This window comes from Paroedura picta, chromosome 8 (genome assembly GCF_049243985.1).
Source record: "Paroedura picta isolate Pp20150507F chromosome 8, Ppicta_v3.0, whole genome shotgun sequence".
Classification (NCBI taxonomy): Eukaryota; Metazoa; Chordata; class Lepidosauria; order Squamata; family Gekkonidae; genus Paroedura; species Paroedura picta.
Window position 1 is genome coordinate 56,959,961 of NC_135376.1, and position 288,358 is coordinate 57,248,318.

The 288,358-nt window shown below is 41.5% G+C and overlaps 5 protein-coding genes, 2 long non-coding RNA genes and 1 pseudogene across 17 annotated transcripts; 3 read left to right on the forward strand and 5 right to left on the reverse strand.

Annotated features, from left to right (window-relative positions):
• Positions 1-1,488: 1,488 nt before the first annotated feature.
• On the reverse strand, positions 1,489-24,947 carry TIAL1 (TIA1 cytotoxic granule associated RNA binding protein like 1). Of its 6 annotated transcripts, none has more exons than XM_077349921.1 (13): positions 24,699-24,943; positions 20,766-20,833; positions 17,312-17,408; positions 14,863-14,961; positions 14,601-14,655; positions 14,211-14,298; positions 12,255-12,330; positions 9,255-9,363; positions 6,937-7,032; positions 6,768-6,852; positions 6,173-6,296; positions 4,594-4,733; positions 1,489-3,021 (listed from the first exon to the last, which is right to left on the reverse strand). In XM_077349921.1, the coding sequence occupies exons 3-13, from the start codon at positions 17,321-17,323 to the stop codon at positions 2,904-2,906; spliced, it is 1,002 nt and encodes a 333-aa protein (XP_077206036.1). In that variant the 5' UTR covers positions 17,324-17,408; positions 20,766-20,833; positions 24,699-24,943; the 3' UTR covers positions 1,489-2,903. The 6 variants fall into 6 exon arrangements, with proteins under 6 accessions (XP_077206036.1, XP_077206035.1, XP_077206034.1 ...); XM_077349920.1 differs by having other exon boundaries at positions 14,863-15,012; XM_077349919.1 differs by lacking the exon at positions 20,766-20,833 and having other exon boundaries at positions 24,699-24,947.
• Positions 24,948-34,535: 9,588 nt separating this feature from the next.
• On the reverse strand, positions 34,536-35,196 carry LOC143842647 (ribonuclease P protein subunit p29 pseudogene; annotated as a pseudogene).
• Positions 35,197-37,093: 1,897 nt separating this feature from the next.
• On the forward strand, positions 37,094-59,392 carry BAG3 (BAG cochaperone 3). 2 transcript variants are annotated; one of them, XM_077349926.1, is made up of 4 exons: positions 37,094-37,569; positions 54,501-54,854; positions 57,036-57,356; positions 58,596-59,392. In XM_077349926.1, the coding sequence occupies exons 1-4, from the start codon at positions 37,399-37,401 to the stop codon at positions 59,349-59,351; spliced, it is 1,602 nt and encodes a 533-aa protein (XP_077206041.1). In that variant the 5' UTR covers positions 37,094-37,398; the 3' UTR covers positions 59,352-59,392. The 2 variants fall into 2 exon arrangements, with proteins under 2 accessions (XP_077206041.1, XP_077206039.1); XM_077349924.1 differs by having other exon boundaries at positions 37,096-37,569; positions 56,991-57,356.
• An 18,217-nt stretch (positions 59,393-77,609) lies between these two features.
• Positions 77,610-106,978, reverse strand: LOC143843593 (uncharacterized). Its single transcript, XR_013233603.1, has 2 exons — positions 106,718-106,978; positions 77,610-77,754 (listed from the first exon to the last, which is right to left on the reverse strand). It is a non-coding gene; the product is annotated as an uncharacterized LOC143843593 (long non-coding RNA).
• LOC143843594 (uncharacterized) lies at positions 80,039-99,047 on the reverse strand. Its single transcript, XR_013233604.1, has 2 exons — positions 98,436-99,047; positions 80,039-80,763 (listed from the first exon to the last, which is right to left on the reverse strand). It is a non-coding gene; the product is annotated as an uncharacterized LOC143843594 (long non-coding RNA).
• Positions 106,979-106,994: 16 nt separating the features above from the next.
• Positions 106,995-155,372, forward strand: INPP5F (inositol polyphosphate-5-phosphatase F). The gene is made up of 20 exons (XM_077349927.1): positions 106,995-107,312; positions 126,160-126,240; positions 129,799-129,935; positions 130,378-130,506; positions 132,783-132,950; positions 133,614-133,670; positions 134,827-135,025; positions 135,181-135,360; positions 137,441-137,508; positions 139,368-139,492; positions 141,314-141,391; positions 143,424-143,544; positions 144,436-144,564; positions 147,098-147,215; positions 147,839-148,037; positions 148,974-149,045; positions 149,176-149,249; positions 149,406-149,534; positions 151,663-151,750; positions 152,791-155,372. The coding sequence occupies exons 1-20, from the start codon at positions 107,216-107,218 to the stop codon at positions 153,950-153,952; spliced, it is 3,411 nt and encodes a 1,136-aa protein (XP_077206042.1). The 5' UTR covers positions 106,995-107,215; the 3' UTR covers positions 153,953-155,372.
• Positions 155,373-156,074: 702 nt separating this feature from the next.
• On the reverse strand, positions 156,075-180,341 carry MCMBP (minichromosome maintenance complex binding protein). Of its 2 annotated transcripts, none has more exons than XM_077349933.1 (16): positions 180,097-180,341; positions 178,144-178,229; positions 175,808-175,948; positions 173,850-173,891; positions 172,782-172,883; positions 171,407-171,536; positions 169,736-169,887; positions 167,634-167,734; positions 166,806-166,981; positions 164,692-164,815; positions 163,075-163,192; positions 161,897-162,062; positions 159,512-159,645; positions 158,746-158,910; positions 157,180-157,268; positions 156,075-156,460 (listed from the first exon to the last, which is right to left on the reverse strand). In XM_077349933.1, exons 1-16 carry the CDS (start codon positions 180,152-180,154, stop codon positions 156,364-156,366), a joined length of 1,881 nt encoding a protein of 626 aa, XP_077206048.1. In that variant the 5' UTR covers positions 180,155-180,341; the 3' UTR covers positions 156,075-156,363. The 2 variants fall into 2 exon arrangements, with proteins under 2 accessions (XP_077206048.1, XP_077206047.1); XM_077349932.1 differs by having other exon boundaries at positions 171,401-171,536.
• SEC23IP (SEC23 interacting protein) lies at positions 180,342-217,984 on the forward strand. 4 transcript variants are annotated; one of them, XM_077349928.1, is made up of 19 exons: positions 180,342-180,650; positions 186,115-186,653; positions 188,390-188,582; positions 189,487-189,680; positions 190,126-190,215; positions 190,787-190,907; positions 191,320-191,409; positions 192,114-192,255; positions 194,061-194,269; positions 195,082-195,200; positions 195,583-195,753; positions 196,561-196,656; positions 198,646-198,858; positions 199,413-199,568; positions 202,290-202,392; positions 203,812-203,997; positions 204,764-204,923; positions 208,380-208,504; positions 216,200-217,984. In XM_077349928.1, exons 1-18 carry the CDS (start codon positions 180,473-180,475, stop codon positions 208,459-208,461), a joined length of 3,042 nt encoding a protein of 1,013 aa, XP_077206043.1. In that variant the 5' UTR covers positions 180,342-180,472; the 3' UTR covers positions 208,462-208,504; positions 216,200-217,984. The 4 variants fall into 4 exon arrangements, with proteins under 4 accessions (XP_077206043.1, XP_077206044.1, XP_077206045.1 ...); XM_077349929.1 differs by having other exon boundaries at positions 216,756-217,984; XM_077349930.1 differs by having other exon boundaries at positions 216,818-217,984.
• The last annotated feature ends 70,374 nt before the right edge of the window (positions 217,985-288,358 follow it).

Genomic DNA, 288,358 nt, shown 5'->3' on the forward strand with positions numbered 1-288,358 from the left:
ACAGTGTTTCTGAAATGTTGAAGAATTACCATTAGAGCTACACATGACCTGACTGCCTAACATTTGTACTGGGTTGTTTCCTGTGGCAGCCATTTTGTGGTTTATTCACCACCCTCATTAATGCTCATTGTGATAAACATTTATGCTCATTATTGATGTGGGACGTATCTTCTGGCACACCCCCTCAAACGGATATGAATATAGGAAGGGTAAGTGTGTTTGCTTCGGAAGGAGGTTGAGATATCAACAGGCAAGGGGGGGGGAAGGAGGGGGGAGGCTCTGTGTCTGTGTGTGCTTGTGAAGGAGGGAGTGGGGAGGAACCAAGGAGGAAGTTGCAAAACCAACAGGCAAGGGGGGAAAACAGGAGGTGGGGGGGAGGCTTTGTATGTGTGTATGTTTGTGAGGGAGAGAAGGGGGAGGAACCCAGGAGGAGTTTGGGAAACCAACAGGTAAGGGGAGAAATGGGGGGGAGTCTCTGTATGTCTGCGTTTCTGAGTGAGGGAGGGGGAGAGGAGGGAAGGGAGTCTTTTGTGTTTGTGAGGGAGTGGGCCCTGACCAAGTAGCCCTGAGTAGATATGTGTCCCACATATTGAGATCAGACTGTCAGCAGATTTTTAAAAATTTAGTAATAACCTTTCTACAACACCTGGTAGATACAAATCTTTCTAGCAGTGAGTGAAAGTTCAGCTATTCAGAAGATATTCAGGATGAATAAACATACTTTCTTTTAGCAGAAATGACAGCTCTTAAGGCAGTAAATATAGCTAGCCTTAGGCTTTACTACAGTATTAAAGCAGTTTCTGGTCAAACTTCCCAGCCTTGAATAGAACTTAGCAATGCAGAAATCTAAAAATATTTCAGCTATGACCGTCTATGCACTGAAGGTTTCATGCCAAGCTGCAGGCTGGAGTTTTAGTTGTGGAGGTTGCCCCACCTCTTCCTGCACCCACACGGGGGAGGATTTGGCCTGGTGTGCCTCATTTGTGTTCCTGTATGGGAGCTGGGGCACTGAAGTTCCCAGTGCATAAACGGTCTATAGGAGGACATAATACTACAAGAAACATGGCAATTTGTTATAAATTCTGGCAACTCAGCAGTTGTTTCAGATAAGGCAATTACCAGGGTAGGAAAAACTCTCCCAGTTTTTCCCCCTAAACAAGATAGGGGTAGAAGTTTTGCTCAGAGACACTACTGCCACACATACAAACAAGCCATTTTCAAATTGTGCTGCATCTATAGCATGGAACTTTCCCAATAGTCACTTACATAAGAAACACAAGAGAATGAACATGCCATGTACCCAATAAATATTGTCCTGGAATTGTAGTCCACAACAATAAAAGACTCTTCTATTCAGTGATGCAGCTTAGTCATCTATGGTCTATTCTGACCAGTGAATAACTTCAGTACATTGAACCTCAGACCTGAAACATCTGCGACCCCTAGCTGTCATAGGCAAACACACACAGTTCTTGTATCTAACTTACATTCATTTTGAACTTCAAATTTATTGAGGCAGTTTCATCATCAAAGTATTCATAAAATAACTGAAAAATAACCCAAGTATACCAGTTGAACTTCATGATTTATCCATTTATAAGTCAAAAGCACTAACAACCTGCAAGCTATCCCAATACAAAAAAGATTAACTAAAAAAATAAGCCACAACTCAGTATAATTGTTTTAACTGCATTTTTGTTTAGCAAATGGCACATTAAGGAATCTCTAAAATAAGATGTTTTAACAATCTTGTTAAAAAAATTCTTGGGCTACATATTTCTAGACTTAAAAAAACACCCCAAGATTTTTTTTTTAAACACTCAGGTACTATACAACTTGTGTGAATTTTCAAGTAGGTATACAAGGTTGTCAACCAAAATATTTACAAACTGAGTACAAAGCAAAATAATTCAAGATTTCTAATGACAAAAATGATTGAATTAAAGATTTATGAAATTAAAATTAAGGCTCTTTGTATAGTAATTCATATAACTTTACATAGTAGCCAACTTTGGAAATATCACTCTTGCACATTCTTGTCAACCCACTGCAAAACAGTAGAGTATACTCAGTATTACTTTGAATAATTACATTGCTACTTCTATGTCCGAACATGCTTTTGTAACATTTCATTTAAGTACAAACTTTATGTAAAAGAACAAGTATGACTGCCAAAGCACCACACTTGGGGAGGGGAGGATTGCTGCCAAACATTAAATGCAATTTCCCCACTCTAAGCAAACTAGATTTGAGGATTTAATATGCTTCATGAATGTGGACAAGTGTTTGCTCAAGTAATGCAGACAGCACTTTTTCATTAGGCTGCAACATTTCCACGAGACTTCAGTTTCTTCATACACGGAGAAAAATTGTTGGTGGTTTATTATGCTTTTTAAAAGGCTCTTTCCATGATTATGTCTTCTGAATGCTGGCCTTGTGGTTACTGAAGGAAGCTGTCTTCTGTGATGTAATGTATGGCTCAATCAAAATGTCACATTTTAGAATTCAACTAAAAGCAACTTTAATGTCATTTTTCTTTAAAATCTGTGATGTAAAATACTGAAGGCAAAAAATGGAATGGTAATAAGAATCACATTATTAAACATGTCTTTCTAATATACCAAAATTTGTAGTCAGAGTTGTCTTTATTGACTTTATTTTAATTTTTTACATAAAGAAAAAACATGTCCATATCCACCATGAACAAAAAATTAAAAAGGCATAACCAGAAGACATTTGTGTCCTTCACCAAAAGCAAAACACTGTGCTAAAGGTTCCAAACATTTTCAATTTTCAAAATAAATATTCTTTAAGCCCCCCCCCCAAATGTCTATAGTCCAGTCTTCTGAATATCACTGGAAATTGAAGCCTATCTTGAATTCATACTTTGAAAGAGTCCCAGTTCACTGTGTTTGGTAACTTGCCATACCATATCCAGCCTGATTAGGTATTACAGGAGCTGCTTGTCCCTGGGCAGGCTGAGCACCAAATCCACTCATCCAGGCTGCAGATGGTGTTTGACTATTTAAAAGAGAGAAGGTGAATACACCTGGTTACCAAAATGCCTCAATATACAACTTCTGATGAAGACAAAACAGTATCATCTACCCGGAAAATGGGGGTAGGGGGAGAAAACATGTAGCTGTACATTTATTACTTTATCATATAACATGCAGGTAGTGTAGCCAGGAGGATTGAAGATTGCCTGGTAGTCAGTCTGCGTGAGTCGTCTGAAGGTACTCAGTGTTTTCTCCAGAGGTGGCCAAGGGCCTCTAGTTTGCTTTCTGTCTCCAAGGTTGGAGGGAGGTCACGACAGAATGTTGAGATTTTGTTTGCCAAGTAGCTCACAAATGCCTCACAGCCGATATATGATTGACTATTATTTTGGTGTCCTTCCTTAAGGGCATGAATGGACTATCTTAAACAATTGTGCTGGGCATGAGTTCGCAGACACAATGGAAGTCGAATAAGAGTTGTGTTTTACTGATTTCACTGCCATCTCATCAGCTTTCATATGCATTCTAGAAGATGTTCTCAATGATTTATCGTGAGTCTTTCTCCAAACTCGCTCTAGTCATCTTAGCTCCCGTTTCTTCTCAGGGAGCTCCTCTGTATACCAGGGGGAACTATCTCAACAATGGTGGTCAGCATTCGTCCCGCTGAGCATTCAGGAACCCATTAGGATCTGTAAGTTTCCACGAGTGAGCTAAAATCAGTTTTGCGGTAGGTTAAAGTTAGTGCTCCACCTCACAGATTCTGCATGCAACACTCTTGCATGTAGTGGCACAGCCAGCTCCTTTGCTTCTCTCATAAGTGCACCTATACAGTTGGATCCTATGGAAAAGATCTTATCTACATGGGCAAAAGGAGAATCAATCTTCCCCCTTCTGCAGCAACCCTCTAAGTCTGATGGGGCAACTTGAGCGTCTTTAGGATCGAGAAAGTGGGGAAATAACAGGAGGCTAGAGATAAAATGAATGCATTTGTGGATTTACAAAATACCTCCTACAATAAAAACTGATGTTTTGGTTATATGCTCATGAACATGACTAGCCACTATAGCAACAAGTGACCAGATGTGTTCTACAAGCAGCCACTTCAACTTCAGAAATAGTTTATGGAACTACTGTATTTGCCGGTGTATAAGATGACTGGGCGTATAAGACGACCCCCCAACATTTCCACTCAAAATACAGTACTATGGGCCACTATGGGCAGCTATGTCTATCCCAACTGAAGTGCACCCGGTGTATAAGACGACCCCCCCACTTGGAGGCATATTTATCAGGGCAAAAAAGTAGTCTTATACGCCAGCAAATACTGTAACTAGGATGTTCATGTACACATCTTAAAAGAATGAATGTCTGTAGAGGCTTGATAACAGGTAACAAATTCTAGCAAATTCCTAAAACCTTCTGAAACAAAGACTGATAAAAACACAAAAGTTACAGACTAATTTATATTAATTATTCACTATAGCCAAGAACAATAGTTAAGCTAAATGAGGCACTGAGCAAGACTGTAGCACAGAATTTTTATCATGGGAGAACAATATGTATAAATGGTATTTAGAAAAAAACTGGAATTACTTACTCAACACCAAACCCCTGTTGATTCCATGCCTGCCCATACATTCCATAAGATGGCACTTGCCACCCATTGGCCATGTACTGTCCATACTGCTGTGGATTCCCATAAACTTGACTCCACTGACCCCACTGACTGTAGTCGACCTGAAAGTTAAAAGAAAAAGAAACACATTTTTTTTGGGGGGGGGGCAGGGGACACATGCTGTGTATACCATGGTGAGCTCCCTGGAGGAAAGCTGGAATAAAAATCAAACTGGTGAAAAATAGAAAAAGCTCAAGAAAAGAATTCTTAACTATAACAGCTGCAGAAAACACACTGGAGCATATGCAGAAGCCAAATGATACAAACCTCTAAGGGTAGCAGGTTACTACTAAGCAAAGCAGGACCTGTGCATATTCAGCAAACATTGGGGAACGCTGGACTTGTCTGTTCATTTCCACATGATTATCATGATGTGGAGCAATCACAACTAAATATTTATATGCTTACATCTGATAAAAATGGTGTGCTATCTTCAAATATCTTGAGGGAAAGACTGATCAGGTATAGAAATTTCCTTGCATCTACACCATTTAAATGTTACTGCAAACACAGCCTAATTAAGGTAATGCAATTAATATTGCATCATAGATTGAAACTAAATCTAGACATCGTGGTGGCTGGTAGAGCAGATTTTCTAGAGGGCAGTGACCTTCCTGTTTATAAGGTTTTGAAATTATTATTATCCAAGCATGCAAAACACCTCAGGGTGGTTTTGGATTTCCAATTGCTCTTTAAGGAAGAAATGCAGGCTTCAGCAAACAGTGCCCTTTTCAGCTTATAGTTGTTTAAGGAATTGTCTTTCCTTGTAAACTCAATTGAGCAGGCTATGCTGATCCATGCTTCCATAACCGCTAGCCTGGATTACCGTAATATGCTCTATTTGAGGTTGACAACTCACAAGTTTTCCTTATACAAAATGCAGCGACCTTTTTACTTAATAGGATGAGTTGATACAACCATATTACAATGTCTCTAAAGCAGCTACGCTGACTACCTGTTTCCAGAGGTGGAAATCAAGGTGCTGGATATTACCTCTTAAGCCCTACATGACCTTCGACCCACATGAATAGAGGACTGCCTCTTCCGGCTTAAATAAATGTATCCTGTCAGATATGCTCTTCCGACTATCCTTTGACTTCTGGGTAGTGCCACTGGCCTCAGCCAGGAATCTAGCTATGACACTGCTATTCCTTTTATAAATAACTATCTTAAATAACTTGTACCTTTCTCCTTAGCTCCAGACAGCCTGTAAAACCTGCCTATTTCAGAGAGCATTTCACTAAAAATGGGTGTTTGCTCAAGAGTGATTTAATCTCAAACGGTAGCTAGACAAAAGTATGAATTGTGAATCCATCTTGATTCCTGAAATAGTAGTTGTGTGCCAAACTGACATGTTTCACTGTTTATCTTACTATCAATTATGTTCAAGGCTTCGTTTATTTATTGCTTTTCATTATCCTGATGTACCCTGAGCTTTGTGGGAAGGCCAAGATATTACCAGTTACGATAACATATTAAACAAATTTAATAGTCAAATTACCTGTTGGAAGTTTTTAGTTATATCTGGTGATTCTTTACCCCAATAACATTTAACAACATGCCCTTCAATTGTGGTTCCGTTGACTGAAACAATAGCGTGTGCTGCACTTTCATGAGTTGAAAACCTGGTGAGTGAACCAAGATAAAAACAAATGTATTCTGTATTTTGTCTTTAAAATGGTTTATAATTATTTATATACCATTGTATTTGAAATGTTACAGTAATCAAAATAACAGTGACTTGTCCCTTTGCTGGGCAAGTTTACAATTTACATTTCAGCAGTGGAGAAGACAGCCACATATTTACTGAATCAGTGGATTGGTATCTAATGAGAGGCTGGACAGTATGTAAATCTTCAGTTTCTGGAGATGCTGTTGAGCAAATTACACCCTGACACACCTCTAACACAAAGATGAGTAAAAAGCAAATGGCTCCAGCCCCTTCATTTCACATTATAATAGATAGATATACGTTTAAAGACTCTATAACTCCTCGTCTGTAAATACAGAAAGTTTTATAAACTAAGATATGCATAATTAACATAGTAAAATATTTTTGGAATAAACTTTCCAAACAAATGTACTAATCACCTTACCTCACAAATGAATAACCTTTTTCTGGAAACACCCTTATTTCCATAATCTGTCCAAAAGGTGAAAAAGTCTGTCTCATAAGCTGATCTAGGAGAGGAAACATTTTCTTTCAGTCATTGTTCCTCTTAGCATTAATTACAATATTATGAGATCCATATAATTAATTCCTACCTGTCAATCCTGAAGCAATTCCTCCACAGTAGACTGTACAATTTTTGGGGCTTGACTGATTCACTACATCTTCAAATCTCAGCTGTTTTGTGTTGTCTGCAAAACAGCACACACACTTAAGATCTGTTTCTCAACTACTTTACATTTCATAATGTTTGAAAACTATATGCAGTATGTTAATAACCAAGAACATCAGTGCTAAAATGGTGATTAGATTTTAGAGTGTCAGTTTAATCATCTTAGAGAGCTGGTCTAGTACAGTAGATGAGAATGCATGCTATGAAACACATAGTCACTCATTAACATTTTATCTAAAGTTTCTAAACCATGAATTTGCTAGTTGGTTTTCCAATAAGATAGACTCTCTTTTATCCTCCAGAAACCTAGTTTTCTAGAAAAATGAATGACTGTCTTAGAGCAGGTGATTATCTTAAACCTAACACATTTTCCCAATATCTTCTAATTTCAGTTGACAGGAAAAAAATCAGTATCTTACTGAGTCAATCTGGCTGTCTAGTTCTAATAGGAAGATTTACACCCAAAGATCATCTCTGTTTTGGTATAATTGATTGATGTCTCTCCAAGCAATCTATATAAATCAGAATATCTAAATCCCAAGTTTGTCCCTACATGTGGAAATCTACAGATAGTCCTGACAGCTCCAACTTGGAGCTATGCCAAGCAGGGGTCTCAGCAGGCAAACTACCAAAAGAGATAGCTCACTCACTGCTGCTCAAGGCAAGCCACAGAGAGTGGCAGGGAGGGATGGAAGAGCCTGCTGGCTCACCATGAGCTGCTTTGGGGGAGCCATCAATACTGGAAGGGAAGGGGAAGAAGACGATGACTGCTGGATCATACAGAGCAGCTCCAGGGGAGCAGCAGAGAATTTCAGGGGCGGGGAAGAGTCTACTGGCTTGCCCTGAGCTCCAGGCAAGCCACAGAGGGGAGGAAAGCTCTGCTGGTTTACCCAAATGAGCTACCACGAGTGCCTATCGGGGGAGCTTCAGCAGGGGAGCTCAGAGAGAAAGAAAGTGATGGGGTAGATAGGCAAAGAGAAAAAGAAAGTGATTGAAGCAGGGGCAGAAAGAGAGTTATGGGGTAGGGGCAGACAGGTGTGAAGAGTGTAAGAGATGAGATGAGAGGATGGAGAGTGAGAGGCAGAAAAGTAGAGGAAGATGGGAGGGAAAAAAGGGGGGAATGCCCCTTCTTCGCAAGTTTCTCATGGATTTCCACTTGTATTATTTATTTACTGTTTCTGATTTCCTACAATCTACTTTGCTATTACCAATTTACACTTTGGCTAAAAGTTTATTTTCTGTCACTTAAATGCTCGAACTTACTAAATGCATGTGATTATATTATTATATCAAAAAGTCTGTTGTTCTCTGGTCTACATCTGTCCCAATTTTAAAAATGAGAACAAATTTGCTGGAAACAACTTAACTGTATTGAACAAGGATGACCACATCTGGATGTGCTTTAAAGACTTACCTAGGACTAAAATTGTTCTAAGGCACTATGCATGTGTTTGTTTTGTTTAAAACTATTAACATCATTACATCTCCCACTTTATGACAAGCATCCCTTCAAGTCAGGCTGATGTCTAAAAGCTGCAACGTCAAACTCAGGGAATTACGAATTCCATTATTTTAAAAAATGCCATCTCATCCAGCTTTTCAGAGAAATCCTATTTAATCTAAAACAGTTCAGAGTTTATGCAGATGATAGAATGATTAAAAACCCAGTAGTAGCTCTTTCCAAATCAGGTGCAAGAATAATCTCACTTCTAAACTCAACCAAGTTTAATGAATAAAGTTCTAGGTAACCCTGATATAGAAGTTCCAATAAGATCTTACATCCACAAGTACCAGAAGCTCAAAAACTGCATACATTTGGAAGCACTCTCAATTCACAATCCTCTCAATATGTCTGCTTGCCATGCTGACTGAACACATATTTTATATATCTGTGTTTTTTGGTATGCACAAATTAGAACCTTGAAATATCTAGTGGCCAGTTTGCATGTAGTGCAGCTGTGATGCCCCTGTGATCATATATAGGGATAGTCTATATGCAATTGGGAGACTCTTGGTACATATGAATGTAGTGTCTAAAAAGGTGTACAGTCTCCCTCTGAAAGGACTATTAAGATACTATGATGGATTTAGAACATTTTGAATGAATGCTGTTACTACTGAAACTCTCCAAAAAGTATTTTAAAATTATACAATAAACTACAGATGGCAGGTCCTACAAATTAGTCTGAATACTGGACTAGCACAAGCCCCCCCCCCCCCCATCCATATTAGGTCACTTACTTTCTTGTGTACTTTTGGGAGCTGGGGGCTTCCGTGTTGCCCAGTTAGTTCTTATCTGACGACCACCTAACCACTGACCACCCATGTGCACAATTGCATTTTCTGCATCCTGTCAGGGGGGAAAAAAGGGTTCAGCTCATAATGCACATGAAATAAGGTGACAACTTTTCTGAATGAGCCATACGTGATCAGATTAGAAATTAAAAAAAAAACATGCTCAATATGTTCTTTGCATTTTAATTATTTGATTTAAAGGGACCAATCTATCTGCCAATTTTTGTTAAAAGCAACATTAAACATATCTAACCATACCAGGTCATCCTCATGTACACATAGCTGTTTAGTAACATAAAGACCCATTATGCACGGGGGGAATAATGCACATTCGGGGTGGAATGGCGGCGACTAAAATCACCGATAATGCACGATGCCGGCTGCAACCAGACGCAGCTTTGGTGCATGCCGCCGAAAAAGCCGCATTAGCGAAACGCGGAAGAAAGCGCAGCTTCTGGGTGACCGGGATCGCCCCATGCATAATCAGTTACTCTGGGTTTTGCCGCCGTCACGCCCCATCCCGTGCATAACCGGTGTGCTTCGCGTCTTCCCCCTCCGCGTTTTCCATGTGACCCGAAATCACTGTTTTGGCGGCCGTGCATAATGGGCCAAATTGTGAACTATGTCAAGGCAAACAGCTCCTTTTGCGATAGTCAAGCTAATCCTGTCGTAGTAAGGCTTGTTCTTTAGCAATTCTAGCTCAACTATGGGTTTATGTACGTTTGCCAGGGTAAGACATTAGGCTTTAATAGACTTGAAAAACCTGTTCTAGGTTAGCCATCAGTGATTTCTAGACAGAAATGGATGTAGTCCTAAACTCCCTTAAAAACTCTGGGGACTCATAATGCTTCCCTCTTGTTTAGTAAGCATTTAGTGCCTTATCAAGAACAAATCATCTTTGATGGCCAACAGGAGTGAAACTGGGCAGTATGCCTTAGCATATTAGCCTTGATACTGACATCAGAGTAATAAATCTGAACAAGAAGGAAACAGGTAAGATGTATAGCCTGTGTCATAATAGCCATATGGCCTTTGGAGCCTTGCAGAAAGCAAATGTTTCTATACACACAATTTCTTGCTTTATGCATAAACATCCACTTCCTCACTTGAGATCTACTAGCCTTTAGTAGATAGCATATTAAACAGATAAGCTTTTGAACCAAGTGAACTAGTCCAAACTGTTAAAATTTTAAAAAAGGTAACAGTAAAATACTGGCTACTCCCTGCCGTATGACTACTAATTCCATACACCCCCCCCCCACTGCCTCTCCCATTGAATGGATTCTGCAGTGGAATGAAATATTTAAGAAGTTCTAGTTGCTCAAGATAAAAGCAGTATTAATGCAGCTGGATACAGTACAACCTCTGAAGGAAGTGAAATGGCAATCTGGACAGGAAAAAACTTTCACAAAGAATCAGGAAGAGGAGGCACTATTGATAAGGCAAAGAAAACAAAGACAACCATCTTTGCTCTTCCAAATTGTATTCAAAATTGGAATTCGCCTTACATCCATTCCTTCAAATGGATGTTCCATCACATCATTTTCTTAACAGAACCAAGTTTTTATTAAACATTTATCTGTTAGATATGGGTAATCACTTCATACACTTGGATTGAGAGGGAGGGATGACTTCCAGCAGTAACTAAGAATACTTCTATGTTTCCAAAATTCAAGCTGTATTTTATGCTTATATATGTTACATTTAATCCACAAATTATGGGTTGGAGCCAATCCTTTTGCAAATTTGTTGACATTATTTTAACGAAAATCATAGAAAACCAAGAGGATAATAGACACATAGGATTACAAAAGGGGGAAGACCAGATATACCTGCAAGGAGGGATAAAGACATACACTCACAGTAGACTGCCAAGGGGGAAAGGATAACACACACACATAAAGGCAGCCAAGGAGGTGTTTCTCTCTTGATCTCCATTCCCCTTGGCAGCCAACTGTGATTAGCACAAAATCAACCACTTTTCCACTTCAGCCCCTGCCCCAGATTTGAGGAGTGCTTGTCTTCTTCCTGCTCTGCTGACTGGCTGATCAGAGGACTGCTGTGGCCCATGCTTACTTTTCCCATCTAGCCAGATAGTTGATCTGGACCCACACCACACAAGCTGATCCAAGTGCCACTGCTGCTATCTCAGGCTTACTTTTCTTTCCACCCACCAGACAGCTGATCCAGATGTTGCCTCCCTACATTAGTTATGATCCACAGGTCCTGTTTACAGGATCCTTCTCCAGTGACTGGTGGAGAAAAGCTCCTTTATTTGTATGATGATTGCAGCCAGTCATTGGTTCTGCCTTCACAACAGCCCTGCCTTCTTTTCTGAAGCACTCAGAGTGCATGCCATGGCAAGTGACAACCCTGCAAGCATGACAGAGTGCTGCTAAGCAAAAGAGAATACCACACATATGTGAGGCTTGCTCTATGAATTCCATTTGCATTAGGGGGGATTTTTACCCTTTTGCAGCAGTCCTCCAGGTCACATGGTCCTGAACCTCAGCAAAAGTAGGACAGGGGAATAGGGGAGAGATAACAGACAGCCAAAGAAACTTGAAGCTGGCTGGATTGCAGCACCACCAATTTTGTAAAGAATGGTTCCAACCCTCTATATATGTGGAATATATATATTCTATAAATGTTTAAGCTTCATTCACTGATAGGGGCATCTATCTATTTTGTGAGGTACTGCCTAAGATATTCAGATACAGAGTAAAATCTGGAAACTATACATTTAGCATCCTCTGGCTGACAATAGAGTATCTCAGCAGCAGCCAGCAAGCTCAGACACAGCTCTACCAGAATACAGTGGAACTTGAGATTGCCCCTTGGTGCATCACCAATCATTAGATAGTGATAAGCATACTTTCAATGACATTCACTATATATGTCATACTCATTATAGTAAAGAAAAACAAACAATGACATTGTTATTACCAGTTTATTATAAAATGACACAAAGCCGTATCCTTTTGATTTTCCCGTTGCCATATCTTTAACTACTCGTGCATCCCTGTGAAGAGAAGCACAGTTATATGAGGAAAATATTAAAGATTTTCAAAATAAAAACTAAAAGGAACCACACACACTGTATTGTGAGCATAATTTTCCCTAACATAAACTCAATAAACCCTACAGCTATAGCCACACCTAACCTCTCCCTAATGCTCCTTTACCTGTTAGAAAAAAGCAGTAGGACAAAAAATAACATGTAATAAACATGCAACCTATTCACATAACCTGCACTTTCTACAACTGAAATGTTCAGATTGGAAATTTTTTAAAAAGGAACAAAGTTTCCTTTTCTATTACTCTATCAGCTAGGGCCCTCTAAGGTTTACTGTTCTATAAGTAACTGTTAACATTTCTAACTATTTTACCATGCATTTTCTAAATAAACGCCCTCTGCCTAGTGATACAAAATATGAAATATTAAAAAATTGAAAAAGAGGAAAAAAATAGGAATTAAAAGGCATACATGGCCTGTTAACAGATTTCTTTATTTTTCTTGGTCAATTCTCTACCATCATTTTGGAGTTTGGGCAGCTGTAAATTTTGAAAAATTGACATTTTCAGAAATTTAAGAAAGGAGAATAAAACTAACAACAATGCTAAGCACACCAGTACGAAAACAACAAATTTTACACATAAATTTTAGTGAGTAAGTTAAATGATTGGAAATATAGAACTGCACTGAATATAGAATGTTAAAATGTAAATACTAAAATATGTATATATAAATAATGTATAATAAGAATAAATAGAAATGAGAAAAAAATCTACAACTGAGTTCCAGTGTGCACAGTTCCTTGCAGTTAGCTTCAAGATCCTGTCCATTCTTATGAGCAATTCTGCAAAATAACCAGAATGCTATTACTTTTAATTGTGACTTGGACTTTAGAAAAACTGCAGGTCTCAGGTATAAATAAAGATTGAGAAACAGAAACCTATATTAAACCTTTTTATACTGGCTAGCAAACAGTACTACTTACCACATGAGATAAAAAGTAAAATAAACAAAACAGACAAAATAAGATTTATGTTTCATTTAAAAGTACACAGAGGGTAGAGAAAAGAGTTTGTTTTAAGCAGACATAAATTCCCATAAAATAGCACAAGATGTTCAGGTTTGAGTTTGGGGAAAGGTATTAAAAGGTGTGAAAAGAAACAAAGGGTTAAAAAAAAGCTAAATTGCGCAATAGTAGACAGACTTAAAGGAATGCTTGCAATGTTTCAAACCATTACTTAAAAAGCAACTTTCATTTCAAATTTAATCAGAAGTCTTTACTATCTACTGAGGTTTTGGGGTAGGGGGTGAACTAACACACTTAGGTACTGCAACAAACAAAAAAAAAGGCTTGCTCCTGAAGTATTAATATTTAAATCTCATACCTTCAGATCTTCCCCCCCAGCCCTCCCCCCCTAATTTCAAGAATACAAAATATAGAAAAAGGATGCATGCACATAACTAAATTTCATAATTTGCCATGCTAACTTACATGTGATCAAATACTGCTATATAATTATTAGATGCAAAATAGTTTGAAATATCTCTATATGAAACCCAAGAACCAAATAAACTAAAAGAAAACATGATTTTCTGTTTCATTTGTCAGTAACGTTAAAAACCCAAAGTATTAAGCATGTGCTTAAAGTATAAGCCTCAGGGGAGGATGGTATATAAATATAATAAAGCTTTTAATGGGTTTGAAATACAGGACTCATTGTTTTGTTGGACAACATGGGGGGCACAAAGTCATTATAAAGCATCCACTACACTGCTATCAAGAAATTATCCAAGTAAAGTGAAAAACATTGTTTTAAAAGAAGAACAATCTTATGTAAGAGCTTTTTTCTTAACTAGTGGTTTAAGATACAAGTGATGCTACTTACGATATTTTACCAAATGGGGCAAATGCTGATTTGATGTCATCTGTTGTTATTTCTGGACTTAAATCTCCTACAAAAACATGGAAGTGATCTAGGAGAAAAAGCATAACACAATGACATACAATGCTGTCACCCAATAATTTAATTTTCACAAACAATCATAGTGAAGGCAGGAGTAATACAGTTCAGTATCTGAATTCACAGGTTATATCCAATGTGAAACAGTAAACAGACTTGAGCCAAGGAAGACTTCTGAAGAATGTGTTGTATTTCAACTATAGTAGAAAATTCAAAATGGACAAGAAGCAAGCTAAAGAGGCATACATTCTTGAGATGAATAATATTGTTGCAATTAATTTGGTAATTTATTTCCAGAACCATAATATTACTTACTTGATGTATCTTTCTTCTGGCTGCTTGGTGTGGTTGCCCAATTAACTTTAACCTCCTAAAAACAAGAAAAAACATTCATTACCAACCTGTACAAATTCAGCACAGACAACATATACCCAATACCAGCATTAGAAGTGTTTTCTCTTATATTCAATGAGATGGTATAAAATATTTCCAGTTTAAGGGATCAAATGTTTTCCTTACATTTTAGTGAAACTGCTTATTTCATTTATGACATTATTCTTTTTTGATGTAAACATACCTTTCCCAAAATTTTTCTCCCATTCATAGCAGCTAATGCAGCAGCTGCGTCCCTGTGTTCATAAAATTCCACAAAGCAATATGGGTCATTGCTTGTATGCTGCAAAACAGAAAATCCAACAGAAGAGTTGACCCTTCTGCTATCGGGTTGCTGAGAAGAAAATCCAGGAAAATATATTACTTAAAGCTAGAAAGATAAATATTACTACAAATGCTTATTTAAATCTTAAAAATTGTAGTCCACTTTTGACACGCTAATTGTTTAAGGAATAAAAGTCTCCAAAATATGACCAGATAGGCATATAGTGTACAACAAAGATTACTTAAGGGTCCACATCACTTTGCTGATTATACTATGTATATAAAGGGTTAATAGTTTCCTTATTCCAATGTATTCTTTTCAAGTATGACAGTCACAGGGAGAAAAATGGTTCTGGGTTAGATATCTATGTCTCGTTCTTCTCTATGAAAACTTCAAAGCAGTTGTTATTCTTACAGTAAAATTCTTCTGAGTGAAGGAGCTCTTTTTCCAAACTTCAAACTTTCAACAAGGTAAACAGAGTGCCAGTTACATCCGTGACGCTTTATAACCAAACTTGATCAAAGCCCGTCCCTAAGGACAAGCTTTGAAGGCCCCCCGGGCGCAGACGGGCGCCATCCCCCTACTCTCCCAGCGTCCCTAGGGGCCTCGCTGCTTGGAGAGCTGAGGGGAAGCGATCTCCGTTCACCCTCCTCCCTGCCTGGCTCACTACCTCCCAGGGGGCCGCCATCGCTGTTGAGAGCCCAATCGGAAGGCGCTTTGTGCCTTCCGATTTGCCCCTCACCCAGACTGGTCCCACCCACTTAGCCCTTAATGAATTATGAAGGAGAGAAAGATGTACTAAGTTATTCAAATATAATTGCTCACAAATATTTGCAAGCTGTTGGGAAAATTTCAGGGGATACTGTAAAAATTTTCTATGCTAAAATCCTTAATGTTATATTTTAATACACAGTGCATACATTTATTTCAAAGAGAAACTATTGGGAAACAAGCAAATAATCCCAAAGTTCACTATGAAAATGTTCATCTCTCTCTTAAGGTCCCAACTAAGTACAGGAAAGTCATGTGAATTTTCACAGTATGATTATGGATTATTTCTAATGAATTCTGAATAGGCCTGTTGCTGATTAGTAATTGGGATGATGATAAATTAAAATATCCAGAGTCCTTTTCTAAATACAATTTTAATTGGAAATACAGATCTCCAGTTAAATCAGAATACATAAGAATATATAATCACCAGATCAGAGAATAAACAAAGTTTTTGAAATATATTTCAGGATCTTAGTAACTTTCCTGATTTTGTTCACTGGGAGGTAAGACCTCCTCTTTATATACTCAAAGAAAAAAAAGTCATGCTCAAAGAGAAGGCTACCTTACAGTTAGTCATTCCAGAAAAGAAGACCTAAAATGACAACACCAATGTCTTCTAGATATTTGGAGCCATGCCATTTGCAATATGAACCTTTGGGACTTTAAAGGGGCCATGTTTTAAACTGGCCACAGAGTGCAGATATAACACCATAATTCAGTGATATATATAAAAGTCTAAACAAAAACAGATGATAAACGAACCTAGTGGGGTACCAAGAAATAAACAAAAAGAAACTATTTTTCTATACAGGTACTGGCTAAATGCACATCATCATTATCCTATTCTTGTTTTCCACAATATTCAGAAAGATAGGTACATTTTAATTTTCTAGTTAGGGATTTAGAGCTAAATAAGATCAATTTTCTCAAAATGGACAGGTGAAATCAAGTTCAATAGTTTTGTCTACAACAGTTGTTTGCTAAGATATTCTCAACACTGAAAGTGTTTGGCTATTCCAATGGAAGCAAGAAAGGAATGTTTGTGAATAAAGTAAAAGGGATGTTATGAAAAGTTTGCACTTCAAATACAGATGCTACTTGAAGCACAACTGCTATACAGCACATAAGACCAATGGTAGCACTCAAGAACCAAATATATTGGCTGAACTCTAAAAGTTTTTTATAGCAGAGAAGGCTATCACCACCCCTAGTTTAAGAAGTTTCAACTGACTGTACAATGAGTATTATATCAGCTGATTACTATATAATTACTGATTACTATATAAAAGCAAATAGCTCCGCAGTAAAGAATATGCGGTTTGTTGGTGATATAATACATCACTGGAGAAACCATGTTGGAAGAGGTATTCCTTCCTGTCTGGGAGAGGGTTCTTATAAGTTAGTGTGTGCCATATGCTGTTTCTATAAGTTAATAGTAATTAACAGTTTTGTGGTTGAAAAATGTACCCCCTATTAAAAACTTTTAGTCAAGATTTTAGTCTAATCAGTTGACTAACCACTGCAAATTTAGCAAATATGTGTGGCATGCATGCAATTATGTTAATTGTATTTATAAGGCCACGAAAAGTCTTACCTCTGTTATCATTTTACAGCTTTTGCAGGGTCCAATCTGGCTGAATAATTGAAGTATAAGTACTTCTGTCACATCTCTAGAGAGATTTCCTACATAGCTAGACGAACAGAACAAGATGTAATATTAATCCACTCATCACTTGCAAAGGCTGCAATACCAACATATAAAATTGAAGTTTACACTATTAAGTAGTTCACGGAATTTCATGCTTTAAAAATATCTATACAGCAAAGACATTATTAAGTACTTATAAAACATTAGTAATAGTAATATTTTTGTTGACAAAGAACTGTAATTGTTCAGTTATCCAAAGAATACAAGACAGATCAACAATAAAGGTATGCTTTCACAGAAAAGGGAACTAAACCCTTAAAGAAAATTAAGAGTGCAATTGAGGGAGGAACAGTCCATTCCACACATGTGTCAATTTTTATTGAGAACTTCCTTCTCAAAAGATTGCTCCACAGAATGCATAAACTTTCTCTTAAATTATCAGGAGTCATTAGAAAGGAAAGTATATGTATACCTGTACCAGTTCTATTTTTAAAAGCCCTTTAAAAACTGCTTTTTAAGTCATAGGAATTTAGGTGGACCTGTGGGGAGCAATGCATAGAAAAATCATAGGGATGTGAGCTTCGGCTCGGTTGCTTCAGTAATCACCGAAGCCTGATGCAGCACATAGGAGGCCAGCATCATGGCGCAAAGAGGAGGGCGGCAGTGTAGGCGCTACCGCCCCTCCTCTCTGTGCCGTGGCACTGGCCTCCTACGCACCACTACGGGCTTGGCTGATCGCCATGGCAGCCAAATCGTGCCAAAGTGCACATCCCAAGTTTACACAGTGCACACACACAAGGAACAGATTCTGTATCCAAATACCAAAAAAATGGAAAATTACAACTTGCTCCTGTATCTCCAAACTATTTATTCGAAACATCAAACATTTCCAAACTACTGTGAGTCATTTGTGAGAGCTCTAGATAATGGTTATTATGGTATTTTCTACCAGGGTTCTTTTGAAATCTTTAGACCATTCCAGTAATTACGTTACTGCAATTCCAAATTTAAATTTATTCTCCAATGAAAAAATATATACAGGAAAGCAGTTAGTGATGCAACACATTGGGCAATACTCTCAAGAACTCTTGTCCTGCAAATCCTTAGGCATACCTTTTGTTATTAATTATGAAATTATTATATGATACAATATGACAACATTGAGTACTCCTAACAAAGGTACCTAGATCATGGCAGTAATTTTTCAAAAATCATCACAAGAGTTTTCAGTTGTAAAAGTACTTTATTCTATGGCATTCTTCAAAATCAAACATTCATCGCATATAAATCCATTATCTATGTCCCAATTCAACATTAATGTTAAATATTCCTTTAACTTAAAGTGGGAAAAAGAAAAATATTTCAGTGGAGGTGAGGACAGTGGCTACTGTTCTCTTCATGGTTATTTGCATTGGCCCAGAATAACTCAATATGTGAAGCTCCTGCAAGCCCAAATTTCTAAAATCATCAGAACATGAAGCAGACCTCTCTTTCAGCACAACTATAAGCCATTTGACTCATTTTAAGTAAAACACTACAAAAAAGGCTTTCCAAGACCATTAACTGACAAGCATGATCAAATATTTCATCAAGCCAAGAAAGTTGCTTTGTGTATCACTCAAATTAGACAATGATCTATTTCAGCAGTTCTAAAGTACTTTTGCATGACAAGAATGGCCTTTGCTATCAACATTTATGTATGCGAGTTCTTACAAAAATGATCTATATTTTATTAAGCTTATAACTGTTTCTGATTTTATAATTACTTGTAACTACATTTTTGTAATTTTGAATAAATGTCATGCTTAAACATTTTTCATCTAAGTATAAAACAGAAATATTTCATCTAAGCAGAAAACAGAATGGAATACATCTGAAAAAGTATGAACTATCTAAAGAATCAGATCATATTTCACTGGTCAGCTAATTGACTGACAAATGTCCATCAAGATAAGACCCAATGAGGGGGAAAATATTTTTCACAACTAGTTATCTAGGCCTGTCTCAGCTCAGGCAAATAATCCATCATATAAGTGATGAGCATCGCCGGAATCTGGGTGACAAGACAACAATGACAGGAAAAGGCTTATCCACAATGAGAAATGGAGTCTGCTATCAGTTCTGTAGGATCCTAGGATCTTCCAGTAAAGTCCTACCATAGTAATAACATGAAAACCAAATGCTAGGTAGGATGAACTAGCAACAGAGATCATTATGGTGCTTGCAGCTCAGGTATATCTAAGTTTTAATCATCAGTACATTTGGTTCTAACCTTAACAAAATCAGAGTCCAGTGTCATGATGGTCAGTTCATAGTCTGAGGAAGAGTGCTTGCACTCAAAAGCTCATGCCTTGAATAAATCTTTGTTGATCTTAAAGGTGCCACGGGACTTCAATTTTGTTTTGTTGTGCTGCTTCAGACCAACACGGCTACCCACTTGAATCAATTGTTTCACCTACTGCTGTGCACAATTAGTGCAAGGCTGACTGCAAGTTTTACTTCCATAATGCTTTTTCTGCAGGTTTGTAATATTGTCACGGGAAGACCCAATTCTCAGGTAGCAGAGGTCATCTTCAGAATAATCTCCACAGCTACCTAAGTACATCAATGGATATTATCTATGCTAGGCATGGAACCTCCATGTTCAGAGGTAGAAACTGAATACTAGTGCTGACAGACAACAACAGTGGGAAGAGTCAGCCTTCATGTCCTGTTCTTCAAACTGGTTGTTCTATAAACATAAAAGGACTTGGTCCTCAGTTAAACAGAAGGTAAAGAAGGGCCTCTTCAGAGGTCAATATAAGAGATTATTATGTGCAATACCTCAGTTTTCTAAACCAGAAGCCAATAGTTCAAAACTCAATTAAGCCATGACTTCTCTGGGTGTTCGTAGGCAAGCCTCTGCTAGCCACATAATATGGGACAATAATATTAGCCATCTAGCAAGCTTGCTGAATGATGAAGTCGTTTTGTCATTTAGTATTCAGACAACAATGTTTCCTAAGCATTGCTTTGAGATTAGAATAACTTTTACTTCTGTGATGTTATGTTTCAAAAATAAATAAATCTACCAAACCATAGTGAAGAATGAGTCTAGGAAACTTCATTGCCAAAAGGTAGAATGTATCTAGGGAAAAAATGTGCAGGGCCTTATATAAGAAGTGGCATTTCAACTAGGAAAATAACTGGGAAGGCAGCCTACAGAAGAGTATGATTTATTTATTTGCTTTGTTAAAAAATTACAACCAGGAAAGTTATTTTGGAATGAATACCCTAAATCTTAGAAAGCACTTCAATTAAGTAACTCAACAAAATTGTACAAAATACTATTTTAAAGCTATTTTTAACCTATACTAACTTTAAAAAATGATAATGAAATAGAGAAAGGCATATACCATACCTCTATAGGCTGTCTCCCTAATTCATGTGACACCACTTATGCTGCATTGACAGGCATAGTATAGAAACCTAGATAGATAACAAATAGTTTATGTTTGACATATATAGGTTCCAATACTAGGAACTGTTGCTGCATACAGAAGAAACATTTATATAAGCCGAGTAAAATAAAATTAAAAAAAACAATAATCCAGCCTGTAAAATTAACTAAGGCTGAAGTCCTGCGCATATCTACCTTTCCCTAAGACCTACTGGCACACTGAGACTTATTTCTGAATGAACACTCTTACCACCCCATTCTCTCTCTGTAGCTGACCTAGAGGATTATGTGCACAAAAGTAGGCTGCTGTAGTTACAACCAGTAAAAAAATATATATCAAGTTATTTTTCATATACACAAAAAACTCTTTTACTACATGCAAAGGTTTATTCAGTGAACAATATGTATCAATGATATCAATAAATGATATCAATAAAAGGCCTACTGAAAAAGTCTAATCAGAAGAAAGGACACCTTCAACTATCAGGCAAATCTTAGACTTGTGCTGTCTTCAGTGAGAGAGTATATCAATTGCATAATATTTATGAAAAGCTCAATTGAGAAAGGGCAAAATTTAAACTGTCTCCTCCCCCATTACCATATTGACAGTACCCAAAGTCCCTAACCTTATGTATCTGTTGTTGTCATGCTAGGAGCAGATGCTAATCTGATTTTTTTTTTAAAAAATCAGAATATATTCCTGTGTCCCCCAACATAGCTCCAGCTGACAACAGATGAGCTTTTCCGAAAGTGGGTGGGGCCAGTGTGAGGTAGTAGGGCTTGTTATTAGGGTTCGGTGCTTCGGTGCCTGAAGCGGCTGTTCGCTCCTGACACAGCCAGTGCCATGCTGCGCCATGGGTGGGGGAAGGTGCGGATGTTGGTGTGCTGGCGGGCTAACACACGGAGGCGCAGGCCGAAGTGCCCAACCTTACTTGTTACTGGCTATCCTGATTCAAATGAAAGGGTCTTCCACAAGTGCAATCACAGCCGCAGCCATTGGTGAATCAGAAAAAGTAGTATGCATGTGGGCTTATGATTTCATTCCTACTTCAGGTGTTCTTCCTTTTTTTTTCTTTTTGTCTTTCTCCCTCCTCCATTTGGGCTTTCATTCATTTATTTTTATTCCCATTATTTTCCTCTCCCCCCCTCTTCAGTTTACCTACATTTGTTACTTCTCTTCTGCAATTCTTTTGTGAAGTGAGAAGGGGCATATTGTATCTGACACATTATGTAGCAGACATTTTGAATTTGTCTCTGGTTCCTGCAGAAACCATTTTGGGGTGGTCCTTACCCCCACCCCTTTAAAATTCCAAAGGTGCCCCAATATATAGTAAATGTAGGGACCACAGCTATATTTAACAGAAGTAAAAAAAAACCTGTTCTCCACATGCCTCTGTCGTAATGTACCTTGGACATGTCTGTTCCACCTGTTATCTATAGATGTGAAATAGCTGGATGACAGCAGCAGTAAGTTGCAAGTATTTGATAATGAAGTATCCTGCATTAAAAGGTTAACTGGCCCCAAGATACTATATTAGCACAATTTTATAACTACATAGCAACCTAAATAGCAGCTTCTCTAATGTACAACAAATATTAAAATGGCAATTGTCTATCTTTATCCAAGTAAAATCCATGTCTTATGATAAAATGTTAAGCCTCCATGCAAAGGATTGTTTTAAGTTCTTGTGTCTTCAGTCACAATTTTGATCCATTAGAAATCCTAAGCTTGGGGGGGGAGCACCATTGCCAATTAGCAGCACTACAGAGCCTACTGAAATATGCTAACATTTTAACAGATTGGGGCTCTATCCTTCTTTTGTCAATAAAATGTAAGTTCTAGATGGCCAAGAAGATGGAGAAAATGTTTCAGAATAGTTTATAATACAGTGGAAGAGAAGTAGAATGTGTTACCAATTACTGTACAACTACTTTAGTGCTATACTTTGTCCCCTTAATACAGGCAACAGTCTGTATGGTAAATGTGTACACTGTGTTATAGCACAGAAACAAGAGGAGGCAGTGACCACATATAGCATTGATATGAATAAAATCATACCATACTGCTATATAAGCTGCTAAACCTATCAAAAATCCCAGTCAACCTTCCACTTTCAAGGACATAGTCCAGGGCAGGAGTGGGCAGCATGAATCCATATTGAAAGCTGACTTATACTGAATCAGATCACTGATTCATCAAGGTCAGTATTATCTACCGGTAGTGGCTCAACAAGGTCTCAGGCAGACTCCTGCACATCACATATTGCCTGGTTCTTTTAATGGTAGATGCCAAGGATTGAACCCAAGACTGATGCAAAGTAAAAGCTCTTCTACAGAGGAACATGAATCCCTCACCACCTCTGGACCATCTTTTGTTCAACCCAGAGGCAAAAGTTCTAATCCTCAACATTTTTAAACCATTGTTTTCCTGGTTCAGACATTTTTGAAATATGGTGGCAAAAATACTAAAGGTCTGAACAAATAAGCAAATTCCATTTTCAATATTTATGAAATAAATTTCAAGAGTACTGCAGAAGAAATGCAAATGTTAACTATTTTCACACTCACATTTTCATGAGTGAAATCCACATCCCACATAGCTATTTTGCATATTTTTACATGGTCTGCCTCACAATATTTCCAAAATGCTCAACACCACTGCACACACTGCTCAACCCTGGGTTCATCAAATCAAAATGCAGCTACTCTACCAACATGTTAAATATAAATATCAGAAGCCTTTTAAGTATTTGTCAAAGCTGCAGCGAGGTCACTTAGAGACACTCAATACAGCAAACATATGGTTCACATATTAGCCTCCAAGATTCAGCAAATATCTCGACTATGAACAACAGTTTTGCATCACAGTCAAGATCTAGGATCTCTTTAGGGACCATACCTTCCAACTAAAAACTATCCCCATGTTGTCTCTTCCTTTCTACTTCACAAGTCACCTAACTTTTCACTTGCTAACATATTTTTATTCTTGGTCTCTGACTTCAGGACTCTCACATTTCATATATACATCTTCCATTGGGTTTTTGCATCTTTAAAAATTCCCTCATACTCTGTTTAAGTCTGCACTACCAACCCCCTTTGGGGTTTATTAAACTTCTAATGCTTACCACCATTTTCAATTTTTATGGGGACATTATACATAAGACTTCTCTTTTGGTTTGAAGCACTGTGAAAGAGAACTGTTATCTGAAAAGCAGACTATATAATTAAGACAATACTGAAGAGTCTAGTCTCTGCAGTGCCCAAAGGATCCCAAATCCATTGAGTACACCCCAAAACTTGCCTACTGGCGGTATTACAGGTCGTACGGAAGAAACTAATTCCATGGAGTCCAAGAGACCTGAATTATATCTCATCTCATAAAATGAAAACTTTGAACCTTTCGGGACGAATCCTAGGAATATCAACACGCTTAGTCTAATCAAAGCAATACAGGTGGAAAGAAAGTATTCACAATCTTGCAATGACTCAAGGATTCCCACAGCCCCACTCTTTAGCTTCACACAGCACAATTCAGATCCCTCCGATTCTAGCGTGTATTGCAAAAGGGTGCATAACGTTGTTGCGTGTTTGGGGGGAATTCGCAAGCTCAGTCATCGAAAGTGCCCAGCTGCTTGGCCTCACCTTGAGGACACGCTTCTTCTCTTCTCTCAGTCACCTACTCTCTACCCCACGTCAATTAGCGAGCTGTACTCGGGCACCTCCGCAGACGCTGCGTCCTCCTCCCTCAGCCCGCCCGCCCGCCCGCCTGCCTTTTCTTCACAGATCCCGATCGCGGGGACGATCGGATAGCGCCGTCTGTTAGCGACCCCCCGCCCCTTTGCCCATCCTCCCGGGTGCCCACCGGACCCCCAAGCCTCCCTCCGCCCTACTCACAGCGTCCTGGGTTGCCCGTCGTCTTCCATCGCGGTAGGGACGGGCGCTCATAGACGGGCCCCGGACGCCGCAGCAGGTGAAGGCCCAGGGAGGCGCCGACGCGCGAGAACGAGACGTCGAAAGCCAGAGATGCCTCGTCTCCCGCAGGCCCAGGCAGGAGCAGGACCAGGACCAGAACCGAGAGGCAGAAAAGGGGGAACCCAAAACTCCACAAAATGGCCGCTGCCGCCAACCACTCAGGAAGTCACGCAACACGCAAGCGCAGCCCATGCCTTCGCCTCCCCACACCCACCATAGAGATTGAGGGACTAGAAAGACGCTTCCGATCTCCATTTTGCTCTGCGAGAGTTTCGGAGGGGACCTGCGGGAGAGAGTAAGTCGCGCGAGGCCTCCACGATCAGTTGCACGCAGGCTCCGACGCCTGGGAGAAGATCTAGACCTTTAGTTCAGTGCTTATACCTTTCCTGCACCGTTGAGCTTGGTTGTGTTTTTGCCAAGGTCTTTTTTTGCTCTGCTTCTTAGTTACTAATAGGATGCTTGAAATGGTTTCAAGGGAAAACAGATCCCAAGCGCAGTGGACAGGGCTTGGGGGCTCAGCCGCTGCCTGCTGAGGCGTTTACTTTCAAGGCAGAAATTGTGTGTTGAACACTTAAACGTGCTTAACGCGTGCAAGGTTGGCAGCTCTGCTAGAACTATAGCTGGCAGCCTAGGCTGGAATGATTTAAAAAATCGCAAAACACCATGTAAATACGTTATAATTTCTCCACCCCCAAAAAACACTGCATATAAACATAAAACAAGCACAGCATAAAACAAACACAGTCCCTATTCTCCTTTTCTTGCTGTTCTGTTTTGCTGCATGTGTGAACCAGGCCATAGAGTAGACCTACCAGCCTGGCAGAGTTTTTCTTACCTGGACAGGATGTATAGGTAGCAAAGGGACAGATATGTATTTACAAGGGACAAATTGTTCTTTTTCACTAAGGGAAAAGGGAAATAGGTTTTACAGAAGAAAACAAAAGATCAACACGGATCCTCCACTTAAGAAAAGAACTTCCAACAAATACAGTATCAAACCACATGTGGAAGCCAGACCTATGGACTGGGTGATTAAAAAAAAAATGAATCCAACACTTTTGTAGCACTGCAGCAGCACAAAAATGGGGGATCTGAGGCATAGATCCTCATGAATTCATGATTTTTACATTTAAACAAAATAAAACTGCCATCATACAGCAGACCATGTGTTAAGTCTATAGGTGTTACCACAAAAACCATGCATCCACAGCATCATCAACTCAAATCAAAATGCAGCTACTCTACAATGGTTACAATGGTGCAAAAGCATAGTTGGAATACATGGATCCTCGTGATTTTTGCACTAGATCATCCCAAAATCACCATTAGATCACTTATAATACTGATAGCCACAGCATGCACTGTGAAAATCACAGATCCATGTCTTCATGACAACACCATGGAGCAAAAACATGGTTCCAAGCATCAGATCCTGATGGATCCTTGAGTTTTTTGCATCGGGTCACCCCAAATTTACCATCATGTTTCTGATAGCCACAGCTTGCACACAAAAATTATGCACCTATAACTTTCTTCAGCCTATATTTATTATCTACTCACATATGTTGTCCACAGCCAACATCAAAATGACATTAAGTACTATATTTCACTGCCACAGGGAAGACAGCCAGTATGGTATAGTGGTTAAGAGTGGTGGCCTCTGATCTGGTGAGACAAGTTTGATTCCCTGCTCCTCCCCATGCAGCCAAGCTGGGTGCCCTTGGGCTCATCACAGCCCTGATTGTTCTCACAAAGCAGTCCTATAAGAGCTCTCACCCTCACCTACCTCACAGACACCCGATAGGAAAAAGCAGCATATAAGAACCAACTCTTAAAATCATTCTTCCAAAGCACATAAGTCTTATGGATCCTTAGGGTTTTTACATTTGGTCACCTTGAACTCACTAGCAAGTCACACTTCATATCCATGACTACAAATGAACCGGAAAACCCAAAGAGTACTGCCAAGGTACAAACTCTCCATAATGATAGATTCAAGTGGATAGCCATGTTGGTCTGAAGTAATTCAAGAAAATTTGAATCCAATAGCACCTTTAAGACCAACAAAGATTTATTCAAGGCGTGAGCTTTCATGTGCACGCACACTTCCTTTGTTGGTTTTAAAGATGCCATGGGACTCAAATTTTGAGGTAGAAACCTTGTATTAAATACTGGAATCCAGTGTACTCAATGTATAAATAAATAATATTTCAATAACAATTGTATAGTAAGACATTCATCTTATTGCTTGTCTGGCCTATTATTAGTGCACATTACTAATGCCTATTATCATTAGTGCCTTATTTTTTCTCTATATTTTTCTTCTGGAGACTACTTAAACTAATTAAGAATATCCTATTTTCCTTCAACATTTGTGTGTTCATTGCCACTGGTATCCCTTAGAGGTAAAGAATCATTGCCCCTTGACCATACCTGGGAACTCATCCACTAGCCCCAGCCCCTGCATATACAACACAATTCCTATAACTGATGGTGCAGAGAGTGCCCTAGAGGAGAAATCCTCTTGGATTAGGATTGCTACCCCTCCACCCAGCAGTCCATGACTGATGGTGGTTGACAAACCCGGCAGGGGCTAGTTCTTTAAGGACGCCCCCCCTAGCCCAGGTTTCCATCACACACACCAGGTCCACTCCATGTTCTGCAAAGTATGCTTGCAGAGTGGAGGCTTTGTTGTTAATTGACCTGGCATTGCACAACATCAGTGTTGGAGACAGGTTCTTCACCTTTGCCTCCATACTAGTGGCTCGAGAGATTGGGTGGAGATTAGAAGGGGCCCAAGCATAACTATATCTAGGGAACCTTGTACCCTGGCTTTCTTGCTTGGAGTTACTTTGAGTTTGGATTGTTTGGGGTTGGTTGGTGTAGTTGGGTTGAATGACCTTTTTCCAGGGGGATGGCCCCGATTGTCTGCTATGACCTCTCAGGGCTGCCCAGCCTGGCGCTTATTTGTAAGTTGGGATGCACTTTGTATTGTATGCTGTCCCAAAACTATAAAACCCAATATGCTTAATAGAGTTCCTATTCTTCCTGATTCTTTTTGGAGCCTAAATCTGACCCGTTCTCTGAAAAGTGTGGTGTAATTCACATCATTCCTTATACCAGGTAGGAGAAGTTAGGATTAACAAGTCTGCTTTGCTCAGACTGGCTGAAGAATTTGGGTTAATTTGTTTTTTGCGGGTTTGGGGCAGTCCGTCATGAGGAACAGATTTCAAACAGGAAAAGTGTTTTAAGGGCCTGATTACAATGATTGAAAAAAATGAGCTTTGCTTGACTTCTACTGAGGCTGACAAGAAGAAATTTTATGCTGACTTTTCTGACACTAGTTTCAAGTCTAGTTTCAAGAATTCCCATTTCTTTCCTTTGTGGAACAGTGTAGTCTGAATTACCTTCACTAAGCTTGGTTCCTCTACATGATTAATCATTTTATAATCAATAACAGTTTCTGCTCTGAAATGATGTTATGACAGCCATCCATCAGAGTTAAGGTTGGGTGTCATCCTCATATTGATAACACCCAAGTCCAAAACTCCGGACCAGCTGGGTCAGAGGGTGCATAAAGATGTTAAAGAACTGGTGAGAGTGAGGAGATGCCATTGCATTGATGCCATCTTCTTTGTGGAGTGCCACAAGATAGGAAGAGAATCGCACCTTGCGGCACTCCACAAAGGAAATGGCATCAATGCAATGGATCTCTCCAGTCTCATTCCCTCCTCCCATCCTGTGGCTCACCAGTTATTACATAGGGCCCATTCCATGCTTTGGCCTTGAAGGTGATAAGAGGTTTGTGGGCTGCAAGTTTCCAATAAGTAACACCTGCAAGATAGGATTACAAAAATAGAGTCCAATAGCACCAATAGCTATTGGAATATATTTTCACTGTGCTACTTCAGACCAACACAGCTACCTACTTGAAAAGATAGAACTAGTTAGACATGATACACATTAAGCCTTGAGAGGAGTAACTGGGGTTGTTTTGCCTAAGGTAAAGGTAAAGGTATCCCCTGTGCAAGCACCGGGTCATGTTTGACCCTTGGGGTGACGCCCTCCAGCGTTTTCTTGGCAGACTCAATACGGGGTGGTTTGCCAGTGCCTTCCCCAGTCATTACCGTTTACCCCCCAGCAAGCTGGGTACTCATTTTACCGACCTCGGAAGGATGGAAGGCTGAGTCAACCTTGAGCCGGCTGCTCCCAACCTCATGGGCAAAGCTTTCAGACGGCTGCCTTACCACTCTGCGCCACAAGAGCCTGTTTTGCCTAACAGGTGGCAATTTTAGAAAACAGTGAAGCCTGGTAGTCAAGGGAAGCAATAATTTGGGTAACAGAGCTTATATTGTATTGTGTCCCGTAATCATCATAGATGCTTTATCATAAGGTAGCTTAGAGTAAGGCAGATTTCTTTTATTCTATAGTAACAATTCTGAAATTTTCAAGGTCTTTTTTCCTACTTGGATTTTTCTATTGTCTGTACCTGAACCAATCCCATAAAACATGAGTAAAGTCTTTTCCTGTCTGTTCTTTCAGCACTTCTTTCTTCCTTTCTAGTTATTTGATTAGCAGTGGAACTTATCTGGTAAGCATCTAGAGCTTTCATGTGTAAGAAGGTCAGTGGGCCATAAATAAACACACTGCTCTTGCCAGTTTAAATAAATGTCATCTCTGACAATTCTTCAGTTCCCCACTATATAGAAATCAAAACTATACCTATGATATCTGGTGGTATATTACAGTAAAAATGTAAGTTACTCATTGGATATAGTTCTACAGAGTCAACAGAACCAAAGCATGAAATGGCAAAAAATCAACTGGAAAAGTGTATAACTATACTGAACTTTTATCTCTTAATAAAAAGGAAATTCTTAAGTACAGCCTTAATAGTCATTGTGTCCCCCCCCCCCAAAGGACTTTGGTTCCTTCTATACAGTCATCCTGTAATCAGGTAACAGAGGACTTAAGGGCCCTTGATTTTTTGTTTGGTTACAGTAAATCAGAATGCTGTGATGTAACATGATTCCTCTGCAAAGTGAGCTAAGCAGCCACCTGCCCAGTTCTTAACACTGCTGCTGAAATCCCAGAGCTCTGCTTTCAGTAAACTCTTTTCTTTCACAGCACATTCACATCCAAAAGTTTAAAACTCAGTCTAAAGCATATGAGGGAGCAATGTTTTGTACATTAATAAGCCCTTGTTGCTCAGTATTATAGAAATTCAAGATGTCTTTCTTCAAATAAAGACTCTTGTTGCAGGCGTATTGTGACTTTGGTCTTGTTGATGAAAAAAGTATTCTCCCAACAATAGCTTCTATTGAAATGCAGAATACTTTTTGGAATGTGATTTTGCATGTCTACTGGATAAGTCTTGTTTGTGTCATCACAGGAATGAAGCATCCTGCTTCCTTTCTCTCTGTTAACGTTTGTTAACATTTCACTATTTTTCTTTTTAAAAGTGTTCCTGCTTCTGCATGACCAAGGCAAAATTGCTGTGTAGGCAAAACATTAAGTAGTTTCCCTTAGAGTTGCTGGCCTCTAGATGGTGCTGCATATCTCCTGGAATTACAACTGATCTTCAGCCATGCATTATTGGCCTAACCTGCCTCACAGGGTTGTTGTGAATAAAAATGAAGTAAAGGCTTTGTGAGCAGCTTTGGGGTCCTGTTGGGGAATAAGGTGGAACATAAATGAAATAAACAAAAGAAATAAAATTCATGTTGAAATTTCAAATTTATCACATTCTCACCTGCTTAGGCACATGCAGCCCTGAGCACTGTCACACCCTTCTATGCCCATTGAAGTCAAATAGGTTATGGGAGTGTAACTCTACTTAGGAATGTACTGATGGTGTTCCACTGTGGTTAGGTGGGGGGGTTTGTTTTGTCCCTTTACAATAAAAGCTGTGACCTGGTTGGCCCAGTCTACTGGGATCTTGTCAGATATTGGCTGCTAAGAATGGTTGGCCCTGGTTAATACTTGGCTGGCAGACCACCAAGGAACTCTAGAGTCACTACACACAGGCAAGCAATGGCAAACAATCTTTTGTTGAAATTGCGAGCTGACTGCTGGGCAGCCTCTGGATGTAGGCAACGTCATTTGGAGGGGCCGGAATAGGCCAGCTACATTCGGAGGCTGTATGGCTACATTTTTTGCATGCGGAAGGCCCTATTTACTTTCAGTTTTTTGTTCTGTCTGGTATTATAGCAATATTTGATAGCCATAGGTTTTTATACCCACAAGGGAGACTGTCATTATTTTCCATGATTCTAGAACGGGTGCAGGCAAGTGTCCTTGAGACATCTCAGGGCCTGAAACATCTCCCCCGAGCTACACTCCCTTTTCCTCTTTGCTTTTAAACATCCAGCCTGATAAAAGTTTTTGAAGAACTCAAAAGTTTGCAGGTGGTTTCATTTGGGTTAGTCATAATACATTAAGTACATTAATAATAACATTTTATTTATAACCCATCCTTTCTTGAAGGCTCAAGGTGAATAACCATAGATAATAAACAATAAAATAATACATTTTGAACACATAATATGTAAATATATTCATTAAAATAATTAATTCATTGTCCATCTGGTTAAAAATTGATTAATAAATATTGCATTGTAATGGGACAGCATGTCATTAGTAAATTAGTTTGCTGAACTCAGTGTTCGAAGATTGCTAGCTGGTGTGTGCATTTGTATATGTGTGGGAAGTAACTTGTCTGTTTTAGAGATGGAATCAAAAGCGCCTTCTCACTAAACAGAAGTAGAAGGCATGGTCTTTATTAAGATTCTGAAGCTGTTTTTCTGAGTCATGGCTTCATGGCTTCTTTCCCAAAAAATCTAGGCTAGATAATATGAATAGTAATGGGGATTTATTAACTCTTACAATACAAGAACACAAACATAGCCTTGCTGGGTAAGACCAGTGTTCTAATAATAACCACTTGCCTCACATACTGTTGTGAAGATAACATTTGTATGGCACAACAATGGTATTTAAAAGATGTATGTTTCCAGAATGTTCTTGGGACTGCAGCATATGTAACATGTTATTCAACCCTAATGACTGTGTCTCCCTAGGTAGGATATATGCCAGCATACAATCAAGATCATTTAGTGCAAACTACAGAGAGGGTTGATAGCCATGACAGCTTATGTTGGAATAATTTTTGTTAATCTTTTAGGTGCTACTGGATTCCTGTTTCTTTAGCATAAATTGGTTACCCTATAGTGTCCTGTAACTACATAATATACAGTTTCAGTCAGCACTACATTCTTGCCTTCCTATCCACATTGATGATGCTGAAAAAGAAACATTGGTAAGTTACTATTCCAGCAAAATAATATCTGCTTTAAATCTGACACAGTTAGCTGTTCTACTTCCCCACACCCATTATCTAATTTAAACTGGGCTCATTTGATTTGCCTAGTAAGAACATCAGGGAGCTGTACCCTGGATGGGCATTGCACTGACTTGTTAATGTTGCACATGTACAGTGGGACATCATACTCATTTAAACTGAAGCTTGATTTAAACATGCCAATGAAATATGATTTTGCATACTTTGAACTTTGTTAAATGCTTCTTTTATACATGATATATTGGCAAGGCAAGACAGATATGACTTTCCACAGGTCAGTGTTCGCACCAGCCCAGTGCCTGCTCAAAGAACCCATCCCAGTGCACTAAGTGCACAAAACTGGAAGAAAGTAAAAGTCAGATGTACATGGATTCTGAATTCAGATCTACATGGATCCATCACTTTTAAAAACTGAACTCTAACAAATCTAGTATCAAACCACATGTGGAAGACAGGACTATAGATTGGACTATTATAAAAATGGCTCTAACATTTTGTGGCATTGCAGCAACACAAAAATATGAATCCAAGGCACAGATCCTCATGAATTCATATAATTTTGAAATTGAAACAAAATAAAACCACCTTCATACTGTGTACCATGTCTTAGACCAGCCTTTCTCGTTTTTCTTTTACTGTTGAGAAACCCCTGAAAAATCCTTCAGGCTTCAAGAAACCCCAGGAGTGGTGTGATCATGTAGAATACGGTTGGGAAGCACAGCTGTGTACATGCCTACCCAGGGGCCCGCCCCTTCTCATCCCCTCCAGGACCATCATTGGTCATTGAAGGGGGCAGGTCAACATGACCATATCTGGTCATATCACCCGATAAATAACAAATTTTAAAATGATATAATAAAATGAATTAACTCCCACCTATTCAGGAAACCCTTCCAGAGCCCTCAAGAAACCCCATGGTTTCTTGAAACCCTGGTTGAGAAAGGCAGCATGACAAAAATCAGGCTTCCCCTGTATCGTGGGGCCACAATGGTGTAAAATCATAGTTGAAATACGTGGATCCTCATGGTTTTTGCATTGGTCAACCTCAATACCCCCATCAAATCACATATCATGTCTTTGGCTCCCACCACCGAAATCACAGATCCATGGCCCGGTGGTTGGGGACCACTGTTACAGATGAACAGATGCAAAAACCCTGAGGATCCATGGGAATCCATGCTTCACAACCATGTTTTTGCTCCCTGGTGTTATTATTATTATTATTATTATTATTCGATTTATTGCCCGCCACTCCCTTGCGGCTCGTGGCGGGTTACAACATTCTAAAACCCCATAAAATCCATTAAAATCCAGTTAAAACAACTACAGTACAGCAATTATTAGTTAGCAAGCTAACCCGGCAAGATTGGCTAATCCACTACCCTTTTCCCCTACTAGCAGGTGGAGAGGGGGTATTGGTGGTACCCATCTCTAATCCCAATCCCAAATCCCGAGTCCCGGGTTGCCACAAAGGTGTGGATCCATGACTTTTCCTTCGAAGTCAGAAAGTAGAATAATTTTATTTCAGTGCAAAATTTATAAATACAAATCATTTACAAAAAAGTAAGAGATGCTTAAAACATTAAAACATTAATGTGTGTTAAGAACTAGGATTATCTTTAAACCGCCCGTGGCGCCACGGGCGCCACGGACTAAATAAATGGCTAAGGGGTTCTAAGGCGGGATGTGTCCGTGATGAGGGTCCGGATTGGACCCTTCCTCCGGACGGACAATCGGAGGGACCAATTGGCAGGCGCGCAGCGCCTGCCGATTGGTCCCTCCGATTCCCAGCCCCAGCAACTGCGAGCCACGTGCAGCGCGGCTTGCAGTTGCTCCCTTTGCCGATGGCCTGGCGCGGCGGAGGCGCAAAGCTCCTCCGACGCGTCAGGCCGGCTCCCTGCCTGGCGGCCTGATGCGGCGAGAGGCGCGAAGCGCTTCTCGCCGCGTCAGCCCGCTGCCCAAGGGAGCGCCCAACAGTCGCGCGGCTGCCGGGGGCTCCCTGCCCGGCGGCCTGACGCGGTGAGAGGCGCAAAGCGCCTCTCGCCGCATCAGTCCGCCGCCCGAGCGAGCCCCCACCACTCAGAGATCTCAAAGACCCGCCCGCAACTCGACATCGCCGCCGCGGACACACTGAAGAGCCCAGGACACCCCGCCGCCGCCGCCCGCCCTCGAAGACACCTCATCACTAAGGTGCCCTTCCTTTCTGCACGCTGCCCTGTCCCTCCGTCTCCCCCACATTCTAGCGCCCATTGTATTTTGTTTACAATGGGCTCTTTTCCTAGTTTTATATAACATGGCAAAAATATTTTGGTGGTTATGGCCAATTCTGGTTTATATGCAGCAAACAACGTTCCTGGTCACCCATCAACAGTAACCAGGTCTCTGTGTTTCAAAACTAGTTACAGATCAATAGTGCTGGTGGCTTTGAACTTCTTTGCATAACATTCACTAGGTCTGAACTGGATCTTCCCACAAAAGATATAGGACATGAGGCCATCGATCTCCATGCTGAAGACACTGTTAAATTTGGGAATGACTTTCAATTGGTCTTCATTGGTAATGATTTTGAAGATGTGCTTCATTTCCTAAATAACAATGCCTATAATACTGACATACAAAGGACATTTTGATTTTTTCACTGTGACAAGTGTATTGTGCAGATCAGCTTTTGGCAGTTTGGTCTAAATCATCTCTGGTGGTGCTTCTTGCTTGAGTCCTTTGCAAAAGGTCCTGGACATATTGTTTCCATAATTCATGCAAAGGTAAAAATTTCTCGTATCTCTGGTGTTCTGGTTTAATTTCAGAGAGCTGTGTCTCCTTCCTCTGCTTGGTGGAGAACATGTTCCCTCTTATCCTTTTCCCCCATCTTCTCTTATGAAGATAATCAAGAACAACAGCTTTCCGAGTTAAGAGGTCTTTGATGGCCTCCTTGCTTTTCTCAGACAAGTTGCACTTCAAGAATGCTTTCACAAACATGTCAGCTTCCTTTAGCCTTTGAGGCTGGATATTCATAAGCTTAGCTGTTGGTTAAGGTAGTTGATTATATAAGACACTCTCCATGTTAGTGCGTGTAGCTAAATCACTTTCCGTGCTGCAGAGAAGACTACAGCTGCATCCAGCCACTATCTAACTGCAACTCATTCCCTTCCACTGTCAAACAAAATGTGCACGCACCATCCCTAGCCTCTTACACTAGTTGCACAGGCATATGCGTCAAATTCACAGTGAAGCAATCCGTGATTTTTGTGGTGGGAGCTGCCATGGACACAATATGTGATCTTATGGTGAGTTTACGGTGACTCGATGAAAAAACCCTGAGGATCCATGCTTCAAGAATTGTGTTTTCACTCTCTGGCGTTGCCATGGAGGCATAGATCTGTAGTTTTTTGTGGGGTATGCTGTGGCTATCAATATAATGGGTGATCTTATGATGAGTGGGATGATCTAGTTCCAAAATCATGAGGATCCATGTATTTCTACTTGGTTTTTGTGCCACTGCATCTCCATAATGTTGTGGATGCATGATTTTTGTGATGCTGTCTATAGATTAAGACATGGTCTACAGTCTAATGGTGGTTTTATTTTGTTTCAGTATAAAAACCATCTGAATATATGTGGATCCATTTAAAGTCACCTAGATCTGACTTTTACCCATGCACCACAAAATCATTTTCTGCAGGTAACATCCCAGTTCAAGCGATGCCAGTCATTAGGCTTTCACAAAGTTGCAGGGCCAAGTTCTTTCTGCTCACCTGCATTCCATTTAAAGACCTCATTAGGGACAGGGTAAGAGCCGGAATGGCCCGGAACAGCCATTAAATGAAGAGTACCGCAAAAAAATTAGATGCATTTCAGACACTTGAGAACAATATTTTAGAAATGAAGAAGTATAACTCTCACCTCTTTTAAAAACTATTCTGGGCCAAACTGCCTCTGAAATAGGTTGGAATGCACAATAAACAATTACAGTATTGCAAAAAACAATGGGATGCATTACAGACACTCAAAGAAAGTATTTTAAAAATGAAAAAGTGAAACCCCTGCACCCTTCTTAATGCACATTTCAGCCTGTTCCAAGATGTTTCAGAGGCATTTTGGCTTGGAAAAGGTTAATAAAGGTCTGGGAATTCCACTTTTTCATTTCTAAAATATTTAGTGTCTTTAATGCATTTCACTGTTTTTTTGCTGTATGTTGGGTGTTCCGGAGACATTTTGGCCTGGAAGGAGTTAATAAAGGAGCATTCTTTTTCATTTCTAAAATCTTTTTCTCAAGTATCCCTAGTGCATCCCAATATTTTTTGCAAAGTTGTTGTTTGTTTAATGCTCATTCTGTTCTGTTCCGTGTTCTGGAGGCTTTTGGCCTAGTTAGGGTTAATAAAGCTGCGGGATTTCCACCGCTTCATTTCTAAAATATTGTTCCCAAGGGTCTGTAATGCATCTCACTGTTTTGCGGTATTCTTGTTTATTGTTTAATGCTTATTTCGATTCTTTCCGGCATTTACCCGACCCCATTTGGACTACTGCCTGGGTAAAGCGGCCTTACGTGCTTAGTTGGCATGCCAGCCCAACACTTGCCAAGAACTGTAGCATGCTAACCAGGCAATATCTGTGCACAAGCTCATTGAAGGTTTAGGCTGCAGTAATCCCGCGTAGGATCGCTCTTCACATCTTTTGCGCAGGCAGCGACCCTGTTTGCCGAAGGCTCCATGCGCACGTGCAAGTCGTTCTGTCCCGCCACCCTCGTATTTTACCCAGGCCTCTGTCAAAATGGAGGGCAAGCTTCTAACTTTGCGGGAGTTTCTCACGCCAGCCGGCCGGCCTCTTTCGCCTCTCCACGGGCGCTGGTAAACACGGCACGAAAGCCGGCAAGCCTTATTTGCAGCCACCGGCCCAGAGGCGGAGCGACGCTCTCGTCATAATCTTCATGCTGATGAGCGCCGATGACAGCGAAAGCGAAGTGACTCAAGGAGGAGCTGTCGGGCCGGCTGTCTAGAGGCGCCCAGAAGTTTCCAGCTGGGCAGCTGCCCTGCGTTTCTCCTCCTCCTCTTCCTCCTCCCCCTCCCCCTTGGCGCGGAGCTGCTATTTCCAGACACTTCCACCCCTTTCTGTGTCCCCTCCCTCTCGCCATTGAGCGATAAAGGTGCCGGGCTGGCTCTCTTAACTCCCCAGTGCATGGCCCGGTGTTGGCGGCGGTGTGCTGCTGCTGCTGCTTCCTCCTAGGTCTCTCGCCGTGGTGCCCAGCTTCCCTTTCTGGAGCGCAGCATGAGCGCGGCCGCTCAGACCGTGGCGCAGGCGGGCGGAGGGGAGCGCGAGCCTCTGCCCGCGGGCTGGGAGGTGAAGATCGACCCGCAGACCGGCTGGCCTTTCTTTGTGGATCATAACAGCCGCACCACCACTTGGAACGACCCGCGCCTGCAGGGGGACCGCCTGAAGGTACCGCCCAGGAGTCAGTCGGCTGGGGCTGCAACGGGCCGGGGCTTTGGGGGGCAGCGTCCTCTGCGTCCCGCTACCTCGTCTGCTGAGTGAGAGGCGGGGGCCAGGTGACCCTTCGGCCCCTTCCTTCCGCCCCTCATGGGGTTGAACTGGAGGTCGCGAAGAAACTCTTTGCTGAGAGCCTTTGGCAGGGGCTGAGGCTCCCTCCGCGCTCCGACTTCGCTCGGGACATGGCAGTGCTGAAAGGGGGAGCAGCGATTTGTGGCCGGTGTGGGTGGAGGAGGGGGGGGGGAGGCATACTACTTGGGAGTACTTGGCAGAGGAGTGGGTGTGGGTGAGGGAGGGGATACTTTCTCGGTATATATGGCATCGTTGCGGGAGCTGAGAAGTCATTTACTTTCCTCAGTTATTGGCACGGTGAAAGGGGGGGGGGGTCAGCAGGCCTTCACGGAATTCTGCTCCACCCTCAGCGCACGACGGCGCCTCTTGAAGGACAGCGGCCGAGTGCTTTCCCGAGGCGCTATTAGCAATGCAATGGGGCAGTGCCAGGAAAAGCCTGCCCTCCCCCCAGCTACATGGCAATGCAGTGAGGCTAGGAGCTGGCTTTTGTCTCTGACGCACTGCAGTCCTTTTTTTATGCGTTAAATCATTTGATACCTCAGCCCTTTCAGTGTTTATTTAAAGTTGGTTAAGTCTAAGGCAGCCTGGAACGAGACAAACTTCTGAGTTCGCTTGCAGCGGTATGCACCTCAAGCAGGACAGTGTATTTCGTTCAAGTGCCTTCCTGGTGGGGTTTCCTTTTCAAGTTTGCACAGAAAGCATATAGATGCTCTTTAAATAATACTTTGCTTTGAAGTTAAGGTTGAATTGATTGAGATGGGAAGATTATGTAAAAACAGATCTGTTCCTTAGTTGTGCAATGACAACTTGTCTGAACTAGGAAGTTAACAGCCTTGTGGAAAATAATTGTTGGGTGTTTTTCCTATTAACAGGAATTTGCCTGTGCATGTTGGCTTTGGAGATTAATACTAAGCTTAATACAACTGGTGAAAGAGTCTGTCACTTGGGGAGAAGACTATTCATATTCAGAAATATAGTGTATATATTACTGGAGAACAATTGGGCAGATAGTTCTTACCAGGAAGCTGAACAACTCTGTGCTAGTGAGAAACAGCACTGGAAGGCATTTGAGTAGCTTCACTAGAGCAATGTATTTGGCTTTCAACATAAAAGCTTCAGCTGCCAGGGAAGGTTCTTAATGTTCTGAAAAGCAGTGTCCAGCTGTTCCTGTTAAAAAGTCACGCTGCGCTGGTGGTCAGAGAGATGCAAATCTGGAAGCAGAAGCAAAGTCACAGACATATTTTCATTATGGATTTACAGGATTTTTTCTCCACCGTTTTGTAAATACCAGGAAGGGGGGGGGGTCTGTATACAGAAAAATCAGTGCAAAGGGAATACATACTTTCTTTAGTTTTATATGCACGCCATAGAAGAAAATGAGGGGAATTGGAATTCTACATGGCACAAAAGAGAGATTACAATCTAGTTTTCTTAGCAAGGAATACTAGTTATAGCTGGTAATATAGATGTTGCCATCCCTTAGAAACTTCTGGAGATTGTGGGATGGAGCCTGTGAAGGACAGGGACTTTAGTGGACTACGGAGTTCACCCTCCAAAGCATCCATTTTCTCCAGAGAATCAGATCTCTCTAGTCTGGAGATAAATTGTAATTCTGTGGCATCTCCAGGCCCCACCTGGAGCCTGGCAACCCTAGAAGAAAACAAGGAATGCATATCTATGTAGAAATGTTTGTCTTTATGGGTATGTTCTAAATTTCAACTGTTAGATATAAAGAATCTCAAACCCTGATTTTTATACTTACTAGGTAATCCAATCCTAGTCCGAGTGACTCTAGTCTAAGATTGTTTATTTTAGCATGCTTAAACTAGAGTACCCCTGCATAGGTTTTGGACGGAGAATGTCTTGGTTTATATATGTTCCATTTTTCAGCTTTCCAGATAGCCTGAAAATGTTTTAACTGTTTGGCACATACTTTGAGTGGAGAGAGTATGCTCAATAAATCAGTGGAGCTCAACCGTTTTACATAAAATAAACTGACCTAACATGGAACACTATCCCCAAGCTGATTGATAATAGTATCGATAATACATGTATTTGACCTGAATATTCAGAATTATGCAAGTTAAAGTTATTGAATTCACATTGATATGTTACATTGGAAAATGAATAGTGTAGGGTTTTAGTTCCACAGCATACCATATGAAACATATTATTCGTTGAAACTTCAAATGATTTGAATGCAAAGAACCATGAGTAAAATTCTTTCAGATCTTTCCTGTCTACTCCTTTCTGATACAGCCCCCTGAGCTTGCTAAATTTCTGTTGAAAGTTAAAGCACCCTTGGGAATGGCATGGGTGGTAGAACAGGGGGCTTCAACTCAAGATAAATCTGTGGAAATCATGCCCCCCACAATGAGTAAAAATCCTGGAGGTGATCCAAGCTTCAAGTGTGAAACTTGAAGTGTGAAAAAATATACTTGCGGAAAGAAGGTACCCTGTTTAGATCTTTGTGCAGCTTCTATGGCTCCAACTTTCCTGTCGCCTACTGTGGGGACGAGTGCAATTGCCTTGTGGCATGCAAAATCAGATATGCTGAATCAACAAATTGACTTTTTCCACATGGAGGACTGAGCCAGCTGTTACGTCGTGCTGTCCCCTATTTTTTTGCCTTTGGATGGCTCTCCCAATCATTTCCCACATCAACATGAGGAAGTCCTTGCCCTACTTCCCCGTTTGCCCCCAGATTTGTGTCTGCAATAGCCAAGGGGTAGGAAGTTAAAAATTCCCACCATTTTTTTTCACTTGACAGTTGTCACTGTCCCAAATCTTCCCAAAACTTCCAAATCTTCCAGTGCCATTTTGTCGCATTTGAGTGCCCCCCCCAAGTTTGAAATCTAAAAAAAAAAAAATTACCACAATTATAACACAAAACTATAATAACACAAACAAGGGAATACAAAAAGGTGGGCTGCTTTATCATGCCATTTCCCCACATACATACATGCAGTCTGCCCCCAATCTCACTAAAACCAAATATGAAGTTGACTCCTAAAGGAAAAGAGAAAGAAGGAAAGGTACTAATCAAACATGGTGGGGCTTTTGCTATCTCATTAGATTGGAATTGCGTTGTAACGCCATCAGCCATGGTTTAATTTTTTTTTAATGGTGGTTAAGATTGCAAGAGTAGATGACAGAAGTGACACTTGGAGGTAGCAATGACTGGGAATGCCTAACTGGGGAAAGCCCAAGTTTTCTTGCTTCCTCATGGCCCAGTCCTGCCATACACCCTGTTGGATCCCATGTCAAAAAATGGAACATGGATTTCTGAGTATTTTGATATAGGCCAACTAAGAGGGCAAGTCAGGACAACCCTGGGGACAACCCTGAAGGAGCCTAACTCCATGCAGAAGGGGGGGGGGAACACAGCCGCAAATGGAAATCAGAGCCTAATTTGTCTTGCAGAGTCATTGTTCTAAACTGGGATGTATTTTACTTGATTTACTGATCTATGTAGAAATATAATATGGTGCTTTCGCAATATTTCAGGAACAATGAAATGCAACTGTGTGGAAGCTGGTGAAAATGCTTCCATGTAGTAGTAGTTCAGTGTGCCTTATCTAGCATGTAGGAACATCTCACTACCTGGACTGACCCTGTCATGTGAAGTGTCTCCACAGCAGCGCTGTATATTTCTGGCAGCAGTTAGTTGTCATGGAGACTATCTATACATTGGGGCTGATCCTCATTGTAACCTGCTCCCACACATTGTAACAGCTGTATGGAAACGTTTCAGTGGCCTTCCTGTGGCTGCTTAAAGTTTCATTAGATCCTTGGTGCATTGATGCTCTCAAAATACATAATATGTTCTTGTAACACAGCGCACTGAAATGATCTCTTGTCTATCCAGTGTACCAGCTTCTGGGACAGCTGTAAAGGAAAAGTCCCATTGCTAGGATATGGTCAAGAAGCTTCATTGTTCTGTAGAAAGTGCGGGGTCACATCAAAACACCAAGCAAGAATAAGAACAACTGCAAAATTAGGCCAAGGTAGGAGAACCAGCCTGAAATTTACTTGCTTAAATTTTAAGCTTCATGAAGAGAAATAGGATGTGATTTTCATACTGGTTTAGTCATTATTCTGAAAACCATACCTTATTCATAGGTCAAAATGTACTCAGAGTAGAAAAGCAGGATAGAATTTTTTAAATGAGTACTATCGTCATTAGATTTTTCCTTTGCAATATTGTGGCCAAATTGAAACTGTTGAAAGCCATACACTGATGGCTACATATTTATAGTCATAAATAATATAGATTTTATTCAATGTCATGGCCAATTCTAACAAAAAGTTGTTCCAGGGTGGCACGAACTAGGTTGTTTGCTGTGGTTAACTTGGATTGGTATTATAATTCTGTGGTTTAAGATAGCAGAGCTGTTCCCCCCCTTTTTTGCTTTTTTTATTGGCTTATTTATTATGAACCTTTCTGAGATACTATTGGATCTGTTTGGTCATAATTGTCACAACTGTTCTTTCAAATATAAATAAAAATAAATATATTTTAAAGACGATAGCTGAGCTAGGAATACACATCATTTTAGATACCAGTGAAGTAGCCACAGATCTTCAAACTTTGCTTGGCCACTGTGATACATATTTTACAATGTAAATACATCATGAGGTGGCAGACGAATAATGAATGGGTAATAGAAAATTAATAGCCAGTTTTAAAGGAACTGCCTCATTGCCATGTTGTATATTTAATAGATTTGTGTACCATACACAAGGGTGTTTGTGAAAACCACTTGCTTTTTTACTTGTCTAAACAATGAAAAAGAAAGCTTTGCCTTCTGATTGGAGTATAAAGACAACTGTGATGTCTTCCGGTTACTTTTCAGTATTAGAACTATTTTTTAAATGTTCCTTTTTAAGTGATGGAGTGTGTGTATGCGTGTAAGACAGAAAGAGAGAGCAAGCCAGAATGGTGTTGTGGTTAGAGCAGGGATTCTCCATGAGAGCTCCCCAGGGACATGATTGCTGTCTTTAAGTATTTGAAAGATTTTCACTTAGAGGAGGGCTGGGAAAGGTTCCTGTTGGTAGTAGAGGATAGGACCCGCAGTAATGGGCTTAAACTACGTGGAGAACAATATCAGATAGATATCAGGAGAACAGTTCAGTGGAATCGACTGCCTAAGGGGGTGGTGTGCTTCCCCTCACTTGCAGTCTTCACGCAGTGGCTGGACAGATATTTATCCTGGATGCTTTAAGCTGATCCTGCATTGAGCAAGGGGTTGGACTACATGGCCTGTAGGGCCCTTTCAATTCAATGATTCTGTCATTTTGGCCATTCCCTTGTATCTTGCCTTAATAGGTCACATTTCTGTCCTGGTTCTGGGGCTCCTCAAAGTCTGAAAAATATTTCTCCTACATGGTCAAAGGTTTAAAAAGGCTGGGTTAGAGTGTTGGACTAGGATCTGGGAGATCTGCATTCAGATCCCCATGCTGCCATGGAAGCTCACTGGATGAGCTTGGGTCAGTCAGTTTCTTTCACCCTAATCTACTTTAGAGCCTGTAGTTGTGAGGCTAGAATGGAGGAAGTGAAAAAACCTCCATTGAGTCCCTACTGGAAAGCAAAGCAGGATCCAAATAAATAATATATTTGCATTAGCAAAGAAATGGAATTCTTCCTCTGATCCTTTCCAACTTGTTTTCCATTTACCATAACTTGGGCAGCTATAGTCTCCCAACCTCCAGCGTGCTGTTAGATTGTATTTTTATACTAGAAGGAAAGCCTGGTATGTCCAGGAATGCACTGGGTGCTAGACAGGGGCTTGGGCGGGCCCCGTGGGGTTTAGAGAGAAGCCTCTCTACACCCAGTGGGGGTGGGGTGGTGCTGGGGCCAGCATAACCCCCACTGGGCTCAGAGAGGCTTCTCTCTAAACCCGATGGGGCGGGGGACTTCTCCCAGAAGGCTCCTGGCAGGTGAGGCTCTCTCTGGAACTTTTCAAATGTTCGGCACATTGTGAGAATACCAATAACTATGTATATGGAAGATTTCTTGCTTGGCCTTTTGCTTCCTTGAGGCCTTCCCTTGAGAGCTTTAAAGCATTCTAGCTTCTCCTCTTTTATTGTTCAGGTCTAGTTTCCTGCTTGGGATTAGAATGAGCACTGCTTGTCAATTTTATGTTCTTGAGGAGGCCCAAATTATTTTGATATCTGGGGTGTGTTGTATGACATGTTGATAGACATGCCTAGATAGATAGAATACTTTTAGGAAATTGGTAATAACCAAGGAGTTTCTGGCTTTTTAGGTATTTCCCCCTCACATTTCAACCTTTTCCCAGTTTAGGCACTTGTGCTTCATTATACCTTCCCAGTTTGTTGATCATCACTTTGCCACTGTTTCTCCCTCCTCCTTCTCAACCCTATATTCCAGTTCTCCCTGCATAATATTATCCGCAGCCTGAACTAGTAAGAACTAGAAAAGTTAAGGCCTCTTAACTCTCCTCCTTTAAGTATTTTATGAGGGCCACAACCCTCATAACAATTCACATGAGTAGGCTTGTATTCGCGTCAAGTGAAGGGTGTTTATTTCTTTTCCTTGTTTGACATGGCAAGATTAAGTTACGGTTCAGTTAAAATCAAGATCATAGATCCATGGCTCTGCTTTTGAGTTATGCAATGAAAACAAATGACTTGCTGCAACATGTGTATCTTCTTCATTTCCAGCGAGGGAATTCTTTTTGCAGGGTTCATTTTAAGGGATGTTATTTTAACTTTTGCTTTTTGGAGGGTGAAGTGATGACTTGAACTCTTTCTGTACTGCATTAGTTTCATCAGCTTCTGAGGGAATCTTTGAGTCCAGCTTCCATTTATAGGTAAATGGGGTGAATGCATGCCTTCATATGTTTCTGGAAACCCAGACATTACATGGAATGAGGACCCATCTTAGTGTTTTATTACTGATCGTAAAATTGATAATTTTTATGCTTTTACTAGTTTTATTATTTTGTTGTTCTGAATTTATAGCAGTGGTCTCCAACCTTTTTGGGGACCGGGGGGGAGGGAGGCATGGGTGCCAGCAGGCGCAAACGTGCAGGTGTAGAGCCACCGTTTTTGTGCCCGCTGGCACACCCGCACCTCCCCTCGCAGCACAGTGCTTGCTGTGCCGCAGGGGGTCGAGGCACTGGCGCACCAGTGGGAGCAAACCCGTAGGTGCAGCAGCTCCACGCCTGCGTGTTTACGTCCGCCGGTGCCTGCGCCTCCCCCCACAGTGCGGCGCTCGCTTTGCTGGGAGCGATTGGCTGCCAAAGCGGCCAATCACAGCGGGCGCCATGGGGGGGAGGGAGGTGTGTCTGCTGGCACACCGACACCAGTATCTCCCTCCCCTCTGCCACAGCCCAGTACCACGGGCTCCATGGGCTGGTACCGGTCCGCCGCCCGGGAGTTGCGGAACACTGATTTATAGTATATGTAGCCTTGAGTCTCTAGAGTGGCAGCACATACATTTCCTAAGTACATCATCATAATGAATAAATGTATTTGTTTATCTGATCCATTGGTCGCCCCCCCCCCCAAAAAAAAAAAAAAGAAAGAAAAGAAAAAAAGGCCAGGAAAGTCATATATTTTTAGAAAAATGGTCAGGAAAGTCATACATTTCTAGAGTTTGAAACATCAAGGTTGAGGGGAGAATAATGTATAGAGATTGGTAGAGTGCTGGAATGAAACAGTACAGAAGTCCCATCTAAATTGTCAACTTCTAAAACATTTATTTTCATTGAAGTAGCTTTTCAGTTTGTATCCATCCCATTCTTGTTAGTGAACTGCATAAACATTATCATAACACATAATGCTTGTATATGCAATATACTTGTATATAGCATTGTAATTAATGTACCCCTTCTTTTTGTCCACTGTTCAAAGCCAAGACAATAGTTCCAATAAACAGAAATATGTACAAACAGAAAATGTATCAAGAACAATGTAATAGAGAGCTTGAACAAATCAAATAAAATGTGAAAATCTGTTACAAACAGCCTACTGCAGACATGTCTTCAATTTCATCTTGTTTTAGACAAGGCAGTCTAGTCTACTACCTGACACATATAATTTCAAATTCAGAATCATGACAATATACCTCTTCTAGCCTTTCTAGATGTTTGAAGACATGGCTAACTCATTTGAGTGTTTGCCTACATAAGGAATGCATCCTGCTTTCCTCACAGAAATAACTTTTCTTTGCACAGTACATTGTGAAACAACTGTGTCCTCTAATACAAGGGACCACACAATTGTCTCAGTATAGGATGCCTTCTATATTCTTACTGAAAGGCTCAGAATAAGACTGAGATTTTTTCTCTGTGATTACTTCTTGGGAAGTCACACGCAGGATACAGTGATGAAATATTTTTCTTTCTCAGTTGCACAATTCTTTCTGGCTGTACCCTTGTATTTTTTACCAATGATCTCACAATAGCAACCAAACTCTTTTTAACAAGATGAGTCCTGTAATTCCCATCTAGGAAGTCTTTGGCATTCATTCTTTCTAGCATGCAGTTAATCTTGCTAGTCAACCACTATTGAGTGGTTTGCTAGTAAAATCTCATTTTTGTTTTAGGTAGGATCTCTTCCTTTGCATTTTTCTGTCTATCTTGTTAGGGACAACAGGAGAGAAAATAACACTCTTCCCCCAACACTGTCAAAAGTGGATAGAGTAGCAGAGAAGTGTGTGGAGATTTCTTCCTGGCACAGTTGTCTGCCTGCCTTACATTTTGCTTTTGTTCCTGAAAGAAACAACAGGATAAAACTGCTGTTCTAAGAGTCCGGAGGGGGGGGGGGACTCAGAAGATATACAGGCTACAGAACTATCCTTGCACTTGCTCTCTTTGTACCTCCCCATCATCAAAAAGCCTGTCAGTCAAAAGATTTACCTGGTATCCTTAACCTGCTCCGCGGATTAAATAATTTGTTAAGGGCCATGGCGGCGGGCCCTGTCCGTGATGAGGAAGGGTGCCGATAGGCCCCTTCCCCCGGACTGACACACGGAGGGCCCAATCGGCAGGCGCGAAGCGCCTCCCGATCCGCCCCCCCACATCGGCCTGCCTAGCCCCGGCCGAGGAAGGTTGCCCGCTGCCCCCGCGCCGACGACAAGGGGCCCGACCCAGTTGACAACACCCCACCTCCCCACCGCCGCGGAACACAACCTGCGGCCACGCCCGAGCCTCGGCCGTGCCGCAAACACCGACCCCACCAGTGCTCCCTTCCCCCACGCTTCCGCCTACGTCGCCAGCCACCACACCGCCGCAAGCCACACCGCTCCCCGCTGCCACCACCACCCGGCAGGCGCCTGCCGCACACTGACGCCCCAGCGACCGGCCCAGAAACCCCTCACGCCACGCCCAGCACTCTGGACCCCGTGCCGATGCCTCCAGCAACACTCTGCGCCAACACAGCCCCCGGCCCCAAGGAGCCTACCTACTCTGCTGTCTGACTCCGCGCCCCGTCCTGAATGCCATCTCCAGCCTCCCAGTCTCAGGTTTGTGCTGCGCCCCATCCACACTTCCAACTCCACACGACGATGATGCAGCCACACAGGCCGCGCCATCCCCACCCTCTGGTGCCCGCTTCGCCACCAAGTCGCCCACCCACCCCGCGAAACTCTTACCCACTCCTAGCGCCCGCTGTCTTTAAAACACAGCGGGCTTAGTTTCTAGTAGATTAATATTTGCAAGTCTGTCAAATATACTTGGACATATGTACTCACAAAATTATGCACAAATAGAAAGTATATCAGAAATAAAAAATAACTGGAAACATTGCAGCACTGATCAGTTTCCCAACACAAATTCTAATGTTAGCATATAGGGTTACATCCCCTTGAAGAAATGACTGTGCACTGAAGGTTTTTCCTGCACAGAAGCATGATTTTCCTGCCTCCCCCGTCCCGTGGTAGCCTGAAATGCTCCTGCACTGTTTTTTTGGGGGGAGGGGGGCAGTCATCAGGAGTCGCATGAGGAAGGAATCAGAGGGCTGCAGTAGGAAAGCATGCAAGATTGTTTTCTGTGAGAACCAGCCCATAGACTTGACAGCCTTCAAAATGTCTAAATAAAAAGATAGTTTCATCATATACTGGGGAAAGTAGCACAAAAAAACTAAATCAGAGTCCAGTGGCACCCAACAAAGATTCTTTCTAGTGCAAGCACTCTTCCTCAGACTATGAACTGACCATCAATAGTGGTTATCTTCCGGTGCTGCATTAGAGAAGTATGGGAGTTATTGAGGAAATGTGTTAAGACAAATTCTATGAAGCCATGGAAAAATAGTTGTCATAATGATGCAGTTTATAGTGTATCTCTAAAACAATGTTCATGACTATGGCAATGCTTGCAAAGTATTCACTGCTTATCTTTATGTAAGTCTGGATTTGTTGATGGTCATTCTGCCATTCATCTTTTGCTTTCCCAAAGAGTCTGTAAATCTGTGCTATTTAGGGTGACACTTGAAGATGTTTGGCTATTTTAGGTTTGCACAAAGACTTACAGGGGGCATCTTGTCTTATCTCCCCCACAATTCTGCCCCTTCCCTGAAAGCACGCACAGGCTTTTGTCTCTTCAGCTTGCCCTCCCCCTGGCAGCCGCAGCCCAAGAAAGCTATGACCAAATTGCAAAATACCAGTTGCTAGACTGGGGCCAGTTTCACAGTGAATAATCTGGAAGGACTTCTGGGGGACAATTCATTTTCCTCTGTATCCTCTTCCTCACACTATTTCCTTTTTCCATTCTGGCGACCCCCATATCTATCTTTTCCTGCTTCCTGTTCACCCACCCACTAACCTCTCTTTTATCTGTCCCTCATCTTCAGCTATATTATTTATTTACTTCACTTATACTCTTGCCTTTTCCCACAGTGGTGACCCAAAGCTGCTTACATTGTTCATTTTATCTTTATCTCCTCCATTTTATCTTTAGGACAACCATGTGAGGTAGGCTATATGTGAGTGGCCCAATATCACTCAGTGCGCTTCTGCAGCAGAGTGGGGATTTGTACCTGGGTCTTCCAGATTCTAGTCTGAAACCCTACCCATGACGGCATACTGGTTTTTGTAGCATGACTGCCTTTGAACAGTAGCAAGCAGTCAGACTTGGGTGAGTCTTGTAAATTGTGTGGTATTAAATTGCTTCGTAACTGCTGCCAGGTGTGGTCCTAATGAATCCTCCCTCAAAGGTCAAAATAGCCCTGGAAAGGAGCCTGTCCCCTACCCCTATTTCACTAACAAAAGCTTTCTGGTCATATTATGATTGCCTGGCAATCCCCACAATGGCTACTGAAAACACATTCATTTATTAAAGCTACAAGCACTGTTTCTATTGTTTCAGTTTGTTAAACCCTCAGTATATTTTTCTCCTTCTAAATTACAGATTTTTCTGAACACCGTATACTTTTTTACAGGTTTATAGGTTTATATTGTCTCTGTGTGGGTCCAGTCTCTGGATTTAAGTATCCACAGATTTAGTTATGTTGGGAATTAGAAATTTTGATGATAGTCTAAATTGTTGATAATGTTTCTAGTGTATTTTATAGTTTAATTGTTTTATTGTATCTGTCACTCATTTCTTATGTAAACCACATTGAGGGAAGATTATTGTCAAAACGAAAAAAATCTAGAATCTTGTAGCTTCTTTGTTTTAGAAATAAAGTATGTACCTAGGCCTCCTGGTTGTAAAGAAAGATTGAATATATGAGCTGTATCTACTAAACACAAACCAGAAAGGGGCTATGAAGGCATGACTTTTGCCCCTTGGATTTTCGATAATATCCCACACTTTAAAATTTCCAGTACATCTTCATTACTCCAGTCAACTTGCAAACATGTCAGCCTTTGCATTTGGAATTAATTAGAAAGATTAAGCCTAGATATGTCTATAAAACACAGGAACTATTGTAACAGAATTTATTCTCTCTGTTCATGTTCTTTTGAAAGAGTAAAGCAAAATATGGGGGCTAGGTTTCAATCCCAGGTTCTCTGTTGGCTGTTCTTGTAATTCTGAATAGCTGTTAAGAATGATGCATTGACCAGAGTGCAAGTTAATACTGTTCTTTCAAAGTGATGTCACAGCTTCCCGTTTGAGTATGCAGTAAAATTTTACTCTGGATGGAAGTTTAGTACAAGAGACTACCTCCATCTTGTTGATTATATTTTCATTAGTTGTTGCTTATGATGTACACATACAGGGCTGCAAAAAGACACTTTTATTCCAAAATGCGCAAGAGGCATTACTCATTCCAGGGCTAAAGTAAAAGGAAAAATCACTGATAGGGAAGATTTTTGCAAGGACTGTTTTGTTTTCTGATTATGATGGATAGAATGAAAATCAGCCTTGATTTTTAATTCCACTACCACCTCCAGAGCAAATGTGTAAAAAGATCATTCAATGTATATCTGCAGCTTTCAAATGAAATCTGGATTTAATACAATCTACATTTGAATCCATGCATTGTAAATAGGGTGCTGTAGGGTGTCACCTTATAGTCTCTTCTGAATAGTTTAGGAAACTGACTAAACTCTCTGCCAGCATAACTCAGTCTAGGTTTTGTGTTGTACACATTGGGGGTAGTAAGCTGATGTCATGGATATGTGGCTGTGTCATTGTGTGTTCAAGTTGACTGGTTTCATCTTTGCCTGTCCCAGGAGGCAGTGCTGGTTGGGGACAACATGCTTTGTCATGATGGGTAGGTGCCAGTGATGTTACTGTAGACTCTGACACAATTGCTATGCTCTGTGTACCAGTCTTGCCCACTGGGTGGGAAGCAAGTCCCAGTAACCACAGGATCTGACAGCAGGGGTTGTCAGATTAAGAGCCCCAAAGTCAAAGCCCCAAGTCCAATAATACAATCAAAGGCAAACTCAGAAGGCTGTCAGAGATCTCAGTCCATGGTCAGGTTATGTATTCCAAAAGGCGGAGACAAAATCAGGCCAAGGGTCAAGGAACAAGCATAGCTATAAAACCAGTCTGGCAACTGGTGGAGTAATCAGCAAAACTACATGTTGTTCCCATATAAGCCTTCCCTGCAAGATGACTCAGCTTCTCCACTCCTGAGAAGTACTGGGGCCAGATCCTATGATAACTGACTGGTCTCTTCATCATTTCCTACACAGAAGGGAGGCCATGGGCTGCTAGCCAAACACTACTGTGTCTGGTCTATGAAGAAGAAGAAGAGTTGGTTCTTATATGCTGCTTTCTCTCTATCAGGAGTCTCAAAGCGGCTTACAATCACCTTCCCTTTCCTCTCCCCACAACAGACACCCTGTGAGGTGGGTGAGGCTGAGAGAGCCCTGATATCACTGCTTGGTCAGAACAGCTTTATCAGCGCCATGGTGAGTCCAAGGTCACCCATCTGGCTGCATGTGGGGGAGTGCAGAATCGAACCCAGTTCACCAGATTAGAAGTCCGCACTCCTAATCACGACACCAAACTGGCTCTCTATGCTTTATCTGTACCCCTTCATCTCTTCTGTTCTGGGGTGCTTTGAGAGACAGTGGCAGGTTGGGCCATGAGCAGGTCTGTGCTGTGGTCTCCAGGCCTGAGGGCCTTACTGGCTCAGGGGTAAAGTTGCCAGCTCCAAGTTGGGAAATACCTGGACATTTTGGGGGTAGAGCTAAGGATGGTGAGGCTTTAGGAAGGGAAGGGGTCTCAGCAGGGTATAATGCTACAGAGCCTGCCTCCTGAAGCAGCCATTTTCTCCAGGTGAACTGATCTTTGCCACCTAGAGATCAGTTGTAATCCCAGGAGACCTCCAGCCTGGGTTGGAAACCCTAATCAGGGGTAATACCAGTGCTAGGTCAGAGTTCCTTTGGGAAGACCCTGAGACCCAGGCCTCGCAGGAAGGATCTGCCAAGGCAGGACTTGGGAGCAGGTTGTCCTCTGTTTTCCCCAATGAGAACACCTCCTCCCCTGCCACACTGGGGCGGTCCATAGCAGCATCTTGGGGACAAGTCTTTTCTGATCTTATTTCACCTCTCCTGAGCAAGCATGGGAGACTGATCATTAGTGCTCCGGACACAATTTGTATGTGGCTGTAAATTATGTAATACATTTAGTGTTTGGCTTCAGCTCCCCACTGCCAAAAATCAATGCCTTTGTTTCTCAATAGGCTCACCAGATGAGTTTTCATTCTGATATATTTATGCCCAACATGCGCAACATACTGCATTTAGATACTTGCATGTACTCCTGAACATTAACTTCCAATGGTGACAAAAGTGAGGAGGACCTGTGTAAATCTGAGGTGGGTCTCAAATTCAGTGTTTGTGAGATGATTGGGGAAACAGCATCTTAACAGTTTAATTTGTATCCTTTGGAAAGAAAGGGAGTAGCCAGAATTTCCAGCAGCCATGGATGCTCTTTCATATATATATCGGACACACTGGATTTCTAGAATCCTCTGCCTTCCCCAAAAGGTGCAAGCATCAGAATCTAATTTCTGGGATTTCTCCAGTTTTGATCTGAAATGCATGCATTTCACATGAATGTTGAACTGATTACATGGTCTTGCTGCATTGTATACTTATGCAGAGGAGATCGTGATTAAGTAGGTTATGTATTCCTGGAAACTTCTTCCTTTAAAAGTTACGTGCATGAGAATGTAGTTTCCGGGGTTTTTCCAGCTTTGATCTGAAATGTACACACTTTATATGAATGTCAGACTAGATAGATACTCCTGTTAGTGTATAATTATGCAGATGAAATTATAATTAACAGAAAAACATCGCTGTGTACTAATGAAAGTGATATTAGAACCACATCCTTATACTCTTGATAGTATCAGTTACATTAGTTTCCAACCCTTCTATAAAATTCAACCATAGTTCCTGGAAATTTATCTAGTTTCCTGCCCTACTTTGAAACAGATTTTTAAGAAAAAAAATATAATGGCAGATGTGCTGGTTTGAGAGCTAGTTTGGTCTGTTTATGATCTATTTATTTAACTTAAATATTTATGTCCTGTTCTTAACATGAAAATATATCTAATAGAGCATGCTCTTAGTTAAAACAATAAAATATATACATGCATACAAAAGGCTAAGGAAAACGCTGAGCTTGAATTTGATAGCGTATAAGAATCATTGGGCCCTAGTTGACTTGCTACAAAGAGGAAAAATGATGCCTGTTTCATTGACTGTTACCAAATATTGCTAAACATTCTATTTGGGGGTTTTTATAGTACAATTTGTTTTGCTCTTTATAAAATCCATTAGCTAGTTTGGATTTAAAAGTGACCACTTGCCCTGGAAGCATAAGATGTTTCTAGATTGTGACCTGATAGGAGTGTTTGAAAGCTTAAAGCTTTTTTTCCATTTCAAGCTATGACACAACTGATGCAGGTCTGTGTGGGTAGGCAGGCTGACTTTTTTTGTTAGCTGTATGTTCTGGAGACTTGTTGCTAAAGCTGTGTTAACCTTTTGTCATTCCTTTCATTTACTGTTGAGGATTATATATCTTATTATGAAGGCCCAAGTTAAATCTGATGAAGACAAACCTGTGTCTTTAAATCTGACTACTCCCCTATCCTATATGAGGGAAGTCAAGTGAGAAGGATCTGAGCATGAAAGAAGTTCATTGCTGTAAGTCACTGAAGGTTCTTAGGGCCCCGCACTGCACTCCTTGCAGAACCGTCTCCAGTTATTTTCTCAGTGGAGTCATTTTTGCTAACGGAGTGCTGCTAAGGAGGAAACTAACTTTCCACGGTGCACAAGTGGGTAGAGGTAAACAGGCTTAAGAAGGATTGAGAACCATTTTCCTTTAAATCATAGTGTCACCACCATTTTACATGTCATTGGAGTAGATCCTCATTTTAAAATACAAGACTGCCACCATCATACTTAGTCTGGCTCTTGCTGAATGATATTTATCCTGTGAGTGGCAGCAGCGGTTGTTATTTGATCTCATTTGGAGATTCATCTAGAATGTGGTCCCAAAATAGAAAGGCTGCTGCAGGAAGAGCTTCATTAGAAGAGCTATAGCGGGGTGGGTAGGAGGGAGGAATTTGTGAGGATTTGCACCCAAAGCAAACTGAAGTTTGGTTTCCTCGGTGGACTTGCACAGTCCACCAACATTTTAATAAGGGAGTGTGGGCAATCAGAATATCTGAGAACATTCCATGAAATCACAGCACAGCAGCCAGATTCTAAGAAGGCACACAGACAATTTGTTTAGGATCAAGTTCTCTGAAGCTTAAAGCTTAGGTGCTCCTGTTCTCCATAACAAGCTCAGAGAAGACGTTTTGTGCAAACAAAAATTGCATGGATATAGACTGTAAAATTGGCCCCAATATATTGTAATACTTTATTATAATACTATGTACTTTGTGTTTACACAAGGTTTCATGGTACATTATGCTGCCTGTGCTATGCAGACTTTAACACTGCACTTAGGGATGCCTAAAAGATTCCTGTTCCGTTCTATACAAGGCTCTGGTAGCTGTTTCATCACAGGCTTTTGCATTCACTGCAGCCCCTATTGAAATGGATATGATTAGGCTGCAAGCTGTACGGATTTATTTTTAAATGATATTGATATTCAGATTCTTTGTTATTTATAATTTATTGATCAACTGAACGAGGCAATTTTGAATTATTGGTCCATTTGGCAGACTTTTAAAGTATATTTTGTCTTTTTTCTCAGCCAAGTTTAAATCTATTCTTGTAATTGTACTAGCTATAGATGTTGTTCAAAGGAGTTCTAGTAGGAATATGTGGACTTTTTTTGAGCTTGCGTTCTTTCCTAGCTGCTTGTTCTGAACTGTACAGATCCTAACTTCTAAACCTGTATTGTGTGTTCTGTTTGGTTCTTTAGGACAGCCAGTCAGCAAATGGTCCATCTCGAAACAGTCCAAATCAGTCCCAAATCACAGAAGGAAATGTGGTATACCCAAAGCTTCGCCCTGGATACATCCCCATTCCAGTCATCCATGAAGGTGCAGAGAATAGGCAGCAGTACTCCTACTATCCTGGTCACCAGCCGGACATGCAACGTGTCAAGGCAGACACAGTTCCGACAACAATGCGGGCTCCGTCACCTTTGAGGGGAAGTTTTGCCCGTCCGCAGTCCCCTGCTCGGGGACTTGCAGAAGCTGCCCAGATAGATAAACAAGGGGGACAGGCAACAGCTGCTGCACCAGCCCAAGTATCCTCCCCTCATGGATCTGAGGTAAGATGATGGGATTGCTGTGGTATATGTATATATTTTCATTAGAAGCTTTGCTTGTGTGTGTGGGACACACACATATTTTCTTTGGGGGGGGTATTTCTCCATCCCAAAGGGAGAACTGGAAAAAAATCCCTGGAAAAAAAATATTCAGGAATTACTGGAAAACCCGAACAACAGCTGAGAAGCTGGAGCAGATTGGGGCTTTCTTCTGCAGTTCCTTGAAGCAGTAAACCCAAAAACAGCCCAGGGGGGCAGTCTTCCTGTCAGCCCAGCTGGGGCTCTTTCAGGCTGTTCAACTGAACTGTTGAAGAGAACTGTGGGGAGAGTTCTCCCTGCAGGATTTGTTCCTTGGCGGGTTCTATTGGGCAGTCAGATATTGAGATCTGGAGTTTTGGGGGAATCCTGCAGTGTGATGGTGGGGGTTACCAATTGACCCATTGCGAAAAATACTGAGATAAAATAGGTGCATGGCCCTAGTTGAAAGGAAGTTTAGTTTTAACTCCAGATGAGGTGGTTTGAGATTATACAATAACTTTCAGTTGCGTTATAGATGCTACCTAATTGTCTTCTCCTCCAGTAGTTCCCCCCCAAAATTAAATTTCTGTTACTTATAGTGTATTTCATAATGAAAACCAAGGTGGATTAATATGGTGTGAGTCAAATTTAATCACAGGGTGGGACATCCAGAGAACAGTGCTGTTGGGTTTGGGACTACTGAAACATGAAACAAAGTATAAACATTTAAACATGACACTTGGAGTATATTTACATTGATAAGCAACAAAACAGTAGCATAGGCCACATTTATGTGTCCTCCATGCATATTTATAAATGTTAGCTAGCAACATTTCACTTCAGTCAATGGAGTATAATGATTAAAATGCTGGACTAGGCTCTGGAAGACCTGGGTTTGAGATCTCCACTTTGCCATCAAGATTTCTGGAAAGGACAGAGTTGATGAGAATCACTGCAAGCATTTTTAATACAAGTTTGAGTAGAAAGAAATTACTCATACTTCATTGTTGTTTCTTTCCAGAACTAAAAGACATTTAATGTAATTCTAAAATGCATTATGGGCACACCCATTGCATTCAGAAACCTGTGTTTGTGGTAGCTTATAGTCCTTCTGTTGTGTATGTTTCATGTATCAGTGCTCTGTACTGTGTATATCTCCTAAAGAAATGAAATCAGTAGAATCAGAACTGCAGAGTGTGTTCATCAATAATGCAATTCAATTTTTTTACTCATTCTGTAGTTCATTCTCTGTACATCTTTCTTTCTTGTAAAAATTGTATGTTTTATTTATTTTCACTTATAGGCCATTTCCAGGAGGATTACTGTGTTTCCAGATGTCTATAAACTGGCATTCTTCCGCCAGGCGTTTGGTTGAGGCCAGAATAAGCTAACTAGCTAATATAGCCAACAAACTCTACAGGCCTCCTTCCAATCATCTGTTTGTGCCCATCACTAAACTGACATGACATGACACCCACAAAATAGGCTAAGAGGAAGACTGACCAATTAATAGGCAGGAAAACAGCAGCACAAGGTTTTATTGTTTAAGTTGTGATTTTATAATATGCATACAAAATGTATGCTTTGATCCTGCTTAAGAGGAGGTTGACATCTATAAAACCAAATAAATAAATAAATAAACAAATAGTTTATTTTTTTCAGCAAAAAATAGTATGAGGATAGCATTACATGCATCTGATGAAAGGGCAGTAAATCTGTCAGCCATGAAGATAGTACAAGCACTTCCATTTATAATTAGTTAATACAAAACAGATAGCTAAAACATACAGAACAAAAAATGACGTTACTCCTCTCTTAGGTGTGGAAGGGGCCAGAAGGGAACTTTCTCAAGATTGAAAAATACAAATTCCTAAAAGTAAAATAGCCTCCTTGTGATGTTTGCAACCTCTTTGGTCCCTCTGGAGGATTTTTTTAGCATGACTGGTGTGCCAAGGCACCATAGTTCTTGCACATAGATCAAATTTAGCACATGGGTGCTATCTTGAGATTGTCAGCCGTTTGCTAACCCAGCTTTAAATATTTTACATCCTTTGAAAATAAAACAGCACACGTGAAAATGAACATTAATAATGAATTTTTTCTTTCCCCCCCCCCCTGCAGCCTCCATCACCTGCATCTTGTGAATCGCCAACTATTTCTTCTCAGTCCTCAGGCAGGCCCAGCTCAGGAAGTCATCAGCTCCCTCGTGGATATATTCCTATCCCTGTGATCCATGAGGGAAATGTTCCAAGACAACCATCACAAGGCTATCATCAGGCACAGAAGACACACTACCCAGCCCAGCAGAGTGATTACCATGCTCACCCACCAGTGTTCCACCAGATTCAAGTCAATGACCGGGATCAGAGGCCCCAACGGGCACAGTCCCCATTCAAGGCGTCACAAAGAGGCTCCACAAGTCGTGAAAGCTCACCAGCCAGAATCCAGTCCCCAACTCCCATCAGAATACAGTCTGTCAGACCTCAGGTAGGTGTGATGAAACTATGTAAATAATTCCCCTTCACTAGCAACTACTCTGCAAAAAGTTGACAGGAGAGGTCTAGAAACAGTAGTACAGAGAATAATCCCCATCCATTTTCTATCTGTTAACGCAGTGGTTCACAAAATATTTTGGGCTGCTGCCCTTTGGCTCCCACGCCACATCCCTAGTGCCCTTACATACACACACACACACACCTCTTTCCTAGTGTTAGGTCTACTGCAAATTCAAAACACACTGTATTGCCACTTTTTATTGATGGTTATGCAGTGGCCATATTTTAATCTGGAAAAAAATACATAAATTCTTTATAAAAGCCACTTGGGGTCCTCATAGGGGAGAAAGACAATCTGGGAAGACAGACACACAGGGAGAGAAAGAGAAAAGCAAGCAATAGAAAACCCGACAGCTGGAAAAGAAAGACTTTTCCAGCCTTCCAAAGATGGAGACTTTTTGGGAAGGATTGCCAATCCTGGGTTAAGAAATTCCTGGAGATCTGGGGTAGAGCCTGGGGAAGACAGAGTCTGAGGAGGGGAAGGAACTCAATAGGAATATGATCCCATCCTACCTATTTTCTGAAGCTGCCATTTTCTTCAGGAAGTTAAGCAGGGCTGCCCCTGGTCAGCAGTGGGATGGAAATCACCAAGGAAGTCCAGGGTCAGTACTATCCAGAGTCAGGCAATGGCAAACCACCTTGGAACATCTCTTACTAGGAAAATGCAGCCGCCGCAGGAGGAGTCAGACTGGTGCCCCAAAATTGCTTACTGCCCCCTGGATTCTTCCACCCCCAGTGGGGGCCTACGCCCACTTTGGGAGCCCATAAGTTAAATCAACCTCCACAGGTTTTTCTCATAATGCCATAATGTGAGGTTAATTGGCTTCTTAAAATGCAATCCAGCCTGCTCCATCGCTAGACTTTTGAACTCTATGGCATCAAACTCACTAGTTCACTTTTTGTACTTCCTCATATCATTTTCTCCCGTTCTTCATTTAAAAAAAATATCTTCCTTTTTTCTAAAGTTCCCGTAGCACTCTTCATAACTATTAATGTCCATACAAGCTGCTTTGAGTTAGGTGACTTCTAAAAATAATATTGCAATACCTGAAAAACATCATGTTATCTGGAAATTTACAAATGTTCTAATCCTGTTAAGAGCTGAAATCCTTGTAATTGTTTTCTGGGGTTGCATTTATCACTGACCAGCACATCACACTTCTTCCAACAGGCATCTCAGCAGCAAATGCCGACCCAAGGATCACCAGCAAGCCTACCACCTGAGGCTAAGTTAGATAACAAGACAGGCTCACCTGGAACAGAGAGTCCTGCTTCTTACATCCCTATTCAAGTCTTTCATACTGATGCTGACACAAAGCCATCTCTACAGAAATCACCTCCCCCACCAGAGGATGTTGATAAAAAGATTCCTTGCTCTCCTAAAATTGCTCCTCTTGAAGAAAAACATATACCACAAGAACCTGAAGCACCCAAGCCTTCAGAGACAGAACTTCAGAAGCACCCAGGAGTCTTGAAAGTTGAAGCCATTCTAAACAGAGTGCAATCACTGGAACAGGCGGTTGATTCCTTTGATGGTAAGAAAAATGACAAAAAGTATCTGATGATAGAAGAGTATTTGACCAAAGAGCTGCTAGCCTTGGACTCTGTAGATCCTGAAGGCCGTGCAGATGTTCGGCAGGCCAGGAGAGATGGTGTAAGAAAAGTCCAGAATATATTAGAAAGACTTGAACAGAAAGCAGAAGATGTCCCAGAGCCTGTACAAGTGGATGGATCATCATTGCCTGAAAACAATGCACAGGAAAAAATGGATGTTGAATCTGCGGTGGAAAACACTACAACAGATGTAAATAACAGGAATGCTGAAGAGCAAATCAAAATGGAAATGCAGCATCCTGAATCTAAGGAAGGAGTAGTTACCAGTCTTGCCAAAGATATAAACACATCTGAAAATGTGACTGAACCGTAGCCACAAGTGAACATTAAAGTCCTCAGACTCTTTAACTTAAAGTGTGTGTTAAATGATTTTTAACTTGCATGCATTACAGGCACTTTGCACCAATTGGTTTTTAATAAACATAGCAGCTTGGGACACAGTAAACATTCAAGTGGGGTAGTTAGTAGGGGGCATAAGGAAAAGTATGCATTTATCCTATATTCTATGCACTGCTCAATTGTAAAATGGATGTTTACAAGTGACACATGTCTTGGGTTAATATTGGCAAATGAAATAGTTACCCAACCACATCAGAAAAAACAAATTTGATCTTTCTTTCTTTCTTTCTTTCTTTCTTTCTTTCTTTCTTTCTTTCTTTCTTTCTTTCTTTCTTTCTTTCTTTCTTTCTTTCTTTCTTTCTTTCTTTCTTCAAATTTCATTAGTTACTTTAATAACACTTGGATAATTGTGTGTTCAGAATTTCAGTGCTACATTTTAAGTGGGAAAAATAAAACAATACTGTAGAAACCTGGTGAACCTGCGTGGTTTATAAACAGAAAGTATATGCTTAACCATTCATTAACTGAAAAGCAAAATCTGTTTAAAAGTGTAATCTTTTATTTAAACCAGCCAAACTAACAAACTTTTGTGTTGATTGCAGAGTAAATTCGTCATTAGAATTGAATTTCCCCTTGCTGCTGCAGACACACACACACTTCTTATCCTCCGGGGCATTGTCAGTGGGCTACCTTGGAAGGGGGAAGGCAGGATAATGCCATTCCATTGATGTGGGTCCAACCCATATTGAATAAGTTTTTGCTGCAGCAAGTTGCACATCGGAAAGAAGTAGCAAAAAATACTCCTGTGAAAATCCAGTTCCTAGCAGTTGACTAAATGTTTCTGCAAAATTAGATGGAAAAAGCAGGTCCTTTAAAAGGCTGACAGCATAAGAAAAACATGATAGTTTGTGTATTAGTAATACTGAAGTTTTATGTTTTGTAGGTGCTGTAAGCAAAGAATAAGCCATATTGGTGTATTGTCAATGTTACCTAATTGTGGTTTTCCAATCAGAATCTTTTTCTATGTTGGCTAAATTCAGATGCCTGTAAACTAAACAAGAGATTGCATGTGTCCTTATCAAAATCAAAAGGCCAGGTCATACCAACTAGACATCCATTAATAACCTGTCACGGTGTAGGAAATGCTTATTTATGTTTGGTTTCAAATTAGTCCTTCAGCGACCTAGTTTATGTACAATCCAGCCTGACTTGCCCAACTGGGGACAGATAATGAATTTAGTCAGTCGGTGGATGAGATACACAGGAGCGGCATTGGCACAAAGCATTTCAGCAATTTCACTTTCCATGCAAGTTATTATAACAGTCAGAACAATGGAATCCCCAGGACTCAACAGGACATTGGTTTCTTAACACACTCTATATGCTATCCTGCATTCTTAACAGTCTCAGAAAGGCCAAATGTCCTCTATATTTTAATCTCTTATTTGGAATAATTTGAGCAAGTAGATTGCATTATACTCGTCAGTTACATTACAATGTAGTTTATAATGGTATATATATGCTTTTCCCTGGTCTGCAAACAGTGCCCTACTTCAAAGATGATGATGATGCCCCTGGATGCTTCCATGCTTGAAAGGACAAGGGGCAGAAGGGCAAAGTCGCAGCTAACTGCAGTCAGCAATTGATTACCTAGTTGCCCATTATTCTCTTAATGTAGACACATTTATTGAACCCAATATGTTTTCCAGTCTTAAGTAAATACAAACAAATCCAAATTGCTGGTTTTTCCAATTTTTCTCCAGAATCTCTTAACCATTTTCATTATGATATATTTTAATAAACCTTCACACTTTGCCTATAAGTACAAACTGATTACTGCCATTCCATGATATTATATCTGAGGAAGCGTGCATGCACACGAAAGCTCCTATCTTGAATAAAACTTTGTTGGTCTTAAAGTTGCCACTGGACTCTAAATTCACATTAGAGACTGCTGCTCTTAACAATTACACCAAGTTGGCTGTCCTTAGCTTTGAACTGTGTATTTACCAAAATAATGTGCATTTATACCTGGAGCCTTAAAAAAAAAGTTATATGGCTGTATGCCTGAAGCAAAGTCAGGTATAAAATTTGTATCTTGGGATTTGATTAATACCCATGGTGGTAGTGTTGCTGCCTCCCCATATACACCTTTGAAGGTAAGTTTTTAATTTTCAGCTAACCAGTTCATGAGGAAAGGTATAGAAAGAATGGAGTGTCAACTGGGTAGGTTTTAGAATATTCCTTTCAAAAGGATAGATGTTCTTAATTCTATTGCAGTTTTCATATAAAAGAGGTATATATGCCATGAATTGTTGTGTAAAACAATGCCTGTGGGCATGTTTAAAGGCCTGTGTACATTTCAGTCCATAGTTTAGAGTCATTTTAGTTTCACTTTGAGAATCAACAAGGCCATTTTCAAAACACTGTCCAATGTGAAGTCTCATGTCCTTTCATAGTTACTGCATGAGCTCACTGGCCACATGTTCCTCACACAGATTCCATTTTCACTGAGGACACGCAGCTGATGTCAGGCAACAAAAATACCTATTTAAATAGGGGATTCAGCTGTGGTAACTTCAGCACGTAAATTATAAACCTGTGTTCTTTTGCTTTCATCCTTCCATGCACACCCTTCAACCTTTTGCTTTCACCCTTAACCTACCAATTTGTCCTGGATTGCTAGAGATAGCAGTCAAACACCTTTCGCTGTTGTTTATATCGTTCATTCACTTGAGGGGGGGACGTGAAAATTCGTAAAGAACCCATACAATTGACTTAATTAGTGAACATCAACAAGGCTGCTATTAAAATGGACTTTTGTGGAAAGTAGTAAGAAACATGTACCACCTCATTCAGCCTTTCTCAACTTTTTTACCTTTGAGAAACCCCTGAAGCATTCTTCAGACTTCAAGAAATCCCAGAAGTGACTCAATCATGCAGGATGTCGTTGGGAAGCATGGCTATATACATGCTCACACAGAGCCCTCCCCACCCCTCCAAGTCCATTGGCCATTTTGGGAGGGATGGGTGGGTTGACCATTTATGGTCATAACTTCCAATAGATGAACTTCCATTCAGGAAACCCAGCTGTCAAGAAACCCCAGGGGTTCAGGAAACCCTGGTTGAGAAAGCTTGCACTTGGTTTTAGCTTGGTACAAATACTCAGCGTAAAGGGTACTGTATGTCACTCAGTCTTCAGCTTTTCAGTCTGTCCCTGGTCTTGCTAGCCAGGTATACTATTATCTGAGCTGTACCACTAATCACCTTGATGGAGAGCAGTACAAAACATGGCATGGTGACGTTGTGAAAGTCTCTTGACAGATGGACTTAGGATAAATAGGAACTGAATTTGTTCAAATATGATTCTGCACTGATCTTGTGTAATCAAAATGGAATACACTGGGAGAATTTACCCAAAAAGCTAATTCTTATGGGTGGAAAAAAACCCTGTAAAAACTATTGAATTTCTCTAGTGTTTGAGTGCTAATGAATGCATGCTTACCTTCATTAAAAAAAACTTATTTTCAATCAACCATTCCCCACCCTATTTTTGATAGTATGAAAGCTGCATGTGGAGTATTTCAATCTTTAGTGGATAAAATCAAGCTTGAGGGAGACTTTGTTTTACTCCGGTTCAAATTGGCACAGAAGGCATTGTGTTGTTCATAATTTAGGTCCTTGCCATAATGCAACACTGGCATATCTTCTAACTCCCTTTCCAAGTCATAAGAAACAGATGTACGACTTAAAGGCAGATTAAAAATAACATTATGAATCAAAACTTGAGCTTATTATTTTCTCTTGACTTGGGGTGGGGTAAGGAGAACCCAAACAAATATTTGACCCTGTGCTAACTCAACCATGGCATGTGCTGACACTGGTGTCCCCCAAATGTTAGAAAGTAGGCAGGGCTATTGGGGACTTTGGTGCAAGGCTTCTGATTGACTAGCAAGGCTTCTCCTTGGAGATTTGTGTTCTTGTGCAGGTTTTTAAAACATTGCTTTTACAGCAGCGAGCACCACAATACAAGAAACTTTTACTTTGTATCTGCAGGTAAGTTGCAGCAGCCATTTTGTGGCTGGTGTCGCCTCCTGTGGTATCCATTTTGTGGATGTGTCCATCGTGCTGTGTCAAAATTCTAAAGCTGCCTGCAGGCTCATAAAGATTGGAAACCCCTGATTTAAAACCATGTCTCTTTTCCACATTTCTGACATATTTTGTGAATGGAGGAAAAGAACTGTCTTTTTGGTTCTCCATAGCACTGAATGTGCTTTCCCCACCTTTGCATGGAAAATCTGTGGGCAATGGAACCAAAACATCTTTTTGGTACATCTTAAAAAAAAAAGACTGTACTGTGATGCAACCAGCACTTTCCTTAAATCTTGTTCATTGTTGTGGCTTCTGTGCAGTTCCATATAGTGTGCTTGCACAGAAGGCCACTTGATGAACAACTGTTACAGGTAAGGATAACCCCGTTTTCTTTAAAAGTGGCTGATGGGCTGTGCCACCCTTGCAAGGCTTCTTCCTTTTTCATCCTCTATTCCCTACTGTCTTTATCATTATTAATGTGCGTAGTGATTTCTCTCATACCCTACATCTGTGTTTGTATAGAAATTTGACAATTGTGTCTGGAGCACTGGAAGACTTTAGGAGTAGTACCTGGTGAGGACAAGGGATTGTGTCATAGGGTGAGACAGGCTACCTAACAAGTTGGTTGAGTAATCTGGAATTTTTTTTATAGCTTCTGCATAGTCCTGCACATAGGACAGTGTAGAAGCAACTCTGGCAAGTTCTAGTGCTCTAGGCCAAAAACTGGTGCTCAAATCCTCTTGTCTTGAGAGAGACAAGTGTTGCCTTTTCTGGACACCCTGTGATGAAGTTACAATTTTGTTCATCTCAACAAACAAACAACACTCATTAAAAATACCTGTCAGTGCTTACTGGCCAGTTTTTGTGCCGGGGGGGGGGGGGTGCAAGATGCTATGTGAATCTCAAGTGTATTTTCCTGTGCCACACTCTTCAAAGTTGGTCTGGGTGCATAATAAAGTTCCCCTCGCCTAGCAATAAGGACTTAACTGAAGCACATAGGAGTTTGTTCTATTTCTTTTAGGGAATTACATAGCAAATCAAAGCACTGAAAGTGCAGGAAAAAAATCCCTCACACACATGCACACTCATTTGTGAGCAGTTTTCTCCACCATTTAAACTGGACAAACATATAATAATCTGTGATTAAAATGAAGCATTGCTACCAGAGGCCTGTTGGCTGGTAATAGGCCATTCCTGCCCTAAGGGAAAGTTCAATCTCTTTCGTGCCTATGAGAAATCAAATCCCGCAACCTAATACATGGCAGGCCTAGAGAGGATGTACTTAATACAGGATGACAGAGTTCTATAAACAAAGTGGTGAATAACCTTTCAATGCCCATGATATTAGTTGGAAACTTTGTTAGGTTCCAAACAATGGCTGTATTTTCTGATCCATTCATTCGAATGACTGGACCAATTACCCTGACTAAGTCGAGCAAGCTAAGGTAGGATGAAGATGAGGCCTGATTATCTAGTTAAGCATTGACAATATGTGTTGCTTCTGAGTACAGTTGGAGATTGTCCAGTGTCAACATGCAGATAGTTTCTGGGAATGCATTCTTTAAATCTGATTGTGGAAAACGTGAGAAATGTGGATTCATGTAAACTGAGTGGGGCTGTAGGTTGCTGTCCAACATTCTTGTTAACATTTCAGCAGCATTGTAGCTAGAAAGTAAGGAATTAACAATCATTTCCACATGGAGGGCTAAAACACAAGTGCCCTCCTGCTTGCAAACATGGGATGGTAAATCTCGTGTTTGCAGCCTTCCTCACAGGGAGATCCCTCCCGCATTTTTCCCCTGCCCCATCAAGGCTTTTTGCTACCCAACGAGGCTGCAAGAGAAAACAAGCCGAACTCGCCCCCCCCCTCGTTGGCTTGTCAATCACAGCAAGCCAACCAATCACAGCACAGCAGTTATCTCGTGGACTGAAACTTTCTTCTCCTCCCCCAGTTCCCAAAAATTTTTTTAAAAAGACACTTCCACATTGCTATGTGGTAATGCCACAACACAGATGCATTTTAATACAAATCAACACTGCTGTGCTGCTATGGAGAAATGACAGAATGATACAGCATCCCTCCCCTTTTGGGATTAGTAATTTCTTTTCGTTATTTACGTCTGAGTGGATTCTTGAGAGGCTGCACATGTAAAACTGGAGCCCAAAAATCATTTTGTGTAAACAGAAGGCTTTAAAATAATGGGCATGCGTGCCTGGATGATTGGGAGAAAGCTACTTTATCACCCGGCAGGGCTCCCCTTCCCCTTTCATTCCCCAGCTCCAAACAACACAAATAGGGCTGTGTTTTGCCTGCCTGATCCCAAAAAACCATGGGCACTTTAAGAAGATTTGATCTTTGACAACGTAGGTTTGCGGTTGTGCTGCAACATGGATTACACAATAAAAAAAATACCTGGAGCAGGAAATGGAAAGAGGAGGGCGGGTATGAGGGTGGGACAAGGCTACAGAAACTATCATACCTTTTCTCCCTCTGTGTGGGCTTGCCTTTGGTTGCTCACCGATAGGATGTGAGATAAAAGTGGTAAATCCACTTTTTGCGATTTCCCTCATCCCGAGGCAAATCTGGGGAAAACTCGAGCCAGCCCCTGGACAGCCTCAGGATACAGGCAATGTCATGTGGAGGGGGCTCTAAAACCCACCAGCAACCAGAGGCTGACCAGGGGCAGATTCCTCATGTGGAAATGGTCAATGTATGCGACGCAAGAAACCCTATTGGTGCAGTTCTGAACTAGTTCTGGGAAAATCAAACTAAACAGCAACTGCTATTTTCTCGCATAGTTCCTCCACAGAAAAGTACTTTTTTTCTTCAGAGAGGGGGCTATCTTATCAAAAGGCGAAGTAATATCTCCACTCAGCACTACAATAAAACAGGACTCTAGAGGCACCTTAAAGACTAGCAAAAATGTACAATAGCTTAAAGTTTCATAAGAGCTTACTACATTTAGATGCATGGAGCGTTCCACCATTAGACCCATTTATTTATACTCAAAGCTACAGCCAACAAAATGTTACAGAAAAGTCAGTTTGTTTGTTTGTTTGTTATGTGCGAAGTCGTGTCCGACCCATCGCGACCCCATGGACAATGATCCTCCAGGCCTTCCTGTCCTCTACCATTCCCCGGAGTCCATTTAAGTTTGCACCTACTGCTTCAGTGACTCCATCCAGCCACCTCATTCTCTGTCGTCCCCTTCTTCTTTTGCCCTCGATCGCTCCCAGCATTAGGCTCTTCTCCAGGGAGTCCTTCCTTCTCATGAGGTGGCCAAAGTATTTGAGTTTCATCTTCAGGATCTGGCCTTCTAAAGAGCAGTCAGGGTTGATCTCCTCTAGGACTGACCGGTTTGTTCGCCTTGCAGTCCAAGGGACTCGCAAGACTCTTCTCCAGCACCAGAGTTCAAAAGCCTCAATTCTTTGACGCTCGGCCTTCCTTATGGTCCAACTTTCGCAGCCATACATTGCAACTGGGAAGACCATAGTCTTGACTAAGCGCACTTTTGTTGGCAGGATGATGTCTCTGCTTTTTAGGATGCTGTCTAGATTTGCCATACCTTTCCTCCCCAGGAGCAAGCGTCTTTTAATTTCTTTGCTGCAGTCCCCATCTGCAGTGATCTGGGAGCCCAGGAAAATAAAATCTGTCACTATCTTCATTTCTTCCCCATCTATTTGCCAGGAATTGAGAGGGCTGGATGCCATGATCTTTGTTTTCTTGATATTGAGTTTCAAGCCAGCCTTTGCACTCTCCTCCTTCACCCGCATCAACAGGCTCAGTTTACAAGAATATCAAATCAAAGAGTAATCAGTCTACTCAGAGTAGGCAAGGATCACTCTCAACTGGTGACAGGCAAAGCAATATTAACATAAAATAGACTTAATATAGGGTTAATTATATAAGTACCATTTTATTTATTTAATGAAATCTTTCGGACATGTTACATCACAGAGAAACAGGATTTAAAGTCAGGGCTTGAAACATCTGCTTTGCTCCCTCCCTTTTCGTTAACATCTAGCCTGTGCAAGAGTTCCAGAGGGGAAAGTTACATGCTATTTTATGGTATTTTTGAAGTCCTAATAAAAGCTATTCTTCCCTATTCATATCAGAAACCTTTTTATTCCACACTTCCTCCAGGGTCCTCAGAGCAATATACATATTTTAACCTCACACTGGTCCTATGAGGTTGGTTAGTCTGACTACATGTGATGGGCCCAAGGCTCCCTTAAGCTTTCACGGCAATATGAGGAAGTAAATCTGGGTTTCCCAGATCCTAATCTCAACACTCAAACCATTATACCACCTTGGTTATCTTCATTGCATGATTTTGGATTTTGCTTTAGATCAATTCAGGGGGAAGAGAACCCCTGGGATTACTTGTGTAAGGGAGGGGGGATGGACAAAAAAAGTTTATCTAAAGTGGAAGGCGTACTCAAGGTGGATTGCACATAGTGAGTCAGTACAGTCGACAAAATGGAACATTTGCACCCTCTCCTGCCTACCAAGAAGAAGAAAAAAAGAAGAGTCGGTTTTTGTACCCCGCTTCTCATGCCTGAAGGAGTCTCAAATGAGCTTACAATCGTTTTCCCTTCCTCTCCGCACAACAGACACCCTGTGAGGTAGGTAGGGCTGAGAGAGCTCTGAGAGAAACTGCTCTGTGAGAATAGCACTATCAGGGCTGTGATGAGCTCAAGGTCACCCAGCTGGCTGCATGTGGAAGAGCAGGGAATGAAAAGTGGCTTGCGAGATTAGAAGTTGCTGCTCTTAACTACTATGCTGAAAGGATGCCACGAATTGCAGGTAGGTGAGGGAGTGGTGTGATGTTGTACTGAAGGATAAGAAGCGAATGTTACCAGTTTGTGAGTTGAAATTACCCCTAATATAAGGCATTTGCTTCTGAATTATTTTTTCTATGTTTGGGACAACATATGTTTATGGGCAGCTCTTTTCTGTAATAAATGTTAATGAATCAAAAGTATTCATTCACCTAAGCAGTGTACACAAGATTGCTACATCACAGATGTTGACTCCAGATTTTGAAGCAAGAATACAGAGCAAGAGGTGTCAGTTATCAATAAAGGAAATACTGTGAGAGTCTTAATGTTTTAAGCATGATTGTATTTCAGGTAAAAAAATAATATTGTTAATAAGGTTTGCCAGTGTCCTTTATAACTTTTAAATCTCTGGTACTTGGCATGACACTTTATGGCACACTAGCCTGGCCCTCATAACAAATGAGTCTGACATTTCTGATCTAGGGAATATAAGAAGCAACTATGAATTCATTCATTTATTTAGACATTTAAACCCCACTTTTCTCCCCAGAACAGCTTACAACATTTTTATCATATTTTCTATATTATCCTCACTACAGCTCTGTGAGGTAGGTTAGGCTGATATGGGTTGACTGACAGAAGGTTCCCCAGCAAGCTTCAATAGAGTGGGGATCTGAACCTGGGTGTCCCACCTCCTAGATCCTCCACTCGCTACACCATGCTGGCAGCTAGCACGGAGTGCGACATCTAAACAGAGATGAACAAAAGAATATGTCTTTCTAACTTTTAAAGAATCACTTAATAATGACACACAAAGATGTCTAGATATGACAGCATTAGGTGTGTGGGAAATATTCAGGGTGGAATGCAGGCAGAGTCCTGATTATTCAAAGGGAGGGTATAGTTCTTAGCTGGAATACAAGAATGACAGTAATAATTATATTGTTTTTCTCACTAATACTCATAAGCCTGAGGCTTCCCATATGCAGAGAATGATATGAACATGCATGATGTCAGACCTTTGCCTTGGTATCTTAGAATCATATGGAAAACATTGGGCAAGGGTGTGTGCCTAATGATGTGTGAGTTAAAATGGAAGAGTTCTGAGTTCTAATCCTGCCTCTTCTAATGCTTTAAAACGTAGGCTGCAATGTAAAGCACACCTGAAGGAGGAAAACCTCCACTGAGATGAACTGAACCTACTTCTGAGTAAACATCCTTAGAATTGAATGATTCATCTGTTACAAGGCTGTTTAACTGTATAACATCTTTCCTGGAGCAGAAAGTTAGATCAGATAAAGTCTCTCTTTTATACTGGCCTACCTAATTTATCCCAGTAACTAGTGTTCTTCCATTCTTTCAGTCTGTAGCAGCCCCAGTTGCATAGATTCTTCGAGTTGGAGAAACTAGGAGCTGAATCTCATACATATAAAATATGTGCTGTGGTACTACAATGGAGCCATTTTATAGAGGTATCATCTCCTGCCAATCCTGTTTCAATGGTTTCGATTTAATGGACTACATCGTTCCACATTTCAGAATCCATTGATCCTTAGATGTATAAGCAGTGCCTGCCCAGGTGAGCAGACATGAAGTTGCCTTATACTAAATCAGACCATAAATCAGCAAAAGCTGGCAGGGGTTCATGGGAACTGTAGTCCATGGACATCTGGAGGGCCACAGTTTGCTCACCCCTGGTCTACTCAGACTAGCAACAGTTCTCCAGAGTCTCAGGCAGAAGTCTTTCCCATCAGCTACTGCCAAATTCTCGAACCAAAGATGCTGGGAATTCAACCCAGGACCTTCTGCATGCCAAGTAGATGCTCTGCCCCCGAGCCACAGCCCTGGACTTGTATAGATTTAAAAATATGATGGATGATGATGATTACAGTTTTGTAGAAAGCAAGCACTTTTGCCCTGGAAACCCAGCCCCAAATTGCAGCCTGTTAGTTTGCACTGTTTCAGAGAACACAACTGGATTTTATGTTTTGTCCAGCAACCCAGAAGTCTTCATGCAAAGGCAATAATGAGTTTTGTAATCCATTATTTCTGAGTTGGGTGGGAGAGGATGGACTATCCTTGCTACTGCTGGAAAGCTGTTCTACTTGTTTCCCCCATCCTCCATCTAGGGAAGGACTTGCTCTTGATCATACTTTTTTATCTATTCATTAAAGTCCCTTAAAGGACTGTCAAAGCAGAAACCTTAAACGTAATATTTCAATGTAAGAATGACATTGCCCTGATTCTTGCTCTCATTCATCTCAGGACCATTTATCTTCACCCTTTAAGACAGGCAGGAGTTGCCTATTTGTAATGAGAGCTACTTCTGAGTAATTAAAAATATCCCAAGATACTCCATCCTTCCTATCTAGTTTTTACCAAGTCTGTCCTAGAAACACAATATGGACTGGGATACATATCAGAAATGAAGCTATTTGATAAGGGGGCAGAGAAAAATCCTATGAAATAAATGCTTTCAAATCACAAGGAAAGAAACCCAGAGCAAATATTCTGAAATTTTTTCATGGGTTTTCTAGGGCATGTACATGCTTCTTTGCAGTGGCCAGGGAGCTATTGGGACACCAGGAGCTACTGGTTGAAGACCTCTGCTTTAAGGTGCTCAAGTAAAGGATCTGGCAAGGGGTTGATAAAAAGTTCAAGTTAATATAATCATCAGGGACAAAGTAGACATGTCCTTCATTGCCCAGCAATCCTAGGGCCATCTTATGGACTGTTTCGTGGTCCCTATGTTGAATTTTTAAATTAGTATCCGTTATCAGCATGCATAGTTGTGGTACAAGCCAGCTTATTCTGTTGAGGAAGTTTCAGAGGTGCTAGGCCTCTATGACACTTCTACAACTACCTTGCATGCAGCAAATCCAGTCCCAATGGATGTGTTTTCTTGGGGAAGAGCATTTTTCCTGGTTCTAAATGCTGAACAATCCATATTGAAACAAGTAATATTCTTGCAATAGAAATATAATGTCAGGGAAGGATACCAGAACTGCATCAAATCAAATGACTTATTATTGTTGTAAAAGAACAAGGTTTGAATTTTATTAAAGGTGTACGCTTTTGTGCGCGCACACACTTTGTCAGACACAAGGTGCCATTGGAGTTTGTTCAGCTACTTCAGATCAACAAAGCTACCAAGTGGAATCTCTTGTACTAAAAATTATTCCCAAGAAAGGCTGTAAAACTTGTGACTTTCCTCTCACATTCATAATGATGCATATACCCTTTCACTTCAATGCCCTGAACATGATCTGCTTCCAATATGGATACTTTATTTATTCCTTTTCTTTCTTTTGCTTCATTTCTACCCTTTCTCCCCAAGGTGGCTTATATCTTTCTCCTCTCTTCCACTGTATCTATTGTTGTTGTTGTTATCCGTTCAGTCGTGTTCGACCCTCGGCTATCTATTAGTCCAAGACTATTAAACATGGGACAGTCCATCCAATTAAGAGGCAACCCAAGAGCTCAGACCTATTTGGCAAGGGGCTGGGCTTTAGAAGAGCCTGTGGAGAAAGGTGGATAGCTTTTGTGTGGTGTGGTATCCTTCACAGTGTAGGCATAGTAGGTGTTCAGCACTCTTTAATGGACAGGGCATTTTTGTGGGCAGGTGCTTAAATAGAAATTAAAACATCTTTAAATATAGGCGTCATAGTTGGAAAATTCTGACCTCACCCATCTATTCTCCTTTCAACTTTTCACAAATAGAAGTTCCAGTGATTGCTCTATGAAGGTGGTGTAACACTTAATTGAGGCTGAGAAAAAATATTTAGGAGGTGCTGTAGAAGATCAGAGTGGCATTATTACTTCTCTTAAAACTAACACCTTCCCCTGGAGTCTAAAACCACCATTTCCTATGGAATAATCCTTTGAGTTGTTAGGAATAATTGTTGTGTTTTCTTTAGGGGACAATTATGCACTGTTAAATCCTGCTGTCAGATGTAGTACTACACAATCCGTTTCCGCCCAGTCCTGTTTGGTCAGCATGTTATAAGTCAGCAAAAGACTGGGGAAAGGCTATGAGTTTTCCTGACTGCATGAGGTGATAGTAGCCAGTGTGGCTTCTACTGATGTTTTACCTTATGCGCCAACTAAAATGAATCTTCAGCATTGTTAATACAGGGTTTACCATGTTCTTCCTCTGCTCTCAGTTGCCTAAGGCAGGGGTAGTCAACCTGTGGTCCTCCAGATGTTCATGGACTACAATTCCCATGAGCCCCTACCAGCAAATGCTCATGGGAACTGTAGTCCATGAACATCTGGAGGACCACAGGTTGACTACCCCTGGCCTAAGGGATCTGTGTCCTGCCTTGTGCTACAAAGTCATTGGGGCAACTGCAGGTTGTTGATTTTCAGTGGGATACTTCAAAGTTTTGTTTCTTCACTCCAGCATGCCAGGGGCACATTCTGATACCAGCTTACCACACTCTATACCCATCAAAGCTAACAAAGTACCCAGTAGACATCCCATGGGATGCAGCAAGGCCTTTATTACATGGCCTAAAAGATATGCACCCCCTTTGTTTTTAAAATCCAGCCTGATTTAAGAGTTCTGGAGGAGTCAAATGCTTATACACTGTTTTGTATTTGATTGATTTGGATAAAGTTATTGTAGGTCATTTGTCCAGACCAGTTCAGGTGATGGAAAGTGCCATTAAATCATAGCCAACTTTTAGTGGCTCTATAGGGGTTTCAAGTCAAGAAACGGACAGAGTAGTTTGCCATTAACTGTCTCTGTGTAGTAACCCTAGATGTCCTTGGTTATCTCCCACCCATACAAGTACCAGGGCCAGTCCTCCTTAGCAGTTCAGATTGGGCCAGTAGCCATTTACAGCCATCCTCCATGACTTTATCTAATCCCCTTTTAAAGCTGTTTATTTCTGTGGCCATCACTACATCCTTTGGCATCAAATTCTACATTTTAATCGCTATGTAAAGTAGTATTTTCTGTTCTCTGTCCTGAGCTTACTGCCCATCAGTTTCATTAGGTTTCTAGAATTTTGAGAGGGGGGGGGGAAATCTTGGTCAACTCTCTTTGTTTCTCTACTCAGTATATAATTTTATAACCCTCATGAGGAAGGGGAGGAAAGGGGATGCTATTTTAATGATATCAGCTGATAGAACCTGAAGACTTGATCAGCTAAGCTGGTAAAGCAATGCTGAAAATCTTAGTGATTGCACATTTCTAAAATTCTTATTAGAAACATTTGCATAATAAAAGTTATGCATCTTATTTAAAGAACTAGGATAGTGTCAGAATAACAACAAGAAAACACATTCTTATTGCAAGTGTCCCATTGTTACATAAAACATGCAGAATCAGCTATTGGCTATATTATGTATATAAGACACTTTTAAAAATCTTTTGTACAATATTACCAGTTTAAGGTAAAGGTAAAGGCAAGCACCGGGTCATGTCTGACCCCTGGGGTGACACCCTCCAGTGTTTTCATGGCAGACTCAATACGGGGTGGTTTGCCAGTGCCTTCCCCAATTACCAGTTTAGATACTAGCATAATAAATTTCAGTAAGTTGCAACTTTCTAACTGTAATATAGAGACAAAAAATATTGTTTCGTTATTCTGAATCCTAAATGGGGAGAATATGAACTCTGAGTCTAGGTTTCAGCAAGATCTTCTCTGGCTCTGCAGTCTTCAAATGTCAGCAGCCTACCAGCCATGGTTGGCCACCAGATGATACAATCCAGCTGTGAGCTTGTTGTACTGGAAAATCCGATGCATGTAAACAAAGTTTCAAAGGTGGGTGTGGCTAGTTTGAGAGGGGTGTATCAAGGCAGACAAGAAATTGGTTGCACCCAAGGCCGTACTTTCAGATTCATCCAGCAGAGTTCCTGGGGAAATGAAACTGGGATCTAAAGGTTCTTTCCTAAATTGCTAGAGGAAGTTGATAGCTGTAGGATATCTGAACCAGTATATTTGTGTAGAGTGACTGTGCTTTGGCTTTAAATGAATGTGTAATTACCTGAGAGAATGAAGCATGCCACAGCTCTGAACTGGAGCCAGCCTGAAAGATGGTACTACCTTAGCACTACTGTTGGTATGATTGTGTTCCTGGGCCCATCATACCAGTGTGAGTGGTGCTTCTGGGATTATCCATTATTGCAGAGGTATTAAGTACTATTTAACTCTGCCTTCCCCAGCAGAGCATGGAAAGGAAACAAACCAAGTCAAGCCTCCACTTAAGCTACAATGGGGCAAAACCAAGGTTTCATCTGTGAGCCTGCATTCTAGTTTGTCTGCTGTTAAGGCTAGCTCATTCTAATCTAGATTTTTATTTATTCATTTGCCATCAAATCACAGCCGACTTGATGCCACTTTGTGAGGTTTTCAAGGCAAGTGATGCTCAGAGGTCTGACGCTGCCTGGTTGTGCTTCACAACCCTCGGGTTCTTGGAGGCCTGCCATCTAAACACTGACCAGGGCTGACCCTGCTCAGTCTTCAGGATCTGACAAGAGCAGGCTAGCCTGAGCTATCTATGCCAGGACTCCAATCTAGCGTAGAACTATAGGAATTAATACCCTTACTGGCAGTTGTGCAAAAAAAAAAAAAAAATCCTGCTATCCCTATGGGTAGCATACACAACAGGTGCTCTTGTATCAAGTCTCACAATAAGCTTCCCTGATAAGATGCCTGCTGACGCATTACTGAGCACTAGGCACGACTGTATCGTATAATTTATTATTCTATGCCTTACTTCCTTATTTTACTCTGTAAAGCCCCACCTACAGTTATGAGAATGGATGGATGGATGAATGAATGATGCCAAACGTATTAGACGCAAGCACCTCTGGAGCCCTGAGGCTTGTTTGGAATGCATTCGGTTGCTAGGAGGAACAGTGCATAACTCTAGTAATTGAGGAAAGGCTGGCTTCCAGGTCAAACCATTTTATTTTGACGGGTGTAAGAATTCAGCAGTTTGGTGCCTTTTGGCAAAAATTTGAGGCACACCAGAGTTCTGTTGTTTCTCAATTAGCTGTGCAAAAGCTTTTAATTCAGCATTGAATGCTTAGACATCTTTTTAAAATTACGGTCACCCTGCTCAGAATGGGAGAAAGAGCGTGCAGACTGGGTATCCTGCTGTAAATAACACATCTTCCATGGAGGTATATGAGGGTGGGGACACTGATCCTGCATGTAGAAGGTGAACTTGTCAGGACCAGTTTAAAGATTTGTGGGGCTTTTAACACCACAGCCAGTTTAAGGATTTGTGGGGCCCTATCAGAGCACAACTGCAATGGGAGCAACCAGACTGGGGGCAGAGGGACCCCCCACAGTGGAAAGGGGTGTCACGCCAAGTGTCTTTAAAGAGCTCCATCAACCAAGCTCACTTTTGAAATAGGTCATTGCCAAGAGTGTGTTGGAAGAAGTGAAAGAGCAGAGGACCTTCGACTCACCTGCTGCTGCCTCGTTTGCAGTCCTATTTGGGAGAGGCAGTGGAGGCAATATGAGTGCAGGGCATGGAGGAAGGAACAGCGGCAGTGGCAGGCAAGAAAGGAACTAGGCTTGGATGGGAGCAGAGAGCGTGTGCTTGCAGGAGTGCTCCTAATTCCCACTGGGCTTCTTGGCTCTACCTACTTAGAGCTGTGCCTGCACAACAGGGCCACCTTCCTTCCTGCCTTGGCACTTTGATGCTGCAATCCTAACAATGCTGCAATCTTCAAGCTATAAAAGGCTGAGGGAAAGGGGGGGGGAGGAGAGAGGCTACAGCCCTGATCCATGGGGGGCCACAATGTGGGGCCCCTGGAACCACAGGGCCCATAGCACATTCTATGTGCATAAACTGGCCCTGCAGCTTGTAAAGCCATCACCCCCTCCCCAAAAAATCTTGTTTCAATTATTCTAGCATTCAGGCAAAACATCCTTGAAGGAAGTTGATATATTGGATTGTAATTCTAGGCTTGTGAAGAAGAAACATGCATCATTGTAACCAGCAGAGGGCAGTTTAATACTATTTACACAGAGCAACTCTTTTTTCTTCTTCCAGACTTCACCCTCCTGCTTCTTACTGCCTGCTCTCTGCCAATGACGATGCTTTGTCAACAGAATATTAATTGCTATGTCGTTGTCAGTGTTGCCGTTAACTTGCCATTTCATGATGTGCACAAGGGAGAAATGCGTTCTGAATATCCACTGCATCTCCCTAACTCACATCATTTCCCGAACTCCCACCGATGCTCCCACAAGTCACCTCCATAACTCGGGATATGCTTGTACGCATGGTAACTTCCAAGGAAGAGCCATCTATGGCTGAGAAGCCAGCTGCAACTTGACCTGTTCCAGGAGCCAGAAGCATGTTGCAAGAGATAGAGCCCTCACATCACATGTCATTCATGTCCCAGTCACAGAACGACAACAATGGTGCTAGTCAAAAGCAGATTTAAATGGCAGCAACAATAGCCATGCAGGCCAGGGATGAGGCAGAAATTCACACTTAAATCTCAACAAAGGTCTTCTTGGAAACTCTGATAAGCGGCTGATTCTGCTCTCCTTGTCAGTAATTAGATCTGGCTATTTGGGGGCAGTGTTTTTTTTTTTTTAATTGACAATATCAAATTTTGTAATTCAGAATGCTACATGTCACCTCTGAAACAATATTTTTAGTGTACAGACACTATGATGGAATGCTTTTAGTTATTTATTAAAATAGTCATGACTTTTTAATTGCCAAATACTAAATCCTGGGCCAAATACTAATAATACTTCATGCAACTTCTTAAATACACTATTTCATATAGGGTTACTAACCTCCAGGAGAGGCCTGGACATCTCCCAAAATCACTGGCAGTCTTCAAGCAAAGGCTGGATACACACTTTTCTTGGATGCTTTAGGATGGTTACGGCTGATCCTGCATTGAGCAGGGAGTTGGACTAGATGGCCTGTATGGCCCCTTCAAACTCTACGATTCTATGATTCTATGCCTGATCTCCAACCTATAGAGGTCAGGTCCCTCCTTGGAGAAAATGGCTTCTTTGGAGAGGTGACTTTATAGCATTATACTCCAATGAGGCCCCTCCTCTCCCCAAATACATCAGATATTAAAATCAAACATGAAATGTTGAAGGCCAGATACTGAAGTAGAACATTCTTCGGTGAATTCAGTATCACCATCTGCAGAGGAGAAGTTACAGCCAGCTTTGACCTCAGCAGTTCAAACCAAATGCTGCATTCTGCTGGGCTATCCCTAGAGATGTACTTGCTTCCTTGTGTATGTGAAGACCCTAAAAATTAGAGAGCAGTCATGTGACATCCATCTTTAAAAATGAAATTCGAGAGCGATGCTTGTGTGAGTTTACTTAAGCCAAAATAACAAAGAGTCTTGAAAGTATTTATTGTGGCAAAAGTTTTTGTTTGCCAGAGTCCACTTTATTGGATGCAGCCAAGAGGATCCATCAAGAACTGTAGCATTGCGAGGTTCATTCTGTATCACTGCCCACTTCACAAGGCACTGGACACACATTCCTCTTCTTCTTCTATTGGAAACAAAGATTAGCTGTTATTAATAATTGGCAAAGTTCTGCCTGCAAAATTACAAGCATCCATGGCTGCTCCCAGTTGGGTTTGTTTTGCTTCCTGTGGACAAGAATTCATAGGATCTGAGAACATAGTTACGCAAACAGGAGGAACAAATGTGATTAGAAGATGGATTTAGGAGATATGTACATAAAAACCATGAGGCTCCCTTAGGCTCCATGATATGAATGTTTTGCATCACTGGAACACCCCAGAGGTCTGGATCTGAGTTTTATCTTTAGCAGGGGTAGATGAGAGGTTCTCAGATGAGAGATTTGAGATCTGAACATGCAGGCTGTCAGAATGAATCACAAAAGAATGAAATGAGGGTCAATGAAGTTGCAACTCTTTATGGCAAGATGTTGAAGCATGTATTTGACAAAATAGGAAGGCAACTTCTGAAAAGCCATAATGAGGAAAAATAACCATATATGCTGAGCCCAATGACCTGTCAGTAGAAGACATTGCTCGACATGTTCACCTCCGGCTTATGCCATGGTGGCTTGATTAGAGTCCCAGGATCCTCTTGAGGTAGCTGGAAGGCTTCTTCCCCCAAGTCATTCTTCCCTGTTTCTTAGGCCCTTGGACCATCTGGACTCCTATCATGCCTCAAATGTTCTGGCTGCCCTTTCCTGACTATGTGTCAAGCTGTAGACTGTCTATACCTTGGATGCTAAGGTGGTTCATCCTGTAAGATCACAGGCTGTGGGAACAAATGACAGAGGGGTGGGGTAGGGCAGCTTTATCTGTTCCTAACTTTAAGAAAGCATCCTATGTAACTCTTGGTGGTCTCCTCAATAAATTACTAACTGCCTTACTGGGAGAATTGCCATGGAACATGACATTACTGGCTGCAAATATCTTTCCCAAATTTCCTTTTCCACAGCAGTCCCATCTGACCCCAGAAAAGGAGCTTGAAAGTTGACTGAAGGGAGCAGCTATGGCTCAGTGGTAGAGGATCTGCTTTGCATGCAGAAGGTTTCAGTTCAACCCCTAGCATCTCCAGCTTTAAAAAAGATCCGATAGCTAGTAGGTGATACAAAATACGTGTGTCTGAGATTCAGCTGGGACTCTGCCAGTTATAGTACCCAATGCAGATTTTGATAGACCAACATATATGGTTGTTCCATATATAAACATGAGACCCATGTGAACTAACAGCCCAGCAATCTAAAGTAGGGGGGGGGGACAAAATTGTTCTTCCTGCCTCCTCTGCCACTGGAGCTGCACTGATGGAATAGGTAGGATAATTTTGCCTGCTTCTCCATTCTCAGTGTAGCTCCCTGGCCCACATAGACCCTGTGACTCAGGAATCAACTTCCCCAGCATCAGAAAGGACTAAAGTGGGGGTAAGGGATCACAGAAAAGATATGCACACCTTACAGCCATGGATCTCTGGATCTAACCCAGAGGTAGAAGAAGAAGAGTTGGTTCTTATATGCCGCTTTTCCCTACCTGAAGGAGGCTCAAAGCGGCTTACAGTCGCCTTCCCATTCCTCTCCCTGGCTGGGAGTGAAAGAGTCATACTAGTACCCTGTGTCCAACAACATTTGGGGCTCATTTGTTTCTTACAGAGCAGTTCTCCATAACATACAGCTACTGATTTTTGAAATGGGGCACTTTTCACAAGTGGCTTCTGATATGTCACTGGCAGAATTATATCTAGAGGTTGACAGCCAGGGCACATGCCCTAGGCACCACAAGAGCAGGGCAAGGATGGGAGCGACCCGTGCTTTGTCTCACACTGGCACGGGCCTGCCATAGGAGGATGATAAGCCACACCCCTGAGTGCCTCTGTTGGCAAAGAATGGCATGCCCACCCCTGGGGGTACGGTGCTTGAGGCAGGACATAGTGTGTCTCTGCAATGGTGCAATGCCTGCTTGCACCCCTAATTCCTGCCTCTACAGATGGAGGACAACAACATGCGGCACCCATCCCGACATCATGGCCCTGAAGCAGGGGTGGGGGACTCACAGCCCAAGGCAGCAGGCTGTTGGGCAATGAGGTGGGCCAGGACATGGGCAAGCTCTCTGAGGTAGCTACAGGATTCAGGCTCCCACCCCGTGTCATCATTCCTGCCTCTTGCCCTGGGTGCCGAAATAGCCAGGTATGTACCTGAGCATTGGGGCCTGCAATTCAAAGGAAATGATAGTTTTGTCAATGGTGTCGTATCTGTGATGGTCCATTTCACACTTCATGGGGTGTTACAATCCTCACGTTTTAGTTGTGCATCTGTGAACTAGTTCAAAATTAAATGTATTTTATTTATTTATTTATTTATTATTGGATTCATGTGCCGCCCTTCCCGGCAAGCCAGCTATGGGTGTTTAACAACGTGAAATGCAATTACAATTTAAATCGGTAATACAATAAAAAAAAAGTTAGCAATAAAAGCAGTTAAAAACAGTCTTCTCCAGATCAGAGGTCACCGTTCTTCACCACCACACCAAGCAGGGCCTTGGAAGATAACCATCATGGTTGGAAAGGTTCGTAAGGGAGTAGAAAGTCCTTTAGATATGCTGTTTCCCATGCCATTAGGGTGTTAAAGATCAAGACCAGCACCCTGAATTGTGACCAGAAACAGACTCAAAGCCAGTGTAGAAGTGCCAACACTGGAGTAACATGGTCTCTATGACCCACTCCAATCAATATGCTGCCTGCAGCATTTAGCATCAATTGATGTTTCTGAACACACACATTAATATTCGCAACAGTGTTTTTCTAACCCTGAAGGGATGATTAATTGCCAGTAGGCACAGGATGTTATTTCTTTGTTGTGAGCTTTGCTGGTAAACTTCTTTTAAAAAAAAGCATGTTCATCGCTTGTTGATTTTTTTTAAAGCTGTTCTCGGGATTTAGTTAAATAACAGTGCATTCCTAAACATAGTTGCATCCTTCTGAATTGAATCAAACACCCTTTTGCCAGGATCAGCTCCTCTTCTGGGTCATCCTTTCCTTATCAGACTTCCTGGGGGGAAAAGGAGAAGATGCATTCAACATAAGGTATGTTGCCCCCTTTCAAATGTTATGGTGGGGGGGAATACCTGGCATTTGTTTTGTATTTGTCGGAAGGGATCTGGTAGTCTAGAATTCCATGTTTCCCTCCTGGCTGTAAGACCTTGTTGGGTACTGGTACAGCTTCCACAAAAGTGCAAGAACCCTAAACTGGACTTCATGATGGGCTTAAGCTAATAGTTAGGCTTGCACACTTTCCTCCCCTTGTGTAATGGTGGTTTTCTGCAACCTCCTGCTAGTTGGGCTATTCAAACACAGATGTCTGACGAACAGGGGCCTACTTCTTTTTTGCTAACTGGGATTCTTGATTCCAGTTCAACCCTGATTAAGAAGCCTGATTACTGAGGGAGAAAGAGACCTCTAGCTGCTTCTGCAAGGGCATTTTCCCACAAATGAAGCACAACATGACCTTGCTGCCACACAATGCTGTGCTCATCCCAAGCATGATGACTGGGGCTCCTGAAGCTTCCCCTCTTAAAGCAGGTCAAAGGAAAACTGCCTTTGATCCCTTTAAACAGGGAAGAGCCACAGATGAAGCTCCAGGCCACAGCCAATCTGGGGAGGGGGCAGAATGAAGTTCTGCCTAAAAAATGAGAACAGCTAAACTCCGCGGAGGGCTTTGAGAGAGAAGAGTTCTCGGTTAAGGTTTCCTTTGGGTTAGGTCCTTTGGCTTCAGCTTCTTTGAGAGCACTTCTGAGGAACTGGTCATGTCAATGTCACCCAAGATCACACAGCCAGGAGGAAAACTCAGATGCTAATCTGCAAACTGCTAATGGGGAAGTGGGGTTGCTGGGTGGGGGCAATACAATTGCTATTCTGTCAGTGCTTCTATGCTGATGCAAAGAGCAGAAAGGAAGTGGGGAGGGCAAGGATGACACTAGCAGAAAATATAGTGGGTATGGTTGCCAGCCTCCAGGTGGGGCCTGGAAATCTCAATTATAGCTGACCTCCACAGTTCCCTGGAGAAAATAGCAGCTTGGTGGGGGATGGGGTTGGATTCCATGGCATTATACCCTGCAGAGGTTCTTCCCCACCTCAAATCCTCCCTCCCCAGGCTCCACCCCCAAAATCTCCAGCAATTTCCCAACCTGAAGCTGGCAACCCAGTGGGGCAGCTCCTTCCACACCACTACCTGCTGCTTCCATCGCAGTGGCTCCTTTGTGTCCCTACATGTGGCAGCAGCCGATGCCTGTTTTGAACCATTTATGCTTTTGTGGCAGCTGTGCCAGTGTCTCCCAAGGTCACACAGCCAGGAGGAAAACTCAGATTGCTTGGCTGCCAAGCCTCTATGCCAAACAAAAAACAATTTCTCTCCCAAGGTTATGGGAATGACCTATATATAACAGCACAGGCAAAGGCAATGGTAAACATTTTTAACTTTCACATGATAGTCATCAGTGAACCCAGTTTTGTAAATGTAAAACAATTGCAGAGGGAACCACCATTCTTTTAATCTTTCTGTTTAGGCCACTGGAGAATTAGAAGCCTTTCATTAAAAGTACGGTACTTTACTATGCAGAAAATTTTCTAAAAGTAGCAACTGATATAAAAGCCGCAGTGGATGCATCAGCTGGGGAGAAGACCTGGCCAATTGCGCTCTTTATTTTAAAAGCCAGCTAACTATAGCTATTATACATTCACTTTATTTGAAAGTGGTTTCCTCAAAGGAGCGTGTCAGGAAATGAAGCTCCTGGAAGATGTTGGGGCAGTGATAATTTCTGGGGTCTGGACCTACAGAATCGCCCACAACTTTACAAAATAGTTGCCCACCATAATTTAGAACATTTCTTTTGGATTTAGAACATTACAGGAGTTAACAATGTATCTTCACCTGTCATTGATCCTTCTGGATTCATTAACAACTCAGTATGATACTCCTTTAGCAATCTGTGGGCTACATGGAAGATAACTTATAACTATAATTAACTGATGTAAACTGCCTAGATCAGCCTCTGTCAACTTTGTTACCATTGAGAAACCCCTGAAACATTCTTCAGGCTTTGAGAAACCCCAGAAGTGGTGTGATTGTGCAGGACATGGTTAGGAAGCACAGCTGTGTACATGCCCATGTTATGGGAGGACTCTGGGCTGTATTCTCCTACATGCCCACCTGGGGCCCCTCCCCTTCCCACCTCCTCCAGGCCCATCATTGGCTACTGGGGGGGGGGGAGAATCAAATTGGCATGACCATATATGGTCATATCATCCAATAAATGTTTAACAATTTGTTTTTAAAAATTAAAAATTAATGAACCAATTTGAGAAACCCTTCCAGGATTGTCAAGATACCCCAGGGTTTCATGAGATCCTGGATGAGAAAGCTTGGACTAGTCCCATGGATCCAGTGATGGCTTTTTCAGTAGGGGGGTGTACCACTGCCTCCTTAAGCCCCTTGGGGAACTCTCCTGATATTAGGGAGAGGTTCACAATCTCCCTCAAAGGGCCTCTTATCCGCTGGTCATCTGATTTGAGCAACCAGGGCGGGCAGGGATCTAAGAAGCAAGTGGTTACCCTCACTGAACCTAGCAACTTGTCCACTTTGGTTATCAAGAGCCATCTGAAACCATCAAACACTAACCTCTGTGATGACCACGGAGCTTCCAGTTTGTGAACTGTATCAATTATGGCAGGAAGGTCACAGCGGAGCGACAGGACTTTGTCCGCAAAAATAGCTCGATAAAGCCACACAGCTCAAATCCAATTCTCTAGACTTTTGGTGCCCCTCCTTGAGGGCAGTAAGAGACCTAATTACTCTAAACAATTGCGTCGGGTGACAGTTTGCGGACATGATTTCTGTAGTGGAGGAGTATTTTTCTGCTTTCACCACATTCTCATACACCATCATAAGTCTGTGATGGGATGTCCTTGCCGCTTAGTTGTGAGTCTTCCTACACCTTCTCTAGCCGTCTCATTTCCTTCTTTCTCTCCCGAAGCAAAGGAGGAATAATAGATTACTTGGATTAGGATAACAGATTGAAATAATGTAACATAATTAATAGCAGAATGTAATGTAATTTGGAATAGTAGACCGGAATGTACTTCTCTGGTTTGGGGACAAGGAAGCTAACTCTACACAGCCAATTGTTCCACTTCAAAGAAGATGATGCTGTAAGGTCACCTCCATGCTTGAGAGGAGACATATGGAATGTAATGGCAAAGTCACAGTTAATTACTCTTAGCATTATACTATTTATTCATTTATTATTAGTTTTATATATATACCATTCTTCCCTGAAAAGCAAGCTCAGAGCGGTTCACATACATTCACAGGTAAAATCACTCTTAATTATTAATTGAAATAAAACCATTAAAACCAATATAACCAATTCAACACTCCATTGCACATATACATATCTGCTGGTATCCCTAACCCAAGGAATAGTATTTGATATTAGTTTGGGGGAGGGGGGAATACAGAGATGAATGGAGGGCGGCCATTATTCTATTGATGTTAGCTCATTCTAGCCTTAACCGAATACCTGGTGCAAAAGTGCCATCTGAGGTAGTTCTATCAGGGCGCAAGTTTCAGCTGGCAGCTCATTTCACCAGGTGTTGGCCATGGCTGAAAAGGCCCTGGTCCTGGTCAAAGCTAGATGCACAACCCAACACCTTTTTATTGAATGATCTTAAGGTCTTTCTAGGGGCATACTGGCAGAGTCAGTCCCTCAGACATACTGGGCCCAAACCGCATATGGCCCTAAAGGTCAAGACCAACATCTTGAACTTGATCTGAAATTCAACTGGCAACCAATGCAGCTGCTGGAGAGCGGGTCATATATGGGCCCTCCATGATGTCCTGGTAAAGACCTGAGCGGCTGCATTTTGTACCAGCTGTAGGTCAAGGGTAGACCTGCATAGAATGAGTTACAGTAATCTAATCTGGAGGTGACTGTTGCATGGATGACTGTGGCTATGTTTTCCAAGGTCAGATAGGGCACTAGTAGCTTTGCCCAGGACAGATGAAAAAATGCCTGACGTACCACTTTCATGATCTGAACTTCCATTGTTGTTGTTGTTATGTGCGAAGTCGTGTCCGACCCATCGCGACCCCATGGACAATGATCCTCCAGGCCTTCCTGTCCTCTACCATTCCCCGGAGTCCATTTAAGTTTTCACCTACTGCTTCAGTGACTCCATCCAGCCACCTCATTCTCTGTCGTCCCCTTCTTCTTTTGCCCTCGATCGCTCCCAGCATTAGGCTCTTCTCCAGGGAGTCCTTCCTTCTCATGAGGTGGCCAAAGTATTTGAGTTTCATCTTCAGGATCTGGCCTTCTAAAGAGCAGTCAGGGTTGATCTCCTCTAGGACTGACCGGTTTGTTCGCCTTGCAGTCCAAGGGACTCGCAAGAGTCTTCTCCAGCACCAGAGTTCAAAAGCCTCAATTCTTTGACGCTCGGCCTTCCTTATGGTCCAACTTTCGCAGCCATACATTGCAACTGGGAATACCATAGCCTTGACTAAACGCACTTTTGTTGGCAGGGTGATGTCTCTGCTTTTTAGGATGCTGTCTAGATTTGCCATAGCTTTCCTCCCCAGGAGCAAGCGTCTTTTAATTTCTTTGCTGCAGTCCCCATCTGCAGTGATCTTGGAGCCCAGGAAAATAAAATCTGTCACTATCTCCATTTCTTCCCCATCTATTTGCCATGAATTGAGAGGGCCGGATGCCATAATCTTCGTTTTCTTGATGTTGAGTTTCAAGCCAACTTTTGCACTCTCCTCCTTCACCCGCATCAACAGGCTCTTTAGTTCCTCTTCACTTTCTGCCATTAGAGTGGTATCATCTGCATATCTGAGGTTGTTGATATTTCTCCCTGCAATCTTGATCCCAATTTGTGACTCCTCTAATCCCGCATTTCTCATGATGTGCTCTGCATACAAGTTAAATAGGCAAGGCGACAGTATACAGCCTTGCCGAACTCCTTTCTCAATTTTGAACCAGTTAGTGATTCCATGTTCAGTTCTCACTGTTGCTTCTTGACCTGCATATAAATTTCTCAAGAGACAAATAAGATGCTCTGGTATTCCCATCTCTTTAAGTTGCCACAATTTGTTGTGCTCCACACAATCAAAGGCTTTAGCATAGTCAATGAAGCAGAAGTAGACATTCTTCTGGTACTCCCTCGCTTTCTCCATGATCCAGCGTATGTTGGCAATTTGATCTCTAGTTCCTCTGCCTCTTCGAAATCCTGCCTGTACTTCTGGAAGTTCTCGGTCCACATATTGCTGGAGCCTAGCTTGTAGGATTTTGAGCATAACTTTGCTAGCATGAGAAATTAGTGCAATGGTGCGGTAGTTTGAACATTCTTTGGCATTGCCCTTCTTTGGGATTGGAATGTAAACTGACCTTTTCCAATCCTGTGGCCATTGTTGAGTTTTCCAAATTTGCTGGCATATTGAGTGTAGCACTTTTACCGCATCGTGCTTTAAGATTTTGAATAGTTCAACTGGAATGCTGTCACCACCACTAGCTTTATTGTTGCTCAGACTTCCTAAGGCCCATTTGACTTCACATTCCAGGATGTCTGGCTCCAGGTCAGTAACTACCCCATTGTGGTCATCAGGGATGTTAAGCTCACTCTTGTATAGTTCTTCTGTATAATTTTGCCACCTTTGTTTAATCTCTTCTGCTTCTGTGAGGTCCCTACCATTTTGGTCCCTTATTATACCCATCTTTGCATGAAACGTTCTCTTCATATCTCCAATTTTCTTGAAAAGATCTCTGGTCCTCCCCATTCTATTGTTTTCTTCTATTTGTTTGCACTGTTCATTTAAGAAGGCATTCTTATCTCTTCTAGCTTTTCTCTGGAATTTTGCATTCAATTGGGTGTATCTTTCTCTTTCTCCCTTGCCTTTCACTTCCCTTCTCTCCTTAGCTATTTGTAAAGCTTCCTCAGACAGCCATTTTGATTTCTTGCATTTCTTTTTCTTTGGGATGGTTTTAGTTGCTACCTCTTGTACAATGTTGCGAACCTCCATCCATAGTTCTTCAGGCACTCTGTCTATCAGATCTAATTCCTTAAATCTATTTGTCACCTCTACTGTGTATTCGTTGGGGATATGATTTAGTTCATACCTGAGTGGCCTAGTGCTTTTCCCTACTTTCTTCAATTTAAGCCTAAATTTTGCAACAAGAAGCTCATGATCTGAACCACAATCAGCTCCTGGTCTTGTTTTTATTGACTGGATAGAACTTTTCCATCTTTGGCTGCAGAGCACATAGTCAATCTGATTTCTGTGTTGACCGTCTGGTGATGTCCATGTGTAGAGTCGTCTCTTGGGTTGTTGGAAAAGAGTGTTTGCTATGACCATTGTATTCTCTTGACAAAATTCTACCAGCCTGTGCCCTGCTTCATTTTGTACTCCAAGGCCAAACTTGCCTGTTATCCCGGTTATCTTTTGGCTTCCTACTTTAGCATTCCAATCCCCCATGATGATAAGTACATCATTTTTTGGCGTTGCTTCTAGAAGGTGTTGTAGGGCTTCATAGAACTGATCAACTTCATCCTCTTCAGCAGCAGTGGTTGGGGCATAGACCTGGATCACTGTGATGTTGAATGGTTTGCCTTGGATTCGAACTGAGATCATTCTGTCATTTTGGGGATTGTATCCCAAGACTGCTTTTCCTACTCTCTTATTGATTATGAAGGCTACTCCATTTCTTCTGCGAGATTCTTGTCCACAGTAGTATACCTGATGGTCATCTGAATTAAATTCACCCATTCCTGTCCATTTTAGTTCACTGATTCCTAAAATGTCGATGTTCAGTCTTCTCATTTCTTGTTTGACCACGTCCAGCTTACCTTGATTCATGGATCTGACGTTCCAGGTTCCTATGGAATAAAAATCTTTACAGCATCGGACTGTCTTTTCGCCACCAGTTACTTCCACAACTGAGCGTCCTTTCGGCTTTGGCCCAGTCGCTTCATTCATTCTGGCGCTACTCGTACTAGCCGTCTGCTCATCCCCAGTAGCATATTGGACACCTTCCGACCTGAGGGGCTCATCTTCCGGCGTCATATCGTTATGCCTATTGGAACTGTCCATAGAGTTTTCATGGCAAAGATACTGGAGTGGTTTGCCATTTCCTTCTCCAGTGGATCACCTTTTGTCAGAGCTCTCAGCTATGACCTGTCCGTCTTGGGTGGCCCTGCACGGTATAGCTCATAGCTTCACTGAACTACGCAAGCCCCCTTGCCACAACAAGGCAGCGATCCTTGAAGGGGGAAATTCCATTGTTAGGGAAACATCAAAAATCACTCCCAAATTCCTGATGGTGTGTGAGGCTGTCAACTGCACTCTGCCAAGGCAGCAAAGACATATTTCCTTGTCTGGCCCTATCCTGACTAGCCATGGGACCTCTGTCTTTTCAGGGTTCAGCTTCGGATGACTTTGCTGGAGCCACTGTCACCACCTCCAGGCACCTGGCTAATGAATCTGGGGATGTATCCGTCCTACTGTTCATTAACAGGTAGACCTGTCATCTATTTACTGATGGCACCCAAGCCCATATCCCTGAACCAGCTGGGAAATATTGCACATAAAGATGTTAAACAATTTTGGGGAGAGAACTGCACCGTGGGGCATTCCACACAGGAGCTCACATTGGTGATTGTTCCTCCCCAATTGCTACCCTCTGCCTTGACCTCGGAGAAAGAAGACAAACCACTGTAAAGCTAGCCCCCATATCCCCACATCAATAAGGCAGCTCCTGATCAACCGAATCAAGCACTGGTGTAAGATCTAACAAAACAAGCAGCGCTAACCCACCTTGGTCCAGCTGTCATTGGATGTCAACTGCCAAGGCAATCAGAGCTTCCTCAAGGCCTGATCAGAAGCCTGACTGGAATGGATCCAGCACTGAAGTTTTATCCAGTTATGCTTGTAGTTGATTCATGGCTGCCTGTTCAACTACCTTTCCTAAAAACACTAGGTGCAAGACAGGACGATCATTGGTGGGGTCCCATGGATCAAGCAATTTTTTTTCAGTGAGGGTCAAACCACAGTTTCCCATAAACTCCCCATGAATGTCCCCAAAGACAGAATACATCCACCCATGAATCTCCAATGTTGACGTATTTATATCCTTCAGGATGTTTTTATTCAGAATTAAATTGAAACAAACAGTAACCACGTAAACTAAGCTTGTTACTCCTGTTTGATCCTTGAAACTGTTAAACGTCTTCATTATGCTAATTTACTGTTCACCCGCTACCTATATGTACTGGTTATTTTCATTTCATAGTATCTGAAGAAGTGTGCTTGTATACAAAAGCTTATACCTTGGATAAAACTTGCTTTAGGATGCTTTAGGCTGATCCTGCGTTGAGCAGGGGGTTGGACTAGATGGCCTGTATGGCCCCTTCCAACTCTATGATTCTAACTTAGTTGGTTTTAAAGGTGCGACTGGACTCACACATTGTTCTGCTGTTTCAGATCAACACAGCTACCTATCTGAATTTATCTATGTGGCTTTTGGTTTGGGATTTTGCTTTTTGGAAGATAAATCCTAAAACTGGAGAACGTAAAATGCCAGGAAATTGTTAATGGACTATATCTGGAATTTGGACTATGCTTTGTAGGTTCTGTGTAGATAGAGTGACAGTAGGAAAAAATGCAGATATTTATCATATTCATTTCCATAAATGTAACAAAACACTTAGAAACTATCTTCTGTCACATATAATCAACATCAATATGTTGCTTGGGAACAGAGCATGAAAAAAAAACAGTAGAAAAGGAATGGAAGCAAGACAAGAATATCTTGGTATTCGTTGGTTTCAATGATATTCTGTTAGTGAATATTTTGTTTTGGACATGAATTAGGTCATCTCTGGCCTTAGCGTCCAGCAGCCATGTAAACACTAAATAAAGGGATTGTAACGAAGCACCGGCGTTTGGCAAACCTTCCTCTTCCTTTGTGAAAGGGATGGTGCCAATTTGTAGCAGATCTCATCATGCTTGGGCAGGATTTTTCTGCCAAGAAAGGAAAAGCACACATTGTTTTCTATTTATGGCCCGTTGTCCTGCCCTGCAGCTCTTCTGTGACGAGAGTGATTTATAGCGTAAGGTGCTGAAACCAATATTTACCAGATAAACGGATGCCCTACATTGTGAAAGAGCTCAAAGAAAATAACTAGAAAGAGTGAACACGCAGACTCCTGAGACAAGACTTCAAACACAGCCATGTATTGGCTTGAACAGCAGGAATGATAACCTAACGAAGCTTCACAATGCAGACTGCTTTTCCAACCCTATTGCTTTATAATGTGCAAGGAAGATGCTAACCAGCCAGCGTGGTGTAGCGGCTAGAATGTCAGTCAAGAATATGGGGGACCTAGATTCAAATCCCTCTCCTCTGCTGTGGAAGTTCATTAGGTGACCTTGGGCTAGTTATGCCCTGTTACACTCACCTTGGGCCAGTTATGCCCTCTCACTCTATATTCCCTGTCATGTAAGAAGATCATAGTCTGACGAAGGGTGCTTGCACTCGAAAGCTCACACCTGAATAAATCTTTGTTGGTCTTAAAGGTGCTACTGGACTCTGATTTTATTGTTCTACTTCAGACCAACACAGCTACTCATTTGAATCACCCTATTACAGTTGTTGTGAGGATAAAACAGAAGAGGGGAAGATGATATTGTAAGCTGCTTGGGATCTCCCCCGGGGAGAAAGGCAGAATATAAATAAACAAACAGATAATTTAATTTACATTTCTATTTTCGCACTTCATTTTTATGTACTTTTATCCTGTTGTAATCTGCCCTGACTCCACGGAGAGATGGTGGAAACAAATGCAAAACAAACAAACATCTATTTCTTTCTGCTCCACCTGCTGTGCTTCCCCCCTCCCCCCGATAAAGAGTTCAAATGCTTTTTGTTTTTAGCAGTGTGTAATTCAGATGACTACTTTCCCCTGTATATAGCTCTATTAGTTGCTTTAAAAGAGTTTTTCTTCTATTTTTATTCACAGCCCGATCGTAGGCATCTGCTTCAGCCATAGTGGCACAAATAATGATTTGCCCAGCTGCAAGCGAATATTGTCCTATCGCTGCCTAGTAAAGGGGATGGGGCCTGTCATCTGTTCTGCCCTGCTTGCCAAGTTCCTGCCCTCCAAACATTATGCCTACATTTTTCCACTGCGGATTCTGTGAACTACAATGCTGCACAAACAGCAGGGGAGAACCTAGCTGATTATCTTCTCTGCTAATTTCCGAGAAGTGTTAATGGTTTTGCTACAAGGAAGCAGGGCTTATAATTGAGTTACGCACTTACACCACCCAGCCCTGTAAACTTTAATGTTCACTTTACTATATGTGGTTAGCTTCTTATGAGCTGTATAACATTTTCAAAGAGGCCATTCAGAAAAGAATTTCTGGGGCAATCAAAAAACCCAAGCCAAGGAGGAGAGTCACGCAACAAACAGTAAAACATTAAAATAACAACTGGCATTTTCTTTGTAATTACAAAGAGTTAACCTGGTGCAGCTTACTACAGAATGCCTATCAGCTGCTTCAGATCAGATTTCCAGGTCCAGTAAAACAACAGGATAATAGAAAGAAGAAGCTGAAGCAGATAAGGCTCTTGTACGTGTCCTAGGAGTTTAATTCTAGGAAGGAATAAAGGCAGGCTATAAATGTAGTAGTTAAGAGAAAGACTAGAATGTTAATTTGTTGATATTTTTGCTTTATCATTAGTGGATCTGGGATTTCCTTATGGGAAGATTTGATATATAATTCACTGGGCCCACAATCCAACCAGTACACTCCTCAGCAGCACCCGGGAAAGCTTTTACTTTTTCTCCCATACTGTAACCCACCGTTTTTTTTTGTTTTTTTTTACAGCTCTAGATTTTGCAACCCAGTTTGTAGCCATGCTTTAGCTCAGGAATTCCCAACCAGAGGTCCATGGACCCCTGGGGGTCCACGGGAGTTCTGAAGTGGCATGTTATGGGGGGACTCTGGGCTGTCTTCTCTTCTTACTAACTGTAATGGGGCAGAACTGCCACAGTAGTAGTAAAAGGTGGGAGGGGGAGGAGCAAAAGGAGGGCTAAGGGTGTGGGTACTGTAAGGTGACCAGACGTCCCTCATCCTGGGACAGTCCTGTTTTTTAAAGATTGGTCCCACATCCCGTGGCAGTTTCTAAAAATCCCGATTTTTAGGCACTCATTGTCTTTTAGGGTTGTGCAAAGCAGCCATCGAAGCGGCCGTTCCCGCCTGTTGCAGCCAGCACCATGTCGTGGGCGGGGTGGACTGGGGGGCGGCGCAGTGGCAGGTGACAGTAGACAATATCTATTGCTCGCGTCCTGGCCTTTCGGGGGGGGGGGTTGTGTGTTTCAGTCCAGAGGAGGGAGGGGGAGGGGGAAGCGAGGCTAGGCGGTGGGGGGCAGGGCAGGGCCCCTCCCCTGCCCTCCACCAGCATAGCCATGGTTGTTGCCGCCACCGCTCTATCTTGCCTGGTCTGAGCTGCTTCGAGAACCAGAATATTGGGGCTGCTGCTCAGCCAGAGGGAAGGAAGGAGGGGGCTCAGCTGGGCCCAGGATGCCGCCTCTGCCACCATGGCCGGGCTGGCCCTCTTCCCAATGCGGTGCCTGCCCCACCCCCCTGGGTTGCCCCATGAAACACCTGTGGCCATCGCGGAGGGGAGGTGCACACACCCAGTTCTGATGCCGCTCCTGGTTCCTGGTTGTCGTGCACAGGCCACCCTGCTCGGTCCCGCTGCCCCCAGCCCCCCCAGTCAGTGCCAAGGTCTGGGAGCAAAGCGGCCTCTGGGGAGCAGGCAGCGTGGCTCCCCACCCCCCTCATGTGATACTCTGCTGCGTGCAAGGCCTGGCCCAGCGGCTGCTCCACTTCAAACCTTCCCTCCTTCGGGCCTGACCCCCGCCCACTTGCCCTCCCACTGAGCCTGATGCCGTGGCCTCATTCACTCCCCAGCTTCCTGCATCAACTCTTTCAATCCCCCCCCCCCCCGGTAAATGGTGTCCTCCTTTAGTATTGTTAAAATCTGGTCACCTTAGGATAGTGATGACCCTTCCAGGGGTGTGGCAAGGGATGTGTCCAGCTGATATCACTTCCAGGGCTCCTTGAAGTCTGAAAAATTATTTCAGGGGCTCCTCCACAGTCAAAAGGTTGAAAAGGGCTGTTCTGGCTCATGGCTTCCTCTCCTGTCACAAAGTCACCACTTCCCACGCTTCTCAACTTCTCCTTCTCCGATATGAGGTTCCACATAAAGGTACCTTCCTCCCCAAAATGGAAACCATCACTGCTTATTGTTTTTATTTGTTCCAAATTATCTGTCTTTGTATCAGCATGAGGCTCTTGATTCCTCCCTTCTCTCTCTTGCTCACACCAATATATAATGTCCTTCACACAGGTGTTCAGAGCAGAATAACAAGTCATGTTCCAGAATAGACGCCTGGTGAAGGGCATGGAGGGACAACGTGACCCAGCCTCTCAGTTTACCAGGTGGTTTTAGATTTCCTGTGAAAAATACTGCTGACTATTGAGATTGCTTTGAATGCATTTTGTCGCATATGTCCTGGAAGACAATCAACACCTTAAAGCATTATAATTGCTTCAGGGCAGCTGCTCTAAGGTGTAGACAGCTGAGGGAAATCACCTGAAACTGGTAGCAATGCTCAGTATCTCTTATCCTGAGAGGTGGTTACCACATTCTGTTGAACATCACAGGAAAGAATTCCAGTGATGCCTCCACTAAATAAGCATATTGGGAGAGAAAGAAGTCTAGAGGATGGCAGTCAGGTGCCTTTGTTTTGGACAATTCTACAATGAATCCAGCTACCCACCCAATTCTCTTGCAGCCCATTTACTGAATTCACATCCTGGTTAAGGGCCCATATTTTCTTTTGTTGGTCCGGTACAGGACCGAAGTTTTGTGACACTGGAAAGCATGCTAGCATTGACAGTGCAGCAAAGAGACTCTATATAATGGTATCTTACAAGGAAGTGAATGCTCTGGAGTTTCACATTGAGTAGGACTGCCAGAGTTCTTTTGCTGCCTGCTCTACCTGTGCCTTTAAAAGTAGATGTGGACACAAGTAGAAAGTCAAATTGGCTTCTAAGGTGATTGATACAGGTTTGCCTAAGTAGTTCCTGTGGGTCAGGGTACTGTTAGTTGCAGGACCAAGGCCAGTAAAAAAAGTAAAACCAATCCTATTGCAACTATGCAGCACAACTTGCATATGCTGTTGCTAGGGATGCCAGTACCCAGAGGGAACCTGCGGATCTCCTGGAATTATAACTCCTCTACAGACTAAAGAGATCTGGAGGAAATGGCTGCTTTGGAGGGTAGACTCCACAGTATTGTGTTCTTCTGAGGTCCCTCCCTGCTCCCTTCTGGTTCCACCCCAAAATTTCCAGGTATTTCCCAACCCAGAGGTTGCAACTGTCTGTTGTTCAGAGTCCCTGCTTCTACAAAAGGAAGCAAGGCTACAGACTGGTCAAATACAGCGGGGCTTAATTTCGATCAGCCAAATGAGGTATCTGTACAAAAGTAAGACTGAGGTACATTGCAGATGGATGTTTTTAAAAATGGACTGAGCTCATATGCCCTAAATAAGTTCATGATACATAGAAATTTAACAGTGGCATTTCCCCCATACAGGATCCTGAAGAGGGCAACTCTTAGCAGCAGCCTCATGCATGGACATTTAGCAAGTGAAGTTTTTTCTGGTATTTAGGAAAAACTTCTTTGATCTCTGCAAGGCAGTCTTCAGAAAGACTTCAGGTGTTAAAAAGCTGATAACCTTATTCCAATAGAGCATTGTTTTCTACTGCAAGGTGAAGCATATTTTTCTTTCTGAATTAAAGCTGGAGAAACAGGACTCATAAGAAAAGTGCCAACTCAACCTGTATCTCATTTGATTTATACTACCATCAATTTAAACCACAGGAAGAAGATTAGAGACCCTTCTAGATATCCCACAGGAAATCTCCTTCAGAGTACTATTCAGGTAGCTGTCAACCTGAATGCTGATGCCAATCTCTACCTCCTCCCCCATGAATTGAATACAATCATGGATATTGTTCTGAGTATTAAATATTTTAAAAGGAAGTAATGCAAATTCTTTAGCGAGGCTTCAAAGATACATTTCACAGCAGAAATCTAAATGCCTGGCAATATTTTTAGCAAACATTTTTCTATCTATGTGATTGTCAACTGAGATAGCTAGAATGTTACTTTTTGAATATAGGTGATGATTTTAGAATTCCTTTTAAACGTATAGCTGTTCTCTTTTACAGATCTCAGAAGAACAACTATGGAAATAGCTTTGCAGCAGAAAAAGCTATTCCTTTATCAGTATTACTTATCTTTAAAACGGAGATGGCTGCCTGTTCTTCTCAAGTGATTGAAATCAGAAAGCCAATAAGGTGGCTCAATACTCAAATAAAGAAATGGTGACAGGTGATCTCAGGTAAGTGTCAGAGGTGCAACAACATGGAGTATCACAGTTTCAGTGCAAGACCATTCTTTCTAATGAGTTTAGAGGATGGTTCTTTTATCAGTGTTTGATGCATACCTCCTGACGTGAATTGCCCTCTGCATTCCGTTCTTGAACCCCACAGCAATAGAGGAGGTGTCAAGAAGTAGATGGGAGTCTTTTGTTACAGAAGAACTGAGTGCTGCAGCTCACTATTCTTCCATACTCTAAATCTGAGTCATTCTGAAATTTTATGGGCAGTGTTAGCAAATGTCAGCATACCTCAATCTGCAAATATTTTTTATACAATACCCGGGAAATGCTACTGGGCTAGTACATACTTAGTATGCCACAAAAGGAGCCTAGCTCATGGATGGATTATGAATCCTGACCCTTCCCCACAAGGAAACTTCTCCTTTGTTGGGATTAATTCTAAAGTTTCTTGGGCCGTGATCCCCCAAAACTGCTAGATTTCTTGTAAATGGATCACAAACCTTTTCCTATCCACCACATAATAAATGTGTTTTAACCCAGGGGTAGTCAACCTGTGGTTCTCCAGATGTCCATGGACTACAATTCCCATGAGCCCCTGCCAGCAAATGCTGGCAGGGGCTTATGAGAATTGTAGTCCATGGACATCTGGAGGACCACAGGTTGACTACCCCTGGATTAATTATTATTATTATTATTATTATTATTATATTTATATTTATACCCCGCCTCCCCCCGAAGGCTCGAGGCGGCTTACATTAACCTATCTGTGGGCTTCTGCTATGAAGATCCAGCAACACTGAGTAACTTGATTATAGTTTTTGCTAGAAGTGAGAGAAGCAATGAGGTCTGGCTTAGACATGGTCATGCTGGGCGGAAGTCACATGTATGTCCACATATACAGTTACAGCCTAAATCTGGGGGTGACTTTCCATCCATAAACTAATCTTTTGAAACCCTCCACAAACAATAGCTTATCATTAAAAAAAAGGCATCCCTTTGTGTACTAGAGCTGTTGGTCACCTGCCGGGGAGTCTTCAGCACTGGAAAAACTACAAATCAATATAAATAATTTATATTTTAACATGTTTAATCACTTATCAAAAATGTGGAGAAACTACAGTGTCTGTTTTCAGTTTCAGTTCATTTGATATAAAATCAGCTTTAAAACTTGCCACATAAAAGAAGAGTTGGTTTTTAAACCTACTTTTTACTACCCTAAGGAGTCTTGTTTACAATTGTCTTCCCTTCCTCTCCCCACAACAGACACCCTGTGAGGAAGGTGGGGGTGAGAGAGCACTGACAGCACTGCTCTATGAGAACAGCACTATTAGCCCAGGTCACCCAGCTGGCTGCATGTGAAGAAGTGGGGAACCAAACCTGGTTTGCCAGATTAAAAGCTCTTAACCATGACACCAAGCAAATAAATTCAATAGTGTCATTATAATCTAGCCTTGTTTAAGGACTTAACCATCTGCTTACGTATGTTGTGTCCCTTCATGCAAAATTTAGTGACATTGCATGTTCTTTCTGAAGAATGATAAGAGAAGAAATGGGGTATAGAACTGCTCTGATTTTCCTGGGAGTTTATTCAGAACTGGTGTGATGTATTGTTACTCTCACTATAATAGGAACAATGCAATAATAAATGCTCAACAGACCCGCTTGGCAGGGACATGGCCATTGTAAATAAGAAATACAAAGGTATCTGTCTTCCAAAAAGGCAGGACATTGAAGGGACTTCTAGTGCTGCTAAATTACAGTGCAGACAGATGCATTTTTTGTGTATGAGTGTTTGGAAGAAAGTCCCACTGACTGGCTTCTGAGTAAACAAACATAGATTAGTCACAGCAATTGTTTCTGAATAAAAATTTGCTAAGACAATTAGTATATCAAACAGAAAATGGTAAGCCTACATGGCACAGTGATATTGCCTGCAATACTTCTTTAACACCCATTTGTTTTCGCTGAGAGACAATGATGTGCGTGTATGTGTCTGCATTAAAATACTGAGACCATAATAAGTGTTTGTTTGTGGTTTGGGCAATTCTGGCTGGACTCTAATTTAGATGAATAACCAGAAAACAACAGAAGACAACTCTCTTAAAGCAAAATGTCTTAATTTTATACAGTGATTTCTTCCGATAGCAGCCCCATTGATATCAGGGAATTCACATGTAATCCAGATGTTACATTGGCCTCTCTTAAATCCCAGTCATGGCTTCCTATCCTATCCAGCTTCAAATCTAACACAAACTCCTTGTGTTCCTCCCCCACCAGCCTTTTTAGCCTAGTGTGGAAAGCCACATTTGCAATTGGCAGTAACCAAAAGAGCCACATTACTACTGAGTGCGCAGTGTGCCAACCCACCAAATATGTCTCTCCCTATTGCTGTTGAACCTGATCCAGCACTTCCCTGCCTTTCCATTATTGACTCAGAATTTATTAATTTTTTAATTTAGATCCTGCCACTCCCATAAATACACATTACCCCCCCAAACAATAATAAAATTCCTATAAAATCTACTCCCCAGGCAGCAAAAGATCCCCCCCCTCATGATGACACAGTGCCTCGGGGAAATTACAGGGGTGCCTGATGACCTGGCTAGCCAGTGAGGGGCCCAGGTCTAACCTGCCATGGCGTCAACCAAAGACCTGGCGGAAGACCTCCATCTTGTAGGCCTTGTGGAACTGTAGGGACCCTCAGCTCTCCTGGGAGCTCATTCCATCAGATTGGGCCAGGACCTAAAAGGCCCTGGCTCTGGTCGAGGCCAGGTGAAACTCCTTCAGGCTGGGGATATCCAACAAGTTCATACTTGCAGAGCAAAGAGCCGTGTGGAGGGCATAAGGAGACAGGTGGTCCTGCAGATAGGAGGGGCCCAGATCATGAATGAGGCATAGCAGCAGCAGCCCAACAGTGAAAGTCACATACCAAACCTCCTAGGGGAGAGCAAGCTTGGAAAAACTATCAGCAAGCTACTGTGCCCAACTTTGTCTGCTCCCAGTAGTGGCCTAGGCACTGTAATAAGAATACAGAGGCTATGAGGAAGGGGATGAGGGTACTGAAAAAGAATTTCTCTTGCCTTTCATCCTGGCATGGGTCCTGAAGCTCACAGTTTACTCAGACTACTGTACTTGCAATAGCACCTATTTCAAGGTGTGAATCCATAAGCCTTATGGAATAATGGCATTGCTTACCTTCTTGGAACATGGGACAGATGCTGCCTTGGGGACCAGTGCCTTGGTACCTTTTCTTTCCCACTGACTGCCCATTGTCTGCTTATGGTGAAGAACCAACCATCTTTTCCAATGGTGAAAAAAGGAGGGCAGATGTGACAAATCAAAGCCACATCAAGTCTTCAGTAGGCTTTTACCAACCAATCACCACTCTCTGGTGAACTGGCTAATCAGGAACGTGTGTGGGGGGAGGTGTTGATGGAAGCAGACAGTTAAACTGCCATGGCAGGGTTACAAGAAAGAATAAGATGGAGTTATGAAATCAGGTCATATCTAAAAAATCCTCATGTCAAGAAGAAGAAGAAGAAGAGGAGTTGGTTCTTATATGCCGCTTTTCCCTACCCGAAGGAGGCTCAAAGCGGCTTACAGTCGCCTTCCCATTCCTCCCCCCACAACAGACACCCTGTGGGGTGGGTGAGGCTGAGAGAGCACTGATATCACTGCCCGGTCAGAACAGTTTTATCAGTGCCGTGGCAAGCCCAAGGTCACCCAGCTGGTTGCATGTGGGGGAGCGCAGAATCGAACCTGGCATGCCAGATTACAAGTCCGCACTCCTAACCACTACACCAAACTGGCTCTCAAGAAAGGAACTGGAAGGGAAAACCATAAACCAGGGGTGGTCAAACTGCGGTCCTCCAGAAGTCCATGGACTACAATTCCCATAAGCCCCTGCCAGTGTTTCTGGCAGGGGCTCATGGAAATTGTAGTCCATGGACATCTGGAGGGCTGCAGTTTGACTACCCCTGGCATAAACCATTCTAACAAGCATCAATATCTCAGTAAGATGCTTTGGCTGAAAGCCAGGTTTGAAGGCCACACAGTAAATTGTTAAATGAAACATGGTATCTTTCAATTGGATCAGTATTGGTGAACTACTAAGTTTTTTACCCTTGATCAGTGCATCAAAATAAAATTTCTCCTTCAGGAATTAGCCATCTCAACCTACATTTAATCCACAAAGCACAGTGCACAACGTTCAAAGAACCCTCAGATGTTTTGACTGGTAAACCAGCTTTTTAAAATCACACTACCATTTTTTCTACAAATACGACACCTTAATAAAATAGAAATGGGCACAGAAATGACCCTGGCATTTTGGTCCTTACCTGCCTCCTGTCCTCAATGAAGAACTGTAACAGAGGGGTCCTCACCCCTCCCCCAAGGTTTTTATCTGAACTTTCCTATACAATTGGATGAAGATTATGAATAAATAAATATAATAAATAAATAAATAAATAAATAAGATGAGGTTAAGGAATCTGGTTCCTATGCAATGCAAGTTAAGAGCTAAAACAAGGCAGAAAATTTTCTGAAGGAGGGAATGAATAGCACATGGCTTTCTTTCAACATTCCTTCTGTTTTACCAACCCACACATTTCCTGTCTGCCAGCAACTGCCAATAAATTGCTAATTTTTTTTAGCAATGCCAGGCCCATGAAATCCCCATCTAGACGTGAATTCAAGAATGATGTGCTTCTAACCTCTTTTAGTAAGAGGTTAGGTGCAATGGACTTAAATTCGAGATACTCTACAGTATAAAAAGCATCAAATTAGATCAGTGAAGGCCCACATCAGCCCTGCACGTAATACATGCACGATATGTTTAGGAGCAGGCTTCACATTCAGATGCTGGTGACCAATCTGTTCAAGAAGTGCTACCCTACAATAATACTATGATAACAATTACCATTTAAAAAGGGATCAGAAATAAACATTTAATCTTCAGAGCTGTCTCAGTGGAAGTTACGAAATACCCTCCACCTGTCCTTGCTCAGCCAAGAACAGAGAAAAACAGATTAAACAAATGATTTTCTCTGTCCAGATAAGAGGGTTTTGAATCAGAATGACTCAATGATGGGAGAGAAAAGAAAGGGACCAATGACAAAAACAGAAATTAAACAGGGTTGGGGAGGTGAGGACAAAGCAGAAGCAAACAAGTTAGTCTTGACATATTCTGCAGAAAGACGTATGTTGTTGGGATGGATCCATCTCAGCAGCCAATAGAATAAGCACATCTATAATAGCACATTGGCTTGTATTGCAAAGATACTAAATGGCTTTGTAAGTTGACAGGATGGCATAAACAATATGTGGGCTTTAAAAAGAATTTAGACAGCACAAAATGAGACAGCTTTTCATAGAAAAACGAAGCAGCTGCAGTTTGAAACCTAAAGTATAATAAAATCTACAATATGCATGCCTATTTAAGTCCTATACTGTTAAACATAGATTTTCAAATATGTAAAATTAGGGCAAGGGAATAAGCTATTTGCCCATATGGATTACTGCAGGCTTCTTTCTGAATAGCAAGGGTGAGCTTCATTAATTCAAGACTAAATATAGTATCTATAGATTCTCCTGGCCATTGTCATGTTGAACAACCAATGCTTCATGAAGGATAAAGTTTCTCTGTATGGAATCACCCTTTATTATCCAGGCCAGTATGTATCTAGGTCAAACTATGGGACTGTTGACATTTTCATCCAAAACAAATGTCTGTCTGATTTTTTCCCCTTATGGCATGCCTGTCAATAAATGATGTCTAAAGAAAAAACAATTAAGGAATATTTGACCCAGAGGATGTCATTAGAACCATTCAATATTCTGCTCCAATGAAGTCGTCCTCATAGGCTGAAATTTGTGTACATAGTATGTGAGTCTTATAAGCCAATGTGATGTTTCCTCCCTCTCTCTTCAGTGCTCCATTGCAAGGACAAATATAAAAGTTCTCACTGTTCTACTTTTTGGCTTGCTGTGGTATTCTGCACTCTGAATGTGTCAAGAGAGAGGGTCAGGGAGGTGCATCTCTGTTGCAACAGCCATGACAGTCCTGGAGGAAGACATTTGCTGTCTGAATAACTTTCAGCCACTTCTATCAGCTTCCTAGTTCCAAAGAATAAAATGAAATTAAATAAATGAATGCATACCTCTTCTGTTACTTACCTGAGAGAGCATCACAGTCAAGTGACTACCCCTAAAGAGGTAGAACTGGCCTGTTGGAACACTCTGCATAATCAGACCAGGGCCCTGCAGGATTTAAATCAGTTCTGCAGGGCCTGTAAGATCCAGCTGTTCTGCCAGGCCTACGGTCAAGGCCCAAAAAAGAACATCTAGATTACTGGCCTCCCTACCTGAGGATCCATTCACCTCATCTAAATCACCCAAACCCTTAACATTAGGCAGCCCCCCTCTTTAAGAGTATGTATTGCATAAGAGGAAGTGTTTTAAAACTGCTTTTAATCATGGATTATTTTGTAATTTATTGTGAATGTATTGACAAATTGATTGTTGTGAGCCACCCTGAGCCAGACAGGGAAGGGTAGCATATAAGAATAAAATGATGACGATGATGATGAACATAGCCTATGGACATCAAATAACAGAAAAGGGCTTGTGGGTTTCCTGAAAGTACTTGGCTAGCCACCCTTGGGAACAAGATACTGAAATAGATGTTGTTCTTATATTCATATAAGGTTACAATCTAAAAACATAACAAAGGGGGGAGTTAGAAAAAAGAGGGATGGAAACAGAGTTTCCAGACTTTTTAAATAATTTCTTTCAGAATTATGAACACTTGCAGCTTCTAATATGAATCGCTCTCTGAAACAAGGCCCTTCCTTTTGGGGAATTCTAATGTGAACACAACTGTTCTAATGTGATATCACAGTTCCATCTAGTGCATGCTGTCCTAAAAGTCCAACAAAAAAAATCTGTATGCAAACTCTGGGTTGGTCTGCACATTTCCCACATCTTGATGCATGTAAAGTATTGCATTTACATCAATGTGGTGATTGCAGTCGTGCTGACATTAAATTGGCATAACTCAGGGAATATTCAGACTGGCTACCTTGAAAACACTGCTCTAGTATCTTTAGTCACCTCCAGATTAGATTTCTGTAACTCGCTCTACTACCCCTGTCTCTGATCCGGAAACACCAGCTAGTACAAAATGCAGCTGCTAGGGTCCTCACCGGCACACCTTGGAGGGCCCACATCCAGCCTGTGCTGAGGCAGCTGCACTGGTTACCAATTGCTGTCCGGATCCGGTTCAAGGTTCTGGTTTTAACCTTTAAGGCTTTACGTGGGCTGGGACCCTGAGCCTCCGGGGAGGGCGGTATAGAAGTATGATAAACTGCCTAGTGCCCTATGCCCCCCGCAGGGCTCTGCGCTCTGCGAGTGAGAATCTTCTGGTCGTTCCCGGCCCTAGGGAAGCACGCCTAGCCTCAACCAGGGCCAGGGCCTTTTCGGTCCTGGCCCCCACCTGGTGGAATGAGCTCCCGGGTGAGCTGCGGGCCCTGCGGGACCCTTTAACGTTCAGCAGGGCCTGCAAGACGGAGCTCTTCCGCCAGTCTATGGTTGAGGCTGGGGCTGCCGGGGTACATCGACTGCTCTCCCCCGGGCTTCTTGAACATCGTTGACCTCCTTCTCCTCCACCCCCCCCCCTTTTTAGGAATGGGGGTAGGAAGGGGATCTTATTATTGTGCCGCCATGTTGTGACATTTTAAAGTCTTTTAATGGGAGTTTTAATGGGGTTTTTAAGACACTGTAACCCGCCACGAGGCATTTGGGAGTGGCAGGAAATAAATCAAAATAATAATAATAATAATAATAATAATTTAAACCTGCCCCGCGGCGCACTGCGCTGCGGAATAAATAAAGGAGTAAGGGCTCTGTGGGAGGAGTTAGGGCAGGACCACTCCAGGATAAAAACTCGGAGAGGGCCACTCAGGGGCCAAGTGGCCAATTGGGAGGCGCGCATAGCACGCCTCCCTATTGGCCACTTGGTCCGCCCCGGACTCCGCATCCACACTCCGTCCCCATATGGTTCGTTGCCCGGAAAGGAGCAGGGCGGCTGTGTCAAAGACGCGGCCGCCCTGCTCCTTTCCTGGCAACGAACCATCGCCCTTCCCTCCCCATTTCGACTCCCCACCGCCGCCACGAACAAAGACTCCCCTCGCCATGGCCCCGCCGCCCTGCGCCCGCCATGCGAACGGACCGCTTCCTGCCCAGCCTCTACTGAGCTGAACTGCTCCACTGCCCAGACGCCCTCTCTGCCACCTAGACGCACTCTCGGAGCCACACCGCCACCACTGCCGCCGCAGTTCTGCTGCGGCCCGCAATATGGCCGCCTGCCTCAGGCCCACCTGCGCGACAACGAACCTCCCGACCGCTGAGGAGCTTCCACCGCCACACAGATGCCCGATGGTAGGCCGCTTCCCCGCCATGCGAACCCTGGCCCCGCTCACACCTTCTGGAGGGAGGCTTCTGGAGGGGGAGGGAGGCTTCTGCGGCCCCACCGACGCTGCGGCCGCCCTCACTCGCCCGTGCCACGCTGTCCAGCCCTACCCTTAGGGACTCTGTGTGGCCCGCCGCTGCCAGCTAGCGCCCATTTTATGGCGAGTAAAATGGGCTTTCAATCTAGTTACCTAATTAAATACAGAATTTCTGGGAAACATTTAAACTGATGAAAAACACTAATGTATAAGAATGTTTGCAAAGAATAAAAATGCTTTTCCTGGTTCTTATATGTCTGATATTTAATGCCATATGTGTTGTTGCGTGTTTGACAGCTGTGATCAATTTGCTGCTCTACTAATTTGATTAATTCATGCTCGGAGGAACCCTGAATGCTTCATATATCTTCGTTTGTAGCTTTTGGATTTCTTTAAACAGAGAGCTTATGACCTCAAGTCACATAACAGAATCCATTATTTTGCTTCATTTTATGCACATATGTGACTTGAAAATAAATAAGCACATGATCTGATGAGGTGCCACATTAGCTGAAGAGCAATCTTAAATATGCAATTATAAAAAAAAAAAAAAAGTGCAAGTTTCCTGAAGGTTAAAAGCATCTGTCAGGTTTTTTTTAGAAAAGGCATTGTCTGGTGTACAAAGAAGACCTTGCAGAGGGCAGCAATAAGAGAATTAGATAGGATAGTAAAGGCCTTCTCTCCTGTTAAGTATCATTTCTCATCTGTTTCTAGATTGTTACTCTTAGGGGCAATTTCCTCCTTCTCAGAAATGCCACACTTAGTCTTACTCTCAGCTAGAGATGTAGTTAGGAACCTATGCCTTGCTCTCTCTCCTTTTTCCTAATAAGTATATTAATTCCTAAACAAACCCTTATCTACTCTTTAATCAGGTTGTACACCGTTGCTGTTAATTATTCTGCCAACATATTTAGGACTTAAATGTTGAAACATGGCCTTCTGCATGATATAGATGTGACACAACAACATATTTATGAGTTTGCAGCAAAAGCAGAAGCTTGTATAGATCTTTGTAATTAATTATTATCCTCAATAAAGCCTACAGTCAGAATAAGAAGAGTTCTGCTGGATCAGGCTGGTAGTCCTTCTAGTCCAGCACTCTGTTTCACACAGAAGTCAACTAGTTACTCTAGAATGCTTACAGGGCATAAAGGCCAAGACTTTCCCCAGATGTTGCTTTCTAGCTCAGAGTTTCAAAGATTTACTGCCTCTGAATATAGAGATTCCCTTCTAGACACCATGGCTAGTAGCCATTGATGGGTCTAAAGATAAAGGTATCCCCTGTGCAAGCACCGGGTCATGTCTGACCCTTGCGGTGACGCCCTCTAGCGTTTTCATGGCAGACTCAATACAGGGTGGTTTGCCAGTGCCTTCCCCAGTCATTACCATTTACCCCCCAGCAGCAAGCTGGGTACTCATTTTACCGACCTCGGATGGATGGAAGGCTGTCAACCTTGAGCCGGCTGCTGGGATCAAACTCCCAGCCTCATGGGCAGAGCTTCAGACTGCATGTCTACTGCCTTACCACTCTGTGCCACAAGAGGCTCCATCGATGGGTCTATCCTTCACCAAATCTGCCTGGGAAATTTAAAGATCCAACAGCAAATAAAAGTAAGTGGTCTCTCTGGCACTTCAAGGTGTAGCTCAGCTACAGCCACAATCTTGCCAGCAGTGCCAATAACTTTCCACATGGCACTAACTTGTCATTACTACCACTGAAAAGCCCAAGCCATATTGCACCTGCAGCACTGTAGAGCTTTTTGGCTCTGCTTGCTTCTGGCCATCAAGGCAACAGCCTACCAGGAACCCCTCTTGTAAGTTAAATATAAAATCAATTCAATTTGTATGAAATCTGGTATGGAGCCTCCCTAGCAGGCTGTAGATTAATGTAGTAAAAATGATTTGACCAAAAAATAATTGGAGATTTTTGGTGGTGGAAACACTTGGGTGTGAAATTGGGGTCACTGTGGGTGGGCAGGTAGTTGTGAGTTCCTGCATTGTGCGGGGGTTGGACTAGATGACCCTGGAGATCTCTTCCAACTCTATGATTCTATGAGCAAAAGTCTGCTATGGCAGTTTAAATATTGTGGCTGGAGGTGGGGAGGAGTGAGGTCTTTTGTTTCCAATGCAAATGTTTACTCAATTGCAGTCTGTGGTTTTGCTCACTTCCTTGACTGAGCTCCACTGCAGTCTTCTGGTCAACCTTAGTTGTTTCCCTCTATATGGGTATTTCTCTCCATAATGAATTTCAAAATGTTTAATTCCATAATTACATGCTACATATATACACATATATGTGGCCAGGCTCATTATCTTGATTTCTGTTCTATACATGCACTTCAGTTTTTGTCATTGGCTTGTGTATACGGCACTGTTATAGTCTGGGTTGTGCTAGTTTGGCCTGTGAATGGCCAGAAAGCACGTGGGGATGCTGTTGTCTAGTGGCACAAGGCCTTCTCAGCATCTGCCACAATTATTTTGCTACCAAGTCATAGTTGACTTATTATGGGAAACTCCTAGGGCAGAGAATACCAAGTAGGGGTCCATGAACCCCTGGGAGTCTACAGAAGCTTCAGAAGGGGTCTCTGTCCTGCCTTAATAGACTTAGATGCAAGCTAGGGAACTGGCCATTCCACAACATGGGATGCATCTGCCCATGAGGCTCCGATCTTGACATATTTATTTCCTTCCCTGTGTTTTCCTGCCAGAGTTGAATCTAAACAAATGACGACTTTACAAATTTAGCTTGTTATTTCTGTGAGGCCCTTGAATCGGTTCAACATCTTCATTATGCTGTGTACTAATTTACTGCTCACCCTCTGCCTGCATGTGTGGACTGGAAAATTCCCACTTCATTGCATCTGAGGAAGTGTGCTGTGCACACCAAAGCATGGACCTTGATTACAACTCGGTTGTTCTTAAAGGTGACCCCGGACTCAAACATGGTCCTCCTTCTTCGGCCCAACTCACCTGAATCTGTCTCCTGAATCTCCCTGCCAAGAGTGCCTCCAAAAAGCTCCAGCGCCCGAAGAGGTGAAACTTGTCCGACCTCCTCGACGCCACCGCTCCGCCGCTGGCGCTTGTGAGGGCAGGCCTCCAGAGGAACGCTGTCCCTTTAAAAAAGAAACGCAAAGGAGAAAGAAGGCCAGGCGGATGAAGTCACGTGGCCAGGGGTTTGTGTACCGGAACCCGCCGGCTCTGCGGAAGCACCAACAGGAGCGGCGGCCGCGTCAATAGAGGCGGGAGGGCAGAGGAGAGACGGCGAAAGAAGGAAGGTGGGCTCAGGTTGCGCGCTGGTGAAGCGCGTCCCCGCCGCTCTCCCAGAAACAGCAGCAGCAGGAGGCGTTGTTGTTGCTGCTGTTGCTGCTGCTGCTGCTGCTGCTGCGGGGTGGGCAGGCGGGCGCAACGTGCCTTCTCCGGGGCGGGCTGAGGCGCGGTCCTCTCTCGCCCCCCCGCTCTCGGCTGAGCATGGAGCTCTTCCAAGCCAAGGACCAGTACATCCTCCAGCAGGGCGAACGGGCGCTCTGGTGTAACCGCGCCGACGGCAGCTTCCAGCTCCGTCCCGGTGAGTCGGGCGGGGAGAAGGCTGTTCTTAGGGAAACCGGAGGGCGGCCCTGGCGGGGGTCTGACTGGAGAGCGGTGGTGGAGGGAGGGAGGGGGCTGTGGGGCTCTCTGGGGCAGCCCAGCCGGACTAGGCTCAGGTGAGCAGGCGGCAGGTGAGGGCTTCCGGGAGGAGCCAGCCTCCTTGGCGTGGCCGGCCCTAGGCAGGGGGGAGAGGCTGGCGAGCACTAGGGCTCCCCCAAGGCGCGGGGCTGCAAGACTTCGGCGGGGCCATGCAGTAGGCAAAGTGGTAAGGGCAAAGCCTAACAGCCTATTCCAGGATAGGATTTTGTGCGTGGGAGTGCACGTCCTTAGATGTTGTCCTTACAGTGTTGTCTCAGGCAGCGTGTGACTTTACTAGTAGTCCAAGTCCATTGGTTTCTGTGTAATCTACACATGAGAAATTATGAGATTGCTTGTGTGCATTTGGATATTTGGACAGTCCTTAAACATTATACTGACTAAACCTGATGGAACCTCTTGTGGTGCCGAGTGGTAAGGCAGCAGACATGCTGTCTGAAGCTCTGCCCATGGGGCTGGGAGTTCAATCTCAGCAGCCGGCTTAAGGTTGACTCAGCCTTCCATCCTTCCGAGGTCAGTAAAATGAGTACCCAGCTTCCTGGGGGGTAAATGGTAATGACTGGGGAAGGCACTGGCAAGGCCACCCCGTATTAAGTATGCCATGAAAACGCTGGAGGGTGTCACCCCAAGGGTCAGGCATGACTCAGTGCTTGCACCGGGGATACCTTTACCTTTAATCCTGATGGTTCAGTTAGCAACTTCCTATATCCAAATTCAGCTGGGTGAAAGTGTCAGATTGAGTTGAATTCATCAGTTTGTACTGTTGGTGAGCTGTTGGGGGCATTGTTCCACTTGCTGACATAATGCATAAGGTTTGATGGTTGGAAGCTCCAAGCTGGAAGAGAGCCAGCTTGGTGTAGTGGTTAGGAGTGCAGACTTTTGAACCAACTCTTCTTCTCTTATTTCTTCTCTCTACAAGTAATGTATTGCTTTGCTTGCCATTTTGTTTTAATCTTTTCAGGAAGAAGAAGAGTTGGTTCTTATATGCCGCTTTTCCCTACCCGAAGGAGGCTCAAAGCGGCTTACAGTCGCCTTTGCTTTCCTCTCCCCACAACAGACACCCTGTGGGGTGGGTGAGGCTGAGAGAGCCCTGATATCACTGCTCAGTCAGAACAGTTTTATCAGTGCTGTGGCAAGCCCAAGGTCACCCAGCTGGTTGCATGTGGGGGAGCGCAGAATCGAACCCGGCATGCCAGATTAGAAGTCCACACTCCTAACCACTACACCAAACATTTCCTTTAACTTACTGTGCAGGTTATAAGAGATTGATTTTAATTACATGCAGGTACTCTGTGGGATTGAACTGGACTCTCAGATGCCTTTTAAGTGGGCTTAAGCTGGACCCTTATGTCAAACATGAGAATTTCCACACCACACCCCCTGGTTTTATTGTAGGTTTTAATAATTGAATAAAGTATGATTGCAGCAGGTTTTATACCTGTGACAGGAAAGAAGGTAGAGGTTCAGTCTCAAGTAAATGTTCAGAGTGTAAGTGTTCTACACTGATTTATGGAATTCAATGTAAGGTGATGCACACTGGGACAAAACATCCCAACTTCAAGTATAGGCTGCTCAAGTCTGAACTTGCTAAGAGGGAAAAATATCTTTGAGTCATAGCGAATAGCTCGATGAAAGTGACAACCCATTGTTCTACAGCAGTGAACAGCGTAAAGACTAGGTGTCAACTTTCATTGAACTATTCACTACAAACCAAAGATCTTTTTATTAGGGGCTTGGAGTACCTTTCCTATGATGAAAGAATGAAGAGTCTGGGACTTTTGTTTAGAAGAGAGGACATGATATAGAGATTTATAAAATTATGCATGGAATGGAGAACTCAAAAGCAGCCAATGAAGCTGATGTGCACTAGATTCAGGATGGACAAAAGGTAATACTTTTTTATACAGAAAATGATTAAAACTTATTATTTGCTGTGAGTGGTTGTAGTGCTAGACACAGGAACAGACACATTTAAAAGGGGAGATTCATGTAGGTTTATCAGTGGCTACTAACCATAGTGACTGAGGAGAATGTTCTGAGGCACCAAACCTCTGAATCCCAGAGCCAGGGGACAGCATCCCAGGAAGGGCACAGCCTCTTTGTTCTGTTGTCGGCTCTCCAGAGAAACTGGTTGGCAGCTGTGTGAGGCAGGATGCTAGACTAGAACTGGTCTGGTGTAATGGTTAGGAGAGGTGATCTCTAATCTGGAGAACCGGGCTTGATTCCCCACTCCTTCACATGCAGCCAGCTGAGTGACCTTGGGCCAGTCACAGTTCTCTCAGAGCTGTTCCACCCCAACATACCTCAAAAGGGGTCTATTGTGTGGAGAGGAAAGGAAGGCGATTGTAAGCTGCCTTAAGATTCTGGGTAGTAAAAGGTGGGGTACAAAAGCCCAAGTTCTTCTTCTGAATGGATCACTTCTAGATGAATCCAGCAGGACTATCCTTATGTTGGACAAGAAATGAGGGACAAGTGGCATGCAGCCACTTGCCCCAAGTGGTACAAGGGATTGACCATAAAGAGTGAGATTAGTGCTTTCTTTGAGGACAGGCTAATTGGGAAAGTGCTCAGAGAAGCTGATTTCTTACAATATTACCTGTCCAGGAAATGGTCACGTAGGATTGTATGTGGATTGGATGCATATAAGATAGAACTGGTTGGGAAAGGTTGATGAGAAAGTGTGCTTTTCCACAGTGTCTTATAATGGAAGAGAATTAATGAAAAAATGGTTGTTCCATTTAGGGTCAGGCTAGATATATTGAGTCATCCAATTGTATTTAGATATTGACTCATACATCTGTAAATGTGGGATTAGAGGTGTCTCTTTAAAAAAATGCAGTGTCTATGAATCCTCATCTCCTGATGCACTTCCAGTTTTATAACAAGGCTGGGAGCAAATGCTTCAGATACAGAGCAGCAAGGTAAGAAGGAGAGGGAAAGTTTAACTTCACTGATGTGAGGTGTCATATATAGAAGATAAATAGATCTCATCTCAAGTAGCACTTTAATAGCGGAGTGGGTATGTTTAATTTGAGACACTAGGACAGTGGTTCTCAACCTTCCTAATGCTGCAACCCGTTAATACAGTTCCTCATGTTGTGGTGACCCCCAACCATAAAATTATGCAACTGTTCTTTCACAGAAATTAAACCGAAACTGACCAATGGTGTGAAGATCCATTGTTTATGACTGTATATAAATTGGTTTTCTACCAGGGTTTCTCAGTTCAGTTCTGCCTCTTGTCCCACCATGCCTATCTTGCTCTTTTTCCACTGCTCCAGATGTCGACTCCTTTGGGACCCCCTTGGAGAGAAGGGCTGCTCGCCTTGCTGCGAACCCCGTGAAAGGGTGTTAGACCCCCAAAGGGGTCCCGACTCCCAGGTTTATTTATTTTTATTTATTTATTTTGTGATTTATTTCCCGCCACTCCCTGAAGGCTTGTGGCAGGTCACAAATGTCAGATATAATTTTTAAAATCCTATTAAAACCCCTGACATTAAAAAAACATAAAATACAACCACTGCACTAAGATGTTGTTTCTGTGGTTTGCTATCAAAGTTTGTAATTTAAGGCTGATTATGCTGGAGGAGGCTGATTGGTGGTGATCCTGGTATAAGAGTAAGGTTATACTTGTAACCTTGTAATGGTTGTAAAACTTGTAATGGTTGCTGCTTTTCCTGAGACACTTACAAATCCAAGATGTCTAATTGTTTCTAGAGGAGTCAAGGTTGTAGCTGTGTTTTCTTTCTATAAGGGGAAGACTTTAATGGGCATCTTGAAGTGTCTTAAAGTCATGACATTAGTAGGCCGGATGCAGGTTGAAGTAATAAAGCACCTATTCTTATTCCTGTGTAAAAAGGTATCCCCTGTGCAAGCACCGGGTCATGTCTGGCCCTCTAGCATTTTCATGGCAGACTCAATACGGGGTGGTTTGCCAGTGCCTTCCTCAGTCATTACCGTTTACCCCCCAGCAAGCTGGGTACTCATTTTACTGACCTCGAGGATGGATGGAAGGCTGAGTCAACCTTGAGCCGGCTGCTGGGATCGAACTCCCAGCCTCATGGACAGAGCTTTCAGACTGCATGTCTGCTGCCTTACCACTCTGCGCCACAAGAGGCTCCTGTGTACAGAAATATTAATTGCTTTGGTGATCATTCCACACAATTTTTCTGACATTTGGCTTTGCATTAATGAAATTATTTGAATAATATCCAAATAATTAATAAATCACAATTTATGTATGGTGTCCTTCTAGGTTTTTTAAGGCAAGAGATATTCACAGGTAGTTTATCATTGTCTGCCTCTTTAAGACCAACTATGTTTTATTTGTGTAAGCTTTCATCAGACCATGAAATAGGTTTTACGGGACCATATAGTCTTAACTTCTTTACTGTGAGAAACCCCTGAGACATTATTCAGGCTTTGAGAAACCCCAGATGTGGTGTGATTGTGCAGAATATAGCTGGGAAGTACAGTTGTTTACATGCCCACGCCCTCCAGGCCCATCATGGGGGGGGGGGAATCGACGTGACCCTACATAGTCATATCAACTGATAAATTTTTAACAAATTTAATATATATACATAAACACACATATATATAGTTGAGAAAGCCTGATATAGGTAGAGAGTGGGTCTAAAAATCTTGTAATGTGTTTGGCCTTCGATCATATTTTCAGGAAATTGAGTTGTACATGTTTTGAGGTATCATCTGAGAGTGATTTTTCAAAAATGTGTAATTAGAACAAAGTAGTGATCTATGCTCTGATTCCTAGTGTTCATCAACTCTACTGTACTTTATTATAGAGAGTTGTCTCATTGCTTGGCTGTAGGCCTGTGATTCTCTTTGTACTGATTAAGATAAGCAGAGCATATTTCCATTCTGTCATATGAGGGATATATAGAGACCAGCTTGCTTTCTACTTGGGACTTTGGTAATTCATTGTAAACAAGTCTTGCGGATTTGAAGCTGAATATGTTTATCTAACTACTGCACCAGTCAAATACAGATGCAGTTATATTTGGCATCAGCCACTCCCATACTGTATGTTTTTCAGATCTATATCCAGTTGGATTTTATTATTTTTTGCCATTGCCCCAAAACATCATGAAATTGGAATGTAAACAAGAGCTCTCACTGTTCTCTAGTGATCTAATAGCACAAAGAATATATTAGAGCCAGTAAGGCGAGATATGTTCACAGTATGCAAGTGACAGATACCAAAGTGTCTCAGTTCTTTGCAGCTGAACCATGTGATTTCATGTCAGTTTCTGCTAGGCAAACTTATATACTAAATGGCCGATGTAACACTGAGTGTATGTATTTCATTTTGTTGATATAAATACTGAGGATTCAAAGTTATTTATATGATAAGTTCTTGTAAAATGTTGTTTCCATTTACTACTGGTAAATGCCAGCCTTCTTTTTCCTTCATTGTTATTTATGTAGCAACATATGAGTACAATCTGTTTTTGTATGCTAGATACTAGTCATCTTTTTATTAATTTGTTCAGAGTAATCATGTGGCAAGTTTTTTCTGCAGATGACAGAAGGTGATAACAGTTTTGAACTTTTTCCCATGTAGATTATGTTAAGTGAGGCAAATCCTGCATCTATTTTGACAATTGCCTTGATCCTATTGGCCATTCTAAGAGATAACCTTTTTGCTTTGACAAAAATTGAGTCCAGTAGCACCTTTAAGACCAACAAAGTTTTATTTGTTGTTCTTAAGGGTGCTATGGACTCAGTTTTTGTTGTGCTACTTCAGACCAACATGGCTACCCACTTGAATCTATCTTTTGGCCTTGAGCTCTGTAACTGCATAAAATGTTAATGTAAATGTTATGATTTTGTTGATTTTTTATGCCAATAAAGGGATTCTGACTCTGTTTTTCCGTATATTATCTTCCTTGCCTGGAGGAAATTGGCAGCAGCATATCAGGACAGTAATAGGAATAGGCTAGCAGTTTTTTACTTGTTAACTAGGGCACAAAAAATGTCCTATGAAATGGTCCACCAGTGTTTGTCTCCTGCCTGGGTTAACATATGAAAGTTGTTGCTAAAATTGCTTGCCCTTGTAGTTGCTAAAATAGCTTGCCTGTAGTTTTCTTAAAGGAGAAAACATACATTTGCCTTGCACGGAGGTATAGTGTGCACCATAAGAAGGACACAGACAATAGCTATTTTGGTATAAGATTGGCCACAGCATTTATTTTACCTTGAGCTAGGCATAAATGGGGGAGGAACTGCCCTCTTGCAGTCAGCCGACTGCAAGACAGTCCCTGTCAGCAGGCCCAATCTTCACCGGGCGCCCAGGCTATCTAGCCAAACTGCCCGGGACATCCTGGCCTAGTGAGCCTTGGGAGGTGGCCACTGGATGTGAACCCCTAGGCATATGCCTTTGTCAACTTACATTTTGGGGGGTTTATGGGGGGACATAAGGAGACCAGAGGTCCCTAAGGTGATTTAATTTCTTGTAAATGTGGTAAAGGTAGTACTTTTATTTATTAAAGTCATAGCATTGATTTTGTGACTATCTTTTCAGATAGAGAGAACTATTCAAGGCTTTTATTCCAGCTTAATATCTTAGGTAGAACTAATCTGAATTTAGAAATATAGTGTGATGTTCCATTATGTTTGCTTAAATTTTGATGATAAATGGTTTACTTTTAATTTGGCAGGCATTTAGAAGAAAGAGAATTAAATGGCTATGTCAGGCTACCTGAACCGCGGTTTCGTAAAACTCTTGTTTTATTATGGCCCTGGAAGGGTTTCCTGAATACAATTTGTTAAACATTTATCAGGTGATATAACCATACATGGTCATGTCAACCACAGCCCTCTCTTAAAATGGCCAGTGATGGGCCTGGAGGAGTGAGCATGTGCACAACTATGCTTCCCAACCATATTCTGCATAATCATGGTACTTCTGGGGGTTCTTGAAGCCTGAAGAATGTTTCATGGGTTTCTCAGTGGTAAAGAAGTTGGGAAAGGCTGGATTATGTTGTATGTTATGCAAGACCACAGTTAATTTTGAGGAAAGCCCTGGTTAGGTGTTTAAGCTGAACTTTAAATATTCTTCTGTACAAATGTTTCCCATTATTATGTTTAATGGGATGGGGTGTTTTCTTTAGTAGCCTGGCAGGTTTACAGCTTTTGCTGTCATGAAGCTCACTCCTGTTGTGAGTGAATGTGTTTTGAGGCAAGTACAATTCTATTTGTGTCGCAATTACTCAGCGTCGAAGCTATATGTCAAAAGAACAGCTTGAAAATGTAATAGAGGAAAGTTCGTAAGGAATTTTAAAGGTTTTTCACCGTATCTCTTTGAAGATATGAAACTACCAACGCTAATACATAAAGCTGACTTTAGTTTTGTGTTTTTAAAGATTAAATCCCTCTTTGCCTCTTAACAGCTGGTGTGTATGTTTGTACTTCTGCAATTGATTTCTTTTAAGCCGTGTTCCCCAACCCCCGGGCCACGGCTCCCTCTTCCTGCCCCCCCGCAGCGAGAAGCTCGCCAGGCCACGAGCAAATCGGCTGCCGAAGCGGTCTATTAGCTTGTGGCCCAGCAAGCTTCTTGCTTTGGGAGGGGGGGGGAAGAGAAGCTTGCTGGGCCGCAAGCTAATTGGCCGCTTCAGCGGCCAATTTCCTTGCGGCCTGGAGGAGTGGGGAGAGGGAGCCTTGGCCGCCGGCATGCCGGCAGTGTAAACGCACATGCGCGGACTTGCCGCCCATGTGCAATGTGTCCGTGCATGTGCGTTTGTGCCGGGGCTGCTGCACGTGTGCGGGGCCCCGGGTCACCCTTTCCCCACACCCCGACGCAGTGGTCCGTGGCCTGCAAAAGGTTGCGGACCATTGCTTTTAAGAAGTGCCAATAATTTTCTCCCCTGCTCTGAATGTTAAAGATGTTCACATGAACTAGTAGCAAAAGTTGTCTATTGTAATAGCAAATGAATCCTTTTCTAAGTGTGTTTAAGAATGTTCTTAATAACTGAATAGATTTACATACAACCTTTATGGACAGTGGGTTTTATCCTATGTAGTATGAACAGAAAGTGCTGGCACAAGCATATAATTCCCCCCCCTTTCCCCATCAGCCACCTATGAGTTCCCAAAAAGTGATGTGATTTATGTTGACTGAATTATGCAGAATGAATGAATGGCTACAGTGAGGATGAGCAAATGGCCAAAATTCTCACAGCTGTTAGCCATAATAGGAAAATTTCTGTTAGGACACAGAGTGCTAGAAATTGACCATTTATGCACTGGGAACTTCATTGCCCCTGCTCCGATACAGGAGCACAAATCTGGGGCGGATGAGGCATACCAGGCCAAATCCTCCCCCGTGTGAGTGCAGGAAGAGGTGGGGCAACCTGCCACAACTAAAACTCCAGCCTGCAGCTTGGCATGAAACCTCCAGTGCATAAACGGTCATTGAGATGACACACGTATATATGTGTGTGTGGCTTTAGGTCTGTCTTGTTAATTTTCCAGAGATCACAGAAGCTGTTTGAAAGACAATTCCAGTTTCAAAGGATTGTTGGTCTGATTCAGCATTGCTGTCTTTATCAGTCGTACTCTTCTGAAATATTTTTAAAGCAAAACAGAAATAATAGTCAGTGCATAGGTGCATACCTTGAGAAACTGAAATGTCCTCATCAAACTTTTTAAATAACTGTTCTGGTTTAAGACTGTTTAAATAAATAAACCTCATATTTAGGTTTTAGAAAGTTGTCTCATTGCACTAGGACTTGGTTGACTCAAATCCATATGTCTTCCTTAAAAAACCTTCTTAAATGGTTTAGGGCTGAATTGGAATTACATTTTTCATTGTACTTTGGAAATTTGATTTTAGCATGCAATAAAATATGTAAATTTCTTTGTAATTTGAATTTCCCCCTATATATTAATAGTTACTAAGATACCATGCGCAAACAGTTTGCGAAAGCAGGAGGGGGGGGGATAAAGGCAATAGAAAAAACTCAGCTGCTTTAATACTTCAGAGGCTTCTGTTTTCCAATATTAAAATATCTGGCATAAAGTTGACAATGTATGGCTTCATTCTACTAAGTGGCAAAGCTCCAGCATTTCTTTGTTTCACCTCTTTGTTATAGAGCCGAACCAGTAGTATCAACTGATCTGTATAACTTGTCTGAATACAATAGGTATGTGTACCAATGTTGCTGTCACCAGCAGTATTTAAAATAGCATTTGAATTGCAAGTAGGCATGCTTCTGTCTGCTGATGGTTTGTTCTTCCCAAACTGAGTAGTTTCTGATCTTATCTTGAAATAGGGCAAATGTGTTATTCCACAAAACCTAATTGAAGATGTGTTCAATTTAATCCTAAGTAGCACTGCTTCATGTCTTTAAAACCTGTGACTGAGTAATATACCAAGAATAGCAATTTAGGAATCCTTTTGAATTACAGTGAAAGCAATTATTTATGTAAAACATAATTAATTTGTCTCTGGGGATTTTAGAAACTGCTTTAATTAGAGATCATGAAATACCAAACTGGATATTGGTGCTGGTGGTGGTAAGGAATTGTTGGCAGAGTAGTTAACACAGCAGGGGTGCACAACCTGATTAAGAGTAAATAAAAATTTATTGAGGAATTAACATAGAAGTGAGACAGTGATAAGTTCCTAACTACATCGCTAGCTGAGTAGGTAATACTGAGACCGTTTCCGCACTGGGAATTTTGCTGCTCTGGTTCCCATACGGGAGCACAAATCTGGCTCCCCTGTGCGGGAGCAGGAAGAGGCAGGGCAACCTGTCCTGGCTCAAACTCCAGCCTGCAGCCTGGCATGAAGCCTCCAGTGCAGACAAAGTCTGAGCGTGGCACTTCCAAGAAAAAGGGGAAAATTGTCCCCAGAATAGTAATCTGGAGACAGATGAGAAATGATAATTTATAGGAGAGAAGGTGCTAATCTCACTATCCTGTCTAATTATCTTCTTGCTGTCCCTGCAGTGTTGTCTTCTCTTCTTCTTTGTACACTAGACATTGCCTTTTCCAACACGTTTTTAAAAGGTGTATTGTACAGAGTTGACAAGATTAATCATTTTGTATAAATATAAGAAGAGTTGGTTCTTATACGCTGGTTTTTCACTACCTGAAGGAGTCTCAAAAAGCGGTTTACAGTTCTCTCTCCACAGCAGACACCCTGTGAGGTGGGTGAGGCTGAGAGAGCCCTGATAATACTGCCCAGTCAGAACAGCTTTACCAGTGCCGTGGCGAGCCCAAGGTCACCCTTGGCTGCATGTGGGGGAGTGCAGATTCGAACTTGGCTCGTCAGATTAGATGTCCGCACTCCTAACCACTACACCAAACTGGCTCCAATATATTTATAAATATAAGTATAATATAAATTTTTAAATATAATATAAATGAATAAGATTCATCATTTTGCATAGTCTTGCAAACAATTCTTCGAAAAGTGGCTTGGTGAGTACTTCTGCAATCAGTAGGCGAATATTCCAACTCAACAAGCCATTCTTCATACATGTTTCTTACTAGATGATGCTTTACATTCTTCTGTTTAGTTATTAAATTAATCTTAATCTGTGCAAATGTTATGCATGCTTGGTTGTGCTTCATTTTTTCCTCTTGGTATAGATTCACTGATTTTTCCATATTCCCCATATTTCTTGATTTCTCCATTTCATTAATGTAACATTGCAGATCTTGACAGTTTATTTTTCTAGGCTACGGATTCTGTATCCATGGCATCCCAATGCATAGCCTACAAAACTGCCTTCTTCTGCTTGATCTGTCTAGGTCTGCTGTTCTTTAGGAATGTAAGTGTAGGCTTTTGATCCAAAGATTTTTAGATGATTCATACTGGGTTTGTACTCATACCACAGTTCAAAGGGAGTCCCACTGGCACCTTTAGTCGGTAATCTGTTGTGCAGATAGGTAGCAGTGTTGATTGCTTTTCCCCAGAACTTGTTAGTTAGCTCTGTCGCAGGGAGCATATACCCGCATATTTCAGTGAGTGTTTTTCTTTCTTTCTGCTATATCATTCTGTTCTGGAGTGTATGGTACTGTAATATGATGCTCTAGTCCTTGTTCAGCCAAATAATTCTTAATTTCATGACCAGCATATTCTCTTCCATTATCGGTGCAGATTGCTAGTGGCTTTCTTTGAAACCTGATACTGACCAGTGCCACCTTTGCTTTGAATTTTTCCAGCACTTCACGTTTCTCTTTAATTAGGTAGGTCATAGTATATCTTGAAAATTCATCAATAAAGTCAGCACATATTTATTCCCACTAGGGGTTTGAGTTTTTATTGGTCCACTAACATCACTTTGTTTCAGCTGTAGGGATTGCTGTCTCTGACTTGTCTCATGCCTTTGGTTAGAGCTAGGTCTCAGCCCTTTATTTGAATGGAATGCACACATTGTCCATCAGCACGTTTGTTCATTTGCTTGTCTTTAAATTCTGGCTTTCATGTTGGCTAATTACATAATTTTATCTGTGTCTCAACTACCTTTACCATAGCCACGAGCAATTCTTGTGTTCACAGTGCTTGTTAAGGAACAAAATTCAAGGCCAGTAACACATTTAAGATTAACAAAGTGTTGTTCAAGGTATAAACTTTCATGTGCAACCACACTGTATTCTTCAGATACAGTGAAATGGAAGTTACCAGTCCAACAAAAATTTAAAAAGAGACAAAACACAACCTGTAATAAGAGTTGAGAACCTGAGAAAGTTGAGAAAACTGCTACCTTATATAATAAAAATGTATTTCATTTGAATTTGATTTATGGAGCCCAAATATATAAAAGTATAAAAACAATTTAAAAAGCAAGGAGTGAAATGTCATACATATATAAGTTAGTTGTGTCCTAACATCCAAAGACCTAATGCATTTCGATCTATACAGGTCATCCTCAGAGGTCAATATTAAGTACATGTAATTGTTTAAGAAAAACACAGATATACATGAAATACGTTTTAGTATTTTCCAATTGCTAGGGTGGTAAACAACTTTTATAGGCACACAAGAACACACAGCAGATGTTGTTCAAAACCAGGGGAGGCTATTGAAGATAGTCCCTTGCAAGACCCTTATCTGTATAAGAACCTGTAACATCCCGTGGATATGCAAGGGACCTCTACTCGAATATAGAAATCGTTTTACCACTCTGGTGATAGAAAAATGATATTAAAACATATTTTACGTATATCTCTTGTTTTTCTAAAACAATTGTTTATACTTAATATTGACCTGAGGAAGACCTGTATAGGTCGAAACGTGTTAGGTCTTTGGTTGTTAGGACATAGCTAACTTATATATAAGAGCCTCTTGTGGCGCAGAGTGGTAAGGCAGCGGACATGCAGTCTGAAAGCTCTGCCCATGAGGCTGGGAGTTCAACCCCAGCAGCCAGCTCAGGATTGACTCAGCCTTCCATCCTTCCAAGGTCGGTAAAATCAGTACCCAGCTTGCTGCTGGGGGATAAATGGTAATGACTGGGGAAGGCACTGGCAAACCGCTCCGTATTGAGTCTGCCATGAAAACGCTGGAGGGTGTCACCCCAAGGGTCAGACATGACTCGGTGCTTGCACAGGGGATACCTTTACCTTTACCTTTTTTAACTTATATATGTGGGACTTGTGTCACTCCTTGCTGTTTTTATTGTTTTTTTTAATACTTTTATATATTTGAACTCCATAAATAAAATTCAAATGAAATACATTTTTAGTATATAAAGTAGCAGTTTTCTCAACCTTCTGAATTACCAGTCCATACATATAGGTAGAGGGTAAACAGCAAATTAGCATCCTCTGTAATGAGGATGTTTAACAGATGTAAGAACCAAACAGGAATAATGAGTTATTTTGTAACTTCATGGAAGCATCAGGCATAATGTGTTAGATTTAACCAAACTTCTGTCTCTTGTAACATGTATTGTTGGTTACTGTAAAATGGGGGTCATCAACCCCCGGTCCGTGGCCCGTTACTGAAGGCCTTGGTACCAGGCCGGCGGCAGCCGTGCCTGCCTCTCCCTCCCCCGCAGCGAGAAGCTCGCCAGGCCATGAGCGAAGTGGCTGCCAAACTGGCTGCTTTGCTCGCGGCCCGGCAAGCTTCTCATTGCGAGTGGGTGGGGAACAGGCAGGCGTGGCCAGTGGACGCAAACACGCATTCGCGTTTGCGCCCACTGCTGGTGCAAACGTGCATGCATGGCAACTCTCTGCATGCACGTTTGCATGCAGCTGCTGGCTCTCCCCCACCCCGAGAGGCGGTCCTCAACCTCAAAAAGGTTGGGGACCGCTGCTGTAAAAAGACCTGATAAAGTATCTGGATTCAGCCTAGGTCCATAAAATACATATATTGGCAGATATTGCAATGTCCTGAGCTTTCCTCATATTCTGAGTAAGACCTTGCTGCACTGTGGAGTATGTCCACAGACAAAACTGATTTGGACAGTTCCGGGATTCATACTTCAGTGGTATGTCATCCTGTAGCCCAGTGGTCCCCAACCTTTCTGAGGTTGGGGACCGGCAGGGCATCGGGGCGCGGGCCACGCCCATGCATCGGGCCGCGCCCACGGGCTGCACCCGCTGGCCGCGCCCACACATCGGGCCGCGGCCTCCCGCAGTAAGAAGCTTCCCGGGCCGCAAGCTTGCGGCCTGGGAAGTTTTTTACTGCGGGGGGGGGGACGGGGAGAGGGAGCCGCAGGTTGGGGACCACTGCTGTAGCCTGATTATGAGCTCTGAATGACTCATGTTTATAAAGTATAAACTTTATAAACTAACTATTGTCGAGTTTGAAAGCTAGAACTGAGCATACAAAATGAAGCTTAAGTTAAACATTGGAAAAGAGCTTTTGGATTGCTACATCAGGAATTTTGGTCTTCAGGGTTTCCTGGTCTCATGTCCCTCTTGGCTATAGTAAGAATGACTGGGAGTTGAGAAAAAGAAATGGAACACTCTCCTTCTCAGCATCTATTATATACTGGTACTCTCATCTGGTCCTTAAGAGAAGAGAGATGTTTTTTACCACTTCCTGTGGGTTAGACTGCTTTGTAACTGGGTCAAAAGTGAAACTTGAAACTTGATGTTATGATCTAATATTCTAGCATTTACAAAGGCCAGTTGAAAACAGTGAGCCTTGGTGATTCAGCCATAGCACACAACAAGAATTGGGGTGTTCACATAGGAGTTCTGTGCATACTTATCTCTCTCAGCTGCCATCTCCCTGCATTTTTTGTTATGACTCTAGAGGGCTCTTTGGCAGCTTAAAAAAATTGTAACTGATAATTGTCAGAAATCCTGTTCCAGGCCCTTTTCTTGTTGTTAGATTGTATACCTCTTTATTATCAACTAGAAAGAAAGCCCATTGCAAACAGGAATGCAATGGGCGCTAGAACCCAGGGGACACCGGGAGGTGCAGATCTCTCCGTGTGTGTCTCTCCCTCTCCCTCCTGCTGTGTGTCTCGATGTGCCTCGCAGCAGGAGGCATAGCAGATAATCAGGGCTAGAAGGAGGGCTGGTATGCAGTTTGGGGCAGCTCTCTGTCTGTCTGTCCCTCCCTCACAGCAGGAACAATAGGAGGGAATGAGGGCTCGTGTTTGGTCTGGCAGGGCTCTGTGTTTCTCTCTGTCTCTGGCACGGCTGAGAGCAATGTGGCTAGCTTCCAGGGTGGGAGGGAGCTGTAGAAGTAGGGCCAATCTTATTGAACATCTTCATGCACCCTCTTGCTCAACTGGTGCGCAAGTTTGAGCTGGGATGTCATCAATATGCAGATGACACCCAGCTCTTCCTCCTCATGGATGGCCACATTCTCCCCCAGAAACATTAGGTAGCTCTCAAGCAGAGTCCTCTGAAGCTCAATGCTTTAAAGATGGAGGTCCTATCGCTGGGCAGGAAGGGTCCAAGTGAAGGAAGCATGTTTGCCCAACCTGGATGGTATACAGCTAACAGCGGTTTGCTCCACAAGGAACCTGGGCGTGTTCCTTGATGCCTCCCTCACAATGGAGGTACATTCTGCCACCTTCACCAAGCTAAATGACTAGCACCCTACTTGGCCTTGGAACACCTAGCCACGGTGATCCATGTGATGATCACCTCTCCCCCCCCTGCCCAACAGACACTTTCCCCCCTTCTTTCCACCCCTGCCCCGTCCCCTTTCATGGCACCTTCCTCTCTCCCTCCTTCCCTCCCTTCCTCAATTTCTCTCCTTTCAGCGTCTCTCTCTTTGCCTCTTTCTTTCCCTCTCACCTGCTCTCTTTCTATCTTCCTGCCTTTCTTCCTTTTTTTCTTCCTTCCTTCTATCCATCCACCCACCCCGCTAGCACCCACTGTATCTTTTGTACAGCGGGCTTAATTTCTAGTTTCTTATAATTGTAATATTACATTACAGGTTCCCTTAATGCTTTATTGTGAAATGTATAGGGAATTTACAACCTGAATATTTTTTTTTCATTTATGCCATTGGACTTTTCCTTGCCTTTACCTCAGTGACTGGTGCAGTCCATGTGTTTTCTTTGTTCCTGTGGAGCACAACCTTCTTGGTCCCCAACCCCCGGTCCGGGGACCGGGACCGGTCCGTAGATCAGTTGCTACCGGGCCGTGGCTCCTCCTCATCCTCCTCTCCGGGTGCTGCCTTCCACTCTGCCACCAGCTCATCTTTGGTGCTCTCCAGTGGCCACCATGGCTGAGGCTCCCCCTCAGTGTGGCACTGTGCAGCTGCTGCTGGCAGTGCCCCCCAGCAGGCGGTGGGAAAGCAAGTGGACCAGGGGCTCAGACAGTGGGAACGTCCCTCGGCAAAAGACACCCCCCCGGGCCTCAGTAAAATTGTCATGCGTTGACCGGTCCCCAGTGATAAAAAGGTTGGGGACCACTTTTCTTGAGGACCTAAAGAGCAGCATTTTAGGCTGTTGTGGGATGGGGGAGCCAGGACAGTTGCACTCCATAGACCCTCAGAATGACTGCAGGTCCAGGGGGTCTACTTAGTGGGACAAATTGGGCAGGTTTGAACTAAGGAGTCAGTCTGATTTAATTTTTGGGTTTGATGTTTTAAATAAATATATGCTATACCATAACAGCTAGTAATAAGAGTACTCTTTTTTTTATTGTAATGATTTTTTTATTTTCATAAAGATAGAAATATAGGATGCAACACGAGTTATTGATACAAAAAGCAGTAAATAAAATATAGTCATCATTTGAAAATATACGACTCCACATTGACTCCACAGTGATATAAACTTTTGCCCAAAACCCTAAGAGCCATGAGTCTAAGAGCCATCCACATTTCCACTACATTTTTTTTTAAAAAGGCCTGTTTAGATATACAAAAGAAAAGTTATTATTAATCAACTTATTTGAGAGATCGTAGACCTCACGTTAACTGCTTGATATTATCTAAGAGCTATCCTGGCAGATATTTCTAGGTTTAAGTTAGATGCTTAACATTAAACATTTCTTATAGAACAGAATGAGTTTTGGCCCTGTATCAATACCCTGATGAAGGGAGAGGAAAGTAGGGCTTTGCCTTAAAGATGTACAAAGAAAAAAAATAACAAAAGTATTTCATAATTTCTCCTTATCCTTAATACAGATACATCTACAAAACCATTTATACTTGACCCATTCTAAGAGCCATCCTGACAGGTATAAGTTGAGAGCTTTGCATTTTCTACAGATCAATATGAGCTTTGGCCCTATAACAATACACCAATAAAAAAAAATAAGGGGGGAAAGCCCCATTTTATATTTCCAACACTAACGATTATATTACCTATATGCCTACTAAGGAAAAGAAACAAGAGAGAAAAAAGGCACTGCTTCCCCTTTTTCATAAAAATAGCAATGTAGGATACAGTATATGTTGTTAATACAGAGAATAATAAGATTTCCAGGTTTAGATTAAATGCTTAACATTAAACATAGAACAATATAAGCTTTCAGTCTTCTATAGCTTCTCCTTATCCTTAATTCTGATACATCTACAAAACAATTTATACTTGACCCATTCTAAGAGCCATCCTGACAGGTATATTTTCAGATTTAAGTTGAAAGCTTAACATTAAACATTTTCTACAGGTCAGTGTAGGCTTTGGCCCTAGAACAATACACTAATAGAAGAAAGAAAAAAATAAGGGGGGAGAACCCCATTTTATATTTCCAACACTAATGATTATATTACCTATATGCCTACAAAGGAAAAGAAACAAGAAACAAGAGAGAAAGAGACACTGCTTCCCCTTTTTCATAAAAATAGAAATATAGAATACAGTATAACATTAAACATAAAACAATATGAGCTTTCGGTCTTCTTAAGGGGGTCTCATCTCGAGGCTTGCTACATCTTGTCGTTCCCGTAGACTTATATTCTGTCCCATTGGCCTTTGGCGTAGAAAGTGCAGTTGTACTCTTTCCCACAGAATATGCATCGATAAATCTTGAGGCCATTGCACCTCCTGGACTCCAGTATCAATACATTTTTTTCCCCAAAGAGCTCCTTTAAATCGGTTACTTTCACTGCAGATCCATATTTCTTTTGATTGATTTTTGTACACTGTTGCTTTGAGATGGCTGTATGTCTTTTTAAAAAGGGTGTCCTTATCTGGGCTGCAGAACTCCGGCATCCCATTTTCCGTCTCCAGAATTTCAGATTTCTCTTCTACTGTTGGTTTTCCACCTTGTTTAGAGCTGTCATCAGCCACTGTTATTGATCTATCATTCCTGTTAAAGACTTCTTCCTTGGCATCTTGGATCTCCTTGAAGATATGAATTTCAGATTTCTCTTCTGCTGTTGGTTTTCCACCTTGTTTAAAGCTGTCATCAGCCACTGTTATTGATCCATCATTCCTATTGGAGACTTCTTCCTTGCCATCTTGGATCTCCTTGGAGATATTTTTGACCAATCCATCTATAAATACTTTGAAATCTTGGGTTTGTATCTCTATTAGATGAGCCAATCTTTTTAACATAGACATGTTTTTGACTTTAAAAAAACCCGGCCTCAAACAATTTTACAAGTGGCCAGTAGAGGTCCTCTGTTTTATCCTCTGGCATGTGACATATTGAAGTCAGTTAAGGCAGATATTCTCGTGCTGGCACAGAGTTCTCGTAAGATTTTCCCATTCACAGCTCTTATCTCTTATCTCCGAAAACCAAAACAATTACAATAAGAGCTTTTGCCAATTAATTCGAGTTGATTTGAGTCCTTCTTCTGCTTAGTTAGGAGAATTAGCCTGCCTCATAACGAGGTGGCTTCGGGCAGAGCAGAGTAAGAGGAGGGGGAAAACAAAGGGCTTTGATGCAGGAAGAGAGACGGAGAAAAAAAAAACAAGAGATACTTGCAGTAAATGATGTTTTGGAACTCAGCCGATGTCCTCCCCTCAGTTCAAAACGTTCATTTGTGGTAAATCATCGTGTAGGGTTGAAGCAGATACTTTAAGATTAAAGAAAGAAAAGAAAGTCCGAGATAGAAAATGGCAGTACTCTTAATCTGGTAACCTTAATTTAATTGCTGAAATATGTGTATATACGGTGTACTTAAACAGAAATGTCTTATTTACTAAATGAATATTTCATTTAAGACTATATACACAATTGTCAAAAAATGACAGCATACTTTTTTCTTGGAGATAAACAAGAAAATTATTATTAAAACAAACTGTGGTATATTAAAATTGCCTGATTTGAATTGTTCATATCTGATTTACATAGTTCTATGTTTTTATTAGTAATTGTGGTTTTTGTCCCCTTAGCTACAGACCTTCTTCTTGCTTGGAATCCGATTTGTCTAGGGTTGATAGAGGGAATTATTGGGAAAATTCAGCTTCATACAGGTATGGAACAATTAAATATTTTACCTTGGCTCAGTAATACTTAAGGTGGTGTTAAATGCATTTTGCTTTGGTCTGGGAAAAAATAAAGTTCTTGCCAGTCTTCACTGTCCTTTGATTGATGAAACTGAAACTGAAATGGCCATTGCCTGCAGTTTTAACAAATGAGCAGACCACAGTGTGACTATGCTTAGATAGGATTATAAAAATTCCTCTCAATTCTTAGTTGATCATTCATATCTGAAATTACGTTTCAATTATGTGTCATTGACAGAGACATCTATTTGGAAGGTGGAAAATTTTGGAGAGAATTCTTAGAATATGCTAGGTACACAGGATTAGAATTGGAGTAGAATTTTTGTACCCAGTCTGATTCATATATCTAGCAACATAGTACTTTAAAATTATTTTTGTAGAAAACAAGTACTTCTGGTGAGCAGGGTTGGTTTTAGTTTTTAAGTCATATAGGCCCATTATGCACGGCCGCCGAAACGGCGATTTCGGGTCACATGCGGAGGGGGAAGAAGTGAAGCAAACCGCTTACGCATGGGATGGGATGCAACGGTGGCAAAACCCAGAGTAACCAATTATGCACGCTGCGACTGTGGCGCCGCTTCTGGTTGCGCCCTGGTCTTCTGCATTTTGCTAACGCGGCTTTTTTGGCGGCCTGCACCGAATCTGCGACTGGTTGCAGCCGGCACCATGTGTTATCGGTGATTTTAGCCGACACCATTCCACCCCGAATGCGGACCTTCTCCTCCGTGCATAATGAGCCATACTCTCAACTGAGAGAAACTTTTGTTGTATTATGATCAGTGTTTTGAAACCAGCACCACATCTATTTTTAGAAATAACCGTACTTTGTATTAAATAATGCATAGTTTTGTTCACAAACGTACGAAGCCAATCAATTTACTAATGTACTTGGGCAAATGTTGAAGGCTTTTAAAATGTTTCAGGTATCCTTGAAGTACAGTATTTGCTGGCGTATAAGACTACTTTTTACCCTTGAAAAACATGCCTCCAAGTGGGGGGGTCGTCTTATACGCCGGGTGCACTTCAGTTGGGATAGACATAGTTGCCCATAGTGGCCCATAATACTGAGTGGAAAATGTTGATGGGTCATCTTATACGCCCAGTTGTCTTATACACCGGCAAATACGGTAATTTTTCTCCTGTTTCTATATTGCTAAGAAACCTTTTACTTTTCTAAAGCCTGTGTTCTTGATTATGAATTAAACATAACATTAAAGCTCTACAATTGTTTAATGAAAAATTACTACTGACCTCTGTCATACAAAATAGCTCAGCTTCCCAAAGAATCAACATCTCGCTAATCTGCTTTCAGTACAGTAGCAATGTAGCATGGTTGTTAACAGACACAACCCACCAAGACTGCTTATAAAAGTTTGATAAGATACTACATTTAAACCAAGGAAAGCTATCACCTGATACCTGCAATTGCTGCGGTGCCTGCAATTACTCTGTGAAGTTCCTAAGAGTGAGAGGAGGGCAATATTTACCCCAAGAATTGAAGCTTAGCTGAGAGCTGTTCTGTGCACCCAAGAACTGAAATGTTAAAACTTAATGAGCACAGCACAAGTTCACTTACTTTTTAGGTCTTTTTCCTGAATAAGTGTTTCTGCTATCCTTTATGGTGAATAAAAAATAACAGTTTTTAAAATCCTATTTCCTGGATGTCTGGTATGAAATAACGGCACTTAAACTGAGCCTGTCTGTAGAAGGCTGGGGTAAAAATTACCTGGTCAAACTACATGAGGCATTATCTCTGTTTAAGCAGCATTTAAAGACTTGACCTACATAGGGGGCAGTGGTGAAGGAGGACACATTATTGTCCAACTCTGTTCATACAATGTTGGGGCCCCAGCCATTCTGAGGCCTTTTTTCAAGGCAATTTTAACTTCCTGGCATGCCTTAGTTAAAGGTATTACTGGCATTTGAAGGGAGTAGCTGTATTATATCGGAGATTTTCTTTTAAAGTGAAAATGGAGCACAAGAAGACTGACCTGATGTTCTGCTATATGTTCTGCCACATACAGTATACAGGTTAAGACTCGCCTCTGAATGCTTGGCAGGAGTGGTAAGACAAGGCTATAGAAACTTTGCTTCTATGCTGTCTTTTCCTAGTGGATGCAAGCAAGGCAATTGTCCACTCCTGCAGTCTGACTAACACTGAGCTTTAATGGTCCAGTCTAGGAACTCCCTGCTTGTATAATAAAATACCACTCCCCAGGGCATACAAATGTTGCATAAAGCAGCGGACCGCAAGCTTCCGCTTGCTGCGGACCGCACATGTGCATTTGCGCCCAGCATGCCGGCGCCCGCGGCTTCCCCTCCCGGCCCCACTAAAGCGGCCGATTAGCTTGCGGCTCGGCAAGCTTCCCTTCCCTCCTCTCCCGAAGTGAGAAGCTTGCCGGGCCGCAAGCTAATCGGCCACTTTGGCGGCCGATTTGTTCGCGGCCTGGCGAGCTTCTCGCTTCGGGGGGGGAGGGAAGAGGGAGCCGCGGCCCGGTGCCGAGGCCTTCATGGCCCGGCGCCGGGCTGTGGCCCGCGGGTTGGGGACCACTGGCATAAAGCATTTTCTTCTTGGGCTTTCTGTCTTTGGAATTTTCCATGGAAATTGATCTATGTAATTTTCATGCAACAGATATCATTTTATGATATTAAATATTAGGAATCTGGGTGTGATTTGGCTTCAGAATACCTGGCCACAGAGATCCATACTACGATTATCTCCAGTTTGGATTTCTGTAACTCTATGCAGGCCTTCCCCTTACCCAAAAACTATATCTGGTGCAAAATGCAGCTGCTAGGGCTCTCAAAAGAACACCTTGGCGAGGCTATAATTAGCCTGTGCTGAGGAAGTTGCATTGGTTATTGTTTGAATTCTGGATCAAGTTCAAGGTTTTGCTTTTTACTTTTAAGGCCATTTGCGGTCTGAGCCCAGCTTATTTGACTCATAACTCCTGATACCCCTCACAGGCCTATTTGCTCTGAGAATTTTAATAGGTTGATGATTCCTGGCCCACGTGAATTTTGCCTTGACCAGGGCCAAGACCTTTTTGGCCCTAGCCCCTGTCTGGTGTAATGTACTCCCAGAAGAGCTAAGGGCCCTGACGGAAGTAATATGGTTCTGCAGGGCCTGCAAGATGGACAGCTCTTTTGCTAGGCATTTGGTTGAGACCAGCCCAGGAAGATCTTGAACCCCTCCTCTGAATGCTCCAATGTTTAACATCTTACCCAGAAAAATGGCAGATGGGGGGATTAGGTCAGGGTGGTGGTGTTTCTGTTGGATTTATTATTGAACATTATGTTATGATTGTGATTCTTATAATATTTGTTTTTAGCCACTGTGAGTTGGCTGGATCAGGAGTGGTGGCCTATCAATTAAACAGCCATTATTTTACTGAATTTTGTAAATTGCTGTAGTTGAATCTGTTTAATACTGGAGACACATTGTTTTGAGGCTTGCTGCTCAATAAACTATAATGAGTGGTGCTTTCATCTGCTGTAGTACTAGTACATCTGGGTTTCTTACAGATCTTCCATGGTGGCTGCTGCTTGTTCGCCAAAAAGTAGTTGTTGGTAAGCTTCCAGGAGATCATGAAGTATGCAAGATAACAAAGATTACAGCAATACCACTTTCAGAAGCAGAACCTCAGGACCTGGAACTGGAGGTGAGATTATTCTGAAACTGTTCATTAGAGAATTTGTACAAAATTGAAGTTAAATAATAGGGCACCATGATCCAGTGTATATGCCATGCAGATACAAAGAAGTTAACTCTCGAATTAAACCCACTTTGGTCTCCTGCTTTGATATATTTTATACATGGTTACTTAATAATTAATGTGTACAGAACAAAATCAGTCCTGTGCCTAATTACACACTTAAAGGTGTGAAGTATTTGCAGTTATTGAAATGTGTTTATTATGGCCACTGTTATGGTTCTGAGCTGTTGTTTAAGTTAACTTTTCTGAGAAGCAAAATGTAAATATGCAACCTACATATTTGAGTGAATTTCATGTTAAATATAAAAATACTGCTAATGTATCACTCGTTTTTAAAATACATTCATCATGTGTCAATATGTTAGCTAATTCTGTTTTTATCACTTAGCTCTGTAAAAAACATCATTTTGGAATAGACAAACCAGAGAAGATTACACAGTCTCCAGATGATTCTAAATTCCTCCTGAAGACCTTCACTCAGATTAAATCAAATGTTTCTGCTTCTAATAAAAAGAAGGTGAGGGGTTTTTCTGGGCTTTGAATGCATACACTTAGCTGTTATGTGAAGTAGTATGAATATTCTTTTAATTTTTTTTCCTCCAAACAATTCAGAGTAGCTTGCATGTTTTCCAAGCATTCATACATGCTACTATATGAAAAATCCCTTGATCTGCCCTACCTTAACTTCTGTGATATTCAGGCTTCAACATGCTTCTTGTAACATTTTTCTCACCTTGGCTTTCTTGATGCAAAAACTATTCAGCCCTTGTTTTTTAGACTACATTATATTCTTAATTACATTGATCTGTTCACTGTCAATTTCTATATCCACCACAAATTAACCTCAAACATATGTGTACTGATAGGGAAATGTTCATATAGCCTTTGGGGCAAATAGCGGCTCCCTAGGACTGTTTCAGATTGGGAAACAGTATGGGTGAAACCTTAATCCCCTCTCTCTGTAATTCTGATCTGAATTGGGCTGGGTGCATTTGGGAATTAAGTTCCAAGCATGGAACCCCCAATGCACATTTGAATGTAGGTCCTTATGGTGGATGAGGAAGGACACAATATTGTGTAACAGGCCCAAAAGATAAGACTTCATGTTAAATACTAAGTTTTCAGTTTGTCAAATTTCATATGTTTTGGATTTTTGAATCTCCCTTTCCTTTTATGCCAGCAGACTTTTTAGCCAGCTTCAATTTCAGCTGGACAGAAAGCCATACTAATGAGTCATGCTTTGTGTGTGTGTAATGTGAGTGAGCAAAATCCCAGCACTTCTCTTCCCACATGTGGAACTATTTCCCCCCGTTTCCCTTCATGCCTGCCATCCCTGCCCCTATTCCATTCAGGTTTTTCCCATTTTGTAATTGTCTTAACATGGTTTCAAACAAATGTCCCAACACTATACTAGTATATCTATTAATGATTTTTTAAAAAGGGTAAAATCTGCTGAGGATGGGTGCAAGGGAAAAGTATGGAAAAATCCATGAGCTAGTAGAGCAGTGGTTCTCAACCTTATTTTCACTGCGACCCCAATTTTGGCGGTGAAGCCCAGCGGAGACCCAGCCAGAGGAGCTGCCAGTTAGCGCTGAGGAGGCGCTTCCACCACCACCCCGAGCCGTGACCATGGGCAGGAGGTGACTGGAGAAGATTGAGGGCCCTGCCCGGGGGTGGGGGCTGCTGTTGCCACACCATCACATCCCCATTGCTCTGTGGTCCGCTTCGGACCGGGCTTGGGCGGGAGTCTTACTCCCTTGGCTCGCCCCTTCTCTCCTTTCTCCCTTCTTTTAACCACGGCGGGGGGGGGGGTGTTCCACGGCGACCCTATTGCAGAGCACGCAGGGCTTGTCGGATGGAGTCGGGTAGGATGGGGGCGACTTTGGACCTGCAGGGGGAGGGGGGGTCACTTTCTTGCCAGCTCTGAAAGAGCTGAGTGAAGTGAAGCATTTCGGCGCATTCCTCGGCAGGTGTTGGCGTAACCCTCCAGGCAGAAGGAGCTAGTGGAGCACTGGAAACGCATCTGCACACGCATGCGCACAACAATTGAGGCGGCGTGGAGGCATCCTTTGCCACGGCTCCACCGCCTCCACCCACCTCCGCCAGCCACCAGTTGCTGCGTCAACCACCACCACCCGCCTCCACACGCTGCCGCCCACCGCCACCACTACATACCTCCACATGCTGCCACCTGACACTGCGGCAGCGGGCAACCTGGCGACACCGAGAAAGGGGCCAGGTGACCCCAAATGGGAGAACCACTGCAGTAGAGTCTATTTCTACTTCAAATGCATTTATAGTGGCAATAAGAGCAAAATGAGGAATTGCTCATGTATGGAAGCCAGAATAGCATTATGGACACATGTCAAGCATTTATTCCTCTACCACAATATGCCTTTGTCCCTGTTGGGGCCATATAATCTCTAAACTGCACAATAATACATATGAATTGAAGGTACAAGATCATGTAAGAATGTATATTTCATGGCTTACCCATACTATTGACAAAGGTTAAACAGGAGTCAATAGATAGAGACTGAACTCAAAGCAGGTTGAAAGGAAGCTACTTGCAGGCAAGAAAATCTATTGTAGTATAGTTCTTTGATCAGAAGGTTATTTTTATAGACACAAAGACCTATCTTGTGAGAGATGAGTGAGGTGTATATATTTTACCATTAAAGTTAGTACAAAGTAAAGAATTTTATTTCTGGTTCTGAAACAGCACTAGAGTTAAATAGTCAGAATCATGGTTCTTAGTACATAATAGCTCTTCTGTTAATCTGCTTTGTTTAGGTCAAAGAAAGTAAAGAGAAAGAGAGACTAGAAAGGAGGCTGCTAGAAGAATTATTGAAAATATTTATGGACTCGGATTCTTTTTATTACTCTTCGACTTATGACCTAACAAACTCTGTGCAAAGGCAAAGTGCTTGTGAGAAGGCCAACCTGCCACTTTGGAAGAAGGTAGGGATGCACAGTCAAGAGTTCTGTCTTTTGAGAAAATTATCTAACAAATGTGTGTTTTTAATGAAGATAGATTTAGTTGAGTGGCTGTGTGGGTCGGAAACAGCAGAAAGTTTGTGTCCAGTGGCACCTTAATGACTTACAAAGTATTATTCTGGCGTAAGCTTTCACATGCATGCAAACTTTGTTTTGTGTTTCTAATGCAGGCGTTCTCAACTTTTTTACCATTGAGAAACCCCAGAAACAATCTTCAGGCTTCAAGAATCACCAGAAGTGGTGTGATTGTGCAGAATATGTTTGGGAAACATAGCTGTGAGAATGCCCACTTGGGGCCCCTCCAGGCCCATCATTGGCCATTTGGGAAGGAGGGGGCAGGTCAACATGACCATATATGATCATATTGCCTGGTAAATGATTAATAAATTAAAAATATATTAAAAATTAACTCCCACCCATTCAGGAAACCCTTCCAGGGTCACCAAGGAACTCCAGGGTTTCATGAAACCTTAGCTGAGAAATCCTGTTCTAATGTTCTCCCTCTGGCTTTAAAAACAGCTTGTTACCCTGTGAGGTGTTCTTCCCAAAGATGTATAGAGTTAGAAAGATGTCTTGATACTTTAAATATTCTTTGAAACCATTCACTTAGAAATTTGTAACTTTCAGGTTGATGACAGATTCTTTTGGAACAAACACATGGTTCAAGATCTGATCAATATTGGTGTGAGTAATGTTCTTTACTGTAAAACTTGTGCATACTTAAAATGATTTCTGCCATTTTTATCAATCTCCCAAGTGCTGTTTATCAAGCTGTTGCACTTTCTTGTGGGACCTGTTAATCAAACGAGGAAAATGGCTGTGGTTCCTATGTTTTATAATGTAGAAGTAGATAATCCAGTAGGAAAAAACTGAAATAGATTTAAATTTTTTTGTGACCACGTGCAGACATATCGCAAGCTTTCTGCAAATCACGGTTTGAGATTAGAATCTGGCTTTGTGATGAGCACATGTTCAGCCCTCCTTCACTCTACGAAGGGGTTTCTCAGTGTGTTAACCATATTTACTAGTGCTGGATAGTTCCAGGTTCTTTGTAATCTGAACGCTGCCTGATATTAATTCTATGAATGGATCTGACCACAACCATGTTACTTCCTATTTGCTTCTTGTGCCAGTTTTTCCCAATGAGAAATGGCTCACCTTAATGCAAAAAAGATTCCTGCCTTTATTTTCTCTACCAAAGCAAAAGCAGTGCAAAAGATGGGCATTTCTAGCCAGTGATGTTCCATATGGGAGTGGGAAGTGTCCCCCTCACTCCAGAACCACAACCTCAATCTGGATTGAATGTGGGAGCTGATTTTTTTTGGGGGGGGGGGAGCTGTATTACATGCTTGGAGACCGTCACAGTAGTTTGGACATCAAATGTTCAAGATAACTGCTCGTAACTGACCCGGTCCAGCTGGAATGGGGCAGGTAGCTTGGAAGCTAGAGTAAGAAAAATGCTGACCTTCTAAAATAATGTATCTGAATTCTTTATCCTTAAGTAGAAACTGAGCAATGACTTGGTATGCTGCGTTCATTATATTTTAAACACAGAGTATATAATCAGATCCACTTTAAGTACTTCTGTTAATGAAGTTGAGGTTTCTTGTGTGTGAAGTAGCTAGTATGATCAAATAAGCAGGGATCATTCGTAAACTGCGTCATTCTAAGTGACTGCCTGTGCTGTTGGGCTAGCTGACTCCTATTGAATTTTCTGTGCATGTTTATATGCAGAGCTTTTTTTTTAAAAGAGCTCTTTAAATGACATTGGTGTAGAAATGCTGCTGTTTGTGTACAGAACACTGGTGAAGGTGTAAATTTCTTTGTTATGATTTTACAGAATTGTGAAGTGGATTTTTGGATTACCCCAGTCATACAGGGATTTGTACAGATCGAAGAGCTTGTAGTGAATTATAATGAAGCTTCGGATGAAGAGAAAAGCAGTCCTGAGACACCACCTCAGGAGTCAATTTGTGTGGACGACATTCACCCATGTTTTCTTGTGGCACTTATCTCCCGTAGAAGCCGCCATAGAGCTGGTACGCCTGTGAAATGCTTCAGGATTCCCTAATGATGTAAACTGTTTTTGAAGAAAGCATTTAGTTACATGGAAAATATCTTGCTATTACCATTTAAGTCCTGTAACCTTGTACAAGGCTTAGCCCCCTTCACTGAACAATTATTTGTTTTGTAGGGATGCGTTACAAACGAAGAGGAGTTGATAAAAATGGGAATGTGGCAAATTATGTGGAGACAGAACAACTAATTCATGTCCATAACCACACCCTCTCATTTGTTCAAACAAGAGGCTCTGTACCTGTGTTCTGGAGCCAGGTTGGTTATAGATACAATCCCCGGCCACGATTGGACAAATGTAAGTAACACAATACTCTTTGTTAGTGATGTTTTTACAAATCCTGGTAGATTTAAGATTTCATTGCTGACTTGATTCCTATTCATGCTGCAGGAGATTGCTTAAACCCCTTTTACTTGTATTTGAGGTGATTGCTCTCATGCTGCAAGGTCTAGGAAACTTCCACTGACATGGTTCACTTTGTACATGATACATGAGTGGCATACTTCACAAATGGTTAGTTGCTGCTTATTCTACAAACATGCTGGGTTTTGGGAATGGAGTCAGTCCTTTGCTGTAGTCCCATAAAAAAGCCAATTCTGAGAGTCAGAACAGTTGAACAGCGTGAATGTAGTAGCTACAACAAGAAGCGGAAATCAGCAGAAGTTTTTCTACTCAAGAATGAAGTTTTGGACTCTTCAGAGTTTCACTTGCCTAAGAGACACATGAGGGAGATTTCAGCTGATTCTCCATTTTTCCCGTAGCCTCCCTGTTCCGCCTCTTACATTGTCCAGGGGGTCCTCTACAGGATTTTTAGAGTATGTGCCATGTGGGGATCCCTTGAAAAGGAGGAAGCTGAGAAAACCCTTGATTAGAATCAATAGAAGAGGTGGCTCCAGCCCACTGTAAAGTTGAGTCACAGGAATGGAAGCTTTTTATACTGAACATTAGGGCACCAGCCATATTTCTGCAGGCATTTAAGATGGTCTTAGTTTAATCAAACCTCAGAGCTTCAATTGAGATTGTAGTTGGACTAAGAAACTCTTGTGCATCAAATAAGATTAGAGCGTTTTAGAAGAAAATCCTATGTAATTTCCTGCTTTGAATTATCTCCTGTGCCATTTTGCTTCTGCATCACATTGCTGTTGAGAGAAATAAGTATCTTTGGACTGTCATTCTTTGTGGAAGAATGCCAGCCAACAAAATTATGTGTTCTGTTAATTTGCTATGCTATATAAGTTTTGCCATTTTTTTTGCTTTTCTTGTCTCGTTGTAAATTTGTAGTACTTGATGATTCATTTCATCTAAATGGTAAACAGAATTAAGGTCATTACCATTACTTGAGCAGAGAAGCTATTTCTAAAAAGAATTTATATGGATTACTTTATTATTGAGGCGAGCCCACAGACCATCTATCTCAATGAAGCCCATCTGACAATTCTGCGACTTTGGTTCTCTTGAAAGATTGCTTGGAAAGATCTCTCAATGGAATTGGAATTTCTAGAAGAAAAGTTGTGGTGACTCTGCCACTGAGTTATGGTTTGTTAACTCACTTTCCAGAATATAGTGTTTCTCAAGTAAAAGAGGGAAACAAAGTACAGTATTTGCTGGCGTATAAGACTACTTTTTCCCTCTGAAAAACATGCCTCCAAGTGGGGGGATCGGCTTATATGCCAGGTACACTTCAGTTGGGATAGATATAGCTGCCCATAGTGGCCCATAGTACTGTAAAGTAATGTAACAAACTCTATATTTTGAGTGGAAATGTTGGGGGGGTCGTCTTATACGCCCAGTCGTCTTATACGCCGGCAAATACGGTATTTACTTTTCATAGTTTATTAAAGAAAAAAAATACAAACATTAAAAAATCACATTCTTACCCAGGACATTTGTGGACCTTCATTCATCATAATAACATCAAAATAACTTGTTAACAGCTAAATTCAAGACAGTCAATAATTCCCAGCATATTGTAAAGGTACATCTTGACAAAACTTCATAGACCTTGGATGTCCTTATGAGATACACCTGAATTTGTAATAGAGTAGATATGCCATGACTGTCAACTGTGATAACAGTAGGGTCAGCAATATATGCATAAAGATGGGGTGTCATTATGCAGTTGTGATATATTCTGCAATAAGTACTCTCAGGCCACTTTCTGAGACATTCCAGTGTTTTGTATTGCAAACAGAAGTTCCATGGAAAGAGAGCTTAATACTTTTTAAAATCAATACTCCTAATAGAAATGATTTGGGAGTTTGCTCTTGTTCTTTAAGGGACTTTCAAGACCTGCGTACGTGCTTAGTTGCTGTGTAGCCATACAATGAGTGCATTTGTTAATTCCCTAAGCTGTATTTACAATGTCTCTTTGCTTCAGGTGAAAAGGAAACTATCTCATATTTTCGTGCACATTTTGAAGAGCAGTTGAAAACCTATACAAAACAGGTGGGTTTTGAATAAGAGTTTAAAGTGCAGAACCTTTGAATGAAACTTATAATTCCTTAGAATATACTTTGGTGGGGGAGAGTTTCAGAATTTCAATGATTTGTAAATTGAGAAGATTACAGTTTCAAATCAAAAATTGAGGTAATCTTGAATTGAGAAAGAGACCCACCAAGATATGAGCGCAATTAGTCAACACAAAATCACAATATGCCAAGATAGATCTGTCTTTGTCTTAGTGGAGGATGTAGAGTTTGTGAGGTGTGTATTGAGTTTGCATGGGGACTGCCACTGCCTTTCCACAGGCCTGGTCCTCTGCCCGCGTGACTTCATAAGATATAGAAGGGAAAGTAATTACTTGTTTAGGGATTTTTCCCTCCTATGGGTTGTGGCTGTCTACAATCTTTGTATAATTTAATCATAAATCTATAGAACTGCAGTCACCTCAAGCTGGACAAATGTGTTTGAGCTTCTAAAGAATCAGGCTCAGAGTAAAGTCATTTTTGTTTTGCAGCTGAAGGATTTCTGTATAGGATCAAATGACTGAATTTTATAATTCCAAAGTATTCTCATGCCCCCTGAGTACTTTTTAGTCTTTTAACCAGCTTGGGGCAGTTTTTAAAAAATGCAGTACCAACATTTTTCATTTGAAAAAATGATAAAAGTAGATAGAAGAAGAAGAAGAGTTGGTTCTTATATGCCGCTTTTCCCTACCCGAAGGAGGCTCAAAGCGGCTTACAGTCGCCTTCCCATTCCATTCCCCACAACAGACACCCTGTGGGGTGGGTGAGGCTGAGAGAGCCCTGATATCACTGCTCGGTCAGAACAGTTTTATCAGTGCCGTGATGAGCCCAAGGTCACCCAGCTGGTTGCACGTGGGGGAGCGCAGAATTGAACCCGGCATGCCAGATTAGAAGTCCACACTCCTAACCACTACACCAAACTGGCTCTCAGATAGTTGTTCTGGCCACTGGTAATTGTCTGACATTTCTGATTATGCATGAATGGGAAGAGGCTCTATTGTCTCCCAATCTTGAAGGTTGAAGTAATGACCCTTAGAGAAAATATTCTGTAGATATGATCCTCCCCCAGCAATATGCCATAGCTGGTCTATATTATAGGATTATAGACCCCTGGCTCCCTATCTTCCATCTCCGTACTTGCTGGGGTCTCACATTGCAGCCCTGCTGTCAACTCCCTGGCTCCTGTCATGAGAGCGCACTGGGATGGGCCTCCCACCATCTCCTGGCCCTCATTTAAAGCTGGGTAAAAATTGGCAGCTGCCCCCCCTGTTCTTGCCAAGCGGGCACGTTGAGAGCATGGTGGAGGAGTGGTGGTGAGGCTCACTTTAAAAGTGACCTAGGAGCGAGCTTTGCCACAGCACCCTCTGCTCACTTCTCCCCATGCTTCCATTGTGAGCACTAGAGTTTGGGGGAGGGCACTGCTGCCTCTTAGCCCACTTTTAAAGTGGCCCCCTTGCTAATTAATAAAGCAATGTTCTATACACAGTGGAACCATTCATTCTCTGAATTTCCTTGTTTTTCCCATTTGGCAGCTGCTGCTAATTTAACAATGGTAAGCACAACATCAATTCTTTATCTGACAGAACATTATGTTCTTTTTAAATAAAATTATTTTTGTATCAGAGGTTATATTACAGCTCCCTGTTTTTTTCTTAAACTAATTTATGGTTTTCAAGAAGGCTTGCATTTTTAACATAACTAAAAATATGTAAAAAAAAAATCTGCCCTAAATAAACCACATCACCAACACTCATCCCACATATTTCTGTATATAGTTGAAACCCTGTGCAGAGTGAGCAATGCATATTTATATTTTTAAATTTACTTAAAATTAAACAGGTTATCATTAACTTGGTGGACCAGGCTGGACGGGAGAAAATTATTGGTGATGCTTTTCTTAAACAAGTTTTACTATACAACAACCCAAGCCTTACGTATGTGTCATTTGACTTCCATGAACACTGGTAAGATGGTAAACAGTGGTTTCCTATAAATTAACATGTTGTATCATAAAGTTTCTTTATGTGTTTCTTATGTGTGTCTCTTATATATGTGTTTCTTATAAAGTGCTATAATGCAGCACTTTTTTTTTTTTTTTTTACAGTTCTTTAAAATGCTTTTGTTCTTTAAAATGCTTTTGTTGATTCAGGATTTCAAGTTTTTATATACACTGCTAATTTGCAAACTGTTATTATAAAATCAAACTCAACAATGGCCACAGGATTGGAAAAGGTCAGTTTACATTCCAATCCCAAAGAAGGGCAATGCCAAAGAATGTTCAAACTACCGCACCATTGCACTAATTTCTCATGCTAGCAAAGTTATGCTCAAAATCCTACAAGCTAGGCTCCAGCAATATGTGGACCGAGAACTTCCAGAAGTACAGGCAGGATTTCGAAGAGGCAGAGGAACTAGAGATCAAATTGCCAACATACGCTGGATCATGGAGAAAGCTAGGGAGTACCAGAAGAACGTCTACTTCTGCTTCATTGACTATGCTAAAGCCTTTGATTGTGTGGAGCACAACAAATTGTGGCAAGTTCTTAAAGAGATGGGAATACCAGAGCATCTTATTTGTCTCTTGAGAAATTTATATGCAGGTCAAGAAGCAACAGTGAGAACTGAACATGGGATCACTGACTGGTTCAAAATTGAGAAAGGAGTTCGGCAAGGCTGTATACTGTCGCCTTGCCTATTTAACTTGTATGCAGAGCACATCATGAGAAATGCGGGATTAGAGGAGTCACAAATTGGGATCAAGATTGCTGGGAGAAATATCAACAACCTCAGATACGCAGATGATACCACTCTAATGGCAGAAAGTGAAGAGGAACTAAAGAGCCTGTTGATGCGGGTGAAGGAGGAGAGTGCAAAAGTTGGCTTGAAACTCAACATCAAGAAAACAAAGATCATGGCATCCGGCCCTCTCAATTCCTGGCACATAGATGGGGAAGAAATGGAGATAGTGACAGACTTTATTTTCCTGGGCTCCAATATCACTGCAGATGGGGACTGCAGCAAAGAAATTAAAAGACGCTTGCTCCTGGGGAGGAAAGCTATGGCAAATCTAGACAGCATCCTAAAAAGCAGAGACATCACCCTGCCAACAAAAGTGCGTTTAGTCAAGGCTATGGTATTCCCAGTTGCAATGTATGGCTGTGAAAGTTGGACCATAAGGAAGGCCGAGCGTCAAAGAATTGAGGCTTTTGAACTCTGGTGCTGGAGAAGACTCTTGCGAGTCCCTTGGACTGCAAGGCGAACAAACCGGTCAGTCCTAGAGGAGATCAACCCTGACTGCTCTTTAGAAGGCCAGATCCTGAAGATGAAACTCAAATACTTTGGCCACCTCATGAGAAGGAAGGACTCCCTGGAGAAGAGCCTAATGCTGGGAGCGATCGAGGGCAAAAGAAGAAGGGGACGACAGAGAATGAGGTGGCTGGATGGAGTCACTGAAGCAGTAGGTGCAAACTTAAATGGACTCCGGGGAATGGTAGAGGACAGGAAGGCCTGGAGGATCATTGTCCATGGGGTCGCTATGGGTCGGACACGACTTCGCACATAACAACAACATTATAAAATCTCTTGTGGCACTTGGCTTTTTTGATTAAAAGTTCATCAAGTGAAAGAAAGATTCAGCTTTGCATGATGCTTATGTGTCTCTTGTAGTGGGAAATACAAATGATATAATTTTGACTTTCAGACTTTATATATTCATAATAGAGCCGTGTCCATGTATGCTCATCTAGCAATAACTCACAGTAAATTGTTTTCTTTCTACCCTTTAGCCGCGGAATGAAGTTTGAAAATGTTCAAACGCTAACAGATGCCATATCAGACATTATTACTGATATGAAGTGGTGCTGGTAGGTTTCTGTATGATGCCTTGAATCCAAAAAGAGAAAATTATATGAAGTATAATTTAAAGATGGATGTTAAATCTTCTTTTGTGCTATCCTTATAAGGGGGTATGTTGCTTGATGAGGCATGGAAAAAATTGAGCAACAATGGGGGAGGAACCCAGTACTGTATGACTCAGTTTCACTGCAGCATATTATGTTGTTCTGCACATTAAAAGTGTTCAGATGACTCTTTCCATTCCTTACAAATCGTATCCGGATTAAAAGAATTGCTACTAAAGTTATGCAAGACAAACCTAACAACAGTTGGTGTTTGTTTCTGCTGTTTTTCCTTGCCTTGTGTGTCTTAAAATGACACATTTTCCTCCAAATCCAAGACTGATTTCCTCTTCATCTTCACTTTCTCAGCAAATATTTTAATTCCAGCATTTAAAAATAATATACATTTCTAAAATATAGAAATATCTTGAGAAAATGTATTATTTATTTTAAGAACTAGTCAACTATGGTACTATGTATGGTTCCTTCAGCCACAGAGACTGGATCTCATCTGAGACCAGATTAAAAGAAACTTCAGTACTTGTTCAAAATGGGATGGGGGCAGCCCCACATCAGACTTGAGACTCAGATTATACAAATTTATAGGTAGCCAGAATCCACAGAAAAATTCCCACAACTGTAGTGTAATAAGTACCTATGCTACTGTCATGGAATTTGTTTGGAACAAGTTGATCCGGGCATCCCCTAAGATCAAATGGACTCTGTCAGAGTGTTGTAGAGACAAGCCAGAAAGGAAGTACTTCCATCCTCAGCCACATTGAAGGGGTGGAGCTATGACCAGGTACTAAGAGGGTTTTCTCTGTTTTCCTAATCATGAAATGAAATCTCTGAGCAATTTTCCATACCTCCTGTGATGTGCAAAAATCTTCCCACATGGAGATGTGCACTGCAGCCCAGTGTCTTCCAATCTTTACCACTGGCTCTTAAATAAAGTTGAAAGAGCCATCTTGGGTGGTGCTGTCCGGGTCTGTCCGGCCCTTGGAATCCACAGGCAGGCACAGGCAGCGGACCAATGTGGAGGCGCCCAGCAAAGCTGGGTGCCTCCGGATTGGGCCCGCCCCTACAGCGCCCGCCTCCCCCAGCTGTGTGGCACCGCTCGCCAAGCCTCGCTGCCGCTCACCTCCTGGCCGCCAAGGTCTCCGCTTGGCCAACTCACCTCCTTACAGGCTGCAGGGCGCGTGCGGCCCTCCGACTGACCGCTACCAAGGCAGCCGCTCCTGGCAGCGCCACCCCATGGCCCTCCACCCGCCACAGAGCCATCCGCTCCACACACATCTTCTCGCCGGTGGCGCCCCGTGGCTAGGCACCCACACGCCATGGAGCTTCCGCCTCGACAGAGCCCTTCCCGCCTGTGAAACCGCGCTGCCCTCTGCCCTCCCGCCAGTGGACCAGGCCCTCCTGACGGCCCTTGCCGCCAGCGCCATGCTTCCTGGCCGCCCACTGTGCAGCGAGGACATGTCCCGACCCCCCGACTGCCCGGCCACTGCCCTCTCTGCCGGCTGCCACTCTCCGCCGTTCACCCACCTTCCCGGCAGCCTGGCCACCAACACTGACGTCACCTCCAGTACGTCCCCCCCTTAGCCCGCTCTACCTGCTGCTGCCCGCTAGCCCCCATTGCATTCCTGAATGCAATGTGCTTTTCGGCAATAATAATAATAATAATAATAATAATAATAATAATAATAATAATAATAATAATGCCTCAGTTTATTTTTATTTATTTATTTATATATTTATTTATTATATTTATATACCGCCCCTCCCTAGGGCGGTTTACATAAGAACAAAGAACAGTACATAAAACAGTCTATAAACATGTAAATAGCCTTACAATAATAACATAGTTGTAACCATATAACAATATAACAGTATAAACAATATAAACAATACAACAGTGCAAACAGGTCCAGAGCATATTGGTGAAATTCTGAGGGGGGGCAGGGGTTGCAACACTAATGCTTTCTTTCTTTTTCGGAAGGGTGGACCAAGCTGGTGTGATTTGTAAGCAGGAAGGAATTTTCCGAGTTAACTGTATGGATTGTTTGGATCGAACAAATGTTGTTCAGGCTGCTGTTGCTCGTGTAGTTATGGAACAGCAGGTAATATAAATAGCACAAAATCCTTGTTAAGGGGAACTGTGTGAATTTGTCAATATAATAATAATAATTCTGATATCCTGCCCTTCCTTGATTGGCTGGTTCCCCTTAACGATAAGACCAATAAGGTAATGTATGTGTGATCTCTTAGTGACTGAATTGCTTCAGAATGAAACTAGGTATAACATTATTGTAGAAAATGCTGGTTCTGTGGATGCCAGAAATCTTTCTCTTTCTCATGGCTGTACAAGCAGTGTTTGTATGCATGATCTTTTTTTTACTGAGGTAGGTTCTGTATTATCAAAGAAACAAAAGTTCTTACATAGTCAATTCTGATAGTTCGCATCCAGACAAAATAGATTCAGGTAGGTAGCTGTGTTAGTCTGAACCAGCAGAACAAAATTTGAGTTCAGTGGCACCTTGAGATCAACAAAAGTTTAATCTAGCTATGAACTTTCATGTGAATGCTCACTTTGTCCAGACACATGTTTTGTAATCCAGGCAAGGTTAAGATGTCTTAAACTGTGTAGGATTTTTACACTGAATAAGCCATAAACTGAGGAATTCAGATTGTCATTTTGGCATATCATTTAAGCTCAGGTAACCCCACTAAACATAGAGTTTTGAGGTTAGTTTTATGGCTTGAGTACTTAGGTTTGACTAACACATGTGTTCATTTTTTACATGACAATGATCTGTTAACACTGTGATTAAACCATTTGTGCTACATAGCCCGTAGTGGTAAACAATACTGACAAAAGAGAAGTATTAAATATTTTTCTATATATTCAGAAGAACTATCATATGACCTTACTGTTGTAGCAGCATAATGGTGCTAGAGAAAAAAAGAAAGCTTTATGTTCTTTTAGTAACATGGAACACATTAAATTCCAGCTGAAGAAGTTGGGTGTCATGCCACCAGAACAGCCTTTGCCTATGAAATGCAATAGAATCTATCAGTTTATCTGGGCAAACAATGGTGATGCCATAAGCAGACAGTATGCTGGAACAGCAGCTTTAAAGGTAAAACCATCTTTCTTCATCAAACATTCTTGCAGCTCTTTTCCAGTGTTTCCCTTGGGGCCGAACTATACATTGTCTGGCAGATAGCTGGGTTCTGAAATTGCACATTTCTGTGGTGTATGGAATGCTCTTGATCAGACATCCAAGAAAGAAGAGGCTTACACCTCCCCCTCCTGCTGTTTGAGCAACACATGCACCTCCAGGGGATGATGCTTGGTCTGTTGGAAATGACGTGTGTTGATGAGTTGCATATTACATTTCCACAGTGGGACAAAAAACACCTTCCAGAGATGCCTTAGGTCAGGAAAATGGTGAGAAAGGTCTTATTTGTTTAGAAAATGTTTGTGCTGAAGAGGATCTTAACTGGTAGGCTGCATACTATGTCATCACATTGTCCTTCTAAGACTCCCCACGATGTATGTTTTGCCCAAATCTGAATCAGGCCCATGTGTACCTTGGAAACATAGAACTTGAGAAAATGCCTCTCCAGTCAACTTGGCAATGTCTTCATGAAAAATTAACATAGTTGGTCCTTGGTCTTTAAAGGTAAAGTTAAAGGTATCCCCTGTGCAAGCACCGAGTCATGTCTGACCCTTGGGGTGACGCCCTCTAGCGTTTTCATGGCAGACTCAATACAGGGTGGTTTGCCAGTGCCTTCCCCAGTCATTACCGTTTAGAAGAAGAAGAAGAAGAAGAGTTGGTTCTTATATGCCGCTTTTCCCTACCCGAAGGAGGCTCAAAGCGGCTTACAGTCACCTTCACATTCCTCTCCCCACAACAGACACCCTGTGGGGTGGGTGAGGCTGAGAGAGCCCTGATATCACTGCCCGGTCAGAACAGTTTTATCAGTGCCGTGGCGAGCCCAAGGTCACCCAGCTGGATGCATGTGGGGGAGCGCAGAATCGAACCCGGCTCGCCAGATTAGAAGTCCGCACTCCTAACCACTACACCAAACTGGCTCTCTGGGTTTACCCCCCAGCAAGCTGGGTACTCATTTTACCAACCTAGGAAGGATGGAAGGCTGAGTCAACCTTGAGCCGGCTGCTGGGATCGAACTCCCAGCCTCATGGGCAAAGCTTTCAGACGGCTGCCTTACCGCTCTGCGCCACAAGAGGCTCTTCCTTGGTCTTTAGCATGTAACTAATGTACACTATGAATATGGTACTGACATTATTCTTACTCAGCATTTACTTAGTACTTTGATACCCTGTTATAGATGTAAAGGATGGTTTAACGTATGCTATAAGGTTACAATAAATATTTTTAATGTCCTTTTTTTATTCATGGCACATCAATCTAAAGGAACAGCTAAACGAAAGTGCATTCTAAAACTGAGCAATACAAACTGTAGAAGAACTGGTTCATCTTTTTGATCTTAAATAACTGTTTGAATATTTGACACATGGCTTAATCTTCTCAAAAGCTCTGAATTACTCAAATTTTACTCCAATTATATTGCATTCATGCTTCCAGTTATGTTTAATCATCAGATCATATCTTAGGAAGTAATTGACTGTTAATAAATTGAATTAAGATTGGCTAAATACCTTTAGGGATTGATTTCAGTGATATGTCCCCTTGAATTTTGAAGGCAGATGATGAGGAATGGACACAAACCTAAAAATTCCAGTTTGGAGCAGTCCCAAACAGAAAACCTAACTGAAGAAAACCACCAGCCGGTTTGGATAAGATAGATGGGAGGGAGTTGCCCATATGTTTTGTTCCCTCCCCACACTCAATTCTATTTCTTCAGTGCTCCTATCAATTTATTTGTGCTTTTCTTCAACCTGCTCTAGATTGCCATTTTTCTCAGGCACAGCTTGCAGTACTATAAAACTCAAGATTTTTTTCTACAATTAAAATAGCAAAAAGATTCCTAAAAAAGACCCCTGTTTGTTTTCCCCAGCAATTGATCTGATTGTACCTAGATATTTTGATCTCCAGGGCAGACTGACTTCAACTATGATTATGTAAGCATAGTTTATCATTCTGAGACACTTAACTGTGCTCAAATCAAGATCATATAACCATGAATACTTGTGTCAAATGCATATGCAAGACGACTTTAGACTGGTAAAACCAGCCATTTAAATTAAAAACTTATAAAATTGTAGGCTTTGTGTTGAGGCATTTGTAAAAGAAACATTTAGTGATTTGCAAATAAATGTTATAAACAAACAAAATATTTCCAGTGTTGATTCCAATTTGTTCAATATATACAAAATTAGCTTATCTGAGGCAAATTGCAGCTGATTTGACACTTCATTTTCCAGCACTAAAACGGTAGACAGTTGGCATTTTATTGTCTGTAAAACTATTGGTGTGTTTATTTTTTATGTAAATGGTCATATAACATGACACAGTACTTATATATTTATATGAAATGGTCAAATCTTTTGTATCTTTAATAAAAATTTGAAAGCAAGATGTCAAAATGTCAAAAAGTATTAAAACCCGAACCTCTACTAAATATCATGTGCATGAATTACCAATACATTGAATATTTTTAATAATAAACTGTTAAATGTGACAGGGTGACTTCACAAGGACTGGTGAAAGGAAGCTGGCAGGGGTTATGAAAGATGGAGTTAACTCTGCCAATAGGTACTACTTAAACCGCTTCAGGGATGCTTATAGACAGGCAGTCATAGGTAAGAAAATGCTGATCTGTTTTCATAATAATCACCCATTATATATCTGGATTTTTTCTTTGTCTTAAAAAGATTAAGCTTGTGTTAATTTATGTTAATTTATGATATGCAGTAGTGTTTGGGGAACACTATTTGTCTCAAATACAGTTATTAAGTTGGTCAAAATCATATAGGCTGCCTAAAGAGGTGGTGTGCTCCCCCTCACTGGCAGTCTTCAATCAAAGGTTGGATACACACTTACCTTGGATGCTTTAGGATGCTTTGGGCTGATCCTGCGTTGAGCAGGGGGTTGGACTAGATGGCCTGCATGGCCCCTTCCAACTCTATGGTTCTATGATATTTGGCTACTTTAAGTAGTACTGGGCTGGCTTATTATGCTGAGTCCCTTAACAGATACATTTTTGATTTAAGGACATTTAATATTTAATGTATGATAAAAACACAACCTCTCATTTTGTTTAAATTAATGCTTTGATTTTATATACAGCTCAGCATTAAATTTATTTAAATCCCAAGTCTCAAAGGCATAAGTTGTGCATAGCTGTCTTATTTATGGAGCAGCATTTGTTTGATATTTTACTCTTTGGTTCCCATTATTTCCCTCGTTGATTTTTGTGTTTTAGATTTAATGCAAGGTATTCCTGTGACAGAGGACCTCTATTCCATATTTACAAAAGAGAAAGAACATGAAGCTTTGCACAAGGAAAATTTGAGAAGTCATCAGGAGCTAATTAGCCAGCTATTACAAAGTTATATGAAACTGCTTTTACCAGATGATGAGAAATTCCATGGTGGATGGGCCCTTATTGATTGTGACCCAAGGTATGGAATTTTCTAGGGTTATACTGGTTATGTACTATATAGGATCTTTCATAACTAATGTTTTATGAGGTGGCTAAAATGTATTGTGGGGAGTTGTGCTGGAGAAATATTATGTATTTATTAAATTTATATATGCCCATATGGCTCAGTGATTTACAACATGGTTTAAAATATAATACAAAAGCATAATCCATACTAAAGATTCGTCTCTATAACATTGACTTGACAAAGCACTTAAGACTATAAATTAAGAGGTTGACCAGACCCTAATTGGCTCACTCTTGATGTACCCATTGGACACTTCTGGGGGGGGGGTTCTGGAGGGCCCAGTTGATTGCTTACTATGTGTAGTAAAAAGGCGATCTTTATAGTTGAGTTCTTGATGCGATTAGTATGTAGAAAGGACTGTTATTAATGTGGAAAGGAGTTGACATATTAAATGGCCAGTTTCTTTATAGAAATAAAGAACAACAGACCAAGATTTAGGAATTGAGTTGAACAGGGAGGTCTCACCTTCTCAAGAAATTTACTGTTCTATGTCTTAAAACCTAAAAGCCAAAGTTGCCCTGTTAGGTTGGGTGCTGATTATTAGATCTCTCGGCAATAGTTAGAACTCCTAACCACATGGAATAAATGGACTTAATAGGATATTAGTATAATAATGCTATAATTCTGGTTGTGTGAGAAAGAATGGTATTGTCCCTTGAGATTGACCTATTCTGCTTAGAAACTACATAAATATTGTGGCCTAAATTCCAGTGATAGATGAGTATTATCATGCTACTGCTGTAATTTGTCAATTCTCAAATCTGCCAAGAAATAAAGAACATTCTTTCATCAGACCCTTCTAATGAACACCCTTTAACTTTAGCAGGTTAATATATGTCCATGCATAGAACACAGTATTTACAAAGTATTATGTTCACTTTTGTTTAGCCTTGTTGATGCCACTCATAAAGATGTAGATGTTCTACTTCTGCTTTCTAACTCTGCATATTATGTAGCTTAGTAAGTATGATTTCTTCTGGTTCTCATATTGAAAAAATTCCATGAAATTAGAGTTCTTTTGTAATTTATTGGGACTCTAGCTATGACTTGATTGAGCTCTAACTTTGAGCATTGATGTTTCTTTGTCTAGTTATGATGATGAAGTTGACAAAGTAAATCAGTACCAAAGGCTAAGTCTTGATGATTTGGAGAGGATAGAAATAGGTAAGATTTGAAAGTTGTTGCATTTTGACATATTTTTGTCACATTTCTTGAAAATTTATGAGCAACAGTTGGAAGGACATTCCCTTAAGTAATGTTGAGAAATTGCATTTTAGCTTTCTGTTTCTACAATGCTAATTGTTTTCTTTTAATAAAAAGGACCTGAACCAACTCTCTTTGGAAAGCCCAAATTCTCATGTATGAGGCTGCATTATAAGTACAAAGATACAAGTGGATATTTTCATACTCTTAGAGCTGTAGTGCGGAACCCTGAAGAGGATGGAAAAGGTAACACTTTGACATGGTGCTTGAAAAGATCACGTCCATTATGCTAGACTTCATGTGCTACTTCTGATATAAGTATTTTTGAATGCTGTAAAAAGAGTAAAAATTGATTACAAGAATTGGACACTTCCATTTGTGAACACTAATAGCATCACTGGGAATGAACAAAGTAAATTCATATTTCTTCAAGTCAGGTGGGTAAAAAAAGTGGTCTTTGCTTTTGGATATTCATAGTCGATTGCTGTTTCCCCATATAGTTTAGGACTAAGTTGAGACTGACTTCATTGATGAGATAAACCTAGCTTCGTACTTATTCAAGCTGCAAATGGGGACCTGCTAGTAGTATGCATCTCCATATGTCCCTTTAATTGAAAACCAGGCCTAATGTTTCTAGCAACAGAAGTTTAAAGACAAATATATTTTATCAACAGCTGGTAATAAAAGACCCAGGTTATTTTCCCTTGGTTTTTATGCTTCTATATAATTTATGGTAATAGTTGCAAAGGTTTAAAAGCCCAGAGATCAAGGGTCTAAAAAGCTGTGTTAACTACACATTCTTAAAAGCACAGGTATTTGGAAACAGTCTACAGCCAGGTAGTATTAATGCAGCATATTTTGAAAGTAACAGAAGAGGTAGCTCCTGGCTAATCTCTGCTTACAAAGCTTACGTATCTCAGACCCAAGGGATGGGCCCAAGACAGGGTTGTTAGAGACCAGACATACAACACCTCACATCTGTCCCCTGACACCAATTTTTAGACACCTACCCTCTGACACAACCTGAACCCTAGGCTGCCCCATTTATTGACTTCGGCTCTCGGAAAGAGTTCCCATACTAAAGTCAATCAGAATTTGTGCAATAGATTCAAACATTCCTTCCAGGACACTCATTGACGAATCCCTTCAAAATTATTAAAGGAGTTTCACTGTGTGTAACTAAGCAAAGGGATAAAAAGTTCCAAAACTAATTGATCATGGTGATTGACAGACTAATCCAGATGGTGGGAAAAAATCTTCCCTGCATATGCGTAACTTTGTAAAAGGGCCTCCCTCATTTACTCTTGTTACTTGCTAGAAGATTTTAATTCCAAAATGGAATAGAGTGGTCTGATATTGCTCGTTTTTTAAAATCGTTGCTAAAATAAAACTTTAACATGATGACCATTACCGTTTCTAAATCAGCAGAGTGATGATGATTTGAACACTTGACCTGAAAATAATGAGAGGGGGGGGGTCCATCTGTTATTTCCGCTCTGTCCTTGTATGGTAGCATACTTCAAGTTTCGATGCTACAATATGCAACCATACAAGAACCTGTCAGATTGTATATGCTTGCAAAAAGTACTTGCCTGCTGTTCATTCACTGGAGAAAGACTGGATAGTTTCATACCACCTTGTCAGTGTTGTATCCCTAAACTGTCACATGTTTTTCTTGGAATCAAATTAGACGGTCTACTTTTGTCCTGTATTAGGTTCTAGCACCAGTACTTCATTGCCCCCAATCTAACAGCCTAATAAATATTCTATTGTTCTCCTGATTAGAATGCTTGCAGTAATAATAAGGTTTTGTTAGATCAAATAATTATTTTGATCAAGTATCTATTAGCTAAACCGAATGAAGTATTCTAGGTAGTGTGCTTATTTTTAGTGTGGAGGAAACCTAAAAATTCCCATTACTTCTAGCGACAGTTTTTAATTGCCAATAGTATAAAAAACTCCAAAACTGTGTAGATCCAGATCCCTAAATATTTGATAGGACTTAGTTTCCAGTACCCTATGATCTAGGCAATTCATTAAAATATTCTGTAGGAATATTCAAGCGTAGCCATTCTGAATTATTGATGTTGACTGTAAACCCTGACTTGTCCGAAATGCAAAGTTCGTAACAGTTTTTTATAGTCAACAGGATCCTAAAGTAAGAATAACTTGTTCCCAGACTGTAAATGTATATTTCTTAAAAGGCGTGGGCTCCATTCATATTACCTACAAAAGGGGAGTGTAAAATATAATCTTGCTGTAAGCTTCTTGATAGCTTAAATTTTTGAGACATGAGCAACTTTATGTTGATTTTTGAAATTCTGTAAGCAAGAAAACTACTCAGGAACGTGACAAGCTACTAATTGTATTATAGACACTCTACAGTGCATTGCAGAGATGCTCCGAATCACTAAACAAGCCATGGGATCAGACTTAGTAATTGTTGAGAGAAAATTGGAGAGGTAAGCCTTTTTTGCTTTTTTCCTTTCCCAGAATTATCAGAGCCTCAAAACCATTTGGTGGCATAACACTGGTATTAGTTGTAGTTGTGAACTGCCATTTGTGAGTGGGGGTTTGGGAGTCGTGACTAAGACTAAGCCGTCATCTGCAAGGTCTCTGGTGCACATCATAATGTCACTAAGTGAACTTAGCAAAGCCACTCTCTCTCAGCCTTGATAGCTCCTCATCTGCAACACACCTGTCTGCTATGCAGAAACGATACAAAGATTACACAGACATTTGTATGGAAGTGCTTTGGATGGTAAAAGTTCTATATAAACTTGTCATTCTTCATAGTCTACCTTTTATTGTTTTTCCTAGTTTAGTGCTCTGTAGATTTTTCACTACTATGCTGAAGTCTGCTTTGAGATCTCCCCTGGTCATGGCTTGGGCCGTTCAGGTGCCTTCCTTTCTTTGGGCCATCAAGTTGCAGCCTACTTATGGCAACCCTGTAGGGTTTAAAAGGCAAGAGATAATCAGAGGTGGTTTGCCTTTGCCAGCCTCTGCATAGTGACTCTAGTGTTCCTGGGTGGTCTCCAAGCCAAATACTGACCAGGGCCAACCTTGCTTAGCTTTTGAGATCTGATGAGAGTAGGCTAGTTCAGGCTGTCTGGTCAGATCTGCTCTACAAATGCTAAATTTCTGGACCAGCAGTATGAATTAAGTTACGTCTTCCATAGCAGGGGTGTATTTGCTTCTACCCCTTTATCTGGAGATGTATGGAGAAGAGGCTTCAGAACTTATTGATGCAAGTGTTATGTGAGATTGGGAAAGCAAATATTGGTTGACTTTGCAAACTATTCTCTAGCAGTAGGTTCGGAGTTTGGTGAAGGCATATGTGGCTTTTGGAGCTCAGCTACAGTTGGAGAGGAGTCTGCGGATATTATGTTTATGCTTCAAATTGATTTCTTTAGTATAATATTGTCTGCATATTAAGATTTTGGCAGTAGGTCTACTTGAATATGTGTAGCAGAGTAAGTGATTTATCTTCTTAATTTTGCAGAAAGAGCAGTAAACCCCATGAAGACATCATTGGCATCAGATCCCAGAACAGGGGCTCCTTGGCCCAGGGGAAGAATTATTTAATGAGCAAGTTCTCTTCTCTCAATCAGAAAGTGAAACAAACTAAGTCAAATGTAAATATCGGCGGTCTTAGAAAGTTGGGGAACTTTGCCAAGCCTGAAATGAAAGTAAATTTTTTAAAGCCCAATCTGAAAGTAAATCTCTGGAAATCAGACAGTAGCCTTGAAACCATGGAAAATCCCATGACTGATCCTAAAGTTTGTGCAGAATCTGACATAGAGATTTCTTCGGATAATGATTCATTCCATTCAGATGACTTCCTTACAAATTCTAAGTCTGATGAGGACCAGCAATTTGTTGACTCCCTAGAGAGTGTGGGCCACATAGATTATGTTCTACCTAGCTGTGGTATCATTGCTTCTGCTCCTCGTTTAACCAGTCGGTCTCAGTCTATAAGCGGTGTTGACATCCACATTAACATTCCTGTTCCTTCAGAAATCCATATTGAACAGTGTGGAGACCAAACTAACAGATCTGAATTTGAAGGCCGAGCACTTAAGGAAACTCCATCCAATGAGAATGTAGCAGTGGAGTTAAATAAGCCGATTGATGTGTACTGCCACCGATTTGTACAAGATGCTCAAAATAAGATTACCAGTACTTCAGAAATAAATATCAGCTCTCAAGAACCTCACCAGGAAATGGATCACATTAGCAATAATTCTAGGAAAATGGACCCTTGTTTTGGGAAAGCTAAAGAGATTCCTTCTAGACCATCTAAATTAGATGTTCCACTTACGGAGCCAGGCTCACAGCTCTTAGTGGTTGAACAGATTAATTTGCCTCAGTCTTGTAATACCCCAGGTTCTGCATCTAGTGTTCTTGAAGTTGAACCAGGCTTTCATATGACCCCTTCACCAGCAGAGAATAATGGCAGCAGGGCAGTCTCTCCCTTTGCAAAGATCCGTAGCTCCATGGTCCAGGTGGCTAGTATTACGCAAGCTGGCTTAACCCAAGGAATTAACTTTGCAGTAGCTAAAGTCCAGAAAAGCCCCGCAGACACAGAATCTCTAAATGAGATTCAGCAAAATGAACTGAGAGAAATGTTTACACAGTGTCAGACAAGAATAATTCAGATTTAGTGACTGAGTTGTTCTAATTCAGTTGTACATATTGCTTAAACAAAGGCAACAAAAGCCCTTGGGGAAAACTGACTGCCATTGAGTATCAGTATCAAAAATACTACCAATAACTATGTTTACAGAAAGGTTTGGGATAAACAAGAACTGAATTCTGAAATGGTTTCAGAACTAGCAACTGGTACCTGTTCTGGTGAAAGTAAATCCTGCTACGTAGCTCATGCACCAGTGGTTGATGTGCACGTTCAGTGATCAAATGCACAATTTATTTTTTTTAGACCTGTTTTGATGAGTCTTCTGATTTCTGTAGAATATTTATACTGAGGGCCTGGCACTGAATACCTGTTACCTTACTAATCTTGCACTGTACCAATGAAATATTTTACTCAAAAGATGACATCCTATTTATTTTTCAGACTTTTTAAATTTAAGCTTTTAATTTGTGTTCCTTGATGTTCTAGTTGTATTCCTAAGGAAGTGGTCTTTGCTGATAAGTGTGCATACTAGGGGCTTACTTCTTCCTACCTCCTTTAATTTACTTCTATGGTATCTTGGAGCAACTTAAATTAGTATATATACAGTGCAGCTACTGAAATAATTTTTCTTTTAAAAAAACCTTGTACGGTATATCTGGAAGCTATTGTTGTGTCTTTTGTTTAACAAACCTAGCTCTGCTGTTGACCAAAACCCTTTGAGGAAATACAGGGGTCTTGTCTTAACAAATAATTGAATGTCAAATATATTCTGCCCAAGACATTAGAAAATTGTCTAAACATAACCACCAAAAATAACATAAGAATTTTATACAACCATAAAATTATACTGTTGACATTTAAAACTAGATTAATCCAAATGATTTCAAAGCCAAGTATAGTACTAATAAATTGTGAGGTAATCTCAGCCTTTGTTATAACACTGGTAGGGAATGAGACCATGTTTGTCCTGGGATTCCAGAAGCCTAATGGGTTTGGATACATTTATTTAGCGATTACTGGGATATCCCAGAACAGTCTTGTGGCTGTTGTTCTATAGTAGAATGTAGCAGCAGGAACAGTAACATTGGATTATTCTATTTTATGCTTCATAGCCTTAGTAGTCCTCCACTCCTGAGCCAGGATCTCTGTATGTTAGTACATGTGTACTATAGTTAGGCTGCATGTGATGTTCTAAGCAGTTAAACAAGTGTCATAATGATAGTACTGTGTCTTTGAACATCTCTGTAACAGAAATGATCATCAACTTAACCTGGTTGTCTTTTTGTTGGAAGCTTTTGATACTGTTCCCATTTTGTTATTTATTTCTTACTTTGTGATATGTTTCTTTTTGGAGTGTCTGTACAAATTTGTGATTATTTAAAATAAAATTGTATTGTTTTAATGTGAGAGACATGAGAATATTTTAATAAAAAATGATATTCAGCAAATGTTGTTGTACTTGGTTCAAAATAAAGACCACAAACACGAACTTGTAGGGAACATCTAATTTTCTCTCCCTTCTGAAAGCTCCCATAACCTCTTCCATTTCCTAGTTCCTTCCCCCGTACCTTTGTATTGGCTTGGGCACCAGCAGACTGAAGTGATCTGTCTCTTGAGAAGGCGTCTTCACTTCTGAGGCTGTTTCTCAGAGAATGACTATCCTGATTTCCTTGCTCTTTTTAAGCCAGCATTGGTGAGTGATCCAGGTTCAAGTCACACAGACAATTGCTAGGTGTTCTTGGACCAGTCCCACTCAGAATTGTAATTGCTGTAGAAGGGGAGTTCCTAAACCTCGTTAGAGGCTATGTAACTGTAGCCTATGTGAAGATAATCTATTTTCTGGTAATTTCTATTTCCACTAATTTATCCATAATGGATTATGTGTCTTCATATTTAGCACAGTGTGTTTTAACTCAAATTAGGTTCTGTGCCAAATGTTCGTAATGTAAACTTCACCATTAGAGAATTTAGACTCATTCAGAGAAGTTACTTGCAGTTTAGTTGCCATAATCAGCTTCTGGGAAGAGAGGAACCCCTTGTAGTAATTCTTTCCTGTTTTGTTTCTTTGCATTTAAAGCCAATCCAGTTACGGTAAATGATGCACATTTGCCTGAACAAAAACCCAGGCTGCATTATCACCAAAAACAATGTTTCATTTGTAAAGTAGTAGTTTTATAGTAAAATTTAATATCAAACACTTTTCATAGTTACTAGTTCTCAGTTACAAAACAAGCCCAAAATTTTATATAGTCTGTTTTAACATTGAACACCTAAAGTGTGTTCAAGCTGAAAGAGAACAGCCATAATTTTCAGGTACAAATTATCTACAAAATCCAATATAAACAAAAGCTCCATATAGATTAGGCAACGCTTAAAGTCATATATAAGTACAGTAGCTAGTGTAGCTTTATAGAGTTCATTTCCACTGACAGACTTCTGCTACTGCAATCTGGCTTTACGCAGTGCCTCCAGTTGCTTTGCTCTTAACCACCGCTCTCTTGACAAGGTTGTCTGTCCAGCACTGAGTGAAAGGAACCTGTAAGCAACAAGACTGGTTAAGAGAGACTTAACACAAGAGCAAAGTTAAATCTGTACTATGACACTCATATCTACTTCGTTTAACGGACAAACTTGAGTTTCTTGTAGTTGGAGCCTACATTCAGAACTAATACATCCATTTATTTTCCAAATGCCCCAAATTCTAGCTTTCGCAACTTCTTGGCTTGTGGGCAATTGGAAAGAATTAACCTGGAGCAGCACATTCCACAATAGTCATGTTGAAGAAAAGTTCCTGTTCTACATCACAAATCCTGCTGGAGGGTTGCTTCAGGGAACAAAGAGTATCCAAAGGGACAGCTTTTCTCAAGCATGCTTGGTCTAACCCATTAGAACTGTACAGATCAATACTATAACGAAATGGAATGGAAGGCAGGCACTGTAGCTGTGAAAGCATAATGGCTATACATTTCTCTAAATCATGTTGGGGCAGCATAAAGTGGCAAGCATCACTGATATTTCTCATTTTTTCTATTCTTTAAATATATATTCCCTACTAAGTATGGTTTGTTTTGTGCTGTTACCACAAATTTAAAAAGCAAATATGGACTTTATGGAGCTGCAGAGGGCATTTAATAGAAGTACAGCCATTTTTTAAAAGTTTTTAAAAAGTAAAATAACACACTGTGAGCTATTTGAAAGCATATGAGCTCTGGGATAGGTGAAGCATCAGAAATTAAAAGTGAAGAGGTTTCTCACCTTGCTATGAGTAGAGTTCTATGGAGGTCATCAGCTGTGATACTCTCAGGATCATTTTTACGCATTTCCACAAAGTCATCTTCTACTGCCTGTAAGAGGTTGTTTTGATTAAATGCAAATAAGTATACTATGTAAGTATAAGCTTTAGATACAGGTTAGAACCATGGAGCAAATAACATCTAAAGCAGTATTATTAGTGAGGCCTGATAATGAAGGATTGCCAAATCAATCCCCCAAATAGTCCTCCTGTATTGTATTTTTAGATGATTCCCTTTGGGGGGGGGGGAATGAACATAGTGCTAACAAAACTGAAAGAACATGGTTTCTACCCATAAAATGGCAAAAAGAGACCCCGGGGCCCTCTGAAAAGCAAAACAGCTTCCCTAACAGTTAGGAAAGGCCCAACAGAATGCTTTACTCCCTTCAGCCAAAAGAACAAAGTTTCAGCCAGACGTAGTCTTTCAACCAATTAGATTTATAAGGCAATATGGCAAATGCTTGTTAACAGTTGCCCCCGACAAATCAGAGGTGAAAGAGCTGCATGACTTCCTGCATGCTATAAGTAACCAGTGCTAGGCAGAAAAAAAGTCACCACTGCATCCAGCACTTCCTCAGGGTAGATGCCTTGCTCAAACCACTGGCATTGCACAACTTCCCTTCTGGGGACCTGGACAAGCTACTCAAATACCAACAGAAGAAAGCCTTCAAACCTCTCCAATATATCCCATTTAGAATATTTTCATTCAAAATAGTCTTCCTTATGTTCATAAGCTCAGCTAAAGAAGTGCAAGAATGCAGCAGCTGGGAAGGAACTATGTATCTTTCACACACATGGTGGGCCTCAGTACTAGCTCCACTTTCAATCAAATGACAGACACACTGATCCATAGAAACCAAGAGAGGATACTGTCTACCTTTTCCCTAATGTCACCCCCCCATGGAAACAAGCTGAACAAATTAGATGTGCACAAGACACTAAAGGATTCTCCTGGCCAGACTGCAGTCCTTAGTATTTCAGATGCCCTATTTAAACCCTTTCTTCCTTCCTCCATAGGAAAAAGGTACCAAATAGCACAATTGAGAGACTGATAAAAGTACGTTCATTGTCAAGGAGATGTAACATCTCTCACTTGCTAGGGGAGCTGCCACCTCATCTGCATTTCTCCACCAACACCTCAGGAATAAATCCGTAGGGCCTGGGTGTCTGTGTCCTCTGTGAGGTACAGCCTTTGCCTCAATTGAAATTATTTTTTGGCAGAGGCTCCAAGACATCTTCTTTTCCTAGATTCCCATCAGCAAGGACCCTTGTAAGATGGTAATCAGATTTGAAACATCTTTTACATCTTCCACTGATGGAGAGTGAGACACAGGATGAGGCATAAAGCTTCCTTTGCACCAATGGAGTGGCAATCACATCCACATTTGGAGTGTTCTAAGTCCAATGCACAATGGGAAAGCTTGGGATACAAACTGCCATATATTCCAAACCTGTCCTATCACTCATCTTTGGGGAAAATGTAATTATCTAAGCAGAGCAATTTCATCCTCAGAATCTTGTGTGTGTACCTTGGTAACTTCATCAGATATACTGTAATCCAGCAGTCTCAGCAAACTGAGGTAAATGCGGAACTTGTTCAGAATGGATGGCAGCACTGCTGTAAGCAGACTGTTCATGTGTTCTTCCATGTTGGGGGGAATGAGCTGTGGCTGTAAGTGAACTTGACAGTCCGACTGAAGAAAAAAATTGAATAACGTCAGCTTCACAGGTCACCATGTTCAGTCTGGTATATGAAAGGTACACGACCTCTTTAATTTTAAGGACACACAGAAACATTGGAAAAGCAATACATTTTGTATCAGACTTGGGAAAAAATGTAATTCTCCCAGGGTATGGTTTGAAGCTACTCTTGTTATACTTTTTCAGAATCTCAAATGTCTGTACAAAATTTTGTGTGTGTGTTATACAGTAAACACTTTCTGTAGCTTAGTGCTCTCATTCTCAGCTTGCAGCTGCAGGAACAAAGGACAGCTGTGGATAAAAAACAATGAATTTCTTCTAATCTGTGATATCTATTTTATTTATTATATTTATATACAGCCCTCCCCTACTCTGTTTTGGTCCTACAGCTCCGGACATTAATGCTTTAACGTTAAGCAATTTTAAAGAATTAAAATCTGTAATGGGTAGTGTGGAAAAGCAATGAAAAATAATGCTAATAGCTCAGTGAAGCACAAAGCCAGTTGACCTGTCTCTGGAATAGTACATTTCTTCCTTCACTAAGAAGCTAACACACACACAGTTGAGGCTTGTTTCAAACAAACACTGCCATACCGGTAGAAGCGATCTGCCCTCTGAAGTGATAAGGACATTAATGTTGCATGGGAATTCCATCTGGTGGTAACTGAAGTCATAATCCACCTTCTGCCAAGTTATCAAATGGCCGAGGGCTGTCACATTGTGCACACCTGTAAACACAACAGAACAAATCCTCTGTCTGGATGCAAAGTAAACAGATTTTAAACAAAACAGTATTTTAAACATCTGGCAGGAGCATTTGCTCTGCAGGATGCATAGGCATTTTGGCAGGAAGACAAATGTGCTGCTTCATCAGAAATACTCCTGCTAATCTAGAATGTCAAGGCTAATCTAGGATTTGCCTCAATAGGACTGCAAATTGGAAAGAGACATTTCAAATAAAGTCACATAACTTGTGTACTCTCTTCTGGAGCATCAGGTACAATTATGTAACAAATACTATGTTCTAGTATGCTTCCAAGTGACTCACCCCCTCCAAAATGTCTACCACAAAACTTTAATATTGGTTATGAATTCTTGGTGTTCTGATTTGTTTCTGGAACCGTGAAGTAGCAATGTGTTAGTTTTAAATTGGAAATGTGTTGTTTTTCAAGTTGAAAAATTATTATTTCATTGTGTTAGGAAAAGTGCCAACATTGAGTCAAAGGCTACAGTTCCAGTTTCTCTGGGCTGAAATTCCTTTCCAAGCAATCTCAATGTTCCTCTTCATTCATTCATGGGTATAGAAAGTGCTGTCAAGTCACAGACAATTTATGATGTGTTTTCAAGGCAAGAGATGTATCAAGATTTGCCATTGCCTGCCTCTGTCTAGCAACCCTAGACGTCCTTGGTTGTTTCCCACAGGGCTAACCCTGTTCCCATTTACATGTTCTGACAAGACTGGGCTACCCAGTGCTGTACATGTCAGGGCTCATTTATTCTTTTCCCCCTTCTATTCAGCTGAAAAGTGACTGTCAAAATGTGATAGTGTTCATTTGCTATTGCTGTAGTCATCTCCAGCTGGAAAAGACAGCTACATGCAGGTATCAAAGACAGCAAGGGAGAGTACCAGTTAATTTTAATCTCAGGGCATCTTTTCTCTGGTCTGAAAAAATGCATTTTTAGCCCAGGAAAGAAACAACAAAACAAAAGCACATATGCAGGGTCTGAATACTGATATAGTATTTGGATCTGGGATTTTTCAGAAATCCTGAATTTTACGGAATTTCAAATCAAGCTCCACCCCAATAATATTTTTTAAAAGGCAGTATCAGCTGGTTTGTGGGAGCTCAGAGCCAATCCTGGGCAGCCTCTCATTACAGCTCAGAATAAACTGAACTCCAAAGGGAGGCAGCCCCAGCCTGGGCAACGCTGAGATGGCAGTTCCCACTGCCCAAACCAATCCTGAGTAGAGCCTAATTTAAAACCCTCCATTTTGCTTCCCTCAATTTAGTGTGTGTGTAGCAAAATGGAGGGACCCATCAAGCTGTGCGGTTTAAATGGACAGCAGCCATTTAAAACTTCTATTTAGTTCCCTCCTTCCAAACAGAGGGAATCAAAAGGGACATGCAGCCATTCCAACAATACATCAGGGTAAGTACACCTGCACACTGTGAGGCTGGAATGCCTCCCAGCCATTTAAAACCCCGTTATGCTTTCCTCCATTGGGAGGTGGAGAGCAAAATGGGATCAGTACAACTGAATATCCCCAAATAAAAGCCTGAAAAAAGACTTTTATTAGGGTTAACTAAACTGGTAGCCAAGACAGATACTCTGTCTATTCAGCCTTAAAAAAACTTGGGTGAACCAATCCACATACTTACTCTGTCTGGTAGCAGTAGTCAGTTTTTAAATCTCTCTGTAAGGTCTCTAAAAGGCAGTTTCTAATCACACCAGACCAGAGATCCCTGCAATCTTCAGAGCTAATTCCTTATTTGATTGGATAGAGCAATGAAGGAACCACAGATCATCCCCTTTCCTTAGCCTGAATGGGAGTTTTCATCTACTTCCCAAACTTCCCTGCTATCTTTCCTCCAGTTCTCCTGTCTGTGTTAAACTGCTCTCAGCTAAGGCTGAAATCAGACTCAACTCAGTCAATGCAGAAATCTGGCTGACACTCTCCTCAGCATGCAGCTCTTAAGTCTTTCTCTGCTCAGCTGATCCTAACCAATCAGATTGCTTGGAGTATCCTGTCAGTTAAGTCTCTGGCTTTGTGAAAAATTAACTCTTCAAACTCCTTATTGGTTTACAGAGCACTTCTAAGCTTTTAAAAGTGCAGTCTGATATACCAGTCTTTAAGCTCAACTACTGCCTTGGCCAACCATCATTATACTTCCTAATGCAGTGATTCAGTTTCTAACTAACATTTTAAATACAAAATCATGCACTGGCACAATGTTGGGATAACACTCAAGCACCAACCTCTTGTGTCAAGCTGTCCTTGTTCAAGCAGAGTCTCATCTATGACAAGAGAAGTATTGCTTGCCAGTTGTAGTACTCCACTGACCAAGCGATTTGCTGTGTAATCCTTATGAGGCTTAAGCTGTAAGCAGTTCATGTTCTCTATGGTCATTTGCAGGCGGTACGACTGCCAAGAGAAATGAAAGCAAGTGGTTCTGAGACGTCAGCCCTAGAAGTGTCCACTCTTTATGTGAGACTCAAAGCAGCTTACAATCTCCTTCCTTTTTTCCTCTTCTCACAACAGACACCTGGTGAGGCTAAGAGAATTCTGATACTAAAGTTTGGTCAGAACAGCTCAGTTCTGCTATGAACCCAATCAAACCCAGGCTACCAGATTAAAAAAAAGAAACAGAGCTGCAACATGGATACAAACCTAAAGTCCAAAAGAGAACAAGAGCAACCAGAAACACAGTTCTAACAGCAATGCAAGTGTTAACACCCTCAAACATTTAGAGATTTATATTTTATTAGTAAACATTTAAAAATATCTTAATGATCCTGTAATTCCAGATTAACAGGGTGTTTTGGTTCTATTGTTTTTAAATGACTAACACTACTATCGTATGGATAATTAGTCTACAGCCACTAAATTCAATGGCTTTTTATTTGAGCAACTGTTGTCCACTACCCACCAAAATACATATCACATTCTTGTATCATATGTAACAATACTAAAGAGGACAAGCTCTGTTCTAAGAGCAGCAATCCTCATTCAGCCGCCTTTTGGTCTTTCTGCAAAGAGGTTCTGCCTACCACCACGAACTAGGATTATTGCAATTATAGTGGGCCACACATCAAGTTATAGGAGGGCTAACATCTCCTATCAGCTACTTCCATGAGCATCTGGGGCCTCATGTTATTCATCTAAATTCACTAAACATCCAGCAGCAGCTGGCTAGGTTCTAATAAACACTGGTTCACACATTCAAACACCAGAGAGGCATATTTTATCACAAGCCAATATATTCCTTAAAATATTCTTTCTTCAGAGCCAATCTATAAGCATAAACAAAAGATTACATCAATTAAGTCACAGCTACAAACTTGTACAAATGGCTGTCATTTCAAAATGCTCCTATAGTCAGTCAAACTACTGAACAATCAAGATATACTACAAAGAATATAAATGACATTCTTACGGCGGGAACAAGTTGCTGGATAATACGGTAAACGTGCTCAGTGAAGACACTATTTCTTGGACAGCCGCTTAAGTTTATCGTGAACTTTCCCAGAGGAAGGACATCTCTTCTTGCATAACTAGACAATATACAACAGACAAGTGGAGAAGCTGAGAGTGACTATGAAGACACGGTTCATGATTTCTTTCTCTCCTGTATCTTTGGCAGCCATTTAGATATCTCACATCAGGAAAAGTTTAAAAATTGTTTCTCCATTCACAACTGCGTGAAACAGACTTCAAAATTTATACATTTATATTCCCAAAGGGGGCACAGCTTTCTATGCACACATATTTGGGGGATGGGGAGAGCTTCGGGTCATAAGGATGGACAGTGATCTTTACCATTGATGGTATTCATGCAAGTACACAAGAAATTTTTGGCATGGCTACCTCTTATGTCTGTGGGGGTGTGGCAAAAGGCTCCCAATGGCTTATCATAACTGTCATTCAAATTGAGGAAGAGCTTGGTAAAACAAAACAGTTTCTCCTATGCACTTTCCAGAATTCTCAAATGTTTAAATAATAATACAATAATAAAAAATATTTCTAACTTGCCCTTCTGAATCATCCAGAGAGGGTAAAAACAGTAATAGCAATAGTCCTTGAACTTAGTAAAAGATTTTGTTGTGGGCTTAACCACCTCTCCAGAGCACCAGTTAAAAAGCATGCCAGTAAAGTCAAAACCAGAACTCAGCAGGAGTTACTGGCACTAATAGTTATCTGGATGTAGCATAGTACCTTTTGTAAGTACTCTGAGCAATTATGCTTCCCCTTCATTCAAAGGGGAAGCTTCAGTTCTCTCCAATAAAAAAGCCCCCAAACTCAAAAACAAGAGAACATGAGTACAAGTAACACAAAAGCCAAGTTAGCCTGGTACTGCGGGTAGGCTTATAGTCATAATTTAGAAAGTGTCCACAGAAACGCCATAATTTTGAGGACATGTACACTCATCAAACGAGCCTCTTGTGGCACAGAGTGGTAAGGCAGCAGAAATGCTGTCTGAAGCTGTCTGCCCATGAGGTTGGGAGTTTGATCCCAGCAGCCGGCTCGTTGACTCAGCCTTCCATCCTTCCGAGGTCGGTAAAATGAGTACCCAGCTTGCTGGGGGGTAAACGGTAATGACTGGGGAAGGCACCCCGTATTGAGTCTGCTATGAAAACGCTAGAGGGCGTCACCCCAAGGGTCAGACATGACTCGGTGCTTGCACAGGGGATACCTTCACCTTTAACTCTCATCAAGGGTTCACTGTGCATATACACTACATAAGTTCTGTAGAGTAACTGCTCTAATAACCACTTGAACCTGCCAGGCAGCCAAACAAACCAACAGAAAGTTCTGTTTTTACATTTCTGACTGGTTCTACAACCCTAATATTGTGTACTGAATGTCCTTTCCTGTTGATTATATTGATTCACTCTGGATAACACACCTTGAGTCCAAGTGAGAAAGGTGGACTAATAAATAACGTAAATAAAATAAACTGTAAAAGCTCTTACCACATATGCATAGCTGTTATTTTGTCACTATCAACTTTGGTTTAAAGGCAAGGGTTATCAACAGGTGTCTTGTTACTTACACTGTGGAGATGAGATGCAATATCAGATATTCAGCAGCCAGGCTGTCTCCCAAGAAGGCATGAGTAAGGAATCCAAGAAGTTCTGCTCTGACTGGGGACAGTTCTGACATAAAACTAGAAACAACTAACAAGACGGCAACAGGCGCCAGTGTCATAAATACTGTAGCAATCATATCAAGTACAGGCTTCATTTACACAGCTAAATTCCATTTGAAGCCAGCTCCATGATCAGTTCAAGGAACAGTTTGCCTTTTCTCAGTAAGAACGCTAGGCTGGATCTTCAAACACTTGTGTAGGGCCTGCAAGATGCAGCTGTTCTACCAGGCCTTTGGTTGAAGTCAGGAAATAACATTGGGAAGATGTTGGTCTCCCTGCCTATGAATCCATTCAACCAACCAAAACCTCTATGCACTGACTGGCCCCTTCAGTAAGTTTTTAAATTGTAAAGATTAGATTTAGATTATTTTAAAACCTAAATCTAATTATAATTTGATTAAAGTTTAATTTATAGTATATATGTTATATATAATTTATTGTATTTAAATATTTGATGTTTTCCCTCTAAATCAACCAAGGAATCAACCAAAAATAAGATATGTTAATTATATCTCAAAGAATTGCCAACAGAACCCAGATCTTTGCCAGCCTTCCCTTTACAAAGCAACTTTGTTCCTTTAAGCTGCACTCTGTATGTTTTGTCAACAGTTTCTATGTTCTTATTTAATTCATTCAATTTAAGTCATAAGCAATTCCACCAAAAATGCAGTAAACAATGAACCCATGCAATCCCAACTTCTACGTATTCACACAATGCCATATGCTATCAAAGATATTATTCACTCAATGCCACAAATAAAACTGCACAGGGTATGTTCAGTTATTATCACCTGAAACAGATTTGTGTAGATCCAATTTATAAGAGCTGCACTGCAAACAGATTTCTTCGCATTGTAGCTCTCAATCACTAAGTAACATCAAATAATTAACAAAAACAAATATCCATTCACCTAAAGCCCAATATTGCACACCTGAAAGGGTCAAACTAATGCTCTGTAATCCTACTGGAATCACACTTTATTCCTTTCTTGTATTTGGTTTCTTTATCACATTTCAAATTTAGCAATTTAGGGGAAAAATCTGTAATTTACTCTCTGTATATATCTATATTTGGAAGGCAATATATCACAGTGCCAAATGTTTTACATTAACAGTATAAAAAACTTTTAATATACAAAAATCTACATAGTAAAAAAAATTACGTTAGTGTTTTACAGACACAAAGCTCTGGACTACCCCCAGAATTTTAGGAGGATTTGGACCAGGCATGGAGCCTCACAGTGTAATACCATCCTAGGCTACTCAGAGTGAGCAGATTATCCCCACTTGTTCCACAGCCTCTATGCACGGAAATGCCTTTGAAGAAGCTGTACCAAGAAAACTGGAGAAAGTGGTCCTTTTCTCCTGCTAGCACAGCCTAGGTTATTCCTTCTTCTGTTTTCTACCCGGTAATATATGGCAAAAGGCAATGGAGGTTGGACCACACAAGGATGCTTAAGTGCAAGCTGACCTCCAAACGTCTTTATGCTTTCAATTTATGAAGATTGCTTCTTGGTTTCTAGTGAGTGGGTGCCCTCTGCAGGACAGGATTAAGGGACAAACTGGCATATATGCACAAAGAGCAGTAACAACATTTTGTGTTTTGTGATTGTGAATTCTGGTAGATGTGGCATTCTGCCAATCAAACCACCTAGAATCCTGAATGAGTCACCACTACACTTAGGTGGGACTGCACTTGACAAACTTTTATAACAATAAAAACAACAACAACTTAATTTTTATATCTTGTCCTTCCTGCTTAATTCAGTGTGGCCTCAAAGCAGTTCAAAGGCAGAAAGAACAACTGGAGACCCTCAAATACCACAAATACTTTAAATTCAGATTATTTTCCAACAGACTAACCCACAAGTGTGGGGGGAGAGCTGGTGCTAACAGCAAGTTTCTCCCTAGTAAATACTCCCTCTCGATATATCAGTTAGATCCGCATAGGGAGAAGGAATGACTTAATAAATTCTAGTTTTTAGGAAGTTGCTGAGGTTTATCAGTTATATACTTACAGCTTTTGCTTTCCTCTTCATTAAGGCAGGCAGGCAATAAGGGATTTATGTGCTGAAGTTTCTGTGCTAAAATAACATGAATTCTGGGAACTAAAGAGGCTGGAGGACTATGAACTCTTTGTTCCTCTACTGTGTCCATAGAGTCCATAGAATCCACTGGAGATGATGAATTCTCTCTGAAAAGTAAAAGGATTAGCTTAATATTGTGTGCAATAGTACAGCTGCTTTCAGTGAATATAATTACGTATAGAATTCCAGAATAGTCAAGATTGCACTCTTCAACCATACCATGTAAAATCCTAAAATTTAACCATGTACACACATGCTTCTGTGGGATAATGTTATAAACCCTATACAGGCTCTAAGAGGAATAAAAACATGTTCCTAATAGATTCTTGGACTTTTACCAGTTGTGGGTCAGGATAGAACATGAATGCTGAAGGAAAAAAACAACCTATTTGAAATCTCCCTACCCCTTGCATACTCACAGGTCAGCAAAAAGTTATTTCTGGCATCCTACTGTGAAACAACTGGCATGATTTAGATGGCTTATTTATTTATTGAAAATATTTTTGAATCCATGTCAGGAAACTGAAATACAAAACAAACTGAACAAAACCCATAAAATTAGAAGCCCTGTTTGATATGGCAAAGGTGCACCACTACATCATAATTTTGCTTATTCTATTGCAGATCTGAAACACATTGATCCAGATGCTGCCACATTATATAAAATACAAGTAAAGTAATTTCAAAGTATTTTATGAGCACCCTGTGATATATGAAATAATGATTGCAAGTCTGTATCCTATACCATCAAAACATTACCTGTCTTCATTGTTCAGCATGTTCAGCACTGGATCAACTGATAAAATCCCATACACTTCAAGAACATCATTCACCTTGAAGTTATCCCAGTTTCCGTACATCTGCATGAAGAGGTTTTTTGTTTAAGCAACTGAAAGATGATAGTAACATAATGGAGAACAAGGACAATGTGTTTGCCTTGCAAAGTCATTCAGCACACAGAGCAGAAATACAACTATAGGGACAAAAAGGAAGAAACCAACATCGGTCTACCGCATTACATGCTTTATTGTAGTTGCTACCTTCAATCGTGTAACTCTTTCAGTATTCTTCCATAAACTAGCTGCATGAGGCCCAGAAATACAAGACATTCTCCTTTCACTAACTCACCCATTATATCACTTTGATTTCATCCTCGCCATTTAAGATTCCCTGCATTTCAACATGTGACTAAGCAATGGGAAAGAGACATCATTACTATAACCCTAATGCAAGTGAACGGTCAAGGGAAAGAGGAAACAGTCTGTTACATTTCTTATTGGGGAACTGCACATGTCTCACAAGCCATTTAAGTTTCTGCTTTATAGACAGATACACAGATATCATACCCCTCTCTTCTATGCTGCTATAATCACCTGTGGTAGTTATCTGAGAGGGGTATGTGTGGAAATTCTCCAACCCTAGAGAGGCTAAATGGCTCCCATTCTCCTTTTCCTGGTGTAGTGATTTTAAAATCCACAAGCAGTCTTTAATTATCAGGTGTAAATTAATAAGAGCACCTAATACTCTCCCTCCCTCTTTTCTCCTGATGTGGGCTTAGAGAAAAATAATCAAAAGATATGGGACAGAAACATTGCTTGTAATTCACTGAAGTCAGAGTCCACGAGAGAGCACACAAACTTTATCAGGGCCTCTGGAAAAGTCCTCAAACACAGTGGTCCCCAACCTTTTTATCACCGGGGACCAGTCAACGCTTGAGAATTTTACTGAGGCCTAGAAAGAGGGTAGTCTTTTGCTGAGGGACGCCACCACCGCGTGAGTCCCTGCTCCACTTGCTTTCCTGCTGTCCGCTGGGGGGCGCTGCCAGCAGCAGCTGCGCACTGCCACACCGAGGGGGAACCCCAACCATGGTGGCTGCCAGAGAGCACCAAAGGTGAGCCGGCGGCAGAGTGGCAGGACAGCCCCTGAGGCAGCAGCCAGGAAGGAGGACGAGGAGGAGTCGCGGACCGGTACCAAGTGATCCGCGGACCGGCACCGGTCTCTGGACCGGGGGTTGGGGACCACTGCTCAAACATTCCAGGACAACCCCTAATAGATGCTCATGGATTTAGGAATAAGCAGTATAGGGGTGGAGAGGGGAAGAGCAGAACAAAGGGTGTATCTGATGCATGACACAGAAGAAATAAGTTTGTGGCAAAACAAAAGCTTTAAAATGTATACATCAAAATACACTATTCCCTAGCATGACATGGCCATTGCAGTTCCATGCATCACTCAGACAGCACATTCAGAAATCCATGCCAGGATTTCACAGTCTTGTGATTTGGTAAAATGGTAAAATGCCCACGCCTGGCCTGGAACTGGGATGCTGCTGGTGATGGGCAGTTGGCATTCCCTGCTTAAAAGGCAAAGAGCCAATTCCTGAGCTATAAGAATTAGCACATGGATGAGTGTACAGAGTTAAAAAGGAAAGAAGGATGCTATATGTTAACTGAATGAAAGTGTGAAGGCGATGATGGAAACTAACAAAAAAACATTAGTATGATGGCATCATCCTATGACATAATATAGATTTCATTCTCTAAGACCTCAATATGAGGTAGTGATTGCCTAAAATAAAGCTGGATATACAACCTAGTAAAATAAGGTGGAGTTTAATCACAATAGCATACAATGCATCAATAATTGCCTTGGAATGCCAAATTTATCTAGGCTACATAACACTATGGACATACTATTGTTTCCAGTAACATGGACTTCAAAACAATGCTTTTAAAAAGAACATAAAGATGCAAAAGACGAGGTTTGAACTAGCCAAGATCAAATATCCCCTGCAACTGTCCTAACTGCAAATTTCAATTTCCACCCACAAATCACAAATAGATGATCAATAGGCTCCTTACTTTCACAAGGCATGCAGGACCCTTTTCTCCTGGGAGTGGAAAGTTTAAATCCAGTGGAGGTGAACAGTTTAAGGATATCATCTGACATGTTGCTGAAGCTTCAGTTTCTAATCGCTTTGGCTCTCCACTCCCATGGATATCAGCTATGCTGCCTGCAACAGGAAACAGCCAGTTTCAAATCATTTCAAAATGAAAACCTTCCTGCTTTTAGTTTAGAAAATGTTTAGTTACATTTTTTAAATGTTGCATTAACTGGAGCTTCACTCTTCATATACCTTTCAGGGGGTCAGAAAAATATTTACCTTCAGTATGCTTGGATTGAACATTAATATATATACAAACTTATTGAAGGTAAATATTTTTCTGACCCGCTGAAAGGTATATATATATAAATGACCTGCGATTCTGGAACATAGATTTGGTTGGCAGATTAATCCATAGGAGGCATTTATCTTGCTACAATAGGGACTGAAGGATGAAATATTTACATGCCTACAAATCCCTGTAGCTTTGCCTTAGCATCTATCTACTAGCATCCAATGTACCAGCTCTATGCTAATGTTACAGCTTAGATATTAGAAGAGTTGGCCTTTATACCCCACATTTTACTGCCTGAAGGAGTCCCAAAGTGGCTTACAAGCACTTTCCCTTCCTCTCCCCACAACAGACACCCTGTGAGGTAAGTGGGGCTGAGAGAGCTTTGAGACTGCTCCGTGAGAACAGCTTCCAATAGGGCTGTGGTAAGCCCAAGGTCACCCAAACCCAAGGTCACCCAGATGGCTGCATGTGGAGGAGTGGGGAATCAAACCCAGCTCACCAGATTAGAAGCTGCTGCTCTTAAGCACTACACCAAGCTGGCCTAGTTCCGAAGGTCTATCTATCCCTATCACTCTGGGCACTTTGCCCATGTTCTTTGCTTTGGGGTTGTTTCTTTGAAGGGTGACCATACTCATTTTCTATTACTCATACTCTTTTAAGCCAGTGTTGTGTGACCCAGGTTCAAATCTTTCATCATTAGAAGAGTTGTTTTTAATACCCTGAATTTCACTCCTAAAGAAGTCTCAAAGTGGCTACAATTGCCTTCTTTCCTCTCTCCACAACAGACACTGTGAGGGAGGTGAGGCTGAGAGAGCTCTGATAGGACTGCTAGGTCAGAACAGCACTATCAGGATCGCATTGAGCTCAAGGTCACCCAGCTGCAGGAGCAGAGAATCAAACTTGGCTTACCAGATTAGAAGCTGCTGCTCTTAACCACGACACAATACTGGCTATTGGAATGTAAGATGGATCTCTGTGAATACTGAACTCCACCTGATTTCAATGCCTCAAACCTTTCTTGCTCTCAGAGAACAAAGTGTATGTAAATATTCTACATTTTCAAAATTTTGACTTTGGTCGGGGAAATAAAGTTGTCCAATTGTCCCTGTGGTTGTTTTTTAGTTTCATCCAATATATTCACAATACCCCTGAACTTCAATGGCATTTCCAGCTATGCTCCTTAAGTGACACTGTAGCCCTGCACTGGCTCTAATCTTATTATTTCAACAACCAGGACTTATAACCTGAAATATTTCTTTATAAATCCAACAGGGCACATCTTTATCCATTCGGAAGTACTGTGAAGTACCAATTCTGAATTTTGAAAAAAGTCATAAGAGACTCAGCTGATACCCAGATGCTGTTCTCTCTGTTTAGATGGATGCAATTCTATATCTTCATCCTCCTCATAACTTCTCTTGTGACGACTTGGTGTGTAGGATGTCGAAGGGCAAACTCGTGCCTGACTCACACTGGCGTAGGCGTGAAATTTTAAGTTAAAGACAACACTTATGGATCTGACAATTAATTAGCTCAGAGAAATTTGGCATTATGAGTGTATTCAATTTCATACAATTAAAGTAGATAAAGAAGTGCTATCCTTTCATTACACATACCTTCAGAGATACAAAGGAGGACCAAATATCCCTAAACAAATGCATCCCACCTTTTAATCATAAAAGTTTCCTTATCATTCACAAGGGAAATCAGTTTCCATTTCAATGGTTTCAGAGATATGGTCCAAGGAAAATCCCAGGACAAATTGAAAATATGGAAGGGCAGGAGCAGATCATAAGTATGGTATCATCAATATTCATATCTAAAGAAATTACACTTCCCTAAGAACTGTCATGATACATGATAAACAGCCTTTTTCTTGCCTATTCCCCTGGGAATATTCCAACATTCTAAGCTATTCCTCCCTGAAGCAAGGCAACATTATTCATTTGCAACAGACATGACAGAGGTTTTCTGTTCTATTAAATGTGCTTTTTAATTCTGAGACTTTAGGTATCATCATTTTCTTAAACTTTAATTCTAGGATTCATCTCTCAAGGCTGATAAGAAATTATTCAACACACTTCCACAAGCATGCTTCGCTGAGTATTTCTGGCGTTTTTGCTATGCAGAATTGCTTTGCTTTCTCCCTGTAGAACTTTAGTTTACACTGTAGTCTAAGTTTCACAGAATTAACCACTGGTACTTCTTGGATCAATTCCGGGAGCAAGTCCTTACTTTCAGATGACGTCCAACCAATGATCATTTTAAAAACCATATAAAATTACTTTTATGAACACACTTAAAAATTTTGCCTTTCATTTTTCCCACATTGAATTACCTTAAAGGTAAAGGTATCCCCTGTGCAAGCACTGGGTCATGTCTGACCCTTGGGGTGACACCCTCTGGCGTTTTCATTGCAGACTCAATACGGGGTGGTTTGCCAGTGCCTTCCCCAGTCATTACCGTTTACCCCCCAGCAAGCTGGGTACTCATTTTACCGACCTCGGAAGGATGGAAGGCTGAGTCAACCTTGAGCTGGCTGCTGGGATTGAACTCCCAGCCTCATTGGCAGAGCTTCAAACTGCATGTCTGCTGCCTTACCACTCTGTGCCACATTGTATCTATTTTCATTTCCTATTTTGAATCATTAATTTCCAATATAAACCATACTGTATATTTTTGGATTTGTGCATTATCAAAACACATAATGGAAAAAGTCAAAGGATATTTCTTTCACCCATGCTGATTCTCCAGGCACTGGAACACAATAAAATGTTTGTCTCTCTGCAGTGACTACTTTTGTAGGGTTAAAGTCTATTTCTTGGTGAGGCTAGAACAGCATAAAAGATACACACTGTTAAAATACTGTAAGCATATAAAACGCAGACTAAATAGGATATTTTTCTAATGATAAACATTGTCCATGCTGCTGTAGAGAAGAAACAATGTACATGAAGTGCTTTAGGAATTTTGTAATAATGCTTTATAACTGAAGTAATTTTGACATTTTTAATGTCAGACATTTCTTTGAAAATAATTCCCATTCCTCTGATCTGAAATCACTCTCAACTCACAGGTGTTAATAGGCCAGGCTCTATTTCAAACTGCAAAGATTTTTGGTTCAGTACATAAGTAGCTGGCCCAACAGCCTTATAGTAGTCCAGATGAGTTTGAACTCGGCAGGTCTCAGAAGCCAAGCAGGGTCAGTACTTGGATAAAAGACCACCAAGGAAACAGGCTGCTATGAAGACGAAGACAGTGGCAAACCACCTCTGCTTATCTCTTGCCTTGAAAATCCCATGATGTGGAACTTCATGTGGCCACCATGAATCAGTTGTGACTTGTTGGTATACCTTAACTTAGAAAAGGTTATATATACCTGTTATCTTTTACAAGATTAATACAAACAGTCGTCATAATATTGATGATACTTGTAACCATTTAAATAAAATGAAGAAAGATACATAACTGGTTCCCCTATTATGAAGCAATAGCAAATTTCACACAAGCTTTGGTAAAATTTAAGAAACTAAGTTTAAATTAAATTTCAATACAAAGATATATAATTAGGCCACAAACAGCTTTGAAGGTTTGTAGAGTTCAAATGACAACCCTGATAGGAAACACAGGAACTTCATGGTATCTTCAAGACTAATATATATGCCGTGACATCAGTTTTCTCAGGGAAAAAAATCCCTGCTATTTTTTTTACTTAAAGATCACTGCAGAGAATAAACAATGCTTGGCTTAGTTAAATTTACAGCCATGGATTACAGTAAATAATATCAGCACTTACCCCACATTCTGCTATATCTCTGTATTTTCCAAAATGCATAACCTATTAAAAATATGCAACATCACATCAGTTCACACCTGTTTTTGCACGAACCAATATAGCTTTCCTGGATAAAACAGTCTTTCCAATTTTGCTGCCACCAAAGCTTGTACCAGTGGAATGCTATATGATATGACTCAAAATATAAAACCACAATAAACATGACTAAGGTTATAATTATGCTGAGAAAAATTTAATTTGGAAAATAAATGCAGTCTATGTTCTTGTTCTCAGAGTAGCGATGAGTCTAAGCCTTTGAAAGGCAAAAACAGTAGTTAATGTTGACAGTGTCCTGTGCACTTCACCACATAGTCACTATTTATGGCCATGTCCACAGTTGAGCATTCAGAAAGTTTCACAAAGTTATTATCATAATATCATATTAAAAGTTCACTGAAAAAGAAAAGCTGGTGTTTATACCCTGCTTTTTCTCTATCCTAAGGAGTCAAAGCCCCTTCCTCACTCTGCAACTTGCATCTAGTGAAGCAAATGGGGCTGAAAGTATTCTGAAACAACCATGATTGAAGCAAACAGGCTTCATGTGGAGGACTGGGGAATCAAACAGGGGTTCTCCAGATTAGAGCCCACCACTCTTAACCAGTACACTACACTTAAGTAAATATACCAGTCTTTCTCAACTTTTTTACCATTGAGAAACTCCTGAAGCATTCTTCAACCTTCAAGAAACCCGAGAAGTGGAGTGACTGTGCAGAATATGTTGGGAAGCACAGCTGTGTACAAGTCCACCGGGGGGGCCTGGCCATTTTAGGAGAATGGGCAACAGGTCGACATGACCATAGATGGTTGTATCACCCAATAAATGTTTAATCATTTTTCAAAATACATTAAAATATTTAACTCCCACCCATTTGAGAAACCCAGGGCCATCAAGAAACTGCCGGGTTTCAAGAAATGCTGGTTGAGAAAGTCTGAAGTATACAATCCTTATCCATTGTTCCTTTTAATATTTGTGAAACAGCCTTGGGGGTGGAGAGTGCCCTGGCTGTCCAAGATGGAATAGGGCCAATCAGGGTGCGGCCAGCAATGCCCTGACCTCTCTGCAGCATGGAGAGAATTAATTATGGCATCATGGTTGGAGAAGAGGGACGGGGGAGATGATATAGCTCAAGCTATTCACTCAACAGCTCATCAATGGTGACTTTCCCCTGTGACAAGTAGAGAGGCAACTACCCTAAATTCAGTTACCTCTGGGTCATGCAGCTGAGACAGCATAAGGTTTTAAGTTTAGCCCAACTGCCCCACCAGCTCATCCATCAACCCTTGTGATTCAAGTGCTGGGCTCCAAGTTCTCTTCTAGGGTAACAATTCCTTTTAGCTTTAAAATTTGTAGGCCTCTGTTGCAATAGAATTGTGGATCTGGTCTGTATTTTTCTCCTTATTCCAAGTAAGGCATCACTACTGCTTTTCTCTCATTATCAGCTACAGGGCTCCTTAGATCTGGGGTTGGATCCTGCCTCTTTTTCCTTTTGTATCTTTCCTCAGATGGAAAAAGGGAAGAGGAGACCTTTTGGCTTAGGATACTCCTACACATGGCTCAAGCCCATTGCACCTGTGTCCATGTCTTTGATATCTGAGAGAAAGCTGAGAGTAGAGCTAATAGATTAGCTGCTTGTGCTCTGTACGTGCCAGAAAAAAAAAAAAACAGATTTTGTTTCATTTCCTAGAGGAATAGGCAGCAGAACAACTTCCTTTGCTTCTGCAAAAGCCACACAGAAAACAAGACATGCCCCTTCTCTTTCACTGTCCATTGACACACAGAGATGACAGAAGGGACTGGTGGTGACTTTAGGAAATTCCTGGTTAGAAATTCCCTGCAAAGTGTGGATAAGGACAAAAAACACACAGAGAAAGGCAGCAGTAAAGAGCACAAGAAAAATATCAGCGATTTCAGTACTTACACGTGATTTAGTATGTGCGTCAACAGTTTCATAGCTATTCATATAAAATTCAGGATCAAACATATCTTGAATCATGCAGCGAAATTTTACTAAACTATTAGGCTTCAAATAATGCAAAGGGACATCATTCAATGAAGGTACCTATAAAAAATAAATTCAATCATCATCAGTCTTATTCCAGACAAATGACAGTTCTATGCTTTTTATCCTAACCATAAACCTAATAAAATCACAATTTAAAACAGGTTTCATTCACAAGGGTCAGTCCATACCAAATGGACATCATTCAAGATGTCAAATTACTTATCAATATGTTTGTATGTTTTTTAAAAATCAGAACACAATTTTTAGGTCCACAATCTATTTACTAATAAGTACGCATTTGCTCTCTTGTATTCTATCTATTGCAATATTTATCTCCTAATCAATGCTTCTAAATCAACAGGATTACTTATATTGAATTATAATCATATTTTTACCTTATGTTCTTTGGGTTGAGGGTTTCCCCCCCAAAGAACTCTGATGATCACACATATCATTCCAACAAACCTTTTATAAGATTAATACAACTGACATCTAGGACAATGAAATATATAAACAAAGATGTGAAATAGCTTTCAATAATATACTTATTCTCCTCCCATGTGCTTTTCTAGCTTTCCCTTTGTTTATGTCTATTCCTTGTTGTATGCTCTTTTTCTGAACATACATTTCTCCATAGGCAAATATACTCTTTAACTATCCTGTGGAAGAAAGACTATCAGAACAATTTTAATTGAGTTATCACAACATAGAAAATAAATGCACCATCATTAATCCACAGCTCAATATTGCATCTCCCAACATTAGAACTGCATCACGCTTACTGTATGTATGCCACGTGACAGTTAAAAAAAGTTTAAATTAGAAAAGTAAACAAAAGAAACTGTCTCATATTGTCACGACAGACCTAGTAATGTATCTGGATATCAAGTTGGAGAAAACACCAAGCTCTCCTTGCCCTCTCGAACGTCCTGGAGCTGGTCGCTAGCTGGACTTTGCAGTTCCCCCGATTATGAATCTTGAGTGACTTCAATGTCCATGGAGAAGAAAACGGACCCTTAGTAGAGTTTGGACTTGGTGTCAATCATGGCAATACTAGGACTCACCCAAATAGTTGCTGGCCCCACACATCAAGCAGGCCACATCTGACCTTTAGAATGAGGATAAATGTGGGCCTAGTCCAATCAACTAGTTTGCTATGGTCAGACTACTATGCCCTGAAGGCTCGGACTGACATACCACCCCCTCCCGGTATAGGCAGAGAGTTGATTTATGCTTGCCCAAGGAGACTTATGGATCCAAATGGTTTTCAGAATACTTTGTCAGATCGGAAATTCCATGTCAACTCAGTTGATGATCTGGTGGAAGATTGTTTAAAACAATGAGATGGTTGACATCCCAAAGTTTGAAATTTGATAGTAGCTCTGAGGCTTTTTTGATCTACTTCATACAGAAAATCGTGGCGCTCTGCAGGACTTTCCCACCATGTTTGGTGCTGAATGTGAAGTACAGGCCCCTCAACCGACTCAGAGTCCTACTTTGGACCATTTCAGTCCACTCTCCTTGGCTGAAGTAGACCAGACCCTGGCAGGTGTTTGGCTACCCACATATCCTCTTGACCCATGTCCCTCATGGCTGGTAAAAGCTGGTGGTGAGGAGATCTGGAATCCTGTCCCGGAGATTATCAATCTGTCCCTGACTTCAGGAACATTCCCAAAGAGACTGAAAGAGGCTATGGTGAGGCCTTCATGGAAAAAAACAAGAGCTGAAAACAATCTATAATACCAGTGGTCTCCCACCGTCTCTAGATTGGAGACCGAATCAATTTTAAGGTCCTGGTACAAACCTCTAAAGCACTAAATGGTCTGGGACTGGCATATCTATGGGACCATATTTTCCCTTATATTCCCAGTAGCATTAAGATATACGGATAAACACCTTCTCAGGATTCCCAGCCCCAAAGAGGTGAAACTGGTCCTGGCTCCAGCCTAGTGGAATATGCTCCCAAAGGAGATCAGGGACTTTAATCAGTTCCACAGGGCCTGTGAGATGGAGCTATTCCACCAGACAAATAACATCCACCAAAAGATGGACGCCTCACCACTGGAGAGGGGAGAGATGGAAAGATCAGTTCCTGACAACAAACCCTTGCTGTCTGGAAATTTAATTGGAGGCATTAGTTTAATGTTTTTAACTTTTTATGATGTTTTACAGTGCTGTTATCCACCCTGAGCAATATGGAAGGGTGGACTAAAACTAAATTATGATGATGATGAAAAAAAACCCACACTTACCCAGTTAGTTGCATTATTTTCTTTTAGCTTCTCTCTGAAATATTCAGTTACTTTCCCCTCCCATTCAGGATCTGGATTATTTTGAACTGTAAGCCACCCAAACAAAACAGTATTATATCAGTACATTCTATACTTTGATATAATCATTTTGCCTATCACGTTTTTATTCCACCTTTCCTCGAGGATACCCAGAGCAGTGCACATGCATCTCTCTTCCACATTTTATCCTCAGAACTATGAATTATAGTTCACAGGGCATGCAAAATGGAGCTCTTCCACCAGGTCTATAGTTGAGGCCAGGGCGAAGAGAAGATCTGCCCCACCTCCAAAGGAGGAGTAAGGCAATCCACCATGTTCTATCTATGGTGGCCAGCTGTTTTCCCCTGGTCCTCAGGACGGGTAGGTGGGTTGGTTTGCCATCGTGTTCTTGTCAGATTGTATTTTACTAACTACTGTGTTCAGAGGTTTTTTTAGGGGATTGTATTTATTTATTTTATCCTGGAACTCCCCCACGAGCTGGCTTTGCATCCAAACAAACAAACAAACAAACAAACAATGTGCCAAGAAAAATAGGACAGAGCATGCAAGCCTAATACATAATATTCACTCTGTGAGCACCAATCTGTTGGTGGTCCCTGGCCCCAGAGACATATGTCTGGCCTATACCAGGGCCTTTTTGGTCCTGGCCGTGACCTGGTGGAATGAGTTTCCCGGAGAGCTGAGGGCCCTGATGGAGCTGTTAAATGAAAACATTCTTACACAGTAGCATTATTTCCCACCTCTGGAATTGCATGCACAACAAGCACTCTCTATTTTTGGCTCACAGGCCTGACATTTTACCTGTCTCAACATTGCCTATCAATACTTTTTTGGTTTTTAAACATTAATCCCATTCTGCTTGATATTACATTCAGCCAAACATTCCTTTTGCATTTTGCAACAGTAGACTTTACAGTGAGAGAACAAGCATTAGGAAAGAGATCCAATACCTTCACTAAAGAACTTTTAACATCTTAAATTCAGAGTGTGTACCCAGCATTAAGATTCTGAGATTGCCTTCTTACTGAAATCCTAAATGGATTACCTAGTGTCTCTCTATGTTTCCAGACTTACTAGTCAGTATATACTCCTATAGTTATATATACCGTGACAAAGAATAAAGAGGAAAAGGTACAAATATGAATTGACTTTTCCTTATGGTTTCTATTTCAAGACATGCTTTTTTAAGCCTACAACTGATTTATCCTAGCTGTAATGGTTACTTTGATTTTGCCACCGTTGGAAGAAAGTTTCACTATATACAGGGAAGAAAATGTCCCAGTTATAGGTACATAAGAGGTTTACCCCAGCACCTGATAAACAAACATAAGCCAGGAGTCATGAACTGTCTGTCCTGCCTATCTAAACAGTCATCTTAACATTATGCTCTCGCCTAATGCTGACCTCCTAGCAATGAACGGGTATATTACCTCTGACTGGAAGGCCTATCTTTTTTTACTGCCAAGAGGATGGGAGCAAAGAAAAGGCAGCCCGCACAGGCTTAGGGCGAGTCTCTTCTCTCCACCACTCAGCTTTTGGGGTTGGGAGCCCTTAAATTTTTAAAAAAGGGTCCCACAGAAATTCTGAATTTGGCCCCGTTCCACCCTTCTCCTTCGTTTCCCAGACCAGACCGGGCACCTTCCCTCTGTTTGGACGAGGCCTTAAGTGCACATGAGCGCCTGGCAGTAGTTCTCCTTCACTTTCCGCCTCCGCCTGAAACCCTCTCAACGCACACACACATGTATACATACGCGCTCGCCGTCGTCCTCGCTTCCTCAATGGCCCCAGCTCCACTCTTAGCTGCCTTCCCTCGCAGCCCTTTAACTTAGCGGGTTCCCTCCGGCCTGCCCCTCCCGCCTTCCCTCCCTCCCTCCCTCAGCAACGCCAGCATGGCCTCGCTGCCTGGCCGCTCACCGAAGATGCCCTGCACGATCCTGAGAGGGCAGTTCAGCCAGTCGGCCACGCAAGGCATCCTTCGGTGCTCCTAAGGCTCGGGTCAGGGCACTCACGGTGTGGGAAAGCCCGGCTTCCCAAGCGCCGCGCCGCTAGGCAATGGCGCAGGCCGCGGAGGAGGCTGCGGGGAAGGTGGCGGCGGTGCGGCCAGGCCGAGGCGAGTTCTGTCCTCCCTTCACCTCACTTCTCTCCTCCTCAGCGCGGGCTCGGGCTGGCGGGAAAGGAAGGAGGAGGGCGGGGACTCCCGCGGCGCCATCTTGGAAGAGGGCAGGCTTGCGGGCGGAACAGGAAAGGCCGGCGCTGAGGGGCAGGAGGGAGACGTGGACGCGCCGCAGTGATGGCTGCTCCCAAGGCCTCCGCGGCCAGCGGTGTCTCATCAGGCGCCGGTGGCACCAACTTGCTCTTCTCGTCCTCGGCGACGGAGTTTAATTTCACGGTCCCCTTCATCCCAGTAAGCCAGGCCCCTGCGCCGCCGCCTCCCGCTGCCGCCGCGGGGCCTGGTCTCCTGCCCGCAGGTAAGAGAGAAATAGCTTTTTATGGGGGGTTCGTAGGGCTGCAGTCTCTCGTGTCTAAAGGACTTGTAACAGGAGAGAACATTTGTCTGCTAAGAGCATAAAGGCATAGGCAGGTCCCTCTTCCCCTTGTAGACCAACATCTCATTGACAGGTGTGGGGGCGGGGGGAGAAGAGGATTTGCAAGGCTGCTTTCGGAGAGAGGCATAAGGAAGAAAGTGTTGCAGTGGGAAGACAACTGAGCGGATTGGAAGAGGATTCCGGAACTCCACTGCCAGATGGTCTTAAGCATAAATGGATATGCCCTTTATCAGAATATACTAGCTGTGTTTTTCTCCAGTGTGGAGCAGTGGTTAGAGTGCTGGACTAGGGTTCTGGAGATTTAGGTTCAAATCCACTCTGCTATGAAAGCTTTGGACTGCTGGCACACTCTCAGCATTATCTACTTTACAGGGGTCTTGTGATGGTAAAATGGAGAAGAGAAGGTCATTGTTGATTATTTTGGGGCCCCACTGGGGAGCAATGTACAGTATAAATGAAACAAGTAAAAGTTGAAGATCTTCCAATACTTTGTAGTAGGCATTCCATACATTGCTATTTTTGTCTTCTATTAAACATTGGAAGACCTGTGTGTGTGTCGGCTGGTATCAGTGACTTATGGGGAAGATCCAGAAGCACAAAGTCTGATTGAGCACATGTACAAGGATCTCCAGTGTTTCTGCACTGTGATGCTTAAAAGAAGTCTAAATATTGTATGCAGGTCTAGTCTGTTCTCAGGCTTTGCGCTGCTGCTCATGCCTAAAAAAAAATACATTCAGTTGATTTTAAAGTATGCTTTCACTCACAACAGAAGACTTTCCATGCATGACTTTAAGAGTAATCTTTATAGATATCTCTAGATCTATTTCTAAACGGTGAATTTTCTTCTTACATTTAAACTCCAGTCCCTAATTGCCTGTTAAGATATTTAATCATCTTAAATATGCCTAAAATTGAAGTTCCCATTTTTCCTCCCAAGCCTTATACTCTTTAGGTCTCCATATAATCTGATTTACAGGGAAGTCAGCATATTCCCTGGGGGGGGGGGGGGTCGGTGGGTCTGAATACTCCTTTGACAATAGTTCTATTATTTGGCTCCTGAGGACTCATCAAAATTCAGGCCATGTTTTCTAGACAATAATTGACTTTCTAGGACTATCCAGGAACTGCCTTACAACGCAGAGTGCCCTGGAAACCTAATCACAAGGGCCATCAGCTGTCTTCTAGCCACCTACTTTGTTAATCAGGTTTGTCACTCAGGTAATTCAATTACAGACCCAGGGAGGGCCATCAAACCATTACCCAGCCTTTGTCCAACAGGACTTAGTTGACCTAATCTGAATCCAGTCCAATTTTACCACCTTTATGGTTGGTTTACTTTCTGCTCCCTAACTCTTGACTGAAATCACTGAGTTTACCCCTTCCATAAACCCTCAAACTTAATCCTCAGTCCTGTTTTTTTAAACCAAAATAAAATTACACATCCCAAATACCCCCCCCCCCCGAAGATGCCTGCTGTTCATGGCCCAAAGCCCCCCCCCCAAATTCTGTCAAACAAAGAAGGCTTACAGTGCTCCCTACAAATTGCCAACATGGGGACTCTTCTTATCTCTCATTTTGTTGCATAGGAACCATGATGTAAAAGGCCTAGGCTAGGTTTGATGACAGGCAGCTCAACCTAAATGAGGCTCATGGGAACGTATGGGCAGGAGGCGTTCCTTTAGATATGTGGTTGTGGTACCCAGGCAATAGAGGTAACCAACAGTCATAACCAGCACTCAGAAACACACAGTTCTAAAAACTGAATTTGTGTCTTGTTTTCTTCACAGCAAAAATGTTATAAAATAAACATACAGAGTAAAGAGACCTCAACCTTATTAAAGGTAAAGGTATCCCCTGTGCAAGTACCGAGTTATGTCTGACCCTTGGGGTGACGCCTTCCAGCATTTTCATGGCAGACTCAGTTCAGGGTGGCCTTGCCAATGCCTTCCCCAGTCATTACCGTTTTATGGGTACTCATTTACTGACCTCGGAAGGATGGAAGGCTGAGTTGACCTTGAGCCAGCTGCTGGGATCGAACTCCCAACATGGACATTGCTTCAGACAGCATTTCTGTTGCTTTACCACTCTACGCCACAAGTCTTATTAGTCCTCTGCAAGTCTGTGCACTCCGATTCGACCCCTTATCTCTTAAGTGCTAAGTTTCAGAAAGTTCTGTGACTATAAGATTGTTTGGAGTAGAATAGGTCTAGATAAGGAGAAATTAAGAGCTAAGTGTGAAGAGGGAGGTGCAAGCAATACAAATGAAATTGAAACTTTGTGAGCAAAAAAATCTTGAGATGTTTGCAAGTGTATCTCATGGATGTTTAAGTAAATACAAGAACACATATGCTATAAAGCTACATATGCTCTTTATATCATAGAGACTAATTTTTAGGATTTAATGTTTTATTGTTTTGCTGTATGAAATTTATCCATCTGTTTGTAAGATACCCTGACACCTTCTTGGAGAGGGGCAGCCTAGAAATAAAGTAAATAAAAATAAATAAAATATTTAAATGGTTATTTTTCTCCTTACAATAAAGTACAGCAGAAAAGTTGTCCAAATATGAATGATAGTTCACCTCAGTGATTTCATAATTATCTATTTCAAGTGGTAAGTAACCAGTCATTAACTAAAACTGGCCTTAAAAGTTGTTATACTAAAATAAAACCTTCATCTGGGTTATAAATATTAAGGCCAATAAGAATGACCCTTTATGTAGAAAACCATTATTTAAATCTGTGACTAGTGATTACTGACAGTGCTATGGATACCATCAAAACATTTTAACAATTAAAAACAATGTCAGAATTACAAAATAATTCAATTAAAAACTCAAATTACTCTAGAAAGAGAACCAATAATTGTTATTGGGGGGATGCCAAATCTTCACCTGCTGGCAAAAGACACTGATGGAGTAAGGTGACCAGATTTTAACATTGGTAAAGTGGGACACCATTGACCGGGAAGGGGGGGGGTCTTGATTTAAAATTTGGTCTATATGGAGCAACAAAAATCTTCATTGAACTCAAAAATAGTATTGTAATATATATTTTTTAATTTCAACATAAGTACAGTTTGCCAGGTACCCCCAGATGTCCGTCCAAAAGTGGGACAATCTGGTTACCTTATGATAGAGGGAGACAGATGAAGCACCCTGGGGAAGGAGTTCCAACATTTTGATTATTATTATTATTATTATTATTATTATTATTATTATTATTATTATTATTAGATTTATAGCCCGCCACTCCCTTGCCATGATGCCATGGTGGCAGGCCGTTTTCTGGCTTGCCAGCTGTCTAGCTTCTGACAGTATCACCAATTGAAGCAGGCCCTCTGAGGATTACCAGAGTGAGCAGTCCTTATGATATGATGGTCCTAGACTAAACAGGGTTTAAAGGTCAATACCAGCACCTTGAATTGAATCTGGAAGCATATTAGAAGCCAGTGTAAATGGAATTAGACTTTAGTGATATGGTCCTTACAATATACTCAAATCCTGATTGCAGCATTCTAGTCTTCTTGAACAATTAAAGGCACCTGTAGTTTCAACTGAAATATATAGTAAATTCTGATGGTTAGTATTGGAATTAGAATACTGGTTAGTTTTGAGATCAGTGGGCTTAAAAGGAAGAAAAGGTTTTCATACCTTGCTTTTCTCTATCCAAAGGAGTCTCAAAGTAGCTTACAATCAAGATGAAGGAGGATTGTTTTTTATACACCTCTTTTCACTACCCAAGGTGTCTCAAAGTAGTTTACAAATGCTTTCCCTTCCTCTCCCTACAACAGGTACTCTGGGAGGTAGGTGGGACTGAGAGAGTCCTGATATTATTGCTCTGTGAGAGCAGCACTATCAGGGCTGTGATGAGTCCAAGATCACCCAGCTGACTGCATGTGGTGGAGTGGGGAAACCAGGTCATCAGATTAGAAGCCATTACATCAAATTGGCTCTGGTATAACTGTTAAAGATTGCTTTATAGGTTCCTTGGGCTGTTTGCTCAGCCTAACCTACTTCACAGGGTGGTTGTTGAACATAAAGGTGGTAGTACACTGCCCTGAGCTACTTGGAAGAAAGGTAGAATAAAAATTCAGAAATATTCAGAGATTAACGTTTTTAAACTATTATGTTTTATGTAATTCCCTTTAGAAATGATTTGGGCTGGAAGTTTATTTATTTAAAACGTATTTTCTGTTGCCATTCTACCCAATCAGGATTCACAACACACCTAACATAAAAAATGTTAAAGCATTTGACCAATTAAAATACATTTAAAAATAAATAATAAATCAGGAGAAATTTACAGAAGGAAGGAGATTTACAGACTGTGAGAAGATAGAGAAGAACCAGAAGGGAGTAAGAGGGGAAGGTGGCATTCAGCGACAGTGGAAAGATGAAAGCAGTAGAAAAGTAGGGTAAGAGTGGTGGAATGGATGTGGAGAGAAGCAGAAAGAAAGGTGGGGTGGGACAGAGGCAGTCAGAGAGGGATAAGGGGCCAAATCCCCCCCTCCCGCCATGGCTTTTCTGCTTGACTTTATCGAATAATGTAATAGTGTTGGAAAAAATCTTTGTGCCATGCAGAGGCATTCTGGGTATGTAAAAGCTTGTCTAAGGAAATTTCACTCACCCCCCCCCCCCAAAAAAAAAGAAATATGTCATAGGTGTTTATTTTCTTTCTCTGTGCTCCCCAACATTTGTGACTTTTCCAATGAGGGAGGAGTCTGGAAGGCATTTTGTGCTTTCCTTACGCCTCCTCGATCATCCCATACCTTCAGATGTTCACACCTCTGGTTTCATTGCCTCTGAAATGATGCTAAGACTCAAGTGTTTTAAAATTCCAAGTGAAAGAATTTCAAGGGCCAGAACACAACCCTTTAGATCAGGGGTAGTCAACCTGTGGTCCTCCAGATATTCATGGACTACAATTTCCCATGACCCCCTGCCAGCAAATGCTGGCAGGGGCTCATGGGAATTGTAGTCCATGAACATCTGGAGGATCACAGGTTGACTACCTCTGCTTTAGAGAATTTCTTTACACAACGTGTTGTACTTACATTTAGGAGACCACAAATTGCTGTCTGGAATCAAGATTGGGGCATAAGGGAGGTAAAAGACTAGAATACTTGAGGTATATACCCAATATGCTAGAAGTACTGGCTAACAGAATAGCTTAGTTAAGAGATTATTATAAAGTTTGCTTTTGGAATTAATGCCGCATAACTTTCAAGTCTCCAGAAAATATTATTATAATAAGCCAGAAAGAATTCATGTACTGATTAGCTTTCTAGCTGCTAACAGAAAATCAATAAAAATAATGAACACTGCCAATATAGTTTTCAATATAAGCACACCTTTAAACATTTTCACTATTTCTGTTGCTACAGATGATGCTACCGACGTTGGTGAAGAAGACAGCTTCCTTGGCCAGACTTCTGCAACTCCTAATCCTCCATCAACGTTCAGTTATTTTTCACAAGTTCCTAGCAACAGTGATCCCTTTGGAAGCATTGGGCAGCCACCCTTAGGAGTTACAGCCCCACCACAGAGTGTAACCTCTGTTTTCTCCAAGCCCCCTGTTTCCCTCCCTCTTCAACCTGGAACACAGGATGGGCCAACTGCTTTTCCAGCACCTCTTTCGAAATCTCAGTCTTTTAACACACCACCTACTTCACTACCTGGCATCGGGTCCTATCAGACCCCCCAGCAGACTGGTCCCCCTCCAACCAGCTTCACAACTCCGCCTCATGGCACACTGCAGCAGGGCTACAACCCATATCGCCATACTACTTTAAGCAGTAGAGCCAATCCTTATATTACTCCTCCACAGCTGCAACAGACTCAGATACCAAGCCAGAATGTTCAGCCTCCACCATCTGTATCGCCTATGCAGCTCTATCCAACCCCTCCAGGGGCACTACCACCGGTATGAAGATGGTTTATTAACTGCATGAATGTGAAATGTTAAAGGTCCTGCACTTTAAAGGTCCTGTGGTGCTTCACAATGTTGTAGTGACTTAGCATTGAAAGATGGAGAATGTGGGGAAAACTTTTATTAGAAATTTTGGTCAATAGTTGAAAATATTAAATTCTGCTCCACCCATGTTAAATTCAAGCGGTTTCTTAACATAGATGCTGCAGCTTAGCACTTGACAAATCAAATGAAGGTAAAGTCAACATGCCATCCTTTGAGCTGGTATATTTATCTACAGTAAACTGAAGAGCATGGCACCTCTGTGAAATCCAACTTGTTTCTCATCCCAAAATAAATTTGTCCTCTACCCACAATAATAATTTCTTATAAGTCAGGGAAGCCGAACTCAGGACACATCACCCTTTATCGCTGCAGGGAGCACCCATTCAGGAAGATGCTTCCCTTGCAAACTGCCTACATGTTCTGTTTATACCCCATGGCAGCTACTTTTTATTTGGCCATGGTGCCCATGGCATGCAATTCTGTAGTGATGCCCATTCCCTATTCTCAACATTCCAAAGGTAGGCACAGGCTCAAGGGGACTTCTATTTTGCAACTTTTTAGAATAGCAAATGAGACAATTTACATTAACTATAGAACCATCTAATTGGAGTCTGTGGTATTCATTCTATCCCAGAAACGTTTATAGATCACCATGCTAATCTATATGGGAGTCCTTCCTCCCCACAACAAATATGGTGAATTCATAGTTTATCTTTACTGCTGATCTCTTTTGTATACTTCGTGTTTAGATGTGCCTGTAGCTGCAGAATGTGACTATTAGGGGAACATAGTTCTTCAGTGCCATTTTAGACTGACTTACTCCCTTCTAATCCCATTCATTTCAATTGACTTTGAAGGGTGAAACTTTATTTAGGAAGGCAGTATAGGTCAGTGGTCCCCAACCTTTTTATCACCGGGGACCACTCAATGCCTTTTACTGAGGCCCGGTGGGGGGGGTAGTTTACTCCTCTACTCTCAACCACTGCCCTAACGCTCTCTGATCGCTATGGTAATGTTTAAACATCCCTTCAAAATAAGATACAGACACGCCACAACAATGAACATAAGGAACATTTTATCTTCATGGAAATTTTAACTCATGACAATGACAAATCAATGGGAACCCTGAGCTTGTTTCTTTGCAACGAGATAGTCCCATCTGGGAGTGATGGGAGACAATGACACCCGAAGTGTGATGTAAAGGGCCGGGGGGGGGGGGAGAAGGCGTCCTTCGGGGCCCACCTCCAATTAGTTGAAGGACCAAATGTGGTCCGCAGCCCACAGGTTGGGGATCGCTAGTATAGGTGACTTAATTGTGAGGTGAAATAATGGTCACCATGACCTTGACTCTTGCGACTAGGGCAATAAAAGGCTTTTATTCATGCTGTTGTCATAAATGATAATACGTCAAGAAAAATTGGCTGTAACTTATCCCAGGTGTTCTTGATGTTATGGAGTAACAATGCTTGATGGAGATTAACAAACTTTGATTAGTCAGTTGGCCAACTTTTGAGTACAAAGATGCATACAAAATGTTAATCCATCCATCCATCTCATATACTACTCCTCACTGTGAGGTATTAAAATAACCTTTTGAAAATTAAATGGGGTCCTTGTGCATGGCTCAGATGTGTGAGTCAGTAGCTGTCCATTTAATTGGATGTAACCATTGGTTTTCTTTTCAGTTTTCATCCCCCCAGTCAGCATTGTCGTCTCAAACAGCAGGTGCTTTAGTGAAGGCACCTCCTACCTTGTTACAGAATCAGTATGAGCCAGTTCAACCTCATTGGTTTTTCTGCAAGGAGGTGGAAAACAAGGAGGTATGGATGCCATTCAGTGTCCTAGATTCTACAAATCTCGAGGAAGTCTATAATTCTGGTAAGAGTTAAGAGGGTCTTTTCATTTTGTGTGTGTTAAGGCACACAATTCCCACAGAGGATGCAGAGCCAATTTATACTTAAGAAAAGGATTCATTTGTCCATTGTGATTCAGTGCCTTTTTAAAATTAAAATTGGAAATATGTCTGGTGGATCCTACATTTGGAAATGAGTATGACTGAAAGAAAATGCCATGTTCTGCATTTGCTTTGACAGTGGGTTCTTTGCTTCAGTCATCCATTCATGTTTGTTGTGGGCTGAAATAAATTAGCATTAGTGATCAGGATACGTATGAAGAGCAGAATGTATTACTTTGTCAATCATTGCAGATAAAGTTCATATTAAGATTCCAAAAGAAATATAATTTATAATGGAAACTACAAAGAGAAAATGAGCTCTATCTATATCCATATTACTATTTTTTTCTGTCATTCTTCCTTTTCATAGTATTTCTCCTCCTGTCTCTTTTTTCCTTTTGGTATCTTTTAAGTTTTCTTGTTTTCATTTCCCAGTACTTGTAATGTTATCCTTTCCAACAGACTCTGCATTTCAGAATATTGGTAACCAGTTGAAACTAGCAGGATTTTTTGTCAGTAAGCATGTTAGTCTTTTAAAATGTACTTTTTGCATTCCAACTCACCACTAGTGAACTGAGTGGAACAACTGGGGAAAGAGACATGCAGTAGTAAATTCAGAAATCTTTCCAAAAGATTAGGTCTCCTAATAGCATCTTGGATTCAACCTTAAAAGTTCACTGTGAAACTTGGAGGGGGAGGATAGTGAATAAAAGGATTCTGGAACAAACTACTTGTTTCTAATAAGTATGTTATCCATTTGGAAGGGAGCAGTTCATATTGCTATGGCAATAAAATGTCATTTTGGTACTTTTATTTTGGTATTTGTAGTACAGCCAGATCCAGAAAATGTGGTTCTAAGTACCGATGGAGGACGCTATGATGTTCATCTATATGACCGGGTAAGGAAGGCCATGTATTGGGAAGAAGAACCATCTGAAGTGAGACGATGTACTTGGTTTTATAAAGGAGACAAAGATAGCCGGTTTATTCCTTACACAGAGGATTTCAGTGAAAAGCTAGAGGTGAGTGCCCTTAAATGAGCAGGGCAATGAATACACTTTTATAAAGACTTCAGTTTCACAACGTGTAAAAATACAAAAGTACTCAGCTGTGGACTTTTGATTGTATGTGTGACAGTGACCTGTTAATAGTTACAAAAATTCTTCTTTATGCTATTTTGTAAGGCCAAAATGAATATTTTCAGAGTCCAAAAGTGTTAAGATGCTTAACATATAGCCCTCATAATCCTGCTGAAAATATACAAGGGTAGAGTGCTGTGTCCTCTCTACCTTTGCTGTTAACCCTAAAAACACTTCTTGTTTGCTATCTGAGGGTTGACTTTTTTAGAACTATTTGCTGCAGTTAGATGACAGTTTTACCATGCAATTTTTAAAATTGGGGCCTAGAATGCACCATCTAAATTCAAAAGCAAGTTTGTGGTCTAATGTAGCTGGTTGTCCTTTGCAGGCGGAATACAAGAAAGCTGTCACCAGTAATCAGTGGCATCGCCGACTGGAATTTCCAGGTGGAGAAACTATTGTTATGCATAATCCTAAGGTAATGATGGTTATAAGGGCTTCCTTCTCATTGCAGAGTAGCTTTACAGGGGTCAATGTGAGAGTGTGTAACTTATTTTAAAATACTCTAGTTAGATGTGTCAAAGTGCCCTCAGTAAAATGTGCTTTGTTCGTGAGACTTCATGGAAAGGTAATAATTCTTAGAAATTCTATACTGCATTCATTGATTCCTGCCTTAAAGGATTCAGCACCCAACAGGAATTTGTTACTGTATCAAGAGAGAGTTCTATAAAAACAATTTATAAATAGCAATTATTTTCAGGTTGCCATATGGATTCAAATGTCAATGGAATGCATTTTGCTGGCAGTACAGTTTAAATGTCTGGAACTATAGAACTGAATGTTGCTGTCACCAGTCAATAACTCAGCCTTTGAAGGGTCTCTAGAGTCAGGTATATGACAATTGCCAAATCAGGCTTTGTTGAGTCATCTAGTTGTTGGCTCCCCTTAACCCATTTTAGGACAGTTCTAATAATCCTTGCATGCTTTCAAATTAAAGGGCTTGTAAAGAGCTTGAGAGTATGTTTGTTCAAATGTTGGGTTTTTTACAGGTAATTGTTCAGTTCCAGCCTTCTTCAATACCAGATGAATGGGGTACCACACAAGATGGTCAGACAAGGCCAAAGGTAGTAAAACGTGGGATTGATGATGATCATGATGAGATTCCAGATGGTGAGTGGACTATATTTTTTAAGCATAGACCTCTCTATTCTTGTCATTACCTTTCTGTAGTATTCTTTGATGGGTCTAGGAAACGTAGCGGGGTTCTGTTTCCCAGGTCCTAACAGTAGCAGTGTCAGATCCAGATCTATTAGGTTATTGTTTTTGAAAAAGGGGTGTTTTGGTATTGTTTTTTTTTTCGTGAAGCTGGATTAATGGGATAGCTTCCTCGTCTTTTCAAGGATTTTGTGTAGTTGGTGTTTTTTCTGGGGACCTTTCTTGAATGCCTTAGACAAGAAAGCCATGTGTGCTCATACATCATTCTTCCATTGTAATCTAGGATAGTAATAAAGATTTGTTATTTTCCAAAATGGCTCTTTTTGTAAATTTAATAGGATACTTCTGCTAATTGTCATTCTTACAGGTGAAGTGTCTCAAATTGATCACTTGGTATTCATGGTGCATGGAATTGGCCCTGTTTGTGACCTGCGATTTAGAAGCATTGTTGAATGTGGTAAGTTTTTAGTACTAATAGATTTATGTTATTTTATGCAATAGTTCTATTAGTTTCTTCAAGCTAATCTTTTCTGCTTCTATCCAGGGTTTTTTTCATTTCAAAGCTTTTATATATTACTCAGTAAGATAAATATTGTGAGTGGCATAGTGTGCATGCATGCACGTGTGTGCAAGTTCTTGGGATAAACTACACACTGTAGTCACAAGCAGTGGCCAATCTACATAGCAACATGTGTCACATCAAAAAAAAACTTTAAAAATTGATTAAATAATGCTTGTGAGTTGGAGGGGAAAGGAATGGATGGCTGAATTTTCTGACGTCTACAGAAATGAAAACTGTATCTGATTTAAACATTGTCAACAAAAGCTTTCAATAGTGTCCTGTACAGTGGATGAATGATTTTGTGTATAGAAACCATGACTGCCTCAGTGGATAGGAGAAAAGCAGAATGATGATCTTGGGTAAACTTTCTGAAACGTTTCAGTTAATAATACTGTTATAGATGGGTCTCATTCCAGAACGTTGTGGAATTTTAAGAATCAAACACAACTGGATGGTTGAACAAGCAGCTTTCAATTATCTTGTTCATAATTTAAAGCCATGATTTAAATACTTGGGTAGATCAATGGGAAGTAGTGCTGGAAAATGTACTTCATGGATGGATGTTGGATAACATTAGCCAATGTGTTTTTCTTTTAAAGTTGATGATTTTCGGACAGTATCCCTAAAGCTGTTGCAGACACATTTCAGAAAGCCATTAGAAGACCATAAAGTGAGCCGGGTTGAGTTCTTGCCAGTTCATTGGCACAGTGCTTTGCATGGGGATGCAACAGGCGTAGACAGGTAAGCCTACTATATAGGATTACTACACCAAAATACCATTCTTACCAAATGCAGAGTGTTTAGTTGTTCATTTGTTACTGAATGGCTGATTATTGTCTTAGAAATAGTAAATGTTCTGTAATGCCAAGAATTAATTTCTTCTAAGTTCATAATAAAGAACTCCCAAATATGCAATATATCCTATCAATAAGCTCATCACCATCTGAAAAGTCCCATTAGGTCAGCTCTTTTTGTTTCATTGAAATAAAACAAGGTTTTTAACATAAGAAGAGTCCTGCTGAATCAGACCAAGGGTCTGTCTAGTTCTAACTGGGGTCAACCCGATAACTTTAGGAAGCCTGAAAGCAGTTTAATTGTGATCAGTAGTTATTGGTAGACCATTTGTCCATAAATTTAACTAGTGTACATTTAAAGTCATCTAAGCCAGTGACCACACATATATCTTTTGACAATGTTTCATGAGTTAATTCTGTGCTGCATGAAGGAATACACCATTATCTTTCCTGAACCTTCTCCCATTAACCCCAAGTTCCAACTGCATAGGATAAAGAGGAAAAAACTTACACTTTGTATAATTGTATAAACCTCTTATCTCTAGCCAATCCTATCAAAAATGAACGAAGTTATGATCTGTGAAAACAGCAAAATAGTGTTGAGGTGGTCTTCTAAGATCACTCCTGGTTTGTATCACTGTTGGACTTGATAGGTATATTCTGTCAGTTCTTTATCTATAAAGTGATACTCTAGCCACTATATCTCCGGGCCTACTTTTTTATCTAGCTATAATGTGCAATGCAAATTTCTGTGTGATTTTTAATCCAGTTCTGTAGCTGTGACAGAAAGGAGACCCCTGCCCTTGAAGGGTAAAACAGTCAACTAGCTGTTTTTCCACCTGTGGAAGTACTGATACAGCATCCACTCACCTTTCCAAGGGGGATGGCATATTGGAGGGAAGCACAACAGCAGTCAGTTTAAATCCACCTCAGCAAGATAGCAGATAGTTTAAAGGGTTGCTCTGCCTGGTGTTGTGACAGTGTTGTTTAATTTGATCTTGGAAGAAGATAGAGGCCTGTCTCTATGGAACCATTTCGTTTGACTCTTGAGAAAGGACAGGCTGGAATCCTGTATGTGTATAAGATGATTCAGCCTTGTGGCTAGGCAATCAAAGGTTCTTTGTAACTGCAAGTCTTAAAAGTAATGTAAATTACATATTAAAGCCAGAACTAGCTGAATTTAAGTGCTTCAGTCAGGCTTCTCCTGTGACTGTCTGGAGACCTGTGCTGCCTAATTGTTCTTTAAAGGCAACCTATACATAAAATGTATTTATTTAATTTACTATTGGATTTCTATACTGCCTTACTCCCATAAATTTCTTTATTAACTTCCTGCCTCTGTCATCTCTGTGTTTTTGTTGCTCACCATAAACCTTGCCTCACAGGACCAAACTGAAGCTTTTATACCCACTAATCCAACTATACTATAGGACTGAGGAATTTTATTTTAAATAAGCCTAATTCCCAAAGTTCTTAAGAGGTTGTGTAGGTCCCCTCGGTTGATTTATAGGAGCCTGCCACCGTAGATCAAAGAATTTCCAAAGCAAGTTATGGAGGGGGTTGGTTAAGCAGAGAACCAGTTGATGGTGGATTTAAAGGAGGATGAAGATTGCAATAGACGTAGGCTTGTTGTGAAGTCTCAAATCTTAACTATTGATGTGGGCTGCGAAAACATCCTTCACAAACCTTTCCACCTATTGGATCTTTCTATTTTAGGAAAAGTTTCACATTGTTTATTTATTTGAATTCCAGGAACATTAAAAAAATAACTCTACCAACCATCGGACGTCTCCGTCACTTCACCAATGAGACTCTACTTGATATTCTGTTTTACAATAGTCCGATCTACTGTCAAACAATGGTGGATAAAGTAGGATTGGAGATGAACCGTCTGTATGCACTTTTCATGAGCAGAAATCCTGACTTTAAAGGAGGAGTCTCTGTTGCTGGCCATAGTCTAGGTAATCTAATAAAATGTGATACATTTAGGTCTGAGGAATAAAAAATGGATCTTATATTAGAAATAAAGTTTTCATTGCACAGCACTTGGTCTTTAAAATTGGGTCTGTCTCTCTTTGGGCTTCTTCAGCAACATGATCCTCTACGACAGTGGTCCCCAACCTTTCTGAGGCTGGGGACCGGCAGGGCATCGGGCCGCGCCCGCGCGGCCCACGGCCACACATCGGGCCGCGCCCGCACGGGCCGCGCATGCGCGAATGCGCGGCCCGGCCCTGATTCCCTCTCCCCGCCCTCCCGCAGTAAGAAGCTTCCCGGGCCGCAAGCTTGCGGCCTGGGAAGTTTTTTACTGCGGGGGGGGGGGCGGGGACAGGGAGCCGCGGCCTGGTGCCATGGCCTTCGCGGCCAGGCACCGTGCCGCGGCCCGCAGGTTGGGGACCACTGCTCTACGATGTGACCTGTTAACCCTCCCTTTACCAGACAAAACAGAAATGTGTCTGTTTAGTAAAGCTGAATAGAAGTCCATACCAACCGGTCTGTGTATATTGTCTTAGAAATACTATTTTTTTTGTAAAAAGGGATAATATTTTGTGTGTGGATCAGGTGATGGTCTTCACTTTTCGTTTCAAATTTGGACTAACATGAAGTGGGAAAATGAGTTCTATTTTGTAGCATATAATAATAATTATATTATAAAATGTATTATACTTGGGTTAGATTTTGCTATTAGAACAAAACTGCCACTTCATTTCTCTGCTTCTACTTTCTCCAGACAACCTGGAAGGTAATGTTATAATACCTTGTTTTGGCTCCCCAGGTGCCTTAATTTTATTTGACATACTGTCCAACCAGAAAGATTGGACTTCCACAATTAATTCTGTTACTCCTGCTGCCGCCAATGGTGTTGTGAAAGATACTGCAGAATGTGACCAGCAGGTATTTGTGATACAAAGTAATAGTGCTTGAAATGTGTGTAGTTGTAACAATTGTTTAAAATACTTCTTGAAAGTGGAAATAACCATGCTATAAGAAATGTACAACCAATGTGGGGATCTTCCACATGCAAAGCATGTGCTCTGCCACTGATATTTGACCCTTGCTTTAGTGTTTAAATTCCATGCCTTCGTACGACTGCATTTGGCTTTTCATCTGCCTTGAAGATAGGGTGACTTACACTTGTTGGACCAAAATCTCTATGTAAATAAAATTATAGAGATGTATTATTATTTATTAGTTATATATACTGCCCTCCCAAAATCTGCTCAGAGTGGCAAATGTGAAGTATAAAATGTATAAATAATGTCTTTTTCCCCCCTAGAAGACAATGGATTCTAATTCTGCCAGTTCACTGCATGCTCTTTCCAATGATGAACATTCAGATCATGACGCAGAGGAGCATATTCCCACCTTACAAGAAACCTTGGGGATGCTAAGCTTGTCTGATTATAACAGCACATTTGAAAAGGAGAAGATTGACATGGAATCCCTGGTATAGCAGTTAATTACAATTAATGCTGCAAGGCCCAAGTTAATAGTGAATATTAATAGATATTGGGCATCTGCAACTGTTTACAAGAGATGGAAATAATGCTTTGATAAATAAAAAAATGCCTTATATGTGATATTAAGAATATATATATTGACAGGGTCTTATACCATTGCCTGTAAGGATGTTCCTTGGGCGGAATATGGAGAAATGCAGGATCCTGCACTGAGATGTTTAAACTCTTATATTTAGAAATATTCTACTGTATTTTTAGGCATAATATTCAAAGCAACTTACAGAATTAAAGCAAATACATTTTTTAAAATCAACCAAATAAGATTTGCAGCCTGAATTAAAAGCACAGATAAAAATAGCAGGAAACCATCATTAAATTTATGAAAGAACAAGGTGGACTTTGCCTCACACGATAAACATTAAGAGTGATAGTGCCACAAAAACATGTCATCAGAAGGCACTTTGTGCTGGAGGAATGTGGAGGTGTTGGCAGGAAAAAAATTGTAGGATCAACCCCAGTTTGTCTGAGCCAATAGTTTCCCTTTTGCTTTTCTACTTAGTAGTCTCAAATCAGTATCTTAGCAATGTACTGTATGCTTCTTAATGAGACTAATCTTATTACAGTCGTGATTTCATAACACTATTAAAATATATTTTTGGTTTACAAAAATGAAGTTATCAGTAATTTATAACTCATCTGTGTTCTATAAATGGATTAAATATGTTTTTAAATATCTACACCTTTATTAAAAATATGTTTTGGGTTTTCTTCTTCCCTCCCCCCTTCTTTTAAAGCTAATGTGTACAATTGATGACCTGAAGGAAATGGGAATACCTCTTGGTCCACGAAAAAAAATTGCAAATTTTGTAAAAGACAGAGCAGCACAACAGGTAGGAAGCAATTGTTTTGTGAGAAGGGAGGCTTTTCTATCAGCTTCTGTTTTCTGAAAGTAACTAGGGGAAAAGCCCGTTGTACACAGGGATACAACGGTCTCTAGAGCTTGGTGGTGGGAAGAAGGATGGGAGGAATTGTTCAGTTTGTAAGGGCATAGAGTTGAATGTGTGTGTTGTGTGGGAGGTTGTGGTGGTGTTGGTGGCAAATGTGAGGGCATGGGTGTGGAGAGATGGGTGTCAAGAACCTGTGGTGTGGAATGTTCACTGAGTGTGGGAGAGGACTGACCTTTGGGAATTGTGGCATAGTGGTTACAGATGAGCTTTCCAGAGCCATGTCTTCAGATATGTGAAGGGAAAATCAGACTGGAGACACTTCTTAGGGAAGATTACATGGCAACCAATTCCTCCCAGTTCTGCATCATTTCCCTTCTTGTATGAATGAGGCCTTAGACACTGAAATATCCCCCTGCCCTAATACACATGGGGTAGTCACAGTATACAGGTACACGCCCTGCTCCTTCTGTCTCCATTTTTTAACAGTTGATACAATGTTCAGACCAGGGACAGCCAACCTCTAGGTGGGGCCTGGAGATCTCCTGGAATTGCTGCTCATCTCCAGACTATAAAGATCAGCTCCTCAGGTAGAAAGGGCTGCTTTGGATTTTGGACAGGGTTATTGCGGAGAAGAAACATTTAAGGCCTCCCACGCGGGTTGTTGAGTTGAAACCCTTGAGGCCTAATGGTCACATCCAGCAACTTCCCTCACTTTTCCTCAGACCACTGATGGAGGTGGCAGGTGGCTGGTGAGTGAGCTCCCCCCCCCAAAGATCGGACTGGCCCTACCCACTCTCCACCCACCTAGGGCTTTAGCTTTTTATATTATACAGTGAAGCTGTTCCAGATATTTCAGTTCCATAGAGTGTCAAAGAAATACAAACAAAGCACAGCAATACAAAATTTGTTTTTCTCTGTCTTTGGAAAAAAACATCTCTTTTTACCAAGCTACCACAATTCTGTACCAAAGCTTCAGGTCCTAATATATGTCTTATCTGTATCTCAGGCAAGTGTAATAAAACAACTTGTTGTGAGTCAGACTCCACCTTTAATCAAGTTTGTTCCCAGGAGTTCAGTTAAAGTGTGAGGGAGAGAAAGCAGCACTATTAAAACAGATCATGGCTGCCACTTGGAAGCTTTTCCTAGCTTGCAGCAAATAAGAAAGTGTTGCTTGAAGCAGACAAGAAACTAGTTTGAATGTGTTCCAGCATCTTGTATCCCCTAAAAACCTAAATGTGTACCAGGCCAAACAGTCCTGATAGAGATTGAAAAAGAAAAATGATCTTCCATGAGAAAAGAGTCTCGTAGCTTTGTAATATTCTTCCAAGATATCTCTTGAATGTAATACTTGTTGTACATTTCACTTGTTTTCTTTGGAACCTTTAAATTGATTTAACTAAAATATGCTAAATATGACTAAAACACAAAGAATTTCGCTGCTCATTACAGCTAGATTAAAGATTGAAGATTTATAACATATAATAATGTATATGTGCCCCTGCCATTATGCAAGAGGAGTGCAATTTAAGGAAGCCCATAAGATGATTACCAATCAAGAAGGCAGCAGATACAGAACATGCCATTCGTTCTTCCTGATATTGCCTTTTGAGAATATGGGCATGATGAACCGTAGATCACCCAATTTTAATATAAGAACCTACCCAAATCAAGTTGCAAAATATTGGAGATGAACAACTGAATGCATCAATATCAAATTCATTAAGAACGTCTTACTTTCAGTATTCTTTTGATATGTAAGCATGATCTATTCTTGCAACAACAACAACAAAACCCCTCCAGTGCCCTGAGTGCTGTATAGAGAGCATAATCTCTGACTTGTTTAAAGGCAGTTCTTTAACTTGAAAGGATATAGCAGGTGTCAACAACATAGACTTTTTATCCTTATGGTGTTTACATTTTTTGTTTCAATAGGAACAGAAAAAAGCAGCATTAGAAAAAAAAGCAGTAGTGGCTTCCTTGTTACAGAATCAGGGAGAAATTGGTCAGACAAGACAGAAAGTTACTTTAGCTGCACCTTCAGAATCTGGCAAACTTCAGGATCCAGCCAAACGAAAACTTCCAGTTGGAGCTTCAGTTTCGTCTGCACACATTGACTATGAGTATTTTGAAGTGGGTACTGGTCAGGTAAGCTACATGAATTAAAACAATCCAGTTTATTTATTTACTCCATTTATATCCTGCTTTTCTCCCCAGTGGGGACCCCCATCCCCATTTTAACTTCTCAGCCCCCCTGTGGGACAGGTTAGGCTGAGAATGTGTGACTGGTCTAAGGTTACCCAGTGAACTTTTTTGGTAGAGTGAGGATTCAGACTAGTAGTCACACAGATCCTAGACCTACCCTCTAACCACTCCACCATGCTGACTCTCCATTTATGGAGCTGCCTGTTTGGTCTTACCCTCATAGCTAATGTCTGTATGGTTGTATCCTGGTTAGCATATAGGATAGTGTAAGCCATATTGCCGGTGTTGGAGCTATGAGTGGAGCATGCATGCAAGGGTTCACTGTGAACTAGCCCAGCTGAGCCAAAGTAACACTTCTATTAACAAAATATTTTTGTTGTTTGTTTGGTTGCTGGCAGATAATGCCTGTTCTCACACTGTGAGTGAGGCACACACTCTGAAAAAATGGACATGTGTGAGAGCTGCTATTTATCTTTCCTTTGTTTTCTGTCTCCCAGGTATCTGTGGTTTACAGCACACTAGACTTTGAGCCAGAGATTTTCTTTGCTCTAGGTTCTCCAATTGGTATATTTCTGACTGTAAGAGGAGTGGAGAAAATTGATGAAAATTACAAGCTTCCTACTTGCAATGGTTTTTTCAACATTTACCATCCGGTTAGTGAGAAGTAAAGGATTTTCAATCCCCTTTGGTCAGGAGACCACAGACTGATTACCCGTTTGGTTCCTGATTGCATTGTTTTAATAAGATTTGGGGGGGGGGGACAAAGCTAGACTGAAACTGCTCTCTGATGCCATTTCAGGTGCTGCTTCAGAGAATGTATAGGTATTTAGAATTGCAAACCACTATTAAGATGAATTCTTAAAAAATGCATACAATTCCTCATGCAGTTAAGTGAACTGAATTTCCATCCAAATCACTGGGATGTGGTGGAACTGAGCACTGGATTACAGTCACTTCTTTGTTGCACTTGGGCTTTGGGCATAGGTTTCTTGTCATGTTGTTGTCTTTGATAACATGTTGGCATGTTCTGTATTTGCTACTCACTTCTTGCCAGGGAGAGGTCTACACATCTTACTACTTAAAAATCTGTTCAGTTGCATTAATATTATTTCTATTTTTATTTGGTTCCAGTTCCTTCTCACAGACTTAAACTATGCACCAGCCTTCACAGGACCTGAAGAAAGGGACCTGAAGAAGGGGAAATTAACTTTAAAAGGGTTCCAGAAAGCATTAACACATCACTAAACTGCTCACATTCTTCCAGTCATTAAACTGTTACCCAGACTGGACCTAGAGAAGGGGAAATTACTTTTAAAAAGAGTTTGAGAAAGGAACAACGCAGGACCTTGTAGGTCTGTCTATACCAGGTTGTATGTCTATAGGTGTACCCCACAATAAAATTATGAAGAAAGAGATTGAGATTAATTTTAAACACAAATAGCTTTATTGCATACAAAATAAAGTAAAGGAGGAAAAAGTGTAAAGAATCTACAGTGGGCACATGAAACTAAATCTCCAAGTAACCACACATGCACACACCAACATGAGAGTACATTGGCAGGTTTTAGGGAAGGGACGCACAGCCTGAGATCCTAGGCTTGAGTTCTGGAGAGGTCCAAGGTCCAGAGTGAGGAGAAAAAAGGAGGCTGCTGTTTAGTTGCAGGGGTGTTCAAGTAGTGGGAAAAACCAGATACACTTTTCACTGGGGATGGTCTTTTTATGGAGAAGAGCACCACAGCTGGACATGGGAACCTACTTTCCCAGGGACCTGATTAGTCCCAAATGTAAAGTTTGAATCTCACTGGCTGGTTTAAAGTTAACTCTTGTCAGATTTCAGTGGGAAAAGTTCACCTGGCCTTGACCAGAGCCAGAGCCTTCTTGACCATAGCCCCAACTTGGTTGGAATGAGCTCCTCAATGAAATCAAGGCCCTAACAGAACAGTTCCACAGGGCCTGCAAAATACAGCTCTTCCGTCAGGCTTTTAGCTGAGACCACCGATGGGGCCTCCCTACAGCCAGTTCCCACAGAGCCAGCTTGCTGTAGTGGTTAGGAGTGCGGACTTCTAATCTGGTGAGCTGAGTTTGATTCCGACCCCCCCCCCCCACATGCAACCAGCTGGGTGACCTTGGGCTGATAAAGGTGTTCCGACTGAGCAGGAATATCAGGGCTGTCTCAGCCTCACCCACCTCACAGGGTGCCGTGCGGAGAGGAAAGGGAAGGAGACTGTAAGCTGCTTTGAGACTCCTTAAAGTAGAGAAAAGCAGCATATAAGAACCAGCTCTTCTCCCTGCGAGGCAACTCACTGTTGTACCGTACATTTATAAGCTTATGATCACTGTTCTTGTCTCTTATTTCTCCCTATTGCTGCAATATGTACAATGCACAATATTTCAAAGCTCATAATCGCTGTTTTGTCTGTAATAATTTTTCCATAATTGCAGGTGTTCAAGTGTATCAAATGTATTATAGGTACACTGCCCTGAGACTTTATAGTGAGGAACAGTATATAAATTAAATGAATAAATAAATAAAAAGTGGGGGGAAATACCTTGATTAGGCTATTGTGACCCAAATCTGCATGACCCCAAGGAGCCTGGCTCAGGCAACAAGTTGAAGTGAGCCAGGTCTGTGCTGACACAAAACTTTTAGTGAGTCAAGGTAACTCCTGGAACAGGATGGTGCATAAATTAATGTCTTGAGTGCCCTTCTGGATTGAGTAGACAGAAAAAGAGGAACTGGGCATTGGTTAGTAATGTCCTTGGGCTAGGAAATGCTAGGATATTTTGTTGTTGAAAATCCTTTTTTTGTTGAGAATGAAGTCTTTTTGTTATTGAAAACCTTGAATTTGGAATGAGATTGCTATACTCTGCTGCCTTTATGAGACTCTCTGGGTTTCAGGCCCATTGGCATTTGGCTCTAAAAAGGGTTGCCTCTTAAAACAACTACGTTCAAAATGAAATGGAGACCCTGCTAATCTATGTGGGTTTTTATTTTTTATTGTTACCCACCGTGAGATGTTTTTGGATAGTGGCGGGAAATAAATAAAAAACATAAATAAATAAATAAATAAATAACCAAGGGAGTCTCAGTTGGAGAAGGATCCCTACATTGTTTCCAGATTGTGTACAGCACTTTTGCTCTCCTGCAGTGCTCCACGAAGATCTTGTGAGTACATGAAACTATCTAAGCGGGGGGGACTGGATGGACATTTGCAGTTTCGGGGCAAGCCAAATTCCGTAGGCATTTTCTAAACACTGAAGAAAGTGAGGCTTCACGGTACTTGCTTACACTTGAGCCTTTTAGTAAATACTAGGACTAATGGAGCACATATTGGCTATGCAGATTTATAATGTTTTTTCCGTTTCATTTCCAGCTTGATCCTGTTGCCTACAGATTAGAACCTATGATTATTCCTGATATTGACTTAAAGCCAGTTCTTATTCCACATCACAAAGGAAGAAAAAGACTTCACCTTGGTAAACAATACTTCAGTTTTTTATCTATTGCTAGAGGTTATAATTTGTTTGTGCCTCAGCTGTTGATATGCTGTCAGATTTTACAGAGCCTTGTGTTCTGATGTGTATTTTTAAGCTGTACAATTAACAAGAAGGAAGACAAACACTACTTTTAAGAGATTCTCTAAACAGAATAAAGAAGATTTCTGGCAGTGAAATACTGAGTTATTAGTTCTGAAAAATTGCAGTAACTCCTAGAGGTGATTAGTTCATGTAGCAATCATTACTGAAACACAAAGCATCACATTTTTTTGGTCAAAGCAGGTGAACTTTGAATATAATACAGCTTATGATTAAGGAGACTATGTTAAGGTTATGTTTGTCTCATGTTGTAGAAAACTGAATTTTCTGTTATTCTTGCTGACTTGTGAAACCTAAAGACACGATGTGTGTTGTGTATATCCAAATATTTGGAACATAGATATACCAAATAATGTTATTTTGTAAAGTAAAAAGATAATTAATTTTAATAGTAATCACAAATACTAATGAGGATTAAATTGCTATCTGGCATCCTAAGATGCCTCAAAGTATTGTGTCCATTTGGCAAAAGGAAAAAAGCTTGAAGTAGAAATATGAAACAAAAAGGGAAACAACTTAAAATGTTCATATACATGTGCTTATGAAGAAATACGAAAAGTTAGTTCTATAAACACAATTTTCTCCTGTTTATTGGCATGTAAATTTGATTGTTACAGTTCTGAATGTCTTCCATTGTGATAATTTGTTTCAACTTCGATCTTTTATTTTTATGCAGACTGAAAAATCCCTATCATGACATATATCATTTCACCAATCATTTTGGAAGACTTCCTCTCCCTTTTAATTTTTTTTTTTTGCTATTGAGACTTGAGAGAGTTTTTGAGACCCTCACATATCTAGATGGGTGGGTAAAGAGGCCAGATGCTGGCATCCAACAACGTGACTTTGTGTCAAACGAGATGTGATATCAAGAAAAACATGGATGACTCTCCTGCATCTCAATAATTAACTATAGGGGTCCACATTTAGGTTTGGCATAATTTCCCCATATGAGGTTTGTGTTTTCCTCCCACACAGCAAGTAACAGCTCAGGGAGACCTGCTTTGAAAATTAGGATACCAGCATGAGGGAAAAGGATTTTTTAGCACTTAGAACAAAAAACGTTGCCTATCTCCTATTTTAAATCTTTCTTCTAGTTGATTTTAAAAATGGACATACTACTAATGAGCTAACTCTTTCCTGCATGTGGCAGAGTATCTTCATTAAAATATTATATACTGTACTTCTTTCTTAAGTTCTGTCTAAAATCATCACCTCTTAAATAATATTCAGTTCTTACAATTGATAAGGTTTTTTGAAAAGGCTCTCCTAATCTCGAAGAAATACTTCTCATTTTAGAACTGAAAGATTCTCTGTCTCGTATGGGATCAGATCTGAAACAAGGTTTCATCAGCTCTTTGAAAAGTGCTTGGCAAACCCTGAATGAATTTGCACGTGCTCACACATCCTCTCCTCAACTCCAAGCAGAGTTGGAGAAGGTGGCTAACCAAATTAAAGAACAAGAAGAAAAGGAAGCCGTGGAAGGTTAGTTGGCACATTGACTGGCTGCTTATTATTTTCAGTAATTATTGGTGTTCTAGCCAGCTTTCGAAGGTGAACGTGGGAATTTTCAGTTCTCCACCTGTCATTTCTGGCTCTGAAAACATGAAGCCTCAGGATAAGTTCTCTATTTCACATTGTCTTAATTTTTTTTAAATTTAAGCATTTATGCCTATACACTGTATTATCCTGCTTTTATTTATTGGCTCGATACTCAAGACCTTTGAGCTTAAGACTAAAGGAAAGGAGAGCTCTGTGCAATTTAGCTCATACTTGAAGCATTCAGACTTTCTTGGCCAAGTGAAATGCATTACTTTGCTAGCCTATTCACTTTTATGTGCTGATTAGTAATGCTGGGGTACATTCACTGAAGTGAATAGCCACTGTCTGCGGCTTGGCATTCTGCCTGCTTCTGACAAATCTTCCTTACTACCGTGTCTGGATTTCTTCCCTTTGAGAAAGAGGAATGTCCAAATATGGATGCAAATAGGCAGATAGAAGTAATATACTATTCCTAGCCAGGTCAAATGAATTGCGTGGGGTATGTCCAGTGAGAATTTTGATCTTGTCTTTGGGAGACAAGTTGCTTTTGAACGTCCCCTTATTGGCAGGAGCAGACTGTCAAGTGTTATGAAGGGCCCGTTGCATGCCTGAATGTCCCACAGGTTTTTACTTTGTGATCTAACCATTGCTTTTATTTTTTAACAAGCAAAGGTCTCCTTTCATCCTTTTTCTTTTTCTATGGTATCAGAAAAGATCACTGAAAGCCCAGATCTTTCAAAAGATGAAGATTTGTCCATAAAAGTTGGCCTGCTAAATGGAGGTCGTCGTATTGATTATGTTTTACAAGAAAAACCCATAGAAAGTTTCAATGAATACTTGTTTGCTCTACAGAGTCACTTGTGCTACTGGTAAGGTTTCTTTTAGTTTCAATATGCTACAGAGCTCTACAAATTTGTTACCTTGCTTTACTGCTATGTTTTGACTTAGAATTAAATATCTACCTAGTATGCACAGCCCAGTATGATTTTGTGGCTAATAGTGCAGATCACCCAAGGTACTGCACTGCTACAGTAACTCAAGGGCCTTCTCCTTATCCTAGCACATTGATAGCAACCACAAAATCTAAATATTAACTTTTATTTATTCTAAAGCTTAAAAAGGGTATTTCTCATGTGGCATTCAGGTTCTCTGCTGCTGCTGCTCTATTGCTGAAAGGAAAATATGTAAAGTCCGGGGAACTAAGACTCATCTTGTTGAAAATGGTAGTTTCTATGTTGGTCTGAAGACAGTGGTGTTTAATGGGGAAAGCAGGGGACCTTGGAAATGAGCTTGTGAGAATGCATTAGCATTATAAAAATGCTGAAATAGTAGTTGATGGTTGGTCTGTGTTGGGCTTTTTTGCCTTTGCTTTTCTTGAGACATGGCTAATGGGAGTGCTTCTGGTCAAATAAGGAACTCAACTGAAAACACCCCCAAGATGCCCTTGTTATTTGAAAATTTGATTCCAGTATCATTAGCTGAATACCTGGCCCTATATAAGGTGTTTTATAACTTGCTGTAGGTGCACACTCCCCCCCCTGAGATGCATTCTTTTGCTGCATTCCATTTTGCTTGGTTTGTTTTGAAAGATAGCTGTGCATTGTATACTTTTCATCCACAAGATGGCACTCTTTAGTTATTTTTATTCCATTAAACAAATTCTAAGATTGCTAGGCCTTTTGAAAATAGGTTTCAAGTAATCCAGGAGGATGAATCCCTCCAGACAACTAACTACTTAAGATGCTTCAGTCGCTATCCTTGATATTGCAGACAAATATATTGTGATAGTATTTTTCCCTATCAATCAATAATGTTTACAGTGGTTATTTTTTTAATATTGGCAGTACAAGGCTGGGTGTACAAAAGTGTTCTCGTCTAGAGTTTCAAATTAAGTTAAGCAGAACACCATAAAGAGAAACTCCAACATGAGCTATATTGTCTGATAGGGAAGACTGCCAACAATCCGGAGAAAAGACACCTACCTTTTGTTGCTTGATGAGATTCTTGTTAGGTAATAATGTTTAGCTGTGTGCTGTCAAAACCTTTAGCTGCCCATTTGCACACATGAGGACTCAATAAAAAGGGCACAACATTTTTTGCTGTTTGAACTTCTGAATGAGGATGACTTCTGAATGAGGATAAGCTTTACTTATTTAGCTGTTATTGGGTTCTGAAAACAAAAGATTGTTTGCATTTTGTAGTTCGATTGTTGGGTTGGACCCAGACTAAATTAGCAACTTTCACAGATCCCCCCCTTCCTGCTTCAGATCCCTCCCTTCCTTAGCACTTTGTGGAGATCAGTGAGCTGCAATGGGAGGGGGAAAGAAGGAAAGTTTTGCTCTACAGCTGCAAAATTTAGTCAGGATTTAGATTGCTAGTAACAGTAAATTGAGTGGTATGGCTTAATCAGTGGATTATTTCAGTGGGGAATGAATTATTTTCCTTTATAGCAATCTCAGCTTGGTCCAGTTTTTAGCAACTACTGTATTAATATTGCAATATTGTGCATGCTTGATGACTGAAGAAGGCCGCTTGGCCAAAACACATATGATCAGGATTGTATTAGGTCTATGATTGATGTGACTGTATGATTTTATTTGGATGTGAGGCTATTATTTGGACCTATAAGTGTTTTAATTTATTTATAATAAGTACATAAGTACATGTACTTATATTGCAGAACATGGTTGATATATATTAAGATACAGCATTACTGTGCCCTTAAATCTGGATTTCTAACTGGATCTTAATTCAATAATCACAGAATCATAGAGTTGGAAGGGACTTTCAGGGTCATCTAGTCCAATAGCCTGGAGCAAAAAATGCAGTCCGGTCTTCCCCCCCCCCCATTACCTTGTCTTCTGTTAATAACTTATATTTGACTTTTGGTATCTCCCAGCTCCATGTTTTTGTGTGTGAGTCAGGGCTGACCCTTGAGGTATTAAAGAGTGAATTTGCCCAGAGTTGGAGAGATTCGTATAGCTCTGTGCCATTCTTGGGGAAACAATGCTTAAATGCACAGTGTGCTGATGGAATAAGGAGCCTGCAATAAAGTACAGATGGCAGAGCCTGAACAAGAGTAGAAGCCCTGATCTGCAGGTGAATAAGGAGGGATGCTGCCTATAAGGGCTCATCCAGTGCCGTGATAGCTATCTCCTTCCCGAAATTCTACTAGTATTCAGTTAGGTCATACATACTGTGTGTGGCTATATTGTGGACTGGCAATGCCCCCCCCCCCAATCTCCTGTAGTATAAAAGCTCAGCTGAAGAAAAACTGGAGTAGTTGGGAAAGTAGCACAAGAGTCTGTGGCTCCAGTGAATCCATTCCGTGAAAGGTGTTGCTCCCCCGTGGCAGAAGGTTTCTTGTGCCTAATGGAAATACAGCCACAACTGAGTTGAGGGATCCATTCCTATATAGATAGGTGAAGGGAGTGCAATGTCATGGGGATAGCCAGTAATATTGTATGCAAAATTGTATGCTTGTATGTAATATTGTATGCTTGCCAATTTGGAGCTATTGGACCAGAAAAAATTCAGTATAACTGAAAAATCCCAGGTCCGAATACTGACATGGCTTTCAAATACAGGTTTTTTTTTGGAAATACCAATTATTTTTGAGACCAGTTGAAGAAATAACTGATTAAAAAGCCAGGCCAGCCGTGGGGGTGGTTTGGTTTCTCATGCAGTGCTGTTTAAACTGTACTGCAAGAAAAACTGTCCCCAGGATCTTCATGTGGTGGGGAGAGACCTCCCTGCTTAACGCAGAGCTGGGCTTTTACAATAGAATGGAAAATTGTAATTTTTGAACAGCATTAAGGTCTTCCATGGGAAAGAGAGTAGAATTGAGAAGAAGAAAGCCGAGCCAAAAGGAATCTGAAGATTCCAGAGATCCTAAGACAGTGTTGCTGAATGGATAGGGCAGGAATAGAATCATATACAAGGGAAACAGAAGGAGCCTTGAGGAATAATACAATCAAGAAAAAAGCAGATGTGCCTTGAGAAAGTTGAATGGAGTGCTGAGTTTCACCCACTGATGTGAACTATGCAGTCACTTTTATGGATGGAAGCTTTTAGTTTACGTGTAGTAAGCCTAAGCAAACATTGAGAAGGCTGAAGGTAAAATAAATGCTGCAAGACTATGGGAGGAATGGATGGGGGAGGGAATATGAATGAGAGAAAAGTAAAAGATTAAAGCTTCAAGGTAGCAAACCTTTCAAGCCACAAGATCACACTACAGTTGCGAAAATGAATGTAAAATAAGATTAAGTATGCATTGCTCACAGTAAGCTATATTTTGGAAAATCACCAAGTCTTTTTGTCTGCAGGGAATCAGAAGACACTGCTTTACTTCTCCTGAAAGAAATATATAGGACTGTAAATATTTCTCCTGAACAGCCACAACATTGACATATAGATACCTGCCATCTGGAATACTTGCTATTTCGAATTTGTAAGTATGTTTCAATTTCAGTGTAGCACACCTTAGCTCAGGCAAGTCAGATAAATCAGAAGGCTGCTCTTATGTAGCATTAGAGATTTTGACACTAAAGAAAAACAATCATTATGCAATAAAGAAAAGTGTATTCTTTGGAAAGAAACAGTCTCATACAATGGGAATAGGATCAGCAGCATATTTGAAAATTGAACTAAAATATTGAAAACATTAGGTTGGCTCCACTCATTCCAGCCTTCTACTTCATACCTCAGGCTCTCTGTGCATGCTGTTCTTGGGGGATCTCCTGTCTTCCAGGAGCAGCATTTCAGGGGGCATTTTGAGGAGAAGCAGGAGATAAAGAAGTTGTGCTCCAATGGAAATCCTCTCAGTGGAAAATCTCAGTAAGATCCAAATAGTGAAATTGTCAATAGTGCATTACGGTTATATCATATTAATTGTAGGGAAAACTGTACATTTGAAAATACACAGTACAAGTAGGAAATCTGTAAGCAATTGTGGGGGTCAGTTCTGTTCTCCTGTATTCCGTTCCCCACATTATTCCTGGCAGCCCCCATATCCTCTCACTTTTCCTTGCTCTCTTCTCTTTTTCTCAGTCACCAACCAAACTTTCCTGTATCTGCTCCCAAATCTCCAGCTTTCTTTATTCTTTATTTACTGCATTTGCTGTCTACCGTTCTCCCCAGGGGGGACTCAAAGCATCCCACAGCATTCTCCTCTCCTCCATTTTTTCCTGACAATAACCCTGCAAAATAGATTAGACTGAGTGAGTGACTGGCCCAAGGTCACCCAGCAAGCTTTCATAGGTGAGTGGAGAGTCAAGCATGAATATCCCGGATTCTTGTATGACACTCTAACACTACACCACAATAGCTCTCAAATATCCCAAGTTCTCACCTCCTGGCAGCCTTTCCCTGGCTAGCTAAGTTGCAAATGTCAGGTGGTAGCAAATTGCTCACCTGCAGTTTTGTGGCTGTTCAGATTGGAGGCTGCCACTAGGTTCAGGTGAGTTGTGTGGCATCAGGTTGTAACTACCACTGCACTTGGGAATAAGAAGGTGGTGACAACTGGGAAAAGGCAGGAAAAATGAGATGCTGAGCAAACCAGAAGAGAAGACCTGGGGAACAGTGGGATGAGGTTTCTTCCATCCTATGCTTCCATCCCTGCTTGCTGTTATGTAATATTGAAGCCTTATTTTAAAGCCTTTTACACATTCTAAACAAACAAATATTTCACTAGAATATTTTTAGGTCTTCTCCCAAATGTTTTATTTTTTCATTGTCAAAACATGAAAAAAGTCTGGGAGGATTTTTCCAGGTTTATTTTTTTCCAGGTCTTTGCAGCTCTGGAGAACCTGAAGGAAGTGTTGTAAATAAGCCGGTGGACCTTGGCAAAGAGTTGCTTTATTTATTTATTTTTTGTACTATAGGCTGCCACTCCCAGCCAGTTGGTTCACATCAGCTAACAACATATGAGCATAAGACATAATATATATATCTTTAAATAGGACAGGGTCCTATTAAATAAAAGAGTAAGGCCACCTGGGGAGGAGTTAGGGTGGGCCCTGTCCAGGATAAAAACTCAGAGGGCCCAATCAGGAGCCGCTTTGCGGCTCCTGATTGGGCCCTCCGAGTGTCCATCCAGGGCCAAGCAGCCAATGGGGAGGCACGCAAAGTGCCTTCCTATTGGCCCCTCACCAGGACAGACCAAAATTCCATTCACCCAGCCCAGTCTGGCTGCCAGTCTGCTCCTGACCACCGCAGGGAGAGGAGGTCAGCAGGGCTGCCAAGGAGGAAGAGAACAGAGGCTGCGCCAGCCCTTTTCGCCCCAAGGCTGTCCTAACTGCCATGTCCGACTGTAAATTGCCTCAGAACCCTGACAGAGCTGGCACGAGGCTGCAGAGTGCTCCCCCTCCCCCCTTCAGGCCTGCTGCAAAGGAGCCTCTGACAGGCCCTGACTGAGCGGAGGAGGCCTTTCCAAGAGCAACACAGGGGAGCTTGAGGGCATTCTTTTTGAGGGGGAGGACTTTCCCCTTCTGCCAAACAGTTGCCTGACAGGGAGGCCACAGAAAATCCCCTTCTCACTTAAAATACTGCTCTGGCCGTGGGTTAGACACAGCCAAGCCATATGTCTTTCTTCTTTGCAGTTCTCTGCAGATTTGAGGCCACTGCACAGCGTTATTCTGCAGAGGAAGCTGGCTCTTTTGTCTCCTGTTTCATCTGCACAACAACCGTGTGCAGTAGGCCTCAAGTCTTTCAATTCAACAACAACCTGTGTGGGAAGCCTTAAATGTTTCTTCTCTACCACAACCCTGTCCAAAGTAGCCCTTTCTGCCTGGGGAGCTGATCTTTATACTCTGCAGGTGAGCTGTAATTCCAGGAGTTCTCCAGGCCACACCTGTAGGTTGGCTACCCCTGGGTTGGAAATATTCCTGGAGGTTTGGAGGTGGGACTTCAAAATCGTACAATGCCTCAGAATCCAGCATTCAAATGAGCCATTTTTGCCTGCAGTTGGTAGGGAGTGGTGCAGGAGTGTCCCTCCTGGCCTATGGGTTATGGCCAGCCCTTATCAGCAACTGTTTGTATTCTGGGGCGCAGACAGGCAGACCAGCATCAGTCCTGTGAGTCTGGAAAGTGCAGGAAGATCTAAATAAATATTTACAGCCTGAAACTAAATAGAGAACAAGTAAATGTCTGGAAACATTTGTTGTTGTTATGTGCGAAGTCGTGTCCGACCCATCGCGACCCCCTGGACAATGATCCTCCAGGCCTTCCTGTCCTCTACCATTCCTTGGAGTCTGGAGACATATCGTAACTGAAATAGTAACTGGCAAATAACCTTGGCCTGGCAAATAAAAAAACAGTATTAAAAACCTTACTAAGGTCAAGACTGCTGTGCACAGACAGTCTTCCTCTTAAGGTTGCCAGCTTCCCTGTGAGGCTCGCTACCCCACCTCCCTCATGGGGAGTCTGCTATGGGGAGAGAAGGGGAAGACGATTGGAAAATGCTTTGAGACACCTGAGGCCTGCTGGGTCACTGCGGCCCATTCCCAGTTCTCTCTGATCTCTCACAACCCTACATACCTCAGGTTGACTATTGTGGAGAGACAAATGGAAAAGGTGTTTGTAAACCACTTTGAGACTCCTTTGGGTAGTAAGCAATAGGGTACAAAAATCCGTTCATCTAAGGAGCAACCATGAAAGAAGCATGTGGGCACATAACATTTTACCAACAGTGAAAATATGGGAGACAGAAGGAACAGGGTGGACACCTGTGTACTGTGACTACCCTATGTGTATTAGGGCAGAGGGGCATTTCGGTGAATGTGGCCTAATTCACACAAGAAGGTAAATGAGGCAGAACTGAGGGGAATTGGTTGCCATGTCATCTTCCCCTAAGAAGAGTCTCCAGTCTGATTTTCCCTTCACATATCTGAGGATATGGCTCTGGAAAGCTCATCTGTAACCACTATGCCACAATTCCCAAAGGTCAGTCCTCTCCCACAATCAACGAACATTCCACACCACAGGTTCTTGACACCCATATCTCCACACCCATGGCCTCATTTGCCACCACAACCTCCCACACAACACACATGACAAACCCATGCCCTTACAGACTGGACAACTCCTCCCCTTCCTCTTCCCACTGCCAAGCTCTAGCGCCCGTTGTATTCTTGGAGACAACGGGCTTTGCCCCTAGTAAGATAATAAAACAATAGTCTAACCTCACCTAACCCTCCTGTGCCAGTCAACCCACTCCTCCTCCCACCCCGACTGCTGTTATGGCTCCAGAGCATTGGAATGGCCATTTCCTAGTGCTGGAATGCTGGAGGAGGGGCAGATCTTCCCTCTCCATCCACCCAGCCTCAACCAAATGATCTGATGGAAGAGCTCCATCTTGCAGGTGCTGCAGGGAATATATGTAGCTCTATCAGGGCCCTCAGCTCTTCCAGGAGCTCGTTCCACTGGGCAGGGGCCAGAGCTTGCACCTGAAATGTATTATACACTAAAAAGAAACTTTTTTTTGCACATGTTTCACCCAGTTTTAGTACTAGTGCTACCTTTTTTCTTTTGTGATCTCAATCTAACTAAAATATACTTCTAGTTTAATATTTACTTTAATCTCCTTCTTTCCTTATTACATGATTTACCTGTTGCAGTTGTGGTAAAAAAAAAAAAAGCAAATGCAATGTTCGGAATTATTCTAGTAACTCCAGGGACTCAGTGTATATTTCACTGAGACCATGCTGCGTCATAACGTATTTATGCTTTGCTTGTTAAGCAAAGTTATGCTTAAAATACAAATGCCTGTAATCATGTACACTACAGGGTGCCCAACAAATGTAAACTCATCCAATGAGCTTTCTGCACAGACAGCAACGAGAGAGGGTGGCTCACATCTTGCTCTGACATTGAAAACTCTTAGGAAACAATGCAAATGCCGGCATCTCCAGCACAGTGGAGAACAGGCCAGTCACCAGCATTATTGCACTTGTTCAATCAAATTAAGATTTTTAGCTTATTGTTGAATTGCTTATAGTGGTGGTCCCCAACCACCGGGCCGTGGCCCGGTGCCGGGCCGTGAAGGCCCTGGCACTGGGCCGTGGCTCCCTCTCCCCGCCCCCCCCATAAGAAACTTCCCAGGCCACAAGAAAATCGGCTGCAAAAGCGTCCGATTAGCTTGCGACCCGGCAAGCTTCCTTTTGTTGGAGGGGGGGGGGGGAGAGGGAAGCAGGGCCGCGCATTTGCGTTTGCGCCATGTGTGGTCGCAAACGCGCATGCACGACACTCCCAATCGCCCTCCCAGCTGCCACCGGTCCACAGCCTCAAGAAGGTTGCGGACCACTGGTTTATAACAACAAGAGGGCCTTTTATTTTCTCTGCTTTTTTACATGCATTTTTAGAAATTGCAGCAGAATGAAATACGTATCTGACACATGATCCTTTCATTGAAGAAGCATGGTACCTGCAGAGAATTGCCAGCAGCTCACAAGAGCCTTTGTTTTTGACAGGCAACACGGTGCTCACTTTCTGCGTGCAACTCATCCACGCAGCTTGCCTACAGTCAAATTAGTTGTGCCAGCCAGATACCTGAGTGCATTCATAAGAACTTAACCAAGGGCTTCTGTTTCACTGACTTCACATTCAAAAGAAAATGTTCCTCTTCATAATGTGGCAGTCCCAATTGCTCTAAAAGACATAATCTGACTTTGGGGAAAAAATTCTACTGACAGCCTGTCTCTCAGAGGGTACGAGGGACACATACCTGCTCTGGGGCTGCTTGGTCAGGTCCCCCTCCCACCTCCCCGACCACCACCCCCAACCAAAGAGACTCCCACCCACCCAATTTCTCCCCTTACCTGTTGGTTTCCCAACCTCCTCCTTGGTTCCTCCCTCCTCCCTCACTCGCAAACACACACACTCTATTCCCCCCTCCTGTTTCCCCCATTATCTTTTGGTTTCCCAACCTCCTCCTTGGTTCCTCCCTCACTCGCCTAGGCCCTTGGGGCTGGTGCAGCCACTGCCTAGGCCTCGGTGATGGAGCAGCTGTCTTTGCCCCTGCTGAGTGTGCAGCGGCTGCCTTGGTCCCCTGGCGTGGCCACTGCCAAGGCCTTGGATGGGGCAGCCACTGCCTTGTCCCTTGCAGGTTGCATAGCCACTACCTAGGCCCCTCTTCATCTTTTGGCACGCTTCATGGATGGGACTACGAACATCATGTCCCTATTCATTTCCGTTTCACGAGGTGTGCCAGAAGATGTGGGCTGGATTTACCAGAGGATTTCTGTATCCACTAGGGATTTTGTTCACACTTGCACATGTGTAAGCACTTTCTGGGCACTGTAACATACAGGTAGGAAAGTACATTCAAGTGAGTAATTGTTTTGGTCTTAGGCAGCAAAACAAAGTTTAAATTCAGTGGCACCTTTAAGATCAACAAAGTTTTATTCAAAGTGTAAGCTTTTGTGTGTCATAAGACAGTATCAAGTAGGAAAGGACTTAAGTGTTAGGTGAGGTTTGGGAAAGTAGAACTGTGCTAAGTCAAGGTATCTCCTGTGCAAGCACTGAGTCATGGCTGACCCTTGGGGTGACGCCCTCTAGCGTTTTCATGGCAGACTCAATACGGGGTGGTTTGCCAGTGCCTTCCCCAGTCATTACCGTTTACCCCCCAGCAAGCTGGGTACTCATTTTACCGACCTCGGAAGGATGAAAGGCTGAGTCAACCTTGAGCCGGCTGCTGGGATCGAACTCCCAGCCTCATGGGCAAAGCTTTCAGACGGCTGCCTTACCACTCTGTGCCACAAGAGGCTCATTCCCTTGTTATTACAGAAGGCAAATAAAGTCTAAAACTTGCCAATTACTATGTTGGAGATAGGAGCACCATTGCATCTATTTTAAAGAGATAAATGCTTTTAGGTTTCTTTTAAGAGGAACCAAAGAATATCCATCAGGTATTCATTAATGCTAGCATGACCATGCTACTGAAAGGCTGCATTCTATATGAGCATGGGATGTACACACATACATGGTGCACTGATATATTTTTTCTTTGAATATTTATTTATTTTATTTATTTATATACCGCCCTCCCCCGAAGACTCAGGGCGGTTTACAGGGAACAGGGAACAGGTACAGATAACATGAGGTAACACATAGATTATAGAGTTGGAAGGGGCCATACAGGCCATCTAGTCCAACCCCCTGCTCTACGCAGGATCAGCCCTAAGCATGTGACAACAGCAATAACAGTACAGCAACAATAACCCCAACATGATAACAGCAATAATAATGTGATAGAACTGCAAAGGAGCCTCAACTCAACTCTTACTGGGACCCAGTGCGTTAGGCAGATTAGTGGCGGTCATAATAGGAGGCTGGGGGCCTGAGGGCCAATTGGAAGCGATGGTCCGGGTCAACCTCATCCAAATGCCTGGTGGAGGAGCTCCCTTTTGCAGGCCCTGTGGAACTGTTTGGGTTCCGTCAGGGCCCTGATCGCCTCTGGGAGCTTGTTTCACCAGGTGGGGGGCAGAATGGAGAAAGCTCTGTCCCTGGTTGAGGTCAAGTGGGCTTATTTGGAGCCAGGGACTACCAGGAGGTTGGAGGTAGTAGAGCACAAGGCTCCTTGAGGGGTGTAGGCTAAATATTATTATTATTAAATATCAAATTATTAAATAATTTTAATATTATTAATATTATTAAATTATTAAATAAGAATAAGAGGGCTAAAAGACCAGTATTGTTCAGTTTGTGTTTGCATAATTGGAATAGCTGAAGCATGCTTTTTTAAAGCATGTCTGAAAGGATTAAAGGCACTTTTGTGTGGTGGCCACACTAGGGAGCCAGGATGATGTCGTGGTTAAAGTGATGTAGGGTCTGTTATAAATGAAATTAATAAAATAATAAGTAGCATGTTCTTGCCCCATATGTGCAGTTTTTTCTGTCTCACATGCATTGTCTTCCATTCTCTTTAATCAGCACTGGTTTTGCAAAGAAAGTTTTAGTGGGAACAGAAAGGAAATATCCCTGTTTGGTTTCCATATTGTTTCCTCCTCCCTTGAGTTATACCTGTTTGACAGGAGACTGGGACCAAATGAAGAAGTTAAAAAGGCATTGGAGGTTTGATGCAAGCCTGCCACACTTTGTAAAAAGTACAAAGCTTGCAGTTGCTTATCTCTCTCTCTCTTTTGTGCAGCACTTCAAACCTTCTTTCTGGCTCGCCAGCAGAATTTTGAGGTGTCCCATTCTCTAGTCACAGATGGCCAAAAAGGATCCACTCTACAGTTCCTGGATTCTCTACTGCCAGTTTTGTTTCATTAAAAAAAAAAGTTGGGATGCTGATGTGAGAAAGCATTATTTGCTCTCTGGTTGGGGGTGTTCATGATATTACCTCCCAACCATAAATCATTTTGCCAAATGTAAATGACCAAGGAACACGTGGCATGCAGATTCATTTTCTATCTGTCTTGGTCACTTGATTTGTCAGACTTGTATTTTCTACCAAGCTGTATGGTTTATTAAAAAAACTGTTAGTCAACAGCAATAATCTTTTTATTTAATAAAATATACTATTTTCTCCATTTCTTTAAAAATGTGAGTTAGCTTTTCAGGCTTCTTCAATGTAAATTTACATAAAACCATTGGTGAAATGAGCAATTTCTTATTCTGCTAGGCTCTCTATTAAATTTTACAAAAAATCTCTGAGACAAGTTTTCTTTGACATGTGTGACATGATCTTTTACTCTTTACAGTACAGAAAGCTGACCAGACTGGACTAGCAATCTTGCATCTTGTTCTGTGTTTCTGTACACAGGGAATAGAAAAGGAGGAGCCAAACAAATTCTTGTTTTGCAATGATGGTGCCTAAGATTTATTGATCTTAATACGATTTGAAGTGTTGGACTTGTAGAAATCAGACACACTTACAGCCCTGCAACAGACAAGGAGTATTCTGAAGATCAAATATGAAGGAGCTGTGGCCTGGCCAAGAACATTTCCTACTCCCTCCTAGTGAAATACGTCAGACAGAAAAGTTTCTACATGTTGGACTTCTATGACTTCTTTGCTGTTGCTTTTGATTTTCTTTAGCATATTGTCGAACTTCACTAATGAGAATATTATAGCTTATTTTTGCTACTGTATTGCATAGTGGATTCATAAGTGGATACTTAAAATATGTGATCTTTTTTGTCTTTTTGCATTCTCACATTGGCTTGCATAAAACTGGCTGTTGCAGTGTTGGTCACAGAGAAGAATTTGCAAAATAAATGAGGTGATGCTGTAAATCTCTCTTGATAGATACAGTAGTGTGACTAATATTAAAAGATACTGTGATATCAGTGGGCCTTCTCCAGAAAGCTTTGTTTCTTTCAGCAGCAACACCCACTCTGTCTTGGAAAGCAACAAAATGTTCTCAGTACAGACTTTTTCATTGTGAATATTTCGCACTCTCTTCATCGCTATGAAATTTCCCTTCCGTCATTTATTATACCAGAACAAAGTCTGTCAGAGGAATGCAGGATGAAGAAGCTTCTTGTCAGGTAGCATAACAAATGGGAAAGCCCTTTCATAAATCCTGGATTAAAGTTGTCTTCGAAGAGATCCCAGAACTGCTGTTAGTATTCAGATTGCATTCTCAGTTGTCCTGCGTAACATACCAAAGAATGAAAGATGTCCAGGGGTTTCCCAAGATTTAACAACAATGTTCTGTATGAGGAGTGTGCTGAAGTAAATGCATAAAGGCAGACCAAATAAATAAATGTAATGGTTAGAATAAAAACAAGAAAATGTGAGTTGATAACCATCCTATAAATTTATAGGAAAAAGTTGCTGCGGGGAGCAGGGTTACTTTCCTTTTGCTTAACTCAATATAGTTTAGTGTTGAAAGTTGATTAGATGTTCTAGTTGGTTGTCTAGGACACAGAAATTGTGTTTGGTACTTAATATTTAAAATTCTTTAATAAAGCCTAATATTTGGGCATTCCTTGCTTGCTCATTTGAATACATGGAGAAATAATTTTAATAATATTTGTCATGATTTAGGATTCTGGTTTGAGCAGGCTGGCTGATCCAGTTACATAAAGCATAAAATATTAGTGCATTGTGGGTATTTGCCTGTTAAATTTCATCTTCATGTGTAGAAGAAACATTACCTGTGTCCTCTGCACACTCACGTTGCAATCCTGAGGATTCTTTCTTCAGAGTAAGCCTCTTGAATAACATAGAGCTTACATCCAAGTAGACTTGTGTAGGATTCTTCCCATAGTCTTCTTTCTGTTGTAGATGATTTGACTTTCTCATTCTATGGACTTTATTAAATAAACTGGATTCTGTGTGATGCACTTCTATGCAGAAGCACTTAAGTTCCTTGTTATATAAGCATAAAATCTTTAGCTTGTGTAATGAAATTGATTTTTTTTGTGATGCTTCCATATAACTCAGATTCCTTAAAAAACAGAATAGGATTGTTTTACTTACAGTTTGGGGTTGCAATTTGGAATAAACTTTCTGTTCTGCAGACTGAGAGCACATCTACACGTGAGCAGCCACATCACTCTGCTTTGCAACTATCAGGGAACATAGCTGAACACTGTGACTGCTGTAAGTGTTCTCCCCCCCCTTTTTGGAGGAGAGACAGGACTAGCAACAGCCATTGTGTTGGCCCTGGGCCAAGGGTTCTTGTTTAGCATGAGTTATCCAAATACATGCCAGACTAGAAAACCTTTTTATGGATTTAAAATTTTTTAGCTGCAGTGAAAAAGTCACAGGGACCTCTTGTCCATCAAAAACCTGTGCAAAGGGTAGAAGGTTACACAGGTTTTATGCATCTACCTCATGTCTACTTCACAGGAGTGGCCTAGAGGCCTGGACCGATGCAATAATGCCACTCCTCCAGAGTCATCTCCAGGACAACCCCAAAGTCTCCAGGCCAGCCCTGGAGCATCTGACATGGCATGGGATTACCGGGTCAGCACTCATCACTTCAGGCTTATGCTAAACAGAGCATAATTCCTAAACCACTCTGGTGCCTGCTTGTATCAGACCTTGTTCTATCAGGGATGTGAAGTTACAGCAACCTAGAATTTTAATCAAAACATAATTTCTTAGCATATCTGGAAAGCACTCTATACCATTTCATTGTAGTTGAAAAGTTATATAGTCAACAGTATTTCTTAATCAGAAAGATCAAAGTCATTTCCCAATAACTATGATAAATTATAAGGTAATTATTTCTGTAAACACCATTCTATCAATACTCCTTAAATCTGTTTTTTCTTATATGTGCCCTCCTGCCCAAGATTAGATAGAATGGATAGAGACAGAGGAGGGGAAAAAACCGATCAAGAAAATCCTTGCAATCACTTCTTATTTCTTAACTGTTTACTGTTAAGTTGAGCTTCTTCAAGATGGAGGTTTGTAATATACTGAGCTATTAATGTTCATTTTCTTTATGAATGTTATTAATTTTAATATTGGCTGTCCTTGCTTTGGTTTGTTGGAATCAAAGTTATCTTCCACATTGCTGCCACTGACTCTAATAGTGCTCACTATATTGTTAGGGATACTGGAACATTTAGTCAACTTTTTCATTAACTTCTTTCTGCCTTGACTTTCTTTGCTGCCTTAATGCCTTTTTGTTCTTATTGCTGATGCCTTGTCCCCAACAGCCAAATTGTGTCTCTGTGAAGTCTTCTGTCACTGAAGGTAGTCAATCTAATAAACACATTGGTTGTTACTAAGAAGGTCATCTCTTTCTAAAATGGTAACGTTTCAATATTGAACTGAATATCTTATTTAGCACTGTTTGGTTTTTGTTCTGACCTTGTGCTGTGTGTGAGCATATGTCAACATGGTTATGAGGAATTTATATGCAGGAGTCAGGTGTGTGAGCATGTTGATTCAGATAGATAGATGGATAGATAGATAGATAGATAGATTTGTATATAGCCGTAGGCCTTTACAAAATATAAGATATAGGTTTATAGACAATAAAATAGAATAAAAGGAACTGTATAAAAATATAAAAGTTAAGACCAGAGAACTATGAAACAGCATACAAAACTACAGAGATGCAAGAATATTAACAGCCTGCCTTAACGGTAACATTGACCCTTATTTTCCCTGCAGCCAAATCAAATAGTGAGGGTTTTTTTATGTTACATTGTCAACACGGTCAGAAAAAGATAGATTATCTTTTCAGCAACAGAGCGAAGGTTAGAACCCCATAAGATCTCATTGAGGAATTTGGCCCTGGGTTGAGCGTAAAGTAAACAGTCAAATAAGTAATGGGGTAAATCTTCCAGAGCTTGTGCACCACAAATATAAAAATGCTGTTTTTTTGGCGTACAGCTATAACGGCCAGCCAAGACCCCCCATGGGCATTGTTTCGAAACGAAGTGATGTGAAAGCTGCTCTGAGATTATGGTTAGGAATCTTAATTAGATAAGAGGATCTATAGTGGTCATATTTAAACTGCTTGAACCATGATGCAGACTTAATTTTCAAAATTTGCATTCTGTCTATCTTTTGAAGATCCAGTCTCTAAGGTGGGAGTTATTAGCTGATGGATTTAGGAGGTCATCGGGGATGGAGTAGGGTGCAAGAAGGCTATTAATAAGGCTATGTCATGCTGGATAACATAGATAACATTATATTAAAAGACTGATGACTAAATTTGTTTGAGTTGGCTAACCTGAGTTTTTTCCACAATTTTAGAATTGCAAAGTGTACTCTTAGATACCATCACCCCTGGTATTCTAGGTCATCTGTCCAAGGGTACATCTTGTCATTACTTCATCCACTAGTCTGACCTATGAAAATGAAAACAGCAGCCATTTTTCAGCTGAATTTGGGCCATTTAAAAATGCTTCAAGAGCCTGATCCTGCAGCTTGGTAGGACCAAGCATACTTGTCATCTCCCCGCCTCCAATGCTAAAACAGTTGTGAGTGGGCTGTTTCAGCATTTGAAATGGTGCATGGGAGGGGGGAAGAATGTCTTACCCCACCATGCTGTGGGCCCTCTTTGGGCACTTTTAAAGTGCTTGCTGCTGTGAAGTGGTGGCATCCACAGATTGGACACGTGGATGCCATAATGTCTACTTGGGAAGTCTTTGAAAATTTGAGTTGTTGAAGGAACCATATCACTGCAGTTTTGATCTTCTACACTGGCATCCAATTTGTTTTCAGGCACAATTCAAGGTGCTAATTTTGACTGTCGAAGGCCTGTTGCCTATACCTTGGTAAGAAAAATAGAGGTGGTGTGAGTGACTTGAACACAGCAATCAGAAGTCTGGACCTGGCAATGAAGGTCAAAATTTTGTACAAGTTAATGACATTCTTAAAATAGTTTAATTTTAATTCACATAATCAATTTGGTGTGGTTTCATGAGAAGCATAAACCCATAATATCGATTCAAGTGGATAGCCGTGTTGGTCTGAAGCAGCACAACAAAACAAAATCAGAGTCCAGTGGCACCTTTAAGACCAACAAAGATTTATTCAAGGCGTGAGCTTTCGAGTGCAAGCACTCTTCCTCAGACTATGAACTGACCATCATGACAAACTTCAGAGTACAATGATGATATATAAGTAAGTACATATTTCCATACATGTGTCCCATTGGATTATAGTTGGAATTAACCAAGTTCAACATGTATGTTTTCATTTTGGACAAGATTTATTGAAAAAAATCAGTTAACTAGTCTCTAGATTAGGTTGTTGAGACAACCAATTTCAGGGTTTGCATGAAATTTGACATCTCTATTTTATTGATTGATTTTTTATACCACTGCTCTTCCAATGGTCTTGTGGAAGTTCACACAAGATAAAAACAATAAAATACAATAAAACACCCCTTATAACAATGTCCATAAAACACCCCTTATAACAATGAATAGACGGTGACCTCTTACTCAACCATTTTGATTTCCATTCCTCCCTCATCCCCCGTTCAACTGGAGGGCCAAGTTTTCTTCTGCTGGGAGTGAGGAACCAGATCTAATAGGCATCAGGGGGGATCCTCCAATGAAAACACTGGGACTCCACCCTGGCCTCAGCCATACACCTGGTGGAAGAGCTCTGCCTTGCAGGCCCTGTGGAAAGTTGACAACTCCGGCTCAGAAATTTATTTCCCAAGATTTGGAATATGTAGTAGTATTAGGAAATTTGATCTAAGTATTAGGTTTTTCAGAACATGCAGTTTCACAATTCCATGGGGGGGGGAATTAAAAATGTCAAGCATGTCAATGTTACTGTTAAGATTTAATTGTATATGTGAGCCTCACACTCCCTTTTAATCACACTCCACAACAAAGGCTTGTGGAGTTCTGCTTGTTCTTCCAGTCTCCCATTGTTTTCTGTAGTTCTCCAGTCTCCATTGTTCCACAAGCTGTTCATAAAGTTCTTTGGAGACCATGTGGGTGCACCACAGAGGTGTGTATTTAGACAAGGAAAATTTGCAAAATTATGGGAGGAGATTTCCTTACCTGCGCAGAAGTGCCACCAGTTTGTGCAGCAGCATTTTCACATTGTGCCATTAATGTTTACCAATTTGCTGGTTGGATCTTGCTCCATTAAGAAGTTGGTTTTTATACTTAATTTTTCACTATCCAAAGGAGTCTCAAAGTGGCTTACAATCGCCTTCCCTCCTCTCCCCACCACAGATGTCCCATGAAGTAGGTGAAGCTGAGAGAACTGTGACAGAACTGCTGTGTGAGAACAGTCAACCAACGATCTTTAAGCCATGATTGGTCACAGTCCCAATGCTGGTTTGAGTACCCTATAGGCCATACCCTACATGTTTCTGTTTTGAGGGTCCTGTTACTTGTGAACATATATATAGAAAAAGGCATAGCTTCTGTGTCTCTATGTGCATGGGAAGAAGAGCATGTGACAAAGAGGCAAGATCACTCAACATGGGACACATATGCATAACATCCTGCAGAGGCTCTCTTGCATTCTACGCCACATATCTTTTATTTAATCCATTTTATGCCGCCCTTTCAAAAAGCTCAGGACAGTTTGCATCTAGCTTGGCCATCCTTCACCTTATGGCATGGAGACTGCATGGATCATGAAACCTTGTTTTCCTATAATGTGACTTTGTCACTTGTCACAAATAGCAAGCTAGCTATTTATTATATTTATATTTATATGATTTTGAGATTAACAATGGGTTCTAGGCTTGGAAAGGTTGAATGCCACTGTACTTAGGGATTCCATTTCAAGCTTGTTGTTTGATTTCTATCTAACTCCCCTTCTTAAAAAAAACCCTCAACCCAGTGACAAAAACAAAGTAAAAAGAGTTCACAGAAATCTGGGAAATGCACATGTTCTCTAAGACCTACTTTTTACCAGACCTAATTTTTATCCATTTGCAAATGCTTTTCTGCTTCATAAATAGCATTTAGCATTCCAAGTGAACAGGTGCCAGAGAGCTTCTGACTCCTGGTGAGCTCACTTGGAAGACATATTCAGAAGCCCCAAATCTTAGTATTTCAAAGATGAACAGGATGAGAACTTTTAATGTAAAAGAAGCATAAATATTTTGTGCATTCATTTCTTTAAAAGGCAGCAAATGTAGTGACTTCTATAAACCACAGGGCAGACTGCTGGGTGGTGTGAACAGTCACGGTTCTGCCCTAAAAGCACTGCCCATCAGTGTATGTTAGCAGGGTGCTTATTGACACTTTAAGAAAACTTTGATAGGCACCAAAGTTTGCTGTAATAATCCTTTTGAGAGAAGAACCTGCAGTCATTGTTCGTCCTCCTGAGCTGAGAGCATAAGTGGTGTCAGGAGGCTTTAACTACAAAGAGAAAGTGTAGAGAGCCCTGATAAGTGGGATGCAAGGAGAAGAAACGGGGGGAAGGAGCAGATATGAACATACCGGCTTAATGTCACAGGCTCTTTTTTACAGAGTTGAAAAACTTCAGTTGGTGTAAAAAAAAAGCCAATTAGTCATCCTACTATAAAAAAAATACGCACAAGCTAGAAGAAAAATCATCTGAAACTGCTCAGAGATGGGTGGAATTAGTGTTCAGGACCAAAGAGATCTAAAGTGTGGAAAAGTAAAGTAACTGTTCCTACCCTTGATAAGAAAAAAAAAAGCTAGAAGGTGAACAAATCCAGGACAAACCTGCATAAATGAAATTTTAACAGAGGACAGGAAGGTGGTTATTATGACACAGCATATCTGACTCTGTTTCTTGTGCTAATGCTTAAGTCAGACAAAGCCATACCACAGTGGAAAGATGATGGTCCAAGCAGTTATGCTAAAAAAGGCAGGGAATCAAAAAAGAGGATTGGGAGATGGAATCAGGAATATTTTATGGCATACAGAGACATATGTTGTGATGCAGGGAAATTTTATAAGGCTGCCTGTGCAATAAATTTACAGCCTCATAGACACAGGATGGCTAATCATATTATGCTGTATGGCTTCCCTGACTTTGCTTTAAAAGCAGGTGGCAATATGGGGCATAGATCCAAAGCCATGCTTCCTCTTGGCAGAGGCAGACTTCCGCTGCACAGTGCATTCTTCTGGCTACCAGGAAGAATGTTATCCATCAATCTATAAGAGATCCACCTAATGCAATCCACTCCGTGGTATGCTGTAAGGCAACCAGGTGAACTGCTATGTTTGCATCATTAATTCCATAAAATTCAAACCATGTGACAGACTAATGGAAAAGAAGTGTGCATGCAAACAAAAGCCTATATCCAGAACAAAACTTTGTTGGTCTTAAAGGTGCCACTGGACTCTCATTGTGTTCTGCCATTTCATTGTCATTGTGAGAACAGCAAATGTTCTCTCTTTTAACATATGTCCCCTATTACTTAGATATTGCACGAGTTCAGCTGTTAGCCACAGGACCTGACTCTTAGTGTGGATGACATTTTGAGACTGATTTTGTCAGATTCAATAATGACCGGACTACTTGTTTGGTAGGAGAAGCTGTTCCTGCTCAAATTCTCCATTCAGTGCAACTATCTTTAAAGCTCTGTCCCATAATCAACTTTGTGTGCCAGTACAAGTTCCTGCAAGGTCAATGAAACAAAGATGAAAATATTTCAGTTTGGAATACAGTCATAGGGGATGCTCCTAAAATCAATTTGTTATCTAGCGTCCCTGATATAATAAAGCTCTTTGGCTATTTGAAATCAGCAAAACATTCACACATACAAAGGTATCAATTTGGAACTTGTATTTAATGTCCTGTAATTCAGATCCTATAATTTTGCAAGAGAATCCATCAAAAGGAAGCCAGCTGGATATTGCAATGATGGTTTCATAAGCAGCATGCACATTATAGCTATCCTGGGAGATTTTGATAAATCTCTTTTGCAGACTTTTCATTCTCTATCAAACCAAACAGTCAGTTTGAAATCAACATATTTTAATAACGAAGAAGGATAAGCAGCTGAAAAAAATGGAAATTACCCTGGACAAACAGTCATTTTTGTGCCTGTGATATTTCCCTTCTGCTGTTCTGTACATTCTACAGATTACTTCTAGCAGTGAGAACATTTCATCTTCATTTTGTAATCAGTATCCTAAGCCAACACTGTTAGCATAAGCATTCATGGGTATCTAAGCACACTGTAAAGGTTTATCTGTAAGCCTCTCCCCCTTTGGTTGGCTTTTGCTGCTGTGTATATTTAATAGCATAATGGATTTTTCTCTTTTTGGTTCTCTTTTGGACAACAATTATTTTCCTATTGAAAGCCAGCTGTATAAATATATACTTAGTCATGTTTGCAGAGACCTTTGTGGCAGAACTATCCTGTTCTGACCTGTTCCACTGCGCCCTCCAACGTACCTAGGCCCCAGGGGCTGCCCAAGGTGTCCCAACACTGGGAGAAGCTTTTCTCTCCCTCTCAATTCAACCACTGCTATCACCTGTAGGAATTCCCCATTGAGAGGGCCAGGAGTCCCAGTTTCCTCTCCCCATTCTGACACCTTGCCTCTAGGTCTCCTGTTATCCAGAGACTGGTGACCACAGGAACGGTTTACTGCCTTGTGTGCCAAGGAGGATTCATTTGCCAAGTGACTACTCCTGCCCTTCCTCCTGGCGTTCTTTTAAAAACAGAGTGCCTAGAGCGATGAAGGTCCATTGTGGTATGGAAAATCACTACCAGATTTTAAAGTTATAAAGCATTTATTAAAAAGAAAATGTTCACACACACACACTTGCAGCGCAGTCAATGGATCCAAATGAAAAATATAAGAAACAGTTCTCCTGTCTGGTCTTCTTAGTAGAAGGCAGGGTTCTTAGCTTCTAAGAATACAGTTATTCTAAAGGGTTCCTACAGTTTTGAAGCCTCTGCTCAGGTGTATGGACTGGCACATGGCAATGGCTGCCTCCCACAGAAATCAGAAGAGAGTCCCGTCTGCCTTAATAGAATTGGCACAAAAGAGATACTCCTTACTCCAGTGAGTTTGATTGTCTTCATTTTCTCACTGACCAGAGCCTAGTCTGCACACAATAGATAATACACTTTCAATGCACTTTAGAAGTAGATTTTCCTGTTCTGCACAGGAAAATCGAGCTGCCAAAGCACATTGAAAGCGCATTATCCTATGTGTGCAGACTAGGCCCAGGTCAGTTCAGGTCAAAAAAGCTTTTATTGAAGCCTCCAAGAATTTTTTCCTGAAATCCTTTTAGCTCCCTGGATCCTCCAAATCTCTGTTCCCTCCTAGATATCGCCTGTCTGGTTGGAGGTGTGTGTGTGTGTTTGTGTGTGCATGATTTAACCATATCATTGTGTCTTCCTGGTCTACCGTTTTCATTGGTAAGTGAAGCTTGTGAGCAGTTGATTCCCCCTACTCGCTTGCACTCTGCCAAGAGAAAGAAAACTGTTTTAAAATAAAGAAAACTTTAAAAACTCAATGTGAAGGTTTTGCTCAGTTCAAGCCTCCAAAGAAAAATGTATTTCACTACATGCTTTTTGATGTGAAAAATACATGTAGCTGTGAGCACTGGAGTTCTTTTCTTGGGTGACTTCTAAAGACTGTCACTTTAGATTGAAAGGCTTTCATTCACTTGTGCTATAGAAGCTTGCTGGGTGATCTTAGGCTAGTCACCCTCTCAGCCAGACTTACCTCGCCAGTTGTTGTGAGGTAAATTAAACAATGTAAGCTACTTTGAGTACTCCTTTAGTGAGTGCTCAAGATTTATTGATAAGAGGAGCTCTGAAAAGGAAAGGAGAGGTAAGCTCAGCTGCTTTGGGAAGAAAGGCAGGGTACAAATATCATTGTCATTTATGCAGCAGGGAAACGAGTGTCTGTTCTGAGGTTTGGTTCAGTTCTGCCATGTACATGGTTGTGCAAAAGTGTACATACAGTGTGTGAATCTGCCTCTATAAGGCTCACAATCTCAGTGTTTGTGAAATGAGTGGACTGCCCACTTTAGTCAGTATAGGCTTTAAGGGGCTCGTTACTTCTTTTGGGGGAGAAGATATTTTCTCTGTCCGAAAGTCTAGAAAGCATAATTCTATCCATGTTTAAAAGTTTCTATAATTTATCAGATAAATACAACTCAATTGGCATTTACCTGGGTACGCAAGGAAGGGCCACAAGAGCCAAGCACCAACACAATCCCTTCTACCCACCCATGTACAATCTGCTTAAAATCACGGAATTACAAAGTTACACAATTTTAAAAAACAATTTAAAGATCCCTTTTAAATTGTTGCTTTCTGTTCCCAGCAACAGCTGCAGAAACAGCTGAGCAGCAGGGATGTGCTCCCTGGTACTCAACTGTTTTAGGCGGTATTGCGCAGTCCCTTTAAAATTTCAAGGGACTGTAGTGGGGAGGTGTTTTCCATCACTCAGCTGTTTGGGGGCTGTCCTGGGCAGTGCTTTTTAAATTAGACAATGGAATGTTTATAGAAAGGAAATGATATGCAGATCCTGCTTAGCACCCGATAGTATCTCAACAATAGCACTTAGAGCTAATGAGCTGTTGTCTTTAAGCACAGACCCATGTAGAGTAGTGTAGTTTCACAGTAAGCATAGTGTGGATCCACATGGCCAGGTCAACAGAGTCAGAGGGCCATTGTCCAAACTAAAAAGTAGAATGCCTTTTTTTTTTTTTTTGCAAATGGATCAAATATTGACACTAAGCTGAGTCAGCACCATATCCTTGATTATCTCCACCATCCTAACCAACATCTCCATCTTCTCAGGATATAGTTTCAGCTTGTTTACTGTTAGCAATTTAACTACAGCAGTCAGACATTGATTCATAATTTCAATCACCAGATGATAAGATATGTAGTTGGGTGTCGTCAAATTATTGATAATAGCCTATTTGGAAACCATGAATGATTTCAACTATGAACTTACATAAAAAGCAACTAGGAGTCTACACCAACAAGCTCCCATGAGCCCTTGTCACTAGTTTCTCCACAACCCCTTTCTTCTCCATGTCATGATGGTAGCCATACTTTAAACTTTTCCCCTTAGACCATTTATGCACTGGAGGTTTCATGCTGGGCTGCAGGCTGGAGTTTTAGTCGTGGCAGGTTGCCCCACCTCTTCCTGCACCTACATTGGGGAGCATTTGGCCTGGTGCACCTCATCCGCCCCCAATCTGTGCTCCTGACAGGGGGGTGAGGCAGTGAAGTTCCCAGTGCATAAACGGTCTTACATTCCCCAATCATACTCTCTTAATCCTGTTTTTCTGATCTTGTGCAAGTGTAGTGCTTATTTTGTGTGCAAGTTTAGTGTTGTTCTCAACAAAAACCATTTTCATTAATTTCATTCTGGTTCACTGAGAATTTCCAAGGGAATAACCCTTGTATACATTGGTGGAGATCCTGTTGCTACCGTTCTTGCTAGCTAAGTTCCTCAACTCAAACTGATTTGGGTAACAATAAGGACATGGTCAGGCCTAGTATGGCCCTCATTCTTGTTTGTCTGTATTAAAATCTTGTGCTCAGTGGTAATTCAGTGCTTCTGGTGTTACCTTTGTTTTCTTTTTTCTACTGCAAGCATTCACTTTGCACCATTTTGTTTCTGTATAAATTTCTAAGTAGAATGCTGACAAGTTGTCACAGTGCTAAACAATTTCTAGGAAATGTACAAGTTTCAGTAGATTTCTCTGTTCTCGAACAATATAATTGAAGGTTACTTCTGACAGGTTTCTATCGAGATGAATGTTAATATGTGTCGCCACAAGCAATTCAATCATGAATGGTCCATTTCAACATTTTGTGTTCAGGAAATATTCAGTAAGTGGCTCAGATTGACGTGGGTTGCAATAATAAAATTTTCAAATTTATGCTTTGGGGCTTTCTAGCATGTACAATATTTTTTTGTTTATGCACCCTCTTTTCTGATTAACACTCAATCTGAAAGGAGGTAGTCTTAAAAATGATTTATCTTTTTAGTATAGTTAATAAAGGTACAACATAATTGTTACATTTGGATTCCCCCTCCATATTGTAACATGTGCTTACAGAGTCAGCAATAGGCATAAATCTAACTGTTGTTAATTATTCTTGCTTATATTTTGAGTCTTACAGTGAATTTATGTTCGTGTAGTGGCTAGGAGTGCAGATTTCTAATCTGGCCAGCCAGGTTTGATTCTGTGCTCCTCCAAACGCAACCAGCTGGGTGACCTTGGTCTTGCCACAGCACTGATAAAGCTGTTCTGAACGAGCAGTGAGGGGCCAACTTCTAGTCCCTTGTCCACCAAATGGGAGCTTGAGGAGCCCCTTGTTTGGTGCAGACCCTCCCACCTCTGGTATAGCAACATTATAGCCAACTTCAGGGATGCAAGGCTGCAGTGACCCATGAAGTTGCTCAGAAAAAACTTACCTGTGCGGAGGGAGAGAGCGAGCTGGACTTCTAGCTTCATTTCACTGGAGCCTGTAGAGTGCAAGTGAGATCACTTTCTTACTCCCTGCCCCATCAGCTGGTCAGAGTGCATGCCCTGGCACAGAGGCTGCCCCACACCCCTGTACATGCTATCCAGCTTGGTGTAGTGATTGGTGTAGCCAGCTTGGTGTAGTGGTTAGGAGCACTGACTTCTAATCCAAAATCTAATCAAGAATCTTCTTGATTCTTTGCTCCCCCATATGCAGCTGCTGAGTGACCTTGGGTTCACCACAGCACTGATAAAGCTGTTCTGACTGAGCAGTGATATCAAGGCTCTCTCAGCCTCACCCACCCCACAGGATGTCTGTTGTGGGGAGAGGAAAGGGAAGGCGGCTGTAAGCCGCTTTCGGACTCCTTCGGGTAGAGAAAAGCAGCATATAAGAACCAACTCTTCTTCTTCTTCAGCAGCGTGATTTTTAAGGGCTCATGGCTTTAGACCATAATCTGGTATTTAGATCATATTCTAAATCCTTTGGTAATACGAATCAGGACTTATTTATGTCATACCAAGGATTTTATTAACAAAATAAAGGGCTGCAGTTTACAGTGTAGCGATCTTAGTAATCTTGTTATGTCCCTTTATAGGAACGTACCCCATGAGGAAGTCAAGGACATAATTGATAATGCACTTAACTCATATTCCTATTTACAATCTCCCCCTCATTTTTATTGGATATTTTGGATTTATTGATTTTGGGGGGGATGGGGAAATACAACAACCACCACCACCTTTATTGGCATAAAAAATAAGATGAATCAGAATACAATCAATGAGTTCTTAAGTTCACACAGCTTAATTGCCATTTGTAAGAATTTAGCCACTTTATCAATTGTATCTGGATCCTGATTGGAGAGAAGGAACTGTACCTTGTATTTATCAGAGTAGCCAATACATTTAATTAAGCTTTAGCTCAAATAGCATCATATATGGAGCAGTAAAAAAACATGCTGTATGGTTTCTATAGAACCTTGTTTACATGGGCAGTGTCTCTGTATGCAAAGAATCTTCTGAAATCTCCCCGTCTTAACTGCTGATGTGAGGATTTTAAAGTGGCATGCATAAAATCCCTGCATTGTTGAGGAATAACAAGATGAGAAAAATAGAATGCTAATTTATCAGATGGTGGAGAGATACCTTTAAAAAGTGGCGAGCACGTTTTTCTAGGTAGGGAAATAGCTTTAACACTGGGGCCCATTCCGCACAAGCTAAATGTAGCAGGAGTGTGGCAAATTGCAAACGCTACTAATTTGCAGTTATGCATGACGTCGCACACAATCTGCCACACTCCTGAAACAGACCCGCGAAAAGCGCTTCGTTGTAGTGCTTCCAGGGAAATCCCAAAAAGTGGATTCACCCTCTGGAAAGCACTACACTCTTGCAAGCAATCTGCAACACTAGTGAAAAAGACCTGTGCGTTCCCATTGTTGCGGTTTCAGCAAAGTCCCTCCCCCTGGCTCTCTCTCTTCTGAACGTCCGGTGAAGCGATTGCCATTTTTTTTCTTGGAGCAAGCGGAGAGCAACGAGCCTCCATTCACCCAGCAAGGCTTCTCTGGCTGCAGTCCCTCCAAGTCACCAAACACAACACAGCCCCGTTTGCAATCTCCCTTTATTTTCGGCCGAAAATTGCGCCCATGCACGGGGGGGGGGGATTTTTTTTTCACTCGGGGGAGTGTGGCAATGATGAAACGGCAGCTCTCATGCCAGCTGCCAGCTAGATGGGTCTCTGCATTAGGAGGAAGCAAGGAATCAAGGAATCAAGGCATATTCGTTGCAACATGTGTTTTTCTTTTTTTTAAAAAACCCTGTTCTTAAAGGGAAAGGGGCTTCTCCGGAGCTGTTCATTTGATTGACGGCCAGGGGCGGGACAAAGCACGGAAAAAATCGCTTCCTTTCTAGCGATTTTTGGTGAGACCAGAAACCTGCGGGAAACGATTGAAACACAAATGGATTCCACTACAAAGGCAGGTATGCGTTACGCCGAATTCCACTATTTTAAATTCCGTTTTTTCTTTCTGTAAGCAGTTTGCCACATTGATCCTTGTGCGGAATGGGCCTCAGTTTCACTTTCAGGTAAGAGTCATTGCAATGGACAGCCTGGCTGCCCCAACCATTGTAAGATGTATTATGGCAGCAATGGAAAACAACAGTATTTGCAACTTGTGATATACATTATTTCTTCAGTGAGATATTATTTTACAAGTGGTATATAGATTATTTATTTCTGATTTTCAATGATTCAACAACATTGAAAGCTTTTTAAAAAACATGCCTCAACTTAACATAAAATGTATAGCTTATTGAGACTTGAGTTCCATTGTTTTTTTGGATGCAATAATCAGTTAGGGATGAAGTCTTATGTAAAACCTACAGGCAAAATTTCATAGTTATGTTTTTGCTCACATCATCCCTTTCATCTGGGCAATTTATGTGTTTGAAACACAATTCAACTAGGAGGGAGAATTTTGTTAGGCCCACTCAAGAGTTAAACCACAGAGTAGAGGGTATCCTATGCATATGGCCCAGGGGTTTTTAATACTGGGCAGAATTAATGTGCATGCATCAAAAATATGTTGATAAAAATGTAATATAGCCATCCAAATATTATGAAAAAACAAGCATGCCCTTTCTGGGTTTCCTCTGGTCAGAAAGCTGGCTTAGATCACCCTAAACTCCCACGATCACTTCTGCATCTGGCTGAATACTGCTGACACGGTCTATCCCCTAAAAGAATCTATTTTAGAATCAAACTTTTTGTGACAGTCACCTCTTCTTCACATTCATGGTTTGCCCCCACAAGACATAGAGGCTTTTGGCTGCTAAAAATATGAAATACAATAGCTTATACATGGCACTGATGTGTACAGACACATGACATAGATTGGTATAGCATACATAACATTAAAATGGACTGCAGGAAAGAAAGATTTCAAATTGACAGGAAGGAGATTTCTGTATTTGCTCATGCCTCAGCAGTTTGACAAGTTTTCAGCTGCATCAAGTCTGCTTTGGACACTCTTATCAGATTCTCTGGTTTTTGCTTCCTAATTCCTTTTTGGACTAACACCAGCTGATGGACCCCTGGACTTCCTATATGGATAAAAGCAAGATCTTTCTCACAAATGGGCTTTTAGTGCTTTTATTTCTATTTGAAAAGATGCTTCCCTATGGAACTTTTGCTTGGTTAAAATCTACCTAAGCTGGCAAAATTCCTTTTCATTTGGCAGGATTCCTTGCAGCCTGGGTAAATTGACATTTTCCTTCTTTGTGGGATTTCAGCTCTAATCAGCTTCATTGATTATTAGCCAGCTGTATCTTTTCAAAGATCCATATCTCTGCTTTTGTTGAGTCAGGAGGGAAAAAAAACCTCTGAATATTTAAGTCATTCAGTTTACTCTGAGCCATTGAAGGCAGAGGCCTCCATGCCTCTGGAGCCTCTGCTAATTTGTTTCATCCTGAAGCAGTAATTATAATTATACTCTTTCCAAGCTTGTATAGGCTTTTGGTTTCAGGCTAAGCGGCTTCTTTCTGGCTTATCTTTGTCTCAGGCCTCCCTAGCCTTACGCTCTTTCCTCCAAACTCTGGTGATTGTGTGAAGAAAGTGGCTTGCTCTGCACGCCAAAAGGTCATCATGGGGACTGAGAAGCAGTGGCCTTTGCCTGGCAGCTGTAACCATCACCAGCTCTACCTTTCTCAGAATCTTCATAATCTTCTCATCACATCCAAGAAATGCAAGATGCTCTTCTAAGCATACCAAGCTGGAGGAAGGGAATGACACATGGGGTGCAGTAATTCCAGATAGAAGGGCTAATAGAGGAACTTCCTCTAACGTTAGGAATTTGCAGAACATTGTAATAATTGCAAGAATTTGTAATTATTTTCAAAATGCCCTTTTATCTTTTTGTTCTGTCCTCCAAACATTCTTCTGCAAGTATTTTCTGAGAACTCTTACCATTCACGCTGTTGTACATTTGTCATACAGCACAGATGAGTCAGCTTTCTGGATGAAAACTATTTTCTCCAAAAATAACTGCTTGAATAGTGGCAGATCAAAAGGTAGCCCTTCCAGTTAGCTGCTAGATGCCATGCATTTGCCATTCTCCTCTTTCTGCCAACATCTGCACAATACATGCCTTTCATTGGGAAATAAGGAGGCTTTAGGGATTGTTTCTCTAGAAAGGAAAAAGAGGTCTTTTATACACCATTGTGGAGAGGTTTGGGGAAATGAAATGGTTAGGGAAAGACACTAAACTCATACAATCCTATTGACCCTTGAGAAGCAAAACATCTGTCTCATAATCCATCATCCAGTATTTCATGCATCATCTTCCTCCTCTCTACTTCTCACCATTATCCTTGCAAAATTATATTATATGAATTGCATACATTCATGCTAAACTGTCTGATTTGCATAAATGAGAATGCAGAGTTGAATTTTCTGCTTAGTGCATATTACTTCAAAAAGATCCCTAAACAAATTTACTGACTCTTAGTGACATCATGATTGTACAAGGATTGGCTGGATTTTTTTAAAAGGTTACTGTCCAAATTAGAGATTTAAACAGCAAACTACTCTCTCAATTAATATCACTTGTATCATGTAATTTAATTGCATTGCTATTTGTGTGCTGCTAGAGAAAGCCTTATATTTTTATTTCCCCAAATAAAGATCTCTGAATACCTAATCCTGCTCCTCTTGAAACCAGTGAAAGAACACTGAATTTTGTGAACACACTGAAGACAGTCCTAAGAAGGTACATTGCTAAAGGATTAAAATGCTTTGTTGTCTTTCATCATAAATATTTTTTGGTTATAATACTAATATACATCTAGTGCATATTATTCAGAGCCCAGCCTCTTCAACATGCATGCCACCAAAATAACGCAGTGGCAGCAAACTAATTCTTTTTCTGGAAAGTCACTTTCAAATTATCTCAACAGGAAGACTTAGCGTGTTGAAAAATTTCCTGCAAAGACAAGTTGTATTGATCATATGTGAGGATAAGACTACTATGAGGTGATGAGGAGGTTTCAAAGTTATACTGAGGAGAAAGAAAACTTTGATAATCCATGGTCTCCTGGATAATAAATATTGAATAGCTATTCGTTTTTGTATCTCTAATCCATGAGAAAGCTTATCAAACCAAATGTAGCGTAGTAAGAGAGTGGGTAAAGTTGAAGGCTCTGCCTCTGCCACCAATAAAACACAGGACAACCTTTCTCCTTAGCAATGGTCAGAATGCTACAGTCCCTTTCTGAGTCCAGTTTGAGAAGTCCCTGTAATTTTCTAACTGATTCTTTGTCTTTCTTTCATTTATGCAAAGAATGCAGCAGTCACTTAACACAAGCCAGTTTATCTCTTAGTAACTTTATCATTCTGAAGAAGTGAGCAGTGACTCACAAAAGCTCATATCCTCCACAATTTGTACAATTTGAGTCCAACAAAGATTTTTTCAAGGCATGAACTTTCATGTGCATGCACATTGCCTCAGACAATGGAACAAGGGTCATGAGAGTACAGATATAAGGAAGTAATTAAAAGAGACTTGTTGATAGCCACATCTATCTCCACTCAAGCATGGAGGCATCCCCACAAGTGACAAGCCGTGCTGAGTTTGTTATCCTGTCCTGAGACCAGAGAGTTAGATTCTAAATTTCATTACATACTTACTTACATCACATTACAGGCTCCTTGTCTCATTATGCCAAATAAAATTTTAAAAGGCGGGATTGTAAGGAATGTCCATTTAAGAGTTAAATTAATTTAATTACTTATTTTCAAAACTAGGAAAGTGTCTGCCATGAATCACTAACCTTAACAGTTTAATTCCCCCAATGTTTTGTTGAACGATAATTGAACCAAAAGGACTCATACTGTATATTTAGGATGTTGTGACGTTGTTTACTAATTTGTTACTAATTTAATTTCTCCTTATATCTGTAGTTCCATTGTCTGAGGAAGTGTGCATGCACACAAATGCTCATACCTGGAGTTCACCACCTCCTTAGGCAGCCTATTCCACTGCTGAACTACTCTGACTGTGAAAACCTTTTTCCTGATATCTAGCCTATATCGTTGTACTTGTAGTTTAAACCCATTACTGCGTGTCCTTTTCTCTGCAGCCAATGGGAACAACATCCTGCCATCCTCCAAATGACAACCTTTCAAATACTTAAAGAGGGCTATCATGTCCCCTCTCAACCTCCTTTTCTCAAGGCTGAACATTCCCAAGTCCCTCAACCTATCTTCATAGGGCTTGGTCCCTTGGCCCCAAATCATCCTCATCGCTCTCCTCTGTACCCTTTCAATTTTATCTACGTCCTTCTTGAAGTGAGGCCTCCAGAACTGCACACAGTGCTCCAGATGTGGTCTAACCAGTGCCGTATACAATGAGACTATGATATCTTGTGATTTTGATGTGATTCCCCTGTTGATACAGCCCAAAATGGCATTTGCCATTTTTACCGTTGCATCACACTGCCTGCTCATGTTTAGTTTACAATCCACAAGTACCCCAAGGTCTTGTTCACACACAGTGTTACCTAGAAGCGTATCCCCCATGAAGTAGGCATGCTTTTCATTTTTCTGACCCAGATGCAGAACTTTACACTTATCTTTATTAAACTGCATCTTGTTCCCATTTGCCCATTTTTCCATTGTGTTCAGATCTCGTTGTACTCTGTCTCTATCTTCCGGAGTATTTGTCAGTTCTCCCAATTTGGTGTCACCTGCAAACTTGAGTAGTCCTTCCAACCCCTCATCTAGATCATTAATAAATATGTTAAAAAGTACCGAACCGAGCACCGAGCCCTGAGGTATCCCGCTACTCACCTCCCCCGTCTAATGAAACACCATTGACAACAACTCTTTGAGTACAGTTCTCTATCCAACTAACTATCTGAAAATCCAGATTGCAGTCCTTCAATTTATCCATAAGAACATCATGGGGAACCTTATCAAAAGATTTACTAAAATCCAAGTATACGACATCAACCGAATTTACACGATCCAGCAAACCTGTCACTTGGTCAAAAAAGGAAACCAGGTTGGTCTGACAGGACCTGTTAGAGACAAATCCATGCTGACTTCCTTGGATCACCAAATTGTCCTCCAGATGTTTGCAGATCATTCCCTTTAATATCTGCTCCATTATCTTACCCACAAGAGAGGTCAGACTCACTAGTCTGTAGTTTCCCGGGTCATCCTTCCTCCCTTTTTTGAAGATCGGAATTACGTTTGCTCTCTTCCAGTCCTCTGGGACATCTCCAGTCCTTAAAGAGGTCCCAAAGATGGTGGACAAGGGTTGTGCAAGTTCTCTGGGAAGTTCTTTGAGCATTCTTAGGGTGCATTTCATCCAGCCCAGGGGATTTGAACTCATCCAGTGCAGCTAAATGCATCTCGACAACCTCTCTGTCCATGTCAACCTGCCACCCAGACACTATCTCTTGGATACAGCCATCTCTAGATGTGCCTAAACCCTTTGACCTGTGGGAAAAAAACAGATGTAAAATAGGTGCTGATCCTTTCTGCTTTCTCTGTATCCTCCATTAGAGTTTGTCCATCCGCACCCAGCAGTGGGCCTATTGCTTCCTTGACTTTATGTTTGCTCCTCACATAACTGAAAAATCTTTTCTTGTTACAGTGGGCTTCCCTGGCCAATCTTAGCTCACTCTCAGCTTTGGCCTTTCTGATGATTGATCTACAGTGCCTAGTAACCTGTAGGTACTCTTCTTTAGAGCTCTGTCCTTCCCTCCGTTTCCCTCCATTTCCATTTTCTTTCTTAGTTCCTGTTGAAATTCTCTGTTCATCCAAATAGGCTTCTTAGAGCTTCTTAGGCCCGGGACAACCAGTAAATTCATACCCGCCAAGTGAAGGGCCATGCGGGTGGGCATAAGCAAAGAAGCAGTCCTGCAGGTAGGCAGGCCCCAGGCTGCGTATGGCCTTAAAGGTTAATACCAATACCTTGAACTTGACCCAGAAACAGACAGGTAACCAGTGCAGTTGACAAAGCACCGGCTAGATATCGGCCCTCCAAGATGTCCCAGTGAGGACTCTCGCAGCTGCATTTTGTACCAGCTGTAACTTCCGGATCAACGACAAGGGTAGGCCGGCGTAGAGCGAGTTACAGTAGTCTAATCTGGAAGTGACCGTTGCATGGATCACAGTGGCCAGTTGTTCTGAGGACAGTAGGGCGCTAGTAGCCAGGCTTGACGAAGGTGGAAAAAAGCTGTCCTGGCTACTTTTGTGACCTGAGCCTCCATTGAAAGGGAGGCATCAAAAGTCACCCCCAAATTCCTGGCAACCGGTGCAGGTGTTAATTGCACCTCATCCAGGCATGGGAGGTGCGCTTCCTGGTCCTGCCTTCTTCTCCCTAGCCACAGGACCTCCATCTTGGAGGGGTTGAGTTTCAGATGACTCTGCCTGAACTATCCAGCAACCACTTCCAAACAACTGGTGAATGTATCTGGGGGGGGAGTCCGTCCGTCCGTCCATTAGGAGGTAGAGCTGGGTGTCATCCACATATTGGTGACATCCCAGCCCATAGCCCCGGACCAGCTGGACTAGAGGGCTCATATAGAAGTTAAAAAGCGTGGGGGAGAGTATCGCCCCCTGTGGGACCCCGCAAGGGAGCCCACAGGGGTCCGGCAACTCATCCCCCACTGCAACCCTCTGCAATCGGTTCCGGACAAAGGAAACCAGCCATTGCAGCGCAGTCCCTCCAGATTTGGCAAGGTGGTGAGCCAATATCTCGTGGTCGACTACATCGAATGCAGCCAACAGATCTAACAACACGAGTATGGTGGAGCTGCCCCAGTCCAACTGGCACCGGATATTGTCCATCCGGGCGACCAACACGGTCTCCACCCCATGGCCAGGGCGGAAGCCAGATTGGTATGGATCTAGGGCCAAAGTTTCCTCCAGAAATGCTAGTAGTTGGTCTGCCACTGCCCGCTCTATCACCTTACCCAGAAATGAATGATGTGAGACTGGGCGGTAACTGGCAGGGTCTCGCGGGTCTAGCAATGGTTTCTTCAGTAAAGGGTGAACCACTGCCTCCTTAAATCCTTTGGGGAACTCTCCTGATGCTAAGGAGAGGTTGATAATCTCCCTCAAAGGACTTCCTCTCTGCTGGTCCCCTGATTTAAGCAACAAGGACAGACAAGGATCTAGGGGCAAGTGGTCACCCTCAATGTGCTTAGTAATCTGTCCACTTTGGTTAATGAGAGCCATCTGAAGCCATCAAACACTAACCCCCGTGACGGCCATAGAGCTTCCAGATCACTAACTGCATCAATGGCGGTCATGACGGAGCGACAGAACTTTGTCTGTGAAATAGCTCGATAAAGCTGCACAGCTTAAGTCCAACTTCCTTATCGTTTGGTATCCATCTTCAAATGCAGTAAGAGATCTAATCACTCTGAATAATTGAGCCAGGCGAGAGCTCGCGGATGCGATTTCTACAGCATAGAAGTCACATTTTTTCACTTTCATAGCATTCTCATACACCTTCATAAGCGTGCAATGAGAGATTCGTGTGGCCTCATCACGAGTCTTCCTCCACACTCGCTCAAGTCATCTCACTTCCTTCTTCCTCTCCCGGAGCTCCTGGGTATACCACAGAGCCTGTTTGAGGCCAATGCGAAGAGGACGCCGAGGAGCAATCTTGTTGATAGCGGCCATAAGGCAGGACTGCCAGTCCTCCACCAGAGCCGCTAACGTGACGCCGGAGGGCATCGGGTCCTGCAGAGCATTCAGAAATCTCTCGGAATCCATAAGTCTCCGCGGGTGGACTGAAATAAGTCCGTCACCCAAACGGGGAGGGGGTGGTATCCTCAGTCGAGCTTTCAGGGCGTGGTGGTCTGACCATGGAATGATGTTATTCACCACCAGATCTACCACTACACCTGCACCAAAGATCAGATCAAGGATGTGACTGGCCTAATGAGTGGGACCAACAATACATTGTGAGAACCCTAGTGTCTCCATGGCTGACACAAGGTCCAGGCCAAGTCCTGGATTCGGCACGTCCACATGGACGTTGAAGTCACCCCAAATCAGATGTTTTGGATACTGCAACACCCAGAAGGCTGCCACCTCCAGCAGGCCCAGCAGGGAATCCTCAGGGGCAGTGGGTGATTGGTACACCAGCCAGATAACCATGTTTTCGACCAACTCCCACTCCAGACTGACACACTCTATCCCTAGGGTCGATGGTGCAGGGAGAGCCCTGAAGGAGAAGGAGAATTCTCTGACCAGAATTAGCCCACCCCCTCCCCAAGCTACTTATCTTGATCTATATCATTCTGTATAGTAGCTTGTCCTGACCTGGATACCCCAGGCTAACTCGATCTCTTCAGATATAAGAAGCTAAGTATTGTCAGTCCTGGTCAGTATCTGGAAAGAAGACCACCAAGGGATACATGGAGCCAGGAAATAGCAAATCACCTCTGAATGCCTCTTGTCTTGAAAACTACCTGGAGACTACATATGTCACTTGTGACTTGATTATTAAAAAAGAGAGTTTTAACTAGGGATAGACATGAATTGTCTCCTGAACTAAAGTTTGTGATGAATTTTGACTGATTCATGCTTCAAGAAATCTAGTTTGTGGCAAGCCACCCAGCACGAACTTTCAAGCTGTTCATGCAACACTGATGTTCCTGGCTTGTACAGGATTTGTTCTATATATTCTTCAACCACAGTCATTTTGACAGGAACATGTTCAGGATATTTTGGAGTATACAGAACAGATTCTGTGGAAGCTAGGGACACTAAACTTGGAAGTCATGTAGAGCAGTGGTCTCCAACCCCCGGGCTGTGGCCTGGTGCTTATGTTCGCCTTCCCTTTTCTCTCCCCACCACAGACACCCTGTGAGGTGGGTGAGGCTGAGAGAGCCCTGATATCACTGCTCAGTCAGAACAGCTTTATCAGTGCTGTGGCAAGCCCAAGGTAATCCAGCTGGCTGCATGTGGAGGAGGAGCCTAGAATCAAACCCAGCTCACAAGATTAGAAGTCCGCACTCCTACCCACTGCACCAAGCTGGTTCATGCTGGATTACAGAATAAACCCCCCACAGTAAAACATATTAAACCCAGCCTTTATAATCCCCCAACAGTGAAAGTATACTCTAATTCCCTATCCCCTTTCATTCCCTCCCACTCACTGAGCCCCCCAACCTGTGACAAGCAAATGAGAGTAGATTTAGTGAAAGCTTAGTGAAGTTCAACACAAATAATATGGAGGATACCTTGTCTTCCTTACACTAGTGTAAAACTACGGCAACTTTTTCTTGCATGTAGTCTAATATGAAGTAGTTAGGATTGGGGATAACTAATTTAAATGACAGCATAATGATGGCAACCATAATATTTGCATTAAGCCTAATGAAGACAGTTTTTTATATGCAGTTTAGAAACAGCCAAAGTTTGCCTTTTGGCTTGCTTCCCAGATAAAAGGCTGTGATAGTTTGCAAGCACAGAGACAGGCCTTGTAGGATGTTATTTCTGCTTAGGAGAAAACAGAGCTGAAAAGTGCTGCAGTAAAAAACAGAAGAAAACAAAGAAACTCATTAGATTCAGAATTCAGGCCCAGGCCCTTTGTAGACTATTTTCCTGGTGGCACTGGAGTTTATTGTATTCTCTTCATCTTCCCTTGATGTTTGGCATTTTCAGCAAGTGCTAAACAAAATTGCAACTTCATGCTAAAACTTATTTCTGCTAAATGCTCACTGTAACTGAAACCTGCTTTCATAATTCTGGCAACTAACCCCCCTTTAAGGAAGTGTATTCTGACGTAACTGAGGGAGTGTATCTCTGCACAGACCTAGGCAGAGTCTGCACTTACTTTGTTTATTCCATTATCAATCCTGTTGAATTCAGATCGATTTGAACTCGAGTCTTCCTCTCCCCCCCTCCCCATTGAAACAGGAAAGTTTTCTGCACATGGTTAGGGAGGCTCAGAAGAGGGGGGGAGGCAAATGGAGACTCTTTCTTTGTTTTCTTGAAGGGTGGGAGAGGATCGAAGAAGTTAGAGGAGGAAGGAAAAAATCCTTTCTTTTCTTGAAGGGGGAGGGGGGAAGAGGATCAAAGAAGGCAGAAAAAAATCCAAGACCGACAGAAGTTGAGAGAAATTAGGTGCTTCTCCTTTAAGGCAAGCTTGACACATGACCACCTGTAGCCAATCATGGGTTCTCTACCACAGAGGAGAGCCCAGATTCAAAACAATGCGATTTAAAAATATATTTAGGGTTAAAAGCATTCTAAGATACTGCACAATAAATGTAGGGTCACTCCGGATCAGTCCTTCTTGCTGCAGAAGGAAAATTTAAATCACCTCAAATCAAAATGGAAATTGCATTCTGTGTAGAGGGCAGGGACTGAATCGACCTGGGATAGGAATAAAAGCTCTGTGCAGTTTACACCCTAGTCTTTCAGTTCCTGCTGGAACCCAGAGTGGACCTTTCTTGACCTCCATCTTCTTCTCATGTCTGTTAGTTGACGCTTGCATTTGTATGCTTATTTAGATCTGATTACTGCCTTAATCCAGTCTCAGCTATAACTCGTGGTGTTGGTTTTTGCAAACTGGAAGCTTTTCATCTGTGTTTATCAGAGAGGAAAGCAGAGGCGGAAGTACAAAGACAATGTCAATAACCCAAGCTTGGGCCCATAATAAAAAACAAAGAATGTCACATTACTTAAGAGTTTTCATAAATAAATAGTGCTCACAATTTAAACTGGATAGCAGTATAAATTCACTTTTAATAAATACGCCTGAATAGCACAAGGTTCCCATTCTAAAAGTGTATCAGGCCATATTTATCTGACCAGACTTGTTTAACAAAACTTTAATGTGTTCTAACACTTGTTTTCACAGAAGAACTTTTTCATGAACATCCTTAAGGCACAGTCTGTACAATATGTGGTGATGAACCCAGTTTGTGATTAAAACTGCATTCTGCTTAGAATATGGAGAAGTGTTTTAAAATCAGAGCTTGAAATAACTTTTTTCCCTCCCTCTGTCCTTTTTGGCACTCAGCATCCAGTCTGATTTCTGGTAATAAAACGGGCACATGCTTTTGAGTCTTTCTTATGAACACTTAGTCCTAACCTTGTTATTAATTGTAATGCTCTCAAATAAATGTTTGCTTTGTCATTCTAAAGCCATCTTGGTGTAGTGGTTAAGAGCGGTAGCTTCTAATCTGATGACCTTGGTTTTATTCCCTGCTCCCCCACATGAAACCAGCTGGGTGATCTTGGGTTCACCACAGCACTGATAAAGCTGTTCTGACCCAGCAGTGATATCAGGGCTCTCTCAGCCTCACCTACCTCACAGGGTGTCTGTTGTGGGGAGAGGAAAGGGAAGGCAACTGTAAGCCGCTTTGAGACTCCTAGTAGAGTAAAGCGGCATATAAAAACCAACTCTTCTTCTTCTAAATATGCAGAAACAGATTTGAGAAATGTGTGTTCCTTTTGGATCATTAATATGCTACTTTGGTTTGAATGGCTGCAGCAGACCATGCTGAATATGATGAGTTTAAATGGAATTGCAGAGATTGAACTTTAAAAGGAGCTATCACTGATGGACTGTGGAATCCAGGACGGGGCACAACCGATAGTGTGGCCATCTGGCTGATTTACCGCATGCCCAAAACTCCACCAGACGCCCCACCAGCCCTTTTACCACCTACATCGAGCCAAGCTATTAGCACCCTACTTGGCCCCAGAACAACTAGCCACAGTGATCCATGTGATTGTCACCTTTAGACTAGACTTTTGCAACTCACTCTACACAGGCCTGCCCTTAACCTTGATCCAGAAACTGCAACTGGTCCAAAATGTGGCAAGGATCCTCACAAACACACCGTGGAGATCCCACATCTGGTCTGCAGTTCAACAACTCTGCTGGCTCCCAGTTGAATTCCAGATCAGGCTTAAGGTTTTGATAATCACCTTCAAAGCCATACACAGCCTGGGCCCAGTGTACTTGAGAGACTGTTTCTCTGCCTATACCCCCCAAAGAGCCCTATGCTCTGCCACCACCAACTGACTAGTGATCCCTGGCCCCAAAGAAGCACACTGGGGCCCCAAAGAAGAACCCGGGCCAGAGCCTTTTTGGTTTTGGCCCCAATCTGGTGGAATGAGCTCCCCAAAGAGACCAGGGCCCTTCCTAAACTACCACAATTCTGAAGGACACATAAAAGGAAGCTCCTCCTACAGGCATTTGGTTGAAGCCGGCTGACTCAAAAACATGTGTTAGTCCCCCAAACAACCTCTCCATGATCTGAGCCATGCTGACCTGTCATGGGTTCATGTTAAAGTTGAGAGTTGTTGTCACACTGTGAATCTATTATAGTATTTTGTTATAATGTGTTATGTTCAATTTTGTAACCACCGTTTTGTTACTGTCACTAGATTTCTATGTATATTCATGACATTTTTTGTAAACTACCCCAAGACTTATGGGAGGGGGGGTATAGAAATTCAATGAATACATAAATAAAATAAATAAAGTTTATATCTGATTGTATTGGATTTTTTTAAAATTACTTGAAGAGACATTATCAGCAAAATGACCCATTCTTTCCTCTTGTTGTAATCTCCTTGGCTTTTGCTCAGGCACTGATGTGCTCGTGTTGCCTTGTTTTAAAATTTGGCTCAATGAAAAAGCTGATTCAGCTTGAGAGGGAAACATTTAGACCCAACATGTGTCAATCAAACTGAATTGTCCCCTAGGCTGAATAAGGACACCGGATTGTTATTTTATTACAAATGCTACTTTCAGGCATTTCCCACCCACCTCTTACAGCTCTAATAAAGCTGATTATATTTTGCATACCACTTTTGCATCTGATCCTTCTTTCTAAAACTCCCACCTTTTGGCCTGGGTATAAGGGGTGATTAATTTCATTCCTATTTTTGTCTGCTGAATTGAGCTTCGATTCACAAAATACCCTGGAAAATTTGGTTAATCTTTACATGCTGCTGCACTCATCTTTTGTTCTACAACTACAGACTAATACAGCTATCAGACTGAAAATTACCAAATGGAAATTTCCCTAACAGTTCATATTTGAATTGACTCAAGCTATCATAAATTTACTCTGCATTCAACTATGACTAGGGCACCTATGGGCTCAGGAACTACAGTTTGTGATGAAATACAATTAAATACAACTAAGAACTACAGCTTTAGCTTCTCTTCTGGTTTGACTTTGTTCCAATAATTGATAAAGTCTGCATGCGCTTTTCCACCAACCTGATATTTTGTATATAATCATGGTAAAACAACACCTCCAAAGCCAGACCTCATTAGCTAGCACATTGGTTTGTTTCCAATGCTTGACTTTTGACAGCCTTGCAGCTGTTATGAAATTTCTCAAAATATAACCATATATTTTTTTAGTGGCTCTTCCATTTGGCAGAATAGAACTGACACCAGAGTGCATTTCACAGGTTACAGTTCAAGTCATAACTTTGCATACCTTATCCTGGAATTTTTAAATAACAGTGTGTCTGCCAGTTATGATATATTTCTCCTTGATAGCACCACCAGGATTGGTCTGAGGCTATTGACCATTATTTCTCCCAGAAATTTTAATTGCTTAATTTTTCATACCTAAGTCAGATATATCAAAGTATTACCAAAACAGGTACCTCACAAATAATTGTATTTGGCATTTTAAATCTAATCACTTATGTTTTTGACCCAGTTGTTTGATAGAAGTTCAGTTTTAATTGCATTTTCATCTGAAAAGTTTTGAAAGCTCAAGCTAAACCCTGTAAGATAATAGAAATGTCACATTTTTATGTCTCACATCAGATATAAATGAAACTGTTGTACAATATTCCATACCAGACAAGAAATGTATAACACTGGAGAGAAAGGAAGGAACTCAAGAAACAATGCAAGATGATTGATGGATATAACCGCCCTTATTGAATATTGTTAGTTTTGGAATATGATAAAAAACAAGGTCAAATTTCAAAGTCAGAACTTATTAAAGCCTAGATAAAAACTTATAATCATGATCTGAAGATAATTTCTATCTTCCCTTCCTCTCTTTATTCTGTTCAACATCATTATCATTATAATCAATATTAAAGTAGCTGGCTCCATGTCAAATTACAAAAGGAAGCAAAAACCAGACTGCCCACAGACAAAATAGTAGATTTTTAAAATAATTCCTACCTGTATCAGCATTTTTGTGATCTATACATATATTTAAGTTTAATAAAAGTGATTTCGGACTGGAAAGCTAAGGATTATATTATACTAAAGAGATCAGTTTATTAGTGCAATCCTTTAAAAAAAACCTTCCTTGGTAGTAAGCCCCACTGATATTAAAATTGGATTCTTAAGAGACATAAGATTGTTCTCAAAGGTATTTCACACTGAATGGGGGGTCTTGAGTGCTAGTTAAAAGTGTTAGTTTTCCTCACAGAACTAGAAAGCTTTGAGTGCCAAGCTGTTCCAAGAGAGATCTGATTGGTTTATATGAGTTGAGCAGGGAGAGATTTCAGAGCTGAATACTGAGGAGAATTCAGTCTGAGTCTAGCCCTGATGGAAAAGAGTTGAGTGCTGTCTGAATTCAACCCTGACTGAAAAAATCTAGTACTGATGAATCTAAGTCTAACTTAACAAAGAAGGATTTAATGCTGACAAGATTTATGCTTAGCCCTAACTGATAGCAGTTTAATACAGAGTACTGGGATGGTTGACAGGAATGGGATGTTAGGCAAAGACTTCTATTCAGGCCAGAAAAGGGGATAGATCTAGTGAGAGAAGAACTTCCCTTCTCAAATAAAACAAGATATCTCTGAAGAGTGGAGAAATTCCCTGGTCCAGTGTGTTCACAAAGTGCCTTTTAAATCCTAAATAGTCAGTAAAAAAATGAAGGGTATATGTGTTTAGTGAACGAGTTTCTGTACTGGACAAAGTATCCCTGCCTTCTGGAAACAAAAAGAACTAAATACACTGAAAAAAGTATACTGGAGTTGATGTTTAGGAAACTGAAAAAATTGTCTCATGTTAAAGATTTTAGGGCAGTGGTTCTCAACCTTCCTAATGCCATGACCCTTTAATACAGTTCCTCATGTTGTGGTTACCCCCAACCATAAAATTAGGTAAGTGTTCTTTCACAGAAATTAAACCAAAACTGAGCAATGGTGTGAAGATCCATTATTCATGATTGTATATAAATTGTTTTTTTTCCTGGGGTTTCTCAGTTCAGTTCTGCCTCTTGTCCCACCATGCCGATCTCGCTCTTTTCTGCTGCTCCAGACAGACGAACACTCTATCTCGATCTACCCTGCAAGGCTGTTGTGTGGATGGCACCCCCTCCCTGGCCAAACTGCTTGTCCTGCCATGACCCCTGTGAAAGGGTCATTTGACCCCCAAAGGGGTCCCAACCCCAAGGTTGAGAACTACTGTTCTAGGGTGTTTTATGCATGCTTTCGGGCTCCACTCCCGTGACAGCCCCTTTTCTGCTCTCAGTCCCTCATCCACCAATGGAAGCTTGAAGTACCTGTTGCTGATAGTCAGTGATCATGAGAACATGCAATTTGGTTCAGTCTCCCTGGCAACTGAATCAACTAATTGCCATATAAATGAAGAAGATCACTTCTATGATATGCATGACATTTCCTGCTACACTCTTCCACAAATTCTCCTGAGACTACAAAGCTCTACCTCTTATCAGTGACCATGGTGGTGGAGAGTGTGGGTTGCTTGATAGTTTATCAGACTGGCTCAATGAAATGCTGGTTCTGTTTTGTGGGAGAATGAGGAAACAGAACTGCTTCAGGCTATAGGCAGAAGCTCCTGTTTGGAGCTTGTTAGTGATTTAAAAAAACTTCATGGGGAAGTGGATGGTATGGTGGGGGTTTTAAGTTTGCATGGGGACCTGTGGTCTGCTGTGGTCCATCCTGCCCACTCTCTAAGAGGAACAATATACTTCAGAGGGGGAAAGGTGATAATTTCGGCATTCAAAAGCTTGATATTTCTTGTTCTAAAGTCTCCGTGACCATGAACTACAATTCCCATGAGGCCCTGCCAGCAGCATGTGCCAGAGTGGTGGTCAATTGACATTGAAGCACAACAGAAGAAGTTTCCCCTTTCAAATGCATAATCAGTGCCCAAATAATCAACACAGTATCAGAACACATGCATAAACGGGAACGTTTTAGAAATGTTTTTAAAAAGGACAATTTAAAAGGGTTGGTAAACTGATTGTGGAGAAAGCCAGTACATGCATAATAGCCCAGGTCACGGTGAAAAGCTTAAGGAACTTTCAGTTGCTTGAAACATTAATAGTAGTCTGTTCCTACATTAATTTACCTTAAAGTATTTACAGCTGATTTTACCTGACCTTTCCCCTCTATATTGAATGAAATATTTTGTTGTTTCTGAACTTTGAAAAAGTCTTGAGTGCCATTATTTAAAACTTAAATCCCTTCAGCTGAGATTGTTGATTTCTATAATGGCCTGTTGGAGTCCCTGGGGCACTGTCTGGGGCTTTCCACATCTCCAACCAGAAAACCAGACTTGTCCTGCCCACAATGGTACAATACACAGGGACCATAATCTCACCTTTATGGCAGCCCCAGCATGCCACCCAGCATGCGCAACATGGGAGGTTTGGGGAGCAGCATGCAAGCATCATTGCTCCAGCAGCACTAAAGGCACCCATCTGCAAAGTGGCCTATTACCTGGGTTCCTGGCTGTGCAGATCCCAGGCTGGGTCTGGGAGAAGCAGTGAGGACTGCATCCTGTTGCGCAGCAGGAGGGTGGGGCAGAACTGGGAGATGTGGGGGGAAACAGTGAAGCAGCACAGGAGGAAGGAGGCATAGAGGAAGGGGAGCAAAAGAGACAGTGAGTCAGGGAAACCAGAAGGCTAGGGAATGGAGGGTCAGAAGGGGGGATTGGACAACTGGAGAGGAGCTGAGGGAGACCCAGAAGAAGGCTATAAGAGTCCCTAGGCTGGAGGGAGAAGCAGCCCTTGAGTCCCCTGGGGCTGGAGAGGAAGAAGAGGACTTTCGGAAAGACATCCCATTCCTACCCCCAATCTGGTGCTGCTCCAGGGGGCACTAAAATATCCTTCCCAGATGAAGCTTCACCCTAGAGGTGAAGGAGAGAGGTTTCCACAGGCAATTATAATTATATAATCAAGTTAAAATCAAACCACAGTTTATTAAAACAAAATTGTTTGCTTAGTTCCAATTTTCAAAAGCCTGCCCATAGAATATTATTTTACAGGAAAAAAATATGACTAGGATTCCTTGGGAAAAGCCATTACAGTTCAAGAGGTATCAAAAAGACATTAGATAGTGTCTAATATAACAGCTCTTATCTGTACTAGAAGTTTACACTTGATTTATAATTTTGTTTTTCATTTCTTTCCCCATATGAAATAAAAGGTATTTGTACAGGATATAATTGCCATGTGGAAATCTCTGCTTTTTGAAAATGGTATATAGAACTAAGGGTTGGAAAGCAATGTATCATTTTTATTGAACCATTTTTCTATTTTGCATTTATACTAATGAGAATTTTTACATAAAAAAGCTTGATGTGGCATTATTTTTTTCTCATTTGTGTACCTGTCACTTTGTTTCACTTGAGAGAAAACAAATTGTTACCTTCCTCAGCATAAGCACCTTTTTTATTTAGTTATTGGCTTTAGTGAAATGAAGGCATCACTGGTATTTATGTGTGTATGAAGTGGAAAAATAATGAATTCTAGGAAACATCCTTGTTGCAAGAAGAGGAAAAAAGATTAAAGTTTCATTTTTTCCTGACAGGCGTATATGCCAGCAATGTCTTACCTGTCGCATTTGGGAGGAAGAATAAAAGTCAGTCTCCAGTAATAAGTACTAAAGTAGGCCTGCCAAGAGATACACTCATGTTACTAGGACATTCCAAACAGCTTCTTGTGCTACTATTATAGTGAGTCGCAGAAGTTTTCATAAAAATGAGGAATCATGGCAGCATAGTTTAGAAAAAGGACTCCTGCTGCAGATAGTTCAGCTCCAAACTTCAGTACTTGAATTCTGATCTCCTAAATTTAAAAAATGGCACCTCTTATCTTGTGTAGAGCAATAGGCTGAGTGATTGCAGCTGACACTGGTGAGGCAAAGAACAGATATTTGCACTGATTGCTCTTGTGTCGGACTGAATGCCAGTACAGAATGAAGCACGTGAGTCATAGGGTTGTAAGACTTTTGAATATGGCACATATAGGAGTCTAATGTCTTTTAGTCCAGCAGTTGATTGGACTGTTGCTTATAAACATGTCACATATTAGCATGTGACACTAATAATTCTGGTTTGTTCCATGCTATCCCTTTGTAAAAGCTTATACGTTATGGTTGTTACCAGGTGCCATAGTGCTCATAGGTACCAGTCTGGGGTCCCCCTGATCTGCAGTAACACCTTTCATGATGACCTCATCATCTGAGGTTCATAGAATCATAAGTGGTTGCTAGTTATTTCAAGGAGAGGGCCTGAGGAACGTATTCATGTCCAGAAAAGGGAAATATATGTAAATTAGGCTGTTTATACCTAAACTAGGAACAAAGCCCATTTTTAAAAATGGGCATGTGGAGGGTTGGGGAGAAGGCAGCAGGGGCGGGCGCAGTGCAGGAAGGGCAACAGGGCCAGCAGGCTCCAGGCCGGGTCCGGAGCTTCCAGCGCGGCAAAAACGGTCCCCAGGCCCCGGAGAGGACACCTTCCCCGGGGCCTGGGGAGCATTTTTCTGCGTGGTCCGACTGGCAAAAAGGCTCTCCAGGCCCCGGGGAGGACGATCCATGGCTCGCTGAGGCGCGGATTGTGCTCCCTGGGGCCTGGGGAGTGTGTTGGCTCCCCCCAGCAAGCGTTCTGGGGTAGAGGGTGGGGACCAGTGGGCCTACCTTTGCTCTCAGCGGCCAGCAGAGTAATGGCCACTGTGGATCGAAGGTTCGCTCTCATGGGGGGTGGGGCAGGCTGTTGCGCGGCTGCTGATTGGCAGTTTGGGGCTGGACTGACAAGCGGAGTCCAGGGGAAGGGGCCTATCGGCACCCTTCCTCATCCAGGACAGGGCCTGCCCTAAGGGATCTTACTGTTTAATTTCTTCCGCTCAGTGAGGAGCGGTTAAAGATATGCCTGCTGCTGCTTCTCTGCCTCTCTCAGCAATCATGTGAACATGCCATTTGCTCTGGCAACTGAGCCAACTGTATTGCCATGTAAATTAGAATCACTCATTTGTGGTATGCATGGCATTTCCTGATACAGTCTTTTGCTAATGTTCCAGAGACTAGAAAGCTCTATCTCTTATCAGTCAGCAGGGGAGGTGGCGTTTGATAGTTTATCAAGCTGGCAGAGAGGAGGGGTCTGAAATGCCAGTTCTGTCTTGCATGAGAAGGAGGAAGCAGAGCTGCTTCAGGCTATGAGTGGAGGCTCCTGTTTTGGGCTCGCCAATTATTTTTTAAAAATCACAGGGGAAGCAATGGTATGTTGGGGGCTTTAAGTTTGCATGGGAACCTGTGTTCTGTTGTAATCCATCCTGCCCACTCTCAACAAGGAACAGTATACCTCAAAGGGGGAAAGTTGGCAGTTTTTAGCATTCGGAAGCATGTGTGTCCCCATGGAAAAGTCTCCATATCCATGAACTACAATTCCCATGAGAACCTGTCAGCAACATGTGCCAGAGTGGTAGTTAGTTGACACTGCAGCACAACAGAGGAAGTTTCCCCTTTCAAATGCATCATCGGTGCCCAAAAAAGCAATGCAGTATCAGAGCATATACAACAATGGGAATGTTTTAAAAACGTTTTTTTAAAGGATGATTTAAAAGGGTCAGTGAACTGACTGCAGAGAATGCAGATACATGCATAATAGCCCCGGGCCCCTTTAAGACCGACAAAGTTTCATTCAAGGAATGAGCTTTTGTGTGCACACATACTTCCTCAGATATTCAAAATTTGTTCTGTTGTTTCAGACTTACACAGCTAGCCACTTTAATCTATTTTAAACATTTAGCTAGTTGAAAACTTTTGACTCATTGCATGACAAGACTTTAAATGCATCTAACCACTCTCATGATGGAAGTTCATAGTCTGAGGAAGAGTGCTTGCACTCAAAAGCTCACGCCTGAAATAAATCTTTGTTGGTCTTAGTGCTACTGGACTCTGATTTTATTGAACAAAATCCTCAATATATGATTCCAGTCAGTTTAATATATGATGGTGAGCTGCATAGCATGCCCCTTCATTGTGCTTATTGGTGCATTCTGCTTAAACAGACAAGTCAACTGGAAAGACTAAAGAGCTGCTTTGGGGTTTTTCCCCCCTTTGCAGCCAGTGCATCTGTTAAACAAAGAGATAAACCTAATTTTGTATCTTAGTATCCCTTGGTAAAACAGTGACTGCATATCACTTGTTGGCCTTTAACTTTCACTAAACCTAAATGAAGAATAGCTGTTTTTTGTACCCCAGGTTTTACTACCCAAAGAAGTCTCAAGAGTGGTTTTAGTACACATGAAGGATAGTAAGAGTAGAATGCAATAACCCTATTGTTCCCACAGAACCTGAAACCATTGTTCTGCTCTAAACTAATCTACTCTGAACAGCGCAGCCATTGATTTCAGTAGAATTTATTTTCAAGCAAGTTTCTGGGACTGTAGACACAAATTCAATTATGATGCTATATTTTTCATGAGTGAGCTTTTGAGTGTGCACTTCACAAGTGATGTTAGGGATTTTTTTTAGTGTGGCATTTATTGCTTAGTGTGGCATTCATTGCTTATGCACATGGGTGGTGGCATTATCTGAAAAATTTAGTTTGCAAAGGAGGCAACAATGGGATTCTCCACCTATGTATATCAGGTCCTTCCCTTAGAAACTCACGCAGAGACAAGTGTGAAATAAATGAAAATAATTTTTATTGAAAAACCAATTAAAAATAAAACTGGCATACTTGGATACAATCCTAGTGACTCTGAAGTGTCTGAGTGGGGGAAGATTGTTAAAGGGAACTGGGCTATGCTGTCTAGTGGTGCCTCTGTGAAGGAGAGAAGGGACCAGTGTATGAAAAGGTCAAGGCTCTCAATATATTTAAAAAAGGCAAGGCCCATTGGTTTGTCTTACATGTGTTTTTGTTCAGCTGCATTCACAATCCCTGGCATAATATTTCTATTGGGTGCGTGTGTATGAGAGAGAGAAGAGACAAAATGAAGAGAAAGAAACAAACGGTGCAAAAGGAAATGTTTACACCATTTGTTTTGTTTGCTTGGGTGTGTGTATATCAAAACAAATGCTTACTCCCCCTTTTGCCAGCAGAGAAAAATAAGAATCCTAAGCACTGCAGATGAGAAATCTAACAACACTGCAAAAGTAATTAAAGCTTAACAGTAGCTGAAACAGAGGAATCAGGGAACTTTCAGTGAGCCATTGTACTGCAGCAGGTAGAATATTGTGGCTTTGATAAGAGAAACTGAATTCTAATTACTGCTTACTGGTGCAGCTCTTTGCAAAGTCACAATTTCAACCTAATCTACTGTATAGAGTTAGGGGACGGATTGGAATATTGCAATGAGATAAGGATGTATTTTACTGTGGGATGGGGTCATGAACCAAAAATAATTAAAAAATAAAACTGTCTTTATGCTAAATATGCATATGTATAATAAATCTCACTGGGTTTTAAATAATAAACACACTTAGAGTACTACTACATATTACCTCATGTATCATACAGCGTGTACTTGGATATGTTCTTCATATATCCCAAAAGGCAATTAGAAGGATAGGTTTTAGATGCCAGTCTAGAATAATTGTCAATGGACTATTTAATCCTTGGACAATCTGCTGGAGCAACACTGTAAGACTCATTGAGGTATATTCTGGATCTGAAAAAACAAGGCTTAATTGGTCAGACGCACCACTTACAGAGTTACTTGATTAATTCCCACCTCTTTATGCTTAATGGCTTTACCCTTTATGTTTCCTATGCCATGCCTTGCCAAAACTACTCATATTTTCAATTAGCCTACCTTTTAATTGTGCTGTTGTTGCTAAGATCAAGGAAAGCCAGTGTATATCTTAACACACCCTCCCCCCACCACACACACACTTAATCCAATATATGCTTAGTAATAGCATACAGGTTCAATATGCAGTTGGAAAGAGTTTTTGTTTTACATAGTCATGGCCTTTAGACATTTTGCTACAGCTGGACAGAAAAAATTGGGGAAAAGGGGGGAATCTGGTGTGTAGTATATATAAGACCTCTGAGATTGGGGAGCCAGTTGCATGGATTGCATAGTCCGCACTGGTCCTATGTCCATTGTTATCAACCACAAAGCTGAGCAAAGGCTACTGTGAGTTTAAACCTGCTGCAAATAAAGATTGAGGAACCAGCAGAGAACCTTTTAAAGTAGTGTTTTAATCACCCATGAGAACTCAGCAACAGGTGCCATCTAAGACCATTGCACCAGCCCGCACCTCTTCCTCTGCTGCCACTGCATAGCCTACCTACCCTGCATTCCCATCTATACCACGCCTCTCTACATCTCACTGCTCCCACCCAGGGGGCAGAGCAGAACCTGCTTGCTCTCTCTTTACCTCATGGACATCTTGTCTTGAAAAACAACCATGTATGCCTAATGCCCATCTAACAACAATGCTGATTCAATGACTCATGATGAATTTAGGTAGATCATGAGAGGGAGGACAGAGATGAGCCAGTACTTGACTCCTGTGGCCCTTTCTTATAGGCTCAGGGTAATGCTGAAGCAATTTTCCTCCAGGCTAGATTAGCCCAGGGATCCTGGAGGTTGAAAATGAAGAAAGCCAAAATAGGGAACTTCTGGAAAAACAAAAGCCAAACAAGCCCAATTCTGGTCATTCTAATTGGTGTCTTTTGAATGAATTAAGCCATTAGGGTTAATGAAAATTAACTCTGGAGCACAGTCAGAAGGGCAGCACGTTTCTATAAATAAAAACAAATTACTCCACCTCCCAGTCTCCCTCCTTGACTTATGCTGGATGAGAACAGTGAGTTCCTGCACTGTTTGTTTTGCATCGACAGTGTCAAGCAAAGAAATAATATCAAGGTGACTTTAAAAGTTATTGGGTGGAAGCCTATTTGTTTTACTTCTGGTTAGTGTGTTACAGCACTAATCATTTTAAAAATATAAATGGATTTTTTTTTTCATTGCAAGAATGTAGTTTAGATGGAGAAAATCACTGTTGTACAAACAAGAACCAGGGGTTAGAGTGGCAAACTGCAGTTATCTCTTTACTTTTATCTTTCAGATTTAATTAATAAACACTGCTGTTTTTGGCAGCTTTATACAGCTGGTTGAGCTCAGTGTCACTTGAGAGCCTAATACAGCCAGTTCTACTTCACTTCCTACTTGATGTATCAAATTGCCTGGTATACTACGGATGTAATTTGTTCGAGTTGTAAGTTTGATTATGTAATCTCTGGGTATAGCCAGCAAAGTCATTGGCAGATCAAAGAGGGAAAAAAGATCCCCATAATAATGAGAGTATTATAGTTAGATGCTTGTAAACCATGCTATACAACATCAAGGCTGCAATTCCATCCTATCTCCCTTCTATATTTTAGGCTGTGTTATTGCAAAGCCATACTCTTTCTAAGCAAATAAGCCTTTAATGTGATAACTTGAGCTGTGGGGCTTTCTTACAGCTGATCTGCTAAGGTTAAGCTTTTGAATTAATGCCAATATTGTTTAATTTGGGTTTCTTAAAAATGAAAATGTGCTTACAGTAGCATGAGATTCTGCATAATTGTTTTTTACTATAATCAGCAAATTGGAATAGCTTTTGGTTCTGGTAATACTACGTTGGGATCTGTGGAAGAGTCTGAATTTGTAAGATTGTGGTAGCTTGCAGAGGCTCAGGGGCTCAGGCTGAGAAAGGTCTTTCTAAGCTCCTGCTACTTAATTAGGGTTGGGCATGAACTGTCTCACAAACCAAACTTTGTGGTTTGCAAATGCAAGTTCATGGCAGCTAAACCAGCATGAACTTTTCACAAACTTTCAAGCTGTTCATGGGTGGTTTATGCTGGTTCATTCATGGATACATTTCCAGACAGTCTGCTTAATTGGAATATTTACCAAACTTTAAAGTGGGTGATGGGGGGGGGGTAGAACTTGGAGAGCATCTAGAACAGCATCTGGGAGAAGTCCCCTGTGACTTTTATGTCTCTATGTGACAACAGGTGGCAAGCCCTGCTTTGCTGCCCTCTACCATCTTGCTTGCCCCTTTAAGAAACGCCCAGGCAGTTTCTTTCTTGTATTTCCACTGAGTCGTTTATTTTCTTCATCGGTATCATACCGTTTGCATACAAACATCGTCTTTCCACCTTCGCCAGTCACCCTCTCCTTCTTGCTCACTGCAACCCACCACCTTCCTTCTCCACCCCACCTTTTATCCCCCTTCCAAATTCCAACCCCATCCTCTTAAACTTCTGTGCCCACCCCCAGTTCCTGTTTCCCCTCTTCTGAGCATCACCTGCTTCCATCTTCATTTCGTCCGGTAAGTATGTCTCTACTTTCTTCCAGGTTCCATGAAGCTGCTGCAATGCTTGCTTACCCCTTCCTGGGGAACGATGGGTGGGGAATTACACTTACACTTCAGTAATTCCCTTAGCAGTTTGCAGTATACTAACCTTCCCCCTAGAAACTTCATATTTTGACAGATACTGAGAAAATAAATATACAGAAAAAAGTGCTTTATGTTATTTGAAAACATCAAAGTTTTGCTCATAAATTGTGTGTTTAGGGATTAAATAGTTTTGACAAAAATGTGTCCTGCTTAGGAAAACTTAATAAGCACATATGTTAATTGTTTCACAGTTTCGTACTTTTGTTATGCGTCTCTTTCAGTCTCTCTTGCATCTTCTATAATATATAAAAGGCATTTCCCAATACTATATCAAACTATTGCCATTTTCAGAATCAGAACCATACAGACATGGAAGAGACCACAGAGGACCATTTGGTCTACCCCCCCCCCCCAATCTCCTCAGGAACTTAAATATCACACATTCCTGGTAGGTGCTCATCAATTTTAAAATTTAACATAATTCCCTGCCATTTTCACCATTTGCTCCCTATGCCATTTATAAAAAGAGTTCCAAAGGAATGAGCATAGGCGTTTGTCATTACAAAGGTGTCCTTCATCACTTTCTTATTTATTGCCAAGAAAGTCCTGGGATCTAAATTTCCCACAGACCATTTCTGTCTTGAATGTCTGTATAAGAACTGTCATTCAGCTGTCATGTTACTTGTCAGCCAGTGTTTGTCTCTAGTGGCCCTTCCTTGCATACCCAGGCAATTGCTGAATGCTGCTGTGGGATGGTAGGTGAATTTCTTCAAGGCCAGGCTGGATTCTGGAGAATTTTGGTGCGTGTATGTGGGGATCATTGGGCACCTCAGGTAGCGGGGTACCTCAGGGCTCGGTGCTCAGCCCAGTACTTTTTAACATATTTATTAATGATCTAGATGAGGGGGTGGAGGGACTACTCATCAAGTTTGCAGATGACATCAAATTGGGAGGACTGGCAAATACTCCAGAAGATAAGAGACAGTTCATCGAGATCTGAACACAATGGAAAAATGGGCAAATGAGAACAAGATGCAATTTAATAAAGATAAGTGTAAAGTTCTGCATCTGGGTCAGAAAAATGAAAAGCATGCCTACTGGATGGGGGATACGCTTCTAGGTAACACTGTGTGTGAACGAGACCTTGGGGTAATTGTGGATTGTAAACTAAACATGATCAGGCAGTGTGATGCAGCGGTAAAAATGGCAAATGCCATTTTGGGCTGTATCAACAGGGGCATCACATCAAAATCACAAGATATCATAGTCTCATTGTATACGGCACTGGTTAGACCACACCTGGAGCACTGTGTGCAGTTCTGGAGGCCTCACTTCAAGGACGTAGATAAAATTGAAAGGGTACAGAGGAGAGCGATGAGGATGATCTGGGGCCAAGGGACCAAGCCCTATGAAGATAGGTTGAGGGACTTGGGAATGCTCAGCCTGGAGAAAAGGAGGTTGAGAGGGGACATGATAGCCCTCTTTAAGTATTTGAAAGGTTGTCACTTGGAGGAGGGCAGGATGCTGTTTCTGCTGGCTGCAGAGGAGAGGACACACAGTAATGGGTTTAAACTACAAGTACAACGGTATAGGCTAGATATCAGGAAAAAATTTTTCACAGTCAGAGTAGTTCAGCATTGGAATAGGCTGCCTAAGGAGGTGGTGAGCTCCCCCTCACTGGCAGTCTTCAAGCAAAGGTTGGATATACACTTTTCATGGATGATTTAGGATGTTTTGGGCTGATCCTGCATTGAGCAGGGAGTTGGACTAGATGGCCTGTATGGGCCTTTCCAACTCTATGATTCTGTGATTCTGTGATTAATAAATCTGGGGTCACTGTGGGTGGGTAGGCAGGTAGTTGTGAGTTCCTGCATTGTGCAGAGGGTTGGACTAAATGGCCCTGGAGATACCTTCCAACTTTATGATTCTATCAGTTGTGTATATCCAGATGTGTTCTTGAGCATTGATCGGTAATCCTTGAGTTAGGAACTCAAGTACCAGTTATTATGATGAAACTTTAAGAGGGTGCATTGAAAAGGTTTCAATGAAGATCTGGATGGTTGTCTTGGATGGGTCCCTCCAATGCATAATAACTACTGCCAATTTGTTGGGTAGAAGACAGGACCAGGAAGTGCGTCTCTCATGCATGGATGGGGTACAACTAACACTTGTTGTAGCAGCCAGGAATTTGAGGGTGATCTTTGATGCTTCCCTGTCTATGAAGGCTCAGATCATGAAAATAACCCAAACAGCATTTTTCTATCTATGCCAAGCAAGGCTACTAGCACCCTACCTGTCCTCAGAACACTTGGCTGCAGAGGAAAGGACGTGCAGTAATGGGTTTACAGTAATGGGCTTAAACTATAAGTACAGCGATATAGGCTAGATATCAGGAAAGGTTATTTGAAAGGATGTCACTTGGAGGAAAGCATTGCTGTGTACACACCCACCTGGGGCCCCTCCCCTCCAGGTCTATCATTGGCCATTTTGGGAGGGGGGTAGGTTGACATGACTATATATTGTCGTATCACCCAATAAATATTTAACATATTTATCAATAAGCAGATGACACCATGCTCTTCCTCCCAATGGATGACCGCCCTGACTCCCCCCCCCCCAAAGCACTAGCCAGCTGCCAGGAAGCAGTGATGAAATGGCTCAAACAGAATCGTTTGAAGCTCAACCCTGCAAAGACGGAGGTCCTATGAGTGGATAGGAAGGGACCATGTGGGGAAGTGTGTCTGCCTTCCCTGTGCAATGTGCAGCTCTTACATTCTCACTCTGCCAGGAACCTAGTACAGAATGCTGTGGCCAGAATTCTCACTAATACACCACGGAGACCCCAAATCCAGCCTGTACTCCAACAGCTCAGCTAGCTTCCAATTGAATTCTGGATTAGGCTTAAGGTTTTGGTACTTACCTTCAAGGTCATATGTGGTCTGGTGTTACATATGGCAGCACCCCTGCCTTACATGTTGGCACACTGTTGGCACACTCCATAATCAGTAGTACACTGCAGCCATCTAGGCCTGGGAGCAAGCCAGACATAGGAACAACCTGAAACACTCTACAAGACACACTGATGTTTTATGTAAACCGCCCAGATCCGTATGGAAGTCCAGTATAAACATCTAAATGAATAAATGAATGAATGAATGAATGATTCACCCCTATCCATTCAGGAAACCCTTCCAGGGCCATGAAGAAACTCCTGAGTTTCATGAAACACTGGTTGAGAAAGCCTGATCTTAACTTCCACATCTGGAGTGAATAGTTGCAAAAGATAGTCATAGTTGAATTCTAAGATGACCCTCAGTTAGGTCCATTCCGCACGACTTTGATATAGCACTAGTATTACATTTTGTTTTCGCCACTAATTTCCGCATGATGTCATGAGCAATCTGCAACACTCCTGCAACACTAGTGCCAAAATCGCTTCATTGTAGCGATTTCCGGGGAATCCAGAAAAGTGGATTCACCCTCAGAAAATCGCTACACTCTTGCCAACAACCTGCAACACTTGTGAAAGAGATCTGTGCATTCCCAATGTAGCGGTTGCAGCAAAGTCCCTCCCCCTGGCTCTCTCCTCCGAACTTCCAGAGAAGTGATCGCCATTTTTTCCCCTCAGAGCAGGGAAAGCAACGAACCAGTGAGGCTTGATTCACCCAGCGAGGCTTCTCCGGCTACAGTCCCTCCACAGAAGTGCTTTAAAGCTTCCCTAAGTCCCCAAGCACCACACAGCCCCCTGTTTGCCAGTTCCCTTTAATTTTGGCCAAAAACCGCACCTGTGCGGGGGGGGGGGATTTTTTTTTTCACTCGGGGGAGCGTGGTAACGATGACTTACTAGCTCACACACCAGCTAGATGGGTCTCTACATTGCGAGGAATCAAGGCATATTCGTTGCAACGTGTGTGAGTTTTTAAAAAAACTGTGCTTAAAGGGAAAGGGGCTTTTTGGGAGCATGAGAACAACCGCCCATTGGCTGTTCTGTTTGATTGTCGGCCAGGGGTGGGAACAAGCACAGAATAAAATCGCTTCCTTTCTAGTGATTCCTGCGAGACCAGAAACCTGTGGGGAATGAACGAAACACTACTGGATTCCACTACAAATGAAAGTATGTGGAATTCCAAGATTCCACTATTTAAAATAGCATTTCTGCCTTGTGAAACCAATTGGCAATATTGGTCCTTGTGCGGAATGGCCCTTAGAGTTCAATATCTAGCATATGCTAATTGTATGCAAGATTGTGCAAATCACAAGGCATTAATTATACAAGCAAAGTGTTGTGGCCAATTTATTATCCACTGATGTGGTGCCCAACCCTGGCAAATACCCTCTGTACTCATGAGAGTAATTTCTGTTTAGCTGCCTGATCTTTGGTTAGCTACAACAATATACCTAGTTTGATAAGACATTAATAAGTATTGTGTTAAGATTTTTATAGAACCGAGGTCAACTGGCAATTTTTCTTTCGTTGAAATGTTATTCTGCAATGACAGACTTTTGGACTCTTCTAAATAGACATTTTTATCACACACATTTGTATGGATGTACGGGTTGGTGTGTAAAAGCTGTTGGTGTGTAAAAGCTGTTTTCTTGGTTTTGTTTTGTTTTGTTTTACCTTTTTAAAGGAAAGAGCCTCGGATTTTGAATTTAAATGATCTCTAAATGTAGCTTTCACAAGCACATTAGAGAAGCCTTTGGTCTTCAATGGCTTGCTTCAAGGTTTCTAGTATGATTTTAACTGCAAATGGATCACATTTGACCTACTTTATTAAAAATATATTTGTATCTTTTCTATTATAAAATGCACCAGTATATTAAAAAGGCAATATGGGAAATACCAAAACAATAATACAATACAATCAAGCAACAGTCAAATCTTCCAGAAAACAGAAACAGCTTCCAAACAGCAACATGAGACTATGATCAGGGCCTCTTGTGGCGCAGAGTGGTAAGGCAGCCGTCTGAAAGCTTTGCCCATGAGGCTGTGAGTTCAATCCCAGCAGCCGGCTCAAGGTTGACTCAGCCTTCCATCCTTCCGAGGTCGGTAAAATGAGTACCCAGCTTGCTGGGGGGTAAAACGGTAATGACTGGGGAAGGCACTGGCAAACCACCCCGTATTGAGTCTGCCATGAAAACGCTAGAGGGCGTCACCCCAAGGGTCAGACATGACTCGGTGCTTGCACAGGGGATACCTTTACCTTTACCTTTATGTGTGGCAAGAAACCTCGCAAAAAGTCTGCCCAAAAAGATGTTTTAATTTTTATTTTTGCATGTGGTACCATTTTCATCCTGTGAAACCAAGGGTTCTGGGTTGATTCTGCATGGCACTCCCTCCTCATAGTGGCGACTGTCTTTTCAGTGCAGTATTTAAAACTAGCTTTACAACAACTTTTCTTTTATGATGGTACTAATGATGCCCTTTTATCATTCATTAACTTCACTGGTTTTTGGTCTCCGCCCCTGTGCCACCATTCACTAATGGGTGAGGGGCCAACTTCTAGTCCCTTGTCCACCAATGGGAGCTTGAGGAGCCTCTTGTTTGGCACAGACCCTCCCAACTCTGGTATAGCAACATTAAACCAGCCAACTTCAGGGATACAAGGCTGCACTGACCCCTGAAGCTGCCCAGAAAAAAACTGTGCGGAGGGAGACAGCGAGCTGGACTTCCAGCCTCACTTCACTGGAGCCTGCAGAGTACAGGTGAGATCACTATCTTACTTTCTGCCCCATCAGCTGGTCAGTGCATGCCCTGGCTTGCACAGAGGATGCCCCACACCCTCGTACATTCTATCCAGCTTGGTGTATTGATTAGTGTAGTCAGCTTGGTGTTGTGGTTAGGAGCACTGACTTCTAATCCAGTGAGCCAGATTCGATTCCTTGCTGAGTGACCTTGTGTTCACCACAGCACTGATAAAGTTGTTCCGACCGAGCAGTAATATCAGGGTTCTCTCAGTCTCACTCACCTCACAGGGTGTCTGTTGTGGGGAGAGGAAAGGGAAGGGGATTGTAAGCTGCTTTGAGACTCCTTCTGGTAGAGAAAAGTGGCATATAAGAACCTGCTCTTCTTCTCCCCCCCCCTTCACTCCTGCCCCATGAATGGGGCTAGACAGTGTGCATCCAGGGCTTGAAGAAGAAAGAAAGAAAGAAAGAAAGAAAGAAAGAAAGAAAGAAAGAAAGAAAGAAAGAAAGAAAGAAAGAAAGAAAGAAAGAAAGAAAGAAAGAAAGAAAGAAAGAAGAGAAACATACAAATATTTGAATTAAGCAAGGAAAACAATCAGTCTGCAATCATCTGACAATGCCTTGGAAAGCTGTTTGGGAGTATCAGAGATCCATAGCTGACCTTTCACTCATGTGTGGGAACTATGGTTCATGTATGAGGGAAAGGCACTCATCCAGAATGAAGCCATATCACTCCCCATATCCTGTTCTGGCCTGAACCACTCAAAAGAATCTAGGAGGAAAATATTTCCTAAAGATTATTTGATCCTTCTGTGGAGGTCAGTTGCCTGGCCATTTGGCCCATATGAATTCTGATCCTGTTAGGAGATGGGGTGACCAAGTGTTTTATTCAGTGTTCTAGACTTGGTTGCAAATAGTTGTATGTGCATTCTTGCTCTTGCACTCTGGTTTAGAAGACGTGTTGTTAGGTGAGCATGCAGTTTTCTGTCTTGTTCCATATTTCTGAGCAGACATCACAATAGTTGTCAGCCAGCAGCCTACAAGAACGATCAATGCTGTTGAATGCTGTTGAATGCATAGATGCAAAAGCCCCATGCAAACTTGAGAACACACTCCTGGGTGCCCCTGACTTTGAAGCATGCTTGCCTTTGCCAGCAGTCCAGCAGGCTCCCGAGTGCGATGATGCAACACATATTCAAAATGCAATTGTCTGAAAGTATGGGAGGTAGATTAGACAGGAAACAGACATTGCAGTAGTATACATTTGATTTTCAAGTATATTTTTGCAAGAATCACAGCATTTCTATATTCAACTGATCTTTCATGGAGCCCTTCTTTCTTCTTTCTGTTCCTCCATACTGCTTCCTACCATCAGTGTGTCCTCTGAAGCCTCAGAATATTAAACCTTTCTGTGGTAGGTCCATAAACAATTAAGTTGCAATAAAAAGAACATTACAGCCCACATTATGCTGTCACTGTTAACGTAAACAGAGGGGATTCTATGCATAAAGCAGTCAATAACTGCAGATAATGGTTTCTGAATTCAGCATTGCTTGTGCTGTCTTGCGTTCGCAAGTCATAACTAAACTTCTTTAATCCAAAATCATTCCACTTTTTAATTTTCATGCATGTTTTACAGAGTCAGCTTATAAGGCAAGGGAATGAAGAGATGGCTGGCTAAACAAATACATAAGTGAAGTAGGTACAAATGTCTTGTACCCTGTGGTTTTCTGTAACCAGTATTCTGTTTTAATAATTGCTTTGTGCTACATTACATTTTACTTTATTGCAAACAGTGTGTGATTTAATAAAATATATATTTTTCTGTCTTTTAGGAAATGAATCCCCTCCCTCACCCACATAATTTATCCACTGGTTATATTTCCAATGACCTTAGGTAATGATGGGTTGTGTATATCTAATTATTAATTTCTAAAAATCTGGTAACATTGGAAAGAGATTCAGAGTACCTTCCTATGTATTCTGTAAAGTGCTCCTTTCCTCTCCATAGTGATATAATTAGGATTCTAATAAGTAATTGTTTCAGCTTGTTCCTGTTAAAGGTTTTTGATTTCTTCCCAAAGGAGATTTTGTGGACCTGTGCTTAATTTCACAAATATGAGATAATTATTTTTCCTGCCTTTAATTCAAGTCACAGAACATATTTTCCAATGTTACTCTACTCATCCACTCAGTACGGAAATCTCAGATGTTAAACCAGTTAAATAAATACGTACCGGGTACTAGTTTCTTCATTATGCAATTCAAATTGGAAGCTAAAAGTCTGGATTTCCTCACCTCTTCCAGTATTACAGGCCTGTATTATGAACTGAAAATATAGCCTGGATCCTCTGGTATCGCCACAGAGAAGTTTGAGGACCATTATCATTTTGTGTGGAGACAAATTCTGTCCAAACCTTGCCTCCTCTCCTTTTATATCTCATGATGTCCTTCTCCTATCCTAATTTGTCCTGTGTGCAGAATGGGAGAGGGAACCTGACCTCCAGTTGGCTGACCACAAGAAACCCAAACCCCAGCAGTGCCCTGGGGTCCACCTGATTCCCCTGCTGGGAATGTGGGTCACCATGATGCTGGATTCCCACCATAGGGAAGTGTCCACCTGGAGTGCCAAGAGGAAGCATACATTTCCCTTGGCCCCACTCCATGCTGCTGTAAACTCTGGGGTGCCAAGGAGAGGTGCCCACCTCCCTTGGTCCCACCACGGGCTACCTGGCACTGCAAGCCCCATGCCCCCCTCAGCTGGGTTGGCCCTGCTTGCAGACCTGCTTCCTCATAAGGAGGCCCCTAAACTGGGGAGTCCGATGCACAGAATGAATTCCCCCCAAACAGGCTCCATCCCATGCCAAAATCACAAACTGTGACAAAATGCAATTAAGACACATTTGACAGTGGTCATTCAGACATAAACAATATTAGCCAACATAACACGGGGGTAGGAAGGAAGCTGTTCCAGCAGCAGATCTGGAACAGGAGGCTAGGTTCCTTCCCATATGGTGCCTTTTAAGGTGCCCCAGGCTCACACCTCCTCATGAATGTTGCAGGCACGATGGAGGGCGTCACCCCAAAGGTCAGACATGACTCGGTGCTTGCACAGGGGATACCTTTAGAGTTATTACAGTTAAAGCCTGTGGGGTACAGTTTCCAACTCTGGATTGGGAAATTCTTGGGGATTTCGTAGAAGAGCCTGATGAGGATGGGGTTTGGTGAGAGGAGGGACCTCAGCAGCTTAGGACACCATTACCTCCCTAGGGAGCCAATGTCCTCAGGGAGATGAATATATGTGGAGAGCAACTGTAATTATGGGAGCTCTCCAAGCCAAACCTGGAAGTTGGCATCCCTACTGTAGGTTTGTGTGTGTGTGTGTAAAAGAAACCTAGCCAGTTCTTTCACAAGTGGATGGAATCAGTTTTTGGGGAATCTTGAAGGATTTTTCTCTTTTATAAAACTCTATAAAAACTATAGTTTTGAGTCACTTGGTGGTTTGCCCCAGTTTAAGAGAAACAGAATTAAACAGTTCTGACATTGTAAATAATTATCATAATTACTTTGCTCAACATGCAGTTCTGGCCATTGTCTTAGACTGTTTTTAAAGAACACTTGCACAAACTCAAGTCATATTGTAAGAGATCATTTGTTTACATGTATAAGAACACAGTCCTAGCAACAATTAGAGGTGGTTTGCCATTTCCTGCCCCTATGAGACTCACATAAAACTTAGAGGAGAGCATACAAATCTTAGTGGTGCCACAAAGATTGAAAATGAAATGCCTGCATGTAATATTTTTTTTCAGTCCAGGGTTTTTCTTCCTTGTCTACTATGCTAATCCATACAAGGGAAAATGAATTACTTTTTATTGCAAATAAAAATGTAAATTGCTAACAATTACTCCGCATTTATATGATTTAATCTCCCAGCATTAAAAAAGCAGGACCAATAACCTAACCTTGGTTGGCCATTAATGAAGCCATTATATAGTATACATAAAAATCTTTAGGAGATGTGGAAAATGGCAGAGAATAAATACCTCCCCTTTCCAGTAAAATTGGCTTTCAAATAAGAGATGCCTTGTTACAGGCACTTCAGATCTGCTATCAGTCTCCTGTTTAAATATATTGAAATTAGATATTTTAGTTACTTTGTTTACGGCTACAACTTTTGTTTATGTTTTTCATGGAGGAATGGTGATGCTTAGTGTGTTAGGCATCTTGTCATGTCTACCTTTCTGTGCTTCCAAATCTATCTTTAGAGACCTGGGGGGTCGGTGGGTACTGCAAGTCTATGGGGATGCTTACCTTCTTTTAGTGTCTACAAAAGAGGGCTGACTGAATGGAATGATCCAAACTAAAAAAATTTAACCAGTGGGCTGGTACAAAACTGTAATCCTTATGATAATTTAGAGGCATGGGATGGGATGGAGATATTGCTTTCATATCTTTCACATGTCAACATAAACCAATGCAAACATAAACCAAAACGGGTTCCGGATAAACACAATTTTTTCTCTTTTTTTTCAATGGCCCGTTTTCAAGGTTGTTCTCTTCCTCAGTGGTTTGTTTTATCATATGAATAGTCCCTCAGGCTCAGGTTTCTGCTGCTCTATGGCTGTGAAAACTGTAGAGGGGTTTTTTCCAGGAAAGAGATCACCTGTGGGTTGGGTGTCTAGCATGCCAGGTGGGGGGCATTCTATCACATCATGGTCCTCACAAACGGAACCAGTTTAATGCCAAAAAGTTTGTGATTGTAATTCATTTCAATCTATCTGAAGAAGTGTCTATATACATGAAAGCTTATACCTGGGATAAAACTTTGTTGGTATTGAAAGTGTCACTAGACTCAAACTAAGTTCAGAATATTTTTTTTAAAGAGCGATAGTCCAGAATTACCAGTTTAAAAAAAACCCTCTCCCAGAACACCCTACAATTACTATAAATGTTTCCTAGTGAAAAGCTGTGGGCAGATGAATGTTAAGAGGATACTGATCTGATTATGCTAACCAGTGTATAAATTCATATGGGAGCCCCAGATCAAATTATATGCATAGGACATATAAGATGCATGTGTTTTACTGAGACAGAATCTAAACAGTCTCTATTATTATGCTGAGTTGTCATTTATCAATGTCTTGAGATATGTAAAGACACCAATAAATGACCACTCAATGCAGTATGAAAGACTGGATGCAGCCCCAGTAAGGCGTATGAATCTTATTTTCATCAAATGAGACTAAAACAAGCAGAGGACCCACAAGGACTTGCAGTACCTATTACCTCTTTCTTTCCCTCCCTGCTTCATAACTGCTCTTTCCCATACATTAGCCGGTCTACCTTTATATGCCCCTCTTCAGCACGAGTCACGGATATCAGGTGTCAGCAAGGCCCTGGTGACCTTCCCCAATGAGGCTTCCCTCAAAGGTCAAGCCAACCAAGGAAAGTTACTGTCCCCCCAATATTTACTGATAGAAACAAAAATATTTTAAACATTATTTTGGAACACTTATTTTATTCTATATTAATGAGGAACAGGAGGACCATGAGGGTCTTTAGTTAGGGACTGGATCTGTGCTCTGCCCAACCCTTGCTCAAAGGTGTACTTGAAGGAAGAATAGCTAATTTTGGCAAGCAAGTCCCTGAAAATCACTTGGCTGGGGCAGGGAATATCTCCTGACCTGTATTCTATAAAATACTCGGGTAACCTGGGTGTCTACTCTCACTGGAGGTTTGGCGTTTCCCAGCATCCTTTGTTCACCTCTGTTCTGCCTTGCCCTCTCTTTGATCTGGTTAGGGCTGGATCTATTAAGCATAGAAACAAGTAAAGCTGGACAGCAACATGTCCCAATTTATTCAGCAAGCCCGGTCCAAGTTGCACAATGCAGATGGTTCATGCTGCAATGGGAGTAGGACCACAACCCATTATGGTGAGCTCCCTAGCTTACGCCTCATTCTTCCTTAAACCTTGCTTGTCATTTGATGGAACAGGGATGAAGAGAACTATTCATTTTGAAGGGTTATATGATATAATAATATATTCCTAAATTTGCTTTCTGTGTGAAAACCCATTCTTCTCCCAAAACCTTACCTATATCAGATACTGTGTTTTTCCCCAACACAGATTTCTGAAAACTCTCCTATTTTTATATACATATATCTCCAAAATTCACAGCATGAGTAATGAACAGAAATCAGTAGAAACTAGGAGTCTGTATGTATCCACAGTATACAGAGCAAATATGTTAGCTAAATACAACACGGATGGGGCTATTTACTGATAGTTTGACTACGGTGAAGCTGTAGGAATGAATTTAATGAACTTTACTCAGCTCTGGACATACAATAATGCTGGCAGACACTTGTACAAATGTGATGAACTGTGCTTACATAAAGCAATAAAAAAGCCAAGGCCATGAATGTCCCAGAAATCACTAGCTGCTGTGAAAGAGAGCTAGAACAGTGTCCTAGGTGGAGTTGGAACATAAACTTGGCTTGGGAAGCCTGGATTTCAATCCCCAGTGAGCCATAGGACTCCCAGCATTATTGCCAAGCAAGATTTTTGTACATATTCAGCATGGTTCAAGCACCAAATGCTGGGTAAAGCTGACATTCAAGAGCAAAAGAGGTACATCTAAGGACATCTTTTCAAAGCCTTGGTTGTGACTATTTTATTTTCTCTTAAATTCTAATAGTGAAGTCAAGAAATCTTCAGATAATTAAATGCAATGACTGGAGCCATGAACAGGCAAGACAGATCTTTTTGCAAACCTGAAAAGGGCCCCAGGTTTGCTCAAAAAAAAAAGAAAGAAAGAAAGAAAGAAAGAAAGAAAGAAAGAAAGAAAGAAAGAAAGAAAGAAAGAAAGAAAGAAAGAAAGAAAGAAAGAAAGAAGAAGAAGGTGAAATCTAAATTTAAAAAGTTGACGTGGGAGGGTTAAAATGCAGAAAGGATAAAAAAAGCACCTGTAGCTTTAACCAAGGGATTCCTTTACAAACTGTTGATGGGCAACAACAGTATTCCAGGCTGGGTTTCAGTGAATAAAAGGGGGAGGGGGGGGGAGAAAGGCCTTTGAAGGAAAGTTTATTAGGATCAGGCTTGACTTGAATAGCCAGCTCCATATGGGAAGCTCCTGGATGTTTGGGTGTGGAATCTGAAAATTAGTGTTTGGTGAGGGGCAAGGCCTCAGCTGGATATAATGCCATAGAAACCACCTTCCAGGCCAGCTCATTTTCTTCAGGGAAGCAGACTTCTGTTTTGCCTCAAGTTCAGTTATAATTCTGGAAGATCTCCATAGGGATGGCAGTAGCCTCTGAGTGATGATACCAATTGACTTGCATGACTCAAATAGAAATGGCTGCTTGCTGATGTTCAACAGCAGCCACCCTATGAAAGCCAGTGTGGTGTAACAGTTAGAGCTTCCAAGTAGGGTCTAGTAGAACCAGGTTCAAATTCCCATCTTGCTGTGCAGTCTCCTTTTGTGATTTTGGACCAGCCACATGCTTTCAGGCTAATCTACTGGGTTGTTGTACAGATTAAAGGGAAGACAGAATAATGTAAGCTTCTTTGGTCCCCACTGTGGAGAAAGGCAGGGTATAAATGAATTAAATAAAGATGGGAGGCAGAAAAGAATGTAGGTTGGTGAATGCCTGAGAAGAGAGTGGGGTAGGGAACTGTGGTACCATAGAACTGAGCCCAGTTTTCCTAGGCATAGTTTACTGGGTGGGGGGGGGGAGGGAAAACTTAAGACAGAAGGGCAGATAAAAGTAGGTTGGCTGTTGGGGAGGTGGACTCTATGGCATTATACTTTTCTGAGCTCCTCAATCCTCAAACCCCACACTCTGCAGGTCCCACTCCCAAATCTTCAGGAATTTCCTACTCTGGAGTTGGCAACCCTATCTTCTTTCCATTTCCACTAGGGGTACTAGGATTCCAACATCCAGGTGGGAAGATCATCTGACATTACAACTGCTCTTCAGGTGATACAGATCAGTTCCCCTGGTGAAAATTGGAAGGTGGGCTCTGTGACATTATACTCTGCTAAGGTCGCTTCCCTCCCTAAACCTCATCCTCCCAAGACTCTACCCCCAGATATCCAGGAATTTCCAAGCTTGGAGCTGGTAACCCTAAGAGGAACTGATCTTTGTACTTGGGAAATCTGTTGTGATTCCAGGAGATCACCAGGTCCTATCTGAAGGTTGGCAGCCATAGAAGCAGAGAAGGAAGCAGGAGAAGGGGAAAGGCTAAGGGGCTTTCAGGAAAGGGAAAGAGGAAACAGTAGGGGAGGAGAAATGAAAAGCAAGTCCTTGTAAGTTCCCACTTGCATCTTATAAATATTATCAATCATCAACCTTGTTATTGGTGAAGCTCTGATTCATTGGAAATCCTCCTCCCCATATCGTTTTCAGTGGGGGAATGTGGTGTATTATGCAAAGTGCCTTGAATTCATATAAGGAAAGATGGAATATAAATGTTTTAAAAGAAATTAAAATATGAATACACAGTTAAAGTTCTCTATTGAAAAGAATGAAGTCTAGGAACAAGTACATGGAATTTTGGATCAAATCAATTCAAGTTTAAATCAGTCTGTAAAAGAACTATGTGCTCTAGATCAGTGGTCCCCATCCTTTTTATCACCGGGGACCACTCAACGCCTTTTACTGAGGCTCGGTGGGGGGGGGGTAGTTTACTCCTCTACTCTCAACCACTGCCCTAGCGCTCTCTGATCGCTATGGTAATGTTTAAACATCCCTTCAAAATAAGATACAGACACGCCACAACAATGAAGTGTGTTGTAAAGGGCTGGGGGGGATGAAGTAAAGGGCCGGGGGGTGGGAGAAGGCGTCCTTCGGGGCCCACCTCCAACTAGTCGAAGGACCACATGTTGTCCACGGCCCACAGGTTGGGGATCGCTGCTCTAGATGGCAAAACTGACGTTCGTCTTTTATAATATGTGACAAGAGACATGTCTAGTTTAGTAGGCTGTTTTTCAGATTTCAGTTTAACAGTGGCATGACAGACTGTTGAAACCCAAGATGAAATTCTTTTAACTCTGGAATTAATTACCATGAGACTGTATAAGTACAGCAAACAAATTTAATAAAGGAGGCACTCCAGATGGTGGAAGGTAGGCACTTATAAATTCAGAACATTCCTCATTATAATTGTTGTGCTATGCCCAGCTTCAGACTTGCACTTAAGGGAATTTGTAGATGGGATGCCTTACAATCTGCCATGAGGCTTAATATTCAGAGGGTTATTGTCACAGGAGATGCAAGATGACTCTTGGGGAAAAATAATAGACTTTACCTAATTGCTGACTTTAAAAGCTGGCCCTGTGATGTATTTATTACATTTGTTTGACATGTAGACTTTTGTTTGCCAGATTTTTTTAAGGCATAAGAAAAAACAAGCTAGAATCAGAATACTTTTATTGGCATAAAAGAAACAAGCTATTGCTTTGAACTTTGGGGCATTTGTGTTTAATTTCCCTTAAATTGCTCAATAAGGCTTTTCCACACTTTTTTTGGCACTAAGATTATGTGAAAGGCTTGCTCCAGATAATTTGCATGTTTTACTTGAAATCATAAGGAAATCTACACAAAACTACTAGGAAAAAGGTCATATTATTCCTTTTTCCTCTGCCAAATAAAGGAATGTACTCAGGATACCCTTGCTAAATGGCATGGCTATGAACTAATCAAGGACTTGATTAATATAAATCAAGGAGCCTTCCCGGTGTGGCCTGTGGTTGGCCCTCAATGGGGGAGGGCTCTCCCACTGAGTGCCAATCAGAGGCCTGGAGGAGAACATGCCAGGCCTCTGATTGTCCCTCAGTAGGAGGATCCTCCCTTCCCCCCAGGGACTAATCAGAGTGTTGGCATGTCATCAGAAGTATGATCACGATTTTATGTGGTATGATACTTTCAAAAACTTTTTACTGTACCTTTTATATGTATATTGTCTTGGAATTAATTTATCTGTTTTGCTGGTCTTGGATCATAATAAATGTCTATCTGTTAAGCTATGTTGCCCTAGATGGCCACACCCAGTAGCAGCTGTCTCAGAGCCCAGCCGGAGCAGAGTCAGAGTTCAGTCCAAGTCACCGGGAGTTAAACATGTACAGTGCAGAGCAAGGCAAAGAATAGTCGAGCAGTCCCAAGGTCAAAGTCCAGAGAATCCGATAGTCAAACAAAGCCAGTTCACTTTACCAATGCCGGAGTCAAGAGCGAAGCCAGGGGTCAGTTGCCAGAAGCAGAGCCGGTTGGGGGGGGGCAGGTAGTAGCATAGATTGCTTCCAAGCCTTAATAGTGGCATTTGTCTTCCTAAATGCTGTCCAGCTAATTAGCTGCACCTGGGGGATTACTCACCCATCCTCCCCCAGAGCTAACCCAGCTGGCCCCCATCTATTCTGGCAGCGTGCCTGCAGCCTCTGGCTTCTTTGTTCTGCCAACTCCACCCTATGGCTTCATCTGAGTGGCTCAGGTGATCCATCTGAATCTGATTCAGACTCCTGCTGTGGCAGTGTCCACGATCACTCATATGCCGGGCCCAGCTGACTGGAGCAGCCCGCCCCAGCGTCCCTGTCAGAATCTTCTGTTTCTTCAGCCTCTTCAGCCAGAGTTGAATCAGCTGCCGGGTCCAATTGCTCTGGCAACTCCTGGGAGACGGGAGGTTGCAGCAGGGGTGTGTACATAATTTATTCTTTTGTACATAATTTATTCTTCAATATAAATGCTATGATGTAATTATTTATCCTTTTTCTTTTTATCCTAAAAATTGTAATAATATTTTCTTAGCAATTCTAAAATAAGCAGCTTCAAAAATGTGGTCTAACAGTGTCTGACACTCGGTTTTTGACAGTCTTCATAGAATCATAGAATCATAGAATCATAGAGTTGGAAGGGGCCATACAGGACATCTAGTCCAGCTCCCTGCTCTGCGCAGGATCAGCCCAAAGCATCCTAAAGCATCCAAGAAAAGTGTGTATCCAACCTTTGCTTGAAGACTGCCAGTGAGGGGGAGCTCACCACCTCCTTAGGCAGCCTATCCCACTGCTGAACTACTCTGACTGTGAAATTTTTTTCCTGATATCTAGCCTATATCGTTGTACTTGAAGTTTAAACCCATTACTGCGTGTCCTCTCCTCTGCAGCCAGCAGAAACAGCATCCTGCCCTCCACCAAGTGACAACCTTTCAAATACTTAAAGAGGGCTATCATGTCCCCTCTCAACCTCCTTTTCTCCAGGCTGAACATTCCCAAGTCCCTCAACCTATCTTCATAGGGCTTGGTCCCTTGGCCCCAGATCATCTTCGTCGCTCTCCTCTGTACCCTTTCAATTTTATTGATGTCCTTCTTGAAGTGAGGCCTCCAGAACTGCACACAGTACTCCAGGTGTGGTCTGACCAGTGCCGTATACAATGGGACTATGACATCTTGTGATTTTGATGTGATGCCTCTGTTGATACAGCCCAAAATGGCATTTGCCTTTTTTACCGCTGCATCACACTGCCTGCTCATGTTTAGTTTACAATCCACAAGTACCCCAAGGTCTCGTTCACACACAGTGCTACCTAGAAGCGTATCCCCCATCCAGTAGGCATGCTTTTCATTTTTCTGACCCAGATGCAGAACTTTACACTTATCTTTATTAAATTGCATCTTGTTCTCATTTGCCCATTTTTCCATTGTGTTCAGATCTCGTTGAACTCTGTCTCTATCTTCCGGAGTATTTGCCAGTCCTCCCAATTTGGTGTCATCTGCAAACTTGATGAGTAGTCCCTCCACCCCCTCATCTAGATCATTAATAAATATGTTAAAAAGTACCGGGCCGAGCACCGAACCCTGAGGTACCCCGCTACTCACCTCTCTCCAGTCTGATGAAACACCATTGACAACAACTCTTTGAGTGCGGTTCTCTAACCAATTCCCTATCCACCTAACGATCTGAAAATCCAGATTGCAGTCCTTCAACTTATCCATCAGAACATCATGGGGAACCTTGTCAAAAGCTTTACTAAAATCCAAGTAAATGACATCAACCAAATTTCCCCGATCCAGCAAACCTGTTACTTGGTCAAAAAAGGAAACTAGGTTGGTCTGGCAGGACCTGTTGGAGACAAATCCATGCTGACTTCCTTGGATCACCAAATTGTCCTCCAGATGTTTGCAGATCGCTCCCTTTAATATCTGCTCCATTATCTTCCCCACAACAGAGGTCAGACTCACTGGTCTGTAGTTTCCCGGGTCATCCTTCCTCCCTTTTTTGAAGATCGGAATAACGTTTGCTCTTTTCCAGTCCTCCGGGACATCTCCAGTCCTTAAAGAGGTTCCGAAGATGATGGACAAGGGCTGTGCAAGTTCTCTGGAAAGTTCTTTGAGTACTCTCGGGTGCATTTCATCTGGACCAGGGGATTTGAACTCATCCAGTGCAGCTAAATGCCTCTCGACAACCTCTCTATCCATGTTAACCTGCCACCCAGACACTATCCTTTGGCTACAGCCATCTCTAGATGTGCCTAAACACTTTGACCTGTGGGAAAAAACAGATGTAAAATAGGCACTAAGCCTTTCTGCTTTCTCTGCATCTTTCGTTAGAGTTTGTCCATCCGCACCCAACAGCGGGCCTATTGCCTCCTTTACTTTACGTTTGCTCCTCACGTAACTGAAAAATCTTTTCTTGTTACAATGGGCTTCCCTGGCCAATCTTAGCTCACTCTCCGCTTTGGCCTTTCTGATGATTGATCTACAGTGCCTAGTAACCTGTAGGTACTCTTCTTTAGAGCTCTGTCCTTCCCTCCATTTCCTGAACATTTTCCTTTTCTTTCTTAGTTCCTCTTGAAGTTCTCTGTTCATCCAAATAGGCTTCTTAGATCTCATGCAGTGTTTTCGTATTTCTGGAATAGTCATTGATTGAGCATGCAATAGCTCTTGTTTGAGTAGCGCCCACCCTTCACATGCTCCCTTCCCTTCCAGCATTCTCGTCCATGGTATGACGCTCATCATGTCTCTGAGTTTATTAAAGTTTGCCCTACGAAAATCCAACATCCGCGTCTGGCTACAAGCTTCCTTGGCTCCCCATCTCAAAAGGAATTCTATGAGGACATGGTCACTTCCCCCTAGGGTCCCCACCTCCTTCACCTCATCCACCAACTCTTGCCTGTTGGTCAGTATTAAGTCTTGGACTATTGTTGGTCAGTATTAAGTCTTGGACTATTGTTTTTTCTAACTAGAAAATCCCATCTAGTTCTCTCCTGAAAACAATGCTTTATCTAACAACAAAGAATTCTGCAGACCCTGGCCCTTTATTGGAAGCCAAGAATCATGGACTGTTCTAAATTGCTCTTGTAGGCTTTCTAATTTCTTTATGTAGAATCCTGAGGGCTTTTAAAATATTACTTTAAATTAAAGAAGTAAAGTTCATTTTAAAAGGAGAAAAGTCTGATTTTTAATTTAAAAAACTTCTCAGTTTCACTTGTGACTAATTGGTTAAGAAATGAATAGAACCCATTTCACACAATCAGTTGTGTATGCTCAGCATGGCCTATTATAATGAGGCTCCAGATTTGGAGAGTTGAGGGATCTCTTTACTGTCTCCTTCCCATTAGTTTTCAATTGGCCTGTGTTGACATAGTATATTGATCCTTTTATTTACTGAGATGCAACATCCAATTAGTATGGAATTTATAGTGTTTCTCTGTAATGTTATATTATTGGGAGGGGGATCTAGAATCTCAATGTGAATAGATATTATTTTCTTCAACCCCAAAGCACAGGTTGTTTATTACTATCATCAATATAATTACCTTATAAATAGTCACTGATCATATCTCTAGAAAATGTCAGTCTCCAGTTCATAGAAATTCAGGATACTTGAGGGAAGCTTCCAGATTCTTTTCTTTCAGAACTGTGCCCTGGCTGTGACATTATAGTTCCAAACTAGATGTGTGACAGGAATTTCATCTTTGGCATCTCCCAGTTATTTTTAAAACATAATTCTCAGATATTTGGGGCCCAGTTTGGATTAGGACATTGTTTATGGACCTTAAACTTTCCCCATGCTTCTAGATTTATTTATAGCCCATGCTACATTTTAAGCAATCAGTGTGAGTAAAGTAATTCTTGTTCTGTGTAATTCTTGTCCACCATTTGTACATATGATACAGCAATTTGGATCACGGGAAAAGTAAAGAGCAAAGTTCTCTGCCACATAATTCCTGGTTAATTCCAAACTTCTTACATAGCTGCTGAGAGCCAACTATACATTTGCTTTTTTAAACAGCTGGTCCTGGCTCCTCAGATTCAACACAGGTTGCACAGCATCTGTGGGGGGTGGGTACAGCCCATTTGGGCTACAAATGCTGCACCTCCCCCCAGCTGTTTATCAAGTCAGAACAACACAGGGATGGGGAGTTATTTCACTGATCTTGCTGCTCCATATGGAGTGTTCTGTGCCATGTAACTCACCCACAGAGCTGCTTCAGCATGAAAACCAACTTGGAAGGGGGACATTCCTTCCCCTAGGGTGATTTTTGCAGTCCAAATGGGCTCTACTTTATTTTATAATAGCCATTCTCCACACTGCTGTGTAGCTGAAGGGAACTTGAGACGAATCCAAGAATTCAGACCCAACTCTTTAAAAAAACTGGATGTCACATTTTCTATCAGTCCTGTGATATTATGACAATGCTAAACATTTTCTCCACATTTAATTTCTTTCCACTGTTTAGTCTATCATAGTGGCAGGGCTCTACTGTTTTCTACTCTTCTAGCCTAATTTCTTTCATATAGGGCATCTCTATCTGAATGGGCTCTAGACACACATCTAGTCACTGCAATTTGCATCCCAAAACTTGGGTTATGGCACTAGTGCCAGTAAAGTACTCAAGGGAAGAATCAGAGGAGCTAGTGGCACCAGCCATTTTCAGTCATAGCAATTTTGGCACACTTACCTCATGTGCCAGTACAGCATGCTATCCTCTCAATATGCAGAATGGCCATCAAGTGTGAATACGCTTCCAGATTCTTTTCCTTCAACCCTTTATAAACATGAATGCATACCCACAACAAAAATGAGTTTCCAGTCATGTGTATCAAAGCTGAATAATATTCTCACACTTCTCTTAACACAAAATGGCCATCATATAGATTGAGAGGATCATGCATACTGTGCTTCCTTGGTACACCAGATAGCAGCACCAAAAGCATAATGGGCTGGTACCTCTTATTATATTGACACTTTTGATTTAGTTCTAAAGCAGCCCTTAAAAATAACGAGGTGGGTGGGGAATATTTCTGAGAGGTAAAATGAGTATAGTTCTCCACTCCCTAAACAACTTACTTATCCACCATGATGTCCCCACCTCTCCCAGATTAAAAAAAAATCAGCTTTGGAGAGTCAACAGTAATAGTAAAAAAGTTATTAGAACTCAATCAGCCACTTACATATCCTACACCCCTGGAGGCAGAATTTGGCAGCTGTATTTTATCTAATTGGAAGAGCTTGCAAGAAGGAGAGAAACATGAAGTCTTGGTAAAGTTGACAGACTTGGCGTGATATACTGAGATCGGAAGTCATTACATCAGAATTAACAGTGCAACAGAACATGTTCGAGCCATTGAGGAAATGGAATATGATTATATCAGCCTCCCAAGAGGGCTGAAGGTAGGGCATTAAAGCATGCCAGGGTAAAGATTCTCCAATATTTGGGGATCTCAAGGAATCTAAGATAATCTGCTGGTTGAAAGCATTTGACAATCTGCAGAGTAATTGGATATTTCTGTATCTGCATCCTATATGAATCAAAACCATTGTTTAATTATTTTTTTTAGGTTTTGATGCCCAAGATGCAGTAAGATTTGTGGGGTAAGGTACTGTGCTGCAGGAGTTCCCCACAATTGCTCTTGGCCAGGTTTAACAATGGCTATCAACACAGAATCAAGAGTAATTAGATCCACCGGACTGATGAGTTTTAACCAGTAGGTAGATGTGAGTAGCCACAGAGTCTTCAAGAAGACTAGGCCAGCCTTTACTCTGAGAAGGGCATTTGGAATATATTGTGGGACCCTAAGGATCATTTGTAATCAATCAGTCAGTCAATCAGTTTATACCATCCAGTAAATAAAAAAAACATAAAATTGCAAATTTAAAATCAATTATGAATAGATAAGAAACACGAGATAAAACAATTTTACAGGGAACCAGGATAACAAGTGTTAGTATGATGAGTTGGTCCAGATCTTCCTTATTTTAGGATCAGTTGTAAGAATTTGGATTGCACTGCTTCCATTGAACACCTTGCTTTGTAAAGACAGAGCTGGGAACTGTATAAAAGCTGGGTGACAACTTTTTCTTGGAAGACTTTAATTGCTACAGTAGACACCGTTTGTGTAGTATGATAGAATGGAAGAGGATGATCTGTGGGCAGTCTCCATGGCATGCATGGAGCGCTCTAATGTCCTTTGTGCTTTTCATTTATTTCTCTTTTAGAAAACTTTTGTAGCACAGCTTTAGTGTTTTGAGCTCTGGAGGAATTTTGGATGTATTTCTTAGCCTGTACTGCTGGAATTTAGCAACTAGATGGTTTGTTTATTGTTGCCTGGTAGTCTACATCAAACCAAGTCTTCAATCTGCTTTTCCTTAGTGGTTGGATACTGCGGTCATGAGGTTTCCTGAGGAAGGTTTGCATCAAGACAAGAATAAGACATAGGTATAATGAAATCACTGTGTCTTTTTTCACAAAAGCAAGTATTTTAAAAAGTCAAAATGTGTTTTATGAAGTCATTCCAATTTAATTTTTTCCCTAAATCTTCTTTGATAAATCAGGAGTTAATCTAAACTATATTCTAGCAAGCACAGTGCCATAAATTGCTTTCCTAAGACATGAAATATTCATTTCACCTTCTGCATGTCAGAAGAAATAATATCCAGGAGAGCTGAGAGCTCCATGCTGCAATGGCTGAGACTAGATTAACTGAGATGGTGAAAGCTGAGAGCTCCCAGACAAGTGTCCTCACCACACATATCCTGGGGCCACGTTCTCCTGCAGCATGCTTTAAACTGTGCTGCCAGCCAAGCCAAGCCAAGCCAAGCCCAAAGTTCGGCTGGCTTTTTAAAGATGGCATTTTTCTTTTAGGCTCCATTCCAGTAACTTAAGTTGCTTAACCATATTCATAGAATTATAGGATCATAGAGTTGGAAGGGACTTCCTGGGTCATGTAGTCCAACCCCCTGCACTATGCAGGACACTCACAAACTATTGTTTATCTACTGTAACTTGCTACCCCCTTGAACCTTCTCAAAATCAGCCTCTCCGTCAGATGGCTATCCCGCCTCTGTTTAAAAATTTCCAAATATGGAGAACCTCCCACCTCCCAAGGAAGCCTGTTCCACCGAGAAACTGCTCTGACTGTCAGGAATTTCTTCCGTTGTTTAGACATACAACATTATGCTATGATCTATCTTTACGTTATTGATATGTATAATCAAGAGCAGGTTTTTTAATCGTTGTAGTTGGCAGCATTTAAATACGCAAACGAAAGAAGTGCCGACTGCATAAAGAATAGCTTTCCTGAGAACTGAACTGAGAGAGAGGAGAGAGAGTCCTAGCAGGCTAGCTGTTCTTTACCTGAAGGCAAACAGGGAGGAAGTGTACTCAAAGGATCAGGACATCTCTAGTTGAACCAATCAGGACACAGGAGGAAATTATTTGAAAAATACTAGGAAGTTCCTGATCTAAATATGATAACTACACATCTCTGATGCCTCCTGTGGGATATTCTTCATATATGCAGTTGAATCATGCATATTACAGAGCATGCATATTCCCACATTTGCCCCAGGTGACACCTCAGAAGGGAGATCCCCATTTTTATAATCCATGATAGACTAATGGCTTCATCTTTGAAAAGGTATTATAACATTCAACTGGTTAAGATGGATGGTGTGCTTTGACAATAAGAAGCAATACCAAACAACTATTAGTGCACCCCCTCAATGTCTAGTTAAGCAGCTTCCTGTGGGGAAATTGCAGACAATATTCTGAATATTTTGTTGCAGTACATTTTCATATTATGCCTACCTGGGATTATTTCTGTGAGAAAGTAATGGCTTTTATCCAGTAACTATGTGATGTCGCTCTAATAAGTTCTAACAGTGCCAGTAACTCAGAAATTCATTGTGTTGTGAAGAGTGTACTGTAGGATTTAGAACAGATAATATGCATCTCGAAGAGCTTTATCCTAATGAGTCTTTTGAAAATAATAAACAACATTTTAGGTGGAAGGCTGGACCACTGAGGAACAGGAAGGTTCCAGTCTACTGATTTTTTTAATATAAAGTGCTAATTGTCTAGACATATTGGGAGAGAGCCAGTTTGAAATGGAATGGCTTGGTGCGTCCTCTAATTGCTTTATGTCAGGATGTTTAAAAAAAACAACAACAACCCTATCCTCTCCTGTTCTTCTGTGCTGCTGATTCCAGAAACCTGCCTTCTCTCTTGCTTGGTAAAACCATAAATCAAATGCGGGACAGATGAGTCAAAGTGTCAAGAAAAAATCACCTAGCATTGCAATGGAAATTAAAAGGAAAGAGGAAATGTGGAGAACAAAATAACTACATACAGTTAACCGCTATAAATTAGAGATGACAAGGCCAAAAAGCTTGTTACCCACCTGTGGTTTCAGGAGCCAGTAAATGCAGAGTCGTGAGGGACATTTTTAAAGTCATTTCTCTGAAACAGTAGCAAGTGATGAAGGAGCTCTGGGGCAGTAAGGCATTTCTTAGCATTATTAAATTCCTTTCAGAAGTTCTAAGCACTTTCCTCATATAACTCCCTTAAGAAACCAATATTAAAAGATGATGGTGTCTGACTTTTTTCTTTTAAAGAATGGGAGAAGTGGGGAAATGGTACCATTTTAATTTAGCCTTAGGAAGCGTAAACAACGTGACATTCAGCTGGGTAGTTCTGGAATGAGCAGAGTTTATTCCCAAATAAATGATATCATTTAAAATAGATGCCAGCTAAGCCTGAAAGCAAGCACTCAAGTTTTCATTAGAATTTTCTGACTTCCCCTAAGGAACTCTCTCCATTGGGGAAATATGTATCTGTTTACCAAAACAGCTGACTATAAATCATGCTGTATATGTGGGTTGGAGGATCTATATATTTTCTCTGAATTGATGGACTATATTTCAAAGCTTATCGGAAGCACCAACATTGTTAAATTAAATGTTTATACAGTCCTTATGTTTTGTACTAGTTCATACGCTGAATCTGCCATGGATGCTATTTGTACTGATCCCTCCTTGAGGGACTGCCTGCTTCACTTGGAAAAAGGGATCACTTGGTTTCAGAATTACATGAAAATGATGGTGTATTTATACATGACAGAACTTTCCCCCCTGCAGAAAACCAGTTCTTGTTAATTGAAGTACCTTGGATCAGAAAAACAGGTAATGTTTCTGTCGAAGGAACCTACCAATTTTGGATAAACGGCCTGGCAAAAGTATTTAATTCTGCTAATCCTTTGCTCTGAAAAGGAACAAAAGGATTGCTTGAAGAAGGGATCTAAACAATAACAATTTCTGAAAGTCCTGACCAGTAGCCCAGTTCTGAGAAAACAGACCATCTGTACATTACCTGCAGTGCAGAGGCTTCAGAATCTCATGGCTGCTTCTCCAACACTCTTTGTAAACACTTGCAACATCTATGATTATATACCATGTGAATAACATTCCCATGGGATGGACAATTCCAGCATACTATGTCATCTTAACTATATAACCCTTGCTTATACAGCTGGGGGGTAACTCCATAGCTAGTGCTGGAATCAGGCAGTTACAAGATAATATCAACTTACCTACTGCACGTAAAGTAAGAGACCATTCCTTACAAATAATCAAATACATTTTGTTTAGTTTTAATATCACTAGGCTTAGGGTTCCCAACAATGATGCAAGCAGGCAAATCAGTATAAATAATAATTTTGATAGCCTGTCTGCCAATGGGCACTCACTGTACTCCCAAGGATATTAGACTTCCCCTCCCCAACCTTGTGATGGCAAACATTTTTTTTTTGGTGTAAATAATATATATGCTACTTTTTCTCTTTGCAATAGCTATACTATTGTAAATCTTTCATGAACGGGTAGTGCCCACAGACCCCTATTTGGGAAATAATTGTCTTGGTTATCTTTATCTCAGTTTTTAAGAACCTGAATCCCAGAAGGAGCTTAAAGCCAGATCTCATCTCTGAAATCGTCTCTTCAGCTGTCATACAGAAGTACCACCCAGTCCTATGGAAGTCAGGCTCATTGAGTTCAATGAATCAAAGTACCCGGGATATGTACTTAGAACTGCCTTCACATTGTCTATTGCAGTCCTTCATAACTGGTTTCTAAATTCATTTATTCCTTACTTTTCTCTAGTGGTTCAAGGTAGCTTACAATTCTAAATTAAAAACATCCATAATACAGTGAACATTTCATTAAGCCCTCCTTCCAAGAAAGTATCTGAAGCTCAATTAAAGTGTCTGAAGCTCCATTAAAAGCTGCAGCAAATAAAACTAATATAAAAAACCTCCTTTAAAAAGTTGCAAGAATTGGATTCTCGCATAAGATTATGTGAATGCATCAAACATCACTATAGGGCTCCTCCCTAAGCCCGTACTGATGCATGCAATAGACGGTGCATTTGTGGATGGCTGAAGCAGGGGACTGGCCCAGCAGCAGGGCTGTGCCTTATTCACAAGCATATCATTTATGTAAGGTACCTCTTCAACAAGAAAAAAAGAATATCAAACATGGAAAATTTCCCCTAGAGACATAAAATGTAGGCTGCTTGCCATGTTAATTAAGGGAAGCCTATTGCAAGTTTGGAGGTGGGGTCAGCATCCACTTTCACAATGTTTTCTTTAATGTAGTTAATGTGCTTAAGGGGAGGAAGACTAAACAAATAAAGGGAAAGGAAGAGGTGGGGAGGAGTGGAGCTTTCTGAGCTCACAACAGTGTTACGTGTCTCCTCTCTGCTCAACCCACTGCTCTGCAGTGCCTTCGCTCTGTCAATCACCAAGCTCCACCAGCTCATTCAGGTGCGCCTGGCACCGAGCCAAGTGGAAAGGGGAAAAAACATCACCAAATAAAAGCCCATGTACTCTGGGTATGAGAGGAATTACAGCCATGGTGGGATTTACTTCTGAGTAACACCCTATGGCTGTAAATGAGGATCAGCTGGGCATACTGGCCTGGTCTTGACAGGAAGGTTGGGGGCGGGAGGGAGGAGAGAGGCTACCCAGCCACTGGGATCTGAGGTGAGGCAGGCACCGCCTAAAAGAAGCACAGCTGGCCAGCACACCTCTGAGCTGGTGCCAGCAAGCAATCCCTACACTGTGTCTGCATCTTCATGCAGAAGCACCTGGGCAGCTGCCACTGAGGAAGAGAAGGAAGCAGCAATGGTTGTGGAGGGAGAGCTTGGGAGTTGTAGCAGCAAAGGCAGCTGCTGGCTGGGTCTTCGCATGGTCTGGTTCATTGAGGCCACCACTTCTTCACTCCCCACCTCTCCAGCCACGTCTTTCCCTTCTCTTTCATATTGAGAAATGGAGTCCGCACTTGGCTCCCACAGCCCTGATACATCAGGAGTTGGGGGCTGTGTGGTGGGTGAGCACTTCTGTCACTGACTTCCAGGGCACTGGTGTGCTCGGTACCACATAAAATGTTTTGACATCAAAAAGGCTAAGGGAGTTCTCCCTTCTTCAGGGAGTTCCTATGGAATAGGACCAGCTATGTTTGTATACTGAAATTCTTTCTTTCAAAATGAATATTTTCAGTGCCCAAATACATCACACACAAATAGTCTATGTATCATTCTGTTTTTCTGTGACTTAATATATTCAAACAACCTAATTTGCATATTAATATTTTTTGTTTTCTAGCCTGCACCATTTCTCAGCTCACTATAATCTGGATTCTTGACAGGAATGCTGTAAGTAATGAAATGGCTGCCAACAGGATGGTGCTCACAGAGCCTGAATGTCAGAAGTGTTGATTTTCATAGTCTGGGTGAATGAGGTTTGTTTCCTTTGTAAAATATGGAGAAAGTTGCTGCCTGGTTCCATGGAAATACTACATAATGACTGTGTGATATGAGGTTTTACTTGCTGAAAAAATACTGAGAGATCTCTTTGGTTTGAGTGATATTTTCATGCTTTCACGTTATCGGTTCCTGATGGAACAACATTATTAATGCAGAAGCCAATTGAAACTTCAGTTAGAATGGAAAGAGGCCTTTTTCTGCCATTATTTCATCAGACTGTTTAAATAAGGACACAATAGATTTCTCTAATGGGATATATTGGTGCATCTAATTTCCAATGTTAGACATTTCAGAGTATTTTTCCACGTGTTTCTTGGTGGTCCAGACAGACAAAACTTTTTTAAAAAGGAAGAAGAATAATGATCTCTCAGAAAGGAAAATGCCAAAATGTTCTGATAATAAGGAATCATTCTGATTAGGATTGCCAAACCATGGAAGGCAGAAGTCTCGAAAGGGATGTAGCCTGGCCAGTGCCCCAAGGGCTAACAAGCAGGGCCAATAGAGTGTGGGGTAGAGAGAGAGATGTCAACTTCTAAGTGGGTATTGGGGATCCACCAGTGAGGTTTCTGTCCTCTCTAAGTTCTAAATCTCCAGGAGTTTCCCAACCTGGTGCTGGCAACCCTTCCCCCCATCCTTCACCAGTGGCTAGGGAAGACTTGGAAGCCCTAAAGACCATGTAGGTCACAACTAAGGTTGCTCACTGTAGGTTGGGATTGGAGCCTGAGGTAGGAAGCTTGGATAGTCCATCCTCCAGAGCAGCCATTTTCTCCAGGGGAACTGATTATTGTACACACTGGGGATCAGTTGCATGTCCATGATCTCACTTTGACCCACCTGGAAGTTGATAATCTGTATCATAATTAGAGTATCCAGCAAAAAAACAGTCTATTTACTAAGGTGCACAGCTATGTCACGTGATTAGAAATCAAACTAAGCAACCTATATGTGAAAAGAGACCAACACATCCCCCAGATGTGTCTTTTTTTTTCCTTGAAGGGAACGGGAGCCAACATGGACGAGGTTTTTTAGACTTTTGGATTTAAGTTTTACTTTCCAAAGTTATGCCGCATAGAGGGGTATTAGGTTTTAAACTGACCTCATTTAAGGCAATGGGATGTAATTGGAAGTCTCATTTTTGAGGTTAATGGATACCATAACTTATTTAGGGAGGTTTATGCACCAGTACAAATCAATCATTTGTACCTAGAAGGCTGTGATTTTTTTTAAACCCTCCAAGCAGTGACCTAGAAAAGCAAGTTTATTTGAATATATTAAAACAGTCTAAACTCAATTTCCAAAAATGAGGCATAAATATCTTTTTCAAGTTTAGAATGATCATTTCATATGGTATACAATCTTTTCTCTGACTGCTTTTGTATAAAATTCTAGACAAATCCATTTAAATTGGGTATACATTCTGTCTGTAGCCTATCATGAATGATTTTCAACTGTACTGGATTCAAACATTTCCTCAAACTAGTTGGGAACAAAGAGGATGGATATGCATTTCTTTAGACAGTTATTAATTTATTTCTCTGTCCAGAGGGCTTGAACTTAATTAAAATATGAAATGCCAGAATCCACGCTTTTTAAACACAATCTATTGTCATATACATAACAAATCAAGTTTATATTTTGAACCTGTAGTTCTGCTATGTGATGCAAATCTCCTAGGGATGGAGGAAAGCTGCACATTTTAAAAGTCCTATAATGATGTGATTATGTTAGTGAAAACTTGGTGAGCCCTAGCTATGATGATTCCCCTCTACATGTTTCTTCTCCTGTTTCTACTTGACAACAGGAATGGTTCTGTAACCTCAGTCTGTGAGTTCTGTGGGGCAGAACTTGGAATGAATCTTGCAATAATTCAAAGACAATAAAATATTTTACTTTTCACTTAACATCTTATCATGTAACAAAAACAGAATTTAGTAACACAACAGTGATCTTTTAAAGTTCAAATAATTACCTTCTCCCTTCTCCATAGTCTTGCCACCCTCCAAATCCATCTTTTGTCTCTTGTTGGTGGGTCAAAAAGTCTCCAGTTGAACATTCTGTGCACCGACTCAAATGAGTAGCTGTGTTGGTCTGAAGTAGCACAATAAAATCAAGAGTCCAGTAGCGCCTTTAGGGCCAACAAAGATTTATTCAAGACATGAGCTGCTTGCACTCAAAAGCTTTCAAAATGAGAGTTCCAAATGAACTCCCCACAAGGTAACACAGCTCTTGAAACAATAATTTTATAATCACAATATAGAACAGAAGTCTCCTTCCTTTGACAGTTTCCATGCAAAAATCATAGTTACTTTAAACATGGAGTTAACAGATTATGATTAAGGTTTAAACTTCCCAGCAGAGCAATCTTCCTTCCCTCTTCTGCTTTCCACACCTTCTGCCCTTTCTCCATCTAGGCAAGAATAAAGAAGAACAGCCAATCAATTTTCCATAAGTCCTACGCTGAGAATTGATAGGATACTCCGTTAGAAAACATGAATCTATGTTATCAGAGTATGTTGGATAATAGTAATTGGTACTAAAATTGATTATGTAGAAGGGGCAAGCCACTGAAGAAAGGCATTGCACAAAATAAAAACGGAAGGCAATTCCAGACTCCATTTTGGTTTGTGGCTTGACTCAAGAATAATATCAGCACACCCTATTCAAGCAATAAATATACTTTGTTGGACAGCTGTTTCATTGGTCTTGGTTCTTTGTTTTTGACCTGCATCTAGAGCAGGCTTTTTCAAGCAGAGTTTTGTGAAACTCTGGGGTTTCTTGAAGGGTTTCCTGAATGACTGTGAGTTAATTAATTTTTGAAATATTTTTAAATGTGTTAAATATTTATTGGGTGACATGATCATATATGACATGAGCCAGCTTGGTGTAGCGGTTAAGAGCAACAGTTTCTAATCTGGCAAGCTGGGTTTGATTCTCCAGTCCCCCACATGCAGCCAGTTGGGTGACTTTGGGCTTGTTACAGCATTGATGGAGCAGTAATATCATGGCTCTCTCAATCTCACCTACCCCACAGAGTGTCTTGTGAGGAGAGGAAGGGAAGGTGATTGTTAGCCACTTTGAGACTCCTGGCAGAGAAAAGCGGTATATAAAACCCAACCACCACCACCTTCTCCTCCTTCTCCTCTTCTTCCTTCTTCTTCTTCCCCCCCCTCTAAAAATGGCCACGGAAGATGTGGGAAGAAGAGGGGCCCTGGGTGGGCATGTACATGGCTATGCTTTCCAACTATATTCTGTGCTCTTGTACCACTTCAGAGGTTTCTTGAAGCCTGAAGTATGTTTCAGGGATTTCTCCATAGTAAAAATGTTGACAGAGGATGATCTAGAGGTCCTTCCTTGTTCATTCCATTCCTAGCTAGGAGTTTCAGTTCCTCTTACGGTAATACTCAGAAATGATGTTACATTATCATGTAACACTCTAGGAATTGATTAAATCTCTTAAGATTTTTAACATAGAGATTTAGGAAATTCCTACAGCATCATGAGAGGCCATGATGTCACATCTGGATTCATACCTTGAAGTGACATCACACTAGTGTATGTTGTTAGTCACCACCCCACTCCGTTTTGTCTCCACTGAGCAACAGTGGGAACCTGGAGGCTAGGAACTGGAGGTTGCTTGTCATAGAAGACAACATGGTCTCCTTAGTTCTTCTTCATTCAGCTAGTCTGATAGTTTTAATTTGAAGCAAATATGGTCATCTAACTTCTTCTTTCTAATGAAAAAATACTGACCTCAAGGTGAGGCTTGGAGTTCTGGAATTACTGAAGGCCTTTCCACACACCATAAATATAGTGAAATGCTTACCTTCTGCAGATGCCATATTTTGCATGCTGTTGCCAACATCCAGCATCCAAGCAGCAAACTGGTAGCTACATCCTCCATTTTAAAGCACTAGCTGAGGAATGGCATAAAGTGGACCCCCCCAAGCTAAAAATCACAAGTTAGAGGAGAGTAATCAGCAGGCCACATGGCAAGGAAATGCATGGAGCTGAAGTAGCACTCTCTCGGCTTCCAATTCCCTCCCTCACATCTCCCTCCCTCTCCCTTCTTCTGGGGACAGTTTTTT

Bases quoted from the DNA above. Each gene is read 5' to 3' on its own strand.
- BAG3 (XM_077349924.1), top strand. From the start codon at position 37,399: ATGAGCGCGGCCGCTCAGACCGTGGCGCAGGCGGGCGGAGGGGAGCGC. The intron at 37,570-54,500 runs GTACCGCCCAGG...TTGGTTCTTTAG, and splicing joins TGCAGGGGGACCGCCTGAAG to GACAGCCAGTCAGCAAATGG. The intron at 57,357-58,595 runs GTAGGTGTGATG...TTCTTCCAACAG, and splicing joins TACAGTCTGTCAGACCTCAG to GCATCTCAGCAGCAAATGCC.
- MCMBP (XM_077349932.1), bottom strand. From the start codon at position 180,154: ATGCCTTGCGTGGCCGACTGGCTGAACTGCCCTCTCAGGATCGTGCAG. The intron at 173,892-175,807 runs GTAAGTACTGAA...TATTTTTAATAG, and splicing joins ACGCACATACTAAATCACGT to GTTATGCATTTTGGAAAATA. The intron at 169,888-171,400 runs GCTGAGTCTCTT...TTCCTGTTGCAG, and splicing joins AGAACAGCATCTGGGTATCA to GCAGCATAGCTGATATCCAT.
- TIAL1 (XM_077349918.1), bottom strand. From the start codon at position 24,727: ATGGAAGACGACGGGCAACCCAGGACGCT. The intron at 14,299-14,600 runs GTAAGTAATATT...TTTTTCTCCTAG, and splicing joins CCAGAAGAAAGATACATCAA to ATCACTTCCATGTTTTTGTA. The intron at 6,297-6,767 runs GTAAGGTGATTA...TTCACTCACCAG, and splicing joins AAAGGTTATTCATTTGTGAG to GTTTTCAACTCATGAAAGTG.
- INPP5F (XM_077349927.1), top strand. From the start codon at position 107,216: ATGGAGCTCTTCCAAGCCAAGGACCAGTACATCCTCCAGCAGGGCGAA. The intron at 143,545-144,435 runs GTAATATAAATA...ATTAAATTCCAG, and splicing joins GTGTAGTTATGGAACAGCAG to CTGAAGAAGTTGGGTGTCAT. The intron at 149,250-149,405 runs GTAAGATTTGAA...TTTAATAAAAAG, and splicing joins TTTGGAGAGGATAGAAATAG to GACCTGAACCAACTCTCTTT.
- SEC23IP (XM_077349928.1), top strand. From the start codon at position 180,473: ATGGCTGCTCCCAAGGCCTCCGCGGCCAGCGGTGTCTCATCAGGCGCC. The intron at 190,908-191,319 runs GTGAGTGGACTA...TCATTCTTACAG, and splicing joins TCATGATGAGATTCCAGATG to GTGAAGTGTCTCAAATTGAT. The intron at 204,924-208,379 runs GTAAGGTTTCTT...TTTTGTCTGCAG, and splicing joins CAGAGTCACTTGTGCTACTG to GGAATCAGAAGACACTGCTT.